At 42.6% G+C, this 240,177-nt stretch overlaps 4 protein-coding genes across 7 annotated transcripts; all 4 read left to right on the top strand.

Annotated features, from left to right (window-relative positions):
* Positions 1-256: 256 nt before the first annotated feature.
* NRK (Nik related kinase) lies at positions 257-103,958 on the top strand. The gene is made up of 31 exons (XM_059824379.1): positions 257-313; positions 5,086-5,151; positions 35,328-35,384; positions 42,923-43,048; positions 43,817-43,927; positions 45,753-45,843; positions 47,945-48,075; positions 50,931-50,985; positions 53,182-53,260; positions 53,964-54,139; positions 55,911-55,983; positions 56,397-56,592; positions 57,461-57,625; positions 58,393-58,554; positions 60,573-60,725; positions 69,949-70,080; positions 70,915-70,982; positions 72,593-72,708; positions 75,573-75,670; positions 76,797-76,915; positions 80,617-80,710; positions 83,332-83,505; positions 84,360-84,489; positions 84,877-85,035; positions 86,685-86,828; positions 88,091-88,225; positions 90,254-90,354; positions 90,892-91,041; positions 94,267-94,426; positions 102,906-103,045; positions 103,870-103,958. Exons 1-31 carry the CDS (start codon positions 257-259, stop codon positions 103,951-103,953), a joined length of 3,702 nt encoding a protein of 1,233 aa, XP_059680362.1. The 3' UTR covers positions 103,954-103,958.
* A 10,187-nt stretch (positions 103,959-114,145) lies between these two features.
* On the top strand, positions 114,146-139,768 carry RADX (RPA1 related single stranded DNA binding protein, X-linked). The gene is made up of 15 exons (XM_059824326.1): positions 114,146-114,731; positions 115,527-115,669; positions 118,021-118,213; positions 121,459-121,567; positions 121,728-121,819; positions 121,914-122,036; positions 123,205-123,312; positions 124,966-125,133; positions 125,692-125,852; positions 126,340-126,551; positions 127,721-127,789; positions 133,076-133,155; positions 136,421-136,714; positions 138,033-138,215; positions 139,122-139,768. The coding sequence occupies exons 1-15, from the start codon at positions 114,152-114,154 to the stop codon at positions 139,265-139,267; spliced, it is 2,661 nt and encodes an 886-aa protein (XP_059680309.1). The 5' UTR covers positions 114,146-114,151; the 3' UTR covers positions 139,268-139,768.
* A 17,562-nt stretch (positions 139,769-157,330) lies between these two features.
* RNF128 (ring finger protein 128) lies at positions 157,331-184,993 on the top strand. The gene is given in 8 exon segments (XM_059824539.1): positions 157,331-157,618; positions 157,620-157,773; positions 172,127-172,374; positions 178,913-178,984; positions 179,574-179,656; positions 182,245-182,341; positions 183,188-183,359; positions 184,843-184,993. Coding segments are annotated over 8 exon segments (1,233 nt in total). The 3' UTR covers positions 184,962-184,993.
* A 7,537-nt stretch (positions 184,994-192,530) lies between these two features.
* On the top strand, positions 192,531-234,643 carry TBC1D8B (TBC1 domain family member 8B). Of its 4 annotated transcripts, none has more exons than XM_059824650.1 (22): positions 192,531-192,660; positions 203,236-203,346; positions 207,556-207,674; positions 208,301-208,526; positions 209,466-209,706; positions 212,346-212,553; positions 214,168-214,309; positions 215,018-215,035; positions 215,649-215,791; positions 218,679-218,829; positions 220,206-220,420; positions 220,873-220,990; positions 221,699-221,984; positions 223,193-223,322; positions 226,725-226,823; positions 228,011-228,079; positions 228,284-228,524; positions 229,417-229,482; positions 229,786-229,869; positions 230,880-230,936; positions 231,248-231,345; positions 231,691-234,643. In XM_059824650.1, exons 1-22 carry the CDS (start codon positions 192,531-192,533, stop codon positions 232,099-232,101), a joined length of 3,363 nt encoding a protein of 1,120 aa, XP_059680633.1. In that variant the 3' UTR covers positions 232,102-234,643. The 4 variants fall into 4 exon arrangements, with proteins under 4 accessions (XP_059680633.1, XP_059680632.1, XP_059680631.1 ...); XM_059824649.1 differs by lacking the exon at positions 215,018-215,035 and having other exon boundaries at positions 214,168-214,335; positions 215,642-215,791; positions 231,691-231,867; positions 231,901-234,643; XM_059824648.1 differs by lacking the exon at positions 215,018-215,035 and having other exon boundaries at positions 214,168-214,335; positions 215,642-215,791.
* The last annotated feature ends 5,534 nt before the right edge of the window (positions 234,644-240,177 follow it).

Here is a 240,177-nt window from a genome sequence, read left to right as displayed (position 1 = left end):
ACCCCCGCACGTCACTTCCTCGCAAACTTTTCCCGAGGAACCGTCTCCGCGAAAGTTGCCGGCGGCGGCCGCCCGGCCCGGGGGCTGCCTGCGCGCAGGGTGGGGGGGGGCTTTCCGGCCGGCCGGGCATGCCCGCCCTCCTGCGCTCGCCGGGGCACGGCCGGGCCGCCGTGGGCCGCCCGCGGGACCGTTAGCTCGGGGCGGCGGGGGCGCCGCTGAGGGCTCGCCGCGGTCCTGCGCGCCTCGGCGGAGCGCCATGGCCCGGGACTGCGCCGCCCGCAGCCTGGACGGCATCGACCTGGCGGCGCTGCGGGTAAGGAGGGGCGGCGGGGGGGCGTCCCGCGTGGGGGCCGCGGCGGGCCCCCTTCGTCCCCGCCGTCGCGGGCGTGCTCCGGGCGGTGAGAGCCCCTGGGCCGGGCGCTGCTCCTCGCCGCGGGGGAGTGCGGGGGCTTCACCCCATTCCCCCCCCCGCCCCTGTCTGCCGCGCGTGGGGAGCGGCGCCCGCGCCGCGGCCGTGGGACACCCGTGCTGGTGGCGGCGGCCGTGTCCTCCGCGGCCGAGGAGAGCAGGGCGATGCCATCCGCGCGGGTACGCGGGCTGTGGGGCTCGGGCTCGGGCTCGGCCGGTGCCGGGGGGTGAGACGCCCGTGGCGGGGAGCGGAGCTGGGCTTCTCGCCACCGCCTCAGGGCTCGCCCTGCCCTCTTCCAGGCGGGCTCGAGAGGTCGCGTTCCCTTCACTGGCGAGACTGTCCCACGGGAGCGCCGCTCTGCCCCGCTGGGAGCGTTTCACCGGAGAGGTTCGTTCCCCTCGCAAGACAATAAATAATTCCTGCTGACGTTCCTAAGGGCGATGTGACTCCCGTGAAGCTGCAGAGAGAAAGCAAATGAGAAACGAGGGTTTTCTGGAAGAAAGCATGTGCGTGGGGTTTTGGCTTTCGGGGTTTTTTGTTGAGGTTTGGGCTTTTTGCATTTCTCAAAGCTAAACCAGTCAGCATTCACCTAGTTTGCTATCAATTTTTATCATTATGCTCTTGTGTTTTTAGGTTTTTAACATAATCCAGACTTTGGCCACACGAAAAGCCACGCTGTTAGTGTTGCACGTCCACAAACAGTTAACAGGGCTGTGTGTGATGCCCCTTAACTTCCACTCTGCTTTTTTACGCAGAAGCTGCCCACCGAGCGACCCAGTCCAACCAAGGCAGTTTTTTTCTGGGGCGCTCTCCACAGAAGAAGAGGGATGAGTTCAATTGTGGCAAAAAGCAGTCAGCCCCAGACAGTGAAACCAAAGCAAGCTACTTTCTAAAAATATCAGGAAAAAAAAAAAAAGGGCTGGGAGAAGCCTTTGCAACAATCACATGGCGAGGAGGGTGTTCCAGACCAGAGCCAGAAAGAAGAAAGGCAGCAGAGACAGTGAGGTTTGTGAGGATGGGCACAAGGCTCCCGGCTAGGCAAGCAGAAGTTGAACCTGGCTCTGCTTGGGGGAGTAAGACAAAATAATGGAAGTTCTTCTTTCGAGCTTTAGCAGATGAATCTTATCTCCTTAAATAAATGATAAGAAATCAGTGTGAGTTGGAAAACGAGTAGTGCTGCAAACCAGACAGCGGGCTTTGTGTCAAAACCTCCCAGAGGCTGTAAGCACGGCAAGTTTCAGCCTTGACAGGGGAAGGGACAAATGTGTCCTTTCAGAGGAAACCCCCTCGGCACGTCAGCAGCCTTAGTCTGGGGTTTGTGCTCAGGGGGAACTGGGAGGCGGGCGAGGCTGGGCTGTAGGGATGGTGTAAAGACAGGTGCTTTCCCTTTGCCTTGCCTTAGCTGTTCCTGGGGCGGTGGGAGCTGCCTGGTGCCGCGCTCCCGCCAACCGCGCTGCCATCGGTAAGTCCAGCGGGGAGGCACAGCTGCGACTGGGGTTGTTCTCAGGCTGCGTGAGCTGGCCTTGTGCCCTCCAGCTGGGTGCTCACCAGGGCTTTTCCCTTTTCCTGGAAAGGGCTGGTTTGGGCTGTAGTTTCCATACATTGCGGGAGCGTCGTGTTGGGGTGCTCCTGCCCTGGGTTCATCAGGGCAGTCAGGTGCTTAAAAAGCCTCTGATCTCTGCATTACATGCCAGGTGCAGAGGCCCTGTAGAAGAACTTGAGCTACAGACACCTGTATCTTGTTTAGCTGCAGAAATTGTGAAAAGTACGTTTCAGTCGGGCTCTTGCCATGTGCGTTGGTTTTCATTCTGCCTGGCGGAGGAGATGGCTGTGGCCTGGGTGCCCCTGGGTCAGCAGTCTTGCTCTTGCCTTCTGAGTGCTCTGCAGATGACTTGCAGGAAAGCAAGAAGGCCACCGTATGGTACAGTGCATTACAGTAATTAACCTTAAAGTGATGAACGTTCAGGCCGGGATTTTGGCGTCTGTCAAAGTGAACCTAGCAAATTGGCAGGGGCTGGCTGGTGAAGGGTTAGATGGACCACGGGGCTTAAATGGTAGCTGAGAGGAAGCACTACATCAAAGATGATACCTAACTCCCAGATAATTAAGAAGTTGGCCCATTGTGAAGAATGCCAGTGGACGATGCAGTGCTGATTCCCAAGCAAACAAGGGCGATCCAAGGACCAAAGTCAGAGCCCAGATTAATATCCTTTATGACTCTTAACAAGGCTTGGTTCACTACGGTGTCCTGATTAAAAGAAGAGAGATGGCCAAGTATTTTGGCTGCACTCAGAGCTGCGGAGGCTTGAGATCTTAATGCTCAATTGGCTAGCAAGGACAGGGTAGGATTTTTGCTATATTAAAGTTAATGCTAACATTTATTTAGATAATTGTTTGGGTTTTTCCTAGAGTGTCTGAAACCTTTAGAAGCAAGCTATTAGGATGCTAAATCAGAACGAAATTGATTGGGGAGAGAGAAGTTGATTTTGAGGCACATTAAATTACTGTATTTGCATAATAAATAAGCTTGGAGAAGAAGAGTGAGAACAGCGCATGCATTTAAGTGAGAGGGAGAGCTGCAAACTCCGAGTTGAAAATGCAGTTTAGGTTCCTCTAGGTTTCTGCGCACTATGAACACCTCTTAATTCAGCAGCGCTGCTTTCTGCAGAAGAGGTGTGGAAATGGGGTGCTGCTCATGCTTCCCATGGAGGAGCACAGTAGATAGCACGCATGGAGGCCCTTGTCTGGAAGAGTTCCTCAGAGAGCTGCCATGCGTTTTACTGCATGGACCGCATGCAACCCAAGGCCCAGCTCTGTGGGAAGGTCGCACACGAGGCAGAGGTTTGTAGCACCCACCTGTTGCTTTAGCAGCGGCAATGGATTATTGCTGACTTCAGCTCTGCTGAAGCAAAGCATATGGCTTGTTTGTATCCGAGACTAGTGGCAATGAAAAATGAAGACATGAGAAAGAAGCAAAGCACTTCACAAAGATCCCAATGTTGCAAGTATTCTTATGCCTGTGCTTAGCTCCATACACGAGTGGTCCCGTTGATTTCCTTTTGTGTGAACGCTTTTGGAAATGGGGTTGAGGTCTGGAAGGCCATGCCTTACTACCTTGTTTTAATAATAAGAGACAGAAAAGAAATGACACAGACTGGCCTGTGCATGGGTCAAAAGTAAGTGATTTGATCTGGTTTATGCATTGTTGATTAGGTTTTTTTTTAAAAAAAAAAATCTTGTGAGGTTGACAATCCAGAAAGTATATGATTAAAACTCATTTAACTTAAGGGCAAAACCAAATTAACTCATTAGTACTTCCAGTTGTGGAAGTCTGTGCTGTGTTGCTCTGACAGTGAAAGCTATTGCCGTTATCATGACAGTTGTGCCAGTAAAGGCAGAATCTGCTCAGAAAAAAGCCTGTTTCCACTGGGATTTTGCCTAAGTAAACATTTCCATATCAGGTATGAAGAAAGTGTTATTTATATTAAAAGAATAACATATAAGTGGAGTGGAGAATTAGCTTGATATCTTAAAAAAATTAAAAAAAGGATGTTTTGCAACCGGGGTCATAGAAATTGTACTTCTGAGATAATGTTTTTCTGTATTGCATCCCTCAACAGTACCAATAGGCATCAGCTGACATGACAGATTGCTGAAACAGATGTGGTAAAACTGACACATGGAGTTAATAATATTTTATATAAATCTCTCAATGATACCATCCCAAGAAATGAGCGGACTGATAAATGGCTCAGCCAGAAACCAAGAAACTGGTCTCTTGAGTTCTAAATGTTTTTATGTAAATCTCTCAAGTGAGTTTTAACTGAAGCAACAGATTTCTTACTGTGCTCAGTCGTGCAGGAGCGAACATTTGCTTGCCCATGCCTTGCCACAAGATGGTCTTCCTATCTCTGAAAGGCTGCAGCATCTCGTTATTGGAGAAGGACATCTGCTGCAGTGGTTGGTTTTAGAGCAACTGGTCCAAAACTAGTAGGACGAAGGTTGGCTCATGTGGTATGGTACACTGATCACCTGACACATGAATCTTTCATGTAAATTAACAGCAATCTAGTTTGGGTTCAAAGCCAAGACTTCAATACATCAGTCAAATTCACCTTCTTACGTTAGCGAAATAGGACAACTGAGCATTCTCAGCCTACCCGTAGTGTTAAGATTGCCTGGGATGGTACATTGCCCTTTTGCAAAGTAATTGGGCTCAGGTTTATATAGTATTTTTTCAATTCTATTATTTAGGTTCTTCCCTTTGTTACGTTGCCAGTGCTAAGTGTTTCATAGCAGAAGACGGCAGCTCAGCCTCCAGGCTAGCTCAGCGCTTTCAGGCTTAGGAAGCCTGGAGTTTATTCCCTATTCTGCTGCTAAGCTGAATCTGTTGAATTCTTGTATTCTTCACACATCTCCATTTATTTGTTGTATTTGCCGTATTGCCATGCTACAAATCTTCACCGAGTTGTTTTGTGTATAGAGTTTTGAGCAACTTGACTGAAAACTTTAATATGAATGTATTTCTTATACTGTTATTTGGCTATTTCCCCTTTAGTGTCTAATACAGGTCATTAGGAAATGTGCCACAGACGTTTTAATTTTGATTGTGTGCAGTTATGCTCCATTATGAAGCAGTTGCTTTGCTGCAAATAATGTTATTCTACTTTTTGCAGGACCCTGCGGGAATATTTGAACTGGTGCAGGTTGTTGGAAATGGGACATATGGACAAGTCTATAAGGTTTGGATGCCTCTTTAATTTATGATGCTGTTCTTGATAAAGCTCTGTTTCCTAAAGCAGAAATGAGCACCATTTAAGAAGGTGGACAGTATTGTTTCAGTAATAGCCTGTTTTATCTTGCTGTCTTTTCTGTGTAATGCAAAACGGTGTCACCTGTGAAACTCTGTGCTCCTTCCTTCTGCCCTGTTTTCATGTGCCTCTGCTGCCACAGGTCAGATAAGTGTGCTGGCTTTCGTACTGACTTCCCTCTGCCCTGTTTTTTCTGCCCTGTGGTTATTTTCTCTTCTTCAAAATTATTTAATAGGTGGCTGGCACAAATTAACATCTGTGATGGCTAAATTCGGCCTGGATTGAGCGGAAAGTTCAGCCAAGACTACAACAGCAGTACTCTTCAAGACAGAGGTGTCAGTTCACCCTGCTCTGCAGGCAGGCTATGAAGTTTTTGATTTCTGTTATTACCTTTGTCGCTGTGATATCAAAGCAGAACTACCAGTCGAGAAAGTACAGCAATTAAACGTTGTCTGCCATAACACGCTATGTACACTATGCAGTGTAAACCTTTGGTTATGAGAACTAGCCTAGAAAAGTGTTCTTTCACTGTGAAGCCTTTCCCAAGAATGATCTAAGAGGAGAAAATAGACGTGATAAAATAGGGAACTGGGTCTGTGTTGTTCCCATTTGGAGAAAGGAGACAGAGGAAGGAAAAGGCCGTGCTGCTGAACCCTTGGAGGTACCCCAGGAGAGTAACGGCAGTGGGGGAAGCTGTCTGGTCTTGCTTCTCCCTCAGATCCCACTGCCGACAAGCTCCTGCATGGCGAGTCTTTGCATCGGTGCAGGCTCTTTCTGCATTGATCCCCTATTGCAGGACGAATGCAGAAGGCAGCCCCGATACAGAAATGCGGGAGGACTGTTCATCTTTCTCTGCTTTCCAGTGCATTGAATGCGTGTTATGTTTCGGTGTCCATCCTCTGGTGGCAGATCTGCTGTGATCGCGTTTTGGTTTCCCATTGAAGCTATAGATTCTCTTTCAAAGATTCTGGAAAATCCTCTACAGAAGCAGTTCTGGGGAGTTCCTGCTTTCCCATACTACATTTTTAAAATTTATTTTTACATCAGAAGCAGAATCTTCTCGCGTAACTCCATTGCTGTGATTACGTCTGTGTTGTTTCTGAGATTGTCATTCAGATACTCAGGTCAGTGCTACTAAATGAAAAATAGAGGCTCAGGGACATTCAGGGGTGCTGTTGTCAGTGTAATCACAGAGCTTTCTACCTGTAAAAACATCCTAAAGCTCCCAAATGGCCTCTGAAATAGTTGCCTTTCTTTTCACGCCTGGATTTATTTTATATTGGGAGAGAAAAAATTTCAATCTAGTCACCTTTTAAGGATGTTGAGAGTGAATCAGCTGCTTAATCATGGCAGAAACGGGAAGGAGCAACATAGTTTGCTTCTCTGCTGCATAATAAAATGTTTTGAGCTATTGTGTGGTTTACTAGAATGTTAGTTGCCAAAATGTGTAAGAAATATTGACAGTGACAATTAAAAACTGTACCCAAAGGCTGCTCTCCACTGAGAACGCAAGAGACTGGGGTCTGACAGCTCTGGATAATGGGTGATTTGAATCTTAGCTCATTCTGCACTCGGAGTAGCTGCACCATCTAAGCAAGGCACTGAGAGACAGGGTCTTGCAAGGCTGAGGGCGCGGAGGGGACGCTTTGTGTGCGTGCATCACGCGATGGAGAGATGATGGACAGTGTGTGACCCTGGCTCTGTGCAAGCACACGCATAACAAAGGCTTTGTTCATATAAATACGTGTGATCACTGAATGCAGGGTGTTCTGCTGAGGCTTGCCTAGGGGCTGGAGCTGCTCTTTGTGGGAGGGTGGCAGTCGGCTGTGCAGCTGAAGAAGACAGATGATGACAGCTGAGGTGGACAGATGCAAAGTGCACGCTCCAGACTGCGGGCAGTCAGCTTGGTCCGTTGTGAACAGTTTTCACACAGGCCAAAGCTCCTCTGTCTTTGGAAATACCTCTGCAGAAGATGCTGAGCACCAGCTGAATGTGCTCAGATGGTATCTTCTGGTGCTGGCCTTGCAACCAGAGCAAATGACTGTTTTCTCTGAAGAAGGGCAGCTGCAACGGAACAGCTGCTTCTGAAGTGACCGTGAAGAGTTACGCTGTGGTATTCACTTTTCTTTTTCACTGCTGCGTAGTATCTCCTTCGATTTATACAATGGTCGAACAGATAGAGTGAATTAGGGGATGCTGGAATAATTTTGTAGTTTGTCTAGTATAGGCTTGTGATCATAAATATTTAAGTTATAAAGTAGTCTCAGTTATCCACATAATGTATTCATGCCATTAGAGCACGTTTTTATTCTCCAGAGGTGTCAGAGTCTTCCATACGTTCAGAAATAGACACCCATACTAGTTTGCACGTAATCAAAGCAAAGTTTACTTCAGACTAAATAAACTATGTCCAAGATTACTAAATTGCTTGGTTGGCTGTGAAGATGATTCATAGGGCTATATGTGTTAATATATGCAGCTCCATAAAAATGAAAATAAAACTTAGATGATTGATCATTAGATTTGGAAAACAATGTTTAACAGAGTTACTGAAGGAGAGTACTGTTCGTACTGAATTATTCCAGACCAGTTCCAGTTCAGTGTCTTTTTAAATGAAATGGAAGAGAGATAAATTGTGCCCATGATAATGCTAGAGCTGTCTAGAAATGTTATAAAGTTGGGATTTGCATATAATAACTGAATAAAAGCTAGCAGATTCTTTGACAACCTACGAAGTAGTAGGACGTAAATATGCCGGTACTGGCAACTTCAGCCTTTTGGAAAGCATGAATTAGATATCAAAAAATCAATAGTACCCAGAAGTCATGAGACTTGGGCTTCGTTATCTCTCAAAATGACAGATGAGTTTTTCAGTTAATTGTTGGCTTCCAGGAGGTGAAATCTGAACAACAGTACTATGTAAGAGGCGGTGCTGAATAACATCATGGAAGGTGGTAGCAGAGAGTCTTCTCTGAAGGCAGTTGGAAGTAGTGCATTTGCGGGTGGTTGGAGAAGTATGAGTATTTACTCTTTCGTGCCTTTGTTTCCTGCACTTTGAAGGGCTGAAGGTCAGATTGTGTCCAGTCTCTGCACCATCTCCATTTAATGCATATGAGAAAGAGAAGTTTCTGAACTTCCCATGCACTGCTTTTTGCAAGGGCTGTCCATCTTCTGGGAACCCTCGAGGCCAGGGACTCGTGCGGGGGACACAGCGTTGCTCTCCGATGCATGAGGGCCAGCATTTTTGGGGTTTGCTAGAGCTGCTGATCAGTAAGGACCTTCAGACGGGGCAGAGCAATGTTTTGCATGGCGTAACTGTTGGTGTCGTCTGGGAGGAAGCGAGATTGCTGAAGGTGTCACCCACAAGTGCTTGGGTTTTGCTTCCTCCCTGGGCTGCAGCCGCGGTGCCTTGGAACCCCCTCTTGCAGAGGCTGCCCGGGGAAGCTTCAATCGGGTGTTGTTTGGGATGGCAGTAAAACTGCAGAAATCGATCTAGGAGATTTATAAATACCATCTTTTTTAATTTCCTTGTAGTTGCTACATTATTGTGACGTGGTGTACTGTTAAAGGTGGTACTTTTGAAAGCACTGCGAAGCTAACGTCTGTGGCTATGTGGACTGCTCTTAGTGTGCTTGAGGCTGTATCTTGCAGCGTAGGTGTGGCTGTCGAGACCTGACAGTGTTGTGATTTGAATAATTCTTTGCCTTCTCCCATTACCTCCAGAAGTTTAATTGTATGGATGCCTTGTTTTCCTTCCACGGTTGGACTACTGCTAGGAAAAGCTGGATAGTGATCGTGTATCACTCTTGGTGTAGAACAGTTGCATCTTGGTCTGTGCTTTTGCATTTAGTAATAATTAAACTGTAAGTTTGGGAAGGTGATTTTTTTTTTTTTTTTGTGAAGACTTCAGCTGTTAGTTTCATATTCTTTGAGTGGTGTGTCTTCAGCAGGAGCCTGTTAATGAATTTTCTATCTTTTAATTTTCAGTGCAGGTTCATTTTTCTAATGGGTGAATGGGGAAAGGGAGAGATGGGGCAACTGAAGTGGGTGCCATTTTTGAAGTGTTTGGCTCAGACAATTGCTCTTGAGCTCTGGAAGAGACTGTGGGACTCTGAGTTTATAGCTGCTTTGGTTTTGTAGTTCCCAAGGTAAAGAAGAATTGCTCCTAATCCTCCTCATCCTTCTAAAAAAGTTTTCATGGGCGAAATGAGGTCATCAGCAGCATCTGTGCAATCTGCTTGTTTTTTGATGTGGAGAGGCACTTGACTGGGGCTTTTGACTTCCTTTGTCTTAATGATGTGGATTAGCCCTTTCCTGGGGTCAGCATTTTTGAGTGGCCTAGGGAATGAGAGGTCAGTGTCTGGTGAGTTCCAGGGGCTGACGTTTTTTGGAGTATGATCTTGCAGGGCTGATGATAAACCGTGACAGATTTGCAACTTCTGTGTGTGCAAAATGGTTGTATCTTTAACGGAGTCCGAGGGCACAGGGAACTTGAGAGAGGTGCTCTGGTTTGGGACTGTGAGAATCAAAAGGGAAGCAGTGGCTTCCTGGTAATGCAGCTGAGGAAGACGAAGCAGTGCTGTTGCTGAGGCTTAGCAGAGGGTGGAAGCAACCCTGCCTTCCTGTAGTGGCTCGGCACAGCTCATATTTTTATTTCTATGTAGTCACATAAGACTCTGGATACAAAAAAGAAGCAGGTCTGAGTAAGGAAGTGTTTGGAGGGTTTTTTGGTTTTGTTTTTTGTTGTTTTTTTTTTAAATACAGCTGCTTCTTGATGTTGAATCATGCTTCAGTTGTTGACGTGAGTTATGAGTTATTCTGCTGTTGATGTACAGTGGCAGGAGTGCAGTGAAGCATAAATATGACCTTTCAGTTTATCTTAAACAATTTGAAAGTCTGCTAAGTTCTTCATAATTCATTTCATTGAATAACTGGCTGAAGTAATAGAGACCAAGTTGGGAGGGTTGGGGGCAAGCAACGTGGTTTATTTGAGACTTGCTACTGCGTGGAAAGAATCACAAGACCATGCTAAGTTATGAAGTGTTAAAGTCTGTGGGCTGTATTGAAAACCTTAATTGATGGTAGCACCTCAGGCAGTTACTGGAAGGTTAAATGTAAGAAGCATTACAGTTATGTTCAGTGCAATCCAGAAAGTGAACATGTAGAAGCTGAAAACTTCAAACCCGTCCCTTCTGGGGGTGGGTCAGAAGTAGCTACCTTCTGAAGAATGCGTCTTGGGGGTGAAATGCAATTTCAGAGTCTCCAAGCTGCCACAAACAGAGACATCAAAAATGTCATGTCGTCTCGGGCTATTGTGTTATCATTTGTGGACAGTTACAGTTTTCAAGCCAATCATAGGCTTCAAGGCACTGAGATTTTGATGAGTCGAGTAGGGAAATCAGTTGTTCTTTATAGAAATGACAAAATGCTGCTTTCTGTTTCACTAGCAGTTGGTAGAAGTGCTTGTTTGTCTATTCATTTTCTTTATTTGGGTTTTTAGTAGCATAGCTGATTATCTTGTCCACATGAAAAACTAGTTAATTATTGTAGGCAGCAGTGTATAAAGAAGTATTGCTGCAGTGTACTGGATGGAGTCAACAACTCATTGTGTAGATCCTTGGTTCAGTAGTGCAAACAAATAATGGAGAATGTCTGCTAATCCTGGCAATGGGGATCTCTTTCAGGAGTAAGTCTGAGCTTAATATGTGCTATTGCCATTGTAATAAGATCTGAAATGCTGTGGTGCTTATGAACGGGTTGCCTTGAAAGCTTAATATATGTGGCTGTAATATCATTAATACACTGGAGGGGCATGGTTTGGTGTTTCAGTATTTAACTTCTTCATGCCTCTGATTTTTTTAATAACACCTGTGAAGTCTGCATACTACTAGATGTGTTTCTTCCTCTTCTTTCAGTTGCCTGCAACTCCTAAGTACACTGTCATACATGTCTACATGCTTTTTCTTAAAGCTTCCACGCTATCACATTGGTCCTTTTCCTCCTTCATCAGAAAGGATGTGGAGTTGGCAGTGCACCCTTGCAGCAAGCCATGCCTTGGGCTGTGTCAGCAAGAGCAGAGCAAGCAAATCAGGGGATGTGATTACTTCCCCTGCTCTTGTTAGGTCCATCTGGAATACTGTGTCCTGTCTTTGCTCCCCCAGTACCAGAGAGACATTGGGAAACAGGAGAGAGTACAACAGAGAGCCACCAGAACGTTTAGAGGGTTGAAGAACTTTACGCGTGAAGAAGGAAAGGCTGAAGGAAGTGGATTTTTTTCAACCTAGGGAAGAGAAGGCTGGGGGCAATCTAGTCACAGTCTTCAAGTGCTTCAACGATGGTTTGTATAGAAGATGCAAGTACAGGGATGCACAGGACAAGAGGAACCAGGCACAGGTTGCTCGGGGGAAATTCCATTTGGATGTAAGAAGAAAATACTTTACCGTGAGAACAAGTCAACACTAGAATAGGTTTACCAGGGTGGTGGTGGAGTCACCCTTGCTGGAAATATCGAAAGCTGTTTGACATTGTCTTGGGTAACATAACTTAAGGCCCGGCTTTCAAGAGAACGTGGGACCTTATGTTCCCAGAGGTCTTTTCCAATTTTGATTTGAGTACAGGACTTTGAGTACAGGACATGTGAATCTTAGTGAACAGAACGTACCTACTGTCAATCCAGCCTACTAGATTGTGGACGATTGACTTGGAGAATAAAAAAAAAGTACGCAGAGTGACTTTTATTTGAAATATATATGTAAAATAGGTAGTGTATCGTGTGTATTTAGTTGTCAGAGCCAGGAGGATTATTTTTTTCCCATAATGTGTGGGGTTTTTTGTTTGGTTTGGTTTTTTTTTAGTTTTTTAATCTTGGCTTCCCTGCTTATTTGCATGGCAATGCCAAACTATATTCAGCACTGGAATTTAAAATAATGGATCATACATGCGAAACTAATTAGCAAATTGTGAAGTCCTGGTTCTAGTTAGTGAATATTTCAGAGGAATTCAATTAAGATCCTTAAGTGTAAGACTAGTTTATCAAAAATAGAAGAGTAAGGATGTGAAAAAACCTCTCAGCTGTGGAGTGCTTCTATACAATAAAGGCTCTTTGACTGAGCAGAGCAATGTACAATAATTAGATGTGCCATGTCAGCCATTAGAGAGTAGTAAAATCCTTGCAAATAATTTGTTGGCAGACCTGCCACTTCCAGCTCCTCCGTGTTTTGGACCTGAATGACCATATGGGAGAGTGCAATGCATTTTCATCCTAAACTGGTGGCATTTTGAGCTCATGTTGCATAACACTTCAGATGTTGGCACTGGGACATGCTATTTTGAAGGTAAGAGAACATGCAAAAAATGCACCAGTGATAAGAGCACAGTAGGAAATGGTTCAAGCTCTTAGTTCCCCCCTCAAGCACTTTGCTACACTTTAAGCACCTCACTAGTGACATTGATTTCAATACTCCTGACTGTTCAGCAGCATCCAGAATCATGCCTGTGTGAAGATACGCATCGGAGTGACCTGCGCTTTGCATGCCTGAGTTTTACAATACCTGACCTACTCAGAAGTATTTTGTTGTATGTGTTACCTCTTCTTCAAAATAAACCAGTGGGGTTGGGGGAAAACTTGTCAGAAATTGTCTATTGGCAGTCCAAAAAACCTCCCAGACATGTAATGAGCTATTGGAGTTAATGAATTTATGATAGGATATTACTTTTAAACAGCGGAAAATTTAGCGTGTTGTTTATAGATGTGAGATGACTCCCATTGCATGTTAGCTTTTGTAACTGTACCTTCTTCTGAATGAATCGCAGAACTTTAGTGCCTTGCAAGTGCACATCACCTTATCTCCGTGTCTCTGATTCTTTCTTATAGGTCCATGTGAATGGTACTTTCCAGGTCTGCTTTAATGACCTGAAGGATGCGTGTATGTTTTCTGGAAGTCCCTCTTTGGTACCTCTGGGCTATAGCTAGTAGAGCGTAATAAAAGGAACGTGTCAGTTGGTTTCCTAAAAATATTGATAGCCTACTTGCCTTTTTTTTTTATTACTATTATTATTATATGTATTTCATGGACTTACCCAGCATTCGGTGCTTAAACTTGACAGTGTGATGAATTGGTCTAAAGAACTGTGTGGAGTGTGTGCTGCTTTTCTGTCCTTTCCCACTGTCTGCATAGACAAGATGTCACCGTTGTCTTCACCAGCAGTAAATACTCTCTTAAATTTCATGCCCAGTCTTCAGGTGTTTTTTCATAAGAATGTGTTCGAGTTTGTTTATGCTTGATGAACCCATATTTTTGTACAAGAATCATCCGTAATAGTGCTTTATAGTTTGCTCTTCAGGTATTCAACAACTTCATTATGTTGAGCCAAATAGTTAAGTCCTGCAGGATGAGAACTTGGGGACCAAAAGATAGTTTCTGGCGTATGTTTTAGAAATCTAAATTGCGATCCTGTTCTGAAGGAGGCTTTTTACCTATGTGTTGAGTGGGGTCTCCGGTAATCCTGTAGCAGCTGTGCTGCTTTGCAGGTGTCACTGGAAAATCCAGCAGCAGAAATGTCAGTCCACAAAGAGGCAAATTCTCCTGCTGAGGTCTGTTATGGATCGATATTTTCCATGGGTTGGACGTAGTGCAGCACTTCCAGCATGCACAGACCGGTGATGGTGCGCAGTGGGACTGTTGCAAAGCTGCTCAGTTTAGCTCCTGTTTCACTTCAGCAACCTGAGCTCTGACACCTCCTGCGAGGGTGTCTGCTGCATTGGCACCGTGACCGTGAGCTCTGTCCTACTTCTGACTTCCCCACCCTCACCTTTTCCTACCTTCCCCAGTACCTGATGAGTCTCTCTGGTGGGTTTTTCTCCTCTGAGTAGAATGGATGTTGGTTTGCTTGAACTGCAAAATGCATCTGTAGTTCATTCTGCCCTCAGTTAAATAACTTCGCTGCAGAGGTGAACTTGCATTAACTCCTCCTGGTCGGTCTGACTTGTGTGCGAGCAGGCACGCCGTGAAATAACGCTGTAAGAAGCAATTGTGTTAGCAGCTGCTGAGTTGTAGCTGTAGAGATGTAACTTCTGCCCTGCGAAGACCATCCAGGAGCAGTTAAAATCGCTACCACGCTCGTACAAGAAAGGTTTCATAGGTGCTCAGTACTTCAGCTTAGGGCAGTGCTTGGGATAGGACTGGAGCTGACTTACGGCAGTGGCAAGCCCTTTGTTAGCTTGTTTTTCTGGAGCAAACAGAAGTAAATGGCATTAAAGAATTGGTTTTGTTTGTTATTCAGATGAGGTCGTCAGCCTGGTAATTTGCTGTCCTGCAAACCACATGCTGATTTATGCCTGTGTAAAGGTTGCAGAGAAGCCTGCCAAGCCAGGCAGCGAGACTTCTAGCACTGGGGATGGGAAGCGCTGGAACGTGAGGGATGTTCCCACAGCTTTACCCTGACGTGGTCGGCTGCCGGGGACGATTGCCGCAGCTCCTCTTCCATGCTCTCTGAATTACCCTGCAAGTAACAGAGGCCAGCACCGTGCGGACCACCAGCTAGATGAGGTGCTGGGCATAGGGGTGGTTAGGACAACTGGCCAAGGTAGCTGGCAGCAGAACTGGTGCCACTGACACCATGGTCCTTGTGCTTGCTGGTGGGAAGAGCTCCTCCAGAGAGCACGTCTGGCAATGTCTCCCAGTGCCACGTGGACTCACCCAGGGCTCTGTGACGATGCCGCCGTGAGTTTCTTGGGGGCATCGTAGCTCTGGTGCTCTGGAGGAAAGTGGCGTTTGGCCCAGCCGTGGTCTTCCTGCTGGCTTTAAAGCCAAGCCCGGCTGGGTCTGGTGGCAGCACAGCTATTCAGGCTGCAGCTGCCTGGATGGACAGCAGCGAAATCTGGTGGGACAGTTGTTGATCCTGCCCTTCCAAGGCATTTGTGGGGAAATGGAGTTTGAAAGGCAGTTTTCATTGTCAGCTTGCTCGGTCAGTAGACGCAGGTGCAGGTCAGCCCCTTCTTCCATCATAATGAAATTTCCAGTAAGTGATTTTTAGATTGTAATGTCCAATTTCAATTGTAAAACCCATAAATGTGATAAAATTGTGCTTCTCCTGTCTGGTATTCAGCTGTTCTCAGGCTGCTGGCCAGCGGTAATTTTCTTGGCCTGCCCAGATCGGTGAATACGGATCTTGGGAATAAAATTGAAGAAGAAAATATTTTTCAGCTGTTTGTAGTATACTTTTTTTATTTTTGAAAGCCCTTGTGTGTTATAAGCCTGACCTTGTAACCTACTGACTTTGGGGGATTCCTGAACGGTTTTCAAGATTTGCTTTAGAAGCATCTTTTCAAGGGTCATTTCTTCCCCATCCCCTTCTTTTTCCCCATGAAAACATGAAACTTTAGTAACTTCTGAGCTCTTAGGGGGTGAACAACCCAGAAGACGTATTTTGTAGCAAACTGTGGCCTTTTCCATGCTCTGCACAAGTCATGTTATTAGCTAATATGTAACAGCCAGCGTGTGGGCTGTGGCAGTGCTTTTAGGCGCTCCCATCATGTGAGAAATGCACTTTTTCATAAAGGTAAGAGAGGGGTTGATGTGGGCAGCTGCGGTTCAGGAGATGTAGCTTTTCTTCCTGCCTCTGCCTCTTGTCATCGCTCGAAAACACGGGATTTTGCTGGAAATGGAGCTCTCCTTCTGACTGTAGCTATTAAAATGGAGGCAGTCCTTGTTTTTGTAAAGCGTCTTGGGATTCTGGTTCAGAGGAATTAGTGTACTTACGGAGGTGATTTGTGAGAATTGGTTAGCAGCCACTTACTGAACAACATGCTGTTTGAAAACTGTCTCACCCGAATCAAAACATGTTGAGTTCAATGTAAATGTTAGTGGGAAAATTGTAAGAAAAGAGTTGGCTTTCATTTTCAGACTTTGTTTCAGAAACGTCAAAACATTGTATTTCATTTGCTTCATTTGAACATACGTTTTAATTTAGCAGGATGTTTAATATTTCGTAGCTTGTCTTTCATACTGCATACTCAAAAAAAAAAAAGGTACTATCATACTGAAATAATCTGGCATTACCAAAATAAACGTGAATATTACCATGAATTCTTCTGACTTTCTGTTCTGGGAGGAATGTTTACAACCGAAAGTGAGACCAGTTGGCAAAATACTGACGTTTTGTTGAGGTTTACTGAATACTGGAATTGACTAAATTCTATTTCCTGACTCTTCCCTTGTGCAGTTGCTACATTTGATACCAGCATTCTTGATGCGATTTTTTTTTTTCTTGTATTTCTGTTGTTAAAAGTGGAAACGTTTTGAGGAAAAGGGCATAAGAGAAATGTCTGGTGGCATTCTGAAAATATTTATTTTACTGAACTTGTGGAATTTTCTAACTTCCTGGTTTATTATGCTAAATTTTAGCATGGATTTTTCCTCGTATTTAAAAATAACAAAAGAGTAAGCAATTTACTGATTATTTCTGCTGTAGTAGAATTGTCTACTCTTGTTTTACTCTTGGCTTTAAACCTATGAACAATTATACTAAAATATGCAACAAAACCAACATAAAATAAATATGCATATGGCTTAGATAATGGACTCTCAAATGTATTATTTACACAGATTGTCCATGGTGTTGTCTTGTTATATGGAAAAAGGGAAGAGCCAGGAAAAAATGGTTTTGCTATAATATTTGCTTTTTCCAGTCTAACATGAAATATTTATCGTAACAGGCTTCTTGCAAACATTCTGCCCCCAGAAGCCACATCATATCAGCAGACATCCGATTGCCTTCCATTAATATCAGAGGGTAGAGTTAGGTATTGTGAACCAGCGTATCCCTGCTGCTCTGAAAATCAAATTGCTGTGGTGAGGTCTTCCAGTTTTTCATCAGTTGCTGACAGCGGGAACTGGTCCCGTGTGTGCGTTTAGCCCTGCGGAAGAGGACAGGCAGTACCAATACGTGATTTGGGTGCACCAGACCGTTCCTCCTGTGGGATTCCTTTTTGATGAAGGGTGATTTGTTTCCAGAGACATTAGAATGTGTTTTGTCATCTTTCCCGGTGGAAGATTGCCAGATTTCGCTGGGATTTCGCAGGCAGGCACATTAACACTTGAGGCGTAGGGTGTGCCCAGTGAACCCAGCAGTTGCGAAGCCCGGGACAACTTGGACATCGCAGAAGTGGTACTTGCCAGTAAATGTGGTGCACTCAGGATACATTGGGCTTTTTGTGCGTGTGCAGATCAGCCTAAGTAGGTCTGACGTTTCCCAAATGTGTTGAGCTCCCGGCTCACATGCTGTTGAGTAAGTGTGCACGTGCATAGGACATAGCACTGGATACCCAACTGGGACAGTTTCCTTGGCAGAAAAAGAGGTTGCATCTGGAGAGGCTATATGTGTTGCAGCCTGCTCTCCATAAATATGCCAGAAAACGGAGAAAGGGTGAAGGAATATAGAGATGCACCAGCTTTCATTTCTTTTGGACACTTGAAAGATTTCAGTCAGAACTGTTTTGAATAGAGGAAGTCACAAAACAAAGGCTGGAAACTCAGGTCTCTGATCCCACAGGCTGGAGAATAAAGGTTAGAGAGGATTTAGGATTCACCCTTTCCTATGTTCCTCTCTTCCTTTCTTTGCATCGTGTTAGTTTCTAGGTACCCACCTGGTGGAAGACTTTGCATGGCTTGTATCCCTGGCTTGCAAATTGGAGTTAAGAGTATTTCCATGTTGGCACCTACAGACACACACGAGTGATGAGGTTTCTGCGTATGTTTGCAAAGCACCTAGTGCATTCATGAGGCTGTTCGAATAGTCACAACAAATTCCTGGTTAGCTTGTGTAATGTCATTTGGCTCCTTGCTTCTGCCAAATTCACAGTTCTCTGAAGAGGAACGAAAGAAAATGGCCTTATCAGCCCTTTTGATGCTCAAAGCCTGCGTGGCACTTGTCCTATCTGTCATGCAGATGGGTTTCCAATGTCATAGTGAGTAGATTAGAGACAACTTGGCTTTCAGGGCTTTTGTGGTTGCTGTATCCTGCATTGTTGTCATTACAGAGTTCTGGCAGACCTCTCCCTTTTGATGTTATTAATATTAAAATAGAGTAATTCTTTATATTACAGAGATGGCTTTCTAGTCCATCTACTTCCATCTTTCTACTCTGACAGGCTTAACTGTGGGGCTCCAGGCATCTCTGCTGCCCTTGTGATGGAGGCAGTGCTGAGCCTTCCTATGGGAGCTGGACCAGGGCCGGACAGGGATTGTAGGTGCCAGTGGAGTTCGGGATGGAGATGACACTGCGCTATATAAACTGTGATTATTAGTGGGGAGCCTGCCTGGTTGAATCCTGTTGTGTGTAAACACTGCCTGAACTTCCAGAGGGGTTGTTCCCCCAGATTATGGGAGCATGTGCCAACAGTGGGTTTTCCTTCCCTTCTGGCTTCCTTTATTGCTGAGCAAGTAGCATGAATGTCATTGTGCGGTGCCCTGTTATCTAAGCTGTTCACTGTCGATAGTCATTGTGTGATATGAAAAATCCCCAGAGACTGTACGATGCATTTTTATTCCCAGGGATCTCCTTACAAAACTGGGAGCATGATCAGAAAAAGAAACAGGGAAGTTGCTGCTTCTGCATTTTTCCCCACCCTAGGGCAAGCTGCCGACTGTGCAGTTCTCTAGGTGTGTTTCCAGGAGTTGTTTGTGATCTGATAAGCCATGTCTGGCTCGTGTCCTGGCTGCCGAGGAGGACATCCAGTTTGTGCATCAGCACTGGGTGAAGGAACCTTTATTAGCAAGCAGTGTTTGAAATACATGAGACGACGCAGAGGGCTTTACATCTTAATTTTTTTTTATCTCCCACCCCGTATTGTGTTTGCCAGATCCATGTTTGCTGTCAGCGTAGCCATTCGTTTCCGCAGGTGCGCTTCTGAGGTTTAGCATTTCTAACCCGCGTGCTCTGGATGAGGTTGCACGGATGCTGGTGTCGTTACGTAACGGGGTGTGTGCCTGGAGCTGGTGATGAAGCAGAACAACAGCTCTCTTGAGGTTTGGCAGAGAATAGCTTCTTACATTATTATTTTTGACTATTTTTTCCTTGGCAAAAACAAAAGGAAGCTTTAGCAGGTAGAAGGTTGTTGCCTTGCCACAGAAACATGTTCTTGCATACGACTGCTGCGAGGGCAAAACCACTGGCTGGACCCACCCCTGACTGTGGCCAACATTTGCTGTCCCAGTTAGTGATAAAACCCTGTTCTCATTGGATTATGAGACATATGAATATTAAGCTTACGGCAATCAGCCTTTTAATCAGTGTTAATTGCTGACTTTCCTAAAGCAAATTCTTTTAAAAAGAAGAAAAAGCTGGTAACAGAAATAAACGGGAATTTCTGAAGAACTCAGTGTTAATCTCCCTCTTCTTCTGTTAAAGCCACTGTGAAACTGCATGGACAGAGATGGATTTATGCAAAAGATGAGCACTTTGGAAAACGATGTCCAGCGTGGCTGGATCAATGAAAAGGAAATGACAAACAAAACCGATGCAGGCCAGTGAGCATGTCCACACTTCACAAAACTGAGCTGGAAATACATTTCTAATTAAAGTGGGTCAAACCATGTATGCAAACCAGGTCTTTAAAAATAATTATTTGGAACCTTGTGTCCTCCAGTCCTTTGCATGTGATGTCGTTTGTTTTACCTATTCAAAGTGGATATAAAACGCTAACAGTGGCATGCTAGTGCTTTATGCTCACCTTGCACTCATTTGATTACAGAGTAAATGGCAAATAAGAATCAGTGCCGGGGAGCTAATCCATAAAGGTAGCTCAGTGGCTAATTTCAGAACCCCTTCTTGTTAGGTATTTGTTTTTTTCTAACCCTTCTATTATTGAATATAGTTATTTTCTTGTGCAAACGGGTGTCAAAAATACATATTTTCTGTAAGCCTCAGTGGTGCAAACATGAAAACAGTTTTGCAATGTTAATGCTAAGACTAGAGGAAAGCAGCCTACAAGCACTGATGAGGGATGGGTTTACGTATCAAGTTAAATTCTGAAGTTGTTGAAACTTCCTGGGCTTTGAGGAAAAACTAAACAGTAAAACTAACAAAATGCAGTTGCTTGCAAACTGCAAACTGGTCCTTTCTTATCCTGTCCTCCACCTCTGACCTCAGCAGTCCCAATTCCTTTGCTGAGTCCTTTAGGATCTCTGCCAGCACACACGCCCATGGCCCCCGCTTAGTCCTTAGCTGCCAGCCCTGACCTGAGGCTTCTGCAGCGGCTGCCTGGGGCTATCTCCTGCCCTTTGGGCAAGAAGCAGCCTGTGCTGGGGCTGGCTGCGGATTGCGAGGAGCTCCCTGGCTGGCCAGCTGGCAGGCAGTGTTGGGAAGGAAACCGCGGAGCCCGCTCTGGAGCCCTCCTCTCTGGAGGAGGGGAATTTGTTTCGGTCTCCGATTTTCACAAAGCGTGCAGGAATGGAATCATCTTTGAGACTTCTATCTGTCTGTCAGTTTTGGTTGAAATGGGCTGACAGGTTAAAACATGGTTGGATGCAAAAGCAGCACAATCACGTACGCCCTGTTTTCTTAAGAAACCTGTCTAGGCTTCTGTCTTTGATAGTGGAGGACAGCCTGCAATTCCCTGTAATCCCATGTCCCTCTCTGAACCTAAAGGTTCAGAAACTAGAAGGCAATACACAGCACTTGGGAGGTAGGTTTTCTGGTATGGTGTTTTCATAGGCTCTTTGATTATTATTTTTTTTAAGATGCTTCTGTTGTAAATAGAAACCTAGTTAGTAGAATTTCTGTAATTTAAATACGTGCATTGGCAATGCTGTCGAGTTTTAGCTGACCCTGTGAAATTTTTCTCTGGCACGTATTACCAGATTTATCCTAAGGAGCAATGAGCTGTTGGTGGTGTATTTTGGCATCTGCATGTGGATGATGGAATATGCAAAGAAGCTGAAAAAGGAAGTTATTTTGAAACTTGTGGATGGTTAAACTTTTAAGGTAAATTTTAAAGTGAATACAATTAGAAGATGACGTTAAAGCAGAAATGCCAGTTTTTAAAGCTTATATTATACGTGTAAACCAGACTTCAGGTACATGCTACTCCATGTTTCTCCAGCAAGCTGCTGCCATTAGCTGGATGCCTTGTGGAATGTTTAGGTTGTTTTGCTGTTTTGTTTTGTTTTTTCTTTCTTGACCGCTGCTTTGCGATGTGATGCAACTGGTTAGGCTATTGCCATTACAAGCTAAAAGCAAGCAGACAGGGTTCAGAGCTTGCAAGATGAGAACTGGGTTTGAGACTGAATCGCAAGAAGGGTTCTGGTGCAGCTTCATTGACACCTGAGGTTTCATGGGCTGGGCCAGTGGATTTCACTCTTACGGTTTTGAATACTTATGTATGTGTTTTTGTGTGTGTGCATGGACTTTTGTCCATAGTACCTTGGGCCCCGTTGTATTTGGTGTTGTACAAGGTCACAGAGATTCCGTTGCTGCCTGGGAAAGCTTCGTGTGACCAACTGACAAATCGTGAATGAGAGGAATCCAGGCAAATCTATATGCCTGTGAATGTAAATGTATCTGTAATCAATCAGAATAGCAAGTGTTCTTTGTTTCCATCTGGCCTTCATCTGCAGCTTTAGAAGAGACCAATTTTCAATAGGCAGTGAACTTTGGGGGGTAGTAGTGCAGTTGATTGTCAGATACTTTTACACAAAGGGACGCACTGCAGTAATGGCATAGGTTAATTTCTTCTGTCACAAACTCTGGCTTAAACCTGTGACGGGATCAGTGTGAACACACCTTCTCCAACAGAGAAAGCATTGATTATACACACTTTTAGTGGAAAACGTGGTGCAAAGTGGGATTTGTTTTGTTTGAGAAATTTGACCTTTTATGGGGCAAATTCGGATCCAATAAATTAAACAGCAGAAATTCCTGTTGACGCCGGTGGAGCCAGAATTGCACGCAAGAACGCAAGCGCCAGGAGAAACCATCAGTAGCTGTTGGTGGGAAGTCCTGCAGGGAACCTCTCGGAGGTGGAGCCAGCAGTGCATCAGCGGAGGGCAGGGGGGTCCCCAGCCTGTGCTGGGGCTCTGCTTTTGTTTTACCCAAATGCATAGTTCACTATGTAGTGCACTACTTCATCTTACACTGTACAAAATGAACTTGGGTTGTTTAAACACGGCAAGGCAAAGAGCTGAGTTTCAGAATCTGGTGAAGCTGTTCAGTGGTTAATTGCAGGAAACTCTCAGTCCCTTTTGTCACCAATTCTTCCAATGGTTAGCTGCTGCTTTTGCTACATACGTGCTGGTAATTATGCTAGTCTACATTGCTTAAGGCTCTGCAATTCTTCAGCTGTGATGTGTTTAGCCATTTTTTTTGAAATGATTCTGCAGGGGTATTTTTTTTTTTCTCCCTCTCAAGAGTTCACTGGTAATTTCTCTCTCTGCCATGATTGACTTCGATCCTTACAAGTAATACAGAAAGTTGGAAGATACGGCATTGAACAGTAACTGCTCGTAGCTGTTCAGGAACTGTTACCGCACATCTGACCTATAGTTTGCTCGAGAGGAGAACCTTTGCCAGCCAGGCTTCTGCTGTACGAAGCTGATTAGATCAGTTTAGAAAAAAATAACACCAAGGCTGCTCTTGAATTCAGATTTTTTCTTTAGGAAAGTGAACTTGGAAGCACCGCTCCTTCTTAATTTAATTAGAAAAGCAAGGTATACTTTACTTTTAAGAATAATTAGAAGGGTAGTCTGGTTTCGTTTTGGAGACCAACTTAATACTGAAAGCCTTTCCAAGTGTTTAAGTAATTTTCCCTTGAGTTTTATGGACCATCTGGCCAATAGGATTTTGGAAGGAAATAGGAATTGACTGCTGCTGCGAGATCAGTGCCATGTAGTTCATCTCTTGCAGAGCTCATTCAGAAATCTGGAGACTGATGTGTTTTCTCACAGACTAATTGCGTCCATTAACTCCCTTTTTATTTTTGGAGAGGATGCGTCAAATAGAGCCAAATGAAAAGGCACTGCGAGTAGATGCTCTTTTTTCCTCAGTTAAATGTGAAGACTTTTGTATGTGTATGTGAAAAATATGACCTATCCCTAGGCAAACCTCGGATCTCCTGAACTCGACAGCGGTACTCAGTAGAGTTTTTGACTTCAGGATTCACCTCAGGTGAGGAGATTTGTAGGGAGGGTATTTGCCATGAAGTACTGAAGGAAAGGCTCAGAGACCCTAAAAGAAACCCGTTTAATGCTGGTTGTTAGTATCGGGCTGTCCTGTGCAGTGCCATGTGTGCTGTCTCACCCCGTCATCTGCAAAGAGACGTGTACCCACATGGCATTGCGATCTGTGTGAGAAAAACACCAGCAGAACTGGAATGAAAAAGTAAATCACCTTTAAGGTTGTTGTAGCTCTCATCATCTAGGCTGGAACTTGCAGTCTGAGCCGTGTATGCTGTCTGCCTTAAAGCCAGCAACACAATTTTAACCCATGCAGAGCCTTGTCCATGTTCTGCATTATACACAAGAGAAAAATTAAACTACGTTATACTTATTGTTCACAAGAATGCTGAAGGATTTTTAAAAATTCAGTGATATAATTGCTGAGAGTTTAGTGTGCACGCAAAGTTATGTTTATGTGGGATAGAAGGCTAATAAAGCATTTCTTTATTAGCATGTGTCTGGGAAGGCTGCATTACTTAAAAAGTTAAAACATGACTCTCATAACATGAGGTTTGTAATTGCTGTGTGCAGCTTGACCTTCAGAGCTTCGTAGTGATGGTGAGCCAAAAAGTCTTCCTTTGAGGGATTGCTGCTCCGAAAGTCCGGCCATCCATCAGCTGACCTCCTACAGTCCAGCCCTGACTTCCTTTCAGCAGGATGGGGCTGGTGGGACACATTTAACTGCTTGTGACTTCATCCAGCAGAGATGTGCTGCGTATAGATTTTCTCCAGCCCCCTGTATTTCTGTAAACGGATCCACATGAGTCAGGCAGCGAAAATTTACTGGGGTGGAGGGATTTGTACCTCTCCCTAGACTTAGCTTCTCGATGGCCCCTGCTCTGCAGAGTGACAGCCTTCCAAAGGCTGAGGCTTTTTTCCTAAACTGTTTTATTTTTCTGGACGAATAGACTTTTGGTGCGGCAGATCTTTGTTGTCATAAATCACTGCTGGGCTCCCCAGGTGCTGAGCAGGACTGGCTTTGTGCCAAGGCTGTTGCAACCCTCCTGCCCGCAGCAAGAGCAGCCACGGGGCTCCGAACGTCCCACCGCCCCGCATCCCCGCCACCCCGCATCCCCACCACCCCGCATCCCTGCCACCCCGCATCCCTGCCACCCCGCATCCCTGCCACCCCGCATCCCTGCCACCCCGCATCCCCGCCACCCCGCATCCCCGCCACCCCGCGCTGGGCAGCCAGGGTCCCCGCTGCTACGGGTGCCTGCAGACCCACCAGTCCAGACGTGCCCAGGGCAGAACACCCACTGGAAGAAGAAAGCTGCCCGTGCCTGCAAAGCCTCCATGCCCCTGGCAGGGGTAGCAAGCCGTGATGGGGTGTCTGAGGCTGGAAACCCAACAGCGTGTTTCAACAGATGATAAGAGGCATGACAAATGCCGAAGCCCAGGATGAATGGCAAGGCTGTTGAAACTGTTACTTGTACGAATACTGAAATTTAGGCTCAAAGAAATCAGGTTTTATGTCCCAATAAATGGAATGTGAGGCAAAGGGGATGACTGCACAGCCTCCTTTTCAGACCTCTCCTCCCATTCACTGTGCTGCTGTCTGAGTTGCTCTCTTGACTCATGTATGGCCCCAAAATGTTGCTTTTCTTTCCCTGCTGGTAGCAGCTCCCATTCAGGCCACTTGGCAAAGCGCATGCTTTGCTTTGGGTGCGTGATGAGAAGCCATGGGAGTTCAGGGGCCTTGCGGTTATCTCTGAAGTCAAGCACCTTGGTGACTTCCCAAACAGAAGACAGCCAGAGCTTCAGAGTGTTTGTCTTCCCCTTAGGCCCTCCTGAAGTATCTCCTGATACAAAACAGATTGGGCCAGATCCATCTCTGTCAAAGTCGGTGGGAGTCTGGTCCTTCACCAGGAGTAGCTATGCCTTCGGTAACCCTGCGTATCCCCACCAGCGTCGACCCCGAGCGCGGCAGCGGTGGCAGTCTGTGAAGGTGGCTTTCCAAGCTGCATGCTGTGCTGTGTGCTGCAGCTCTCGATTTCCCCCTGTTACCCACCAAGGGCCACCGTGATTTTACCTGCCCCAGGAGGGAATGCTCCTGCTCTTCCTTCTTGCATTGTTCACGTTGCTCAGAAACTTCAAATAGCAGTTGGATATCTAAAACATCATGTCTGTAAGTTAGCGGAATAAGGAGAAGCCGCAGGAATGGGTACTTTCCAGACTCCTCCAAATGAGCATGGAGCTGCAGAAGATTACATGGGCTGTTCTGCTGCAGAACATTTCAAATGAGGACAAAACTCCTTTCTTCATATTATGGCTAGCACGGTATTTTCAGAAGGGCTTAGTGCTTTGCTTGATCTTGCTAATCACAATGCGAATGACCTCTTTGGGAGCAGGTTTCAAAATTCCAAGAGATCAATCTCTAGTCCAGTCTTCTACAAGTATGCAGTAGCCTTGAGTGGTTCGTGTTTTGCATTAAGGATGGCAATCTGATCAACTAAACACACTGATACTGCAAAAATGTAGGTGCTCAAACATGTGTTTGCAAAAGGGCTTGAATTTGTTCCTTTGTTTCATTTTCTTTTCCCACTGGTCTGCAGTCAGACACAGACAAACATTAGGCAAAGCAAACAATCTGCGTTTCCACTTGTACAATGGGAGGAAATAGGAACTGAAAGGATAAAAAAAAAACCCAAAACCTGGACAGAAAAAATGCTTCTGGTGCCTCTTGGGTTTTACAGTTTGTAAGGGCTGTGGTACAGACACTTGCAGTAGGGGTGGAAAACTGTCCTTTTCCTCTACAGATCAAGGTTGTTTGGTCTGGTACCATTGAAATGACCCCTATCAATCCCTCCCTTCTAGCCAGTGTGGACTTGGGTAGAATTTTAAGTGATTGATAGAAGTTACACGTTCTAATCTCTTCTCTTGGCTAATGTGTTGCTATTTTAGTATATGGGAAGTCCTCCTATACCATTGCCAACTTAGTTATCTTCTACAGTGTTATGAGTTACAGTGATATTTTTGTTTGTTTGTTGTAGGGGCTCTGAGAGAAATTCCTGTTTTGTTTTTTTTAACATCTTACCCCTGAAACGTCTAAAACTGCATTTAAAAAAAACCTATAAAATGAATGTTTTCACTTTGAGTGAGTGCAAAATACTTACCCATTTCTGAGATGAGGGGGGAGAGAGAGAAGCAATGGGAGGGATAGAATGACCTGTTCTGCACAAAAGTAGGGCAGTGGTGTTTGCTAGAAAAAGAACTTGTGTTTCACTGGATATTCAAGTCATTTTTGCTATATAAATATTCTAACCTTTACAAAATCATCCTTTTTCACTTGGAATGCAGTGTAACTTTTTTTTTTTGAGCAATTTTTCATTTCTTTATAGATAATATATTATCTCTAATTTTTCTTCATTAATGTAACATGCTTTGTCTTAAAGTGCACTGAATGTTATTAATTAACCATCATTCTTTATATATCTGTGTGCAGACATGTTCGATTTTACTGTTAATGTTTTACAACCCAAGTTCTGGGGCGTGCTAAATGGTGTTCGACTTCATACTATGGTCTATACTGAAAGTGATAAATCTTAGCTAACTTCTTGGAAAATATCTAATCATAAAATAGAGTGGGAATTAGTATATAGGAGAAAGAAATGAACCATAAACCTTGAACAGCATGTCTTGATTATTTAGAGTGTGTTAATATTTATGTTGTTCGCCACTCTGACCAGCTGTGGACAAGGGTGATCATAGTTTGTAGTGTTCAGGTGATACGCTTTGCCTTCCCTGGTAGGAAAGCATCTATGGTCAGTTCCGAGGGCAACGTTAAGTCTAAGTCAATCAAGCGGTCCCATTACAACCCGAGGTACTAACTGGCACTGTTTAATGTTGGATAGTCTGAGAGCAATGGAGGACCTTTATGTTGCTGAAGCAGTAATCTCAGGAGCTCGTTCTGATGCTGCAGTCTGCTGTGTGCTCTTCCTCTCGATAGCACGGAGTTAATGGCAGAGAAAGCTATCCAGTTGCCGTTGAAAGAGGGTGTTTATGGAGAATAGGGAAGGGGAAATGCAACATTTGGCTGTGCTGGCCAAGTGTTTTTGGGTGAGACCTAGGACTGTCTGGAAATTGGGTGCCAAATGTGGGGGTGAAAGGGCGAACGTGTTGTATCTACATGGTCAGCATTTAGGCAGTGCAGCTGGGTTGTGGCTTTACGGAAGTCCCTGCATCCTGCACTGCTGGCATGAAAGCAGTCGCTTACAAGGAAAGGAGCGTGTGCTCCAGCTGGGAGATGGAGCTGAGGGCTACCCTACACGTCACCTGGAACAAGGCCCAGGCTTCCAAATCTCAGTATCTCCCAGTATCACAAAGCAGAGAATCACAGAATCACTAAGGTTGGAAAAGACCTGTAAGATCATCAAGTCCAACTGTCAACCAAAAAAAACCCACCACCATGCCCATTAAGCCATGTCCCACAAGAAGAAATGCCCTAAGGGAATACAATTCTTTGTTGTATTTTGGGGCTGTAAATCAGACATCAGGAGACGTTGTGACAGAAATGCCACCAAACTTTATAATGTCAATCAAAGTAGGCTTTCTGCAGCCTGAGTTGCATGATTAAAAGGATGAAGCTGTAATCAAAATTATAGCCGTGTTCCCACCTGGCTGGTGCCCTGTAGTCTTCATGGGGGTTTAAAGAAAAAAAGACTTTCTGAAACTGGTAATTGTCTGCCCAAGGCTGACGTGTGTTGCGGTGGGTTGGGGGTTTTGTGTTATTTGTGTTTGTTTTTTTTAAAAACTATGGGAATTGATGTGGATTACATGACATAGTTTACAATGAAATGGATCACTTCTGAAATCCAGTGCTAGTATTCAGTGCGCGACTGACCCTGAGCTCTGCCTCAGACCATTCGCTGACAAAAACGAGCTGTAAGCTTCCAAACTCTTAATAGCTTCCTCCTTGGAATTTATTCCTGTCCCATTTCAAGTTTTGCATTACTGCTGTGTTTTAGCTGAAGAGCTCCAACCATGACTAGAGTGGGTTGTCTCACGTGGTACCAGTTGCTGAGATGACGATTACAGACGGGTCTTCCTGATTGAGCTCTCCTATAAACTGTCTTCTCAAGTGACACTTCTCAGCACCAAAATGCTACAGCCCCAGATGTGCAAACCCTGTCCACTTGTTTACATTAATCAACACCCCAGGGGACAGCAGGATGTCTGTTGTGAGCAGCCATATGCTGTAAAACAGTGGCTGTGTCTAAACTGCAGTGCAAGAGCAGCATATCTGCAGGTTTTATGTTCTTGGGGTCCTCCTCCCTGCCACGCTGACCCACTGGCGTGCTGTGGGGAGCGCAGTGCAGCTGCATGGGAGGCTGCCCTTGCCTGCCTGCAGCGTGAGCAGGCAAAGGTGCTGTTTCCAGGCTGGCTCTGGGGCTGGTGATAGCAAACATTGCTCATCTCTTCTAAAGAGCTGGATCTAAGTAGAAAAGCTCTATGTAGGTGGAAGGGGAAACAGAAGGATCATGACTTTGTTAAGGTCATGTGGAATAGGACATGGGGTTTCCTGGATCCCTATGCAGAGCATTGTTCATTTGTTGCATAGTCTCTTAAAGGCTTTCCTTGTGTTACCAGGATGGAAAGGGTGGAGAGGAGAGGGGCAAAAGGGTGGGGTCCCATCCTTCAGGGCACAGAAGGCTGAGCTGGCAGCCTACCAGCAACCGCAGGGCCACGCACTGATTTGCCCGAGATGGGCTCAAACTTCAAAGTTCATAAGTGGCTTTTGAACAGGAAACCTGCTTGCTGAAGTTCACTTTCAGTAAGAGCTTGCAGTGAAACAGCTGTGCCTTCACCCCACTCCCAAAGGGTGGGTGGCCACAGCCTGCATCGGTTATCCCATAATAAATGCTTCTGGGTGAGAAAGTCCTCCGGCCTTGAAAGTCCTCCACCTCCAACAGCCAGTTCTTGCTTTCAAATACAAACCTTCAATATCCAGAGAAGGTCCCGAGAGTTAAGTTTGTGGTATCCACCAGCTTTCTGGAGCAGTGCTGTGAAGGGTCACCGGGGAGTCCCGCAGCCTTGTGCAGATGTTGTGAGCTCTTTGTGCGTGTGCACAGCCTAAGCACACCACACATGTGTATGCCTGATGATAGGGTGTGTTCGATGCGAAATTCCCCTCCGTGTGGGCACAAAGGTGCAAACTGGCAAGCATCCGAGGCTTCTGGCATCTGGGAGGTACCCGTGCACACAGACACCTCACGCTGCTTTTTAAGGGCGAGAAAAGTGAGGTTGTGCTTCTGGTTGCAGACAGGGCATGGACACAAATGGGGAATTCTGCATAGTCAAAACCACCAGCTTCGTGCTGCCTTGGTATCCTGCAGCAGGCAGTCCCTGCCCTTCACGTGTCCTTTTTCCTGCTGCGGTTAAATGGGGACAACTACATCAGACAGACCCAGAAACACATGGACATTAATGAGCGTCTGTTGCCAAAAAGGAAGCGTGTGATGGGACTTGGCTGCCATGGCATGGTGCGCAGCACTGCGACAGGACAGCTGCGTTGTATCGTCTGGACGTGCAATTGTCCACTGCAAATCTGTGGGATCGCAAGTGGGGAGAGAAGTTGATGGGAGCTGTTTGCCACCCCTAGGAAGAGAGGGCTCTGCAGGTTATGGGAGGGAAGCTGTCAAACCAAGCTCTCTGCCTGTGACCCACAGCCTTACAATCTCAGGTGTGTGTCACTGGGACCTTGGGTCTCTGTAATCGTGGTCCAAGCCAGGGACTGCCCAAAATTTTTGTTTGGACCTAACAGGAAAAGGCCTTGTACATGACTGAATACATCTTTTTGTAAATATACTTAATTCATATAAAGCCCCTTTATCAGCTAATGGCTTGACTGCTAAATCTGATACTCTTGTTTGATGTAAATAGAAAAATACATGTCTTGACCCTCAGTGGAGGGCATAGATAAGCGGTTCCTTTATCTAATTGAGCTAAAAAGTTAAATACATATCCAACAGAAATAACACTGAGCTATCTGCCTATTCCACATATATCTCCCTGCAGAAGTAATGCAGGGTTGGAGCTCATCAGAACCAGATCTTTGGCATAAAGCATCTCCCACAAATGTGGCTGCAATGAGCAGTATGCAGATTTGAAAAATGTGTATGCTGGCTCCAGGTTTGCTGAATGTTACTGTAGTGACTAACTGGCAACTGCAGCAGACTTTGTGCGGAAATATTTTCTGGAGGAGACAAGGAATTTAGCTGGACTCAAAGCTAATGGGAGAATTTCTTCCAGCTTGGATACCTCATCAAAATGTAGGCAAGAACTTCAATTTTAGAAAGTCATTGAGCTTCAGAATTGTTCATGTCTGAGCTCTGTATGAGCTTGATAATGTTTAATGCTATATTCTTGGGTGGGAATATGGATGACTTGCAGATGGCTGTTGGATGTTTTGGCTGCATTCTCCAGAGATGAAACCTGCTCTCAAACTGAGCATTTGGGTGAAAGATGAAACCTTTTATTAGGGAAATGGGCCCACAGACCATTCCCACCCTCTGCCCAGTTTCTGAGGAAATGTGCAACGGAGGATCTTGAATCACAACCGATCGATTCCCTTTAATGGTCTGGAGAGGATGGGCAGCGGCGGATTGCACAGAGGGCTGGGAGGGCAATGCCCCTTGTTCTTCCTCCTGTTTTGGATTAAATCAAAAAGGATAAACTTCTGTGTGTCTCGTCAGTGGAAGAAAATGCATCTGTTGGTCTCATTTGGTTGGGAAACAGTTAAAACAGCCAGTTGCTCTTAAGAGCTTTAAACAAAAATCAAAACACCACCTTTCTCAAAACAATTCAAACATGCTCAACCTTGTGGCTTCAGCAAAAGTAGCAATGTGTGAGTTCCCGTGAACTCTGGCTAACCTCTGAGATTTATTGATAAACGAAAAAATAAGGGGCCAGGCCCTGAAACCTTTCCTTACTTAGGCACTGGTTCTCAGTATGTTAACAAGAAGCCCAGGGCTGGGTTCAGGATGTTTACTGCTTGTAGAGATGTCAAGGCACATGAACTCGAAACAGTTTGAAAAACCAATGTAAAAGAGAGAAACCTGTGAGTTTTGTTCTGACTGCCAGCACGGCCGTAGTCTGTGCAGTAAAGCAAATGTGATGTGGAGCACGTTACCCTGCTCAGATACGCCGCACAGGCATTAATGGTTCTTCTCCACATGAACACGCATGTCCTCTGAAAGCTTCAGCCCTCTTAGCGTGGAGTCTGGCAATAGCACGCTCACTTTTTTGGGTGGTGGTGCCGAGTTCAATAGGGTGCCAGCGTGCACCCGCTGCGTACAGGGACTGCTGGTGTCTGGGGGAGCTGTTGGGTGGCTTTGCTTCTGCCCCTTTTTTTGGTAACTAACCGAATAGACAGTGAAGTTCTGGGGAGGAGAAGGAATAACATTTAGGATGTCTCCAGCATTCTCTGATTTTTTTGTCTCCACTGGCTGACCCTTTTCCTTTGGCAATATTTAAAGGAAAGGTTTTATTTGTGTGTGTCGGGATGATGTCAGAGGTAAGGAGAAATGATGGTGTGTGCTGTGTAATTCTGCCACATTGTTTGTTGCATACATTAGCAGGTGCAGAGACTTTTGAGACGTATTGCTCTATGATAACGATGAATCCTTTACTTTGGGAAAATGTACCACTGTAATCAAAAATAAATCTGCCAAGATGGCAGTAAAATTAGTATCTCATGATGAAAATGTTTTTATATAGTTATATAGCTGTAGATACATATTTAGCTACACTCTCCAAGATACTTCTTTTTTTAATACACGCTTTGAAACATCCCTTTTAGATAATTGATGAAAGGCAGATGTAATTATATACACATGTTTACACCTTTTCACAAGGTTAACCTGCAGCCCTCTGCATTACGCTGCACAAATTTGTGGTGGTGGGGGAAGGCAAGGTTCTCCAGCTTACTACAACCAAGAAATGTGGAAGACTCTTCAAAAGGTGTGATAACAGTTGTTGAAAATAAATTGTTGTGAGTTGAGAATTAGAGCAAACCTACAGGAATGAGTTTTTACTGCTCCTTTCCTTTCAGCCTCTTGAGAAGGGTTTGGATTCTCTGATGGACTGAACCACTCGTTATTTGGTTCCAGGATAAAGGGGTCCAAAAGAACATAAGGGTGTGAAGTGCGCATAGTTAACAGAATTTGCTTCCACGTAAAGGCTGCTTTACCCAGAGTATTTGTTGTAGGGGAGCCTGTGCAGAGGGATGGTTGGATGCGAGTCTATGCATTTCCCTCAGGCTAGTAGTAACTTTGGGTGGTGTGAGGAAGACAGGGCACTGAGACAAGGCACGAGGCATGATCCTGCCCTCTCCGCACAGACTAAGCTCCTCTCATCCAGCAGTCAGCCCAGTTGCAGCCATAGGAGCTTTTAGGAATGAGGGAGCAGGATCAAGTTGTGCATCTCGGTTAACGGGAACACATTTGTTGTGCAAAGACTCACAACCCACAAAACAAAAGGGCTTGCTGTTTTCTTTCCCATAAATGCTAATTTTTCCAAACCTTTTTGGGGGGTTTAGTATTCTCATTTATAATGGTAAAAGTGAGTGAGAACAGCAGGTTTGCATGCAGTGGAAAATAACTGTGGCTGCAAAATAACAGATGTCTGTTATACAGAGGGACAGTTTGACCAGGTATCATGCTTTGAAATCAAAACTGAATGCCAGGCCTTTCCCCCTTCCTTATTCTTATGACTATTCAGTATCAAGTGCAATGCTAGCCTACTGTTGATTGATTTATTCTTTCAGTGAAGAAGCACATCTCCATGGTTCAGTGTAATTATGACAATCAGTGTTGATTCTTGACATCATCCTTTGCAGAATGTACAGCAGCCCAGAGCAGACTCGTTGTTTCAATGGGTTGGTTGCCTGCTATGTGTGGTGGCCAGAGACATGGAATTATCCATGTACTTGACTCCAGAAAAACTCTGGAGTTAAATCAGGGTGCCAGTGTGTCTAGCATGACTGTATTTTGTGGAAGGTCCTCTCTCGCTATATTGCCAAGACATTCAATGCCTGGAAACATTTGCAAACAATGGCTTCCAACAAAGGAGCCGTGGCTGTGCAGAGGAAGCTCGCTAACCGGGATTGACGTCAGCTGGGATGGATGCTGACCAAACACCAGCATCTGTTGGGGTAGCACTGATCACTGCCTAGCTGCACCCAGCCACCGTGGCGTGTGTGTCGTGGGCCTGGTGAGGGTGTGTCCCGTTTGTCTTCCTCCTGAGGTCTGTGATAATGTATAAATCCTATCATTCTCATTTTTGAGAAAAAGCTTTGCAATCCCAGGAGGGCTTCCACGGAAAGAGGACGCTTACAAATGTACAAAAACTCAGCCGGATTTAGTTTTCTGTAAAGGAAAACGTGACTGTGACATATCGCCTGAGAACGAGGAATCATTTTTCTTTGATGTAAAATTGCTTAGTCTTAGCAATAACACTCATATGCAATTTTGTGCAGATAGGACCTGGGTTTTAAAATGACATCAACCTAGCTTTTAATTTTGCAGGTGTAAATTGCACCTGCAAATCATTTTGTCTGCAAACTGCAGCATTTCAGATTTGATTTCCTGATTTCCTATGGCTTACTTAACTGATGTCAGTTAGTTATTTCGATATACAGCTTTGCAGGCACTACTATTTCAGGAAAAAAATTGCAGTCTCAAAGCTCCAAACCCATTTCTGAACATTTGATGGAAGTGAGGAGTTAGGACATGTAGCCAATCCACTGTTCTTACAAATCTTCTGATACTATCCTCCAGTATGAGATTAGTGTTGGTTATCATGGCAAAACACTGCATCTGGGGCATTATTGAGCAACTTGATCTAACCCAGCCAAGAAACTATGCAATTTACAGCAAGATTCCTGGTTGTGTTTCTAATACACGTTCTTGTGAACCGCATTTTGTCAGTCTCAGTATCAAGTTTGCTCTTTTAATAGCTTTATTCCCTATTACCTGCCTTTTCCTAGCTTTGTTTTCAAAACCTAGCCACTTACCTAGTCTAAAATTACCAGTTATCTGTTGCTTTATAATGATTGTGGGGTGTGGGCATTTCAGTAGTGAAGTGTGTGTACGTGTGTAGGCACACACAGCGCCAAGGCCCTGGGAGAGGTCCTCCCCACCAGCATAGAAGATTACATTTTAAATATAAAGCCTCTGCATGCTTTTTGGGAGGTAGCTGAGATATAGTTAACTCAGCTGCAGTAAGAATTTTAAAAACTATGCATTTCACAGTAAAAAGCCTTTTTTTTAAAAAAAAAAAAAAAAACAAAAAACAAACAAAAAAAACCCCCAAGAAAGTACATACAGCTTTAGTTTCTTGGCAGCCACATACAGGTTGCCAGATTGATGTACTGAAGCCCAGAGTTTTCTCTTTACCCCGAGGTGAGCCAGAACACGTGGGGTGGGGAGGTGGGGACGGTGCCAGCTACCCAGCGCCTTGCTTCCCCAGCACGTGTCAGCCCTGATTGCAGGACAGGAAGGTTGTTCTGGTTAGGTCACCCTGGGCCTGGGCTGAGATTTCCTAACAGAGCCGGCTTGGGGGTCGGCAACACCTATTGAACATGAGTTGGGTGGAGACCCATCAACTCATGCCACGTCGTGCTCTGGCAGCAGAAGTCTCCCGGCATTGCTCCTTGCTTTGGCTAAAGGGGGGAATTCAGCCCCGCAAAGGTAACTCGGTTAACGTTAGAGCATGGCAAGGGCGTGGGTCCGATAACACATCACCAAACTGCACCGTTGTAGTTTTGTATCACTGAAAGGTTGTTGATACGTGACTGAAAGCAAGTACTCAAGTCCGGTCGTTATATGCCTGATTTGTTACTGTATACGTAGTTTGCATACATGTCTTACTTACAGTCTTTTGTTGTTTTAACAGGGTCGCCACGTTAAGACGGGGCAGCTGGCAGCGATCAAAGTGATGAATGTCACTGAGGTGAGTGCAAAACCAAAAATAAAAAAGTTGTTATCAAGGTGCAAGGAAAAATAAATAATCAGCTCATGAGAAGGTGGGTAGCTTATAAAAGACGATCCAGTGGCATAAGTTATGGTTGCTGAGCACTGATTTGTGTTTTATAAAGTACTGGGAGGTGTTAATACAACCAGATTTTTCATTTGTACCTGACCAATGGTGACAAAGCAATAAGGGAATTCATTGCCATATATTTTGATGGTCTATAATAACAAGGAGGAGAACTCTCTTCCTGCTTATTTCTAGTTGATTATCTGTTTCCAGAGATAGCAAGGAAAAGATTTCCTGCAGCTCTGTGCTGCCCCTGCTGTGTTTCATCACATCCTCTCCTCTCGCGTGCCAGCCATTCCTCAGAGTAGCTACCCTGACAGCTAGCAAGCAGGAACATGTCAGAAATGCAAATGTAGCACTTTTTTATTGTTATTTGACAGATGAGAGAAGAAGACAGTTTAATTGGCACTGTCCCTGCTCACATTTATAAAGTGGTGTCAGTGCTGGAACAGGGTGTTGAAAAAGTTGCTAAGTATTGATTTTTGTTTCTCCTTTTAAGAGCAGAGGCAGCAGTGAAGCAGCTTGCCTCCATGAGACCATATCAGCCTGAGCCCCGGAAGGGTTGGGGAGACTCCCTGCTTCCCCTTCTCGAGGTTACTGGGAGTCTGTGGTTTGGCGGGATGCACCTCGTCTGCCTGAGACCAGGTCCCCATTCTGCCACTCTGGCAGTGTAGATATGGAGTGGAAACTCCAAGATAGAGTCCTCTGGAGGTACTGTTGGAGGGTTATCGCCTGAAATAAAGAACAGGGCCAAGTCCTCTGGGCCAAGTCTGCCAGTGGTACATCTTGCAGTCTGCTTGGTGTTTTGGGCAAGCACAAGCAAGCCTTGCCTGCATTTTCGTATGCCTTTCGATTGTCTTGGAAGACCGCAGAACAAGTTGGTGTCTGCGTGGTCCTTGCCACATAGAGCAGGTCCAGGACAGTTCTCTCTGCTGATGGTGTAGGAATCCAGCCCTGAGCAGCAAGAGGTCTGAGTTGCACATTGATTTTTTTGAACTTAGATGCTACTGTAATGCTTTTGCAAAGCGTATCTAAGGGCTGGTTTGGCTATGTATGGCTGCTACCTTGTAAAATACGCACGCGTAGTTGAATTGCCGGTTTTGCTCTTCTCTGTGTGCAGAGGTGGGTGCATTTTTTAAATAAGCGCTATGTTAGATTGGTGGGATTTTTGCTCTGTAGGTACATCTATCATCAGGTGCTTTGGCTTTAAAAAATGGCAGTCACCAAACGTGAGGCTGCTGGATTTTGGAAGGGAGAGGGGATGGGATTTGGGTCACAGACAGATTCCTGAGATCAGAGCACCTCCGTGCTTTGACAGAGGAGCTGACAGGACGGATCCTGGCAGGGACTCAGAAGTGATCCAGAGCTTCGGTATGGACTGCTTTCATGCTTTGCTGGGTCACTCAACAGCACACGAGGGCTGGCCAAAGATGTCACTTGTGAGCCATCATGTTAACACCAGTGACAGTCCCTTCCTTGATGAAACAATTGAAGCAAAAACTGCAGGAAGGGAACCTTGGAAAGATTTCCTTCCCTTTACTATACATAACACAGCCTCCTTTGTATGTAAGCTACAAACTGTAGCATCCAGTAATGCCTGCTTGCTTGGAAACAAAGTTTAAATGGAGGACAACCTTGTGGTTCAGCTTCAGGAATTCACATTGATAGATTTGCATGATTCTGGGAACAAAAAACAGCTATTTAGGTCTGATTTGCTGCTTCCTTGCAGGCTAGAGAGACGGCATCATACTGGGGAACCTGTCCCATTGCTTGCCGGGCAACGGTAACAGATCATGCTGTTTCCACGTTGAGTCACTTAATGCGAAAGCAGTTGTGACGGTTTGAGAGTTGAGTGGTGAGCATGTTGGTGCAGCCATCTGGAGGGGTTTTCCCTGGTGCTCTTCCCCCACTAAACCCTGAACAAATCCGGTTCTGCTGTACTTGAGTGTTTCTGCTTTCTGACCTTAGTGCAGGGTGAGTGCAAGGCTTTCTGCTGCTATTTCCACTTTCTTAATGCAGGGTTGGCTGTGTTGCCACTGCTAGGAAACAGGCTGGCAGACCTGGATGCAGTCCTCTGCTTTATCACTGGTTTCCTCCAGGTCCTTAGTGGAGGAATCTCTCGGTTGGGATACCAGTGCAGGAGTGATTCAGGCGGTTGCTGCCAGTAGCTGCCGGTTCCTCCCGCAGCTGTCTGCTCTGCCCTGGGGTTGTCCTCTCCTCAGCCACCACATCTCACAGCTCGGCGTGTTATGGTAAACCCCAATTGCTTTCAGCACAGCGGCCGTGTGCAGCAGCAGGGTGAGGTTGGCAGCTGCGGTCCCCAGCCCTTCAGACACCTCAGTGCAAATTCCCAGAGCACTTGGGGTGAGCCACGTGGCTGCAAGAAATGGGGTTACTGCCTGCGCTGATCCGTCTGGCCGGGGACTGTGCTGCTGGTCTCTTGTAGCGCAGAGCAGATGGAGTGGTTGAAGCCAATGCATTCCTGCTCTGCCGTTGTAGTAGGTAGGAGCATGGGTACGGCTGAGGCTGATGCTGAACGTGTCCAGGGCATCTCTGAAGCTCAGTTCTCCTGTAAAATAACAATAGCTTTTCTCTACTTCATAGCATTTGGTTACTGAAGCCTCTCACAGCAGTAGTGGGTCCTAACTGTGAAGTAGAAATCCTTTCAATCTCCAGAATTTCAATGTCAGAAATTCAGAGGCTGTCAAGGATTCAGTATTTCTCTTGCATTGTTAGTCTGCACAGGTTTAAGTTATTTTCTGATCCTTTGGTCTTGAAAAGCTAGCTTGAGGCATTAAATAAAGTCTTTAAAATATTGAAATCCTCGTCTCCAACATCCTGCCTATAAATTGCACCTGAGAGCAACATCTCACATGGAGTTTGGCTTGTGAGAAATGGAAGCTGTCATAGTAAACCTGCTTGAGTGAGACAGGAGGCTCCTAGCCCCTGTGGCCATTTTCATCTTCCGGTGGTTATATGATCTGATCAGTGCTGCAGAGGGAACAGTTTTCTTAGGGAGTGAAAATTTCATGTCGTAGAAAACAGGGAGATTTAAAAAATAAAATCAAGACAAATGCAGTATTTTTCCCTTCACCCATCTCCAAAAAAAGCGGAGAAGAGCTGAATGCCTGGATTGACCTTGTGATTTGTGTACCTGCTTAGAGGACTCCCCAATTCAAGCCCCCAGTAGATCTCTCTCATTCAAAATGGGGCAATTCCAGTGGCTGAGTTTGACAGAGCCCCGTGCCAGTGTAGGTTGGTGGTGGTTTGATCACTAAGCTGCTCAGTAATAGGTCAGTGTTGTCTGACTTGGGAGAGCATTGGATTGAACAAGGATATCTCGTGTCCTAGGGGTCTGAGCTCCTTCCTTGCTACTTGGATATTCTGCAGTGGGTTTCTCTCCCCCAGTGTCATGTTTTCGTCATTAGAAAATCCAACCTAAGAAGTCTTTCAGCTAACCTTTCTTTGTAACCAGTACATTTCTGCCAAAAGATTCTGTTTCACCAAATCTACGGGGTTTTTTGGCAAGAAATCATTTCATCAGAAATCCCCTGACCAGCTCCCGCTGTGATTGTTCAGCTCTAAGATCTGGGGCACACCAAGAGCTGAGCAAATCTGCCCTTCGCTGTCTTGAGTCGCAGCCCAGGGCTGGTTTCTTAAGAGCGGCAGCAGGATGCTGTGGTCATTGCGGGATCCTCTGGACATCTGTCAGGAAGTGCTGCCGTGTCAAGTTACGGGGGGAGCGGGGGGAACCCTTTGAAATGGTTGAAGGGGAGCTGGTGGCAACAGGCGCTCATGTGCCTCTCCACCCAGGCTCTGCTTCCTGTTATCTGATGGTGCCAAGCAAGCAGAGTGCTTGCAAAGAGATTGGATTCTTGCTGCTTTTCTCTTCAGCTGTCCATGCAGGTGATGCAAGAGCTCTTCTGCAGCAGGTCATTCTCTGTCTGTCCTTGCTTTCAGTCTTTCTAGATAGCAAATAACATTTAAATGAGAAACATGTCATTAGGAATGCCCCAGTACTAAGGGGTCTCTTGGTGGAGTATTTATCAGCTGATGATCTTGTTTCCATTTGAGGTCAAAGGCGTGTGCTTTCTAGTTCTTTGCTTCCTAATGTCATTGCAGATAGGCCCACATCTTCAAAAATAGCCTTTGATCATGAACCTGTCATCTTTGCGCATGCAGCCATCTGTGCCCAGAAACGCATTGGTTTGTGAAAGCAAACAGCTTTTTGCACCTGCACATCTGCGAGCAGCATGATTTATGAGCAGGTTTCTAGACCCCTGGGAGATGTGGCTGATGGTAACACTGACAGAGAGGTGGTGGAAAGTGGAAATCCTGAGCATGTGCACGCACCGAGAAGTTGAGGGTGCTTTTGTCCCCGGTCACCCTGCTTGAAGGATGTATGTAGCACTGAGACTTGGCAAGTCCAGGTTCAGTTCCTGGCTGGGCCTCAGACATGACCCATGGGACAGGATTGCTCACATTTACCCTTCTGCCTTGGTTTCTCCGTGTGAAATAGAGTCATTTTTCCGAAACTCACTCAAGCACTGGGAAGACAGAGTACTTTTTGTCTATGCAACGCCCACCTGCTGTCCTGTATAGCCCTTTACCTTACAGACTGACTGATATTTGAAGTCACATCTCTGTCTTCGGAGGATGCAAGAGTTTGGTTCAGAGGGTTTCTTCTCAGCAGGGAAGCCCACTGTCCAATCTAAGCAGCGTTTTCCCAAGGCACTCATCCTGTACCTGAGCTGTGTACAGCAGTGTGCGAGCACAGGTAACTGCCTTGATGGGCAAGGATGGGCAAGGGAAGAAGAGGCAGGTGCAGGGAGGGAGCAGGTTCCAGCCTTCTGGGTAAATAGATAAGGACAGGAGATAAAGCAGGAATTGGATCATCTTGCTGGTAGTGGGAAGGGAGCGTTACACATGTGCAGCTACTCTTCGCTCTTGCCAGTGGGTGTGGAAGAGCCTACCTGTTGTTCCAGCTGTGTCCACAAACAGGCACATGCTTATCTTTGTTTTAAAAACACGGAGGCGAGATTGCAGAGGAATAGAAAGTACTTGGATAAAAGCTGTGCCAGCACAGTTCCAACATCCAGCAAATTAATTGGGAAAAGGAAGAAGAGCTGAAAAAAAGGCAACAGCCCTGAGGAAGTGGTTGAGATCTGCCAGCTCCCCGAGGGGAACTTTGTGAAAGCTGCAGGCTGGTGCTGAGGGCACAGCAGGGAAGCTTTTCAGTCGGGCTCCACCAGTGCAAAGTTCATGCAGATGGGCAGAGTTAAAAAAACCCAAAACCTTAAGATCTGAAGAGATCTTAAGTAATTTGGGGAAGGCCTTTACCAAAGATTAATGTTGCCCCTCCACACGTTTGGTTGCCCTAGCAGGACGAGTGGGCAGGATGCAGGAGGGACAGCAAGGGGAGGAAAGGAGTCCTCCCTGTTTGTCCTGCTGTCTTTCTTCCCTAAAGATCCATTACCAGAAAGTCGTATCAGTGACAGGACCCTGTGGCGATTCCCATGTCCTTATTCTCTGCCACCTCCTCCTCACCTGCCTGTTTCCACCCTTTCACGTGCACTGTCTGGAGTCCCAAAGGGAGTAGAGCCTTGTTTCCCCTCCCAGAAAGCATCAGCACAGGCTCTCAGCTCCCTTTGATTGTGCCCTGGCCATGTGCAGAGAGAAATAGGACCGTGCTCGTGGAGGATTTCCTGCCATGCTGTCTGAGAGTCAGCTCTGATTTCTCTTGGAGGCTCCAGGTGCTGCACCAGGCTTCTGCTTACCCTCGCTAATTAAGTCGTACAACATCCAGGGCTGTATCAAGCTGAGGATTAAGGGTCGTCCTTTCTCCTTAGTTGCAAACAAAAGGCAAATGAAATACCTAGTATAATGTGTGCAGCTTGAAAGCCTGTGTTCAACAAAGGGGCTGTTCTGAAACCTGACATAGCTCATTTTGCTTCAAGTGGAGTTATTTTACATTTCCCATTTCCTAAAGCTTAAGGCAATTAGGCTTTGGTCTGGTAACATGTCTCCTGTGGATTGATGTTACTGGGGAAAACTTATTGGTCCCTTCTGTTCTGTTGGGAATGATTTTTGTGTGGTCGGCTTTAATAAGACGCATCATATGCATATGCTTCAGGGAATTTGGCTTCAGCCTGTCAGGCTTTAACGTTTTGCTACAGGTAGAAAGGACAACGCAGCTGGTTTTGTAAGCGTCTGTTGTGATGGTTAAAGGAATGCTTCGATGGCAAAGCTGCTGGAAAATAGTGGAAAAGTGCAAAAAAATGTCCTGTGGGGCTGAGCTGTTCTTGCTTCCTCTTTTTTTTCCCCTTCAGCTAGCAAGTGCTGACTGGGATGTTTTGCAGCAAGGTAAATTAATTTTCAGATTTGTCATATTCCTTTTAACTGATACAAGGATACCTTGCAGCACCACTCATTTCCTATTAAAGCAAATGAGACAGCAAAATCCACATGTGTTTCACTGGGTATTGTGCACCATTTCTCTTGGTGGCAACATAGCAAACGGGCTATGGGAGGACCTCTTCAGATCAGGCAGTTCTCTCTGAAAAGGGCATTTCTTTCCAACGTAATTATTAAAACTTGTGTTTCCATTGCTTGTCTTACTGTGCACGGTCCTGTGCTGGGCAGAAGAGAGCATCCGCCCTGAAGAGACTGAAGCAAAGGCAGTGGGAACACAGAGCTAGCTAGTGCCTGGAAGGAGATGTCTAGGGATGTGCTAGCCCCCAGCATGCCAGAGACTTAACTGATGGCATGACGTTAGGAGGGCGGAAAAAACTCCGTGGTGCAGGTGGGGTAGCCTTGCAACTGGAGGGAAGGAGCAGATCCTAACCCTGCGCTGGCTCTGGAGTTTGATTTGTGGCGAGTTGCCTCCTTCTTGCCGTTGATTTCCTCCCAGCAAGACCATCCACGGCACTGGGAAGACAAATTGGCTGATGTGTGCACTAAGTGGTGTTCCAAGTATTTAAGTAATGGAGTGTTAAGGATATTTTTATTTTTGTTTGAATCTGGTTAATTTCTCCAAGACTAAATTACTGCATAGAGAAACTGCAAATGAGGGAGTAATAGGTCCTGTCTAAGCCCCCTGAAGAGACAATAAGATTGTTATACCCAAATCAAGACATTTTTGATTCTTTAGGTCAAACCCTAGCAATTCATTGTTTTAGGCCGATGGGTCAGGGTGATTCAGTCGTCGGTTTAAGAGCCTGTCCATCAGTTGTAGTCTCATAATCACAGGACAACTCAGGTTGGAGGGAGCCCCAGGAGGTCTCTGGTCCCACCTCCTGCTCAGAGCAGGGTCAGCCATGGGATCAAACCAGGTTGCTCAGGGCTGGTTCCAGCTGGGTGGTGAAAGCCTCCAAAGACAGAGGTTGCCCGGCAGCCCTGGAGCTCAGTCATCTCCGGTCACCTAAGGAGCCTTCTGCGCTCTTTTCCTACAGAATGAAGAGGAGGAAATCAAGCTGGAGATAAATATGCTAAAAAAGTACTCCCATCACCGGAATATTGCTACATATTACGGCGCATTTGTAAAGAAAAGTCCTGCAGGCCAAGATGATCAGCTCTGGGTAAGTGTTTAGTGTCGTTTCTCTTCATCAGATTTACAGCTTCTTTCTTTAGAGCTCCAGTATGCTTGGCTTGGACTCTGTCTCAGTGAAACTCTGAAGTCATTGTTCTGAAGAATAACATATAAAAGAGAAAAATTGTTCCTCCTTACACGTCTTCCATCCCCTATGATTTCCTTTGAGGATGGGTGTAAATACTTGTAACTTGTGCTGTCATTCTGATGTGTTGTTCAAGCTTTTTTTCCCCCAAATTAAACATTTCTGTAATTTCATTTTTTTTAAATGAAAGTGAAAGAGAGCTTGTCCTCTTCTCCTCCTCTCCTTTTTGTTGTTGCTTTCCTCTCCTTTTTTCAGTTGGAAAATAAAAAAGGTAACAGAGGAATTGGCAATAAAGCAAAGAAGAAAAATAAAACCTTTTTTTTTTGTTGCAAGATTTTTGAAGCTCTGCAGCAAAATGAGAAATTTCAAGTTTTGAAAAAATTCCCATGTTTTTCAGTACTATTAGCTCTTGTTTTTCTGATTTTGTAGTTTCTTAAAAAAAGAAAAAAGTATCCATAATCTGCAATAGGAGGGGAGCACTACTGAGGTTTTTTATTTATTCAGCAATGTGTGTGGTTCAGGAAATGAGATTTTATGTCACTTAGCATCCGGGAAGGTCGTGTGTAGTTTGCCACACCTTGATTGCGGTGGAGTGGGTGTTTGCATATGGTATCTCTGCTGGCACCCTGCTTAGGGCTGTGGTAAAGGTGTATTGCGTTTGTCTTCCTGCAGTTGGTGATGGAGTACTGTGGTGCGGGCTCTGTCACTGACCTGGTAAAGAAGACAAAAGGGAACTGTTTCAAGGAAGATTGGATTGCGTACATCTGCAGAGAGGTTCTCAGGGTGAGTGGTGCCAACAGAGCTTTGTGGCTCATTTGCAACAAAAAAGCCTTTCCAAGCCTTTGGTCGCTAACATAGGTCGCTAATGAGTGTTATTGTTTCAAGGTTTTGATCTGTGGGGCTCATGGGCTGTGGTCCTTGAGTTCAGAAGAGCCAAAAGAGCCAGCATGATGCCTGCTTGACATCCCATATTATTGTAGTTAATCCCATTTTCTGTATGAAGAACAGAAAATTCCTGTTTCCTATGGCAAATAGGCATCTTCTGAAAGTCCAGATTCTGGGCATCTAGAAAAGTAAATAAATTTTCTGTTTTCGTTAAGTCTGTCCTCCACATCAGAAGATCTTACTGCTCATTGCTTCAGCTGTTCATGCTGTGTAGGATCTTTCCGTTCATAATTCGTTTACCTGCACACACTCAGGGGCCTCTTTTCCGCACTATTAGAAGCAATGTTGATTAAACAGCATTCCAAAATCTTAAAGGTGGCCCTGCTGGGGGCCAAGACAATTCTTGAGGCTATATTTCATTCTATGCAGGCTTAGGGCTTGCTTTTTTTTTTTTTTTCTTTTTTGTTCCTGGAAAGTACAGAGGATAAACCAATTCCCAAGTGTAATCTAGTGAACCAGCCTCGAAAAAAAAAGTTGGAACCTGTCATTCTAAATTCAAAACCCATTACAGAGTTACTGATCTGTCTTCCTTGTAATGGAGTTTTACTTCTTTTCTAAATAATGGTGAGATAAATGTGTATTCTGGGAGCTGGAATTCAAATGGCATATCAAAGTAATGCTTGAATAGGGGTAAATCCTTGCATCTGGAGCAGAGGAGTTGAGAAGCATGCTCAGTAGAGAACACTGGCCGTCTTACAAGGATTTGGCATTAGACTGCAAATTGTAATAACTATAGCTGGAGAGCGTGGGGAGAGCTCCTCTGCAAAAAAAAGAAAAAAATCTTAATGTTCTGGTCAGTTTGTTCTTCATTAGTGTGGCTGTAATATCTCTATTAAAGCAATTGATGTTAAAACATTTGGTTTACGCTCGTGCAACTGAAATCCATAACAGCATGCCAGTGTAAAACAAGAGATTGGATTTAATCATGCTTGTTTCAAAACAGAGTGGCCCAGTTGCATGTGGACTGACAAGGTTTCCTTCTGGAAAATTTAGAAGCTGGGTGGATGCTGTATTTGAAGTCATTAATATTACAGAGGCTAAGCATTTTGAGTGAAGTGTCCCCTGGCTTACCCTAATGTATTATTTCAGTGTGTTCCTTTATATCTATGCTAGTTTAGCCATGGACAATTTTGGAACGAAGGTGGAGACAGAATATTGCAAACATTAGCTGAATGAAAACAATATTTGCTGCATTCAAAAAGAGGTCTGACATGGTATTTTGAACTTTCTGTGGTCCATTTACCATTGAAGACAGTTTTGCTGAATGCAGAATTTAAGCCACTGTGGCCAGCCAGCTGCTGTCTCTGGTCCTCACACAGAGCATTCTGCATTGCTCTTTCCCTCTTTTGTTTGCTTTTAACACATAATATAAGAAGGCATCCCTTGATTCGGAGACAGAAGTTTAAAATACTGCTACCTTGTTCTCTTTACACTTGACGTCAGAGATGCACCACTACTGTCAGGCCTGTGGGTAAAGAAGACAATAAAACTTGTGGTGCTGTCCTCTCTCCCCCCCAAAACTGGGGTCTTCATGTTGCAAATAACATCTAAAGGACTTTCCGTATGAATAAAGTCTGAGAAGGGTAAAAGTCTAAAAAGGCAACAATGCTATGCTCACGATAATGATAGGAAGAAAGAATAAGGAGGTCTGGTTTTCTTTTAGGGCTTAGCACATCTTCATGCTCACCATGTTATCCATCGAGATATTAAGGGACAGAACGTTCTTCTCACAGAAAACGCAGAAGTAAAACTGGGTAAGTTTCCTTAAATGTGTGCTAGAAACCTGTTCGTAAAAATTTAAGATTTCCATCTTGTCTCGGGAAGACCCTTCGGTAACCTAAGAGCAACAAATATGTCAAGTAGCTTTAATGCTTGTGTTTCTAAGGTGTCTGTCATGTAGAAAGAGCTGAAAATGTGACATGTTCTGCAAGGATGTCACTCACAGCCTGTGGGGAATACAGCTACTTCTGGGCAGTCAAACACAGAACCTGTCTAGTAAGTCACAGCACCATCAGGCCTTCACAGCAGATCCTGGCATGCAAAGACTTCCAAAATAAAAAAGTTGGGGGAAATAAATTATGCTAATCCATTTCTGTAAGGGAAGCGGTCTTAGAGATTTTCATAAATCTGACAGTAGGTGAAATTACTCATGTGTAAGTGTTACCACTGAAGAGTAGCTCTTACTAATAGTCATCCCTCAAAAATGTCGGAGTGTTTACTTACTTCCTTTTCTAGCTGTGACATATCAGTGTTGACAACTTCTGACTTCCTAAGACTAAACTCAAATACATTTCTCTCTTGAGGAGAGGATGTCTCTCATGTTTTGGGAAGACATCACAGAGAACGCATGGCAATGATTTAAAGGAGCAGTCTCTTATTTGGGATAATCTCTCTTAAAGGAGAGCAGTTCTCTTATTTGGGATGATCTTTATGCTCCCTCTCTCTTAAATTGAAAGAACTCACTGTAGAGTTGGAGAACAAAAATAATAAATATGGCCTGTGGGTGTGGGGTAGGATGTTTGGCTGGACCAAGTTAAAATAAGTACTTTAAATCTCATTATAGTTTAACCTTATGGCAAAATCCTGGCTTCACTGAAGTCAAAGGGATTTTTGCTGTTGTATTAAATGAAGGCAGGATTTTGCTTGTAGTCTCTAAAAGACACGTACTAGTTTTCAACTGTTCCCTCTTAAAACTGGCAAGATGGGGAGTTTGTGTGTGTTTATGGTCTTGTATAGTTACTAGTACCACCATTTTTCACATGGTTGACAAGAAAGTCAAACTTTTCTAACTCTGGGTAAAGATGAAACAGATTTACTAAGTACAACAATTAAAAAAGAAAAAAGTTTCCAGAGAGATTTAGCTTGTGTGTCTTAAGGGAGCTAGAAACCCAAGAGGTCCTCAGTCCAGTTCCGTTCCACTTCAGTGGAAGTGTGCACACTTCCCATCAGAAGCACAGAGCGCATGACGATCCCAAAGGTCAGGTCCAACTTATTGTTGGAGAAGGTTTGCTAAACAGTACAAATGATTGTGGTTTGCAGGTGATGTGCAATGAGGTAACATAAGGGAGAAAATCTGCTCCTTGATGGTAACCATAGGGCTGTCTCCTTTCAGTCCTTTCTTTTCCTTGTTACTGTCTTCTCTGTGAGTAGCCCTCAAGTGCTATGCCCAGTGGATCCAATTAGTGTATCTTAGAGGTTTGTTCAAAGAAAAATACAATCACATAATTATTGGTTGTATGGGCCCTTCTTCATATCTGAACAAAACCATTTTGCTCTACAATACTGATGAAAGTAACACCCTTTTCAGCACAAGGAGGACCACGTGATTCTCTCATTATAATGAGTCGAAGATCAGAATAAACTAGCATACTCTCCAGCTTGTTCTAAGATAGTGTATGTATGTAGGGAAGGAGTTATTCCAAACACCTCAAAATGAAGTAATTTGATAGTTCTTTCCAGCTTTAACAAATGGCCTTATTAGACACATCCAAATTTGCCCTGTCCGTAGATACTATTTTTCCTTTCAGATACTAGTTAAAGTTCTCAAGTCCTACCCAACGTAGCGTTTAGATTAAGCATCAATTATTCTGTAATGTCTTCCTAGAGCAATTCCTGTCTGCTGTAACCTGCTTGGCAGATTTAGCAGGCTGTTTGTTTGATCCTTCTCGCAAAAAGAAAAAAAAAAAGGCAGTTAAATTTCAACTATTGGAGAAGATGTACTGGAGGAACTCAGATTTGGTATGCGTTGTAGCCCAAAGGTTTGATATTCTAAACAATATGAAAGTAACCAAGCAAACATCCTGCCACGTGGATACAACTCTTTATTAATTTCTTTACCTCTGCTTGGCTTTTCAGTGGATTTTGGCGTAAGCGCTCAACTGGATAGGACTATTGGGAGAAGAAACACTTTTATTGGCACACCATATTGGATGGCGCCTGAGGTCATTGCTTGCGAGGAGAACCCAGACTCTACCTATGATTACAGAGTAAGTGTTACAACTCCGCATAAGGTAGCAAAACATGCAGGTTATTGCTGAAATCCTGCTCAAGTACTGCATTTGAAAAGTTCAAAATTCCCTCCTTTTAAACTGCAGTAATGTTGTAACTGTACAAATAGAAGTATTTGTAATACGTGGGTGGTGGCTCTTTTTAAGAGTGGAGTTTCATTATGAATATTTTTTTGTGAATTGTTAATACATGAAATACACTTTCATGAACTTCTATGCAAAAAATTAGTGATATATGGAGCTTGCAGGTCAGGATAGAAAAGAAAGGAAGAGGGAAATTTGGAAGGAATATTTGAAGTAGTGTAATACTAATATGACAAGTTACTGCTCTGCTCTGCGATACAGCTGATTTACTCTGTACTCAGCTGTGAACCGTGAGATAATTGGCAATAATTAGTATCACTTCACTCATTTATGAGCATGTGACTGCAACAGGTTTCCCATCCCAGAATGATTTCTAGTCATTCACAGGGTGGCTGAGGTGAGAAGGCACAGAATTTCATGTATTTCAGTTTGTGCCCATTGCCTCTTGTCCTGTCACTGGGCACCACTCAGAAGTCTGGCTTGGTCTTCTTTATTCCCCTCCCATCAGGAATTTGTACACATGTACGAGATCTCCCTGAGCCTTCCCTTCTCCAGGCCGAACAGTTCCAGCTTTCTCAGCCCAGAGCCTCCCAGCTCCAATCCCTTAAACATCTTTGTGGCCCTTTGCTGCACCCACTCCAATACGTCCATGACTTTCTTATACTGGGGAGCCCGAGAACAGCTGTCAAGCACTTTTTCTTTTCCTCCTAACTCTTATAATATGCTGATGCTGTTCCAAAGAGACTTACAAAGCTTATTCTTTCTTCTCTGGCCTGTTTCCAGCAGTGTTGTCATTTGTCTGTCTACACTTGTCATGCAGGATGTTTTCCAGTGTTGGCTTTCTGAGCAGCCATCTTCTGAGTGACCTTCTGGTCACTCTCTTGATTCAGGTGCTCTCTTGGTTGCTTCGTTGCACCTCTCATTCTAATTGTGGCTTCAGAAATATTTATTAGAAGAACCTGTTATGGCTTCCATTTTCTAGTGATTCAGAGGCTGTGATTCTCCCTTGTAGAGACCTTCTGTGCTGCACTGGCAGAGTGGTGTCACGTTGTGTGAGTGTCAGTCATGACCAAAGAATGTTCTTGGATTTTATTTTATTTTTCATACCATGTAAATCTTCTACTGAAACCTCAAGAAATTAATCTCTTGTCTTCGTTCCCTGTCCCCAGTCGATTTTCTTTTCAGAATGTGTACTTTTCAGAAGATAGAAGCGTTAGGAACGTGCACCCCTCGTTCTTGAGGTTTCTTTGCTTTCAGCAATAATCACAGTTCATCTGCATGCATTTATGTCTGCTTCTGAATAGATTTTGCAGATGGTAGTTTAAAACTGATCAACGGAGGGGTTTGGAAGCACTTGTGCAAACAGTGCTATGGCTAAGAAGGTAGCATGGGACTGGACTTTTCTACAGAGATTTATAGCTGATATGATGAGCAAGTAGCAGGAAGCCACTCTGTAACTTCTTGCTGTTCCAGCTCTGATATTAAAAAAAATAAATTGTAATGAATGAGTAAAAATATATACACATAAATATGTATATATACACACTGACGTTACAAACACTGCTGTCACCCTCCCTTTCACCTGTCTGAAACTCCAAACCAAAATTCTTTGCAGCCTGATTGTTTCTCCCATTGTCCCCAAAACCTGCGGTACTACCCCAGGAGACTTTTCTAATTTTCAGTCATTTACTTAATAACAAGTCAGGATCGTGATTCTATTAAATTCCCACCAGTTTTGTTGTCAAATCCCTCCACAAACCATGATGCGAACTGTATTCCAGCTTGTGTAAGGCAGTTCAGAGGAGCTGGACTGAGAAGGCTGTGTTGAGAAAGTCAAATTTAGTTAAGGGTGCCAGGCTGGGTATGAGCTGCTATTCTTGTAATAGTACATTGCTTCTAACCTTTGAAGGTTTGTCTTCTGTCACTCCCTTTGTAAAAGATAGTTTTAGAGAAGCTCTGCAAGTTGGTTTGGTCACGTGCCTCTCATTTGGCTACGTTTAGACACAAAAAATAGTAAAATGATGCACATGATTAATCAGGTGGAAACCTGTGAAGTTTTTACAGTCACCGGTAGCGTTTCTGATTTACCTTCCATGATCAAAACCTGGCCCTTAGCATCCAGATAAGCTGATAAAAGGCAACTCCACTCAAAGTCAACTGAGCTGAACATACGCTGCAGCGTAAATCTGACTGTGTGATGTGCTGTCCTTTCATGTGCCCAAAAACATGTGCCTGGAGACTTTGTAGACAGAAAAAGCCAGACCCCAAGGCCTGACTATAATTTCTGTTCCATCAGTGTAGAAACTCAGCAATGACTGCTCCGAAGTAAGCATTAAGACCAAGAATTTTTACGGCCAGGAGCAGGGGGGTGAGGCACTGCTGTGTCTCGCTGCCTCGTGAAAACAGTTTAAAAGATTTAAGACATATATTTAAACAGTGCATGCTGTATTCTGGCTCTTGTTTTCTGAATGCAGAAGGTCTGCATTTTGGGGCTGGCTGCTTAAATGATGAATCAGCTGTTCAGAGTTGCATGGGAAATGGGAAGCTTCTGGCTATTAGCGCATTTCCTAAAAGCTCAGTAGGGAATGGGAGGGAGCAGAATGTATGTCACTCCAACTAAAACAACCCAGTCCAGGAGAAATCTAGGGAAACTGTAAAACAAAAAAAAACCCCAAAACCCGAAAGAAAACAAACAAACAAACAAGATTGAATGCTGGAAGTTGCAATGTGCGATGTTTCTTTTCCTGCAGAGTGACTTATGGTCTCTGGGAATCACTGCTATTGAAATGGCCGAAGGAGCTCCTCGTAAGTGATTTGGTATAAAGGTGGGGGCGTCTATGCTTTGTGAACACGTTCTCTGTTAAAATAACTCATGCTTGGCTAATGCACAGATGTACAAAATTCTGGTTCTGGCTGTATGTTTAAAAATAATCTGTGACTTCTTCTCATTTGGGGTCTTTTCTCTTCCTTTTAGACTCTTTAAGTCTATATATGGATTCCTTGCCTTCATTTCCTAAGGAAACAAATTTTTCATAGAGCTCTTGTTAGCATCACTTTGTTGATCACTGCCTGTGGGTACAGCTAAGCAGAAGAGATTGACACGTTAGCAGAAAAAATTGACAAGAGTGGCTTTGCTTTTAGGTCACTAAAAAAAAATACATGGCAGTGGGAGAAGCTAGGCCTAAAGGTTATATTTTTATTCTGGGACTGACTCAATTCTTACAGAGTTTGGGTTGAATACTGTATTTGCTCATGTAATGGCTTCAGTCCATAACCACGTTCTCAACCTGACAGCAGATTGCCGTAGTTTACAGCCTGTCCTCGCCTGCCAGCTCTCCCCCTCGCTCCTCCGGTTAGCCCCTCGCAGCCCTTGGGCAGGGATCGGCGGCTGCAGCACGGATGCAGAATCCTCGTGCGTTTTTCTTTCCACGGAGGACTGGTTGCTTTGCCCCAGCGCCCGCGAAGCAGCTGTGATGTGATGGGGTATCCGGTCACCGCTGAGAGCACAGGAGATGAAATAAATCATGCTCTGGCCTGAGCTTGAGAGCACGTAGGCTGTGTTTTTAAAAAACACACTTGGCTCTTCTCCCGTCAGACTTGGTTTTTAGCAGCGCTCAGGAGCCAGCTGGAGTTCGGGAGCACTTTCAGACACTGTGCTTTAGCCTAGCTGAAGTCCGGAGACACGAGTCCATGGGGAGTTTTCTTTGAGAGAGACTTTATAGCTTTGCATGCTAATTCCTTATGTATTCGATGTTTTCACTAGTTTTGGCAGGGAAATGCTATGGATTATATTCTGTTGCATTGTGGTTTGTTTACTATAGTACAACAGTGTCTGGAACCCATAGCTAGAAAACAGACTTCTTCTGCCCCCCATCCCCACTGTATCACGCGCTATTGAAAATACAAAGGAAAAAGTCAAAACCAGAACCCAGATCTGAGAAACGATGGCAGCTGGATGCAGGCAGAGAAATTAATAAAAGGCAGTGAAGGCTTTATCAGACCACAGTCTTCTCACCTTTACTAGTTCTGTAACGCTGTAAGTCCATTCCTGTTAAGAGAATCACTGCTGAGCACCTGTGTATCATAAGAAATCAGCCTCCATATAGTTCCTATCAGTGGTCATTCAGTAGCTCTGTTTTGTGAAGGAAGACCTCTGACCCTCAATATTTCTCCGTGACAGATGGAGAGCATACTCGTAATTCCATACAAAATGCCTGGGACAGATGAGATGTGACGGTATTTACTTTCTGCAGAGTTCTTTGTAGCTTCAACTTTCCACAACAGTAACACTAAAGAGAAGTACATTGGGCTGGAGAGAAACCAGCGTCTGAATGCATGGGTAGAATCTGTTGCAGATTGTCTAATAACGGTGCTCACACTCCTGAAACATAGAATAGATGAAATGTGTGCTTAGTCATTACACTCTGTGCCAGTGATGCAGTTTATGAGCTCTCTGCTTCACATCAGGTTTTCTTCATCCTGCATTTTCTCTTATGCCACGAACGAGTTAGCTAAGAGTTTGGTTAAAATTTAGCTTATCATTTATCTGAACCATAAGCCAGACATAATAAACTAGATAAGTATTTCAAGCCCAACTTTAACTTCTGTTTACGCAAAAACACCCTTTGGCGTATTAGAAAGGGGAGCCTTTTTTCTGTCCTTCTGAAGCCTTACATACAAAAAATACGAAGAAAGTTGTACTTGTCCCTGCCACGCAGCCTTCCTTTTAAATCTCTTTTAACTGGCAATAACAGCATATTGTCATGAAGGATTTCTGTGTACTCAGAGACTTTATTTCTCAGCTGTAGTGTGAATTTCGTTGTCTAATAGTGCGGTTCTGTGGCGGATGCTGTGCTGTTGGAAGCGGGAGTGTTTGTGGAGGACTGCTCCTCTCTGTCGGGAGAACCAGGCTTCTGGCCCGGCTGGGTCAGCGTGGTCAGGCTGTGGGAGGGACGCAGGCGGGGACGTGCACCCTTCAATAGCTTGTGGTTTCCTTTGCAGCCCTGTGTGACATGCACCCCATGAGAGCGCTCTTCCTCATCCCCCGGAACCCGCCCCCAAAGTTGAAATCCAGAAAATGGTAAAAAGACGTGTAGAAACTGTATTTTTGCTGCATTGGGCTTAGGAGGATTTTTGAGCTCTCTTGTCCGGAGGCAATGATCTTGTTAAATCCTACAGTGACCTATGAGATCTTTCCTAGGCTGTTCCTAGCGCTGGGTTAAGCCGCAGGTGCAGCTGTAATTTACCTTTGGGAAGCAACACCTTTCTTTTGAACTCTGCCTAAACCGCGGCAGTCACCGCAGTTGCTAAAGTTTAGCGTGGGTGGCTGAAATGGCAGCATGGGCAAGGCTTAGGTGGGCTCCTTGGGGTCAGTGCTTTGTCAGAAGACTGCATGGACATTGTGGGGCTAATGGCAGCCACTGTGGCCTACAGAGAATTAGTTTGTCTTTTAAATGAAGTGTGTAAAGAAAATCTTCACCATATCAAAATGGTAAGGGCATTTTGGAAAGAGTTGCGTTGGCCAGATTGTGGTTTTGTTGATCTGAATGTAAATTCAGGGTAACTCCGCTGAGAGGGCGGTCAGGGTGGAGTTCCCCGTCATTGGCCCTCAGCGCTGTGCTGGTCTCGGGAGGCACACTGGTGGCAAAACTCAAATTGTCTCACGCAGTTTCAGTGCAAAAGGAAACCTCGCAAAGTTAGTGCTTTCCATCACTCAGGGGTAGTGCTTGGCGCACAAAGTGAAAAGGATTATTGTTTTCCTCCACTTCTCTTATCTTTTTCAGGTCAAAGAAATTCCTAAACTTTGTTGAAAGCTGCCTTGTAAAAAATTATTTGCATCGTCCATCCACTGAAACCTTGCTTAAGCATTCTTTCATCCGAGACATGCAGAATGAACGGCAAGTGCGCATCATGCTGAAAGACCACCTGGACAGGACCAGGAAGAAAAAAGGAGAAAAGGGTAACGTGGCAAAAACAAAATAAAAGGCACTGCAGAGAGCAGGTCCTCTTCCAATTTTGGCAGCAGAGTACAAGGCAGATGCAAGTGAAATATTAGAACCAGGAAAACTGGGAGAAAGTGTTGTCCTTGACAGCGGTGGGGCCATTTTGAAGATCTCTTTGCCAAAGCCCAGGTCCTTAACAGTGTTCAAGTGCTAAAGTCTTTGGAGCCTGACTGACCGTGATTCACTGAGAGCAACCCTAATGCTAACGTGAGCAAGGAGTCTAAGTAAAGTCTAAGTCCCTACTTTCTTGAGTATCTAAGTAGTACTCAACGGGCGTTTCCTAGTCTCTTAGTTCATCTGTCTGTCCTCAATCCATTTAATTTACCTGTTGCATCTCCATATAATTTTAGCTTGCAACTTCTTTGTGGGCAGAAGTGCTCTTCAAGCGTTCTGCAGTGGAGTGCACAAAAGAGACCTCGAGAAGGCCTCCAAGCTCCAGCAAAACACAGATGGGTGTAATGAATCATCTACTTCACAGGGCGGCTGAAGAAAAAGAGAGAATCTGAGTTTGTTCCAAATGCTAGCCTTACTCTTCAGAGCAAAACCTGGAAGTAGCAGTGCTGGAGTGGGAATACTTGTGTAAATGCCTGTGCACAGCAGACCAAGGGCTGTGCAGAGAGGAGAGCCGTAGCCTCTTGACCACCAATTTTCCCTGCCCTCTCTTCCCTCTTCCTCTTCTGTGTATTTTATACTGGCAAGGGCACTGTGAAGATCAGCGACTGTGAGGGCAAACTCAGAAAGCACTATACAGTTGGAAAGTGACTACTAAATTCCCAGTATTGATTTGACAACAGGAATATTTGTGCCTAAAATGAAATTGCTGTTGCAATGTAGGTTTACTGATTCCAACAGTAGTTGCAAATTCTGCCACCTCTTTCAGCTCTGAGTCTCAAAGCGCATTCGAATGGAAAGATAGCGAGTTAGAGTTTCTCACAAATGCCCTTGGGGGGGCGGGGGGAAAATGCAATGATAACAGTCACTTCTTGATCGATAGTTATATTTTGACCTGAAAAGTGCTATTTTTAATCAAAGCTCCCCTGAAAGGGAGACTATACACTTCAAAATAGTGACTTCAAAAAAAATGAAGTCCCGCTTTAATATGCCATATAGCAGCAATGCAGAGTAGGACTAGTTTGAAATTATCCCTTAAAAGCTGCCTTCATGTTAGTCTTGAAGAGAACTTTAAAAGCGTGGGTCAGCTTCTTCTGCACCACTGTGCTTAAACTAGCATTAATTTATTATCCCTGTTTCTTTTTTTAATTATTCACTTTAATACAAAAGGAAACGTGGGTTTACTGAAGGCCTCGGCTTAGCCATACAACAGGTATACAATAGCAGAGAAGGGCAGTACAAGTCTTCTATGTCCTATCTCAATTTCTTTCTGAAGAACCCCTCTGCTGGTGTTGTTACGGGGGTTGGATTCTCTGTGGGTTTAGCCTAATTTATTTCAGATGATGGAAATAGGTTAGTTTTGCAAAACCAATACAGTCAGTCAAGGGAAAAGGTGCGAGCGTGTAAAGGGGCTGCCCTGAAACATTATCTGAACTAGATTTTGAATTGTGTACGTGGATATCTTAACTCCCCTCAGCCTCCCAGTGCAACCTGTGGCTTTTAAATTCCTGCTGAGCTACATGTAGTTCAGGTTGAGTGCTCAGAAACAAAGTTCAAGATCGTATCTTAAATAACAGCATCCTCCACTGGGGTTTGTTTATTGTTCTCTTTTTTTAGAAGAAACGGACTATGATTACAGTGGAAGTGAGGAGGAAGATGATGAGCTGAATGAAGATGAAGGAGAACCAAGGTTAATTTTATTACTGGCATAGAAAATTTGACTGCCCAAGCTGTTCTCGTTGAAGGCAGCCCTCCTCAAGCAGAATGGCTTTCTTAACTTGCTCTGAATCCTTTATCTCCTGTATCCCCTCTGGTAGCTTTAACTGTTTTGTAGCTGTCGAATGTAACTGCTGAGTGTAAGATGTCTGTAACAGGCTGCTGCTTAGTTCCCCTGCGGTAGGGAGGAAACTCTCAAATGAAGGACCCAATAATCAGCTTCAGGCTGTTTTGTAGCACAGTAAGTGCAGATGCATAGTCAACATGCTGGAGATTTATCGGAACATCTTAATTTGCTAACACAGGACAACAAGCAATTCCCAATGCACCTTGTATTGGCTCTTTAATGTTATGTTTAGTCATGTAGAAACCTCCCCTTTGTTTCAGCTCCATAGTTAATCTCCCGGGGGAGTCAACTCTCCGCCGTGAATTTCTGAGGCTGCAGCAGGAGAACAAAAACCGTTCTGACCCTCATCGCCAGCAGCAGCAGCTGAAGGACCAGGAGAAATACAAGAAGCAGCTGCTGACAGAGCGGCAGAAACGGATCGAGCAGCAGAAAGAGCAGAGGAGGAGGCTGGAGGATGTAGGGACTCGCTTGTATCGTTGTTCCATGTCTCATCGCAAATAAAAAATGTGCATGTAGAGAGTAGGCTTTGAAAGGCAAGAAGGCTGTGTTAAATTGTCAGCACAACCTGGATTGTAGTCTTTAGCCTTGGGAGAACTGTGTCACTTTTGAACGCAATGATCTTAAATGGGCTCTGTCCTTTTCCTGCCGACAACCTGCTCTGAGCTTTGGGAGCGGAAAAGCCAAGGGCATTTGGCTTGAGTTTGTTTGGCAGTGGAAGCCCAGGCCGATGGGATGAGAGATCCCGATTTCTTTCTCATGTGCATTGCCCAATTCAGAGTCCGTCTGTCTGATCCAGAGTCCTGGCCCTGCTTCTGTTTAAGATGTTACAAAATAGCTGCTGCCTTTTCAGCTGTCTGACACGCTGTGGTGTTGGAGGCATTGCTAAATCACCAACGTGTCTCTTATCATGAGCATCTGACGAAATTCAAGCATTGTGCAAACACTCCGGAGCTGGCATTTGTGAAGCATAGTGCTGCTCCAGCAAAACGGGGGGACTCTGGAAAAAACCTTCCTTCGCAAAATGACGGGAAGACATTTGTCATTAGATTAGCTGCCGGCCGTCTCAGAGATCTCGCAAGCCTGCTTAAATAAATGGCAAATCTGCCCTCGGCTGCGAAAAGGGCAAAGGTTTCACTTCAAGTTTGGCAGTCATTGTGGTGGCAGCTTGCGGCTGTCTGCTTCTGCTGCGCGGTGTATCGGGTATCCCCTGTTAGCGACTGCATAGTGGGAAATGGGCCTTGTGATTAATGAACACTGACATAAGTAATTGGTGGGTACAAAAGTAAAGTAAAATAAGCGGTGTTATTCCCTGGCTATCTTCCAGCATCAGAGGCGAGAGCAGGAGCTACGAAGGCAGCAGGAGTGTGAGCAGAGGTGGCCAGAGGCTAAGGCCGTTCAGAGGAAAGAGGAGAGATGTAAAGAAGACAAAAGGGCTGTGGAAGATGAACGGTTCATAGTAGATGGACAGAGGAAATCGGAAAAGAAGCAGGTATGAAAAGAGTGTTTACTGTCAGCAATTCACAGCTCCCTGTTCCTGTAGCTGATGTCTTTCTCAGTTCCCTGAGGATGTTCCCATCCTCTGAGTCACAGGCCAGAGAGGGACTTTTTTTAATGCATTTACTGCCTCTTGTTCTCAGATTCAGCCTTCTTCCGAGTTAACTTACGTGTTACTGAGTCATCCTCCTTATCTACAGCAATGACACTGCCTCTCCCACTTCTGTCTCTGATGTTTCTCCATGCTGAAATGGTCTTCAGTCACTTCAATCTGATTTAAAATATCTTTACCCTGAAGGCTTCCAGCATCAGCTCAAGCTAAGCTTAAATCTCCAGTCTCCAGTTTCTGTTCGGGTTGTAAGCAGGACCGCTTCTTTTCCACAAATAAAAATGGAGCAGAGGTTAATTTTAACACTGAAGTCTCATTGTCAAGTCTGGTACCTTGGCCACAATGTTTTTCTAACGTTTCAGCAGCAAACTGATTTGTAATCAAATGGAAGCATGGAGTGTTTGATTAAAGCCCTCTGGTTTTAGGAAAAGTAAAAAGAAAAAAATATTATTTTCTGATGCGCTGTCTCAAAAGCCAAATACAGAATGTTTGGGGTCACTTTATGCTTCCTTTTGCTCAGGGTTGTGGCTCTTCTGTCAGCCCTGCTGGAATTGTGCTGGCTTTGTTCTTTGAAAAGCCAGTAGCTCCAGTGGTCAACTTGGTAGTCCTCCAAGGCATTGTTTTCTCTGAGGTTCATCACTCTTTGCTTTCAGAAGGTGGAAGATGTGCAGCACAACAGGAAGATGCATCGAACTCTCCCCAAAGATCAGACACAGCTGCTGTCTCTCCAGCATGACCACAAGCAGAAGAAGAAGGAGCCTTCCAAGAGTTCAAATTCAGCAGTGCATCCTCCATCAAGCAGCACAAGCAAAGAGGTACCGTCTTGGCCAATGTAGCATTTTGGTGCTTTGCAGTTTATGATGCTGTGGTAATGCTGAAGCAGAGAACAGACTGATCTTTAAACCTAAATCTGGAGCTTGACCTGTCTCTTACTACAGACTTATGCTACAGCAAAGCCTTTGGTTTCCATTAATGTGGAGGATAAGGGAAAGGAAAGGTTGCTCTGTCACTTCTACTTGAGTTCAGAGACAATGTTTTACAAAATTACTTATTTAATCTCAGAACTTCTTGGAAGTCACAGGTCCTCCTACTAAAATCATAATTAGTGGTACAGGGTTGCATTTTTTGGTTGAAGTTTGAGACTTAGGAATTATGTCAGCAGTCATAATTGTTCACAACAATTTAAAAATGCCTTGAAGTTTTGACTGTTTCTAACAGTGATAACTCAGTGAATTTGTTTTTGTTGATCTTGATCTTTCCCAGTTTACTAGCCAAAGAGATGCTAGTTTCTCTGTTGGGAGAGATCTACCCAGGGATAGAGATAGCCTACTCAAGAGCAAGTTTCTTTGCTTACTTTTTAGGGCTCAGTGGCATTTGCAAGACCAATTATTGATATACAAAAACTCTCCAGACTTCCTGTTGCATTGAGGCATTAAAAACAAACAAACAAACAAATAACCCTAAAGCCCTCCGAAGGCTCGAGTTTAATGTTTGGGGCCACAGAACCCTTTCTTGGGAGTTCTTCATCTTTGCCATTGCACTCATCCTGTCGTAGGCAGGTCAGGGCAGGTTCCCCCTGGTGTGTGCAGATGTGAGCTCACTGTGCTGTATCTGGTCCCATCGGCACCGGCACGAATGAGCTGAGAGGCAAGGACTCCTAGCTCGGGCTTGGCACTGCACTGGTTCAGTGCCTGGATAGGGGCTGGTGTCAGTTCTGGGAGCCCAAAGTGCTGGCTGCATGAGTTTGCATCTGGATCATAATATATTGCATGCAAGCACCCTTTTGACACAGAGGTGGTAGGTAAATTATCATATCTACCTTAGTGAAACCACTTAATTTTTACATTTTCCTTCCTGCTTATGGTAAAATTTGCCTTTCATTATTAGGAGTTGCAAGAAATGAAAACCTGGCCCCAAGAGCAGTATAATGATTGAGTTCACTGAGGCTAGAATTTCATGGCATTTGGCTGTGGGTGCTTGTTTTAATAAGTTGGGGTGGTTTTGGTGTTACTTTTTTCCCCTGTCGAGATCTGTGAGACTAAGTGGAATAATTTTCCATCTCCTCAGCAGTTTCCTAGGCTGTGTTAAGAATATGCTTACCTCCCTGACGTAGGCACAAACATCCAGATACAGTGAGAGATACCATTAAGAATGCCCACCCAGACACAGATAACTGAGTGTTTTTATGGCATTAATCTCTAGTTTACTGTGTAGAGCTGTTCCTAGGCTGCTGAATTGGAGGGTGCGCTAAAGATTTACACTAGAGAATGGGAATTAGTCATGTTGAACGAAACTGGAAAGAGCAGTGAGGTCAGAACCATAGGATAAAGATATTTGTAATGAGCAATGCCCTCAGGAAATAAAAGGACCTTTATTCCTTCTAGATCACGTTGCTCAGTCTTTTCCATAGTGACAGTAACAGACCAAAAGATAGAGTGTTAAAAGTGTTTTAAAGTAGAAAGCAACACACAGTAATGTCAACGTTGTAGAAAGGGGTAATAAATGCACAGCAAAATAGGCTGCATGTTGTCAAAGATAAGTAAATACAGACAGATGATTCCTTCCAGCTAAAATCCCAGCCTGCAGCAAATGGGATAGCCTAGAACACAGCAGATGGCAACTCAGGCCCTTTTCCTTGCTGCAGTTTGGAAACTTGATGGAAAAGGAAGAGTTGTAAATGAAAAGGCAATAATGGTTCGTGTCGTGCCAGGGCTGACCTCTCCCCAATGGGGAGGTCCATCAGAGTCGATGCGCACTGTGCTGCTGTTGGAGAACATCCAGGCTGCAAAGCCTGAGGCTCAGTGCAACATGCTGCTGCTTTTCTTCTTCTCAGGCCGAGGACCGAAAAAAGAAAAGTGACAGCATCCAGCCTTCCCTTCAGTGGCCAGCGGTGCTGGGGCACGAAGCCACGCCACACGTCCGGATGGGGTCTGGCAGCAGTTCCAGCCCGTGCACCCCCGCACCACAGAGAGCCATGTTAGTACAGGTACGGTGCTGCTGCCCCAGGTCGGGAGGAGAAAGCATGGGTGGTTCCTAAGCAGAACAGCGCATCGGAAACCTGATTCTCTTCGCCTCTGGCACAAATGACTGAGACCTGTGCAAACCAGCTCAGAGGTTTTTAGTGCCACCCCGTGCTGCTAAGTTCTACGCGGCATTATACTTAGGCACTGCAGATCAGAGTTAGATAACAGTTATTTTTATATACTTGATGCCTGATTGTTGATTCCATGGTATTACTCTTGGATGTTTCACAGAAAGCCTGAATGACTGCTCTGTTGCAGTCCCTGGATGATGTATTATATGGTGCCATAAATATATGTGGCACTCTACAAAACAAGTCCAAAGCCAGAATTTTTATCCCTGAAGACCATATACACAAGGAAGATTGTTAGTGATCTTATGAAATAATCTAGAAGTATATGGAGATGCAGTAAGGACCAATGCAGAGTCAGATTTTGCCTGTGGATAGAGCCCAGAAGGTCTGTGACTTGAAAAATTTCAGTATTAGAGGTAGAAGTGGTACATACAGTGAAAGCACTCTGATAAAGTTCTGCATTGGAATCCTTCTCTCAAAACATTTTAGCTCCTGCTATTTCTACCAGTTCTGGGTGAGATGATTCAGGGTTCTCACAGTGTGCCCAAAAAGTCTGCTTCCTTTCAACGTCCTACCCTTCCACAGTGTATGAAATGAGTAGCTTAGACTGCAGTTACTTTTTTCTCCAGTCTCTTGTGAAGGGACTGTAAACATGTGTGAGCAAAAGAAAAACAAAACAGCAAGTAGAAATGGAATAAACTGCTGTAAGTGTGAGCCCAGCTCATTTAAGGTGGAAATCTCCACTTGCTTTGAAAACATGCAGTGGCAGGAATAATCTTATTGCCTTTACAGTTCCCCACAGCACTTCATTTGTGCGTTCATTCATCCCCTCAACAAGGATATACAATCACAGGGTGTGTTTTATTCTCGACAGCTCTCAGTTTGTGCTGGACTCCTGGGTGGATGGATGTACAGCTTCTGATCCATCTCTCCAATTGCTTCTGTGGGATTTAGCTGGTAGTACCCATGGCGGAGTGGCATTCGGATCAAGCTTAGGCATTGTTTGTGTGCTGCTGTGGCATCTTGTGGCCTTTTTTCCTTGTGTTTTGGATCTTGGAGTCAAAAGGGGAAGGTCAGACTGCAGAGGAGGGTGGGTTGTTTCAGCTCAGCTGCTTTCAGAGCATGTTGTGCTGCCTCACTGCTGAGCCCTAGCAGCAGGGTGGGCCCGTGTAATTCTTTGAGGCTACCTGTGATCATGGGTTATTGCTATGAGGTAAGGTTGTGTTATCCCAAGCTTTTCTTAAGTTCATTGCTGGCCACTGAAATCTTGCTTGGCATGAGCTTCTGGTGAATGTCCTGTGTGGAAGACCATAGAATCGCGGAATGGTTTGAGTTGGAAGGGACCTTTAAAGATCATGTAGTCCAAGCCCCCTGCAATGAGCAGGGATGTCTTCAACTAGATCAGGTTGCTCAGAGCCCCGTCCAACCTGACCTTGAACGTTTCCAGGGATGGGGCATCCACAACTTCTCTGGGCAACCTGTTCCAGCGTTTCACCACCCTCATCGTAAAAAACGTCTTCCTTATATCTAGTCTGAATCTACCCTCTTTTAGTTTAAAACCATTACCCATTGTCCTATCGCTACAGGCCCTGTTAAAAAAGTCTGTCCCCATCGTTCTTATAAGCCCCCTTTAGGTATTGAAAGGCAGCAATAAGGTCTCTCCGAAGCCTCCTCTTCTCCAGGCTGAACAACCCCAACTCTCTCAGCCTGTCCTCAGAGGAGAGATGTTCCATCCCTCTGACTGTTTTTATGGCCCTCCTCTGACCTGCTCCACCAGGTCCATGTCCTTCGTGTGCTGAGGACCCCAGAGCTGAACGCAGTACTCCAGGTGGGGTCTCGCCAGAGCGGAGTAGAGGGGCAGAATCACCTCCCTCAACCTGCTGGTCACGCTTCTTTTGATGCAGCTCAGGATACGGTTGGCTTTCTGGACTGCAAGCACACGTTGCCGGCTCATGTCCAGCTTTTCATCCACCAGTACTCCCAAGTCCTTCTCTGCAGGGCTGCTCTCAATCCCTTCATCCCCCAGCCTGTATTGATACCAGGGGTTGCCCGACCTGTGTGCAGGACCTTGCACTTGGCCTAGTTGAACTTCATGAGGTTCACATGGGTCCACTTCTCAAGCTTGTCCAGGTCCCTCTGAATGGCATCACGTCCCTCAGGCACGTCAACCACACCACTCAGCTTGATGTTGACTGCAAACTTGCTGAGGGTGCACTCGATCCCACTGTCTACGTCATTGATGAAGATACTAAACGGTACTGGTCCCAATACTGACCCCTGCGAGACACCATTCATCGCTGATCTCCATCCAGACATTGAGCCATTGACCACTACTCTCTGGATGCGACCATCCAGCCAATTCCTCATCCACCAAATAGTCCACCCATCAAATCCATATCTCTCCAATTTAGAGAGAAGGATGTTATGGGGGACCATGTCAAAGGTCTTACAGAAGTCCAGGTAGATGACATCTATAGCTTTTCCCTTGTCCACTGATGTAGTCACTCCATCATAGAAGGCCACTAGGTTGGTCAGGCAAGACTTGTCCTTGGTGAAGCCATGCTGGCTATCTCAAATCACCTTCCTGTCCTCCATGTGCCTTAACGTAGCTTCTTAGGAGGATCTGTTCCATGATCTTCCCAGGCACAGAGATGATGCTGACGGGTTGGTAGTTCCCAGGGTCCTCCTTTCTACCCTTTTTAAAAACTGGTGCAATGTTTCCCTTTTTCCAGTCACTGGGGACTTCACCTGACTTCCATGAGTTTTCAAATATCATGGAGAGTGGCTTGGCAACTACATCAGCCAATTTCCTCAGGACTCTGGGGTGCATCTTGTCAGGTCCCATAGACTTACGTATGTTCAGGTTCCTCAGGTGGTCTTGAACCTGATCTCTTACAATGAGAGGGACTTTGCTCCCCCAGTCCCCATCTTGCGGTCCATCCACTTGAGAAGTGTGGGAAGAAAGGTTGCCAGTGAAGACTAAGGCAAAAAATTCATTGAGTACCTCAGCCTTCTCCTTGTCTGTTGTTACCAGTTTGCCAGTCACGCTCATCATGGGGGGGTATGCTTTCTTTGACCTTCCTTTCCTGGCTGACATACCTACAGAAGCCCTTCTTATTATTCTTTGTGTCCCTTGCCAAGCTCAGCTCCAGCTGTGCCTTGGCCTTTCTGACCCATCCCTACACAACCGGGCAATGTCCCTATACTTTTCCCAGGATACCTGTCCCTGTTTCCATTGCCTGTGTGTTTCCTTCTTGTTGCTCTTTAGTTTGACCAGCAGGTCTTGACTCATCCATGCCAGTCTCTTGCCTTCCTTTCCTGATTTCTTACACCTGGGGATCGAGAGCTCTTGTGCTCTATGGAAAGCATCCTTAAAGGTCTGCCAGCTCTGTTCTGCTCCCTTGTCCCCGAGGGCAGTTTCCCAGGGGTCCCACTGACTAACTCCTTGAACAGCTAGCAGTTTGCTTTCCTAAAATTCAGGGTCCTGACTTTACTCTTTGCCTGACCCATATCCCTCAGGACTTCAAACTCCACCAGTGCGTGATCACTGCAGCCCAGGCTGCCTCCAGTCTTGAATTCAGCAATTACCTCACTTGTGTTGGTGACTGTCAGGTCCAGTATCGCATCCCCTCTGGTAGGGCTGTTACCTGGCCTAAGAAGCTATACTCAATGCACTCCAGGAGTCTCCTGGATTGCCTACAGCTTGCTGTGCTACTTTTGCAGCAGCTTTCGGGGTGGTTGAAGTCCCCCAGTGGGATGTGGGTAGTGCCTTAAAAAGCAAGATGTAGAAGTGCCTTAAAAGTCGTGCCCTCGTTAGCAGCTCCATACACTGTCCATGACAAGCTCAGCGTGTCCTGAGTCAGCCCTCCTCATAGCACCGTTCTCGTGCTCTGCCTTTTTCTCAGGCTCTGCTTCGCAAAGCGCTCCATAGCTCCTCCTTCCCCAAGAGCCAGGGTCCTCGCAGATCAGGCTTCCTCGCTCAGCTCTCCCCTATCCTTCTGCTTCTCTTTATGCCCTGGAGCGAGTCTGTGGAGGCAGGTAATAGTTGGCTGTTAGCATCTTTAAGTCAAAGCTTCTCTGCCTTTCCTGTTCAGGTTGCTGTTTGGTGATGATGGAAAAATCACCACAGACAGCTATTGGGAGAGGAAGGGCCCCGAAAGAACGAAGCAACGAAGCTGGTGAGGGGTCTGGAGCACAAGTCTGATGAGGACTGGCTGAGGGAACTGGGGTTGTTCAGTCTGGAGAAGAGGAGGCTGAGGGGAGACCTCATCGCTCTCTACCATTACCTGAAATGGGGTTGCAGAGAGGTGGGTGTTGGTCTCTTCTCCCATGTAACTAGCGATAGAACGAGAGGAAATGGCCTCAAGTTGCACCAGGGGAGGTTCAGGCTGGATATTAGGAAAAATTTCTTTACTGAGAGAGTGGTGAGACACTGGAATAAGCTGCCCAGGGAGGTGGTGGATTCACCATCCCTGGAGGTGTTCAGAAAACATGTAGACGTGGCACTTCAAGACATGGTTTAGTGGGCATGGTGGGGTTGGATTGGTGGTTGGACTTGATGATCTTGCAGGTCTTTTCCAACCTTAATGATTCTGTGATTCTGTGATTAGGTTTCACCTGATAGCTTTTACCTGGGAAAATATTTGTGTATCTTCTCACATGCTTTTTTCCAGGGCATGTTTGTCATTTAAAGTCCCGAGTATTGTAAGTGGGCTGAGCTGATGGCCTGGCTCGTAGCATCAAATCACTGGAGAGCTGGTGCAGGGTCTACAAGAAGGATGTTTGTATCTTAGCCTTGAGTAGAGGCTGGCAGCTTCCTTGAGGCAAATATTTCAGCCCTGCAATAGAAGCAGGAGAGTCCATAGTTTATTGCAGGGCATTTGGGATTCTGCAGGAGCACAGTGGCTGTACAGAGGATAGTCCTGCCCTGTTGAAATGCCACTCCTGGGATGAAAGGAGCTATGTTCTAGGCTTGCTATATCACCTAGGACAAGTCACTTCATTCCTTTGCACCCTGTTTGGTGCTTCTCTGTTTGGTAGTACCTCTCCCAGCTGCCGAGGGGAGTGGTGAGGAATGAAGCAGTATTCACCAACCTCTTTCACGTTCCTTGATGGAAACTACACTATAAAAATTCTATGCTGCTTAAAGTGATGGTGTTGCTTAAGGATAACAGCAGCAAGTGATGCACAGTTGTTACCGTGTGATTTCAGTCCCTGCTGGTAGCTGCCCTGTCACCCCCTCCCAAGTCAGTGCTCCAGCTGATAGAGACCGTGCGGACAGGGAGAAGCCGATCTGTACCTGCTGTGTTAGCACGGAGACCAGATGAATTTCAGTGGGTGCTTTATAAATCGTCTGAAGGGTTGTGTTTCCTTTTGCTGGTTGGCAGCAGCTGTTGACGCTAATAGCAGCATGTTTAGATATGCTGCCTGCATTAACTGTATGAAGTGTTAAGGCAATATGAGTGATGGGCCAGTTAGTCACTTGGAGATTAAAAGACTCACAGCAATATAGTTGTGAAGTTCGATACGTGGGCGCCTTGTTGATTTAAAATAAAAGTGAGCTGTGGAGCAAGCTGAATTCATCACAGATGTCTGTGCTGAAGAACTTCCAGTCAGGTTTGTCAGAGGGGGATCATCTGTCATCACTGCTCCGCTCAGACAAAAATGACTTCTTGTTTTAAACGATTGTATTCTGTGAGATTTTGTGGCACATCCTGGTTGCCCAAATCTCTCTCAAAATTATTTCACTGGAAATCTTAACGCAGCCCCTGAGGTGCAGGGAGCATGATTTCTCAGTGCCTTGTATCCTGTCTGTCTGGTAAGGGAAATGTGAGCTATTACCAGATCAGAGTGTACCATTTCCACCCGTTTTGTGCCTGTTTCGTGTTTGCTGCAGCACGGTAACGGATCTGGCTGTCTGTCGTGGTGTGGGATGAGCCGTTCTGGGCTACCTGCAGAATTTCACAGAGACTTCTTGAACAAAGTCACTGAGTGTTTCTCTGCCCAGCGTCTCCTGCTGCCTAACTAGTGGAGGAATTTAGCTCACATCTGAAATGAACTCCATTTTTTAATTGCCTCTGTGGTTTTCCTGTAGGATTTGCTAGCTAGATCTCCTCTATAGTCTGGATAATGTGGCTGAAACAGCACGAGAAAGCTCACCATATTAGAAGAACTAGCTGTGCATTAGGTCATGGATTGACCCAGTATCCCAGAGCAGATCTGCTCAGAAGTTTAAGAAAATCCTTTTCCTTACGCTGTTTTGTAACAGCAGTTGCACTTATCTACCCCCTATCTGGAGATTCAGTTCAAATTAGTAGCTTGGGCATCCTCCAAAGAGCCGTGCAGCCTGTCTTTTTAAAACTTTTTGCTCCTAAATCTTTTTAAACTAACTCTAGTGTTCAGTCTTTTGTACTATAGCACCTTATGTTATAATTTCAGGAAGCAAAGGCTCCTTTTCCTGAGCTCTGTTAGGTGTGCCTTTATGGTTTGAAGACACGTAGGAGGTAACACTTGATCTACCAGTGCTTTCTGTGCCTGAGAGGAGCTGCTGTTCTTTCAGTATTACTTACAATAAAAACAATTTAAGGCTTAAGTCTGAGTAGTTTAGAATCACTGTTAGGTGGTATCTTTGAATTTTTTTTTCCCCATACAAATTATTTTATCTGTATAACTTAAGAGCAATATAAACCACTATGATTTTTGGCGGTTATCTGAGACATTTTTGGCTTGCTGTGGAATTGCAAAGTCTTGTAGGTCCTACAGAAGTCATCCTAAAAACAGGCATCACTTCTTGGCTTTACATGGAACTGGTGTACTGGTCTCTCTCTGCCCAAAGAAGGTATGTGGTACCATCTGCAGAGTTTGGGTTCACCCAGTCACTTATATCATGTTTCAGCAAAGCTCATCCATGCTTTTAAGCACAAATAGTTTTCTGACAGTCTGCAGGATTCAAAAGCTGGAATTTAGGAAGAAATGTAAGCATCTCGTTGAAAAAGTGGCAAGGAAAAAAAAATCTTCCTATATTCTGATAATAACACACTTGCTATAAAAGCTATTCCTGTACCCATGATGAATCATTTCAGGGGAACACTTTGCTGTTGAAATAATTCTGGTTAACTAAAAACTACTATTAGTGATAATCATGTTGGACAAAAAAGTAATTTTGACAAAATGAAAGGACATGGATTATGAGATGTTATAACTTCTGAAAAAGCTATTTTCTGCAAAGGCAGTCAACAGAACGTATTGTCCCAAAAAGGCAGGAAAAGCATCTGAATATTTAACTAGGTGAACTTCTCAGGACTGTTTTTTGACAGTTGACTTTGCCATGTTGGTCTGGGAGGTTGTGATGGGGTGTTTGAATGGATGTTTGGCATCTTTAACTAGTTTTAGAATTACTACCTGTCCTATGTTTAAATGATTTTGAAGATTGTTCTCATGAAATAATTAGTCTTGTAGAGTTAGAGGGAGCTTGTAATCATATTATATTATTGAAAAGCTGTGCACAGTTCTCAGTGTGTTTTGCTTTGTAAGACTGGGGAACTGGAGAATTTTATAGACTTGGGCTGATAAATCAATAAAATATTTGTCTGAGTCATTCTTTGGGGAAACTGAACTGCAGCTGCCTCTGATCTGAGTTGCGGTAACTCAGTCGGGGCACAAGAGTTTGAATTTTCAGTCGGACAAAAATCGCCAGCCTTTTTCTTAGGTCTGCAAGTGGTGGGGATGCTGGTCTTGCTGTGTGTTTGAGAAAGAGGTGCCTCCCAGCAGAGGTGTGTTAGCATACCGGGGCACGGACTCCCTCCTGACATGGGCTGACGTCCTTCCAACGGCGTTCCTGCCGGCTGCGACTGTCTCCGGAGAGCCCAGTCTTGCTTTGCGTGGGAGGTCTGACAAGATAAAGCACAAAGTAGTATAGCTTCAGGCACTTCTCTAATATTTTTTCTATTTCTGTTACATCAAATTGGTTCTAGCATAGCAATCCCTCAAGATGGGCCCAGCTCACGCAGTGTTTCCGTGTGTTCTGTCTCGGTCTTGTGTCCAAGAGGATTTCTCATTTCAGGGAGGATCAGTACGTTCAGTTGACGTTTTTAGCTCTCAGCCTTTCTTCCCCTTTGGAAGATGCCGGTGTAATAGATCATTAGTGTGTAGAATTTAAGGGACCTTCCTTCTTTTCTTTTATCTTTTTTTTTTCCTCTTTTTTCTTTTTCTTTTTTCTTTTAAATACAGAAAGAATCAGAGGACCAAATTGTGAGTATTTTAGCTTGAGTTTTCCACTGCTTACTTTTTCTTCCCTTGGAATAAAGACTGTAAGGAAGTGATTTGATTGCTTCCGCTGCCCCCGCCCGCCACCCATGATTAGGGCATTTGCCATCCAAATGCTCTTAATTTGATACCTTTGAAGATACCTTTTAAACATAGGTGGTCACAATAGGAGGACCTGGGCATGACTACCCATTAGGTGTAGTCTGAGCATAGTTTCTTATTTCTTTCTTACTGCATTCTCAGGTTTGATTTTTTTTTTTTCCAAGTAATTGAAAAATCTGTTACAGAGGAGGGCCAGGGCACCCTCATAACCATTGGAGAGTTGAAAGCGCTTCCAGCTGGCAGTTTGTCTCCATTGACTCAAGGTTGATGGTGGGCTTGCAAAGACTAGTTTGGAAGTCAACATCTAACTTACGGGAGGCGCGTTCCCCCAGTGATTATACTATCTAAATTCTGAAATGGAAGCATTGGTCAGGTTTGAATGAAATATACTTCCTCAACGGTAATTTGTGCATCATCCAGTTAAGCAGTTCGCTGTGCGTTGCCAATGACCTGTTAGCTTCTCCATAGATTTAAGAAGGGGAGATATATGGACAGCGTAGCTGTTTTTACTAGTTCTTTTTATTGTATCCTTCACCTTGAAATATTTGTGCCTAACATGCTAATATGCTGGAAATTAATAACTTACTTCACAGCGAACAAGGTGAGTAGGGCTGTATCCAAACACAATATTCCTTGTACGTTTACTAAAAATTTGATCTCACAAACAGAGCCATTGATATCTGTTGAGATTGGGACCTGTTACATAGGCAGGACAGTACAATTCAACATGTGTTTCATTTGTTTCAAGTGTGAAAATTTCCGGGCTAGTAAGGACGTGTACCACAGCAGTTCACTGTCAGATATGGTGACGACACCACTCAGCCCTGTGCAGGATGACGTATTCTGGAGTGTGAGTCAAAATGAAGAGCAACCCCCAAAGGTACGTGAAACTCAGGGTGTTTGGCACTGTCGGTGGTTAATAGCACTTCACTCAGTTCCCCTGCGCTGTGTAGTGTCCATCCTCTGGAATTCATGAAACTCAGTGAAAATCTCATTGCTTGTACATTAACTGGGTCTCAGTAATCTAGAAAGAAGGTACAAACTTATAAGCAGGTCAGTGTTCTGAGTTTATGTGTATGTATATACCATTTGTGGGATCTGCAAATGCAGATACATTTCTTCTGTTAGACCAACTATTTGTAGCCGCCCTTTCTGTGAAAAATCTGGCTTGTTGAAGAAAAGCTCATTAGTTTGTGTAAGTCAGGTGATGGTGTATTTCTCTTTTTAACAGAATTGCTAAGAACAAGTACAAGAATATTTGTGCGGGGGTGTGTATGTGCATGCGTGTGTGTATTCATTTTATTACTTTGCAGCTGGGGGTGGGGGTGTGTGTGTCTCTCTTCCCCCAGCCCTTTGGTAGCAACGTAAGGTAATCCACCACCTAAGGAAAGTTGCATTAAGTGACTGCAGATGCATTTCACTGTCTGCTTTAAATATTGACCGAGAATAATGCTGACTGTAGGGAAAGGTGCAAACCACTTGCAGTCTGCACCCTGATAGATTGCACAGGCTTGGAGCAAATTGGAAGCAACTGCTACTGACTTGCAGCTTCCAGTGTTGATCTCATGGAAGACCTCTCCACGGGTCCCACTGAAGCATTATTCATTTATGTTGGTTAGTCTTATTTTTGCATTGATACAGGGTAAGCATTAGGTTTATTAACTGAGTCTAAAATATCAGTAGCAACCTTAAAACATTTGATTAAATCCTTAAGGTTCCAGAAAGGACAACCTCTAAATTTTACAGCAGGGATCAGCCTGGCCATCAGAGATGCCTTTCAAGGTAAGCTCTTAAGTGTTTTATGCTTATACTAATGCTGATTTATTGTCAATAGGAAAACTAAAGCCAATTTATTAAAAACAAAGCTGTAACACCAAAACTGACATGGGTTCATACCTCATTTAATAGCAGTTAAAATTATTTTGTCTTTTGAGTCAGCTTGTCCACAAAAATAACTAACCAAGCTTCCTGATCTTAAAGCTGATGGAAGTATCTAAGCCAGCTTCCTTTTAATGATTGACGTAACTGATTTAAAGAGAAACAAGCCTCTTGTAGATCTCTTCCTCCTTTTCATGCAAGGTAGTTCTGTCTTCTGCTGGAAAGCAATATTTTTAACATGTAAGGGCTGTTCCATCTGCAATAATTCCTGCAATGAGTTGGTTCATTTGGTTCAGCCTGTTTGGCATGCCCGAGTGGGTTGCATGCAAGTTGTGTGTCCATTGCCCAGTTAATGGGCAGCATGTTGTGCAGTCATTTAACTTCTTGTGATTTGGTGATGCTCCTTTTACATTAGAGTAAGTGGCTGCTGAAAGTGCAGCTTACTTGAGATCCAAGCCTGTTGGCGCTGATGATGGCAGGTGGGAGTGGTGCTGGTCAGGGCTGCCTGGATGCTCTTGCAGATGCTCAACATCAGCGCTGGCGCCATTGGTTTCAAAGGAGAGTTAGGTGTCTGGATACTTCGGCGAGTGGGGGTCTGGCCCCAACTCCCTCTGTAGGCACTTGTAATTATAGCTTGTGGAGCTTATGCCTATAGCTTTGTTTTGCCTGGTAGTAGCTTGAACAGGCTGTCTGTAGATGTATCTTGACTATTTTGGCAGTCTGCCCTTAAGGCTAGTGTGCCTTTTTCATATCCCAGGAGAAAAGACCAAGGATGCAGAGAGCTCAGCAATAAAGGGTAGCCCCCACAGGATGTCTGATCAGGGAATGTAATGCTGTGAGAAACTAGGGTTGGAGAGTTTTGAAAGGGAGGTAGATTTAGCCGACATAACCAAATAACGTGCAGCGCTTCTGATGAGCCAGAGTCAGAAACATCTTCTGAAATAACTTTCAAGTGAAGTCAAGCCGTAAATGCTCTCTACTTAGGAATTCTAGGAGGCAAAGAAGAAACGTGTAAGCAAACCACAGTGTTACAAGTGCGTGGCTTCTGAGCCTGCGTTTCTGGGTGAGCCACTGTTTTACTTCACAAGCTTGGCAGCTTGTTTTACTGCCAAATGCGTTCCTTTCTCCACTGATAAGTGGGTGATGATGTATCTTCTAGGCGGGGCCTGGAGCAGGTTTTATTATTTGTAAAAGTCATGAGATCTTGGAATCAGGAGTGACACAGATGTGGAGAGGCCAAGGGAGAAGTACATATAGAAGGATATTTTGTAATGACTTTGCAATCTCTGTAATCTCCCAGAACGACTGCCCAGAGGAAACTGTCCCCTCCATCTTTTTCTCTCACTACTGGGTGGCCCTGCTTGGAGCAGCAATGAATATAACGCTTTTGTTTATCAGGAGTATTATATCATACAGTAACAGCAGGGAACTCAATTCAGTGGCCTAGGAGGTCTGTTCCAGTCTGTATTCCTGCGTGCAAGATAGTCTGATCTGCTTTTTGTCTTTCTGTTTAGTAACACTCATCAGTCATCCCCCGGGGGACATGCTCTGAAGCTAAACAGCAGCAGCAGCACTCCTGGCAACAAGCAGTGGGAGATGGGATCTCATCAGAGCAGCCGGTCAACCTCAGGTGATTCCTAAGTCAAAGATTCATCAGTTAAAATGTGCAAAATTCCCCTCTCATGAAACGGGCTTCTGCAGGGTCTCAAGTGCTGCATTGCAAATGGGGTATTTTTTTTCGACGTTGTCTTCTGGTGATAGGCTTTTGAAAGCCCTCTGGATTTTTATGGTTCCATGTTCCTAAAATGTAAACACTTCCTCTTTTGAGTCAAATAGTAACTGTGAACATATTTCCATATAGAAAATTTGAATTGCCTCAATTAAGAATTGAAAAAAGTCGGTTCTGTTGCACTTACTGACACTATTGAAACTCAGCAGAGACAACATTACAGACATACAGATGTAATTCAGTACTAATGTTCACCCATTGGCATTTTCTGTATAACCATATGCTGCTTTTTTGCATTGCCCACTGATGATAAGATGATACAGATGAGCAGTTGATGTACACTAATATTTCTGCTCTCTAGTAACGTACTGGCTGAAGAAGACCTAAGACTCTCTGTACAGCACCTTATGAAACATTCCTCCAGTATTCTTTTATTTGCAGAAAGGTAGTGAACCTGAAAAAAACCAAAAAAGGCAAAAGAAGTTAGAAGGTAGAGATAGCGTCAACCAATTTAAGCAAAGTGCAACTTTGTAAGCTGTCTTGATAACACTGGTAGCGGTGTAGGAACGCAGTGGGCTTGCTCATGGTTGTGCAGATTTTTTGCAGTACAGACTCTGGTTCCTGAGACATGACCTGAGATTTTGGCAGATGGGACACGGAGCAGAAGTGGACAGCTTTGTTCCTTTATGGTTATTCCTAAGGGCATTTTCTGTGGGTCAACTGTAGGGCAATTTCTCGTGTAGCTCCTTGCAAAGCAGTGGTGTGTTACAATGCTTTGCATCCAGGTTGACTACTAAAGATGGGGGACGTGGGGAATCACGCCCAATTCGAAGCAGGGTGGATGGTAAAAATATTCTGAAACCACACCAGTGAGCTGCTGAGGTCATTTATTTTTAAACTGAGGCTCACGCTGTTAATTTGCAAGCCATTGATAAGTGAAGAACAAATTGTTTGTTTATTACACTTCGACAATCAAGCCAGTTTTGCTTTCACTAACTACACAGAATAGGAAGCTTTGCTTCAAGAGAAATCCAAAGCACACTTTAAACTGCTTGGGTTTTGTTTCTTTTTGCTTCTATGTCATTTTATGTTTGAATAACAGCATAGAGATGAACAATGTGCAACAGCCCAGCTCAACTTTGCAACATCTCTGTGATGTGTAATTCCTGTGCTATTTTGGCATGGGGAAATGAAAACCTCACCAGCAATGGAAAGAATAGAAAACCTCCCTTGTGGTTTAAACTGTCTCCTTGGGTTCTTAAGTGTCATTAAATTGCAGCTAGTTCTGGCATATGGTGTTCCAGAAAGAGTTTGTTGCTTTCTCAAGCCCACAGGGATAATGAATTGGGCAGGAAAGGGATATAAATACTTTAAAGCTAATACTTCTGCTGAGTTGCTTAGGTACTCATTGACCAATAAGGAATTCTGAATTTTAAAAGCTTTGCAAAATGCATGAATACATGCAGCCATTGTGATAAAACTGTCTAAATTACCAAATTTGTGTGAGCTTGAATTCTCCCCCCTTAACTTGCAAGGAGTCCTGTTGGTAGCAGTGGGATAGTCATGGGAGAAATTGCTGAACAAAGTAGACGTTGAGCTGGCTACTGGGTCCCAGTGGCAGGGTGAGAGCACATCTGCTTTCCCTCCCTTCACTCGGATCAGGAATTGTGTGCAGAAGACAGCATCTCTCCGAGGCTGCTTTTGCTCTTCCCAAGTAGCTTCGTGGGCAGCGGGGGCATTGAACGGGAAGATTCCCTTAATTACTTGCAAACATCCCTCCTAACATGGCATCAGCGCATGCAGGTGGACTCCAGCTCCTCTAGTCTGGTTTGCTTGGGCATTCAATAGCTGTGCAACGCGGTGGCAAGTGTACGTCCCCAGGCCACCTGGGAGGGAAGCATAGTGCCGCAGCTTCCTCGCTACCCATACCTGACCTTGGGCAGGGGCTCGTGAGGTGCCAGCTGACGCTGAGTTGGCCCACGGCGGGGGCCAGTGTTCTCCGCAAAAATGCGGGCTGTTATTACCTACTTCCCCACGGCGCCGAGTGGAAGTGGGAGCTGAGAAGTGACACTCCGTGTGCCCCGAGGGAAGCAAGGACTGGAGATGGTTCTCCCTGTGCTGCCATGGGAAGCGGTGCTTATGGGTGAAGTTTAGTGCAGCTGTTTGCCCCCAGCCCAGGTGAGTTTAAAGAATCAGATCCTTTAGACTGTTTTTGTGCAACGCTTGCATGAAGGCCGAATCTTAGCACCACGTCTGTTTGCTCATGAGAATTTGCATCAGGGACCGAGCCTCTTGTACCCTCTCCCTGATCCCTGTCTGCAGTCACAGGACAATAGCTGGGTGACACCTTCAGTGCTGGAATATACCTGGTAGTTGCTGATATAATGAGCTGTCTCCCCTCAAGAAGAGGATTGGAGGAAGGGCATAGCATGCCCTCGCCCTTTTCCCTTGCAAGCTGCCCTCCAGTCCATGGAACTGTTGCTGGTGCGCAGTGGGAGTATGGTGCCAAGGTTTTGGTCTGCTTATCTTACTCTTGCAGCTTTAAACTGCTTCAGTATCGATTTATATACATAATATTGTGGCATCCAGAACCACTGCGAAACAAGCAAAAAGATTTCCCTTTGCAAGAAAGAGAAAAAAGCAGTTTGTCAGCAGAAGCTGGTGTCTGCTTTGGGTGGTAGCTATATGTGCTTGTCTTACTGGTCCCCTCTCTCACTCTGCTGCACATGCATTTAAAAAACGAAACTTTTTTTTTCTTTTTCCAGGGAATCCAGGACCGGCCAAGGCAGAGAACGCTTTGTCCCAGAACCACTTGCAGCTGCCTAAGACGTGTGAAAAAGTTTCTCATCTAGGCCAGATTGCAGTAGGTTCTTTTAAACCCACTGATAACTTTGATTTGTTCATAGTTGTCACTGAGGGCATGTCTATGCAGACAGCTCCGCTGGTGGTGCTTGAGTTTGCTAGCTGACGAGTCCACCTGAGGGGCCGCGTGGGGCTGGCTCGAGCTTACTGCTGCGTTAACGTGTCTCATCAGCTTTTGGTCCAGGTCTAACTTGGGTTCAGCTCAGGTCGTCGGCAGAGAGTTCAGTTTTCCTGAACCTGCCTGATCATAAATCTTTAGAAAGGAAGGGTATGTCTTTAATGTTTCGGGAAGTTATTAGTCACTTGTCATGCAACCCAGAAGTCAAGACCATGCCTGTGGCTTGCGCAAATACCCAGTGTGTAACTGCCTGGAATATGCGCTACCCCAGGCTGTGGCACACTCGAGACTGTCCTGGCTCTCCATTTGCTGACGTACCACTGATGGGAAGGATGATTGCTATTCCTCTGACTTATTTACTGAGGCATTTCTTTTCTTTGGTGGTGTTTTTGGGGGTGGAGGTGCCTATCAGACAACTGGAGCTCACGGTACCTTGTGCAAGAGCTCATACGTGGGATGCTTGGCATTTTAAAAGTTTGCAGGATGCTTGGCATTTTAAGGCTTCGAAGGCAGGCCTGGGTGGCTCCAGGGGATGCAGAGCAGGGCAGCAGGGACAGCTGCAGCTTACCTGAGTCCCCAACCCCTCCTGGCTTCTCAGGGACCAGACGTTTGAAGAAGTCCAGGGCTGGAACGAAACTCAAACCGGTGTAATCCTTTAGTCCTGGTGCAGAGCGCTCCTTTTCTTGCGCAAAAAAAGGGAAGTACTTCTGTGCTCCTGCAAAGTGCAAAGATTGAATCGTAAATGTTTGAGATTCAAAATAACATACTGACTAAAGTTAGTCACCTTTCAACTTTTAGGAAAATCAGGTGTTTTGGCTTAGGTCACTTTCCTGTGTGAAATACCCACTTGTGATAGACCAACAAAAGCATCAACTTCCTAATAAAGGGGTTTTGGTGTGGAAGTGACAACAACTGTATTTGCTGGGACAGTAAAATACTGCACATGCTGTTTAGCGACGGCTTCATCCCTGAGAAAAAAAAAAAAATCAACTGAGTTTTCTTTACTCAGAGTCCAGGCTCCTTTGCCAAGGGGAAGGACAGTGCCAACTCACTCTTAAAAGCAGCAGACTATTCCTCATCAAGTGACGAAGTCAGCAGCAGCGATGAAGATGACATGAACCACACAAGGTTGGCTTGATGGGGTTTTTTTAATTATTATTATTTTCTTTCTTTTTATTACACGCTTCTGAATATCTGGAAAAAGTTGGCATACATAAATACTACCTCCCCTCTGAAGTTACTATCAGTCATTTATGTCAGTTGTAATTAAGCAGTTTAATCGCACTATAATGAACTCCTGGGGGTAAACGTTTGCTCCATCAGATGTACGCAGCGTAATAAGCTTTGATGACTTGCTGCTCTGGGACGATGAGGAAATGTCTCGTTTCAACTGAATATCAATAGGTAGTGCTTTTATAGAGATTACTTCACATTGATCTACGTTTAAATGGAATTTTTGAAAGAAAAATGGCGAGGGAAAGAAAACTGTGCACCTTCATGCTAAATACAGGTTGCAGTGAAAAAAGCAAAGCAAACATGACCCTTGTATTCAGATAGTCTGTTCACTCCGGAAGAAGTAATTACCACTGAAAAGCTGATTCCTTCACCAGGGCTGTTTATAAAGAGGGGACAGTGTAGGCAGGATTTGCTTTTTGTAAAATTTTCTGTATTTTTACTGTTGCTATTTTGCACAATTGCTGTGGTTGCCGGATGATGCTGTAGCTTGTATCAGGCTGATCTCACCTGAACTGTTTCTCTCTAGCTTTCTGGTTTCTCTTGTTGATTTTCTGACTGACATCTTGTGGTGTTTTACCTGGCATGCAAAATGTGTATCCTGCTGAGAAATAGTGGAGGGTGAATAGCTTGCTAGTCCAAGTGAAAGAGTCGGGGGCTCAGTTGGCCAGCCCTGCTGTTTGCAACAGCAAACAGAATTATTTTTTAGTATTGATGAATGAAACTGCTGATTTTCTTGCAAAGAGACTTCAGTTTAATTCAAGTTCTAGGATTTACTTTGAAGGGCATCACAGGGCTGCAGAGCTCTCTGGGATGGGGCTCTTGCTCTTCTGCCATAATTGCACACGCAGTTTTGTCAGTCTTCAGGAAGAGATGCACAGATTTGTAGCACTGCTGGCAAGTGTTGGCCTGGTACCAGTCCTTTCCCCTCTGCTGCTCTGAAGAAGGTACAGCTTTTGCGCCTGCATATGCTCCTGATTTGCATTTCTGAAGTTCATTTTCAAAGCTGAGGGATGAGGAGGGAGAATGTCAAAAATCTCGTAGCTTATTCAGTGAACCTGAAAGAGCTGCCTTTTTACTGTAATGCCTTCATTTTCTTACTGCTTCTCTTCCAAACCACCTTATTCTGATCTGTAAAAAGTTTTATTCACTCTAGGTCATAGAATTCATCCTAGACCTCAGAAAGACTCTACATAAAAATATGGATTTGCCCTGTAGCAATGACTTTGCTGTGTAAGTGTTAGATTGCTGTGATCCTTGCATGCTGTAATGGTTTGAAGGAGTGGTATCACTGCCTTTGGAAATCTGCATGTGTTATTTGCATCTCCTCTGTGTGTGAGATCCACCAGTCCTCTAGAGAAGTGGAATTAGCAGGATGATCCCTGTCAGGTTTGCCTTCCTGTGCACACAGCCACCGCAAGAACTCCAGTAGAATGGGAAGTATAATCTTGTCTATTAACAAAGTCCCTTCACCTCGGCTGAACGTCATTTATATTGAAAGATAGATACTTTGGGAAATATATCCTGATTACTACCAAGTAAATATCAAAAAGGATAGCGGTCAAAGTGAAAGGAGCAGCCAGCATTGAAACTTTGCATATTCTGGATAAAGTGAAGGTTTTTGGTTTTCTTGCTATCTAAAGCGTGGGAATGCAGGATCTGAAGCCCCTTGCAGTCTGTAGGAGTGTTTCTGTGTGGGCTTTGGTTGAGACACCTGTGTCTCAACAGTCTGAGTTTTCTTGTTCTTGCCTGGGCTGTGGAACAGCTTTTGATGTCCACGGTCCAGCTTTCATGGAGGTGCCCCGTAGGACTAGACTTGGGACATGCACATATGCAAGAGAAAGAGCTTCGTATTCTCTTGGACGAATCCTGTTAACCACCCTGAGAAGGCTCATTTCTGAGGAAGCCAGGGCTAAGGGCAGCTGTCTTTCACCAGTAAAACAACTTTTGGTCTTGTTTTTCTTTTCAGCGAGATGAGCCAGAATTCTTCTTCATACACACCAGGTTTTTGTTTTAAGGAAAGGGTGTCAGTGTATGTGATCCAGCATCTTACCTGCTTGTATAGCTTATCTATTCCATTGATGCTAATTTCTCCTACTCTACTGAGAGCGCTTCCTCTTCCGATGCCTGCAGCATTCACAATCCCCCTAAAACACTGAGTTTCCTGGGACTCATTTTGTACAGTTCAGTTTCCTCTCTCTGCTCTTTCTGTTCTGTTCCCTACCAAAATTTGAACAAGGTGGGTGCAAGTGTGTGCTTAGGAATTACTTTCTCCACCTAATAAGTGGGAAGTTGACATCATTTAAGATCAGCTGCTGCTTGCTTTCCTGATAAGAGCAGGTCCTTGCACACACCATTGATCCTACTCCGTATCTTGCCATTCCTTCTAAGGTTAGTATGCAAATATTTACCCATCCCATAGCAGGGGGGCACCCAAACCCAAAAAATAAACAATTAAAAAAAGCCAGGAAAACTTCTACTCCTTCACAACCAGCTGAAGTCGGTAGCTCTCTCACCAAACCTTCTTTGTTACCACACTGGACAACACTTAAAAAACCCAAACCCTTACACTCGCCTACCAGTTGTGGCATAGCACTCAAGAGCCCGTCACACCAGCATCCTGAATCCAGTCAGTTTTATAATTACTGGAAAGGAGGCTTAAATGGACTGCAGTAATAAATAAATGAATATGAATAAGTGAGTAAGTGGAATAAATAAATAATATGGGGTGGAAATGCATGGAAACAGGGCCAGAGCCCTGCTGACAGAACTTTGAGGCAGTTCCACTTGAGTGAAAACATTTGAAATGCAAAGGTTGTATAGGAAGCAATAGTATGCTGGGGTATATCACAACAGATGCTTGCCTTGTTCTTACTCTTTCTTTAGGCACCTGCTTGTGGTGACTGTTGAAGACAGGATACTGGGCTTAGGTGGGCTTTTGGCCCCAGCCAGTCCAGCAGCTCTTACGTTCTTTTGTCTCTGTGTGCACTGGGCAACGTTTTCTTTGTTCCCTTGTACGTAAGGTGAGGATGTCCACGTTTCAGGGACTGATTCACAGTGTGAGATACCAGTGTAGCCTGTCCCAGTAGGCACTGGGAGAGAGGTCCCTGACACCAGCATCTAGCGGAGCAGCGGCTCTCCGCCTTGCAAGTGCAGCTGATGCTCTTTCTCTGGAGAGAAAATGCTCATCATTACAGTGCTCATAATTACACCCCACAGGGTAGTGTACGAGGGGAGACAGGAGAAGTTTTGAAGTAGGCACTTCTGAAATGACAGCTTGAGGGACCAGCTCTCACTTGCCTGAGCTACGCAGTGTCTGAAAAATGATGGGTGAAGTGCGGGGAGGTGAAGGGATGCTCTCCATCGAGGTGGGGAGAGCTTCCTGCTGTGTGTGAGTGGTCCTCAGCCTCGAGTCCGTTCAGGCACATCCACAGACTAATCAGCTTGCTTTTGTACAAGAACCTTTAAGTGTAACTAGTGAATGTTAATTATGCTCACTTTTCAACATGTATATGTGCTGTTTTCTGCTTTTTGTTTTTTTGGGCTCTTTTTTTTCCCTGAAGTAGTTCTGTTCATTAATTGGAGTTTGTTACCAGGCAACTGCTAAGCAGCAGAGTGGCAGATTTCTCAAGGACGAGAGTACCAGATGGAATTGAACTGAAACCCCAAAGCACCGTCACAGAACAGAAGGTAATTTGGCCATTTGTAAGGGGGTGGGTACAGTGGGGGGGAGTCAGGTCGCTAATGTGCGTGATAAACGCTGTATCCATTTCTCTCGGCAGCATTTTCACTCCGAAGTCCTGCTCTGTTATTGCAGTGACAGAGCTGTAATTTCAAGCTATAGGCCTTGGAAAAAATGTGTAGTTTCAGGTTTTGTGCTTCCTATAAAAATGCTTACATTTAGGTACGAAATTGCGCTTCTTTATTTGTCCTTGTTATTGACCTGGTAGTAGTTTCCGATGTCAGCGTATTTCTTGAAGACACTGGGCAGGTTGCAAAAAGCAATACTGTTGATTATTGTTGGTGTGCATTGTTGCTATTTTTAAAAATCTTGACCTTTTTTATTCCAATTTAAAGAGAACTACCTCTTACTACTTAAAATATTAGCAGAAGAGGGAGAAAACACTTCCTCTCTCCCTACTGGCTTAGCAAAAATAGATGTCTTCTCATATGTCATGTTGTGGTTCCTTCCCAGCTGTAGTTTCTAGTAGAGGCTTCAAGTCATGGATTTTCCCCTGTGATAAATATTAGTGCAGAAAAGATGAAGACAGACAAAGCAGAACAATGTTCTTTGTGGCTGAAAACAAAAAAAATTACAGTAATAAGACTTGCACTTAGCGTCAGAGCACTTCTCACGTATTACTGAGTTGTACTCTCGTTTCACAGATAGGGAAAATAAATTGCTGTGAAACTGGTATTTTTCCCAGAGCTGCTTGCATGAGCTGTGGCAGGGCTAGGAAGAAGAAGGAGGGTTTTTTACCTCTGGTGTGATTTCTAAGCTTCAGACCAGAATGGCATCCTTCCTGACTGGGGAAGGAGTCCCACTTTGCCTTCATCCCACCATCCTCAAGGAGAAAAGACCCTGCTTCGGAGAAGGAATTAAAATGGGGCAAACCCAGTATTTTTCTTGTGGCAAAACCAGCCCAGTGCTTTCCCTTTCCCCTGCTGTCTGGGCATTGGAAAGAGGCTGCTTGAGGGAAAGGAGAAGGAGAAGGATGGGGTTCTTTGAGGCCCAGACTGAGGATGAGGGAGGATGGAAAAGAGTGGAGGTCACATTTTCTGGTGGGCTTGGGAAGGACAATGCAGGAGGGAGAACAGTCAGATGACTCCCACCTCTCCTCACAAATCTGTCTGATGCCTTCCAGTCTTCTCCCTCCTTCTCATCGAGAATGCTATCTGTTCCTCCCACCTCTGTTTCACCAGCCACAGCCATCATGAGTCTCCACGACTTCTTCCAACATCCCTTTCCCCAGCCCATCAGCATGAACTGGTTTGAAGTGGTGAGGGTGTACCAAACTGCCCAAATGATTCAAATGGGGGTTTGGTTCAGTTCAGCTGAATCTGACTCAAAACTGAACAAAAAAACCCCCATACTGGCTTGGTTCTGTAATCTCAAATGCTGACATGTATGTTTTGGGTTGGCTTGCTTTTTTATATCTAAATTAAAATGTAAAACACTTAGAGCATCAATTTGATTCCTAGTTAATTACTTGGCTTTTAAAAGGCAAATGTCTTTTATTTAGAATTATCTAATTTTTTTTTTTTTTTTAATATTTTGGCCAGCATTCAAAAAAGCTGATCTGATTTCAGTGGGCTGTTTATCAAAGTCAGTGCAATATACAGACTTGCCATGAATTCAGCCAGCCAGAAGCTGCTCGAGTTTGGTGGTGCTTTTTGCTTTGGTGTAATTCAGGAGGAATTTTCTAGTGTAGCACTTGGCTCCCATCACTCTCTACGTTCCAGTGCCAATGGTGTTCAGGTATCCTGACCGATTGCAGGCAGGGATCCCATCTTTCTTCCTCTCAAAGCTTCTAGCCATGTATTCCCAGAAACTGACCTCTGACTCCATATTTTATGCTGTCAGGGAGAGTGCTTGTGTGGTGCCTCACACCTTACATAGTTTCACAGGATCACTAAGGTTAGAAAAGACCTGTAAGATCATCAAGTCCAACCATCAACCCAACCCCACCATGCCCACTAAACCATGTCCCGCAGTGCCATGTCCACACGTTCCTTGAACACCTCCAGTTTACAAGTATTTCCTTGAAGCTGGTGGGATCCATTAAGGAGGTCTGCAGTACCGAACATCATTGTACTGGAAATGCTGATACTGGATCCTACTGAATGTCATCATTCTAGAATAAGGTTTCTTAATTCAGTAAACGGAAAGTAGCAATGAAATGAATGGTAAAGGGCTTTGAACTAAATGCAGGTCCAGAACCGAGAAGTACCTGCTTCTGACTGTGGTAGGTAAGAGGTCAGATCTGTAACATTAGGACAAGTCGTTTGATTCTGTCTCAAGTGTCTGAGGATGAAGTTGCTTCTTTACCTGTGGTTGAGGTAACGTAGATGAGGAACATTTGTGGAGCGCTTCAGGAGTGGAAGCCAGCATTGATGTCTCAGGTGTTTGCCACACACTTTTGTATTTAATTTTTTATTTTAATCTCTCCATAGGGTTTGTCTTTACATGATGCATCACGCAGAGCACCCCTCCCCATATGCTCATTATTTATTGTCCTAATTAACAGGAGTTGCATAGTGCATTGGAAGTATGCTAAATGTGGCGTTTAACTGTATGTTCTCATGTGCAGGATCAGATTTTAGGGAAACAAATTTCTAGCACCCAAGAAGGCCTCTGGAGCGTAAACAACCAGAACTATCTCCTGCCAGATCTCCTCCAGCAAAGCCAAATTTCAGACTCCTCTGTGAACTCACCAAAACTGCCACTGACTAGCCAGGAACCTCAGAACAAACCTCTGAGTAAGGTAAGAGATAAATTGCAGATTGAATGAATTGTACCATCGTTTTCCTCCAGCCCTTAGGAGCCTGAGATCGAGAGCCTTTGAACTTCATCTATCTTGTCTCTTTTTATGATGAGATTTTTTACCACATCCCTTCTTTTCTTTGAAAGTTCTATCTAGGGGACAGATAAGAAATCTTGAGCTCCCTAACAGATTTTATTGTTCCACTTGTTTGCCCCATCTGTCTCTCCGCTACCTTTTCTTTCCTTCCTTTTTTTTCTCCCCTTTTACACAAGCTAGAAGGGCTTGTACCCTCTGCTCCTTTACTGGTCGTGTCAGCAACGCAGCCCTCTCGTCCGCCTCTGCTCATTGTCCCTGGCTTTCTTCTATCCAGGTGTCGGGTGGGAGTGCACAGGGGCCGGAGCAGCATGTCCCGGCAGCCCCAAAGGGACTCTACCACTGCTGTGAGCACAGCGGTCTCTTGGGGAGAACTGTGTCCCTGGAGGCAGATAACAGCTCTGTCAGGGGTCAAGTCCTAAAGTGCCTTACTTGAGGCAACACCGTCCTCCTTGCTGCAAAGAGATTTGAGCAGTGCCCTGTTGCAGATGAGACAGCAAGGAGTGATCAAGGTGCTCTTCTTCTGGGGGCTGGTTATTTCAGTACGGTGCAGTCCCTGGCTGAGCATCCCAACGCAACTCCCTGCTCAGGCCCCCTCTTCTGCCACTGAATTTGTACCATGTATCTAATGCTTTTAGACTGTTCATCATGTCTAAGTATGCACGTGTCATTTCTTCTGAACCTCAGAGGCACCGCATTGCTGTGTGCTGTCTGCTCCCCTAGCGTCGTCTTCCTGAAGCGGCTCTTGTTTTTCATTGTAGACCCCGTGCACTGAAAGCACACCTTCAAAGAGCAGTACGTCGTCTACAACATCGTTTACTTCATTCATAGATCCTAGACTTCTGCCAATCACCCCTCCCACCAGTCCAGTAGGACCTTCCTGTAGTTCTCGTGAGTACGCTTTACCCTCCTCGTAAAATGTCACTCCTGGTTTCTTTTTTTTCGGGGGGGAGTGGGGAGGGCCTATTGCTTAGAAATGGAGACGGTCAGTAACATCTTCAGAAACTGAAACTCCACATCACTATGAATTTTCATTGTACTGCTTCTGCCCTTCTTCCAGATGCGACGTGCTCTACTCTGCTGCTGTGTTACCACCGTGCTCACTCAGGAATGCCTGGGGAATTTTCCAGATGTGTGGGGTTTTTCTATGGCTGTGTAATGCTCCCGAGGTGTTTTCTGACCCCTCTGGGGTTTCTTTCATTCTGCCATAACCAGGCCAAATGCGAGATGTAGCCAAACGCTCGCATTTTTCTTGATTGCTTATGTCTTTCATTCTAGCATCTAGCGCAAAACCTGAGCCTGTCAGGAGAGAAAACGCAAGGAAGGGCTCCGTTGTCAATGTCAACCCAACAAATATCCGCCCGCAGAGTGACAGTCCAGAAATTCGTAAATACAAGAAGAAATTCAACTCAGAGGTCCTTTGTGCTGCTTTGTGGGGTAAGCTCAGAAGTACTTGGGCATGTGTATGGAGGGAAGGCAGCAGCAGGAGAGGCTGGCAGTATATGCCAGGCAGATTTCACAGTTGTATTGCACCTCTTCCGTCAGAAAGTCCTGGAGTGGATCGCTGAGTAGATACCTGCGTCACTCGCATGACACTGCCTTCCTGGTAGAAGGTGGCAAACAGATGACTTACAGTTGCAAAGGATTTTGTGCATCAGAATGAGAAAACATTTTGATCGGGCGCCAAATTGAAACTGTGCTTGTTGGAAGAGCCAAAAGTTGCAAATGTTTTAGTAACTTATGCTGCTCATGATACTTACTCTTGTCTTAGCTGCGTACGAGTACAGCTGATCACACTAAGCCCTGATCCAGCGGAAATAATCCAAACCTGAAGCCTTTTGCTGTCATGTGTGTTAGGTATTCCAAGAATCTGAGGCAGGTCAGGAATCAGTCTTTCCAAAAGCTTGGGTTCCTTAGTTCCTGCTGTCAGTGCTGACTCGGAACCTTGCTGGATCGCACTGGGTCAGCTTCACATGGTGTAAAACCAAGACGAGTATAGTCAGATCAGTTTTGAACAACTGTAGACCTTGCCCCAGTCTCACACTAGCTAAACTCTTGAGTTGTTTTAACCATCTTTCTACTTCAGAGGAACAGACTTATTCTATGGGACTCACTCAGCCTTTTACTCCTCCTCACTTTTTGAGTCTGGAATGGAAAATGAATGAAGTAGATGAAACATTATTCAAAGGAAATGTAGATTTCCAGTTTACAGCTTCACAGATTTTGTGTAATGCATGTTTGTAGGAGTCCAAGATTTTAAATTAAAAGCAGAGCTGTGTGGCAAGGTCTGTAATTAAATGTGCGTTGAGGCTGAAGAGCACCAGGTACTCGTCAGAGCATTGCCAGTAGAGGAGGTTGTGTGTTACAGCAGGATACCTCATGTGGCTTCTTTAGAACCTGCTGATTAGGAAACGTAGCTCTCATGCCAGCCGAACACAATTTTTGACATCCTCTGATGTCAGCAACCCACTGGAGCCTTCGCTTGCTTGGAAGCAGTTGGATTTCAGATGGATTCGCTCCTTTAATTAGGCATTTGAAGCATTCTTGCAAAACACAGACCGTTTTCAAACAAACACTCCACTTCTTGGTAACAGCAGCCCTTCTTCCCACAAGTTTGGTCCTCTTGTGATTTGAGTGTTGTATTTGGGGAAAGAGGGATTTTTTTTTTTTTTATTTTTTTTCTAATTGGTAAAGACCCTTAGATCATTTAGTTGGATCTCCTGTGTTGCCAGTGGAGTGGTGCTTGACTGGGACTTTTGCAGTGCCCACAGGCACTTCCCAAGGTCACCAGAGAAGTTTGAGTTCGCAAAGCATTTTCCTTTTTGTTTAAATCAACATTGACTTCAGTGGAACGACTCATCCTTCAAGTTACATGGGCATATAAGTGTTCTGCTGGGTAAGAACTGTAATGGTGAAATCCTTTTTTTTCTATTCATTTTTCTGGGAGGTCATCCACAGAGCAACAGAGAAATTATCAAGTACCATTAAGTGAGATTAAATAAGAATCAGTTCTCAAAACAATGAACACTCGGTGGCCTCTGAATTATTAGGTGATTTATGCAATATTTTTTTCTGTGTATCAACAGGAGTAAATTTACTGGTGGGAACAGAGAATGGATTGTGGCTGCTGGACAGAAGTGGGCAAGGAAGAGTTTATTCGCTGATTACAAGGAGACGATTCCAGCAAATGGATGTTCTGGAAGGACTCAACGTGCTAATTACTATATCAGGTTAGTTCAGTGTCTAAAAGTATCTGACCTGCATTGGGGTTGGAAGCAATTAAAAAGAAGAATTAGGTTATAAACTAGGTTGAGGAATTTCCTCTTACAGAAAACCACAGGACAGTTATTCTTGTTAATAGGAAAACTCACTTGAATTTTTAAAATTTACATTCTCATTTCAGAGAAGCTTTGGGATATTTCATTACCTGGTTAATGTGTAAAATGGTTTGTGGGTAGTATGAAGTGTTTCATATCCTTAAGATGAACTGGTTCTCAGCAAGTTACAGTTTGCCAATCTGTTTGCTTGTTTCTGTGATGGCTGAGCATCTATCTAAGTGCAATTCTATTAAAATATTATTAAATAACCTCATTCTGTGTTCAACAAGATGTATGAGCAGTAACATGAGAGTGATCTGTACAGTGAAAGCATGAGGAACATTAAATGGAGTAGCATCTTCAACCTCTGCTGACAAACAGCTTGGACGCTGCCCTGCAAGGCACTGAGGTCTTTATTCCCCATGGATGAGAGTGGCCTCAAAGGATGCTCAGTACATAACAAGGTCAGAGATGTAGGTCCAGCAAGGAATGGCAGCTCCTTGTCTCCAGTCCAGACTCACCGTGGTAGGTGGTGGTGAAGCTGTCTGTTCCATATTGCCAGGTCCAGTTGCTTATGTGACACAGTCCTTCTCTTTTAGACTAACCTGTGATCCCAGACTGCTGTTGACCATATGTACTTATGAATTAAAGCAACAGAAAGACTGACTGAGATGAAAGATGACAAAGTAATTCTTGCCTGGAAAGGCATCCAAAAGAAAATAGCTACTTGTAATGAAGATTGTCAGTTAATTAGAACTAAGTGAGTCACTTACTCAGAATGTCCGTTGTAGACCATACCTGTGTTCCATCCTTCACATCAAGGAGTAAATGCTAGATAGTGTGATTATTTCTGGTAATACATGCATCTATAGAGACCTATTCTTTGGCCTGAGGGAAGAATTTTAGTCAGGTGTGAAAGTCTTGCATGAAGCTTGAGTCACAAGGTAAGTGCACACGCGCCAAATGCCGTGGGATTGCTCATCTTCCAGTTCCCTCCTGCGTGTCACCATCCCACAGGGATTTTTCTTTCGTGCTGCTGGACTCTTCTCTCACCTTGACGAGACACAAAGAGCTGCTGTACTCAAGGTCACAAAACTCTGGCTTTTTGTAAGTGTGAGAGAGTTTGTACTTCAGTGAGTTAAAGCATTATGTCTGTCTTTTTTAACAAATCCTAGGAAAGAAGAATAAGTTGAGGGTATATTACTTATCGTGGCTGAGAAATAAAATTTTGCGCAATGATCCAGAGGTGGAGAAGCGGCAAGGCTGGGTGTCCGTGGGTGACCTGGAAGGCTGCGTACACTACAAAGTCGGTAAGGACTTCTTGTTTTTTCCTTGAAGAGCTGCTTAATCATCCTTTTGCATCTTGTGACACCAGCATTTTTCTTCAGCTCTGTTTCAGGATTGTATTGGGCTGAATTCTTTCAAACCTCCTTGTTTTACATGGCAGATGCTTTGGTCCCTGTCATTCCAGGTAGCATCTCTTGCAGCAGTTCCCAGGTGATGTTATGGGTATTCCCTGTGAGGGCTGGAAGAAGAAGTGCCAGCCCTGCTCTGTTGCTCAGTCAGCGGTTCTGTAGTTACTTAAAGTTCTAATTAGACTGATGTTTTCCACCTCCATGCTGTTCAGCTTCCCTCCTGGCCCTGAGTAACTGCTAAGAAACTGGACTAGTAAAGTGCTACTAAATCATATTTGTAGGGTGTCCATATCAGATTGGATGTGCTACAGCTCATCCCTGTCTCTAGATCATAAAAGACCTAAATATACCTTTGTTTAAACTTACACACTGGAAATGGTACCATAGCAGTTGAAAAACCATCTTGCTTCTATTTGGCTTTCAGGCAGTTCATTTTTGAAGATGAACATCAGTATTGTGATAGCTTCTGTCATTTAACTGCGTGAGGGGGTGTGATGTATAGCACAAGTTTTGCTTTGGTGAAAGATGGTATATGAAAGTGGCACTTTTCTCAAAATCAAGTAGAGAAATGATACAGAGACGTGCAGGAGATGGGGAGTGGCTGGCTCTCATCAATACCTTGCTTGACTTTTTTTTTTTTTCCTTTTATATCTCATGGCTTTAAAAGTGGCAAGGGTTAAATCTAAGGAAGAATGTGAAACAGATGTGCGTTGTTACTTTCTTTGTGATTATAGCTAAGCACCCACGTATTCCACTTCAGTTGCTCATCTTTGGGTTTGGTGTGTTGTTTTGGTTTTTTTTTTTTTTTTAAAAAGTTATCCTAAAATCATGCAAACATTGGTAGGACCTTCCGTGTTTACATATGACAAGCTACTCTTACTTCTTTGACAAAACAGCTGCTGTTGTTTTTCTCTTGGTGAATCTTCTTGTATCTTGACCTTTGGTTTTACAGCCATTTGTCCAGGTAGAAGAGGAAAAGGATGTGCTGTTCTGCATTTTGGTGGGGTTTGTTTTGGGGTTTTTTTTCCCTTTCTCTGCCTGTGTGAGATTTTCCTGACCAGTGTCCAACCTCTGCTATGTGTTTGGCCAGTGTGAAGCGCTCCTTTTGTAAGCAGCAAGGGCTGATCAAGCCCTCCTCCCACAGAAAACAAACCTTACTTCAGTAGCGTAACACCTGCATCTTTTAAAAATCCCTGCCAGGCAGACACTGATTATAAAATGAAGGGTGAATGCGTTGGGATACGATACCCTAGCGTTCTGTTTCCAAAGCAAATGCTTGTCTCTGGCAGAGTGAAAACACAATGTACAAAGAAGCCTTAATTTTTCAATGCATGATTCTTCATTTATTCTTGATGGGCCCAACATGACCTTAATCAACTTCGAGAAATTGCTCATCTCTTAAATGTTTACTCATCTCAGAAACATGGGAGTCCTTCGCCCACAGTAGCACTGGGGATTTAACCCCACATGTGAACAGTGAAATGAAAACTCATCCTGCAGAGTGTAACAGAATTGTGCAGCCAACAACCACCATTCCTCCAAAAGTAGCTTATTTACAACTAGCAATGTTAGTGTGTGTTCACACTTAAAAAATAATATAGGTTGGCTTAGCTGCAGGGTCAAGACCTTTTTTTCTGACTAGCAAGATACATGTTTTGGGGTTTTTTTCATAGATATATGAAAAGCAATATATAAATGTTGTTAACAGTCATCTGGCTTTACTGAGAATAAACAAACTATAGTTTTTCAGTCAAGGTATTGTTACCGGTGATATTAAATATTGACATCCAGAATCCATTAGTCTCCCTTGCTGGATAATGTCTACCTCTACAAGTAGTCCACTGAAATTATTTCATGTGATGAGATGGTGTTTGATTTAAGTGTCTGTCTGGTACCTAAGGAATTGTTGTTCTTGTATTACAGTAAAATATGAGAGAATCAAATTCCTTGTAATTGCTTTGAAAAACTCAGTGGAGGTTTATGCTTGGGCTCCAAAGCCTTATCACAAATTCATGGCTTTTAAGGTAAGTGAAACTTCACTTTGGTTCACATGTAGCACTGACTCTCACTGTCTCTCATCTACTCTTTGCTTTTGCTTTTCATTGCTTTGTATAACATTTATTTCTAGTTAAAATGAATATTCTTTCAAAGAAAATGTAGCTCATTTGACATACATTGGAGATGGCAGGCATAAAACTGTCACAGTCATGATTCTGTTAGATGTGAATAACTTGTTTTAGTGCTGTGCCAAAATGTACATTTGAGTTTACAAAGTTGATGCTGATTTCCCTCAAAAGAGGAGGAAATTGAACATGAATGGTACTCAGCCTAATTTTTGCCTAGTCCGTTTCTAGAATCTGGATTTTTTTTTTTAAACAAGTGAATTATCCAGCTCTCCTTGCGGCTCAGTGGATGATGGATACTTAGCTCCTTAAATTTAACATACTACTTAACAAAAATAGCTGTCTAACTTTTGAGTTTTGAAAATTCTTAAGATCATATATGTAGATGTGTAAAGCAACAGCTTTATTGTGTTATATAGTGTATTTTTCTTTTTCCAGTCCTTTACCTCCCTTCATCACAAACCATTGTCAGTTGACCTGACCGTTGAAAATGGACAAAGATTAAAAGTCCTGTATGGCTCACTAGTAGGTTTTCACGCTATTGATGTGGATTCTGGATCTGTGTATGACCTGTACCTTCCAACACACGTAAGATACTCCAAAAAATTACGTAAATGCCTCTGTTCTTTGGGCTGTATATTGATGATGATCAGGTTAAGAGTTGTGCTGTATTTCAAAAGACAGGGTAAGAGAATAATTATTGTATGCCAGCTAATAGAAAACCACTTTTCACATACTTTTATACGACTGAAATTCTGTTAAAAGGCTTTTATCACATTTAGAATATCAGTTTGAATGGTTTAATGTCAGAAAGCCTGTTGTATGGACAGTACTATTTTTAATTGATTTATCCTGGAAATTAAGGACTTCTAAGCAATCAGACACAATAATATCTACACGAATTTAAGTGACTTTTACAATCCGCCACTGTGCTTTTCAATCTTGCTAACAAACTGATTAAATTATCACTGAATTGAGCTGAAATTTGGCCTGGATTACAAAGACTGTTGCAATGTATTTTAATCGTGATCCACTGTGAGCATGTTAACCCTTGAACCAATGAGAACCTGTAGCTAGAGGAGCCAGGTATACATGTGCACCATTGAATAATCCCAATTTCTTCACCATGAAGCAAAGTTGCATTTGTTTCACATGATGACAGATCCAGGCTCTGTGTGAAAAACGTGAATTGCCTTCCAGTCATGACTTTGCAGAAACCCAACATCCAGACTAAATAAATTTGCTGATCTTATCGTTCAGTTGCCCGTGAAATCAGTCCTTAAATTCAAAAGAATTTTTACATTTTCCTCGGGATTTTCTCATTCACTTGTCAAAAAGTTGGCATAAAGATGTTGATTTCAGGTTGATGTATCCATATTGCAATGTGCATCTGTTCATTGAGGTGATGGTGATCACTAAATTCCTGCTTAAACTCAGATAACAGCAAAGGAATTCCCCTGCAGGAGTGAATGACTGGCATGGGGCTGTCCAATATGAAGTCTGTGCTATGGTTTTAATCCTTTTTTTTTGTTTTGTTTGCTTATTTTTTAGCTTTTCTAGATAGTTCTTCTCAAAGCTGTGAGTCCCAAAAGCCAGAGAAACTTGGGGGGCTTAGGTCCAGAAAACGAGGGGAGGCTCCTGGCAAGGAAACTTCTGTGCACACATGAAAACCTCCCTGAAGTCAACAGAGCTCCATAGGGGCAGAGAGTTGGCTCATTGTATCCCAAGGCAACATATCCCAAATCTATGCTCAGGAGGTCTGAAGAAATCTCATCCCAGATCCGCGTGTTACAGCCTGTGCCTTGAACCCTTTTATTTTTTACCTTCTTTTTCTCCACTCTCGGCCCCACATTTTCAAACCGAAGGAAAACCCACGCCTCCCCTGCAAGCCACTTGATCACTCTGCTGCCCTGACAAGTGACACCCTTCCAATTCTGTCAGACCTTTTTCTGATGGCCACGATGTTTGAGGAGGGCTGTGAAGTTTATAAACTTCTCTTAATTAACAAGTAACTTTTCAAGCTGTTGAGAACAAACTGTTGACTCACCTGCTAAAAGCTTGTACTGTTTATTTCTGTGTTGGGTTTTTTTAAGGGACTTTGTTTCATCTGAGGGTTTATTTAATCTGACAATTAGTATCTTTGTTAACTATGCGACTATGAAAAATTCACATCAGTTGATAAATTTAAGCGTGGTGCCTGCATACCATCCCTGGAAGCTAGTTGCTAAGCAAGGTGAATAATGACTTGTCAAAAAGATCATTAGCATAATTGCCCGAGATAAGAAAGGCAAAGAATAAAGTGAACCTTCTTAGAGGCTGTAGTTTTTCAACAGGCTGCAAATATAATTATGTACTTGATGAGATTTCCCAGGTGACTGTCCTGAATATGTGGGGCAGCTTTAAGACTGACTTCATTTGGGTGTGCTCTTCAACCAAAAGTTAGCATGTACTAAAAATATATTTTCCCTTTAGAGTCTTAGACCTGAAATAAATCTGCTGCTACAGTGGCTCTATCTTTTTCGGTATTTTATTATTTTAAAGAGCATCTGCTAGAATTGGATAATTCTCTCAAGGAGCTTTGTGGTGGCAACAGACCAGACTTTAACAGGCTGACTTTAGATACTCTTGCTTTCTGGTAGCCTCTTTTCCTGGTTCCCCACCTCTTTCTTCATCTCTTACCTGCTTCGATTGCTCATGCGAGTACCAAGGCAACGCATAAAAATTGCTCTGCGACTCTGGATACCTGTTCTAGTGTTACGGATAGTTGTTGCGGAGGCACGGAGTCAAGTGGTTGGCCCGAGTGTGTTCAGTTTGGCAAGTACAGCTTCAGTGCTTCTTTTACTGTTCATTGTGCCCTTACGGTGTGCATAAATGTATGTGCTTGAAGAAAGAAAGATCTGTGTGTTGCTGGCTTGTGAAAGTGATGTAGAAACTCCAGTCATATGCTTCCTATAAAAATATTAATCGTAGTGGTTTAATTTACTATTTAACATCCTGTTTTGAGTAGCGCTTTAAATGAGGAAATGCTTTGTTATTGTTTTTTAAGGCTGTCCTCTTTTTCTTTCAAAAACGCTTTCATAAAACCCCACCTTCCTGGTTGTATACCTAGACTTTTTTTCACTTGGGACATGTTGGCTTCTGGGAGAGATTCTAGTGCATTGAACAGCTGTTAAAATAATTTGTGTGAGTGAAACACACTGTTCCTGTGGCATGCAGAAAATATAGGCTGAACAGCATTTAAATGGGGAACTATTTTTAGTGAAGGGAAAGGACAGAGAGTGGCTTGTATTTGAAAGGTCCAGGTAACTTTTCAACTTGCTGTAAATATTGTTAAATTTACAGGTTTTAGCTTGTGAATGGGGATAGGGAAATATCATGGAAAGTGAAAGCACTGATTTCCTGGAATGTGGAAGCTTTTGTCCTTCCTCCATCTTCTGAAATAACTGTGAATCCAAATTTATTTCACCTTTATTTATATAATGCAAGTGTTTTGTGAGTAAGTAAATATTATTGTGTCTCGGTGGCTCAATGGCTTCTTGAAACCAGCTAATACTGGTAAATATTAAGTGGAGTATTGAATGTTGATTTGTTTGCAAACCTACTGTCATATCCGAAGGGGGGAAGGAGGGGAGAAAGCCTGTTTCAGAGGCTGGCTAGCAAACTACACAGCCTTTGTGAAAACAGGCATTTCTTTCACTTTCCATGAGCCATGAGCTAGTTCTTTTTATTGCTCTGCCAAGATAGTGAGATGGATGTAGTCACTAAAATTGCAGTCCGTTTTCTGATATAAATCTTAGTAAAATATGATTCTAGATCCAGGGGACTATTCGCCCACATGCCATTATCATCCTCCCGAATACCAGCGGAATGGAGCTTTTACTCACCTACGAAGATGAAGGCATCTACATTGATATATATGGGCATTTCACAAAGGAGACTGTTTTACAGTGGGGAGAAATGCCAGCATCTGTAGGTATGTATGAAAAATAGCACTTTATTAAATACAAGATTCTGCTGCTTGAAGCCTGACTTTTTTATGAGGTTTGTATCCGTACGAAGGTGGTTGTATGGCACATAAAGCAACTCCTGAGCAAACCAGATGTGTGAAGAGTAAACAGATTTATGTATGTTTGTGTTAAGACAGCCAATGATTGCAATAGGGGCTTCACATTTGGATTATAGTTTGTATTCTTGTCACACTGTTTATTGCATCATACCTTGACTATACAGCCAAACTTCACTGAGGATGCAGCTTACCACCAGTTTTCACAGCGAGAATTACATGAATTACAGAAGGAGAAAAGGTGCTCATTCCCTACTTTGATTGTTCATAGCCCATAGCATTTTATGTAAAAATTCAGAACTATAGAGAGGTCAGTTACTGACGAGGTCTGTAACTGCTGTCAAATGGCCCCTTAATTTTATCACTTTAAATTCACAGTGCTGCCAGCCCAGGGTATTTCTAATAGATTCTCAATCTGTCTGTGCTTGCAGTTGGCTTTGTAGGAGGAGATTCTGATTGTACTGTAGCCAGGACAGCTGTTTGTTTCACCTTCCCTAGAGGGCTTCAAGTTAACAGTGTGGGGAAGACCAAGAACAACACAGGCAGATTTTTGTTTTTATTATTTGTTGCTTTTAATTTCTTTTCTGGCTCACTCCTGTTCTTCTGCATCTTAAAACAAACATACCAACAAACAAAAAATGCCCAAGACGCTTAGAGTGTACAAAAGCATATTATTAGCTTGGCAGAAACTGGATGCCACAGTGAAAAGTTGAGGATGTTCCCCTTTCTCCTTTCACTTCTAGCTGGGTAGTTTTAGGAAAAGTCCATTAAAATCAGTAGAATAACACCCTTGAGTAAATGCCAGGTTTGACATTTGTGGTGGGTTTTCAACAGTACTGAGGACAAGAAGCCTGCCTCTGGAGCACAAATTGCTACAAGACAACTTATTTTTTGCACTGTTTCAATAAAATTCGGAAACAAAATTGCTTCAGTTTCCAAAAACAGGTGTAAGGTTATAAGCTAACTATACAGTGTTTCCTTCCCTTCACTGAATAGCCCTATCTCCTATTTTCAGCCCATATTCAGAGCTGCAGGGCATAATTAAAATGTATCAAGTCAATTCTCCAGTTTTCATAGCAGTATCTAATGGTCTTTGATATGTTGAAAATTTACATCCCCTCTGAATTAATGTTAGAAACACCGTAAGAAATAATCAATAATCAAAAAGCAATTACTCAGCCAGGGTAAGAAGAGTTCTAATGAGAAATACTGAACGTAATTGGAAGCTGCACTGATGAAAGCTGTCTCCTTCAGATAGCATTCAAGAAGCGTGTCGTTATGGGACGTGCTTCCTTAGGCCTTACTTACAAGTAGCAACCTTACTTAACATGAACATTTTCTTCAAACTGTAATGTCTTATCCACCTTATGGTGTGCATATATGATATATGATGTTCTTAAATATTTAAACTCTCCTTTGTTTTCCCACATGCACTTCATCGGTTGGAACTCCTTTGTCCTGCCTTGGGAAGAAACAATTTTAAAATCAGCTCCATATAAGTGTCCTGCCAGAGATTAACCCTATTCTCATGTTTAATACTTTTGAAACCATAGATGTTATTTGTAACTATTACAGGCTTTTCTAGTTGTATTATTCTTACTATATGCTATGTCCTAAAGAGTCACTGTTACTAGATGGTGTGTTTTAAAGATGAATGACACATAAGGAACAAAGGGCTTTCCCACATCCTGCTTTAGAAAGGGGGATCTTGCAAGAAGGGTCGCATAGATTTGTGACTCCTACTTGGAAATTTGCAGTTTGTGTCACTGGGCAGATTGCTGTCAAAGCTCTTCCGCTTAATCTAGATGGAGTTTGCAGGGACGCCTCAGAAGTGGACCAGAGAGAGCTTAAGTCCTTCTTCCTAATGTTGCTGAAAGTACTGAATCATCAAACCCACAGATAAGAGAGATAGGTTTGTAAAGCATTCCCGTAGCCTGGAAATCACACTGCCTTAACTTCAGTAAAAATTTCCTTGCACGCACCCAGCTGCCATTGAAGTGAATAAAGCTTCACCACTTTGGACCAGCTGAATATGTGATCTTTTGTGCCAGTTAATTACTCTAATTTAAAACATCCTTCAGTATACATCTGGCTAGGCATGATATTCTCAATTTCTGAAGGTTGATTACATCTTAATAGAAGGAATGCCATTTGGACATTTGCCTTTCCATGTGCTTATGCAGCTATTTGTCCTGTTCTTTAGCACACCACTATGATACTCATTTGCATGGAAAGCTATCAGTACGAAATTGCCTAAGCATTTTTGTTACAGTGTTTTAGGGCAGTTAAATAGGACGAGGATGGAGAAGATGCTTCCGAGGGTGGCATCCTGTCTGGTGATTTTTACTATATAGAAGTTAGAAATCTTGTCTATGTGAATAGTTTAGATTTCCTCTATAGCCAATCTAGAGAAGTGGGCACCGCCAGATGGGAAGATGGTGCCCATCCAGGGACAGGTAGCTAGGACAGGTATAATGAAACATCCTGCTGAGGAAGCAGAGGGCGAGTTAGATGAAATGTTTTGGCTGGTAAGGTTAGGAGAGCTGAGTAAACAGCTAGCTCTTTGTAGAACTTCTCCCAGTGATCAGAAAGCAAGAATGTAGGCTTTCTCTGGAAGGAAAGTTGTCCTGTCTCCATCCATCTATTTCGTTGTTTGTACTTCTGCAGATTGCACAGCTGAAGGGAGGCAGTCTCCAAACAGCCCCTCTCAGTTGTCACTTGAAAATTTTCCAATATATTAGCTTGAGAGCCCTTGTGTTTCTGCTGCTGCTGCAGCACTGCTGGTATCTCAGAAATTGATTTCTTTGGAACAGAAATTGTCAATCTTTGTGATGTGGTACAAGATTAATTTGAGTTCTGGTTGGAATCGCATTTCCACTAAAAACAAATTAACCCGACCTTAAACTCAACATACAACTCAAACTTTAAACAAAGAGCTCTGTTAACTATTATTTTAATAATTGTTTCCCACTAGCTCATATTAATTTTCCTGATCCCTTGGAATTCTTGGATACAGACAAAAACATTAACTATTATGAGAGAAGTGTGAATAACTGTGTTATTTGCATGGCCAAACTTAGGGGAGAAACTTGAAAGTTTCATAAGAGATGCCATTTTCCTGGAATTTCCAGACCTATTTCAGACCTCCTGAAGTCTATATTAGCTTATCTCAAAATTTTTACCCTGTATTTCAGAGATAGAAGGGTCTTGTGTTAACCTCAGCGTGCTCTCCAGTCATCCTTTGCTCATTTCTTGATTTCTTTAAACAATTATTTTGAAAGAAAACTTTTGTAGTTGGTGAGAATATCTTGACAAAAAATAAAAAATAGTTTGTATTATAATTGATGGATTTAGGGCAGGGAATCTAAATATAGCTTACTCTCATAGTCTTTAAGTTGGGACCTCTGTGACCAATCTGTTAATAAGAAATTGGAGAGAGGAAACTCAAATCCCATGGGAAATTAAAATTGTAGAAGTACTCTATCTATGTTTAATCTGAAAGATATTTCACATACATAGGGCTAAATACAAACATAGCTGTAATATTTTCTTTCTATAAAACAGGATTAAAAAAGGGTTTAAGAAACATCAAGTTAATAAGATTTGGGAGCACTTTTGCCCTTTTGTGTGAGTAATGAATTATTTACAGTATGTAGTCTTAGAGGGTTGGCACAAAACTGGATATTCCCTGAGTGGGGAACAATAGAAGTCCTTATTTCCTTTGCCATGTACATATTAGAAGCAAAAAGTATGTTATGTAGAGAAACAGAGAGCATTACCAAAAGGTGGTTGAATTACTGCGTCAGTGCTCTAGCAACGTACCAGTTCTTGAAACAGTTGTTGTCCAGCTCATGCACAGAAAATGCCCACTCATATCTGAATGATTCTTTTGGTCAGATCTCCTGCACACTTTTTCCTCAGGAAACAGCAAAAAACATTCAAACAAGCAAACTGTCACCCCAGATACATTTCTGGGTTGGGTTATCAGTCCTGCTGGAATAATTACAAAGGAGTAAGCAACAACTGGGAGCACAGCAGCTTTGGAACAGATGCATAGAAACGTACATGTTTAGGAAAAAAAAAATTTAGTCATAAATTTATTCCTAGCTTGCTTGGGGTGGTTAGGGAACTGTATGTGTTAGCCCTTTGGTTAGATTGCACTGGACAAAACATACAGCAGAAAAACAGCTGCCTTCCACGGCCCGTTTCTTAATTTGTCCATTTCTACTCAGCCTTAGGTTTTTTTTCCTTCTTGATTTTGACTCTCTCACCTCTCTCATTTAGTAAAAGTTCTCCACAGCTGTGACTGGAGGAAAAAAAATACCCACTTCTATCCAGGTAACAAATAATAGCAGTAAAAGTATTTAACAGAATTGCGCAAGAGAAGTTACCAACTCCTCCCTCAGATTTCCTACCCAAAATTGCTTAACCTTGGGGGCAGTAAGTTTTAAAGCATGGGCAACAGACAAAAGTACATGCAAGTAGCTAATCAGTCCCTAATCAGTTATCAGCAGCAGCACTGGAGAGCTCAAGGCCAGGTTTCAGTGGGAACAAGCTTCGCTACGTGTTGGTATCTCTGTGGGATATTTCCATTCCCAATCCTCAACATGTATGTCTCCCTTCCATTTGTCTAAAAAGAAATAAGCAAACATGCTTTCCCCAAAGAGTGGGGAACCAATGAAAGTTGTGATTTGATAGAGCATACTGCATTTGACTGAAGGGCCAGAGAAGGGTTCTGTAGAAGTGCACTCAGTTTTAAGGCCTGTATGGTCTCTAATAGCTGGTATCTTTTACTGTCAGCAAAAGTCATCACTGGATATTCTCCTTTTAATGTTTGTGCCTAGCTGCATATTTGCCTGCAGCAATTTTCTCAAGCATGTATACAAAAGCAAAATTCAGTAGCTTTTTTTTCATTGAATTTCACCTATGCACATACTGACTGTCTCCAAAAAGAAATTCAGTAAAACAGCATACACTCTCTTTTACCCTGTGAAAGGGAGTTTGATGTCATGACTCGGACATGCAAATGTAGGTCAGACTCTTTCAGTTCATGTTCAGTTTGTTCATTTCTAACTTCTTGGTTTATCTGGAATCAGTTGCCTGGGGAATTTTTGGAGTCTCCATCGCTAGCAGTCTTTAAGGTCAGGTTAGACAAACAACTGTCAGAAGCGATACTGATGTGGCGCAGGGATACGGATGGAAGAGAAGGTGCATTAAGGTCCTTTCCTGCCCTATTTCTGTAACACTAATCAGAAAAGCCCAATTTTATGATACTTTGCTGAAGGCTGGCCTGATTCTGCTCTCATGCAGAGGTCAGTTGGGAATAACTGCTTAGGGCAGTGAGCCAAGTTCAGTACATGAGATCAGAAGAGGGATTTTTGAAGGAAAAGAGTTTAAAAAAAGAAAAGAAATGTTAAGAAGGGAAGTGAAATTGTAGCAGTACCTGGGTTCTGTGGTATCAAGTGCACTTGTCTCATTCAGACTGTGAGTATGCTACAGCTGTGAGACTGAGATCATTAGCTCATGTCAGTAACACTTCATAGAAGTTAATGGATCCAATATGGCTCAGTAATTTCTTTCACCTTTCCTATCTCCCTCAACTATTTCCCCTTGAAGCAGTCACTTCCCTGAATGGGGGCTCTACTCAACGTTAATACACAGTGTAAACAGGAAATACCAAGTTTAGAACATTGCTAATGCTTTCACGATGTTAAGAAACTGATTTTGAGCTCACTCTGCTATACTAACTTTATGGCACATATTCTTTGGTGTCCAGGGAGTAATGCTGGTGTAAGCACTGTAACAAGAACCACAGCTCATGCCCAACCATAGGTCTTTTAAGATATGCGGTAATCTGGGTGAAACAGGGGAGCTTCAGGTAACTCCGAATGACTTTGTTGCAGTATGTTATGCAATCTTGGCACATAAGTCTGAGGCAGTATATGTCTTTTCGGCTGAGCTACTGTCGAAAGGACCAGAGTGGCTAAGTCTAGGGTTGCTGGAAACCAGCACAATCTTGCATTGTGTGTAATATAAACACCCTTATATGTTGCCAGCTGGAAGCATAGGATATTTTTACCTAAAGCTTGTTGAGGTGGAAAGTGGACTCAAAATAACTATTCCTAAGTTGCTCATGGTATAGGAGCTTTTGTTTCAGAATAAGACAAATTTATTCTGAGTATCTAACCTGCTCTCAATTAATTTCACATGAAACATTTGTAAGTGCCCCCACATGGGAAGATTATCAAGACTCAGTACTGACCTTTGAATTCACAGCATGCTATCCTCCAGATTAATTTCCATGTATGGATAAATCCTTATAACTGGACAACCCCACAAATGGTATAACGGGGCCTTTTTGTTGGCATGTTATTCCACAGATGTAATTTAAGAAAGAATTTTTTGATTCTGCTACAAGAATGAGTTTTTGTGCTATTTGTACTTTAGCTGAAATTTGCCATTGTCAGTCGACAAGTTCTCAGTATATTGGCTGGCCAGCAAAGCATCAGTGGCTGAGCTTGGTATATCTGTTTTATTATGTTCCTACTGTAATACGGCTTGGAGATCAGGTCTTTTCTGAACATAGCAGTAGTGGTCCAGTCATCCAGGGCTTTCTATCCTGGATGACCTAGAGGTTGCGACAGGGCCTAATTAAACTGTTACTGAGAGCTGCAAGGATGCTATCACATTTAAATCTGCCAAAGGCATGGATACAGCTGACACAGACATAGCGATATTGACAGCTTGAGTGCAGATTTCACGTAGTGGAAAGGATAAGACTTATGAGTGGATTAGGTCTTTGTTGCTGGACCTATATGACCTAAACTAAGCACCGTGGCCATAGAATGCTTTCATGCTGTTAATATATACACGTATCCGCCTCACTGTCCCACTCCCCAGAACCATAGTGTGCCTCTGTCTCTGTTGTGTTCAAAAGCGAAGTTTGAAAAGGTTAATGCGGTGTCACTTGTTACAAAAAATAGCAAATGTCTGAGGATTGTATCATGTTTATCTTCTTCACTTTATGCATGATCTGGGCTTACCTTTTTAGTTACTAACTGCGCATAGCATGGGTGCTGCCCTGGTGCTCATTATGCTACTGCTGCAGTGATTCAGAGATATTAATGACAGTCCTCTTCGCAACTTACAGCAGTAGTGCCCTGTTGTACAGCCTAGGGATGGAAGCATAAAGAAAAGATTTTAAAATGTATTAATTTCAGGTGTTTGGTTTTTAGAAAATAACCCTCCCGCCCCTTCTCTTCTCCCACTTTCCTCAGTTGCTTACTGCTGTTTTGCTTTTTAAACAGGATGGTTTCTTCCTCTTTCCACATGACCGGGATACTGGGAAAGAATTTTCTTGCTCTCAGTTCTAGTGGCAGGGAAGCCTTCAGTGTGCACGAAGAATAACTGAAAGTCTACTAAACAGATTTAGGGGAAATCTGTAGACTTTGAGGGAACTAAAATCACAACATTGTAGCCAAACCACACATGTTTTCAAGGAGGTATAATTTTCATACACTTGTTCTGACAAGAATTATAAGGCAAGGATTCCAAGTCAATAATAAATCAACAGTTGCTAGAAGAAGGACATACAGTCACTCAGGCATACTGCTTTTATTTTCTGCTGTCCTTTTAAAATAGGATCGCAGGCTATTGCTTCCTCTATCAGTGTGTACTGAAAGTTTAATTTTTAGACAAAAATCTAAATCAACATGGAAGGTTGTAAGTCACATACATTGCTCACACTAATAATGTTGGGCAGGCAAGCACTGTCCACTGAAGCTAAAAACCAGTTAAATACACACATTCCCTCTACATCATTTCAGAGCACCAGAGTTCTTGGAGTAATGAAATAACAGTTCATAGTTGAGCAAGACGACCTTGGAAGCCCATACATGCACCAATCAGAGGGAGGGCTTTCATTGAAACTGTGCCTAATTTGAAATCTGTGGTGTTAACTCCTTCATCATGGAGTGATGAAGCCATTTTATGGTTGGACTTGATGATCTTAAAGGTCTTTTCCAACATAAACAAGTAACGAGTCCTGAGTATCCTTGACTAATTTGGCCCTGGTTTGGGGATGGGGGTTAAACAAGATGCCCTTCAGAGGTTTCCACCAACCTTTTGTGATTCTAAAATATACAATAGTACCATACTTCAGATTTGTGTCTGAGTCCAAAATAAATCTGAGAGGAGAAACTGAAATTTAGTTACTGTTCCCAAGGCTTTTTGTGGCAACTTAAAATAAAAATAATTCAGAATAGATTGTTATCAAAGAGAAATATTTCAGATCCATATTGACATAAATGAGGCAAGAATCAGTCTTTCAGCTGTTAAATAGTATTAAATATCTTTTTTTTTTTCTTCCCCCTTCTTTTTTGTTTTTTAGCTTACCTTCAGTCTAATCAGGTCATGGGCTGGGGAGAGAAGGCGATTGAACTACGCTCTGTGGAAACAGGAAATCTGGAAGGAGTATTTATGCACAAGAAAGCACAGAAGCTAAAATTTCTATGTGAAAGAAATGACAAGGTACAGAGATTACTACAGTGTGGTGATTTAGCAAAAATGAGTAACAGTTGACGATGACACTTAGACCATCTAATTTTTGTAACTTTGTTTTTACATTGGTTATTTCTTACCTTAGTATAACTTCCCCATTCAAAGCAAACATAGTCACTGACCCCACAAAGCATTCACTATGGATATTCCGCGCTTTCACACCACCCTATTTAGCCAGCTCTATTATAACTCCTGTTCCACCCAGCCTTAACTGATATCAGAGGTGGTAACAAATACAGACATTGCTAACTGGCCAGGCCAGACTCCAGCACAACAGCTGTAGTGGGGAGGGCTGATGAGCCAGCCCTGATAATGCCCAACTACAGGATTGCTTCTCCTGGGCTACTGAAATTACAGGCAATTCAGAGCAACCATCATGGAAAAAACCCCAGGGCTCTAATATTTGAGATAATGCAGGCATTAGAGTATGGATAATCAAGTATGATTGTTGCATATAGCAGTGCTTGATAAAAGCTCTATGAAACCTGCTTAGTGCCACTGATATATTTAGAAAACTGGGGCCCCAAAACTGTTTATATTAATTAATTATTTTAAAATGTTCTCTTGTGTTTGTCCAAATAGGAAAAGAAATATACCAAAAAATATATCAGTTGTACCACAAGAACAGTTTCGCTTTAAAAAGTTTCTCAAGGAATTAAAATTGAATTGTGATATATATAGCCTTGTATTTGGGACTGTGGCATTCTCAGATTTCCTGTATGGGTAAAAATATTCTCATAAATGTAAACTGACAGTAGCATATCTTTTTTTTTTTCCCCCCTCTCTCTTTCAAGGTGTTTTTTGCATCTGTACAGTCAGGAGGCAGCAGTCAAATATACTTTATGACTCTTGGTCAAAATGTACTATTCAACTGGTAAATCACATCAAAATGAAGGATGCTTTGAAATTCCCTGTAGGTAGCAGTGTAAAATGCTTGGAGGTAATATACACAAATTTGCACTTTCTACCTACAAAAATTTTGTCATTAACAACTTATCAAAAGTCATATTCTTTCAGTTTGGAAAGAATTCCATTTTCCTGTCAAAATATTACAAACATGTTTAGTTTGTCCTTTAAAATACGTTGCAAACCAAGACTGTATTCACAGTGTTAGGAGAGAACAACTTTAATGAAGAATGTAGCCAATATAAGAAGCTCTTGTACTCTGAAAGTGTACAGTTTCATTTTCACAGATGATGTAATGTTGTTATCTTGAACTGAAGTCTCTTTCTTTTTTGTACAGCAACATCTGTAGGTAGATATAAAAACACAAGTTGGGTGACAAATTGGAATCTGCTTTATTTTGAATTGGGTTTTGGCTTGTTTTGCATTTTAAGCAAGCTGTTACTGTTTCATCAAGACTCGCTAGTCCGAGTCTTATAACCCGTGCAAGAGCAACAGTTCATGATGGGGCCTAACGGAGATTGGGATGCTGGAGGGATCATATCCTGTGCTAGGTAGACACGTGCATTTCCCTGCAGAGTTGTAAAAGCAGCTGCTTCTAGACATCTGCCCCATCTGGTAGCTTTTACAAAATGCAGGGGACAGACTTCATGTTTCTCTCAGGGCTGGATGCCTGAGCCCATAGACACAGTTACTGTAGAATGTATTTGTAAAAATAGTTTAAATAGTAGTTTGTCAAAATCATATATGCATAAAGCATTATGGACTTGAACCTGTAACTTTTATTCAAACACGGGACCCACACTCATACGAGTTGATTTAAAGGCACTACCCATGTATATAAGGGCACAGGATCAGGCAGCACCTTTTCTTCCCTTCTTTCAGCATCAAGTCTTCATGTGTTTGTGTGTAAATATATTCTTTCCACAATGGATGTTAAGATTAACAAATGTATTCTTAATATAGTTAAGAAAATATCCAAAGAGTTAATCTATTATAAATAGAAAATATAAATAACTTCAGGTGCTTTCTATGCTAATTACATCTAAATAAAGCTGCATCCACTAGTGTTATTGGTGCCAGTGTTTCTGCATAAACTCTGTTCTCAGGGGCTTGTAACTTGGCCATAAAACTATACAGATATAATATATATACTATATATAATCATATACCATGATTAAATTGTAGGGTTTAATGCAATCCTCATTTAGCTGATTTTTTTGGATGTGCTTTGAAAATGGAAAGCATCAAATATAATACAAAAGAGCTCATTCCAGACATGATACAGTATGGATGATGCTGTAGGCAAAAGTGAAATTGCTAGCTACAGTGTTTGAAAATAGATATTTTTTACTTGAAATATGTGATACTGAAAGGTGCAGGGAAAGTGTGTTGGAATATCCGGTCGTCTACCTCAAGGATGATGATTCAAAGTTGATTAAGAAGGGGAGAAATAAAGTTGTTGGTAGCTGTTTTGTACAGTATGTCAGGTTAAGTTAGTGTTAGCAGTCATGCTGACAGGTGCTCAGATTGCAACCATCAGCTCCAGAACTGATATCTGTGTATATGTCAGCAGAGAATCAAACCAGGGGCTAATCACCCTTTCCCCCCTTCCCTGTGTTGGCACCTCAACTGCTGCAAGCAGACTGGAGATGCCTACACTGTTGCTGTCTATGTTCTTTGGCTATGTGGAGGACTGCACTTTCCAAAGTTATTAACCTAGCATTTTTCACGAGCACTAGCTTATCTCAAAATGTATAGTGGTTTTTATGAAGTATTTTCCTTTTAAATGTTTTAACTTACAGAAAAATAAGCCTAAGGCCATATTAAAAAAATACATGTAGTTAAATACTCAAAGTGGTTCTTAATGTATGCAAGTGATCAGCTTGTGTGCAGACTTAAACTCTGAATGGTATACTGTGTTTAAGCAGAGCTGTGTGAAAACAGGAGGTCTCTGTCTATTTGTAGTAATGTTCCTACCTGTTGCCAATGCTAGGACTGGGGCAAATGAGCAAAACGTGGCTTGGCTCCCTATGCTACTGGACACCGGGCTTGTTTTGTTCGACTGTCACAAAAAAAGAACCCCAAAACTAAACAAACCCAAACCTGTAAAAGAAACAGAGATGAAAGTTACAATTACAGCCAAAAAATAATTTGCAATCAGAAATACTACTTACTTGCTTTTGACTCAAAATAAAACGTCTAAGAGACCGTGAAGAACAGCTTTCATTTTCTACCCAGTAGGTGTGCAAAACTTGCTTGGAAAACTGCTCATGCTATAAGCAATCAATGATCCAGGCTGTCCTATATTTTTTAAAAGTGTGCTTATCACAGCAGCTGCTGCATTACATGGGGATGCATGTGAATTTTTTCCCTCTCACATTTTGGTGTCAACAGGCAGGAGGCAGAATTTAGCAGAGAACAGTGGGAATGTAGAACAACCCATATCAACAGATTAAAGAAGCAAATGTGATCAAACTTGTTTAATATTATTGTAACATAAAAGTGTGACAAGTAGGTAAGTTGACACACTGTGAAGATGTTTTGCTCCATACCAAGAGGGAAAAAAAACCCCATAAGTTCAAGAGAGGGAATGTGCACTATTACATTGAGATTTTAATTTTTCATTCTGTTTCCTTCTATTAGCTCTCTTTTCTTTCCAGCTATGATTCAAGGCAGTGGGTTGGATTTTCATCTGTCACTTTGCATGTAAAACCATTGGAATTATTGCGGTTACATCCCTGTGTAAATATGGAAAGAATGAGGCCCTTAGAGGTGAATGCTTTTAAAGGATTTAGAAGTGGTATTGTAAATAGCAATAGCAGCTAGATGCAGCAAGGAGAAGACTGGCATTTTCTCTTTATCAAGAGAAAATCAGAATGGCTGAAGATGAGAAAGAGCCCAGAGATGTTGAGAAGAGTAACAGAAGAGAGTGGAAGTGACTGAAGAGGAGGGAAAAGCTGAAGAAAATAAATAGGAATAGCCAAAGGGGAGGGAGGGCATGTCTGGAACAATGTATTGCTGTAGGAGGAATATAAAAAAGGTCAAGAGATGTTAAGGAAAAGAAAGTAACCAAAGAAATGGAAAGGTATCTGGAGTGACCAGGTGGTCTGGACGCTGAATGAGTGTTCTGAATAACTGTTCAGCTCAAAGCAAAAGTTCAAAGGCTGGAAGAAAAAAAAATTCCAGAGACCCAAGTTTATCCTGACATAAATTTAACTATGCAAAATGCGTATCAGATTTGTAGTTTCATTTTGTGAGGTGTTTCTCTAGCTGTACCCTTTCACTAACTTTTAAAACCAAGGAGTGTGAACTGCTTAACAATGTGTTTTTTCTAGTGATGTCACTTTGATGTGAACAAATGCTATAGAGGCAGAAGGGCAGAACGTTAAGGATCCATGTCCGTAATCCTTTGGTACATGCAGTATCCTAATGGCAGGTGGTGCTCCTAATCTTCTATTTGCCAAACAAGATTGCGCTAGTACTGCAGCAAGATAGCATTGTATGTGCCTGCTTACATTTTAGGAACGGTGAACTCTATTCTGCAGCCTGAACCTTGACACATGACTTTAAAACCTGGGAACAACGCAAGCTATGTGCTGTACGTTATGTATTGTTCCCTAATGTTGAACTGTACAACTGAAACAGTAATAAAATATACTCTGAAAATCAAAATTAGTGTTGTGCTTCTAAAATTCTGTTATATTGGCATAAGCTATTGCAAAAATCATAGAAAGCTTTGTTATTGTTCTCCAAATCCAGTCAGTATCCCTAAGGAAACATCTACATCTGCCTATAGAGACAAAATTAATATATTTCCTTGCAGTGGATAAAGACATTTAGGTGATAGTGTGAGAGTTCAGCCTAGGCAGCGTGCTAGCAAGGGTGACAGCCAGCGCTGTGCTGCGTGCAGTGCTCATGCGCTTCACAAGTGAGTTTCTGTGCTTCTGCCTTTCTCTTTACACAAATACCCAGTGGGATGAGGGCAGTGGAACTAGAGACTAATGACAGCTTGCAGTCATTGACACTACAAGAACTGGCTTTTATGCATGTGTATCAGCCTGAATTGCCAGGTTAGCCCAATTACCTTTTTCTCAGGTATGCTCATGTAGTCTTTGTTGCCGCATATAAAATTTATTGCTATACATAATGTGAGGTGTGATAGCACATTGTAGCTGTACCACTTAAGAGTAAGAATTAGGAAATTTGCCATTTATGCCAGTGTTGGGAGTTGGAAAGGGTGAGGGCATGAGGCAAGATTCCTCTTAATATTTTAAAATGAAGAGTATCTTTCATCAGTGTTAGATCTCTTTTAAGCTAGCAGAGCATGTTGTTTCCAGCATCTGATGCATGGAGTGGGATCTGTATCATAAGTTTAAAGATATCACGGTTCCTTGATTGGGTAGATAGCTTAGTTTTGCCAGGTATCATTGTTCTTTCCGCCAAAAGTTATTTCTAAGCTTCAGTAATACAGTACACATGGAAACTTCAAATGAGTTTCACTCCCCAGCACAAGAAGAAATATAGCAGGCTTGAGTTCCAGTACAATCCTGTCTGTTGGACAGGAGATATTCTCTCCTTTTTATTTGCTTACCTCCTTTGAATTCAGGAATAATTGTAGTAAGTAGAGAAGAGCAAGCACTGTGGTTTTCTCCTTTACCTGTGATTCAGTTCTGCACCGATGACTCTGCTATAAAAAAAAAAGGACAGTGATTCATATATGCATTATTAGTGGATTGGGAGATGTCATTAATGTTGTGGAAAAAACCTACCAAGAAATAAAAAGTTTGTTTTCTAGAACCAGCATGAAAAATCTTATACCCAACCCCATGTATGTGAAGAGAACTGCAGGCGAAGATCCAAGGGTTTACTCTTTTGAGGTCATCCTTTATTGTTTTCTGACTGTAGGTGTGTGTTACCTTGCCAAAGGTTAGTTACATGTACAGTGAGAAGTGCTGATCATCTTAAGATCCTGTTTTTCCCCTTGCTTCTAATATTGTCAAGATTTTTCAGAGCAGGCTACAGTTTCCATATTCTATATCAACTATTACCAGTTCATTCCACCACCCCACCCCTTAATTTTAGCCAAGATGGTTCTACAGTTTCCAGGAAAGATGCTAGGGACAGCATTTGTCTTGTCCGTGTTTGTTTTTACAAAGACAGAAACAAACTTCTCCCATCACAAATAAACAGACAGATAAGAAAACTGGCAGGCTTTTCTATAAAAAAAAAAAGTTTCAGGAACCAGAACTTGAAAAACAGTCAAGTAAACTGGTCTTTGTACCTTTTACCATTCCTGTGAAAAAAAGCAGCTCATTTGCCATCCCCATTAAGACATCTCCATTTTCGGTTGAGTTAAAAATGTAAAAATGAATGTTCTCATGTGCTCAGTATGACCTCTTACAAATGCCTATCTCCCAGATTCCTAGCAGGCATGCTGCTCCAGCCTGAACGGCCAGGTCATAGAAGGTTTTCCTGGAGTTGCAGTTCTGGGTCCAGACCACATAGTCCAGCTAAAACCCAGCACTAAAGGTGATGTGAGAAAGGAAACCGCAGTTGTTGAAATCTGAACAGATGACACCTGATAGAAGTCTGCAGGCAAAATGAAACTGGACAACATGCCCAGAGATGAAAGCAAATAAAGGCAATTCCAAACCTAACCTGCAATCACTAGGTTTGGGGGTTGATCTACCCTGTCTAGACTAGTACTAAAACGTTGTTTGTATTTTTATCTGATACATACACTACGCTTGATCCCTATGGCAGGTGCTATAAGGAATGTCAGAGGAAATGTTGTATGGGCTAGTAACTAAAATCTCCTCCCCCACCCCTCACTCATTGGCATTGACTGACATGCAGGTAGGCGGCACACCCATTTAATCAGTGGTGTGCCAGCAATCAGAAGTAGTCATCTCCTCCTATCCTTAAATACAGGAATACTCTGTGGCAAATATTGACTAAACAAAAAAACAAACAGGGCCCAACTATGGCACTCAATTGTACGACTACTAAGTAAAATTCAACTTATTTACAACAAAATAAAATCAGTCTTTCTCTGATCATCCTTGATCATGATCCTCTCCTGCTCCCCATCCTGAGTTGTTCAATTAAAATACTATTAAGAAAACAGATGGTTGCAAATTGCTAGAAACTGAACCCACTTGGAGACACAGGAGCATCCATCCATATAGTGATTCATCTGATACAGCTTCCGGCATACAAGCAAATTAAGGAGGAGGTGCATACTGGACTCCAACTTTCTGACATCAACAGATAAGACCAGGACTCAACTTGCTCTTTCTTAAGGTAGCAGCCAGGATCCAGCTAATACGTAATTTGCTTAGTCCCCTCCTCCTCCAGACACACACACTTCACTCCAGCCCTATATATTTCTAAGTCTGCATCTTTTTCGTATTGTACAGTCTGTAAGGTGCTGCACAAAATCAGCGTATCGGTGCCAAATGGCAACAGTGAGATGGCCACTAAATTTTATCCAACATAAGAAACCAACCATTTATTTACAATCTGCAAGGTAGCCAAAAAAAGCCAGGAAAGGGGAAGCATGAATTGGCAGTCACTAATAAGGCACATACAGAATTCCTCTCTCCCTGGCAGAAACTGCCCCAGCTTAAGAACCCTTCAAACTTACTGTGACTTGACAGTAGAATCACCCTGATGAAGTTGTATTATCCATGCTGCACCTAAAGGCATAGATAAAACAGTTTATATCTCACCACCACAAAACACACTTTTGCAAACAAAACAATGCTAGTCCAAAGTGAAAGCATGTGGGGTTTTGCTTCATAATAGGAAAAACTAAAATATCTTCTTTAACTTACAACTATTTGCTAAACAGTAGAGCTAGGCAGTAAGACAACAGAGATACACACACACGCAATGCAAGTTACTGTAAATAGCTTTGTATTATGTATTGCTATTGGAGCTCAAATAAAATGGCGTTTTAATTTTAGCTTTGTTTTACATTTAAAAGTAGTTTGTTTCACAGTACCAAATTGCTCTGGAATTAAATTGTTTCTCCAAAGACCGTCATAAAAGCTAGGTTACAAGTTCAGTTCCATGTTTAGACAACTGTATTTAAGTTAAATGAAACACGAGCAAACCTGCAATCTTCACAGAAGCCTTCTATAGATTCTAAAACCTGCGCAATAAATCAAGGTTCCACATAAAAAAAGTTTAAGGGATCTTCCTGCTGATAGCCCACCACTTTTTTAAACTGGGCTTCAGAGTGCACAGAGCTGATTAAAGGGCAAGAGGATGTCTGCTGCGTAATCACCTCAAAAGTTATTTTAGCATTATTTAATCACTTCCTGTTATTTTCTAGGCTGATTTAACAAAACCACCTAGGAGATAATGGTGAAATGTATTTAAAAGGCTGTTCCATTTTTGTCCTCAAAACACTTTGTGGCTAACAACCGTGTTTTACAGTAAGCTTTATGATCTTGCACAATAGCTATTTTTTTTTCTATCTACAGCATCACCTTTTATTCTTTTGTGCCTTTCACTTCTCCAACATACATTAAACATAATTTTTAACAGAATGTAATAACGTCCTCCTATTCAGCATAGCCCATTCCTCACTGGCATTACTATAGAGGGTAACTGCTGTTTTTCTTAAGGTGTGTTGTACATAAAAACTGAGATACTTGGCTGCTAATTATGTCTGAGAATTTGAGATTATGTGTTGATTCACCAGAGGTCGACACTGGTATGGTTCAGCACGCTTAGTTGTAGGTATGAAGACAATATGATTTTTCACAATGAGCTGCTTACATGCCCCGATGGAACAGGCTCAACATAACACATTGAGCTCTTAGTTTTTGTGATTCTGATAGAGCCATCTGCTGATGGCTCATCACCATTCATTACTGATTCTCCAAGTGTTTCTGAACTTCCAGTTTCTAATACAATCACATCCATCCCACTGGTCTGGTATGGCGGGGACATCACATCTAGAGAAATTCAGACATAACCAGCCACTAAAACATGCCCTTAGCAAAAGCGATTTACCCGGTTCCAGTTTTGAAATTGGTGTTAGCTAGACCTCTGCTGGTGAGAAAGAACATAACAGGAGCACGTTCCTAAGAGAGGGAACTGTCTTGTATCGGAAACTGCAGTGCATACAACTTTATCCAAACTGATAAAGTAGTAACTGCATTATCAGTCCATATCAGTCCATTATCACTCCAGAAAAGCTACAGCATCATGGTTTTCATGACTGAAACCACAGTGACTTACAATAATAAAAAATCCTGACAACAGATGTACATAAATAAAATACCTCTCTTCTGCAAGTCACATTACGAGCACAGGCAAAAGTGGATAGAAGCTGGGAACAGACCACAGATCTCCTCATTATACCTACAGATTCATTTAATAGCTGAAAAAAAGTCTACACCACAGGTCTCTGGGTAAGGCTTCTATGTGATGTGAAATCACATGCTGTGCAATCTCAGTAAAAAAGTGGTTGGGTCGTGTTCATTTTTTTAAATTGTAAATGCCATTTTATCAGTCCACGCAACGGATTGTGTGTTTACCAGGAATAAAAGACACCACACTGAAGTTTTACTCGATACCTTGGTTTCAACATAAACATCAAGAATGCCATGTGTTTTAAATTTTCTCACTAAGGAGTGCACTGTTACATAAAATCCATAAACTCATACCATTCCTAGGGCAGCCTAAAGGCCAGAAAAGCCTTGGGTTTATACTCCCTTGTCTAGTTTTTCAGTCTATTTTAAATGGTTCAAGCAACAGGTTTTCCAGTTTCCCTAAGGCAAATGCTCCACTGTGGCAATGGCAGCAGACTAGGAATACAACCATTCTCAAGCCGTGAGCTCAGAGAACTGCTTCGGGCCCAGCGCATGAAGCAGCTCTACGTAAGCTGCAGCCCCACTTTGGCCTTCTGGATTTCCAAAGGCCACCTGGACCAGTGGCACCGTAAATACTGGAAACTGCTTCTCTTCTTCCTCTTCCCGCCCCTTTATCTTTACCCCTCTCTCTTCACTCTGTCCTGCTGCTTTATAGCCTCATGTTTCCTCTGATAGAAAAAAAATACATATATTAGCAAGTGCTAGTAAAGTATTAAATACGAAGTTCTGAATTCCCAGAAGTTTCATTAATGTCATGATCATGGTATCATAAAGAAGAACAGGATGATCTTGAGAGTAGCAGTGGGATAAGAATCAATAATAAAATAAAAAGGTCACACACTTAGGGACCGCTAGTAAGAGTTTCTCCTAATAGATGGAAACTCAACCACTGCTGTTGGAAACAAGAAAGAAGAACGACCCAGGAGACTTCTTCAATGGCAGGATGATTACCATGACCAACACGCTGCAATTAGGAAAAAGGTAAATACAGTTTTAGGAGCTAGCACGAGACACTTCCACCGCAGCTAGGAAGGCATTCACGTTGAGGTAGAAGCAATCATGAGCATTATGCGTCCACTTAAGATGGCATCGGGAACAGGTGCAGCCGAAGGGCCCTAACGGGACGCAGGGAAAGAAGAGCCCGTTCGCTCTGCGGGGGGCCGGCAGGCCCGGCGGCCGCGCCCCGCCCCACGAGCGGGGGGCACCGCGCGCAGGCGGGGGCGGGCAGCTCGGCAGCACCGCGGCCGCCGTACGAACGGCCCTTGCGCGCCGCCGCCCCCAGGCCCGGCTCCGAACGAGCCAGCAGCGCCAGCCCACCGGAGGAACGAGCCCCAGGGTACCCAGGCGCGGGGGAGGGCCTCCCAACGCCTCGGAAACCCCCTCCCTCCGCCGCTACCCGCCTACTTATTGCCGGCGGCTGCTCCGCCCACCGCTTCCTCCCTTGCACCCCCGCCCCAGCCCAGCCCGCTCTCCCCGCCGCCGCTGCTGCGGCCGCCCCCGCCGCCTTCCTGTCACCGTCTTCCCCCCCCCCCCCCGCCCCGCAACGGCCAGCCGGCTCCACCCCTCCCCCTCCGTGACCGTTGGGAGCTTTGAATGGAACGCGGCGCGCGCGCGCACCAGCCCCGCCCCCGCGCGCGCCATGGCGGCGCTCCGGCTCAGCCCGTGACAGCAGGAGGCCGAGGCCGCCCTCTCCCGCCGCCCTCCCCCTCCCCAGCAGCGGCCCGGGCCGCGGCTCTCGCCCTCGGCGGCGCGGCGCGGGGGGAGGGGCCGCGAGGAAGCTGTCATGCAGGACCCTACCCCGGAACGCGGCGGTAGCGCCCGCCCCGCCGAGGAGAGGCGGGGGGCAGCGGCGACGGCGGGGCCGGCGAGCGGCGGGGCCTCCTGGCTCCAGAGGGTCTTTGAGGAAGTGCGGGGCTCCTCCCAGCTGAGCGTGGCCCCCGCGGAGCCGCCCCCCGTCACGGTGGTGGCGGTGGAGCGGTACCTGGCCGAGGCGCCGCCGCCGCCCGCCGCCGCCCCGCAGTACTGGTACGACGTGACCCTGGCGGACGGCGCGTGCCAGGAGCGCTGCTACCTGGCGCCGCGCCTCAACGGCCTGGTGCAGCGCGCGCACCTGCGCGCCGGCGCGCGCCTGCGCCTCACGCGCTGCTCCTATCTGTACGATGAGAAACGCCTCAACTACGGCTTCCTCTGCCTGGAGGAGCTGGAGCGGGTCGGGGGCGCCGGGGGGGCCGCCGCCCTTCCCGGCCACCGCCCGCCGCCCCTCCGCGGGGAGAAGAAGCACTACCTCCCGCTGTGGAACAACGAGGATCCCTACGGAGAGATGTGGGTGGCAGACAGGCCCCAGGCGCAGGTGGACGTCGACGGTAAGCGGAGAGGAGGCGGCTTTAGAGGAAGGGGATGTAGGTGGAAACCGGCCCAGAGGCAGCCGGGCGCCCTAGGGAGGCCTGCGCTGCTGAAGCCGCCCGAAGGCGCCCGCAGAGATGAGGCGGCGCGGTTGCTTGCGCGGCTGGGCCGAGCGCCCTGGCCAGAAGCGACCCTCCGCCTGCGTTAGGCACCCATACCAACGTGCCATACGTACCGCGCTTCGTGTGTTCGCGTTACTTTGAGAGGGGTTTTTAAACTTTAGAAAACGGTGACTGAAAATACGTAGCTGTGGTGCTTGCGCCCAGTCTTCTGAGGCGTCAAAAGCGTCTCTTCCAGTAGCAGTCTCTTGGCTAGTCTGTGGGACTGGGCGTCTGCACCTGGAGGCTGCCACCCAAAATGCGGTCGGTGCTGAGGGGCCCAGGCCAGTCCGCGAAGCCTGGTGCGGAGGGAGGTGTAAGCGGGACTTCTGCACAAGTGTGATGCCCTTGTAGGCTAGCACCTATGTCTTTTGTAGTAGCTCTTCTGCTCATCTCTGTGTCATTTTAAATGTGTCCTCACTCCCTCTTTCAATTAAAAAACCCAAAACAAAGCTATGCTATGTGCAGATAGCTCAGAACAGGATTTCATGGTGAATAGTATCAGCAAATAACCCTTTTTAAATGTTAGAAACATTAAGAAAATACATGTGATGCCCTGGTCTGTGCACTTTACTCCTGAAAACTTACATGTTCAATCATGAATGCTCTTTTTTGGTCTTTTTTTTTCTGTGTTTTTTTTTTTTTCTTTAACCTTAGTCTCCAAGCTGACTTCTCTTGGTCAGCTGGAAATGACCTGGAGAAGCAGAGTTCACTTCCATCCACTTCTTGTGAGAGTCCTGCACAAATCTAGACTAAGGTACTACGGGAAACCAGAGAAAAAACTGGATATGCCTTATCAGGTAAAGAGGGGTAAATACATGGGTTAACACTCAAACAAATAGCTATAGGGTATTTGGAAATCATCGTTCCCATATAGCAAGCACATGAAGTTAAGATTTATGTTGTAGCTACTTCATATTAAAAATGCTACCTTTAAAAAAATGCTGAGCCCTTTAGAATAGGAAAAGGTGAATTTAGTGATCATATGTACAAACTTTGGATGTGTTTCAGTTACTATAGTTCAGTTGAGCTTTTTGTGAGGGAAAAAAAATATTTGGAGTTTTTAGTAGCTTAACAGCTGAAATGTTTCTGGTCTCTATGCTTTGGAAGTTGGAGTTAGTCTGTCTTGTCAGCAAAAAAACCAACAAATTTTAACAACTTGCATCCCCTAGTTCTCTCACCTGGTGACTTCCAGATAGACTGGTTTACTGTAAAATTCTTAATGATTTTCCTAATATGTTTTACTTGTGGTATTTTTGTGTAGAGCTTCTTGGAAATGGAGACAGGAGGTGTGGTGGGTTGGTCCCAGCCAGCAACTGAGTACTCATCAGCTGTTCGTTTTCTCTCCCCTGCCCCCTCCAGAGGAGCGTGGGAGAGAACTGGAGGAGCAAAAGCTAGGGAAAACCCATGGGTTGAGATAAAGACAGTTTAATAAGGTAAAAGGGAAGGGGGAAAGAAAAGGCAAACAAGTGATGCAAAGGCAATTGCTTACCACCTCTCACCAGCAGACCAATGCCCAGCCAGACTCTGAACAATGGGTGTTTTGGGAAGACTAGCAGCCCGTTTTATATCTGAACATGATGTTATGTGGCATGGACTATCCCCTGGGTCAGTTCAGGTCAGCTGTCTTGGCTGTGTCCCCTCCCAGCCTCTTGCCCATCCCTAGCTTACTCGCTGGGGTGGCAGAGTGAGAAACAGAGAAAGACCTTGACACCGTGCACGCACTGTTCAGCAACAGCTAAAACATTGGTGTGTTAGCAACACTATTTTAGTCACAGATCTAGACTGCAGCACCATGCAGGCTGGTACAAAGAAGATAAACTCCATCCCAGCCAGACCCCGTACAGGAGAGCAGCACTTCACAAAGAGCTCCAATAAGCCATACGAGTTCTTCCATGGGGAGAGAGAGAGATGAAACATCTTAATGAAAGGCTGTGGTGTTCTCTTATTCCAAGTTTCCATTCCTTTTGCACATGAAGATAAATCTGGGTCTCTTTATTGGAGGTGCTTCTCGGTAGACAGTCTACATGATGCTCCTAACTTTCATGGCAGTTTGTCAGTCACATTTCCTCTTATTAGGTGTGGAATCAATACCCAGAGCTGATTTAGCTTAAAAAGTTAGGAGACAGATTTTACATGCTTTTTGCTTCATGCATTCCTCCTTTAGATAGTGTTATGTGTTGAATTACTGTTATTAGATAAAAACCAATGGGATAACAAAAGATTCTGTGATATAATGGTTTATTTTCAGGGATCCACGGATCATGACTAATTAGGAACATTAGAATGAACTAACAAGTGATTTGTATAATCTCTGTATTGAACTTGGAATAAGGAAAATATTTTAGAAGCAGCAAGGGGGAAAAACACATGAGGTGTTAGATATGTTCAAGGATGGTGATATATTAAAGAGTGGATGGTAGCATGAACAAAAGCAGATGATTGTTTGAGGCTGACAGATGAATGGATAAAATGAAGCATTTTGATAGAGCTGAGATTTTTTTTTTCAGTGGATTGCTGCCGTTTAAGTCCATTGTAAGACTGTTTAAAAATCTTTTTCACTGCTCGGTGATCTGCTCGGTTATGGATTCAAAGTTCGACCAGTTTAAAAAAAAAATCGGGTAGAAATCTTTGTCATGAGAAAAACTTCAATGAAAAGATAGTGGTTTCCAATGCAGATTGTTTGTTTTTTGCTTTTTTTTTTTTAATCAGACTTGTATCGTGTTTTAGTCAAGAATGTTTAGCAAATGGTCCTGTAACATCTCGACTTCCAAAATATGTTTTTCCTTCATGGATATTTTGAAATTTTATTCTAAATACAGCATTCTCTCTGATAAAGAAGAATCTTTTCAGTATTGTTTCTTGTGCATGGTATTTCCCCTACCTCCTCCAAAAAACATGAAGTGAAACTGGCGTCACCTACCATTAGTGAGCACTGGAGAGATAAGAGTTTGGGCTGGGGTAGTTGTGGAAATTAGGGATTTCTTCAACTCTAGTATTCAATACAAGTTTTGAAACATATTCTGTATCCATTTGTAATCATCAGAGAAATTGTTCATGAGCCAAGTAGCTGATGCATTATCCAAAATAAATACATACCAGAATGATGATAAATAAAAGATGAATGTATTTTGTCTCTTTTTTTCTTTAGGCTTACTTCGAAGTTGCTGATGGTTCAGGCATGATGTCAATGGTTTTGTGGAATTCATTATGTCCTGAATGGTATAACAGTATGAAGGTTGGCACGGTACTTCTTCTTGAACAGTATGCTATCAAAAACAGTTACCCATTTAAAACACAGCCAACCCCAGGGGATTCACAGATGAAGAGATTTGCTACAATTGGTTAAGTATTGCAGAAACCTGTTTTGATTCAATAAAATACAGCTGTAAAAAGGTATTTCTTCATAGAAATAAAATAAGAAGTGACCCATTGCTGATACTAATTGATAAGGTATATATCCTTAAATATTAGCTCTGAAAGGTGTCTTAGCATCCACGTTCTTATGTTCCCTGTTTATATTTGGATCATGTCTACAAAGTTTATTGCCGCAATCAGTTAAAACCTTTATTTAAAAAAAAAAAAAATCTAATCCCTGATTTCAAGTATTTGGGTCATAAAGACAGGCCTCTGGTACTGAATTTTAATCTGATTCTACTTCTTGATTAATAATACAGATACCATTTGTGCACTGCTCACACCTTCTTCCAGGTCATTGAAGCACTTTGTCACCTGATCTGACTTTAGATTTTAGTGTATATGGTCGAAGCCCAGAGTATCTGCAAAGCTCCACTGAATAAAAAGTTGCAGTGATGACTGCTGTCTGTGCTGAAACCATAGCACCATGGGAGTGCATATGAAGAATATTCCTTGTCTATGAGAAAGTATTTTCTTACTTGCAGTTGTTTAGTGTGACAGATATTCAAAGGAGCTATGCTACAGAAATACAAGTGCTGCAGTATAACAATAGCCTTTTCAAACTGCATTTGGTCAACTTTTTTTTTTTCTCTCCTACTTTGCTGAACATGAGTTCTTACCCCTTTTGTGCTTTTATACTCAGAACAAAACGACAGCCAACGTTCAGAAAATTCAAATAAATTCCTTGAAACAAGCAAATATGCGTGTCAGTGAAGGATGATGTATGTATAACTTATTAATGATGACAGTTTCCTAATGCAGTTGCTACAGTGCACAAAAAGAAACAATTTTTTCACTGCTTTTAGCAGTGTATTCTCTGCCTAATGTATCTTTGCCTTAAAACTAAATCTTAATGTCTGAAGTGCTTGTGATGAGTTGGCAGGAGAGAGAAATGTTTAGCCAGGAATAGAAGTTTGTGAGGGAAGCTGATGATGATTACAAGCCAGCCCTGAAAACAATTATAATTGCCACAAAACCTTTCTACAGGAAAAGGACAGAATAAAAAATGCCATCTGAGGTGACTTTCTCTATGGGCAAATATCACTTCATTTTAATGGCTTCACTCACACGACACTACTGATTTCTGCAAGCAGTATTGGGGTAGAAATGATAACAAAGAGATCAAAATGGAAAATTAGGCCAATGGGCTGTGATTGGTAATAGATGTGTAATGGAAGAATCAAAAGCCAGTCTATAGTAAAGTGCCATGGTGTATTTTCAGACTGTGGATAAACTGTAGAAATTGCTAATCTTCAGTTCATATTAGTGTATGTGCAGTATCTTCTTTTCTCAGCACAAAGCTCAGAATTTTGTCTTAATATGAGCTTACAAAGCACATAATACTATGCATTCATTTATCTTATGCCCATATATTCTGTAAGAAGAGAGTCTAAAGAGAACAGAATATCCAGAAATATTTCTAGAGCAGTTATAAAATCAATTTTATGCAACTCCTGGTGCATGTTTGGGGTTTTTTTGTTGTTGCTGTTCAGATGAAGTGAAATTTAATGCCTCGCTAATTACTCCATTAATCTAAATATCTCTGTAAATGCCCAACATGGGGCAATATTTCAGGGTTTTTTTAAGCATGCGTGATGAGTGCTCCCAAAGTTCTTCAGCTAGCTAGTTAAAGCAATCAATTACATTGAATTGCTTAAGTAACAATTACTTTTTTCATCATCTATTTCCAATTTGTAATTCCATCAAATCCCAACTTTCCAGTGTTTCCTTGCAACCATGTAAATGTTGTAAAATGTATCTGGAGGGTTAACAAGGCCACAAGGGAAAGGGCTTTCCAAATTAAGAGTTCTTGCAAGACAGTATGCTTCTGGCATATTCCTAGGTTTCTGTGTAGCGGGTTCTGCATTGCTTGCTTCTGTTTGTAGCTCCAGCATTGTATGACATGCTGAGAGGTGCTGTTTCAGGACCTAAAACCCTTGGAGCTTAAATAGTTAGTACCAACACCTTGAATTCCACTGCTAGGCAATGTGTGCATTTCACAGATCACTGAATTTATGTGGTACTGACAAAAACTGCTGTTTCAAATAGCCTGGACTGACCTTAGCTTCTGAATCATCCCGACATATAGTCCTGAGTTGAGTATATGACTTTCATCTAATCTCAAAATGACAAAACAATTGATAAATAGTTTTGATGCATGGGAAAATTTTGTTTTCAAGAATTTTCTTTGAGATACTGTCCTAAAACACTGTATGATTGTCCTCCAAATAAGCAGCAGCCAAAAGAAAATTCTGAAGTAGAGGGTCTAATTTCAAGTATAACACCTTCCTGATGTTGCACCGCTAGGGTGAGGGGCTGGGTATAATTTATAAACAATTGCCTACATTGTTTATACCTCTCTAATTACTTTTCTGGGTGCGTTATTTGAATAATCCCCTACCCAAACACAAGCATCTTGTAAAAACTTCATCAGAATCTCTTTTACATACTGGCAAGATTTGTCTTGTTATAAGAGAGACAATAGAGTACCACTCTATTGCCGTGTTCTAGATGCTGAAGCCATTCCTCCTGTATTTTTTATCTGGTTGTAGAACCCCTCACTTCCCCCAGTGCTCCACCATGTTTGTTATTCAACATCTAAACAGTCTCCTTAATAAATTAAATTTTTCAGGTGCTATAGAATAGACATGAGAAGACCTTTTGTTTTCCTCCATGGCCATGGCATATTTCTGTCATATTAATAACTACCTGAACTGGTATCAGATGTGGAAGTTCTCATCTTCTAGTTCTGTCTTCAGTTTTACTTCATTGTCTGCAAGTCAATTTCAGATGTTACTGACATTTGAGAATGAAGCTAGCTTAAAAAGTACTTCGTACCTAATCAGTACTTTGTAATCTAATCATTATAGTATTAGTTTCTGTTGCTGGTTTTTAAAATATCTGGCTGGATCAGACTAATTGGCCCATGTAGGGACCTGGAAAGTTTAACATTGCTCAGATTGTAAAATTGCATTGTTGAATGCTCTACCTGAATTCCTTACTTTATTTTGATGAAAAGATAAAGTCAGAGGAATTGATTAATAATTTCACAAGCAGTGAGGCAAAGTTGGAATACCTCATTTAAGAAACTTTACCCTGGGTTTTTTGGGTTTTGTTTTTTTTTAATTTGTATTCATGCCTTAAATGTTATTGACTTTTTTTTTCTTGTCAGAAATCAGCCTTAATGTTCGAGACCCTCCTACTAAAATAAGTATTATTCCAGAAGACATGGTTAAGCCAGAATGGGGATTACCTGAAGTTAAATACCGGTTTATCACAAGGTAAAATAGAATTTTGTTGGTTGTCAAGCTGGAACTTAAATTTCACTACATTACACATTACACTGAATGTTAATTGGAAGTGTTTTTTGAAAACTTTCCGAGAAAACTTTATGTTTTGTTATTAAGAAATACCCACATTTTTGTTCTGTTTTGGTTTTAGGTCAGAACTGGATGACTTACCAAACAATCATTCCTGTGATGTTATTGGTCTTGTGACATTTGTAGGAAGGGCTGAACGAGCAAGGAAGAGAGGTTTTTCTATAAATATGACTTTCAGAATTTATCAAACAATTTTTAACTTTCTGAATAAATGCTTATACATTTTTCTTAATATTTGTTTCTGTAGAACATGGTGAAGACTTCTGGCTCTATCGTTGGGCACACGCCATTGATGGGACCTCAGACCAACCATTCATACTGGAATTATTTGCAACTTCTCAGCCAGATGTGTTTGAGCATATTCACCCAAGTATTCATCTCTCTATAATACTTATTATTTGTAGTGTTTTTCTAGTTGGTTGCTAATTTCAAATTCTGAGCATAATTGCCCCTGAATAAAAAATTGCCATGCTTTATCTTCTCAAACAGAAAATAGCTGATCAGAAATTAAAATTTGAAAATAAAAAAAAACCTACTTGAAGTATTTGAAACCCTTATCATATTGCAATCTGACAGTCTAAACAAATAGATGGGCAGCTGGGCCTTGGGCTCATTTGATCTCATTAATTTCAAACAGAAACTTAAGTGAAGCACCTGGGGCAACATCTCTTGCATCGGAGGCAAATAAAGAAGGCAGCTGGTCAAATCTATTACTCCTTTTGTCCTGTAAATAAGTTGGTGGTTTTTTTATAGACAGGAATAATTAAAGAGGATTGGAGTAAGGGAGAGGTGAAAGTGGAAAAGCTTTATTTCTTTGAATAAATATTCTTTTGCCAAACAGCAATCATCGCCTAGTTGTGTTAGTTATTGCATGTGAGCTAAGAATGATAAATTTCGAACTGGGGAATCCTTAATTAAGGATTTTAAAAGAGCTTTAAATATTTCTTCTTGTCTTCTTTCTCTTCTCCTGCAAGCACTCATCCTTCCATTAACACTGGTTGGTGTCACGTGCATTTTTTTATATCATATGATGTAGGACCAGCTGCACAACCCTGTTAAGATTATGGCTGAATTCATCATGAGTGTTCTGGGGAAATGGCAAAGAATGACATTCCAGTGTTTAACTGAGATATTAACAAAAGAGTGAGTTTGTACTCTATTTAGAAGTTTGGCAGTGGCATGTCATGATTTCTTGTGCTTTCCATGATTTCATGCTTTTTATACTTAAGAAACACAGCCGTCTAATATCCGTATTTTTACTGTTCCTTTCACTGGTCCTACCTGATGAAGTATCTCATGTTTTAGTCCTAATGTGTATGCTGAAATTTCCTTGCACAGTTATTAAATTGAAAATTTAATTACATCTCCATATTGTAATTTATAATGGAGACTCAATACATGCTGAAGCATTTGTAGGGTCAAGAACAAAAATGTCTTGTTTAGAGCACTTAATAAAATTAATCCAGCGTGTGTCAGTCTTGACTTTCTAAAAATCAATGAAGTATCAGGAAAAAACTGAAGGTTCTTTTTTTTTCCAGTGACATATTTGGTGTGTACACAGATGAGAGTGGTACGGGACCTCACTGAGACTCCTTCCAGCACAATTTACCTTACGACTTCAAATGAAAGTCAAATATTCATTACAGGTAACTTAAGCTATTTTTAGTTTTACGTAGTTCTCATTTCTTTGGAAAGGATATTTTTGTTTTACAACAAAATAATCAGCGCATAGTATTAGTTTACCTGTCAGAAATAACTTCGAGTTAGTAATAAAATACCACTGCAAAAAGAAAAAGGCAAATTGCATTCGTGTGAGGCATTAATGGTGTATCTTGTGAAAAGTACCTAAGTATTACTAGGTTAAGTCATACGTTTACCAATTCTTTCAGACTGTTTTAATCCTTTGATGGTGTAGCAATGCAGATTACCACTTCCTTAAGAATATTAAAAATCACTTGCAGCTTTTCTGGCTTACAGATTTCCTTATTACAAAAAGAAAAAAAAAAAGTGGGTATAGTTGTCCTAAATTTATCTTAGCTAATCTTTTTCACCAAGTATTTGGAGAGCTATTATGTTTCATCTTTCCCAATGTGCAGGGCCTTGTGCAGACCACGTGGTCTGAGAAGGGATGTGGTGCCAGGCTGCACTGAAGGATATTCCTTCTCTATAGTCTTGTTTGAAAAGTCCTGTCTGCAGTTACAGGACTCTTTAGGGCCCTGTGATACTGTATGCTAGATACCACCAGTCAGCATGTCACAGGCAGGACCAGGCACAGCTGTTTCTATTATATTTGCTCTTGAATCAGGAGGCAGATTATAGCAGTGTTGCAGGTGAGTGATGTACTGGCCTAATTGCAAGGGAGTGTAGGATGCAATAGGTGTATCTTTCTTGTGTTTGTTTACCCAGATAATTTCTTCAGTGTTCCTAACGTATCAGTCACCCAGTCTGAATCTTTCCACTGACAAGTAGGAATAGAGAAAAATAGGTGCTAAAAAAGTACCTGAACATAGTCAGTTCTACACACATGGTCTTTCCTGACAAGCTTGGTAGGGTGTTTTGTGCTTAACTGGACTAACAAAGCAAGCTAGTCTTTTTGTTAATAGGCTTCTAATGATTTAATTTACTCTGAAATGAAGGATTTGAGAGGTGGTTTTTTTCCTTTGCTTTCTTTCAGTATATTTTGTGATTAATTTTCTAATTAAATACTTAAGCTTTCTCCCACCCTAGCTTTAGTTCATTTTGTCTGTTTGGGTCCTAAATGAGAACTACAGCTAGAGATTGCAAACCATTGGATAAAATCTGTTTCAGTTCACAGGTTAGACGTAGACTTGGTCAGATTACAGTTTATTTGATAAAATTGGTATTTAGTCCATATCTTGGTTGTAAACCAGTCAACAATGAATACATACCTTGCCAATTACCTGTCAGTAACAATCTTTCTGAACCCTATGAAGATGATTTATCTGCTCTTTCCTGCTAATAAAACAACTTCTGATCATTTTATTGTTTTGTATGCTCCTGTGGGAAAGTATTCCAGTAGGATTTTTGCTAGTAGTTTTATTTCGTTCTAGTACTTAACATTTGTCTAACTTTCAGTGTCGGATGCAAGTGTTAGTCAAGGAATTCAAGATACTCATTGCATAAAACACTGTTGACTGGTGGAAAGATGTCTATTGTGTTCTCTAGTCCAGTTTTTCTTAATTTGTTTTTTCTACATAGTGTTCAGGATAGTTTCAAGATGAGAACGGATGACAGTAATCTGCTTTGATTTTGATACCTGATTATTTTTGTTTTAAAAGGGTGGCACAAGGGCCAGCCATACACCAAGGATACCAAAGTGAAAAACTTCATTCAGTGGACTAAAACACAAAGCGAAGCTGATCAAATGAAGAAAACTGTCATTGGTGGCTATTATCCTTTTCCACGACCTCCAAATAACTTTTTGAAATATTGTAAAAACAGTAAAGGTATCATACCATCAAATATCTTTAAGATTTGTAGCCTTTTTCAGTTCAGTCTTACTCCGAGCATTTAAAGTATCGGTTAAGAAGCAACACAGCTACTATTAGTGATTACACAAATTTGTAATGTCATTTAAGAAAAATTCCCTTTCATGACTAAATGTATCCTAGGCTAAATCCTCATCTTGCAGAAAGTGTCATGGCACCAGTAGCTGCAGAACTGTAGCAGCTCACATGAGCTGCAGATCTGTCCAGAAGTTTTACTTTGAATAGTCTGCTAAATCAGAATTAAAGACAGTTATACTGAAGAATACAGTGAATTAGAAATTTCACCTGAAACAGAAATTGTGATATCTGATAATGCATACTAAAAGATGCTTGTGAGCTGAAAAGGTTTGTTGTTTACATTTTTTTTCATGTGATGTGAACAACAAAAATATTTAAAATTCTTCCAAAATGTAATTTTAAAACAATATTTAATAACAAATTATCTTTACTTTTCTTTTGAGTCTTGCATTCAGACATTTTCTTTAAAACTTGTTTATGGAAATTTCTTTTTTGCAGTTGAATCAGTTTTGAAAGCCATAGGTGAAACGGGGAAAGAGATTGAGGACTTGCACTACAGAGAACACAAGCGCATTGCTGTTCAGGGAATAATTAGTGCCATAAGATACATCAGCTATAGCCATGCAGCTGAAGAAGCCTCAGGAGTGGAACTTGTTCAGGTACAGCGTTTGAGAATTAATGCTACAGCACTTAAGTGACTATGATCATAATTAGAATGGAGAATTTTGCATTTGAGTTCAGAACCTAGTTACATTGTCTCCTGATTAATTTCATTTGCTATTTTGAGAGCAAAATTTTTGAAAGTCATAATTTAGAACTTCTTAAAAAGCAATGATTCAGTGCTTTCCTGAAAGTGTTATGACAGTCCTCTGTAATTATGTAACTGTTTAGAATCTGACTGACTGGATAACTTAATGTAAATTAGAGTGTGGGAGGGACAACTACTGCAACATACTCACTGTCACTTTCTAGACAGAATTTATCTTATTAATATGATTAGAAGATGATTTCTGCTAGATACAATGTGACTTTCAGAAGGTAGGGTAAATTGTTCTGTTCCTTTAAAAGTTACTTTAAAACTTGCAGGTTTTTGAGTTGGAAGCATTAAGTGCTTTGAAACTCTTAAACAATTAACTGTTGTTGCAGAAGGATACTTCTCAGTCTCTTGAAAGTTCTGCTGTGTCCAAAGAAGACTCTGTTCACAAGGGAAAAAACACCAACCTTCAAAATAAAGAAGTTAAGTCTTTTCTGGGGCCACATTGCACTCCCGGGGAACAACATCAGCACCAAGCTCTACTGTCAAAAAAGAGTTCAGTCAAGAGAAAGATACCGCGCAGATTAAATACAGATGCAGAACAGTAAGCTCTCCTCATAAATACGTAGTGGATCTTCTAAAAAGTGTTTACAGAAATTAGTTGAGAGCCCAGGCCATAGAAACTATATAAGAAAGCTTTAAAAGCATATATGGTTTAATCTTCAAAAGGTAGTTATGTAGTTTTCCTAGCATTAGGTGATGACAATTACACTGTCAGGCTAATGAAGGGTTGATTAAAGCAAGTGTCTGGTTTGCAGTGCTCTCTTCTGATGAATATTTATGCCACTTTATTGTTAATCTCACAGATTTAAAATAAAAGTAGTTAATACTTGAACCATATATAGTTTAGTGACATAGCCATGGAACAAGCAACAGTTACAGTGGTGTGAGGAAGTAAGATTTCTTCACTGAAAATGCAGAATCAGGATTTGGTGTGCCTGTTCCTTAATTTCAAACATACCTTATTTTTTTCTTTCTGGTTAATGGAATGTACTGCATGTAGCTGTAGCTGTAACTTGCCATCAGAAGGGCAAGTAGATGGTGGTCATGTGCTAACCTAAAGGCTCTTGTAGCACTATGGCTCTGCTTGTGATGGAATTTAATGAAATTTATGGCATCTAGTCAGACATAGATGAAGGATATCAGTCTGATATAAGGAAATGGAATAAGACAAAATAGTTGCCCTGATACAACCATATTAGGTTCAAGAGTAAAATACCTGCTTGTATAAGATTGCCCTTTGTTGCAATGTTTGTGCAAAATCTAATGTACACATACTTCGTAATAAAAGCCTGGTGTATACATTGACAGATTTAATGTTGCAAAAATCTAGCCAGTCACATCTGGGCTTTTTGTAGTGGATTTCTCATGCTATAAAGGGTATATTTTTCTTCTTGACTTTTCACATCCAAAGGTCGTAATGTGGGAAGAGGGTGGGTATTCAGAATATTTTGAGGGAAAAGGAGATGAAATATAATTAGGATTGAATGAAAACTTAAGACTAAGAAAACCCTGGTGAATAGAAATTCTGTCTTGGTAGTGTTAGGGTTTCCACTAGCAAACTTGTTAGTGGATTTCCATTCTGTGAGGAAAATTCCAACATTTGAGTGTCTTAGGTTTGTTCTGCCTGAAAGAAAAACATGCATGTTCTTTGCTTTGTGTATTTCCATTTAACTAAATACTGTAAAATAATGGTGAATTTCCTACTTTAAGGGGAAGTTCATCTGTTATTCCTGTATCATCTTACCCCTATTTCACACGGTCTGCAAGAAGAAAATTTAGGTAAGTTACGTGAAGTTAATTATGTTAAATAATTGCAATGATGAAACTAAGATATTTGAAGTGAAACTTTTACAGGTTAAGAATCTGTATGAAAGTGAAATGAAAGAATCGGATCAGGGTAGAGTTTAATATTTTCTATTGACTTCCTCTGCACTGATTCTAATTCAAATATATTGGATTATTTTATTCTGAAACATAATTTTGAGTGTGTTATTAAACATATTTTTATATTGTTACTAGTGCTACTTAGAGAATATATAGTAACAGGGGTCCATCACAGTAAGCAGAGTAATATACGTAGTCTTTGTTTCAGAGAGATTACAGTTTTAGTAGGAAAGTCAAAGGTAGGAGGGAAGGATGCTTGATTAGCAAGCAGAGTGAACAATGGGTTTGCTAGTGGTCGTTGAGCTATACATCATCCTTGGTGGTACAGAGGTGTAAGTATAGCTGTCCCTGAGAAGCCACTTGGCTCCTTCCTCTACCTAAGAATCAGTCTTTATTGAACTCAGTTTGGATCCAGAGAAGGATTTTTTTTTTTAAATCTAGGTAGGAATTTCAAATCCAGAGCTCTGACAAGTCTGGAACGTAATGAAATAACTACAAATGGGAAATTATTAAGAAAACTGAATGAGTGTTGTTATTTGCTTCTCTGGGGTAAAAAGTTACTTTCCTTCGTGCATTTTGCTTAAGGGCCATAAATTCTTGTCATTTGTTCCAAACACAGGTCAGATAATTTGAATGTTTGAACTCTTTGGTATCAGTAACTTCGGATGTTTCGTTTTTTTGGCAGCGGTGATTTGGGCTTGTGTCATGAGTACGTACGCCCCTCAGTTGCCTTTTTAGTTTACTTTTAGCACCTCTTCCCTCCCCGATAAAACAAAGATTCATGGTGCTAGGGATGTAGCCACAATAGTAATGATGGAGTTGATCGTAAGTTGTTGACCATTTTGCCAGTATTACTGCCCTACAAGCACGCCTATTTTCTTGAAAAACGTTTCTCGGAAGCTAATTTGCAAAAGCTTTTTCTGTGGGATAAACAAGGCTCTTTTGAGCCCACATGTCTCTTGTTTCCTCTGGTCCTCTTGGTAGATACTGCATTTTCTAAGGAAAATGGTTGCCTAGCTCTGCAGCCCATTCATTAAAAGCACGACACCTGGCTTTAAAGTCACATCTCTGCAGGTGATGCAGGAGTTTGCAGGGACTTATGGCACAAATCCATAGGAAGATCAGGAGGTTTTTTGGAATGTGAGGAATCCTGTTTTCTTTCACTTGCTGAGAAATGTTCCATTTTTTCTTGGGGGTGGTGGGTGGGAAGAATGTTTTCTCCCCGTTTCTTAAAAGTAAAGCAAAAAGTTAAGGCATGTTTACTTTGTTCTCTGCTTTTCTCAATCTGCTACTCTCCTCGCTACCTGTGTGTCCACTCTATGCCATTAGTGCTAGAACCCCAACTAAAGGAGGAGAAAGTCTGTGTTGGAATATGGAAAGCTGTTTCACTCTATATAATTAAAAGGTAACTTGTGTATTTCTGTAATTAACTATGAAGTTGTGGTGAATTCTTCAAATTGCAGAAGAAAAATAGAAAGTTAGCTTGACATACCTTAAAATTACATTGTTTTCTGTTCTGTTGCTTAGAAGTAGCAGAATGTCAGCTCTCACTGAAATATTTTAATACATTGATGAAATAACAACAGTAGAGGTATATTTTGAAGTACATATTCTAGCTTAGATTATTTTGCTTCAAGTATTTTGTGCAGTTTTTCAGCATGTGTTGCAATTTTTAAGTTTTTTGTTTTTAAACAGCAAAAGCTTATTTTAAGGCTCTTTATTGACAGCCTCAGTTCCTACATTTCTGAGGCAACTTATTTATCTGATTATTAAGGGTTTCAGAAAGAACAAGGTAAGAGGAAAGTGGTTAATTTAATATTATTGTTGATACCTATATCCTTGCTAGTAGAGACATTCAACATAAATGTACTTGTAAGCATTTAATATACTCCAGATTAGTTTAATTGATAGTTTATTGTGAATGGGGAAAGATAAGGAATTTCGGAAAGGCTTTTTTTTAATGTGGAAGTGAAAAAAAACCACAGTAGTTTTCTTAGCATTTTAATCTTTGCAAGTTTAGCACTGCCGTTACCATGGAGTTGCTGGTGTACTAGATGCTTGCACTCTACACTGCTTGAAAGTAGCTTGTTTGTATGCTTCTATCCTTGCAGTTCCACTTCTAAATGTTTATGTAACTTAGACCTTTTTCTCTTTTTTCCCTCCCCTCTGATTGGACCTAAGGGATGGGGATTCTGTAATATGGGGGAGTTCAGCTTGAGGTTTGCATGACTGGAAGTTTCCCAGAATTTGAGGTTTCCTTCAGACCCCTTTTTCATATAAATCAATTTCTCCCTGAAAAATTATGGTAGATATCAACAATCAATTTGTGTAGACTTGTCAAATTACTGTAGAAAGCTGTTCAGTTTCTCTGTTACTTGCTGTGGTAGATGTGTATACCATAATGGCGTCATAACAGTTGAGGTAGGTTGATTTCAAACCAGTCTGTAAAATAAGGCTTTTACTAGTTATATCAGTGAGTGGGGTGTTCTGTTTCATTGTTTTGAGGCATTTTAATCCCTTGCATCATTTGGGTATAGCTACAAGCTGTAATTATTTTCTTTCTTAAATTTTTTTATCCTGTTTAGTCCCAGTGCTTAAGAAATAGGTTTGAAGCACAAGACATGCTTATTTTCCCAATATTTTCTGAAAGTATTCATCTGCCATCTATTTTGATTAATGTTGTTTTCATTGACAATACTTTAAAGTAAAATGACTGAAAAGGTGAATACCAGTACATCTGGAAATACTGAATAAAGGCTTTTTTGCAAGTGGGCATCTGTGAAAAGGGGAGTCTGCAGAATGCAGGCTGGGAATACCAAATCTGGCATGGCACCAGTTCTCGTAAAGCTGACATGGGCAAGATAGGACTGTAGGTGTTTTGGTGTACAACAGCCACAGCATATTGCAGTAAATGGAAGGATTTGGGTTATATCAGGTGGCTCACAGACATACTGGCTGGCAAAGAAGCATGCAAAACGTGTGTATAGACAAGTAGGTTTCCGTTACGAACCTTGCTCAAGTTACACTGTACACACATCCAGCACAAAGCAGTCCTGTAGGACTAACATGTCAGGCAGGTAGAAGAAGACATCTCAACTACAGATCTGTGAAAGTGGGAAAAAATTGTGACCAGTTATTTTCATATTTTTCAGAGGCTCTACTAGCTCTAAATCAGAGCCTATTCACCTCCAAAACTAGGCAATTTTAAAAGGAAAAGAAAACGTTTCCATAATATCAACTTGTCAGCAGTATGACTTCGTTTAATCGTCTGCTTTAATGAAGAGGGAAGTTGGCATATATCTAACTTGACATGTTGATGTCTGAGCAAGCCTTTCCTAACATGCTAGATTTTCATGTCTCTTGTTGAGAAGTCCGAGTCTTGAAAGTGAGAATTAGTTTTGTGGGCATTAATTTTTAATTAGACTACTTTTGTTAATACTTTTGAAAGTGTCTTCTAATGGCTTGAAAATTTATTAATATAGCTGGTATGTAAATGTTTAATTTATTGTTATGCATACACAGTAATTACTTTCCATGATGGTTCTTGTAAAAGGAATTAATTCTTCATAAGATACTATTTTCATGGAAACATTCTTTTATCTAGAAATAATACCATAGGAAGCACAATGTAATTACTGAATCATCATTTTAGAAAGAGACAAACTTTCCTGCTACCTTTCATCAGCAAACATTAAAATACCACTGAATAAACTTAGATCTGCCATCTTGCATGTATCTTTCTGAGGTTGCCTTGGGCCTCAAAATTTGAAAAACACTTTGGACTACAAAGTCACATAGAAACACATACAAATTTTCATTTACCAACATTTTCAACACAACTTTGCTCAGAAGCTTGGGTGGGTGGTGGGAAGCAAGTAGGGTCATGCGGTTGTGCTGTTTTACAGTTCTCTGTGTGGCAGCTTTTTCTATTTACAAAATTAGGTGGCTGAAACCTCATTTGCACAGTTTGTGTTGCTTAAGTGAGGATTCCTTTGTGCCTAACATTGGAGATCGCAAGAAGGTCACTCCAGGACTTAGCCCACACCATGATGATAGTGCATTTCATAAAATGTACTTTCATACTCAAAAACCACAATGTTTTTATCTTTTCACTAGATTTTAGATATTTTCCATTTGTTGTGAAAGATTGACATGAAATTTTCAAGATACATCCTAGTATGAAATGGGAAAAATTGAAAAAAAAACTTCAAATCCTTATGACTGAAATACAGAATGCCCACTAAACAGCATGCTCGTCTTTGATTCCTTTTTAACTGTCTGTATATTGTCCCTGTGTGTTTGCAGTTACAATATTTTATTAGTAACTGTTTTGGTAGTCTGGAATTTTAAAGGTACCTTAACAAAGTCTTGCCTATGTCTCAGTTGTTTGTGATGCAAGAAAATCAAGATAGTCTTTTTCCTAAGTTTATTCAGACATCATGGTGAGTTTATAATAAGAGGAATGGAGCAAAGAAGAAAGGAATAAATGGGCATAAGAGCTTATTTTTACCATGTTGTAGTTGCAGAGTATCTGTTACATTTTTCTGCTGCATAATCTCCTAGGTAATTCGTGGTTAAAAATGAAAGTATAACAAAAGTCTAGTTTGCTTGATTGAACTGATTGTTACAATAGGGTAGTAGTATGTCTAAAGGAAAATATATATTTGGAATTTCTCTATCATTTTGGATTCTGGAGTGATGATGCAGCTCCATTCATGCTTTGTTTTTGACTGCTGAAGGGTGCTGATATGCAAGTGCAGCAGCATGCTGTGCAACCGTTTTTTAGAATCAAGTCATAAACCTGTTGGCCATCTGTGATGTTCAGCTTTTAGTGTGTCACACGTGCTATTTCCAGTAGGTGCCCAGTAGAGGGCAACAGACACTGGTTTTTAGGTGTAAAATACTTCCCTATCTACTTGGCGAAGCAAAGAAACACAACAGTTCTTGTCCTAAGCTCTTCAAAACTGATTTACTGAGCGTAGCAAGTCTCATTATGTCAAGCTGCTATATTACAAGTCTCGTGATACGAAACCAGGTACTAGTGCTCACTCATTTGAGCTTAGAACCATTTATTGCTAGAAATCTGTCAAGGTTGGAACTTTTGCTGCGTAGTGTTTGAGGTTAAATAGGTTTTAAATATATATATATATATACACACACTCTATAACTTTTTTTTTATAGCTTGGATGAATTTCAACATGAAGATTTTGTGCAAGATAAAAATGGACAGGCTGTATCAGACAGTTTACAGTACTGCACAGGTACGTTGCAAATAGCTGTTACATTAACCTTAGGAGGTTTAAGCCTACTTCTTCTCTTCAGGTCCAAAACAGGCAACAAAAATATCCTTATAACCCGTGTTTGTCAAGACAGCTCTTCTGTTCATCTGGCTGCATCAACCTCTAGGGAGTCACTGTAGCAATGTATTCTTAACGTCATTCTGCTCAGTCATGTCCCTGGTGTGTTCTAAAGGATGGCTGGAAAGACAGCATTGGGTTGTTTCCCAGTACAGGGAATAAATTCTCAGTGTTGCTTTATATGAGTTCTAAGTTAGTTTTGTACCTCAGAAGTACTTAGTAGCATAAGACCTCACATTTTCTGTTGGTGGTTTTCTTGCTGTAGTGATCTGCATGTGATAAAATTGTCCCTCTCTGGGAAGGTAGCCCCAAAGCTATGTGAGCACCTAATTAAAAAAGCAAATACAAGATGTGGGGAGGAAATGGATGAAACATACAAGCTGGTAATAAGAATGATGTTTGGTTTACAGATTTTTCTAAGTTTTCTAATTTTTTTTTTTATTAATTTTTTCTTTCTTCCTCTGCAATTGAAAAATAAACTCATGTTCCATGCAGCTAGTTTCTTGATATCTATTTTTGGATGAAGAAAGAAGTCTAATTTGTCAGTTGTCATTAATGGCAGCTTGGTCTGTTTTTTATTTCATGCAAATATTTTGACATGTTTTCCTCTTTTCAAAGCTGACTGAATATACTCTGAGTCATGTAATTTTATCTAAAAGTTTATCTACTACTAGCATCTGTCCCAACATTAACATCTGCTAATTTACTTCTGTGTAGAGCTATATTATGTATAATGTTGTCCATCCTTTTATTTTTGCAAGGCAGCAGTTTATTTTAATTTAGTAATGACCATGATAGATTGTCTTTGTAGCCTATTGATGACAATCTACTCCATTGTGCTGTTTTAAAGCAATAGAAATTACAGCGAATTTTCCCAAATATTTAATATATTAAGAGACTGAAATGATGAGGAAACTTTCAAATTGGAGAAGAATTTGTACAGGTAACTGTTTAAAGTGAACTTTTATTCCAGAGAAAGGGCAGCCTCAGGTACTGTGTAGAGATCTGTTCTTCAAAAGTAAGAAAACATATCTATAAGCAAGTTTTGTAATTAATTACTTTACTGGTTGTTAGTCTTTGGTGAAATTTCTTGTTGCTTTTAAAAATGAGAAATCAGATTGAGTGTTCTCACCTGAAATTATTTTTACAGGAATTTCTGGTAGCTGTAGTGTTTATTGTGCTATGCTGTTACTCTCACTAGAACTGTTGGGATATGGTGTAGATCTCATAAAATGAATGCATGTATGTGGTTTCAATGAGTTGGTTTAAAAGATTGGGGGTTTTTAAAAAAAAAAAAAAAGATGTGAAGATGTGTACAATGAAATACATGCCTCATTTTTTAACTGTAGTAAAGAAATTTTGCATTAGATAACTTATATTTAGATACTCTTATCTAGATCTTTATATCTAAAATACAGCTATATTTAGATACTTTTATTCTTAAATTAAAGTATTATTTACACTGCTATTTCCTCACTGCATGTGAAATGCTATTTAACTTCAGTTGACTGATATTTTGAGTGTAGTCCAAAATAAATTAATCGGTCTCTCATCTAATGTAAGTATGCAATAATTATATGAACATGTTAGTAAAAGTAGCTACTAAACATATGCACATATTTTTCTCACATAACATCAGTCCTACTGGCAATACTGTTAGTCTTATATAAAATACTAATTGTTTAGCTCATGCTAGTTTTATATAAATAACAGCATGTTTATATTTTGCTTAACAAGGCTACTAATTATGTTGTATGTATCAAAGTGAACACTTTTCTATGTTGTGTTCCTTCACATTTTGAAAATATCTTCCCCCTCCCCCCCCCCAGTAATCTGACATTGTGTATCAGTTACTTACGTATCATATACTTATTTTTCCATTTACTGATACGCAGGTCATAGGTACCACATAAAATGGAGAAGTGTTACTCTAAGCTTCGTAGTGTTGTTACCGTGGTCCCAGGTAGAGCTTTTTGTTTTTTAAATACCATCAAGGGAAACTGCCCTTAGCTGCCTTTAGAAGCTATTTATGGGAACATCCGATTTCCCACCACCACCACCTTTATAACTATGTATTAGCAGTGCTGACACTTCTGTCTCTTAGCAGCTCCATATCATAGCCGCCTGCATCAAAGTAACACTTTTTGAGTAGTCATTGGGTAGATGTACAAAAAGAGCTGATAGAGAGAGAGAACCAAACCAAATATTAAAGTGTATTTTTAAAATCTTGAAATATCTTGGGGGGAGCAGCATTTGGATAAGGTTCACTCACTGGAATTTCATTTACTCTAGATACTACTTTTTGCAAGAAGTACAAAGGGAGGAGTGAAAGATTGCAGTCTGTGCTGTAAGATAACTTGAAATGTAACTGTAAAGCAGAAATGCAATGACTTGGATTTACTGACAAAAGTGTGTACAAGAAAGAAACTTTATAGTAACAGTGTAGGCTGATGACTAAATTAAATTCTAATTTTTTACAAGAAAAAAACATCTGCTGTATACTGTAATTATACAGTAGAATTTAAAAAAAAATCCTTCTGCTAACTGAACTCAAAATAGAGTTCATCTCAATTGCTTTTTGTCGGAAATCATGTGTTTAAATGTTCACCATAGCCATTTTTATATTTGTGATTGGTTTAAAGAAGACAGTAGTCTTTGCTGCCAAGAGGCTCTCTGTAGCTAGAGGAGTTCAAAAATTTGCTTTATTTTTCTTCTAAAGTGCATTCAGATTGTTAAAAATTTCAGCATCTTACTGTTTAAATAACCAGTGGTGGCTGTTTCTACTGTGCTGTGCTAATTACACATCTGTGTAGCAAGAAATTTTAAATGTAGCATAGTCTTCAATGTAAGCATATAGTTATTGTGCAAGGGATGGAAAAGTTTACCTTCACTTGTACCCATTTTAAACTTGTTTACGTGCTCTCCAAAAACAAGCCACGATGATGCTCTTCATGTGGTGAAATAAGTCTTTTTACTACAAGTCTAGCCTCTAAGGTTACCAGTTTACTCACATTTCAACCCTAGTTTAATTCATTGTATCTTGTGTTTTGAACATTCTGCCATGTCTTCATAATTGAAATGTTCTAATGAAAATAATTCTCATCAAGCAGAAAAGTGATATGATTCTATAAGTGTATAAGCAACTAAATATTTTCTGTGTTTATAATAGACCGAGAAGCAATGAGTGATATACCTGAAACTGAAGAGAGTGGAAGAACTTGTGATTCATGGCAGAGTGACCTGTGGACACAAGTGAAAGACAAGTTAACGAAATATTTGCATCACAGCACGATTTTCCCAGAAAGCATCCCCCGTAAATTTGATTATGTGCACAAAGACTTACTTATGCAACAGTACAACCTTCATGCAGCAGTGCACCAGCCAAAAGAAACCAGAACAGATAAAAATATCAATGAGTTTAAAAGTGCTAGTGGCCTTGGGTATTATGAAGTGACGGTTCTGGGTAAGTATTTGGTAGCTTGGCTTCTAAAAAAGATTAAGCAAGAGCGGTAGAAGATCTTGGCTCTTTGCTGCATTAACTTGAGAATGACTTGAAGTTTCATCAGAAACTGAATGGATTTCTCTAAATTAATCAGTTGATTCTGAGTATTTCTTGAAGTTTAAAAAAAATTACTGACATCTTGGATTTTTGGTAGAGTCATGATTTAGGATCATTTTTTATCAGAAAGCTGTAATTCTCATTAAAAATACCTTTAAATGAAATGACTGAATATCTTGCTTCTAGTATCACTTTTCATATAATTGCAATTTTATATACAAGTTTATGTGTGTCATTTGAAGAATATGTTTGGTCCTTAAGCTATTGATTATTACAATTAGAAGTAGGTCCTGTTCACTAGTTCAACCAGTCTGACATTAGGCAAATTACTCAGTTGCACTTGATTGTCAGCTGACTTTCCTGCTGGAGAGGTATTCATCAGAAACAAGTTAGTGTTCTTAAAGGGAAAAGGACAACTATAAATAGTTCTTTTGAGCTTTATTCTCATTGAGTTGTTTTTTGAGTACTGTCGCACCTCAAGTGCGTTTCTTCTATGCTAGAAAATTAAGGGCTGTATTTTAGTCATGCTCGTCAACTGCTCTCTGCTGCTTCTGGTTAGCACAAAGCATCAGTTGATCTTTATTTGTTAAAATATAAATATGCAACTTGATGTGTATCTGTTTGTTAGCATTACTGTGGGATATTAATCTGTTTGATTTTGTTTTCCCATTAAAAGGAGAAGGAAATGGCCTAGCTTAACGATGCTCATGTTAAGTTCCCATAATTTAAAAGTTTCCATTATTTGCTAAGGGAGATTGGCAGAGAAGGTGTTTGAATATTTACAGTCATTAGAATCCTGGGACCTAAAATATAATATTCAAGACGAAAGTAGCACAAGTACTGCACCACATACTGCATAGATACAGTGGTTGTAAAACAAATTTTTCTGCCCTTGTAGCAGCAATAATGTTAAAAAGGAGTGTGAAATAGCTTCCAATGTTGGTTTGATATGTTCTGAGCTAACAGCATAGTTAGCCTTAAATCATAGTATGTTACAACGTCATATCAATTTGAACGTGCTTATGTATAAATATATAGACATATATATTCAAATATATTTTTAAACGTCAGTAATTAAGTAATGGACAAAGAGCAAGTAAATAAACATCAGTGTTCAACCTGCAATAGTTTGGTTTTTTAAAAAAAAGAAGAAATGGTGCATGAAGTTGCTGATGGGCTGAAGATCAAGTTTTCTGCTCACTTAAATGTTTTTTTTCAACAGGTATAAACCATGATGTAGCAATAGATGTTGCATTTCTTCCACTGTTTTGTCCTGAGGATCCCCACTTATTTCAACTAGAAGACATTCAAAATGATACGTTATTGTCTTGTATGAGTTGCATCTCTGCATGTCAGCAGAAGGCCACTAGCAACGGAAGGCTTCGTGACATGTTTCCACTTTCAAGTGAGACTGGCTTTCACTGACATTACATATTTATTGTTTCTTGTTTTATCTTTCAGTGCAAAAGTTAATCCTCTATAGAAATCTGTGTTGTAGGTCAGACATTGTTCACCTCTTCAGTGAAAGACATGTGAACTCTATGTGACCACCTTTAGTAAATACATGTAATACTGAACTTTGGAGGCAGTTTTTACTGGAGCTGTTCTCATACTCTGAAGATAGTATTTTAATAGCCAAACCACAGACTCCTAAGTGACCTAGATAGTAGTTGCAGTTATTTGTTGATGCAAAATTATACAGACATAGAAGTCAGTATGTGTGGCTGAGCATGTGAATAATTGGCTTGATCTGCTTTGAAATAGTGGAATTACTGTCAATCAGTCAATCCATTTCACTGATGTCACTTTGAACAGCTGCTTTAACACAATAAAAACCTACAAACTGAAGCATTTGCCTGCTATTGAATTATTTCCCCTCAGATTACGCTTCTACTTACTGGGACCTCATAGCAAATATGGTGAACACTATTAATGTGTATCATACTGCACAGTACTATATAAGCATCATGTTTTCCTGCATGTTAATGTGGTCAGACCTGATTTTATTTAAATACATCTTTACTTTTCCTTGAATAATACTATAAAATCTGAGAATCACTAATAGTTAAGTAATGCATATTTCAGCTTTTCCATATCTGACTTCTGATGCTATCATTTCTAGTGATTTGATTTACTAATCAAATTCTATCAAAAAAAAAAAAATCCCAATAGGCCAGCATTTAATAGTTAGGGTGAGGTTTTTCACTGAAAGAAGGTTGAACATGTATGAACATTACTGCATGAAAAACAATGTCAATTCAGTATACCTTTTTACTGTATGTATATTAAAACACCTTTTCTTACCTTCTAGATGAAGTTGTAAAAGCAGCGATGGATCTAGACGGCAAACATGTTGTCTGCATCTTGGACATCTGTCACTTGGGTGATGATAAGGTGGAAGTCTTTCTGAGCAAAATCTACAAGACAGTGGAACCTGGTGTGCTGGATCCAGTGTAATTTAATAACTTATTTTTCAAATTTATATTGTTCAAAAGGAGGGAAATAAAATTGCTGTAACTTGAATACACCCTCTACACATTGCACTTTTCTAGAACTAGCAGACACAAACATGAAATTATGATTCTTAGAGCAATTGTAATGGTCATCCATGTAACTGAGAAGGACGATCATTGCCTTTATTTTTCGACAGTCGTGAAACAGATTACACAATGTCTTGGTCACTTATGTTCAAGAAGGATGAATAGGCAATACAGTGAGCTGAGCTTTTGATGGGATACCAAGGAGCTTAAGTATGATTGTCATCTCTCTTTCTCTGCCTGTGCACATACATACACAGGAAATGTATATATCAGGGTAGGAACTGAGAAGAGAGGCAGGCTTTCCCAATATTAAAGGCAATGTTTGCAAAAGAATTAACTGGCTGTGATATAAATTTAGGCTGAAAATTAGAATAATTTTGAGGATTAGAGCTGTTATGTTCTATAGTGATCTTTTAGTGGGAAGTATTAGGGGCGGCCTAACTGCTCTTTACGCTTGAAGCTTACTGTGTTTGTGAAAGGGATTAAATACCGTAGTGCCTTTTGTACCGGGGACTGGACTCAGTGATCCAAGAAGCCACTTTCAGTTCTTTTTACCTGAGCAAGGTCAACTGCTGGGTTTTTATATGTCTGCTTTTGTATATACAGCGTTGTGTAGTAAGTGTAGGACACAAAGGTTTTAAACGTATTTTATTTATTAATACAAAAATAATGAAATATTTTTAAAAATAAAGTTTGTTAGTGGAACTTGCTTCTAGCTTTGCAAGAAAAAAACTGGCTTTAAGGAGTGCTTAGCATGGCAGGATACGCAATTTGTCACACCATTAGGTTTTTTTCTGTTGATCACCACTATCCTCTTTCTTTTTAGTAATAGCTGTATTCTGACTACATGAAGGAGCTCAGCAGCTGCGAGAAGCTGCTACTTCCACAAGAGCAAGAGACTCTGTAAAATTTTGTCAACTTTTTGCCTCTATGCTAAGTAGCAGCTGGCTCCTGCTGAGTTCAGAACCAAGTCCCACTTTTTCCTCCCATGTCAAACAGCGTCAAATCATTTATACAACTGGATCCTTAGAAAATTATTCTCAAGCAGGAGATAAACCACGTTGGTATATGACAACTTGTCCATGTGAAATGCTGGTCTCAGTTCAATTCTCTGAGAAGAAATGATTGCATTATGGAAGCTTACCAATTAAATTGTACCATGATTGACCAAAGCCCACAGTGTTAATTTATAGGAACAGATTTATTCTTTTGTGGCAAACTTCTAGGCACGTTTTAGCAGCCTGTTGGTGATTGGGGAGTATCTCTTTCAACTAGTAGCTAACTCATCTGCCCTAGGGACAGTGGACTTTGTCTTCAGGTACTTAAATTCTGTACCCTAACTTCAGTTAATGGTAATTGAAGGAGAAACGTAACTATATTATAGTACAAGTTCATAGGCAACCTCAGATAAAAAGTAAAAGCCTTAACGTTTTAAAAAAATTGAGAAAATTATTCTGTCTCTCTAGTGTGGTTTACAGTTTAAAAATGTATTAATGAGAAAAGTTTAACTTAAATTGCATAGGGACTAAAAGTTAATTAAATGTGTCTATGTATTGAATGTTTATATTTTGTATGGATCGTACAGTATTAGTTCTAGAGCAATGTTTGTCAACCCCTGCCTTTCAGACTACATTGTAACCTTGCCACAGAAGGCAAAATGAAAACATACCAACCTGAGAAGAACATGGTGTTGCTTACAATATGTTATTTGTGTAATTTTGTGGCTTATGAGTATGTGAAGATTAGAGGCCATTGCTCTAGAGCGAGAGAGAGGAGCACCAGCACTTCATGTACCAAACTGAGCCATGCTGACTGTGTCAGCCAGTATTTTTTATTTAGATATACTTCAGGTCGAAGTCTAATTTTAATTAAACCATTATTTCTAGAAGCAATTTTTAAACTAATTATCTTTGTACGAAAGGACTGATGTGGCTAACTGTCTCAGAGCCACTCTATCCAGTTGTCCTAGTCACTCCCTGCATCCCAGGCAATAGAAATGCGGCAAAGACTGTTTGCCGCATTGCACTGCTTACTACACTTTAAACATGTAGCATTAATCATTTCCTCCTCCATGTTAGGACTTCCTAACTCTAAAAGAAGTATCAGAATGGCGTGGAATATGTGTAATATGCGCTTGAGACTTTAAAGTATATATTTTTATTTTACAGAAGTGGTGTTCGAAATTTTTCATGGCAAAAGCTGGGAAGGAGACATATGTACTCTTGCAGAATGAAGTGCTAATGTTCAAAGCACAGGCTCTCTGTGTGTAGCTAGAGAATGTTCAATGCCTGTAGTAGACTTGGAGTTTCAATACTCTGGGTCATTCTGTAGAGGCACTTACCCCATCTCCATAAGTCATGCTGAAATTAATACGCCGACTTCAATTTCTGAAGTGTTGCAGTGTTAATATATGGTTCCACCACTCTGTCTCCTTCCTCCCTGCCAAACCAGCACTGTAGCACTGGGGCGAAGGTCCTCTCTGCAAAGAAACTACTTGCTGTTTTATTTCACTTGGTGCTTATTGACACAAGTATAAAACTAAAGTATTTTTGATCCTGAGTCTGTCAAAACATGTTAATTTTGCCATGTTAAACCAAGATACAGCATCTTTACTCCTGCAAAATGTTGTAGGAATCGTCTTTCTTGCTGCTGTGTATTGCCACTGCTGAGGGTAAAATACTATTAGAACACATTCCCTAACTGTAGAATTCATACTCAGCTGAAGAACTGTACTCTAAAATCTTACATTTGCATGTTTCTTATGTTTCCAGCATTAATTTCAAAGAAAAACAGAGGATGTTAAACTGTATGTAGCTAATGGTACTTTTGAGTATATAATACTTGCTAAGTCATAGATCTTAGAGGTAAGATCAGTTTTGAATTAATGTGATGTAGAACTAGTGCAACATTGAAAATGAGAATATAAATAAATGAATTAATATATGTAAACGTCTTGGATTATTTCTTTCAATTTCTTTCCATTTGCTTTTCACTTCTGAAAGCTGTTCCAGTTTTTCAAGAATCTTCTCCACAGTTATGTTTACTCTTTTAAAGAATCTTTACAGGAGAACTAGGTCGAGCTTCTGTCAAAATACATGCCACTGTTTGCAGCTCCTCTTGGCTTTCAACACAGTGTGCAGCATGGCTTGTGCAGAAAAACGGGAAAAAGGTCTTGATGACTTTACAATTTGTCCTTTATTTTCATCATGGACTACAGAGTTCTGACATCAGTAAGGTTTTAATTTTTCTGTTCTAATATAAGAAAACAAGAGTTGATACTAGTAATTTTTGTGGAATTCAACACTGACTCAATTCAGAGAATCTATAGAGCCTACACCCAGAAATGGAGAGTTGTGTGATAATCCTTCAGACATCTCAGTGTGAATCTTGAAAGTGAGCTAGAGTGTGAAAATGGGCTGAAAGAGGTAGTTTGCTTCTGTGATCCGTTTAGGTGATTATACATCTCTTGCATTGGTATGAATCCATGTTAAAATCAGTTCATTATAAACACCAGAACAAGCTGGACCTGACAGATTAGATGACTGAAAGAATCCAAAAGGAGAAATGCAACACATTTTTTAATACTTCCCTTCCTCCACTTCTGACCTTTTTAACAAGGTCATTTGCATCACAGATTGCATTGTGAAGTGAGAACCCTGAGCTTCCATTACTGAATGAAAGGTGACCTGGTCCTCTGAAGTGACATTCAGGTTGAAATAGGAGGAGGGGGCTTGAGCCATCTCCTAGGAAGCATCACCAAAGCTAGAATTTGCGCAGTAATGGGAGAGAAGGAGGAGGAGAACGATGCTTTGTGAAAAAGGAGCAGAAAGTTAGGGCCGAAGGTTACCTGCAGGTCCTTCAGTCTGCATCTCTATTTCACAATAGGCAGGTGTGTCACGTGTGTCCAGTCCCAGCCCCTGCTCCAGATAAGCGCTCCGATACCTCGAGGACTTACCTGGGTGGTGTCAAGTTCCTCCTGGAACTGAAATTTCAAACTCCTCAGCAGGCTGTGGGCTAACAAGGACCACCACCAGCCAAAAATATCTGTAGATGTCTACATTTTGTGCTTATATGAATAAGCGATGAAGCAAGTGGATAAGTTCAGTTTTTTCTGCCTCCTGGTGGTCATTAGTATTTTATTCAAGACTACAGAGGCGTTTTCGGTGAGTGCCTCTGTAAGTTTATTCTATTTCAACAGCGCTAGCAACGGAACCGTGTCTGAGCACTGCCAGTGTGGCCTGTATGGATTAAATTCTCCTCTGCTTAGTGCTCGGGGGCTTGTGGGCATTCCTAAATCTGCTAATCTTCAAGCCTGCGATGCAAATACCCAGTTCACCATCACAAAACCACCCTGGATAGCACTGATTGAAAGAGGCAATTGCAGTTTTGCTGAAAAAATTAAGGTGGCAGCCAGAAGGGGTGCAACAGCAGCTGTGATCTACAATGCGCTGGACAAAGGCAACAACACCGTCCTGATGTCCCATCTTGGTGAGTATCACAGCGCGAAGCGCTGAAACCTGATCATTTCTCTGAAGTTTGGTCCAGGACAGCACAGCCGGGCTGTAAGGAAGCAGCTGTGTTTGTGGATAATTGTTGCTTTAATCAAGATATTCAATGGGGAAAAAAAATGTATTAAGCAGTTTGAGTCTTGACTTTAGTGCTTAGTAACAAATACTCTGTTACATTCTGAGCTTGGTATGGTATAGCCAGACGGGTGAGTCTCTGAAGTTAGTACCATTTTTTACTTGTACAGCACGCAAATTATTTTAGACTGGTGTAGAGAAACCCATAGTGTCTGCTTTGAAGGCACTAGTTTATTTTTCGAGGTTGGAGGACACAAGTGAACCTACAAGTGTCTGCAGCATAGGTATATGCTTTGCAGATTGCAAGCCAGACCTTGGGGGTTTTTTTTGGTTTTTTTTTTCCCCCCTACATTGTTCTAATCCTTTCTGAATAGTGGCTGATCTCAGCCTCTTCTGGGATTCCCTAATTCCTTAATGAGAGGTTAGACAAAATTACTGCAATCGCCCATTCTGGCCCTAATAGCTATGGATCTGTCATTAGGGAAGAGCTGAGAAGCTAATGGTGATACTGTATTGCTTGGCTTTTATTTCTGTGTGTGTTCCTCTAGGTCAATCTGTCTAATAAGCATTTTAGTACAACACATACATATACGTAGCTAATTCTGTGAAATACACTTTGGTGAAGGTGCACTAGGAATCCTCCGGCTTAATCCTCTGTCTGATTTTGTGAGCAAACTGAGCGATTTTTAATCTGGAGGTCACATCCCCGTGCTGGTTTGGGTTGCCACTTCAGGAAGTTTCTAGCTGTGGAGCCCACAGCCGGGCAGTTCGCAGGAGTCGGCGACACCAGCTGCGGGGCAGGCTGGCTCCGAGTCTCAGTTACGCACCTGCAGGAGCAGCATCACAGGTGCTTTACGACCCTAACCACCGTGTGAGGCTCAGCTCCAAAAAACCAAAAAAGCATTCTAAACAGGGTATTGCACAGCCCAGTAAAAAATGTGCTGTATGGCACTGAAAGTGCAGTGGTTTGCTGTACTACACAGCCAGCTCTGACTCTCCTGATATCATGATAGCACTAGCGTTTGCAAATGGAGCTTAAATGTTTTACTGGAAATGTGTAGCCAATAAACCAAAGCTTTTGTTCTACCTCTGGAGAAAGTGATTTAGATTTCAGTGGCCGGGATGTCAAGATTCAGATTAACTTGCTTTTTTCATTTGGTTTTGGAGCGTGCCAGCTCACACTCACTGGATGAATGAATTGTAGTGGCATTATGTAGCTGCAAAATCGGTGCCGGCTGCGTTTCTTGCGAGCGGTGGTGGCCCCAGCTGGGCCAAGGCGTGAGCGCGGCGGGAGCAGGGCGGCCCATTCCCTCGGAGGTCAGCGGAGGAGAGTGGGATGGAACCTTGTTCAGACACGCTGGGTAACTGGGATGTCACAACCCCGACAGTTACACTAGACTCCAGAAATAAGATAATGATTTAGGGTGAGCTCTGAAAGCAGACCCTCATTTTTCAGATTTATTTTTTCTAAAACTAAAAAGATTTTTTAAGTCTTGAAAGCAATAGGTATATCACCCGAGCATGTATTTCATGAGACATGAAGTCCCGTTTTTCTGAATTTAATTCATTTACTGTTCTCAAAGACAAATTGTGGGTTTTATAGGGCTATTTCATATATTCGTCCTATAGGACTGAAGTGGGTATTACGGTCTATTTGGTGGCAAAGAGGGTTTATAAATCAGTGCAGTAGTTGTGTGTTAAACACGGTGAGGGCAGAATAGTTCAGTGAGATGAGCTCTTCGTCTAGCCAGTACAGGAGAAGCATCTTCTCTCTGTATTTGTTTCCCTCAGCACGAAGTGTGGAGCCGTACGTTCTTTAGGTAAAAGAGAAAAAGCCTGGGAGAGGGTTGGTCGTTGCAGCACAGCGCTTAGAGCAGAAGAGTGCCCGGAGATGATTTACTTCTTTACAGCAGAGTTGTTGACAGGGCTGGGGAAGGACCTCTCCTATTTGACTGGAACCTGCCACGGTGGCATCGCCCAGAGAGGTCTGAGGAGACTCGGGGATTAATCCTCTCTGCCGTTTGGGTAGGGGACCTTTGGAGGCGAGACGCCCCGTTGGCAGGGCGGCGAGAGAAAAATCTGCCCGGCTGCTGCCAGCGATCTGCGAGCTCCTGATGAAAGAAGGAGCAGCAACCTCCGGGGTTATCGGCCGGCTCTCGGTTGGGGCCAGCCCTGACGTTTCCACTCATCCGTCTGTATCGCTCTGCTGCTGTGCAGGCCTACAGGAATCCCATCGCCTTGGTTATTTATTAGGCCATCGCCTTGGTTATTTATTAGGCCGTGGGGCCTTGGCTGCCATTTCCCACCATCCTCCTCCCTTCCTGCTGACTTGAACATAAAATCAATAGAGCTTTCTAGCCAACCCTGTTTTCTGTTACAACAGGACAATATTATGTATGTATTTCACATCGTAAAACACCCGCTCAGTCTTACAGCAATGAAGTCGTTTGTTCTGGGCAAAGTCCAGGTGTGCAGGAAACGCTGGTCATTTAACGCTGCTGGGAAGGAAGAAAGAGCAAAAACTCCCCTCTTGGTGACTCCTTCCTCATCCTCTACCGCCGTTCCTTTCACCTGTCATCAGTTTTACCTGTTCCGGGGTATTGGTTTGTTGTTACACACACACACAAAAGATAAAACCGATACATTAATAGCTTTTACTGTGGAAAACTTTAGAGGTCAAGATATTAGTAATAACTTTCCCATTCCTCTCCAATTGCACACATCACTGGTGGGAAAATGCTCTACTTTAATCTGAAAGATTTTCTGTAGGTGTTTGTGTCTTATTTGCATGAAGTAAGATTAACCCAATGCTACAGAGACTAAGCTTTTGTTAGAAGAAAAATGTCTCTTTTTAGTAGTTCCAGCACTCACTTGATTTGCTCTGGAAAGGAAATGGAATATGCATCTGTAACAACATTTTTCCAGCACCGCTCCTTGAAACTTAAATGGAAATTCCAGGAATTATCAAGGTTTTGAAACACAGCCAAATTTAAACACGGTATTTTGGGGCTCCTTTTTTAGTAACAAATACCAGACCACATTGAGTAGCAGAACAACGGTGCTCTGCAAAGTCACGAAGCAGCTGGTTTGGGCCTCTGCTTGGTAAGCAGCGCCGGCACGGGACGGTGGAAGGCTGTACCCTCCTGCCCCTATGATTTTTTTCTTTTTTTCCTGTTTGTTTACAAGAGCAAATAGGAGACTGGAGATAGCATTAAAAAAAAACCAAACCAAAACCATTATTACTGCCATTTGGATACTAGTCCAATGTAGCAGCTAAGCTAAAATATTAAGTGCGTTCTGAATGGTTTTCTCCAAGTGATTTACTAAAACCCAGTGAAAGGGAACTCTCTTACTCATTAAAGCCTCCAAGACTGATGAAGAACAGTGCCCTGGCAGAACTGTTGTACAACAGGAGCAAGCAGATATCTCAGTTTGTCTGTACAATAGAAATAATTGCCAATCCTGACAATAATTGAAAATAATTGTTGTGTTTGTGTGTTTCCTTCCAACTTGTTTCCAGGATATTCTGTAGCCTCGAAGTCTAACTTTTGTTATCTCAGAAGTACTGTGAGATAGGATCTTATTAGCTGTTGGTGCAATACCTATGATAAACTTGTGGGCTAAACGCCTGACAACGGAGTTTGGTTTTATCTCTTGTTTTGAAAGCTGGTATAAAGTCTTGCGCAGCTTCCCCATCTTAACTCTCTAAAATATCGTTGCTTATTTGATCTTCAGAGTAATTTCTGTTTTACAGCACATTTTGAGTCATCTCCTCTGTTTACCACAGAAAAAGCTGGGCTCTCTGTCCTGGTTTTGAACAGCCGGTGGGACCTGCCCGTGAAAACAAATGAACTTCCAAGAATGTCCATGCAAAGCAGATGCCATGAACTTCCCTTTTCATTTATTCCGTGTGAAGTAAGTGGCTCTGCTGACGGCAATCCAGATGCCTCCATGAAGTCAGTGTTCTCATAGCGTAGACTAAATTCCTCCGTTTATTGTCTGAGAAAATTGTCTGAGTGGCTTCACGTCTTTGACACGGTGAGAGGTGCGGATGCAGCGAGAGCAGCGGCAGGAAGGGCGAAACACGGAGCCCTTCACCAGTGGGAGCTGTCACTGCAAGGAGAGGCTGGAAGAGCTGGGGCAGGTCCGGCTGGAGAAGGCTTGAGAGGTTCTCATCCATGTGTACAAATTCCTGATGAGGCCAGGGAGGGTAAATACGATGGAGCCAGACTCCTCTCAGTGGTGCCCAGTGAAAGAAATAGAGGCAATGGGCACAAACAAGAAATTACGTAAGAAAAAACTTCACTGTGAGGGTGGATGAACAGTGTGGCAGGTTGCCCGGAGAGGTTGTGCAGTCTCCATCCTTGAAGATATTCAAAAGCTGACTGGACACAGCTCAGAGCCGGGTTGGACTGTGGGATCTCCCGAGCAGACAGCCTTTGCATAGAATCATAGGATGGTTCCTTCCAGAAAGGATCCCGAGCAGCCATAAAAATCCCTGTGGTCTGTGCTCACCTGTGCAGAGCGCAGCCTGCCAGAGAGCTGCGTTGAGGTCTGGGATTTTCCAGAGCCCCCAGAACACGGAGCCAGCAAAGCCCAGGACCTCACCACACTGGCATTTAGTACTGTTTCTTTAGCTTCCAAGGTAATCAATGTGATGAGTACTGGGTTTATTTCAGGTGACTACATACTGTGACCCACTTGTTCATCCATGAACTTGGTGGTGAACATATATAGGGAGCCCAGATTCTGCTTCTGTGGAAAACCAGCAGAAGGTTTGTCCTGGGACCACAGCGTGGCTCTCATGAGCCTCCTCGGTTAGCAAAGGTCAGGAGAGGCTTTGCAAAACTTTAACTGCCAGAATCAGCAAAAGAAGCCAACCTGCTGGCTAGCCATTTCCCCAAAAAAGATAAAGGTGCCATCCTCTGTTTAACCTGCTGGAAACAAAACCCAAAAGAAATATTTGCATCTAGTTGAGTCAATAAATCTGGCTTCTAATTACAAGCATGTAACATGTTACAGAACGTGCACAGCTTTCATCAGCCACTTAGCAGTGTAACCTCTCTTACCAGTCATGCCATTGCGGTTGAAGCTGTGTTAGTTGTTACAACCCAAAAACTGAAGAGGAAAAAAAAAGTAATGGTGGAAGCCTGATGGTCACCTACAGGTATGAGTGAACCGAGTCCTTGGGGGCATTGCAGAGTGCGCTGGTGAGGGTCAGCTCCTGGTGCCTCTTCTCCACCCTGGCACCGCTGTGAAACACCTCAGAAGGATCGATGAAAGCCAACGAGGCAAACCGCAAACCGCCTGAGCGTAACCGCCCGAGCAAGGAGCTGGGCGTAAATAGCTAAGAGGAAAATGCTCAGGAGAGACCAAGTTTAAATTCTGATCTTCTCGAAGGCTCCTGTGGTTCGGGGTGTTGCTCAGGCTCAGGCCAAGACTCAGAGCTTGGAACCCAGCTGGATTTAAGCATTTCATGCATTGTCTCTTGCCGTGTTATGGGATGGTCCCTCCTGGTGAAGCACAGAGGGTGTGGTGGAGACCTTTTTCTCCAGGAGCTCAGTGCGCTGACTCACACCAGGGAAGAGCTGCCTTTGGTTCCTTTTACCACCTGAGAGGTTTCAAACCCATTTTCTTGCTTCCTTGAAGATCCCCGAGCTTCAGGCTGTGCTGGCGTGCAATACGCCTTTTGTGCTCACGGCACTGGAGGAAAGCAGAGCCGATTGCTGGCCCTACCCAGACCAGTGCACGTGTAGAAGCAGGACAGCGGGTGTTGTGAGCAAAACAACTAACAAAGTGGGATTTTTGTCCTAATACCTGTTCCCTGTGTCCCTATACCCGCTCTGACTCCATGTGGGTAACGTTTTCCTCTTTTCCCCCTTCCCGTCCCTATGATTTCACCTCCGTTCCCACCAGAGTCCTGTTGCTTCCCTGTTCCTCCGAGTGACAAGCGCCGCTCTCGCAGGTGGGGCTCTCCCTGGGCAGAGGCAGGCAGGAGCTGGCAGGCCAAAGACAGCACGTGGTTGCCGAACCTCAGGTTTCTGCCTCTCCTGAGGGACCTGCAGGAACTGGTGGGGGTTTCTGTCCTCTAGCCAGCTGCTGATGTTAAAAAACTTGTGGGAAACTTCTCCTTGAATTTTCCAAGCTTTCGGCTGAGTTTGGCTGAAGTTGGTTGTCGGTGTAGGCAAACGGGGAAGTTATCTGCGGGGAGGAGATGGGGAAGGAGGAGGGATGGGGACAGAAAGGAAAACTGTATGATTCCAAACCTTGCTTCCTTTGAAAACCAAAGTAAAAACAAGCCAACTTCAGATTTTTGGAGGTGATCTAAGCAGCAACTGATCAGATGTTTTCAGAACACCTTTTGGACCCAAATTTCCTAAGACTCTTTTGGGATCAGCCTTTTGTTTCTTTTAAAACCTCTTACTGCAATTTACCGTCCTGTCTACCTACCTCCTACCCCAGCTGGCGTTCTAACTAAGGGTTATTCATACAGGGTCTTTACAAAAAAAAACCACCTTAAACCTTACAAAATCAGTGGAAGTGTTTCCTTTGATTTCAGTGGACTCTAGACTGTGCCATCTGCACATGGAAGCGTTGGGTCAGCAAGTGTGCAATAAGCTATGCCACCATTTTATAGGTGCATCTATTACTATGTCACTCAGAAATTCATCCTAAATATTGTTAAGTAGTTGTTTTAGAAGTTATTTAGAAGATATGTCAACATGGGCCATCAATTTGCTCGTAGCAGTCACAGTTTTCAGTTAAAATCTACTGCAGCTTTCCATGCAGTTTTCCAGATGGGCTGGTGGAGACATAAAAGGTTTGCCTGCATCAAACTGCATTACCATGTGCCTCCTGCTGAAGAGCGAAAATGATAATGAAAAAAAAACTGAAATACAAATCTTATTAGTACATAAATTGAAGAGATCTATAAATATCATTATTTGCTGTGAATATGGTCCGTTTCACACTTGGAGAAGAGCTTGCAGGCAGTGGGCTGCCCTCTCCCCAGTGTTCTCCCAAGCCGTGGCATCGGTTCTTCGCATCAGTTGAGCAAAGATGCAAAAGGCGCAGAGGAAAAACCATCTGTGGTTTACAATCTCTTCCATCTCAAGGAGGGGGAGATGTTGAAAGAAGCATGCGCTGGAAGGCATCGCTGACCCTAAACCACCGTGCGAGGTCTCCGTCCTCTCCGGCGAGGAGGAGCACCGCCCCGAGCTCCTGACTTTGCAGCTCAGGCCCCCTCATGCTTTGAAGTCACGTGCCAAAAATAAATCTCAGAAAAAAAGGATGTCCTAAAACAAACCATTTAGTCTAGAGCTGATCTTTGGTTTAGACAGTTCCTCGGCCCTCTCAGAAAGGGAGCGAGCGCCGACCGCTCCTGGCTGTGAGCCGTGAGGGCTGCCTGGTGCCCTCGGGGAGCTCAGGCGATCCCGTAACTCCCCCAGCCACCAGCTGGGCCCAAGCACCCAAACCCTCCATCTCACACACCTTCCCAGAGAGGATTTTCTCCTTCCTGCTCTTTTCCATTTGAATGCTTTGCGCCAATGCGGGTTCCCTCCGCCCGGCCGCTCTGGGGACTGTCCCTGCTGGGGTGGCAGGTGCCTCCTGCAGCTCGGCAGCAGCTCTTGGGGCTGGAAGGAAGGAACGAGAGAGCCTGGCAAGTCTTCGGCCTGTTGAGGCCGTTGGCACAGTTCCCACTGACGTTACTGAGGTCATTGAAGTTTGTCACAACTTACGTCCTAATTATGCTGTAAAAGCTGAGCTTTTACAGTTGTGTGATCTTAAAAGCCCCTATTCAGAGCTTTCCTGCCTTCGGCTCCTGTGAACAAGGTTTTCAGGGCCAGCTGGAGTCACTGCTAAGCTTTCCCTGTTGGACATAGCGAGGGCTTTTCGCAGAGGCCTGTGCAGATTTGAGGGAGATGAAGTCAGAACTGAAACTAGGCACCCTTGTACCCTGGATGACAAAAGCTCCTCAGGGATGTGCTACTGATTTCTGCGAGTAGCTGCGATCTGTGGCCCCGTAGTTTGTGCGTACGCACAAACCAACCCAGAAAAGGCAAACATTTTGACTTGGACTCATTTCTTCCTCAACGGGCCAAGTGTCAACATGTTCTGCTCTGAGGATGTGTTCAGACTTCCAGTCACCTGATGCTCCTCAGTTGGTCAACTGCATTACATGCATTATACGGAAAATCTGGGTCCCCATGCTGGATGGAGATTGCCCAACGCACTGCAGGGGAAGGAAACCACTGATTCAGTCCCCTGCTTGGAAAGTCCACTGTCACTGAATAAAGACCACCACTGAATCAACAGGCCTGAGTAGCATCATGCTTCAGCTCCATGTGAAACCAAAACAGACTAAAAGTACGTGTTGTCTGGCAAGTTCTGGACTTTCTTGTATGGGGTTTTTTTTTTGTTGTTTTAGTTTTTCAGAGGAATTGTAGATGCTTTTTTTTGCTCAAGGCTCCTTGTAAGTCACCTGCGGGGAATGCTTTTCTCTTCACTTTAATTTGCTTGCGTCTCCTAGATATTGCTTATTTCTATTTATCAACCGGCTTCCTTTGAAATGAAAGATGGAAAACATCATTTCATGAAATTGCAAGTGTCTTTGACAGGAGAAAGAGTGCATGCGAACTTGTCTATGAGCATCCATCCCTTTTGTACCTTCTGCCTCTGCTGACAGTGTTTTACCCATATTCTCTGGGGTAGTAGAGGCACGTGTAGCGCTGTCACAACAATTGGTCCCGCAGTGCCAGAAATACAGAGAAACAATGTTTGCTTCCCTGGCAGCGGGGACTCCTGCGCACATCTGGCTAGCCGAGGGAAAGTGCTCGGTGCCAGCACACAGGGCGATCTGACGCACTTTTTTTTCCACGTCCAGTGAGCAGAGACTTGTAGGCTGGAGTTTCCAAGTTGTGATAGAGACAAACAAGCTCCCAGATTCATAGTGAAACTTTTCTGGAACGGGCAACCTCTCTGTGTCTTCTGCATCTAGTCACAAGGATCACCTCAGATTCTCCTGGAAGCTCCTATGGCCCACAGGCAGGAGGTGGGGAGGTCTCCAGCCTCTACGCCTCCTCCGGCCTGAGCCTGTCCTCTTTGTAAAGTGGCAAAGGACCACAAGCTCCATTCTCATACCTTCAGGTTTTTTTCAGCTAGCTTAAAAACTTAGGATGCTTTACCCCACACTGTTGCCTACTCTGGAGCAAGTCACCTGCCCAAGACCCTTCCGTTGCTGGTCATGGACACGAGCTGGTTTTGGATAAGGAAATGCAACATCTGTTGTCTTTAACTTGTGATTCAGAGTAATGTTTGTTCATGGATTTTTTTTTTTGTCTCATGACATTCAGTCCTGGGTTTCATTATAGGGCACTCCTTTTGATTGCTTTTTCCATTTTTATAAGTGCTTCTCCTTTCCACTTCATTGTTCAGCGGAGAAGGCCCAGAGACACGGTTCAGATCCATACACAGCACTTGGAGGGTTCAGTGCCGGCCCTGTAATGCTTTGCCCTAACAGAGGTTTCTTGTGTCCTTGTGAGCTTTCCTCCAAAGACAGAGATCCAGAGCTGGGTACTTGAATAAGAAACAAATTCCGTTTTGAAGGACATGAACGTACAGGTGTCTCATCAGAAAGATGCCCTGAATGATCTGGCTTGACATTAAAAAGCAATATTTAGTATGCACTTTTTTTTCATCTTGAAAAAAAGATGTTTAAATATTTACTCAAATAAGATAAAGCTCCAGATAATGATAGGGTCCATCCCTGTAGAAAGCAGTGACAGCGTTCCCAGGATTTCACTTTGTTTATCTGAAAGTCATGCCCTACTTTCTGAACTTCTCAGAGCCTCCACCAGTAGCCATGGGGAAAAAATTAAAATCAAAATTATACAGCATAAGATTTTAAATAATAAAAATCTTTTAAGGTTTAAAAAATCAGATCTGTGCCAGAAATTCCTTCATGTTGTGCCTATTTTAGAGTAATTCTGGTTCTGATTTTGTGGGAGCCCATTAATGCTGCTTACCCTATCATTCTCACATCTGTAGTCATTATGGGCTACAGTGCTTTTAATTTCAGAAACTTGTAGAAAGCTGTTGCAAACAAACGTAGCAGAAGTAAGTTGCACTACTTGTTAATACGTTGTAGTACATGTCACAGCCCCTACAATGTCTGGCCTCTTTCTCCAAAACAAATTATGCTTTCTCCAAAATATAAAATCTCAGCTTTTTATGTAAAGAAAGAAAAAAACCCAAACAACCAGCAAAAAAACCCTATCAGCCCTCCTCTTGCCTGGTCCTTCCAGGCTTCCTGGTAGCAGTGACTTTTTATTTGCTACTCAATACACACTTTTTCTGTTGTGAATTACAGGTAACTGAGCTGAAAGCCATCAGACAAACCATGTTTTTCAAACACGAGTAAAAGATACACTTCAGTAAGGCTGCAGATCTGTTTATTAATTATCGTTCTGGAAGAAGATTTAATGAATGAGAGCCCAGAAAGTTCTCAATGTGAAATATGCAGCTTAGAACAGGTATAACTGGCATGCTCTTTTTAAAACACACCATTTTAACTCTGCTGGGGTGTCCCTCTGCGCTCTGACACTGTCCCCGCCACCTCACCCGGCTCCTCTCAGTTGTGCTGGCCCGGAGGAGCTGCTAACCATGCCAGGATGCACAGGGACCGTTGGCCTCTTGCAAGTGGCTTCCCTGCCAAGCCAAGCAAGGCTGGTGTCTTCCAGCGTTTACTCGGAAGGACTGACCACCGTCAGCACAAGCGTCCACTTTTTTGCCCCAATACAAACTCTCGACTTCCTTTGCTTTGCTAACCTGAGAAATTCCTCAACCACGGTGAACAAGCTTTCTGTTTGTCCCTGCCGCTTGCTTACGCGGTTATTTTCAAGAGAGTGGAAACATTGCCTGAGCAACGAGTCAGAAACTTGGTACCACGACAATGCCATGGCAGCGAAATGTCCGCAATCACATTTAGAGCAATCTTGTTCTTGCTCTCTGCGCTGCACGGTGAGAAATTCAGGTTTAGGCTCCGCATTCATTTTGGTGAGATTACCAAATGTGTCGAGGACGTTTTGCCACCAGGCAGTAGCCTGGACAGCGTGCGCGCTTCCCGAAGAGCAGTGACGTTAGTTACTACCACCCAAAGCCAGGCTGGGGCCGATGGGCAGCTGTGCCCCAGCACGGAGCCGCTGCGACGTCCTGCAGGTCTGCTGCCCGGCAGCCTGCCTGCCTTCGCACCCGCGCACAGCTGCAACATCTGCACCCGTGCTGTCGCTTTGTTATAATCATGTCACAAACTGTACTGAATGGAAGTGTAAGAGGCTGCGGCTAAGCCTTAAAGTCACTACAACTATAGGAAGTCTTGTATGCCGAGGAGGTTCCAATCTTAGTCTTTGGTCCAGTTTTGTCTCGGTGAAAATGCCAGAGCTAAACATCCCTAAAGCTTTGGAGGCATTCAAAGCTGAGCGGTTTGGCTGCTGTTCATTGCATAAAGCTCGGTTATATTTTCAGAGTGTGGTTAAGTTGTTCCCCGCACCTACATGGCACAGGTTTCAAACCAAACCCACATCTCTCTGATTGCTTGCAAATATACTTCTTGTTATAGCTAGAGATGTTACTGTTGAAATAAGTTGTCTACTTAGATGTGGAATGAGAAAATGAGAGGTTTGTTTAGGTTAGGACAAAAGGGCTCGCTTAGTAAGATTTGTGTGTTTAGCAATACTGATCTTTAGCAAATGGCTTCATCTGCTCTTCATTACCTGCTCTGCACGCTGCTATTTCAGCAGCAAACCCAAACGCTGATGTCCTTGTGCTACTGAGCCACAAAAACCTGCAGACGCCGTGCTGGCAGGGGTGGACGCCGGTGGAGCGGGTTGTTTCGAAGCCCCAGCCCCCAGGTAGTCATTCAAACCCGAGTCGGGTTTGACTGCATAACGCTCATTGTCCTGCATTTAGCACAGGCGCAAGTGAAGGAAAATGTGTGCCACAGATCGACGCCGAGTTACCGGTTATCAGCCACATGGATTCAGAATCGGCCAAAAGCCTGCGTTAAAAACTAAGCGGTGCCGACTCCTATCAGAAAGGGTTTTACTCTGTGTTTACACTAATTTTGTTGGTGATTGCATAGGCAGCAGCTGATCTTGTGCCATATAATCACTGCACAGGAATAATCCTTTCTAAATGATGGGCTCCCATGCCGAGGCCCAGCCTGTGTGTAGTGACACATGGTCATTTGGGGACGCGTTTGAGTGGCTCCCGGTGCCGGGGGGTGATTCCCGCAGAGCAGCTGGTAGGAGCAGGGCCTCTCGATCAGAAGAGCAGCTCTGTGGCGAAGAGGAGCTCAAAATGTTCTTGTTTCTCCTGTTACCTTCCTTTCTTGCTTCAGATTCCGTGGCAGGGCTCTGCAGCATGTCACCCTCGTGTTTGCAGCGGTTCTGCAAGCACTCTGAGCGCGCTGCCTGATGCGGGACAGCCTAGCAAAAATGGGTATGCGCCGGAGCAAGGGACGTTTGGCTGCCCAAAAATTAACTGCAGAGGCCTGAAGAAATGTGACTTTTCATTGCGAGTTACATAGATCAAATAAAAATTAACTATGCAAGCACAACTAATATATAAATAGAAAAAGGCTTTTTTTGGTTGAAGTGGCAGGTTTATAGTGTATGTCTAAAGACACAGAGAGCAATGGCCAGTGAGTTAACCCAGCTGAGCTAGTACTCTATAAACCAATTCCAAGCAGGACTGGTACCGCGTGTTGCTGAGCGTTCAGCAAGTATTAACTCGACGCTGCGAAGCGGGCTGGCTGACGGCTGGGCACCGACTGCTGGTGCTGCTGTGCTTGGGGACCGCTGTGGGGTCCCCGCAGGCCCGGTGGGACCCCTGGTGCTCTGTCCGCTGTGGGCCCTGGGGCGGGCAGGCTGGTGGAGGGTCGCCCACTGCGCTGGGAGGTGACGGAGGGGGTGACCCACCCTTCCTGGGAGCGATCCGGGGGGTCACCCATCGCCCCTGAGAGGTGATGTCAGGAGGAACCATCACTTCTGAGAGGTGATCCGGGCGGGCGACCCCCCCCGGGAAGCAATCTGGGGTGGTGACCCACTGCCCTGGGAGGCGACCGGTGAGGGGGGCGCCCGGTGCCCCCCCACCGCCGCCGTCGGGGCGCCCGTGGCTGCAGCGCTCGACGCCCCCCCGCGGGGTCCCCGCTCCGGCGCCGGCTGCGGGGGGGGGACCGGCGAGACGGGGACTCCCGGCGGGGTCCCCGCGGCGGGAGGGGGCGGGGGGGCGTGCCGCGGCGAGGGCGGCCCCGCTCCTCCCCCGTGGGCGGGGGCGGCGGCGGGGCCGCGGCGATTTTAGGCAGCGGTGGCGGCGGGGCCGGGCCGTGCCGTGCCGGGATGTCGCTGGGGGCCGCGCTGCTGGCGCTGGCCGCGCTGCTCTGCGCCGCTCCGCCGCCGGGTCCCCGTGGGGCGGCGGCGGCGGTGGTGTGGACCGCGTGGCTGAACGTGTCGTGGGAGGACGGCGCGAACCACAACCGGAGCGGCTGGGAGGCGAGCGAGAGCGGCCTGTACGGGCAGGACTCGCCGCTGCAGGCGGCCGCGGGGGTGCTGGTGCTGCCCGACAGCCGCGACTCCTTCAACGCCTGCAGCGCCCGCACCAACTTCAGCGGGGCCCCCCCCGCCCGGCGGCGGCTCCCCGGGCTGGCTCGCCCTCATCCAGCGCGGCGGCGGCTGCACCTTCGCCGACAAGATCCGCCTGGCCGCGGAGCGCGGCGCCGCCGCCGCCGTCATCTACAACTACCGCGGCACCGGCAACGACGTGCTGCCCATGTCCCACCACGGTGAGCCGCCGCGGGGCCCGGCAGCCGCCGCCTCGCTGGGGGGGGGGGGGCGGCGGGGCTCGGGAAGAGAAGGGTCCCTCCGCGGGGAGCTGCCCCTTCCCGCTCCTCTGTCGCGTGCGGGAACAGGGCACGTCCCGGGGTAACCCCCCGCTGATGCGGGCCTCGCTGAACATGCCCAGCTTTGATGCTCAGTAAGAGCCTGGAATTTCTGTCTGACTCCTGCCCAAGAAGAGTTTCTGCCCGGACTAGCCGGTGCTGTTCGAGGCGCTGCTGTTGTCGGATTTTCTCTGATTAATGAGTAACGATGTCTGATAGCTGAGGCTGCTGGTGTGGGCTGAGGGTGAGCAGGCGGCCTGGGCGCTCTGGGCTGGGTGCTGGCTGCAGGTGGGGGGGGGTGCGGTGGGAATAGTGTCTCCAGTTTGTCTGGGTTTCTAGCATGACCAGGTAGCTCCCCAGGGTTGGTGGATGCTGGGTTTTTTAAAGCCTGTGGAGCAGATTTGGGCCCTGAAATAGGCTGGGTTTCCACACCCAGACACAGTTTTTCCCCCTGTCCTGCACACTAACCAGCTCAGAAACAGGCAGAGTATGAGACTGGTTTGCTCTTCTGTAGGTACTTTTTCACCAGCAAAATGCCACTTCCAATGGGAGTGGCTAAAGCCCTTTAGAGGTGGTTTCCATTTTGCAGAGGCTGATGACAGAGCCTCTCTTCTCTCACTGTAGAAAGCCTCCTACTTGCCAGCAGTGGTTTTTTCCCCGAACTGCCCATCTTTCGAATGAAGAATGAGATTGGGCTGTATTTCAGGCCGGTGTTTCCTGAGAAACAGCCCTGGGCTGAGAGCTGTGTAACTGCCCTCTGGTAGCAGCACGAGCGGGTGCCCTGTCTGCGGCGCGGCAGGGTGAGCTGGCTTCGGTGGCTCTGGCCAGCCCTCGGCTGTTGGGTTGATGTGCAGACACCTCACGGGTGCATTGGTATTCTGCGAAGTCGCGCTGCTTTGGGAAGCCACGTCTTCTGGAGACAAACGCAACAGTGAAAAAGACTAGTGAGTCGTCTAGTTTGACTAGTTTGAAAAATAATTATATCCTTGCAGCACCCGTCTTAGAAGGGGTGGAGAGGATTTCTGTCTGTTAGTGGTGGAGGTAAGTGTTCTGGTGAGACAAGGAAACAGTAGCTGCCTCGGGAGGTTCGTCGAATGCAATCTTAATGAGCTGTATGACTGTCTGTACTCCGCTTTAAGAATTTAAAATACACAATCTGGATGGGCCTTTCTGAGGCAGAGCTTTCTTATGTAATCAAATCACCTGCTGGCAAATGCTATCAAGATCTGTCTATTGCTGGGCAAGGTCCTCCTGCTGAACTGACAGTAGCATCCCTGCCCTGAGCCCTGTTCACGGTGTGCCTGCCTAATTCTGCAGCTCCCAGAGGAGCTCCTTCGGCGCTGCTGGCCTGAGTAGGTCACTGCTGAACCTGTTCTGGAGGGGAAGGTATATGTGCTCCTGCCCCCTCCTCCATCCTGGCCGCTGGGAGACCTACAGCATCTTAATCTTGCCAGGAGCTGCCTCTTGAAATGAGCCATCTGCTCTCTGCGGGGTCTGCTCCAAGAGGAGCTCCCTCCTTTCCATGCTGCCTTTAAGCTTTCTGCTGAGGGATTTATGTCAGAGTGGCTCTAGCTGTCCTGATTATCCTGCATGATGGGTTACAGGCTCGAGGGCATGTTGAAACTTCCCAGCTGAACTGCAGACAAACAGGACAGGGACTTCTTGGAGAAGACATCTTCTGTCAAACCGCTTATTTCATCTGTGTGACTCCTCCTTGCCATGTCCTAGCACAATTACTGGGCTAAGCTTGTTGCTGCTGTTGCTTTTATTCCTTGTCCTTGTTTTAGTCCCTCACTTTTCTTTCTCTCTGGACTTGAGTTATCTTTTTCTATTGTCATGGTCATCTGTGAGTCCCTGTTCTCACCTCTTCCCACAGCGATGCTCTTCCTTCTGCTCACGGGGCTTTAGTGGCACGCTGTGCTTGGGTCACCCCTGCCCTGTGCCCCTGCTGGGAGCCAACGCTGTCCCGTCAAACTTCACAAACGTTGCAGGCTTTCAACACAGCACGGCCAAGAGGAAGCAAGCTACAAGTCGTCAGCCTCATTCATTTTGCCAAGTGCAGGATATTTCTTGTAAAATGCTGATGAGGTGTAGTGCTGTAGGCTGAGCTCAAACTGAAGAGGTAAAGGCTGGTCATTCTGCCCTTTGCTGAACCATGCTTTGGGATGGGTCTCCTCTTCTGGCCTCCAGTGGTGGGAGTAGATGCTCTAACTCTTCTGGAGACAGTGGTGAAGGTAGCCCTGCTCATTAAAGAGCACTTTTTGTGCAACTACAACTCCTGCTGTTGCTGTAACGGCCGCAGCTGTGCTAATGGTGACTTCACAATCTGGGTTTCCTAATTGGCTTCATTTCTGCTTTAACTGGGCCATAATATGCTGCCAAGTGAAACCAAACAAGGCCGAGCACTTCTGCCAAGCTGAGGCAGTGGGAAGTCTTGGGAGGTGGCTTTGCTGGGGCGAGGGGGAGCTAAGCCTCAGGGCTTTCCCATCTCCCGATGTGCCTGGGGTAGCATCTCCTCCTGCCTGCGCTGCGGCAGTGCCGAGGGCTCTCCCCTCCGCAGCGGGGCATGGGAGCTGTCATCTGCCTGGCAGAGAAGGAGGATCCCTGTGGGTGGGCTTTGATAAAATGTATGGCATAACACACTTTTCTTTGCGGAACTTTGGTAGCAACAGAACACAAAGTAATTAACAGAAGCTTATCTAAAAGTACAGTGTGCCTTTTTCTGGGGCTGTCAAGCTTGGCTTTTGAAGCCACTTTCTGTTTAGAGACTTTAATGAGCCTATACTTGACACCAGTGTTTGTCCTGATCATTCTGCTTCCAGAGACGACTTTTCTTATAATCATGATGTTTAGTCTGATGAATTCTTTATTGCTTATATCAGTGCTCTGCGTGGAGACTTTTTAGTGTGCCAACTTTTTTTTTAAAGAAAACCCACACCAAAACCCAAACCACCCTGGCAATAAAAACAACAGAATGCAATAAATAGCCAAATCAGATATGATCAAATCCTGCCTAATCCTCTCTAACACATAGAATGTCAAGGACTTAATGGAGTCCAAAGTAATATTTACTTTGTACTTTTACAAGCACAAACCTGTATCAATTAGCAAACTTCAGTTTTAATTGTGCTCGTTTTAAGAAGATGGTACCGCTCTGTGGCAGGCTGAGCAGGGTTTCAAAGTACAGTTCTGTGTGCTTATAATTGCACCTCTCTGTAATCTATATTGACCTTCTGAAAAAGACATTTGATTGGAGAAAAACAGCAGCATGCGGGGGGGGAAAAGTGCATGATGAGAGTTGGTTTGTTTTAAAGGTGGACCATGACTTAAGATAGAACCAGGCTGTTAGGTGGCTTTGGTGTCAGGGTATGGTGGTAACCATGGAAAGTGTTCTTTGGTGTGAAGTGTTTCCCTGCAGCTGGTAGAGAAGGATTCTTTGCAGGTCAGAAAGCTATTGTGATAATTTTCTTTGGTTTCTCTCTTGTCATGTAACTCTAGCCTTGAGAAGCACATCACCTGATCTGCAGAGGGCTCTTTCTGGGGGAGCACAGCTAAATAATTCTGGCTAAAACAGTAACAAGCGTGTCTCAGGCTAACGAGATGTGGTTCAAGTGTAAACTTGCATCAGTGGGTGAAAGGCGAAGGAAAGGTTAAATATGTAGCACTGCCACTTAACTTGTTCTGCAGGAATTTCACTGCGGTGAAGGCTAATCTCCATATGCTTAGAGGAAATAACGTATGGCAAAAGTGTCTAGTTGTGCTCTGCTGCAATTTCATGCGAGGCGTGATCTTTAGAAACAAGTTAAAATTTTGCCATGATATTAAAAGGCTGATGTGACCTGTAAAACTGTTCCTGTTAAAGACTGAGACAGAATAGTAATCCCAAGGCTTTGTAAATGTTGTGTAAACAAATAGTGCCCCTCTGCTTTGCAGTGAGTGAAGACTTGTGCTGAGCCCATCCGAGGTGAGGAATGAGGATGCAAGGTCTGTCTAATGACACTTGCTGTCCCGTGTTCCCTGGCCACGGCCGGGTGAGCTTCTGCAGCTTATTTAGCCCTTCCTACCAGCAGCTCCTTAGTGAGAAGGAACTTGAATGAAGCCACTGTGCCTGGATCGTATTTGCAGTCTGTACTGCCTGGAGTTTGTAGCTCTTTGAATCTGAGAATAGCTATTTGATGTGTATGTGCTGCAACTTTGCCTTTATGCACTCAATTCAGTTCTCCTGGCTGCCTGGTTTAGAGGAAATTAATGTCACAGCTATAGTGGCATTCAGATAACTGACTGTGGTACGCGAGTCTGGCTGATGACCCTGATCTCCCACCTGCAGGGTATGGTGGGGGTGCGACAGTGAGTTGGGGTTGCCCACAGCACAGAGCTCTGTGAGCAAGCATGAGAGGCATTGAGAAACAGGGTAGACTAATTGGTGCTACTGGCAACTTCTGATCCCTGCCCTTGCTCTTTTTGGTCTAATTTAGGTACCTCTGTGCTATGGAAAACTGCAGGGTAGGCCCCAACCCTTAGATAGCCTGGAACAGGTCTGTGAAGTGCCCTTGCTCTTTGGGTGTACTTGGCCGCTGAAATGTGAAAGGATGAATTAAAATCCTAAGTGACAGCTGTGTAGCAGAGGCTTCATTGTGTGGAACATACGGCCCTAAAACAATGACGGTGCTTGTTTGCCTCCAGTCTTGAATGTGCCAGTGAGCAAACAGCGATCGGGCTCAGCGCTGTGCCCCGCTGTATCAAATGTGACCTGTCGTCTTCCTGCAGACAGATGCTTTCTGGCTTATGCTGTGCTAACTTATATTGTTTTATCATTAGCTTTCTCAAACTTACTTGTTTCCAGTGAGCACTTAGCTGGTACCAGTATGTTGAGAGCATGGGATATTAGCTGTGAGCTCAATTTCATTTGAAGAGGGTGAGCAATGTATTTACTAAATCAAAACTGCTGAAAGCTGTTGAGTAAATTCACCAAGGAATTTTCATTAGGGGATGTTGATTGCCATTTCTCCAGAGGGTTTTAGATGCTGTTTGCTATATTGAAAGATGATACTTTACTCTTGCAAGTGCCACTGACCAAACAGCATGTGAAGAGAGCTGTCCTACAGATCTCATTCATCTCAGTGCCTTTAATAAGCGTACTGTCTTGGCTGCTGTTTTAAAGGGTGATTTCATGATCTAAATATTCTAAGAAATAGGGCCTGGCAGCATTTACTTGAGTCTCAAAGACTCAGAAAGAAGGGGAAAAAAAAAAGAAAAAAAGGCTGGTAATTGTTGAATTCACTTGGCAAATAACTTTTAACACTATAATAGAGTGCAGGTTGGTTTCTGCCTCCAGTGTCCCCTGGGGAGCCATGGAAACTCATGCCATGTAAAACTACATTTGGTCTTGATGTGTTCCTTTAGGTACCCAGCCTGTTTGGTAGAAGTTTCCCCACACTTCCTAGTGGGGAATTCTTCCTAATCCGCAGAAACTGTTGGGTGACCGATCTGGAGGCCAACCTCACCGAAGAGTCTCCCTAGACAAACATGGGTGGTAGTTCCCAAGCATTGTAGACCCGTTAATGAATGTAGTGTTGGTGAGGAGCATATGGTGGTATATGTTTCCAGGTAAAGAATGCTGTGGGCGTGAATTCTCTAAAATAGGTGTTTCTTCTGTGCAACACAACCACTGGTTAGCAGGGGGGTTCTCTTCTTCCCTCTCTTCTGTCCTCTCCATGCTGAGGATCTTCTAAGGCTCTCGCTCATCTTTAAATGTCTCTGTAATGCTCCTTCCCTCCCTCTTTTTTTCTTTTAAATTTTCTTTTTAAAGCTCTGGCTATTGCTTCCTACCCCGGAGTACTCCTGCCGATTTTTGCAACTTTTCCAAGTGTCTTGCTGTTGAATGTTTACCTCTGTAGTTTGAAAGACTTGTATGTTGAGGAGGAAGAGATCGGGCATAGTGCCAGCTGCCAAGTAAAGCAAGCTGAAAGTAGCTTTTGTTAAGCTTAGGTGATAGTGTGAGCAAGAAGACAGTTCAATCAAAAAGCTGGGGTTGTAAGGGGCTGTTGTTTTAAATAACTGCAAAGTAGCCTGGAAGTGAGCAATTCTTTTATCATGGTGCCAGGTAATGTTTGGGGTGGAGAGCATGCAGAGCAGGAGAAGAGGGAGGGACAAGCCTACCTACATGTCAGCTTATCCAGGCTTAAATTGCTCCTGGAACTGAGTTCAGTCACCCTCCCCGCTTGCAAAGGGGAGAGCTTATCGCAGGGCAATAAAGCCCTGGGGATGATGTTTCCTCTGACAGTGTCTGCAGTGGAGGATGAGCACTGTCATAGGTGCTGCTCGGTCAGATCCGCGTTCCTGATAAGACTTGGCCTTGTGCATGTGGATGAGAGCAATCGTTATGTTTTTGTCAACATTGTACCATTTGATGAGAGCAGAGCTAGCGTGCAGGCGTCTGGTTTCATAGTACTTCTCTGAGGCCGGGTATAGCCCTCCCATCCGTAGCATGGTATGGTGCCGAGACACAATGGCTTTTGTGTGCAGCGCTGGCCTCTCATCCGAGGTGAATTACATCGTGTCCGTAATACCGGCTCAGTCTGTGTACACTGTTTATTTTCCTTTCTACTGTAACAGATAACAGTAAACTTGTACCAGCTTGTTCAATAACCACCAGAAATCCTGTTTCTTACTATTTCCATACAGTGAGATAAGCAATATTCAAAATGTTATGTCTTAATTTTTTTTAAACCTGAAAGATAGTCTATTAAATATTCTTCTTACATGCATGAAGAGCCAGGTGTGCTAATCTGGTAGGAAATTGTTGGAGAGTCAACTGACAGTGTCTTTCATGTTGAAGTACAGGAGGTGGCTTGATCTCCTAATGCCTTTTTGCTGATGTTGGGGGCTGGAGGGATGCCAGGGGAATGCTAATAGCTCCTTTGACTAAGGCTAAAGGCACAGCTAGTGCTGATCTTCTGTGCTGCAAGCACAATATCATGTAGATAAAAGCAAAGATCCAGCCATCATCTGACCAAGGCCAGGGTTTGTATTTCATCTCCCTAAAGAGTCTTCAGATAGTGATTCTGCTGTGGTTAAGGAAAGCCTATCCTTTCCTTAAAAATTCAAACCCTGAAGTCTGCTTTTTGCTCTTCTTTTTGTATGTGACACAATCAAAATCAAAAGTAATTTCTTCCATTCTGCTTTTTCTGAGCACGTGGCTTACGTGGTGGTCAGCTGGGGCTTTATATAGCTTCAGAAAGGGGGTGTGATGGGTCATTGCCGCGGTACTTTGATTAGTTCTTGTGTGACTGCGTTCTCTGAAGACTTCTCTGCAAGATCATGCAAGCTCTTTAAAAATAAAATCCTTCATCCTGTAGTAGTTCTCTGGCAGAATTTACTCAGCTGTAGCAGAATGCCTGCAGCCTTTAATCTGTTAATAATTGCATCCTTCATTTCTCAGTCCTCTTAAAGCATTCAGAGAAAACAGTTCATTGATTGTCTGCTGAATTGCTGTTTAATTCCTTTGTAAAACAAAAAAGTGATCCTTTTTAAAAAATAAATTCTTAGTTTATCTGGACTCACTCTGCCACTGTGATATTAAACAACTTCCAATCAGCTAGCCATGGCTAGCCTGTCAGGAAACCCCTTCTACACAGGCAAAGGTAATGTTTAACTTTCAGATAGAATTACTGTACTGTTTCCTTTCCTTCCCCTTCCAGTGACTTCCGTGAAACGGTTTCTCTTCAATATTAAAAACCCAGTTGAATCCTAAGGAAAATTTAGTGTTGGTTGGATATTAGGTTAAAATATTGTTGAAATGGATTGCTAACACCTCCAAGACCAAGGACTGCTCGCGGGTATACCAGAGTGAAGCGTTAGGCAAGCCGTGGGGTGAGCTGTGCAGGTTCCCGGGGAGAGGAAGCCGTGGCTGTGCCATGGCAGATGCGTTGGTTGCACAACGCGCTCGCTGGACAAAGTGAAATAATACTGGCAAACTCTGGGTGCTTAATTTCACTCTGCTTAAAGATGATGCAAAACTTTGGATTTTCAGAAAGGAGGGGAGAAAATTACGGACTCTGAAATGTTGGAGCTTGTGTGTGGCATGCTAGCTTTTTCCTTGTTATGAAATAACTTGCCTACTTACCATGTTTTATACCTTCTTTCTTAAAAATGCCTGCAAAACTGTTGCCTTCCTCCAATGTTTTCACCAAACTGTGTTGTAGCTAGGTCTGCTCCCAAAGGGGAAAGGGTCCCATCACGCTGTTGGCTTTTGCTAGCCGGGAAAATAAAGATCTATAGAATTTTCCCCAGCTTACATAGAGGCCTTTAAACTGAAATGAAAGGGTCTGTCATGACTTAAACCAACCAAATTCAGCTTCAGTTAAAGCAAGCTTAAACAATGCAAAACAGTTCCAATGCCTGAACGAGCTGAGAAACCAATTTTATGTTAGGCTGGAGGAGCTGACTTGGAGCTGGAGTTCTTGACTTGGCTTCCATGACATGCAAAGCTGTCAAACAGCTGGAAGTTAATTATTCACTGCAAAAACCTTCGCCAGGGTCTCACAAGAGTCAGAAAAGCATATATGGCGTTTGGCAGTGTCACCTCAGAGTATTGCACAGAGAAAATGTTAAATATTTCTCTTAGCTTGAATTAATGTTCTCTGTGGTGGTAGGTGGGGTATCAAAGTCAGTGGTAGAGGAGAAAGTGTGCAGAGATGGCAAGCTTCATAACTGAATTTTTTGCTTAGGTTTTGAAGGCACGTGGTATTTTCTGTTAGGTACTAGTATATTAGACCTTAAAATAGGCTGCACCAGACAATAGCGTACAGTTGTAAAGCTGGCGTTGTGGTTAGCAGTCTGAGCCAGTTTGGTTTTCTTGGTTATGAAACTCAAGTGGTGAATAAGAAACATGGTATTACAATAAAGAGCCCTTAAATTCAAACGCTGAGAAAGATTTCCTTAAAACTAAACTTGTTTTCTGGCAGTTAATTAGCTGGGGAACTTAAATATGGCCTTCATAACTTGAGGGGGTTTTGCTAATACGTCAGAGATTTAAATTACTGGAGGTGCTCTCTTTCCTCTCCTTTCCAGGTTGTGCTTCAGTTTTATTAAATGCACAACGCAAAAGCTACACTAACACAGGAACAAAGTTTTCTTTCTTCTAACATCTGGAAGAAAAGGCCAAGAACTGACAGTGCAACAGCAAAGTTTGACTTCAAACTGGTTGGAGCTCTGGGGAGAAGTAGCATGCCCAAAACAGCCCCTTTCCTCCTCCTGAGCTGGCTGCCGCACGGGGAGTGGTTTCAACTTGTAGGAGCCTGCACCGGAGCGTCCAGGAGGCAGGATTTTACCCTGGAAAACACTGCTATAGCAACATGCTGCTCTCCTCAGGGGAAGGTTTGCTTACCAACGCTGTCTCAGAAGGGATGGGTGCTGTGAAAGCAGCAATGGGTGAAGCTTAGGCAGTGCCCTGTACTTGTTCTGATGTTCTCATGCAGTGAGTGGCTCGACTGCAAGGCTGGAGATGCAGGACACTAGGGATAAATTTTAATTATGGTTAAGCTAGCATTCACCTTTCATCCCAGGTGTACACATATAGCTAGCAGCTGTCCTCTTAAAGGGCTGATGGGGCCTTCCCATGCTCCCTGGTAGCACAGACTTCAAGTCAAGACCAGGAGCAAGCTCAGTGTCACCCTTGCAGAGTCTCTTGTGGGCAGAACTTTCCTGTAAGTTGGCATGCTGTGGCTGTAGTCTCTGGGCTTTTAAGCCTTACTCTGCTGCATTTATTCCACCTGGAGTGCTAGCGTAGCTCCCTTCTAAAGTTTTATTTTCTCTTTCTGTGTTATAGAACGGCTTTAACAGTAGCGAATTTTGGGGGCTGGGCAGAAAGCCTTCAGTCATGTAGCCTCTAATTACTGCAAAACCTGGTGTATTCCTTAATCTCTGAATCTCCTTGACACTATCTCTGAATCTCCTTGACACTTTGTGAATGCCAGACCACCTGGAAGCTGTACCATAACCCTTCAGGTGAAAGGGTGGATAACTTCAACAGGTCCCAACAGAGAAGTGAGAAAGTAATGCTCATTAATGGATATTAGTAATCAATATATGTAGAAAACCAATTCCCTTTTTCATTAAAAAAAAAATTTGCTGTAACACCCAGAGGAATCTGCTTGTAGTTTTTCTAGAATTTGCTGTAATTGTACTTGTAATATGTCTGGGAAGGAGGTAGTTCTTCTAAGCTGCTGGGTCTTCTTATTCCTTCACTTGCATGGGGGAGGAAGGAAAAAACTTAGGCAGGTCTGAAAATCCCACCTCCTGTGGGAATTGGCTTGCAGCTTTGTTCACCCTGAACATGCCATGACAGCTCCTCTGAGCTGCTTCTGTGGGGAGAGGGTTTATGACGATAGCTGTGCAACACGTGGAGACCATGGAGGCATCAATGCATAGGTGCATTGGATCTGCAATGCAAGTGTTGCCTTGAGGTATGTCATCGAGTCCCACCATACTTAGCAATGGCATGTAGGGACCTGCTCGTCTGGGACTTAGCTCTGTGAGCCATTGCATATGACTAAAGTTCTGGGTATCCTGTATGTTGTGTATACTTAATCTGAATCAGGTAAGCAATGCTTTGCCATACCTTGTTTTGCAGCGGGGGATTTGGTTGGCCCCAAGATCTAATCCTTGCCTTGATGTGCTTTAATGCACAAACAGATTGTGATTTTTAGCTATAAATGACTGCTATTAAAAGGTTACATTGCAATCTGTTAAATATTGTGGGGTGATTGTTCTGAAGGATCTACAATTTGCTTGGTTCAAAATAGACTTACTGTAGCACACACGAGAGTAGCACTGCATTGCAATAATCCCCCTTAATGAATGTGAAAAAGCAGGTGTTTACTGTGCAAAAGTTAATACTCCCAGTTCTGTGCACCTCTTGCACATTGCATTTCTCTACTGAATTGCCAAACCTGTAACTTCATGTTTACAGGGAGCAGAAGTGTAATGGCAAAACAAGTGAAGTCTTTGCAGGGCAGGGTTTAATATAGGTATTTATATTGGTATAAATAGATGCAACTCCACTCTGCATGTAAGTAAACCTGATACAGGAAGGTAAAACTTTGATCCCAGTCATGCACTCTCCTTGTGTGCCAAACGTGCTTGTGTCCCAGCTCTTACCCCATCCCAACAAACCATTTAAGTTCCTGTGCTTCATCTGTGCCAACCTGTATCTGCAAAACAGCATCCTTCAGATTTTGACCAGCGTGCTGCCTTATGATTTGGGAGGTACCTTCTGCAAAACTCCACATCTACAGAGGCAGACTGTATTTGTCTAAAGACTTGAATAACTTTCCCTCTCCAATTTCACAGGAGATGAGAAAGGAAAGAGGCTGGGAATGTTTAACTAAACAGGACTTGCTTCTGTTTAGCAGTGAGCCCATTATTAGCTGAACAGGCAGCAGCTTAATCTCACCTTCTAATGTCCCTTAAAAATTTACAGAAAGCTTCACCTGAATCACAAAAGCTGACACCTAGGCGAGGAACTTGGGTTTCTGTGAGGTTTTCGCCATGCGCAACTAACTGACTTTCCTCTTGCTTTGCTGGAGTCTGGGGGGGGGGGGGAAGAAAGCTGACAGTTCAGGGCAGCCGCTGTGCTTGCGATACCTCTGCAGATGTCCCCTCAAATAGTTCATTTCTATTAAGATGCCCAAGCGCTGTCAGGAGCCTCTGTCTAGGTTGGTGGTTTCCAGGCCATGGTAACATCTTTCAGTACCTGTCATGATGGGACCCATCTAGCAGCTCAGGAAGCGTTGGGTGGGGGTGATCCTAGATGGTTTTATTCTAGAAGTACAGCAGTAGTCCTAAACATGGATTCTAGGCTTCTGTCTTAGCTTCAGGCTAATATAGGGTGTCATTGAATCGCCTCTTGGTAGGCGAAGGAGGCCTCGTTTTCTGCCAGGTACAGGTGATGCCCCCATGAGAGGCCCTGTGTGACGGTGCCAGGGCCTTGTTTAGTCCCTGTCCAAAAGGAGCGTCTGAAGTGACTGAACTCCTGTGCTACTGATGGCCAGAAACTGGGTGCAGCTTCTGGATTCCTTTCCCCTGTTGTTGGCACAAGGCATTTGGTTAACTTCATGTGATGTCAGGTTAGCTCACCTGTAATTGTCTTTGGAAATGAATTGTTGGCCCTAAGAGCTTGCATTACAAAGTATTGAAGATGGATGCTGAGGTACGTCATTGGGGGTTTACTCCAAGGGGGGGGGAGTAGTGCAGGTGCTGATGGAAATGACCACTCTCTCACTCCTGCCCTTCTTGCTCGGGTGTCAAAGCTACCAGCTGACTACTCGCATGTGTTTGCTTAAAGCAGAACTGAAATTGCAAGAGACATCTTGGGGGGGGAAAAGTGTCAGGAAAAGACTTAAAACTGTCAGCTAAAGACAGCCTGGTGAACTGATTAGCCTGAAACTTAAATGCAAGATTTTTTCCTTTAAGGGTAAAACTTGTTCACAACTGATGGCTTAGTAGCTGAAGCGATTTTGCAGGCTGATGGTGACATTTCATTAACAGGACTCCCTACTACATCTTGTGTTGCGCAAACCACAAGCTATATTTGACTAGCGAGTCATGTAGAAGCGAAGGGCAACAAAGCAGACCAAGCTTCTTTTGCTTTTTTTGGCAGGCTTTTTATTTTCTTGTTGTCACAGCCTGTTCTTCCACGCTTTCTTCCATGCTTATGAAGGTAAGTCTAGCTTCTGACTTGACCCATGCTTAATTCTTTCCTTGCTTCTAACACCTGACTCCAACTCATTTTATAACTGACGTATAAGCCTTAGCTCATCATAAAGGACAGTAGTTGCAGTCTGGCTGATTTTTTTAAATTTTTTCCCCTCTTCTCTGTGTGATGTACTTCTCATTACAAGGAGCTTTCTGAATAAAAGATGAGTTTAGTCATGCTGAGGAGAGTTGCTAGACATCATGCTTAGCCATCTTGGATCAAAGGCATTATGTGAACAAGCTGGAAAACTAATAAGCACTTTCTCAAATGAGAGCCTTTGTGGTTTAACACCAATTCTAGTTTTTTTTGATAGCTGAAATTTGGATAAGGTTTCTCTTAATGGAGGAAAAAAATGGGTTTCCTCATTAAAAAGTGTTTGGCTGGGAGGTTAGCTAAAAATAGCACTTCTGTAACAGCCTTTATTCCTTCACCATGCAATATCTATTACAAACATTGTGCAGTTGATGGTTTAATGCAGTGAGACTCCTGACCAGCTAGTCTTTGAATCTCCTTTTCTTGTGTTTAGTTTAGAGAGAGGCCAGTGGCAATTAGTCATCTCCCTTTCTCCCTTTTTTCTTCAAGAACCTCTCTGTTATATTGGGGCTGCCTAAAGTTCCTGCAAATAGTATCAAGTGTCCTCCAGCACTTGCTTGTCACCAAAATGAAAGCAGCTTTGTTCTGCTCTGTACTTGGTGACCAGAGTTGCTTGAAATGTCTTCCTACCATAAAACCCTTGTTTCCTCTGATGGCTTGTCATGATGTTCAACTGAGTAAATGAAATTTGTTGTTAAAATCTGGGTTGAGTTTGCCATCTGCCACCAACTGTTTAAAAGCTGAGCACACCTCAATATTTGCCTCCCTCTGAATTTGCTTTGGAAACCCACAACATTTATAGTTCACAACCAAATTTCACTCAAACATTTCTCAATTGTGTCTGAAAATACAGAAGCAAAGGCTGATCTATGGCTTTGCTCAGTGTCTGGGGAAGTACTCAACAGTACGGTCAGATTTAGAAAAGAGGTGTTAAGAAGTAGCAGCAGAGCAGGGAGGGAGTCAGATCCATTACAGGAAGGGTCCCTAAGCCACCAGCTGTTTACCTGGCATCCCTGAGCTCCTGGAGATACCACAATCCCTAGTGACCTCATCCTGTATAGGATTTATTTTTAACTGCATGTAGTTCAAAGGCATGTTAAAATGTAAATCGCCAAAATGTTGAGTCTAAAATAATGACAATGTGTGTCCTGTATGGGAGTGAGGAGTGCTATGGAGAGGAACGAATTCTAAATGTGGTTCACTTATGCAGCTCATAAGTAATTGGACATACCTTTCGGCTGAACAAGCACACGGAGATGACACTTATTCCATCAGCTCATGTTGAATCTGCAAATGCTGGTTAGAAACCTTCTAGTCTGTTCTTTAGTACTTGAACTGGAACATCTAAGACATTGACTTTTATACAACACCTGGGAACTGAGCATGGATTCCCCTTCTCCTTTGCAGGTGCTGAAAGCATCGTTGCAATTATGATTGGCAACCTGAAAGGCATGGAAATCTTACACCGGATTGAGAGTGGCATGAAAGTGACTATGGTTATTGAAGTGGGGAAAAAGCATGGTCCTTGGATGAATCAATACTCCATCTTCTTCATCTCGGTGTCATTTTTCATTGTCACAGCAGCAACCATGGGCTACTTTATTTTTTATTCTGCTCGGAGACTCAGAATCGCAAGGGCCCAGTCCAGGAATCAGGTGAGTTTATGTGTGCCATTGCTTTTTTTATACCCCTGAGCCTCCATGCTGTGGATCTTGAGGGCAAAATACTGGTTGAGCACAGAAATTACTGTATTTGTTCATTCCATAGGAAGGAGTGTGATCTTTAAAATGCTAAGAGATGTATCTTTAACAGCTTAAAACTTTCCAAAGAAACAGCAAAAAGTAAACTGGCTGTAGAAAGCAACTGATCGTGTTTAGGTAACTGTCTCATACAAATTTTACTCCCTGAACTGCAGTGCAGCCGTAATGCTGATGTATCGGAGGCGGTGAGAGAGCTGAACTGCTTTTAGCTGACCCTTACACTTCCCACATAGCACTGCCTATGTGCTAGCTGTAATGTGAGACACGACTGCAAATGTGTCTGCAAAACGGGGCATGATTTTGGCTGCCTTTCTGTAGACCACAAGTTGGGAAATCGCTGCTTGTTGAAAGCTGCTTTCTGACTGAAAGCTTTGAGAATTGCAGTGACAGCCTCAATTAGGAGTTGAAAAAAAGCACTGTTAAATTGTGTTCTTTTTAAACCCCAAGCAGGGAGTTGCTAATGAGTTAAGTTTCCAAGTAACTCTCTTCTGTGCAATAATCTGATCAGCTGATAGGACTAATGCTTACAGCTTTGTCTTCAGTCTGATCAGACCCGCCTTAACCTGCTACTTCAGGGCTTAAGCAAAAGCCTTAAGTGAGAATAAAGTCCTGGCATGACATCTGTCAAAGGTGATGGGCAGCAGCAGGAACAGGATCTGAGTGGCTCAGATGTGAGTACTTACTTCAGCCATGCCCTTACAGCTGCGGTGCAAAGGAGACCATTGGTATTTGCAGTGCTTCTTGCAGGAGCAACCTGAACTCTGACAGAAGAGTTGTTACGGAGTCCTCCGCTACAGACAGCGATAGCATGAGCATCTCATTCTAGCTGGGCTCAGAATGTGAATTATCTCTGGATCAGTGGTTGGGTAGTTACGAAGCGACAGACTTCTCTGCTATTGTAGAAGACCTGCCCTACTGAGCTTTTCTGCTGCCCTGGAGATTTCAGGCCCCTTGAGCAAGATCCTTCTGAGATAAGGTGATGAAGCTAGAAGTTGGACACAGGTGTTGAAATTCAGGCTAGTTTCAGGCTTCTGCAACACTTTAGGACTGGCTGCTTTAAAATGTTAACATGCAGAACCATCGTTGCGCTTGGCAGGCGGAGAGACTAGCTAGGGTGAATGACAGCAATATTCCTGGAGTTGAATGCTGGGTTCAAATATTGGCCAGGGTTGAATGCTGGGTTCCCTCCAGTAATCACAGAACCTAACTAACTCAGTTGAGTTTGTGTTCTGAAATCCTGCTGTCTAAGTGTAATCTTGTGGATGATGGTCAGCTGGCTGTGTTCTCACTGAGACTAGAGATCTAACAGTGAGCTGAACTGTATTTGTGCCTTGCCTAAGCTGCGTCTGCCTCAACGTCTGGACTAGGCTTCCTCTAAGTGCTTTGTTTAGCCCGTTTGCATTCTGGTGTTATGCCACACCTGGAAGTGGTGTGAGGATACAGTAAGGGAGTAAGGATACAATAAGGGAGTAGTTGGAAGAGCAGTATTGGAAGTGGTCATCTGCCTGTGAGATGTAGCACTGCCACTCCTGGATGCCATATGGAGTTCTCTGTAGCACCTTTCATGAGGGATGACATGGAGCTCTAACCTGATGCTGTCCTCTTGCTGACGTCTGTGGACAGAGATGCACGGTGTCTCCTGCTGATGAATTCCGTCTTTCATTCCCTGCCATCTACCCTAATATGAGAACTCTGTTCAATGCTAAACAAACCTGGGCAGGAAAAACTGGGGACCCTAGAAGCTGGTCTGCAAAAGACCCTTTATCATATCAGATGAAAATTTTTCCTCCTCTGAAGGTATTTAACAGAGCAGTTGTGGAAGGCCAGCTCTCTTCTGAGCTATCAGGCTTGCAACAAGCTACAAATGTTATTAATGCCTCGGTGGTAGATGGTACTGGGAAAATCCAGTCTGCTTGGCTAGCACCTTCACAAACTATTTCTATCATGGGTTCTGTGTGCACAAGGAGTTTACTGTAGATTGAAAAATAACATTGATAAATGACATGCCAGTTCCACATGATTTCAGCTGAACTGAAATTAAGGAGCCTTAAAAAGTGCTTTATAAAGTATAAGAATAGAAGAAAGCTTCTCTGCTATCAGGGGGTAAAAATGTACTGTTTTGTAAAAGTGAAACTCAAGACAATCCAGAATTGTTTTCAATTGTTTTTATACCATGGCATCTAAAAACTGACCTCACAATGATTAGATAAGCAAAGAACAACAAGAAAGTTCTTGTTAGCGAAGGTGAACTACTAAAAGGTGATGCTGCAGTGTTCCCTGCTGGCCAGCTGATTGGATTTTCAGCGTATATCCAAAGTTTGATACTTAAACTGCCTTGGCTGCATGAAATACTGAATACTAGTCAAACAACTGATCAGCTTGCATGCTACATGGGGAGCTTTCCTGTCATTGTTCAGCCCTTTGGAAACTTGGGTTGCCTGGACTTCATTCTGTTATTTAGAGTAAAGGAGTGTTTTGTCTCCTTTATTGCACAGATGTCGAATGGTTATACATTCTTTTGGGAGGTATCTTTAGGAAACAGTCAAGTGTGTTGATAGCTAAGTATTACAAATTTTCCTTCTTTCAGAAGTGAACTGCTGTTCTGAATGTACCCCTTTACCCCATGCTACTACTCTTCAAAGTATCTGCCTGCTTTCTTGACCTTCCCTGTGGGATTATTGCTATTGTGTGAGCAGTCTTCTAAAGTGTCAGTCTACCACTTGAACCAACATGAACACTTTTGAATTGCTCTGCAGAGTGCTATGATGAGCTAATTGTGATATGTGATAATGATGTTCTGCAACTTGTCTCTTATATGTTCAGGTTCCTGAATATTTGGCTTATTCTTGTGGACTGAGCCACAGCCCAAGGAGAGCTCTCACCCTGGACTGAAAAGGGTGATGAAGCTTGAGTCCCACTTGCTTACTAAGAGGTAGAACAGAAAGAGGGGAAGCCATTTTCTAGATGCTTTGTCTCTTCTGCAAAGGCTTCTTGAAAACAAGGGGATGACTAGATATGTGTTTCATTCATGCAGGGGACTAGTAGTAACCCCTGCTTGAATTGAATGGCTTCCAGTTATTACCATATAGGCAATACGTTTTTCCTTTTCTTTTGGCTTGAGAAAAATCTTAAGACTTCAGTGCTTTCTGAAGCAATCTCTTGTTTTATAGACATTCAGGCTGTTGAGTACCTTTAAACTTTGCTTGCCAGTACAGTTTCTGTACTTCTTGGTATGACTACTTGCTACTTCTGGTGAAAGCACTTTTTCTGGATGACTTGATCACATATAATGCTGGTTTTAAACATGTTCTCCTCTGTAGACTTTTCTTGAAGCAGCTGTGTCTCTCTCAGCTTGAGCAGGGATTGCATACAAGTCAGTAATGTAAAACTGTGCAAAGGGTTTCCTTAAAAAGTTGAGTGACAATTGTCATGAGCCAGTCTTGTTGTCTTGCGGTCCAAGCAAAAACATATGTTTAATAGCACGCCTGTCCTAACTGTGAGTTAAAATAGAGTAGCTTTTTCTTCATGACCCAGCTAGCTAAACTGTTTACAACCTGCTAGTTCTTACCTGAATGCATATTTTCTTCTGGGCTTGAAATTGAAGTCCTCACCTCTGCGATCTCTTACTGCATCATGAGGTCTGTGAGCAAAGAAGGTGGAAAAACAAGTTAAGTGTGGTAGGTGGCTTGCTGCCTTTCTAGTCAGCGGAGTACTGGCAAATTCAGTTCCTCAATATATTAACTTTACTTAATAATGCGAAATGGCCAGTGATGTTATCTGTGGCCTGGTTTCTAATTTAAGCTCAAGTCTTCACTTCCATTGATTTCATAAAGATTAGATGTTGCAGCTGAGAAATGACCTAATTAATAGCTTTGGAGGAGGTGAGTTGCTCAACTTTCCACAATTCAAAACTGTTTTGCTGGCAGTAGCTACCTGTGGGGAAGAACTTGCTTAGCTTACAAGAGAAAAGCTGGAGTTCCTGACCTCCTTAGAGCTCGCTGGTCTGCATTGCCATGACCCTGCTTGCAGGGTGCCAGGAAGGCACTCCTATGCAGAAAGGGTGGGAGATAAAATCAGCACTGTTGGACTAGGGAAGGCTGAGGACTAAGCGACAGCAAACTCAATTTTCTCAGTTAGGTACCTCTCCACTTCAACATGCCAGAGCCTGAATAGGAGCTGGGACCTGACCTGTCTTGTAATATCTTGATTCTTTTTTTTTCTGCCTCAACTTAGCCAGCTACTTTTTCTCGAGTTGCTGGCTTAGGGCTTTTAGACTTTTAACGTCATTAACATTTAATGTTTGCTTGAAAAACTTGGCTTCACAAAATGCTTTGACATTCCAAGCTCAAGTATTCTGGATTTCCTGGTAGGCTATTCAATAAAAAGCTTCCTCTTGCAACCTTTTTCCATCCCCCCGGAGGGGTGTTCTGCTGTACTTACCAAAATCAATGTTAAAGGTGACTTTGCCATTGGTGCATTTCATGAAGAGCAATTGAACTTGTGCCCAGGCAAAACTTAAAATATTGTTTCAGTAAATTATTAACAATACAGCCAGTTGGGTCCTGTCTAATATTCTTGGCCTGACATTAGATGTGTAGATTAGATACCGTGTGAGGGAGTACATTCCTAGAAAGTTTAGTTTTCAATTAATAACAAGTAGCAGTGACAGACAGTTCTGGCTGCATATGAGAAATACTAATATTGTTGCATTCCTGCTCTGATGTTACCACGTTGGCTGCTGAAACTTTTGGGGCCCTCAGTGTTTACTGAGATGAGTATGTGGCTGCTTCTCTGTGGCTGCAGTCTGAAACACTGACAAGGGGAACATCATTCTAAAGTTAACCTGAAGTGATATACAGAAACATATATTGATGTCTTCAGCAGAAGAACTTTAAAAGCTTCAAAGAAAACTTGACTAGTTCTTGTTCCTAAAAAATATACCTGAAAACTTGTTTGCATCCTTCACCTTTTGGATTGTGTATATCTCATCCTTGATAGCTGTCAATAGCTATCAGCTATTAAACTCTTAAAAGCATGCCCATTGATGCTCTATCTTAGGACCCCAAACCAACACTGATATACAAATAGGTCATTTTGCACCAAAACTGTTTGACAGGGTCCCAGCGGACCATATAAATCAACTTGTTTGCCATTAACTGCTTTGGCACAGGGAATCCTAAGCAGACTTGAATTACCAATTCTTGCCGACTTTATTAGGTGTCAGCAGCAGCCCTCCACCCACTTGTTCATTGTGTACTTGTGCCACCAGCACTGCACCTTCATCTGGGAAAAGATTCTTGTAAATGAACTAAAATGCATAAGGGGAAGTAATGCTAGAAAGCTAACAGCACGGGGTTCCTGCGCTGAGCAGCTGAATTGGGAAGAGGATTTTTGGTTAGCTGCAAAACTTGAGTCTAGTCTGTCCCTAAGATAAGTCCCGTGTTGGGACGGCACTGCCAGAGCTGCTCGATACGCCTCCGTCTTCTGAGGCAATAAGCGCACCGGGGAGGGAGAGGACAGTCATATTCCTTGTGTTGGTGGAACAGCACCAACCCGTGACCTTTAAACAGGGACGGTGGTGCCTGTGCTAATTAAATGCTTTGCAGTGGCAGCTGGACAGCAACAGTTACCAGGCAAGCTGGGCTTCTGCTCTCTGCCCATCTCTGCCCTGCTATGCTGACAGCAGCAAGCAAATCGTTGCATGAAGGGGAATGCTTCCTCCTCTGCTTTCATTTAAGCTGCCCTATAATCCACCTGGGGCTAATCATTTGATTTGTTTCACACCTTGTGTCACAGGCAGGGGGAGAAATAGTACTGAGCCCTTTTTTTTTTCCTTTATGCATGTTACTTTGAACCAAAATTGAGTTAAAACTACATTCTTCCACTTGACAGGAGCGGTCTGAGCTGTTTGCGTGCTCTGTAAAGCAGTGGTGGCAGAGGACTAGTTGAGGGTGTGTTGGTGGTAGCTGGGCTGATTGGTAAAGAATCTCACCTTTCATCAGGATGTGAGTTTGTGCCAGGAATTTGTCATAAAGTGAGTAGTTAAAATTATTTGTCGTCAGACTCCATGTTCAGTCAATTTGAAGGCTTCTGTTTGTTTTGGCTAGGTCTAATCTGATCAAGGTATTATCTTACGTCTTCTCAAAAAAGAAATCCTTGAAATGACTGTGCTTTGTGAAAAGGTTAGGTAAAAACAAAGCATATGCAAATGCCTTGTTGGTGTGTCATCAAGAGGCAATAACCACATCAGTATGTGCTGAAACTCTGCTTCATGTTGTCTCTAAATAGCATGGTCATGCTTACTTGGCTTGTTTTGATAACATCTGGGTTATAAAACTGGTGCCTGCTTGCAGTAGGCACCTTGGCAAGTCTTAAGTAACCACCACTTAAGAGAAAAAAGACCGTGTTTAACCAGGACTGTTTTCTGTTACAGCGACAACTAAAGGCCAGGGCTAAGAAGGCCATTGAACAGTTACAGCTGCGCACCCTGAAGCAAGGGGACAAGGTATGACTGATCCTATAATTTCCTGAGCCTTACGGCACGCCCTTTGGACAGAACCCAGAGGGTGGTCCATAGTACTGGAGCAGGGTGCAGAAGTCTCTCTCAGCCCATAACTTGTCTGTTGCAGAGATGGTTCTTCTTTCAGACCAGGTCCTTTTCCAGGGTGCAAGACTTTTCAATTTGTGCATTCTTATAAATCAGATTGGTTTTTTAGCTGCTTGTAGTCTTGCTGAGGTGAGAGGTCCTAATTTGCTGGCATGGATGCTTAAAGGTAAACTAGTACATCTAATCAGCTTCCCTCGGTATTCTTTTTGTAACTAAAACTGGAGGTAGCAGTTTCTAAACCTCTACAGTAGTGCCTCAAATGATGGTTCGCAGCTGGGCTTCTAAACTGTGGGATTAAACTTTCAATGCTTTTGTTAAAGTGTCAGCTTGACTATGAGTAAACCACATGATGTGTTTATATAAGATTATATACTGGAGCTATCTTAGATTACTTTAGCTAGACCCTTTTGTCTGCATTAAATCTGACTGTAGGTCAAAGGAAGCTTCCAAAGCCCGTTAATGCTGTAAACTCATTTCACCGCTTTAGGAAACTGGTCCTGATGGAGATAGCTGTGTTGTGTGCATTGAGCTGTACAAGCCGAATGAAGTAGTACGTATTCTGACTTGCAAGTAAGTTGTCTTCCAAACTGCTCCTTCATCCAAAATCTGGAAGTATGCCTCTTACTGGTTGTTTCTTCTGCTATGTTAACAAAGCTGATCAAACTTTAATCAAGCTGTTGCACAGCAAGAATTCTTGAATCTCTGTCAAACAGTGTTTTAAACAACGGGAACTGTGTAAATACACACTTGTAGGGTGCCCCAATGGCCTGTGTTCATAACATCCCCTAAGAGTGGGTTGACAAGTATAACTTGGCAGACCACAGTGCCTCTCCAGGGGATGCCAGGGCTTTTTAAAGATTTTTTCCTTTGCTGGTGTATAAGAATGTTACCTCTAAATTGCAGATAACTGGCAAAGCTATGCCCATTTCTCGTCACTTAGTTTACTGGTTACTAAGAAGGTCGTGTTCCTGCTAAACTTGTTAAACCATGCTAACTTTGGTAGCTTAGAAGAAAACATTTCTATTCTTGTATGCATCATCTGAAATAGAGACCAAAATAGAGTTATAGCAGTTTATTTTTCTAGAATTCTCTACTGTTGTATCTCATTGCTGTGCTTCTGTGGAAGCCTGGTATTGTAGCACTAAGACTTTAATTTGATTGCTCTTAAGATGAGAAATGAAGCCTTTTCAGGGCTTAAGCACAATTGTCCTGTGGGAATTCCCCCTGTGCCTGCTGAATGGGACTGCTCTGGCAAAGCTGCTAAAACCAGAGGGCTGCAAAGTGAACTGCACAAACTTTGTATGGGAAGAGGTTTTGTAACCCCTGGGGAGGGTTACAAAAAAGCACTTGGAAAAAATGCGATGTAGGAAAAATCAGGTTCTGAGGAATGGAAAAATCTGTGGCTGCTGTTGTGTGCTGAGCAGTGTTATTTGTCAAACACTATCAAATCTGAGCTGGGGCTACCTTTGCACCAGGTTAGTTTTGCAAAAGCTTTCCCTGCTCCCAAGCAGTAGGGCTTTTAAGCTGTTTTGATATCACGAAGTTGGCCTGTTAAGGTGGTATCAACAAGCTTCCTTGATCTAATGCTTGGTAGTTTAGAAAAAAACAGAACTGAATAACCTTTCAGATGTGTGTGTGTGTGTGTGTGTTAATGATTATTCAGTATTCCTGCCTGGGTAGTCCTGTTTAGTAATGAAGTAAGTCCCATGAGTACAGAAGCATTTAGACAGGCCCCAGATACTTTTGGCTGATAAGAGACCCGACTTCTTATTATTTGCCTATAAACCCTGCTAATAGTGATATGAACTTGCAAACAAAGCATGACTGATAGGGTTAAGAGGGGAGTAACTGCTTTTGAATGTATCCTTTATACACAAATTTGCTGCATTATGCTTTGCTCTGAGACTGCTTTTACATGCATTTGTGATGTTTCATTCCTCTTTGGCCCAAATGTAGCTCTAAGAGGCATTAACTTAAGATGACTGCATTTACTTGATAATCTTCACCAGTAGTAATCTCTGCCAGTACCAACCATATTAAATTCTCTCTCACATGAGTTATAAACTGATATTTACTGCAAGAATATACTTGATGTTCGTGGTTGACCTCAACACTGAGACCCTACTTGTTGAAAGCATTTAACTACATCCACAAAAGAAACAAGCGATCAAATGCTCCTGTGAGTCACATCAGTGGTATCTAAGTATCTGGGGTGTGTGTATTTGCAGAAGTCATTCTTGTTCAGATAGTCAAACTGAAGGCATTTATAGTAGCAGAGGTACACAAGACCAGTGTTAAGTCCAAGTACTTAAAATAGTCATACATCAAGGAAGTTTCAGGTTGTACTCTAGACATAATGTTGGTGCAGCTGGAAGGAGGTGCTGGTTATGTGGGCTGAATTGGAGAATCCTGGTATCATACTGGGCCGTAGGAAACTGAGCACTGGATGTGGTGATCTCTACGCTTGCCTCAAATAGAGTTCTGATTAATATAAAGCAGTGCCTTTCTGCCTTGCTATTTCTATTCTGGCTGATGGAACAGGCAGATTACAGGATTTCAAGTCATCCTCCTAAATCTGTGGCCTAATTCAGACCCATTGTGGAATTCAGTGTCTTCACAGAAGCACACATTTGCATCTGTAATGGCTCAACTATATTTACTTTGAGTACACAGCCTGCTGAATATCCTATTGGAATACACTGTGACTGCACAGACAAAGTAAATGTGTGGGAGTATAGTTTATCTTGGGGGCATAATTCTGTGATATGATTTTTCTATGTATTTTTAACAGAAACAAGTCCTATTTAGACACCTGCATGACAGAAGTTAACCTTAAAGCTAAGGCTGAGATGTCGATATTTGTATTAAATTATCAGCTGGGAATGTATTGTACACAGATTTTTAAAAAAAGCTTAAGACTGATATAGCAAAGACGATAATGCTGAATTCTAGCAAGTTGTATAGAGATACTAATAAGCATAAACCAGCTACAGGTTGAGAGACCAACTATCCATAACTTTCAGCTGAAACTTGTGGCAAAACAGGGTAATCCATTCTAGAATGAATAAATTCTTGGTGTTTCTAAATGGGCCTTCCTAGCTGCCACAAACAGTTTTCCTGGTGTGAAACCTAATTTGTTGGTTACCTTCTTCCACCAGCCATCTCTTCCACAAGAACTGTATTGACCCCTGGCTTCTGGAACACAGGACATGCCCCATGTGCAAATGTGACATACTCAAAGTTTTGGGTGTTGAGGTAAGCCAGTAGTCTTTTAGTGGCAGATGCCATTACAAGTATTACGCTAGTGAGGTAATCGCATATTGAGTTATTTCATGCTGCCTCCAGAGCACGGATGATAAGCACAGGTGTTGCCATGTCAGTGGCGAGATGCTACAGGACTAATTGCCGTGTCCCCTTTAGTGAAGCCTGCAGCTGAGCTGGTCCCAGTTGGTATCATCTAAAGCCTTGGGCAGAATGTCAGCCAAAATTGATTGTAATGCATGACTGAAGAATTGCTCTTAGCTCTCGCGCCTGCAGCTAAGGGTGTTTCTCAAAGCTTTGGGCGGACTTTGACAACTCATACTGTCCCTGAAACCAGCCTCTATTCGGTTACTAAGTACCTGGCATCTTTGAAAAGTGAATGTGTTAGCATGTATGGCTTTCTTAGAGCCACATGACTTTCTAGGAAGTCATAAGGAATTTCTGATGTGTTCTGCAACTGCTCATTGTGGTAAGTGCCAGGGGAAGATGCTGTTGCCAATGCCTGATGCTGCCTGGACCAGCTAAAACGTATGCCAGAGTTTGCCTTTGGGAGGGAGATCTGCACTGAGTGGAAGGAAGAATCTATTTTCCTGGTACTGGGCAGTAAAAGGGAAGAGCTGGCTGAAGAATGCAGAAGCTGCATCTGAACTTCCTGCTCAATTAAGCAGTAGCTGGTTTTCACTTATGATGCTGGAGGTTAACAGCAGAGCTTTTTTCAATTTTAATTTTTTTTCTGGGTAAAAGTTCACTAGACTCCAGTCCTTGCAGGCATTGGTCTCCTGGAAAGATGCAGCCTCCTACAAAGTTGTGACTGAACCATTTTCTCTTTTTTTCACAAAGGTGGATGTAGAAGAAGGGACCGAGGCATCTGTGCAAGCCACAGTATCCAGTAGGACATCAAATGTCTCTGCGGTTAATGAAGAGGATAATCATAGTGAAACAGCATCATCTGGATATGCTTCTGTACAAGGAGCAGATGAATCTGTTCTGGAGGAACATGCACCATCAGAAAGTGCGTCTACTGTTTCATCTGTCTTGCTAGACTGTGTTGCACTTCATTGCTTATGCTGTGAATTAGGGGGGTTTGCCTTAATAACATCTCACAGTGCTTGAATACCTTGTTTTTAACGGTAATCTTAATCTTTCCTTTTGTTTTAGTACTTGGCTCTGACACTTGGTCTTTGTTTTCAAATGAAAGACAACCTAAATGTGAATTAAAAACTGAAGTCTATGAAAAGAGTAGTTGAAAATCAGAGGCTTACTACTTAAAGGCCAAAGAGATTTTTCTGAAGATGTTTCTCATCTCATTGTCTCTTTGGAGATTTAATTTTGGATGAGTGAGTGTTGCTTTGCCACCAGATCTGTCTGCTTTAAGTAGTTAATTACTTACAGAAAACTTCTGGGGAGTCAGTCCTGCTCTAGCTTAGATGATGCACAATAGAGATGACAAATACTTCAATTGAATTTCAGATTTTGCCAAGGCTGAGTCATCCCTGAACACTTTCAGACAATTTTAATTGGAAAAGACTATCAGCTTTTCCAAATACCTTATCTTTTTGAACAAGAACAAACTAATTGAAAATGTCTTTTTAGTGCTCAATTTTGCAAACACACGCTCAGCGTTGCTGTTGATTGGAAAAATGGAAAGGTTCCAGGTTAACAAAGAAAATTACTATCCCCTGGATTGTGTAATGGCCTTGGGAAGAGGAGTAAGTGGGGAAGCATGCAGAGGTGAAAGGGATGCTCTGGCTGTGTCTGCTTAGTTTTCCTGCGGGAAGCCTAGCTGATAGGAAAGCGGGGGATTTGCTGCCTGCCTCCTGTGGGACATGTTGCTCCAGCGACTGACGTGTGTACGGGAGTGCCCCGTTTAGGTATCCCAGTAGAGCAGAGGGCACTTCTCATGTTTAGCTTATAGGAAGTTGAAATTGCATTCCTATAGGCAACTGAAGTGATGCTGGATTAGTTATATGGCTCAGGCCCTCGTGTATTCTCACTTTGAGTGGCAAGGACACACACTAACATCAGCCTGACAAGGTCAGACTGTAGGGAAGCGGCGTTCTTCTCTGAATCAGCCTGTGTCCCACAGTTTATCCTGAACCTAGTCTCTAAAGTTGCTCCTGATGCCTGTCTTCAGCAGCCCTAAAGTTATAATGAAGGTCTCCTTTATAGTTGGATTTTGTAGCCTTGCACAGCCTTCTGCCACTTGAGCTCACAGCCTAGGCTGGCTCAGCACTAGTGAGAAGTGAACTCCGGAGCTGAGCAGATACCTCTAGACATGACAGGTAGTGTCAAGAATGGGCTCACAAACTAATGAGGGGCAGCGGAAGAGTGGTAGTTGGAGCATGGCCTTGGACTTCTCACTCTGCAGGAAAAGTGCTGGGAAAAGACCACTGCAGTGGGCTTGTGGAAATAAAGCAAGCGTGGTGTGCTTTAAGGTAGTAAAGCTTGCCTATGACACTTCTTAACTTGTTTGTTCTTGGTTTTGTTCTCGACAGATGACAACATGCATCTTGTAAACAACGAATCCCAGCCCTCAGCTGTGAATGTCCTTCCGCACGTTGACAACCCAAGTTTTGAGGCAGACGAAACACAAGTTTGTGAAGTCAGGTCCTAAGACCATGCCCAGCTTGCCTTCTCCAAGGAGCTGCCTACTGCTGTCATGTGTATACCAAACATTGCAAGACTGTAGCAGAAAAATATTGCCTTGGCAATGCTGAGATCAAATAGACTTGTTCAAATCATAATCGTATGGTTTGCCATTCTTAAAACTGCATCTCCCATGTGGAATTTAGTTTTAGCGCTCTTCAGATAAAGCTGTCTTAAATATAAAGAAAACCATCAGATTTTAACACTAAAACAAAAGTCCCATCTTCAGCAAAGCTTCTCTTCAGTGCTTGAGTCATTTAAATATGGAGAAGATTCTTTGTCGTAGTTGTCTCTACTGGGAATTGTTTTGACTTGAGGTTTTTTGTTGTTCATTGTTTTAATTCAAGTGGATTTTTCATTGTAAGCAAATTGATTTTGATCTGGTCTAATACTTATTTACCAGACACAGTTTGGTTTAAAGCAACACTGTATTTAATATTTCAGTGCACTAATTTGATAGGAGAAAGTACAAACTAATGCCTGTCAAACTGGATTTTGCCCACAGTGTCTTTGGTTCTCTAGTAAACAGATTGATTCTCTACCTCTCGACTCCAACCCACCAACCACACATTCCTAAAAGGAAAAAAAGAGAGCTTCAGGCTGACAGGCCAAATCTGACTTGCACAATACTGTAAAGGGAACAAATGCAGGAACTTTTCAAACCTGTTAATATTAGGTAGTCTGAAAGATCCTCCATGATTTTTGGAGTTATAACCATCTCCAGCACCAGCAATATGCCAGAGTCCTGGCTTTGTGAGCGTCTGGGATGACTTCAGGAAGACTGAACTGAAGATGAAAAGATAGATTCTTCCCAAAGGATCTGCTGTGTTTTGTTCAGAAAATGATCCAGCCTCTGAAAAAAGCTGGACTGTTGCTGTGCATTGTCTTGCCTGTGTGCTAAAGCTGCAGGGAGAGCTGATGTCCTGTAAATGTAAGAGATGATTGGAGAAGTTGTCTGCCATCTGTGGGGAGTTCAGCAGGGGTTGAGGAGGAACATTGGGTGCCTCAATATTAAGTAAAGGGCCTTGCCCAGCAAAGGTAACTAAGGACATCTTACAGATGCACTTTATTTTTTTATCTCTTTATCTATGGCTTGTTTCTAATGTTAGCAGAACTTTGTCTTAAAGCCCGCAGTAAAGTACGATTGAATCTGGAGGGGAAAAGCAATGCATTTTCTTATCTATAGTACAATTAAAATTGTTGTAAATATTTAATGATTTGTATTGAATTTGAATATGAAAATGTAAATAAAACTATATTTTGATGACCCTGACTGACATTAAATGTTGATTACCAGCTCTTACATGGGAACAGATGCTGAATTTGCCCTGTCTCACAACCAAAAACTCATTCAGTTTTGGGAGGCCAAAAATCAGCAGTGCTTGCTCAAACTAATTGGAATAAGGAGTGCCAATTGTGCAGGGTGCTATTGTTACATGGACCGAAATTGTGTTGAGAGGCTTAAGTCTCATAGCTGTACTCTAGATAAAGGAAAAAACAAGCAGCTTAGGATGTGTTCAGTGAGCTGCTTGATCTACCTCTGGACTGTTCTAGGCATGTTGCTGCACAAAGTAGTCTTATGAACTCTTCAGATCGGACAGGTTGCTCAGCATCCCTCCCTTACTCAACAGTTTGTTTGCTTTGTAAGACAAAGCATTTTAAAAACAATTAAATGCCCTTTGTTTTGTACTATACAACTAGATGTAGTAAAAACTTGTCACTCCCCTGGCCAGTTTGGTAGTAGTTAGTCTTGTGTTTCTTTTCAGCTCAGTCCCAAGTCTAGTCTAGGAAGCATTGGTTGGTTATGGGCTCAAATTGCAAAGCTGAGTATAATCAGATTTTACTCGGAAGCTGTATTTTGCTGTGATCACCTTTCTATTCTACATCTGAAGTGCAGAGCAGAGAAGGGAAAAGCCAAGCAGTAGATAATACAACTGCTGAACACGCAATTGCATTTTCATTTCAAAAAGCTTTTACAAATTTATTGTGGTATGTAAGCTGTAATGTAGTAGAATTTCATAATGATACACTCTCATGAAATCATCTGTCAGTCTTTTGTGTTTCACAGGAACAAGATTTGACCTTCAAAAAAAAAAGAGGGGGGGATTCTGATCAATTCAATACATTGAAAGGTGCTTTGGCTTTTTTTTTTGTTCCAAGCTATACATTTGGATTGCTTTTTTTATAGGATTCAAGCTTTTCTACGTACTGTCTTTTAAGAGCAATAAACCTGCCTTTTTTTCCAGTACTGCTATTTCTAAGGGTAAGGTGGTTGCACAGCATTTTCTCAAGGAATGCACTAGTGGACTACCGGGGGATGCAGCAGTTCATGTCAGTGAACTCATACTACTGCAGGATCAGATGATGTGTATGTGTTCTGTCAAGATGTAGACTTTCTTGGAGGTCAAGGCACTTACACTAATTTTCAAGAAGATTTTGAAGATTCTTGTTTCAAATGTGAAGTACTAAAGGAAAAATGCGGCTTTTGTACCTGAACAGTGTTTGAGCTACTGCTAGGCAGAAGAATTCAATGCTTCTCTGGTTTTGCAGCTTAACCTGGGGGTCTGCCATGTTCTTGTGTGTGCAGATTTATTTGTATCTATTAGCTATGCAAGGGTTTTTGTTTAAAAATGAAACAGTGCAAATCTCATGCATGTAGTCTATGATACTGAACTTGGGTCTGTTGCTGTCTGACTTTGAAAAAAACATTTTCTTATTTCACTGAACTCTGCAGAGGCTTTCCCCTTTGAGAACATTGCTACAGTTCTACCTGCTTTAAAGAAATTTCAAAGCTTCATTCTTGCTTTGTATTTTCAAGTTTCTATGGATCGCAGCTGTCTTTAGCTGACCCTGCTTAGAGCACTGTGCAGAAGATTTTTTTAATTTTTTTTTTGTGATGCTATGGGCTTGAATGGCTCTGTGTTATGTATACATATATATGTGCACTATGGCATGATAGACTCTTGCCTCTAAGCAAGAGGCAAACAGGAATGTGCCTGGGGATAGGGTTGTTCCTGAAATACAGTGCAAGCTTGCTGTTATTGTGCAATAGTTTGGGGTTTTGTTATATATACACACTAACGTTTGCATGTAAGATGCTGGAAATTATGTGCCCACAAGTGGTAACGGTTGCTAAAATGTGTGCCTCTTGACTCTGTTAATATTCCTATTGAGTCAGACAGACATGTCAATTATTCTGCCCCCAAAGAGAAAGCAGAACAGGTTCCAGCATCATCTCCAAGTGTTTACTCACTGCTGTCATTTATCTCTCCCCCAGGAAAGCTCTGATCTAGACACTTCACTCAAACACTTGCATGATGTCGAAGGGGGACTGGGATTTTTTTTTATCCCTGCAGGAGAGGAAGCCTTGTCACCTGGTGCTGGATTACTGTGCTTTCTTGTAAACCAGGCTTTAGAGCAGCAGGATTTTATTTTAAATCCCAAACCAAAATAATACAGTTTTCTCATATTGAGGAAAATTTTCAGGTGTCCCTATAGAAATGTAGTTATAGCTGAGATTTTTGTTTAAGGGAAAAGCAGGACTTGTGATGAGGGGCTGCAAACATATAAAAGCAGTTCAAGTCAAAAGGGCAGTTGGACTCTTCCCATAAAATGGAGAGACTTAGTCCATCTCAGTCTTTAGATTGAAATATCTGCACTTGTCAAATGACCTAACAGTTTGACAGAATAAATATACACGTCTAACCTGGCTGTTTGATTTAATGGAATTTCATTCCATGTTTAGCATACGCCAGCTCAGATGGTAGACCTGCCTTTTCACTCAGGTTTAGGCTGATGTTTTTCCTGTGCAGATTTGAATGGAGTTCCACTCCCGCAGGGGTGTAATGGCTGGTGTTTTGGAATAGATGGAAGAAAATCTACTGGCTTTGGCAATTTAATTTTGGCACTAAGGGAAAATTGAAACCAAATTGGAATGTTCACCCACTGTGAATTACCAACTGTGTAATTCTCTGCACTGGTTGTTCAACTTGGTTATACAGAGTGAAGCCAAAATTTATTTATATAGCTATTTATCTATTTATAGAATCTTGGCTATGGTTATTTGAGGGAAGTAATTTACCATTTCTAGGAGGTCTTTAATACAGTGAAAGAAAAATTTTGCAGCACTAAATGGATCTCTGTTGCTGGAGAATGCATTGATTAGAGTGTAGGATGATTGTGCACTGATTAAGAAAGAATTTAAATGCCTATAAATAAATTCCTTCAAGCTGAAAGAAGAGCACTCTTTGCATCTTAACAGTATTTGGTTAAGAATCCAGTGTCTGAGGGAATTGGAAAAAAGACAGCCATTCAAGACCTTGAACCAAGGGAGAGAAAACCAAAACAGATATTTTCCAAGCAGTAGCATTATACTGTTAAATTTTTATCCAGTTAACAAAGTTTTAATCTTACCTGAAAGGGGTTTGCAGAGAGGTGGATGTTGACCTCTTTTCCCAAGTGATGAGTGACAGGACAAGAGGAAATGGCCTCAAGTTGTGCCAGGGGTGGTTCAGACTGGATATTAGGAAAAAATTCTTTACTGAGAAAGTGGTGAGACACTGGAATAAACTGCCCAGGGAGGTGGTGGAGTCACCATCCCTGGAGGTATTCAAGGAACGTGTGGATGTGGCATTGTGGGACATGGTTTAATGGGCACGGTGGTGGTTTTTTTGGTTGATGGTTGGACTTGATGATCTTACAGGTCTTTTCCAACCTTGGTGATTCTGTGGTGAGAATGCAATGATGTCCTAACATGTCCAGTGTGTGTGAGATGCCAAAAGGCAAGCTCTGGGTCAGAAATGCCAAGGGCATCTCTCCTTACAATTAGCATCGGAATTAGAAGACCTGTGTTAGATCCTTAATAACTATTTCCTATCCAAAGGCTTGGCTAATTGGGGAAAATTAAATGGTAAACACTCTCTCTGGGAATGCTCTTAGAAGAGCAGCATCCATGCAGGAATCACTCTATCAGTTCACTTGCTAAATCTCCAGGAACCTGCTAATGTCTGTTACTCTCAGTCACTTCGGGGGGGGGGGAGGGGGGATTGAAGAAACTGCCTCATGAAGAATGATGTACTAGTGTATCTAGGAGTTGTTTGCCTTCTCTCATTAATGTTTTATTTGTGTTAGTTACCACATGCTGGCTAATGACTTTTAATTCGTTTTTGCTTTCTAGTAAAGGTAAAGCACTAGAAATTTGTTGCTTCCTACTCTGTTATAAAATCAGGTTAAAAAATGGTAGTATTAGTTAAATCTATATTCAGCCCCAAAGGTAAAACCTTTTAATACTACAACTTGTTTTGCTGTGGTGCAATGGGTGATTGGAAGTAAAGAAAAAAAAGTCTCACATGAGTGCAATTCACCCACTTTTGAAGCCTTCCAGTGAGTTAAATGTGATTGCACACTCGGTTCTGCTTTCACACTGGTGCCTTTGGGTAGGCGATTCCTTACGCAGCTGGAACTGGATGGGCGTTGCCAAACATCCTTCTGTGAGCGCTTGGCAAAATCTCCCCGTGCCTGTGCTCGCAAATAGACTAGTGCTGGCAGAAGCATTTTTGGTAGTGAAGTACATTTGGGACTATTGAAAGGGATGAAAGGAAGACAGGATAAAGCAAAAGTGCCAAGTTTGCAACCTATAGTTAATGCATGATGTGCATAATTTCTTTTAGAAAGAGCTCAGAGTAGAGGTTGAGTTTAAATAACCGTGTGCTGATTTTTTTGTATGATACGCAATCAATAAAGCATTATTCTTGAAAATCTTAGGAAGGTCAATTATGCTGGAAAGACAGTGCTAAGGGAAGGATCTGACAGGACAGCAAACTGCAGAGAAGTTCCTGAGAAATGGGAATGTCCTACTCACTCCATTTGTACTGCATGACAGATTGTGTCAGGACCAGGAGTGAGTCTTGCACAGAGGTGGGAAAAGACAGTAACTCTGAGAAGTCTCCAGCACCAGCGACCTGGAGCGGAGGAGGCAGTGGGTCTTCCACTCCTGGAAGGTTTTTGTTTGTGTTTTTGGTCCGCGCTAAAAGATACCGTTTAGGAAGCAGAGGGCTATATCAAGTGTAAGGTCTCAGGGAGAGATTTGGAGCTCTTTGGGGTGTAGTAGAGATTGGAGAAGAAACAGCAAGAGAGGGGCCTCAATAATGGGCAGACTGAGCAGCCGGGTGGCTGTGATCATGATTTCATGGGGAGCTGGGAGTTACGCTGTGCTGACCAGTGCTCATGGAAAGCATGAAATCTTGGGAAATCCTTGGCTGCCAGCTACCTATGGCAGAATAGTTTCAGCATCTGATTTTTTTTGAAACTTAGCTGTGAGATAACTGCTCTTTAAATCAGGAGAAAGCAGCAACATAAGAGAGCAGTAAGAGTGGATACTCAAGCGCAGTCCCTAGCAGTATGAAAGGCGCTGTCTTGTTCCTTAACAGGATAGATTGATTTATTCTAGCACAGAACAACTGGTAAAGTCAGTCTGCAAATAATCCGAAGAGCTAGTCATTGAGGACAAATTCCGAAGCTCTTGCAGATAAATCATGAAAATACTGAGACCACGAGTCAAGCTGCTGTTAAGGCAACAACAACGTCTATTCTCCTCCAAATTAGGGCTGAATTGTGTTGGGTGATAGAAGCGATGAGGCAGATTTTCTTTTTATAACATGAAACGTAAATAGGCGATGTCGACCATGTGTCTGCTTCTGCAGCCGCTGGGGCCGCTCCTCTGCTCCTGGCGTGGCATGCAGCCGGGGAGGGGACATACACGGGCGCTGTGACTGGGGTGCTGTAGTCGCTGGAGGTGGTGGTCATGGCTCCCTTCCTTGCGTGGCAGGTTTTTCCTGTGTTTTCTTCTGTGGCCCAGGCTCCTGCTGCAGCGTAAGGCTTAGGCCTGACAGGAAAACAAACGTAAAAGCCAAAGTCTCTGGTGATGTCTGTCTTCTGGGCTGGAGTATTTGGCCAAAATTGTAAGTGGGACTTCTCTCATTGGCAGAGAGGACATAAAAGCATCCAACCCGCTTTATGAAGGCATTTTAGGGACACGCTGGAGGCCCGTCGGGGAGGCCCGAGCCCGCTGCGGCCCTGCCTGACAGGAGGGAGGCAGGGGCCGGACAGCTCCCGGACAGGGGCAGGGGCGGGGCCGTGTGCGGGGAGCGGAAGGAAGAGTCTCTCCCCGAGCCCGTAGGGCAGAAGGAGCCGTAAGTTTCAGGCCGCCTCCCCGGGCGGGGACGAGCCTGGGGGGGGTGTAGGCAGAGTCTCCCCCGTCCTCTCTCCAACTGCCCCTGACGCCCAGGCAGGCTGCTGCCACACAGCCCAGGAGGCGGGCAGCCGCGCACGGCCCGACGGGAGCTGTAGTACTGAGACAGTGGCGCTGCGCTGCCAGCCAGCCGCGAGAACTACAGTTCCCAGCATGCCTCGGGCAGGGGCGCACCCCCCCACCCCGGCGGCGGCGCTTGGCAGTCGGGCTGTGTACGTGGGAGCGGGAGGCCGGGCGGCGCGGCGGGCATGGGTGGCGGCGGCGGCGGGGAGTGAGGGGGCCGCCGCGATGTGGCTGAAGCCCGAGGAGGTGCTGCTGAAAAATGCCCTCAAGCTGTGGGTGCAGGAGCGCTCCAACCAGTACTTCGTGCTGCAGAGGCGGCGGGGCTACGGCGAGGAGGGCGGAGGCGGGCTGGCAGGTACTGCCCCCCCGGGGGCCGGGGCAGGGTCTCCCCTCGGCTCGGCGGCGGGGCGGGGCCGCCTCAGGCCCGGTCCCTCAGGGGCCGGCGGGAGAAGGGGCCGGAGGAAGGGCTGGAGGGGGAGGATCGCCGTTTGCCGGTCCTGGGACCTCCAGCGCCGGAGGGGCAGGGAGGAGGGCAGGCCTGGCCGAGTTTTGGAGCCCTTGACCTTCATGGGGCTTCTCATGTGGTTCTCCGTTTCCTCCTTTTTTCCCCCCTCTCTCATTTTTCCTTGCTTGAGAGGCGTTTCAAAAGACATCCCGCTGGGAAAGGGAAGGCTTGATGAAGTTTCCAGCACGCTCCATGTGGGATGGGGCCTGCTGGTGCCCATGGCAGCACGGCACCCAGGTGTAGGGGAGCCCGGTGGGGATGTGCATGCTGGCAGGGCTGGGGCGGCTGCCTGCTCTGGGCCAGCTGCCACCCTTGGGGTGCTACGTAGAGCTGAGGTCAGCGTGGCCCAACACTTGGTACTAGCTTAACAGCCCTTTGCGCCAACGGACACCCTGGCAGAGTTAGATTTGCAGCTTGTTCGAAGAGGAGACGTCAGAAGAAATGACGGATCTGTCTCGCTTTGGCAAGATGCTCATTTCCAAATCCCTTTTCCTGCATGCATCTGAGGCTGCTCGAAATGAACTCCTGCTCAGGCATTCCTGATCGCTTATTTTAAAAACAAGCATGTGATTTGATGGAGCTTGTCAGGAGGGGTGGGCCAGGAAAGTGACAGGGCATTGACCACCGTGTAATAAACTTTGTTTCAGGAGAACTTCAAGGTATGGAGTTGAGTTTCTATTTTTAATTGCTGTCTGTTTGTATCATTACGCACTGCAGGGACCCCAGCTACCACGGAGACCTCTGTTGCGGTGGTAGCTGTTCAGACTAGAACTGACTCCCTCATATTCTGGTGGTGTCTGTCATTGACGCTGTCAAGGAGAAATGCTACAGGGAAGCAGAGTAAAGTTGTTCCTGGGTGGGATATGGTTCTTGGGTGTTTTGCATGAGTTGCATCTCTTCGTGTTTTCTAGGCTCTCTCTAATTGTGTCATTGTAAAGGAAGCTATATTAAACATGAGGCGTAAATAACATTTATTCATTCTACCAGACAAAAACACAAAGTCCAAATTTTGGCTGATGAATTTCAGATGTAGAAATAGGCCTCCTAGCTGGAGGTGAGGCATTCTTCATTGGCATCTGAACCACTTGCAGGGCACAAGGAGAGTGTAAAAAGAGATAATTACAAAATCCCAGATTCTTTTCTAGGGGTATCATAATATTATAGATAGATAGATAAAGCTAGGCTTCAGCTTAGAACCAAGGGGATATTTTGCAACCTTGGAAGTCTTGTGGTCATCAGGCTAGATTGGCCGTTCTCTGTCCTGGTATCTTCGGAAGCCAAGGAACCTGAGTTGGTATGAAGGTTGTCTTTCTGTGTGATAAAATTCATTTAAGAACTATGACTAAAGTGAAACAAGGAGAACTAGAATTAGGTGTTCATTTAAAAACATCCTTATAGGCTTACAGCTGGACAGACAGCGGGGGCCTCCTGGTGCCCTTCGGTTTTTGTTGAAGGTGAGACTTCTATCACTAGTCTTCTGTCCTTGATGGCGTTTGACAGCGTGGAAAAACACTTGAATGGGATAGTTCCTGTACTATGCTTTTTTTATGTGGCATTGCACATTTTATTTCTGTAGCTTTTCTCGTAATGTTAGATTCATACAGATTTCATCTGTGCAAGTTATGTTTTTCACTGGACAGAAACAGAAAGAGTGAGGTGTTATTGAAGTAAGATTGTGATTAAGAAAGATTAACAAGAAAATTGGAAAAAATGCAGTTACATTTGTGTTTGCAAGTTTGAAAATATTCAAACCTCCTAGGTATAAGCTAGCATAATCTGCTATGCCTGATTTTAATTTTATATTGCTATGTGTCACTCAAGAAAATTAGCGCTTACTTTAGAAAAAACCAATGAACAGCTATTATCTTATGAGGTCATCGCAAATGTGCCAAGTAGAATCTTGTTCTGAACAGCAATTTTCAGCTGGTGAGATAAGGCTAGAGGTAACTGGCAGCAATGAGGGACGGGGGAGTTATGTGTGAGAGAGGCAGGCAGCAGTGCAACACTAAGTCTTGAGGGAAGGGAGGGGCAGTGCCTCAAGGCAGGAATGGGAAGAAAGATGAACACTGCTGCAGGGTTTGAAGAGCAGTAATGGGGACTAGCTGAGGAGGCAGTAGCAAAGGATTCCCAACAATACAGGAGTATACTTGGTAAGACAGACTTTAAGGAGGGGAGATGTGAGTTTTGAGGAAGCAGCCAGTAGCAGGAGAAGGCACAGGCCGAGGAGAAAAAGATACATGGCATCAGAGACACTTACCTGAATGAAGACTGGGAATTCTGGTGCTGTCCTAGGTTTAGAAAGAAGGCTGCATTTGGATTTGTTTGTATGACCCTTCTGGAATGACTGTTACAGCAGAACCAATTTGTAATCTGTAGATGATACAGTTAGCTCTTACGGCTTGTGTCCACACACAGCATAGTTCTGAGTTGGCTAGTGTGGATAAAAATGGACAGAAATATCTTGTGCTGGTTTTGCTTAGCCTTGGCTTTCTTCCTGCAGGTATGCACTTGCTTAGCTTTACATTTCATTCTGTTTCCTTTCTTAGGTCTCACCTAAGGTTACGGATGCTGTAACCTGTTTGACTGGTTCTACATCTGATAATTCAGCATGCAATAGGCTGTCGCAAAGTATGTTGCTCTATGTCTGGCAGTGCAACTGTGTGATCACTGGTTGTTCCGTCTTCTCAAGAGCTGCTAGGGTAGAACTACTCAGGTTTTTTTAGAGTGTATAGATAAGAATATAGTTAGGCAAAATGGCCCATGTGCTGAAGCGCAGTTATGATGACAGAAAACCTGTGTTGTGAATGCACGTGCTGTAACCAAGGTCTAGTGAGATTAAGCATGTTGGTCACAAAGGTGTTGTTTTGGTTAGACAGGACCTTAATTAGGAGATGGGTATTCCTGGAGTAGTTATATGAATGAGTACTTGGTGTCATAAAATACCAGTCTTTCACTGAAATTTCGGAAAACAAATTATTTGTTTTCTGCTTCCATTCTTTCAATGTGCCTCTTTCCACTTGAGAAATTTAAGTAAAATGCAACTGTGAGAGGAGAAGAACTTATCGATGAAATACATGGTTGGAACTAGTCTTCTCTACTTGTGTATGTGCTGTGCTTGGAAAGGTAGGGAAAACCCCTGACTCTTCAAGTCCTGGATTTCCTGTGGCAGTTATTGCCATCCTGAATCTGTAGAAGGCCCCTGCTGGTATTCCTGCTTTTTGAAAGATGTAGCTTGTTGTCTGCTTCATTGCTAGCTACTTTGCAGGCACAGGAGTTTGGAGGAAGGGGAGACAGAGCTAGGCTTGTATGTGTGCTCTGGGGAAATTTTCCTTATCTGTTATCTGTCAAAAGGAATAATATTAAAGTATTATCAAGTAGTGGATATCAGTGGCAAGGACTTGTCTCTAACAGAATTTTGTGGTGGACCAATTAAAAAAGTACTTGGTGATCTTTGTACAAACTTAAAGAAATTTATTTTGGTAGGAACCACGGGACCGGAGAGGAAACTTGCGCTGTAGCTAGACTCGGTATGCAGCAAAGAAGATGCTTGCTTTTCGATACTTAAAGGTCTGTGCTGTGACATCACTAATTATACAGTGTTAGAATAAATGGCAGAAATCATTTACACCTGCTGGTGTTTTAGCATACTGAGCTTTTGGTGTGGCTTGCTTGCTGCAGGTCCTCAACTGTGATAGGAATCAAAAGGAAAACTTGCTAGATTAATAAAGGTCTGAAATGATCTATGCTGCGTATTTTTTTCAGCAGCTGTAGCAAAGATTATTTTGCAGTGCATATATTTGTGAGACAAATAACACCACTCTGTTAAGAAGCATATTTACATTTGGGGGTGACAGGTAGGAAAATGACCAGCACATGCTTCCCAATTCGTGTTATACAGCTTTTTTAGCTGTACAGAAGCAAAGATAAGGAGGAGCTGTGATATTTGCGATACATTTTCTCTACCTACCAAGGAGACTAATACTTACCTTTTTTCAGAGTTGTGCTTCTAATTTTCCCTTCTTTCAAGGATATCTTTATTCCCACAGATAGGCAAGATAGATTGCCATACAAGGGCTTGGATACATACCTTAGTTTAGTTTAATGAGTTACTGTTGTCTTACCTGAGTCATAACCACTGACCGTAATGTACTTGAGCTATTGTAAATGGAGATGAAATCTTTTTTTTCACTGAAGGCTTAAACTAGCCTGTTTTACATCTCAATGGACTAAGAACATTTGCATCGCAGCCCATGCTCAGTATTTCATTAAGCTGAGGTTTCTTAGTCACGAGATCAAGTTCACTTAGGAAACAAAATTAAGCAAAAAAGAGTTCTGTGCTTAATTTGAGGAAATAGAAAAAAGAGTCTTATTCACAAGCTGGCGTTCATGTGTTTTAAATCAAATACACAGAGACAATGGCTTTTCATGGTTTATATGGTATGTATTTGTATCGTAGTTTATCCGGTGAAAACTGGGGCTTCAGTCTTTTTTTTAAAACTGAACCAAAATCTCTGTAAAACTATTTTCTGTTACGGAATGAAGCTTTACCCTGTCTCTGTAAATAAATATTTACTGTAGTAGGGATTTACAGTTTGGATCTCCTGCATTGTAATTTGGCAACAGTTCACTCTGGATGTGTGTTTCTCCCCTGAGATTATATCCTGCACCAGAGAAGCCTTTGTGGAAGTTACATAGGGTCTGCTATGTTACTCTGGTAGTTTGGATTTCAATGGACCTACATCTTCTGATTATGTTTTTAAAAAAGGTTTTGCTGAAAAATACAGTCCATTTAAATTGTAGTTGGGATATTTGAATTTGTCTTTGCTTACTTATGCTTACTTATGCTTACTTATGCAACAGATTTCAGTTTTGTAGTAAATCTGTGTATTTCACATACTGTTCCTATTGAATTTATTCCTTGCTGTTGTATCTAGGTATTACATTGCCATCAAGATTTATTTTTCTTTTCAATTCACAATTTATGAACAGGTTGACTTTATGGTACAAAAACAACTAAAAAAATTCATTTGAAGTTCATTACTTTTATTCTCCACATTTATACTTCTTCAAACCTAGAAATTTTAGTTGTCAGGACATGGCTATTTAAAACCTCTCTTAAGGTTGCTCTAGGCTTTCTTGCTGTGAGGTATCCTCTGTAGGAGTCTCTGGAGTCTCTGTGTACCTAAGAATCATATGCTGAAAGCTTAGGACAATGCCTGTAAATGGTTTTAGCTCTTGAAGTGTGACAGATTCAAAATGAAGGATGTTTGCTATTGTATTGTGTTTGCGTGGCAAGGTTTTGAGAGTGGGGGGGCTGCAGGGGTGGCTTCTGTGAGAAGATGCTAGAAGTTTCCCCTGTGTCTGATAGAGCCAACGCCAGCCGGCTCCAAGATGGACCCATTACTGGCCAAGGCCGAGCCCATCAGTGACGGTGGTAGCACCTCTGGGATAAGATATTTAAGAAGGGGAAAAAACTGCTGCGCAAGAGTAGCCAGGAGAGAAGAGTGAGAATATGTGAGAAAGAACTCTGCAGACCCCAAGGTCAGTGAAGAAGGAGAGGGAGGAGATGCTCCAGGTGCTGGAGCAGAGATTCCCCTGCAGCCCCTGGTGAAGACCATGGTGAGGCAGGCTGTGCCCCTGCAGCCATGGGGGTCTATGGTGGAGCAGATATCCACCTGCAGCCCATGGAGGACCCCCACGCTGGAGCAGGTGGATGCCCGAAGGAGGCTGTGACCCCATGGAGATCCCACACTGGAGCAGGCTCCTGGCAGGACCTGTGGACCCGTGGAGAGAGGAGCCCACGCTGGAGCCGGTTTGCTGGCAGGACTTGTGACCCCGTGGGGGACCCACGCTGGAGCAGTCTGTTCCTGAAGGACTGCACCCGGGGAAAGGACCCACACTGGAGCAGCTCGTGAAGAACTGCAGCCTGTGGGAAGGACTCACATTGGAGAAATTTGTGGAGGACTGTCTCCCATGGGAGGGACCCCACGCTGGAGCAGGGGAAGAGTGTGAGGAGTCCTCCCCCTGAGGAGGAAGGAGCGGCAGAGACAAGGTGTGATGAACTGACCACAAACCCCATTCCCCATCCCCCTGCACTCCTTGGGGGGAGGAGGTAGAGAAATCAGGGGTGAAGTTGAGCCTGGGAAGAAGGGAGGGGTGGGGGGAAGGTGTTTTAAGATTTGGTTTTATTTCTCATTACCCTACTCTGATTTGATTGGTAATAAATTAAATTAATTACCCAAGTGGAGTCTGTTTTGCCCGTGAGGGTAGTTGCTGAGTGATCTACCTGTCCTTCTCTTGACCCATGAGCCTTTTGTTGTATTTTTTCTCCCTCTGTCCAGCTGAGGAGGGGAGTGATAGAGTGGCTTGGTGGGCACCTGGCATCCAGCCAGGGTCTACCCACCACAGCTATCTATCACAAACTTACTTGTTTTACAGTATTTTTTTCCCCTTTGGTTCTGCTCTGTTGAGCCTTTGAATTCTTCAGATTGTAGAAGTGAGCAATTATTGCTGAAATGAAGCTGACTGTAGCTTCAGAATATCACTCTCTGCAGTTGTTGACACTCAGAGGAAGCTTTTACAGTACTTTCAAACAGCTCCTTTCTATGATGATGTAAATAAACTAAGAGAGAGAACTCAGTTGTACATCAGAGTGTCTGCTTTTCAAAATCCTTAGTGTAATGGGGCTCACCAGTGTTGTACTAATAGAACATTTCTGTTTGTAAGGAACTCTTACAGTCTTACAAATATTTTATGTCCCTTAACACTTCTAGTGTAGCAAATCAGGAGGCTGTCTGATCCAGTTTTAGTATAATTTTTAATTATTGACCTCAAAGGTACTGTTATGTATTAGAGGAGAGAACAGGCTTGTGCTAACTTTGCTTCAGAACAATAGTGCTCTTTTAAAAAAAGACAACAGCATGTTTTCTTTGCTTCCAATTCTTTATTGGTAAAATGGAACTTACATTATTCTGTTCGCATTACAGTAGTCCCACAAAGGATAGGAAGTAGTCAGATTGCTGGGTATAATATACATATTTAAAATAAAGAAGTTCATCAGCAGTAAAAAAGATGTAACTGACAGCTATTCCAGGAAAAAAAAAAATATCTTTGAGATTGTAGGTTGAAAAGGACCAAAAAAAGAAGGCGAATGTTAGTACCCTCTTGATGTACTTGGTGAAATGAATATAGAAGAACAAAGTGGTGTTGTCCCCAAACGGCAAAATGCTGGGCAGTTATTTTCATGTAACATATTGGCTTCATTGCTGTAAATTGGTACAACTGAGAGCAGAATTCATTGCTGATATGTTTTGGTGCATGTCTCTGCAGCTAACGTTGATATTTTGCTAACCAAATGTTTTAGAGACTTTGTGGAAGAACACATCCTTATTTCAAAGCTATTCTGGATTCCTTGCCATTTATTTTATTTTCTAGGGTATTTTCCCCTAGATTTTAAGTATCTAGGGTATTTCCCAGTAGTTTTACTCAAGTAGCTATGCAACTGAATATGTTTTCTAAAAGCGGAGCCCTTTCTCCTTGTAAATAAGCATCACCTTCCATATCTACACCTGAAGTCGTTCTCTGGGTAAGGCAAGAGGACGATTTAGGCAGAATCCCCAGTAGAAACTGTGGGGTCTAGCTTTGAGCAGACATGAGAGTGGATGACCTTCTGCAGGTTGTCCCTAAAATTGGTTGTTTGAGAGCAACATGTACCACATTTCATTAGCGAGGGATTGGCAAGTACAGCTGAACTGCTTTTTCCCTGTGCCTCCCTTTTGGAGATAAAGGTAGTGTCTGGGCTCAGCAGTTACTGATTCTTGTGTTACCTACTCCCTTATTTTACAGTTAATATCCTTGTCATTATATAGGTGAATTTTAAACCTCTGCAACCCTGAAAGTGAATCATTCTTCAGTAGGCTTGTGTGAATGGAGTTAGCAGAGTGCCAGCAAACTGCTCAGCAATGATCTGTCTTGCCTGGGTGAACATGGTTCTTGATTTCCCATTGGGAAATAGCAATAAGAGGGGGTGCTTGCTGAGAAGCACCCAAAAACTTGTAGTTATGGAAACCCTGACTGATAATACAGTCTTCAAAAAATTCACAGCTCCTAGAGCACTTTCAGGACTAGGGTAAGAAGGTGAGACTCTGCTGATTCCTCGCACTTATGCCAGTGGCCATAGCCGTGGAATTAGTTTGTAATGTACTGAGTATTTATTGGCTTAAGTGCAAACCTGTAGTGTATGTCGCATTTATGGACAAAGCAATATTGAGTAGTGGGACTATTGAAGTGACTGGTACTAACCTGATGCAGTTTATTATGTCTAAAATCTAATGACCTTCCAAATAGACAAAAACTGTTACAGAATTTTGAGGAGTGCTGCTTTCTAGTGCACTGTTGTAATAATTCTCTCAAGCTGAGCAGTTGCATTAACCTTGTAAATGGTGACTAATGTCCTTGTACTGTATATGATAACAGAAAATGATATTAGGAGAATTGTGAATGAAAAAATAAAACATTTGCTGAAGCAAAGCCAACTTTGAGATCAGCTCAGTGTTATGACTCATTCAGTAAGCCAGAGCTCTTTAAACAGACATTGATGTTGTTATCTATTCAATGTCTGACTTCAGTTAGAAACTACAAAAAAAAATCTACTTTCCAACAGTAACTTACAATCTATGAATTGCAGACAAGACAAGATAGGATTTTTGATTGATGTAAGGTACTGGTCTTCAGGGTTTTTTGTTGTGTGCTTCATTGTTATTCACTTCCGTTTTTTTGAAGAGAAGCAAAAGCATTCTGAAACTCTAATAGCCACAGTAACATAGTCACACAGGCTTCATGCTGAAAGTGTATCCTTAGGAAAACCACATTCTGAGGATGATTGCCTAGACTTCTCAATTTTGTCTTACTTTGCTTTCTTGTATTCTCTCGCAATTGTTATTTTTCAGAATTTGAGAGGGGGTTAATGGAAAGAAAGTGGAACAAAACGTACTAGAAGCCAACCTAAAAATTCTGAAATAATTTCAAATGTATCCCTCAGAAGTTATCTAAATCTAATGAGTGTATAGAATATTAAAAACCGGAATTGAAAGATCATTTTCCATTAAACATGGAAGGGTACTTAGAGGTGCTATAAGGGATATATTAACTTTGCATACAAGCTCTCTACCCTAATAGCATTTTTGGGGGGGAAATGCCCTGCATCCATGATTTCAGCAGGTTTGTGGAACAGACTTTACAGCATCTCTCATGGGGTTTTTTTGGGGTAATCTCGTCTCTTATTTTGCAGTTCTTCTGTAGGAGAATAAAAGCTCTGTGTGATTGCTTTGGTAACTTTGCTTTAGTTGAACTTTCCATTTATGTGGCCATGCTAGAAGGATGGCAAGCATAGGAAATACAGGAAGGAAGCATAAGATACTGTTGCTTGTATTTTTGTTTCTGTTGTAACAAGAAGAAAAAGTCTTACTTTGTGCATCAGGATCCAAAAGCTTGTGTTTTTTTCTGTATGGATTTTTCTTCTTTTAGAATTCCCTGATTCTTAGATTTAAAAGGAACTTTTAAGATATCTGGGCTAGTATTTTTATTACTGTGCAAACAGAATGATTTTGGCTGCCAAGATAAAATGCATACTCATTTTCTCAGGAAACTTTTTGCTCCCAGTCTCATTAATGAAATTAGTATATTTTGATCTGAACTCTGTTTAATAGGAGCTAATTCAGTATTTAGTGGCAGGCAGGTGACATGGCCATTGTATCTTGGGTGTATAATCTATATGGGAATAATGCACTTTATGTAATATACTTACGCATGTGATGGTAGGATGAAATATTAGTGTTCCATACTTTGTGTAGGAGTCATCTGATAGACTGTTTATGAAAAATGGCTGGCATTTTCTAGCTATAGTGTGGTATGAGCAGCAAAACTTTTGTATATACAGAAAGTATGATATGGTGTTCTCATGTAAAAACGGTGGGATTTTTATAAAAATCAGTCGTAATGGAATTGCAGACTCCTAAGAGCTGTTTCCTGTGACTGGAAAACAGAACAACAGTAAATGACTAATTAAGAGGTACTTCAATTACTGCTTGTGCTCATTGAAGTCTGGGAACTACCATGTTACTTTTCAGGTTGTCCTCTGGTTTACCATACTACATGGCTATTGCTTCCAAGGGGGTCATCTCAAAAAACTTCTTCACCCTCATTTTGTGTTTATAACGGCTTTTACTGGATCAAAATATCATCACCTCCCAAAGAGGTTCCTCTGGGAGTACTTTTTGCTTTACTCATTTGTGCTTCTTATTTTCTCAGAGTTCATTAGTCCTTACTTGGGTAGCATTCCTATTCACTAAGAAGGGAATCAGAAGTGAGTGTACATTTCAAAATCTTAGTTTCACTATGCTGTATACATTTTCTTAAATGCAACAGGTCTTCTCGTGGGAACATTAGATGCGGTGTTGGATTCTACATCGAAAGTTGCGCCATTTCGCATCCTGCATCAGACACCAGACTCTCAAGTCTACTGGTCCATTGCATGCGGTATGTACTATGATTTAGAAGCTGAGTTTATAAAGTAAAAAAATGAGGGTACAAAGTATGGGATCCATTTTTGGGTTAATCCTCTCACATCATTATTCATTCCCGTGACCTCTAAATGGTTCAAAATTATTTGCAAACCTGTGATTGACAGTAGTGTGTGGTTCTAGTTTTTCAGAATGTGTCTATGGACTCTTCATATTACAACTTCAGATTGCGTGCTTTCTGCAGTAGTCCATCAGGTACTAAAGCCTTGGTGCTCTCTTAGAATAACAGAGGCACAATCTTTTCTTCTGTAAGCTTCAAGTGTAAAGTGGCACAGTTCGGGATGATAGGGATAAGCTGACCCTTGGGAATACTAAGTGTGCTGTAGGTAGGAATAACAGGAGCTGCTTATCCTAATGTTTTTTTCTGCTTTATCTTTGCTTGCTAAAATGAGCCATGTTCCCAGTCATGGTCAGAGCTGAATTCTTCCTCATATCTCTTGCTCTCATAGTGTAAGAAGTTCATTCTCTTTCTCATGTTGTGTTATTAATCAGTAGGAAATGGAAAAGAAAATTGACCTTGAGAGTTGGAGTATGTGATTTTTCCTAGAGCATGCTTTTTGATAGCATGCATGGGTTTATTTTGTTGTGGTTTTTTTTTATCTTATTTTAAGTTTTGCAGCTTCTCCTAAAAATAAAGTCTTAATTCCTTTATACAGGCTGCTTAGTCTACTGGGTGTCCAAAGAGACCTCCATTCCAAAAGTTGAGAGGACTCTTTTATTCTTTACAAGCATCATTGTTTTTTCTTCTGAGGCATGGTCTTGCCTTTATATTGAAATTAATTAGTATTGTCATGTGGTCTAATGCTAAAAAGTCACTGTTGTGGAATTAATCTATTTCTTAGACTTACTGAAAACTCTGAAAACATCTATAATTACAGTGAAAAAGAATCATATATTTTAGTTCATTTTTCCATGCTTTAATTAGTAGCATTCTTTAAAGAAAGAAGACTCCACCTAGACTTTTCCAGGCTCTAGGCCTTCCTTTTAGGTGCCTGTGGCAAAACATGAGCTTTGCAGGAAATCTACCATTCTGCAAACACTTACATGCGTGAGTATCACAGAATCACAGAAACATTAAGGTTGGAAAAGACCTGCAAGATCATCAAGTCCAACCATCAACCCAACACCACCACGCCCACTAAACCATGTCCCGCAATGCCACGTCCACACGTTTTTTGAACACCTCCAGTGATGGTGACTCCACCACCTCCCTGGGCACCCTGTTCCAATGCTTCACCACTCTCCCAGTAAAGAAATTTTTCCTAATATCCAGCCTAAACCTCCCTTGGTGCAACTTGAGGCCATTTCCTCTCGTTCTATCACTAGTTACATGGGAGAAGAGACCAACACCCACCTCTCTGCAACCCCCTTTCAGGTAATGGTAGAGCGATAAGGCCTCCCCTCAGCTTCCTCTTCTGCAGACTAATCCCACTAATAATTGTTATGCTGTTGTTCTATTGGATTGTGCTGTTATTGCTTTATTATGAATCTTCATTGCTTCACCTTCAATGAAAAATTGTGCCTCTTGCTTTCTTTTCTATACAGTTAGCTACTTTCAAAATACAGATTTGTTCTTTTAGATGTTTAGTTGATAGTTTACACATTTCATGCTGTAATGCTAATCTGCTCCTATTCGTGTCTTGCAAGGACTTCTCTGACGGGCAATAGTCAGTGAGAGAACTGTTTAATAACAATTTAATGTAGTTTGTTACATGTCACTTTAAAAGGGCATCCTTATAAAGTTGATAGAATTTGAACAGTTTGTGAATTGGCAGTAAATAAAATTTTAGGACTCCTTCTGAAGAAGTCAGAACTGATGGTGACAGGCTATCAAAAAGGTGATAAATATGTTGGAAATACACTGTGGGGAATTTTAATGCTATCAGGTCAGCCCTTGGGAAAATACAAAGGGTAATCTTCATGTTAGGACTGAATTTATATCAATTCTGTGCTGTGTAAGTATATTTTACAACAAAAGGCCACATAATGTAGTTGCACTTTGTATTAGGAAACAGATTGTTCCTTCTATGAAGTGAAGAAATTGAAGAGACTACATTTTGTTCCTGCCATTACATATGAAGGATCTGAAACAGTACCCCTAAATCATTGAAATATTTATTAAAAATTTTCATCTTTACTGTGTCACATCTGTGCCTCTGATTCACACTGTGACTCAAATAATTGGTCTATGTGTGTAGTCTGAGAATAATAATTAGTTTGTGATTTAATTGCTGTGTTAATTACTCTTTATGTCATTTTTTAAAGTATTGTTGCAAATCCACCCTGTGTAGTGCAGTCTAACTATTTAACCATATTTAGAACAATTTCTATTAATTCCCAAGGCAACCTTAACTAAATCTGTGGAGAGCACTGAAAGTTGTTTAATTAGTCTTTACAAAGTAAATTGAGAAAAAAGAAATTGCTAAAGGTGTGTTCTCGCTTAGGGGTATTGATAGTACGTGATTACACTGACTGATTTTATTTGTGAGCATTCCTGTGGAGGACGAAACTGCCAATTAATTTATATTCTAGAATCCCTTTATTCAAACCTATGTAAATTCTCTCCCTTTTTTCCTTCTCCCTGTCTCCCACCATCTGATGGGGAGCCACCTGTCTTTAAAGAACTAACTCAGTATTGAATTTGCTGGACCTCTACTACTGTTTCGCTAGTATCATCTCTGCTTATTACTTATTACCATTTGCCTAATTTGTAATTGAGTATGTGAAAAGAATAAGATGAATTATCATAAGCATTTTGAATTTGGCCTACCACATTTTTCTAATTATAAAAATAGCTAGTGGGTAAGAGTGTTCCTTCCTTTGTATTTGAAGTAAACCAGTAATCTAAATATATTTCTGGAAAGTTCAGGTGAGATAGTTGGGGGTTTTTTTGCTATGAAGTTGCAGTGACATTCACCATGTAGAATGTGATAGCTCTCTGAACCCTCGGTTAAAAAGCAGTGTAAAGTAAATAAAGTAACAAGGTTGGCTTCTCTCTAAGGTGTTTGAAAATGCAGTATTTATATTTTTTGAACATTGAATTTTATCTTGGCTCTATGGTTTCTACATTCCTTATAGTTACTGATAACAGGTTTTTTAAGTTACTCCTCCTCTTGCACATATGTAATGAAAGGAAAGAAAACAGTCCTTATTCCCGTGTGTTTGAGTCCCAGAGGGTCCAGAAGAAAACAATACTAATTCTGTGCCAAACGTTGTTTCAAGGATCATTCAGCTTGTATGAATCAGTGAGCCTTTTTTCCTGCATCAGGAGTTAGTTCTGGTGTATGATTTCCATACAGGGTACAGCTATGCTTCTGTCCTCTTGTAGAAGCCTGCAACTGCATGAAAACAATGTGTTGTTTGGAATTACAGCATAAGCAGAACTTTGTTGTAGGTAGGATGGCATTGTTTCCTGAACAGTGATTGCCTAAGCTTTAGCGTGGTTAGAAATACAGTTAAAATGTGACTTGATAGAGAATGAGAGAACACCGTGACTTACACTGAACATGAGTAAGCAGCAATTGATTGTTTTAAGCAGCAAAATGGTTGTTTCAAGTGTCCAAAGAGAAATCTTTGCTATCTTCCTGGTTACAGTGATGTATTCCTTACATCCTTACACATGTTAGAAGGGATTTTGCACAGGAGGTTTAAGTCTTGGAGTTCTCCTCTAGAAACTTGTCGGCCAGTGATCAAAGCTGAGGATATCAAAGACCCAAATTTCATTTTCTTCTTAGTCTCCTGAATTCGATCTCACATTTCCCACCTTCTAGACTACTAGACTGGGAGTGTTCTAGCGATGCTCTGCCATCCGTGTTGGGGAGGTACTGCTGAGCTGAAGGAACTGTCAGTCCAAGTCAGGTTTCAGCACTGAGCCACACAATGTTGACAAAGCTGAGATGCTTCTGGATGTAAAGGCTAGAAATATAGCTGTGTAAAGGGCTTGAAAGATAAAAGCACGGCAGTGCACATTTTTAATGTACACCAAATACATTTTTTAGGGTACACAAGAGTTGGACAATAAATTTGATACACAAGTCCAAATTACAAGTCTGTAAATTACTCTGTGAATTGGGAATTTGCTAAGTATTCTCTTGAGTAATATTTTTAGTGAAATGATTAAAGTCCGTTCTATTTTTAAGTAATACTAACTTTCCTTTTCAATCAGGATCCAGCAGAGAAGAAATAACAGAACACTGGGACTGGTTAGAACACAATGTTATGAAGACTTTATCAGTATTTGATTCAAATGAAGATATTACGAGCTTTGTCCAGGGAAAGATAAGGGTAAGTAACAGGCACATGGTGTAATTGGGAAAGGCTAAGTATTTTTTTCCTCTAAACTTACATGAATGATATGTCCTCTTTGGAATATCAAAGGACAGCATTGTAATGCTACTTACTTCTGGTTGAGTATGTGGCTGTTAACTTCAACACACTCCATTGTTCCTGTTTATCTGCCCCACAGTTAAGTAAGGTTGTTTGACATAAACTCTAATTGGTAAATGATACACCAGATGCCTTTAGATAGTGGTCTATAACTGTTGATAAATTATTTCGCAATGATTTTAATAATGCCTGGGAAGTATGTGGTATATTTTTGTGAAGGTGCAACAGTTCACTTTATATATGCTAAATATTTAGCCCTGGAATTCTTGTGATTAAGCAAGGAAAATATATCTATTGCAGGAGACCTGGGAATGTGTGTCTTGCGTAAGTTGTGTGGGAGACTTGGTTGATGAGTCTGAAATAGCACATTTGATTTGTGACCTGTGTTTTGATCCTCAGACTATTCTTCCTGTTCTAAAACTTACTATCCTGTTAGGAGAATGCTGCGCTGTATGTATGCATGTGCATATATGACACCCACCCACATGGATGCGTATATAAAGTAACTGGTTCTTTTGTTTTAGGGTTTGATTGCTGAAGAGGGAAAAGGTTCTTTTGTGAAAGAAGAAGATCCTGAGAAGTTTCGTGAAGGTCTTATGAAGTTTGAAAAGTGTTTTGGATTACCGGAGCAGGAAAAGTTGGTTACCTATTACTCATGCAGTTATTGGAAGGGCAGAGTGCCCTGTCAAGGATGGCTTTATCTTAGTACCAACTTCCTTAGCTTTTACTCTTTTTTGCTGGGAGCAGAAAGTAAGTAAGCCTTGATACTAATGGTAGTTCCTTCACATTTTACTGTTTATCTTTCAGATTTGGAAGAATTCTTCCTATGTCCTAAGGGAGCTACTTTGCCATGTGAGCAGATGTCAACACAGAATAGAAAAAACTGCAAACATAAAACACTTTATGGAAATGAATACATTTGTGTAGCTTACTACACAATGTCCATTAGTTTTCTTCCTCTATATAAGCTTCAGAGAGAGGGCAGACCTGTTGCAGTTGACTGTAACTAAAAGTTGTCCATCATCTTTAGTTCATGATGCGTATTAATTCAGTCTGTGAGGATTACAGTTATTTCTTCACATACAGACTTAATATTTCACATGGGTGCACTACGCACTGGTGATAATTGCACATATCTTTTTTTTTCCTGTGTAACATTAGTTTGAAATGCCCGAACTGCCTCTAATAGTGTGAGCTATAACTGTATTTATCTGAAAACTAGAAAGCATAAAGAAAGTAGGATCCTTTCTAAGCTAATTTTCATTTGTATTGGGAAATGTCATAGCTAATGGGCAAGGTTCCTCTAAATGCCAATATATGATCGATTTACTTTTAGAAGCCCTGTTGGTAAACTATTAAAGTGGGGTGGCTTTTCTGATGGTGTTTGTTTGAAATTTGCAGTTTCACATGAGAGCAAAGAAAAGGTGATGTAAGCTTGTATTTTCATACATGGTGTGTCTTTAATGTTTTCCTTTCTATAAAATTCTTTCTAATGGAATTATTTTATAGGAATTGTGAAGAGAGTGCTTTTTGTGCTTGTGAGTTTGTAGCCCTTTCAAAGTGTGTTATCATTTAACTATATTGCTTAATGATATTTTATTAGTGCTGTTGACTACTACTTTTCTTTTTTAATATGAGGGTAGCAGCTAACGAGAAGTTACTCACATCTGCTTATATTTGTATTTTCAGTAAAACTTATTATCTCCTGGGATGAAATATCAAAACTTGAGAAAACTTCCAATGTGATTCTGACAGAGAACATTCATGTGGGCTCCCGTGGGGAAGATCACTATTTTTCCATGTTTTTGCACATTAGTGAAACGTTCCTTCTCATGGAGCAGCTGGCAAACTATGCTGTTAGGAGACTTTTTGACAAGGAGACATTTGAAAATGACCTAGTCCTTCATGACCCCCTGCAGATCACCAAGAGGTAATTACTTAGAGACTGCCTGCTCTGGGCCCAGTACTATTTTAGGCAAAGGGGAAGAGAATCCTTGTCTCAAGGAGATATGTAAATGTCAGCAAAGCTGGTGTTCTCCTAAACACGTGTCTCATTAAAATTTGGGATCAAAGCAATGCAAGGCATTGTAATTTATTGTTACTTTGCAGTATCAAAAGTCTGTATGAAGGCAGGAAGTGATCAAACCTTCAGAGCTGGTCTTCAACTATAGGGTTTATAGTAGTTTGAATTTTTAAAAGGTCTTCCAGCAGCATTTAGGATTAGAAAATTAAGAATGAAGCTGCAGTGTCTTCAAAGAGACCTGATTAGGAAGGATAAGGTGGAGAATAAATCATTTAATAAATGTGTAAATAATAACTGCATGGCTTTTCTGCCACTGGAGATGGGTGATAAAATCAATGAGTTGCAGATGGGTACATGGCTTTCCTTATTTATGACAGTATTTTAGGCAGTGGAAAAGATATGTATGTAAGTAACCTGACAGTTAGGGTCATTCCTTCTCAAGGAAGATGTGTGATTATTCCTTGTAGTAATTTTATGGTTTCTCTTCAGTTCTGGTTTCTCTTGAAGCAAATGTTGCCTTTTCCTCAGAGAGCTGTCCAAATTCTCACTCAAATGTTCAAGTTTTGATCTGTGGACCAAAGCTATTTACTGTGAAAAGTAACCAGGAAAAGCAAGTCTGTTGTTAGGTAACTTAAATTTACATAAAGGGACTAAATCTTTGTTGGAAAATGTTACCTATCTGCAAATCAGAAATTATGATAAAGCGTTTTTCTAATAATTGTTCCTACTTAAAGCTTCATGCACCTATGATTTAAGAAAAAAACCCAACTGTTTAGTTTTATAATACACTGATAATAAAACCTGTTTTAGGTTGTTTTTCTTGGGTAATTGATACCTCAGTTTGGTAACAATGCTGGAGAGGGATGTTGCTCTACAACCAAAACATTTTTTCTGTCTGCAGGTATCTGTGAAGAATTAGCCCAGGGCAGATGTTTACAACGTGTGCTACATTTCTAGCTAATTAACCTTCTGTCAAGCCAAAACTTATTTTAGGTTTAAATGGACTATTCTGATGGGTGGGGAAACAGAGCAGATTAGGCTATTAGTATGTTTTTCTGCACTACTTGTAGGCCCTGATTCAGCAAAGTGCTTTACTGAGTAGGAATATGCTTTTGAGGGAAAGGCTGTGGATGTAGTCTACCTGGACTTTAGTAAAGCCTTTGACACCGTTTCCCACAGCATTCTCCTGGAGAAACTGACTGCTCATGGCTTGGACAGGCGCACTCTTCGCTGGGTAAAAAACTGGCTGGATGGCCGGGTTCAAAGGGTTGTGGTGAATGGAGTTAAATCCAGTTGGCCGCCAGTCACAAGTGGTGTTCCCCAGGGCTCAATATTGGGGCCAGTTCTGTTTAGCATCTTTATCAATGATCTGGATGAGGGGATCGAGTGCACCCTCAGTAAGTTTGCACATGACACCAAGTTGGGCAGGAGTGTTGATCTGCTTGAGGGCAGAAAGGCTCTTCAGAGGGATCTGGACAGGCTGGATCGATGGGCCGAGGCCAATTGTATGAGGTTCAACAAGGCCAAGTGCCGGGTCCTGCACTTGGGTCACAACAACCCCATGCAACGCTACAGGCTTGGGGATGAGGGGCTGGAAAGCTGCCCGGTGGAAAAGGACCTGGGGGTGTTGGTTGACAGCCGGCTGAATATGAGCCAGCAGTGTGCCCAGATGGCCGAGAAGGCCAACGGCATCCTGGCTTGTATCAGAAACAGTGTGGCAGCAGGAGTAGGGAGGTGATCGTGCCCCTGTACTCGGCGCTGGTGAGGCCGCACCTCGAATCCTGTGTTCAGTTTTGGGCCCCTCACTACAAGAAGGACACTGAGGTGCTGGAGCGTGTCCAGAGAAGGGCAGCAAAGCTGGTGAGGGGTCTGGAGCACAAGTCTTATGAGGAGGGGCTGAGGGAACTGGGGTTGTTCAGTCTGGAGAAGAGGAGGCTCAGGGGAGACCTTATCGCTCCCTAAAACCACCTGAAAGGAGGTTGGAGAGTGGCAGGTGTTGGTCTCTTCTCCCAAGTGACAAGTGATAGGACAGGAGGAAATGGCGTGAAGGTGCACTGGGGAGGTTTAGATTGGATATTAGGAAAAACTTCTTCACTGAAATGGTTGTCAGACACTGGAACAGGCTGGCCAGAGAAGTGGTGGAGTCCCCGTCCCTGAAGGTATTTAAAAGACATGTGGATGAGGCACTTAGGGACAAGGTTCAGTGGTGGACTTCAGAGTGTTAGGTTTACAGTTGGACTTGATGATCTTAAAGGTCTTTTCCAACTTTAACGATTCTATGATTCTATGAATCTATTCCTGTTTAGTGAAGTGTCTAAGTATTTTGTTAAGTGGGTGTATATAGATAGGTGTGGTCCTGCCCTTTGTTGCCTCTTCAGGCAAAACACTGAACCCTCCAGATCGACCCCACAGATTATGGGAGAGCATGATGTTTTACTGTCTTTTCCCAAGGTATTTTTAACTTTTCTATTTGTAAATACATTTTAAACTTATTTAATTTTTCTTTTCTCTCTCCTACCCTGTTTTTTGTTTTGTTTTTAATCTAGAGGCCTAGAGAGCCGTGCCCACAGTGAGCAGTTTAGTGCATTCTTCAGGCTACCCAAAGAAGAGACCTTGAAGGAAGTTCATGAGTGCTTCTTATGGGTTCCTTTCAGTCATTACAACACCCATGGGAAAATGTGTATTTCAGAAAACTACATCTGCTTTGCTAGCCAGGATGGCAGCCTGTGCAGTGTAATCATTCCATTGAGAGAGGTAATACAAACTACAAGTCAGAGCCAGTTATACCAGAAGTTTTGCACTTGTGTAGTTTAATGCCACTTTAGCAGATTTTCATTAGAATCTGCTTACTTTACATGATGTCATACATTTCCCCCTACCTTGGATACTGCATGTAGGAATTCTGTTTGTCGGTTTATAGAACTGCTTTCATGTTTCAGCTTTGTTCCCTGTATCCTCTTTCCCTTTTCTATTTACTCTGATTTCTGTAGCTGGGTACAGAATTGAAATTTTTTAATAGTTTTAAATGAAAAAGCCTATGCTTAATTCTTGAAGTTGAGTTAATGAGAGATTCTCAAGATAAAAAGTAAAGAATTGGAGAGGGTAAAGGATCTTGAAGATTAGTATTTGCTCTGCCGTGTTTCTTTCTTAGCTCAATAGTGCAATTCTTTTTGCAGCAGTTGAGCGGTGCTGTCTGTTCAAAAGTCTATACGAAAATCTATTGACAGCCATCAGTGAACAAGTACCAATGCCATTACAGCTGATAGCCTCAACAGACGGAATGAGGACCATGTTGTAAAGGACACAGCATTCATATTTCTCTAGAGTACTATAGCTAGACTGTGGAATAACTTCTGGAAAAAAAACCCTTCTCCATCCCTCTCTTGACTTCATGTGACCTGGGACATTGCCGCATTTCAGTCTTCCAGTGTTAAAAGCTTTTCATCAGCACACAGACATATTGTACAATAGCCTAAAAATTAACCAGGTTCTGTAACTGCACTGTAATTCCTCTACATGCTCAGTGTACATACCGCCTGACATAAGACTCCGGACATAGAGGGCTGAGCTGAGATAATTGCAGCAATAGACTTGGTGCTCTCCACCCAGATAAAGCAATTTATTTGATTGTCTGTAAATACTCCTGCAAACAATAGAGACTTCTATAACCTGGGAAAAACAAGAAGAGGCTGTGTTAAAGGAGCTGACTCTCAATTTATTCTTGTGGATTGTCAGGCCCTCACTGTTGTTCTACAGTACTGCAGAGTTACTTTATTTCAACCATCCTTCATTCTTTACCTATAACAATGTAAACACATCGGCAATGGCAGTCAGTCTAGCTATTCGTGATTGTCTCACTTGTACTTGCATTATTAAAGTGTACTAACTGCTCTAATCTGTAACTGTTCCATCATGGCAATTAAGATCAGCTCCAGCTGTCATGTTATGACAGCTGTCTTTGAAAGGGTATTTCTCAGTGGAAATTCATTCTTGTGAAACTTGTTTCATTTGATTACTTGCAAAAGCGAAGTTTTGTCTGCTTTTGGATGGTAAGAAAAAAAGTAATAGCTTCAGCAGGTAGAAGGAGGCAAGATTTTCAAATAAGCTCAGCACGTACAGCTGGGTAAACATTTTCAAAGATTTTTGATGCTCTGTCAAAAATCTATTACATAATACTTATTACCTTGTGCTAAAATAGCTCCAGACCACTGAGCTTTAAAAGTAGTGTTTGTTACTTGCATTACTAATTCTGTTTGTGTGGTGCTTCATACTACTGTTTCATGTACACATGTATTTTTAACAGGTTTTCTCTTTTAGAAGTAAGCTGGTAAAATTTCTTGCCTAATTTATGTATCCTTGCTTCCGTAGGTCACAGGGGTGGATAAGACAGATCCAGCCAACAGAGGAGTCAGCATTAGTACCAAAGGAAAAACAGCTTTTCGTTTCACGGAGGTTAGAGATTTTGAACAGCTTGTGGCAAAGCTCAGAATGAAATGCAATGCAACTTCAAGTCCACAACACACCATAAATACAGAGGTAACTGCTCTGCTAATTCTGATTTCTTAGTAGCTGTTTCTAGGAATAAGGTCGTGTAGTCTTACTAAGAGTTCATGTATCATTGTCAGTAATTTTGCTGTGTAATGCAATACATTTATATTTAAGCCTGAATCTAGACACAAGATGGGTAACAATGTCTGCTGTACCTCTAGATTGCAAGTTGTCTAAATATATTTTTTTTCTCTTGAAAGAATCATGTTCCCATCTCTTGCCTTCAGACCCTTCGCATTAAAACAAAAGTCCACCAGTCTCATGTAAAATGTAGCTGTGTTGGGTTTTGCCAGCTGACTATTTGACTCAGGAAATTGATGGTGATTGTAAGGTTATTTCTAAATGTGAAGAAATCTGTATGTGTAGTTTCATGCATGAGAAGTAAGAAAGCAATGACAAAACATCCCTAACAAGCATTACTTATTATAGTTGCTGTATCTCTTCCCTAAAGATTTTCCCCTGGAAAAAGCTAAATAGAATCAGCTGGAGTAGCCTCTAAAGTGACAGTTGTAAGAGTGGAGAAGCATACAAATAAATACCTTTTGGTAGAAAATAATCAGCTCTCTACCTTGAGATTTTGATTCTTAAGGATTAAAAGGCAAAAATGAGTAATAAAAGCAAGGTAGTTTGATATCAGCAGAAATGCTCAGCTGATAAGCGTACAGCACAGCCCTGGGAGACCTGAGTGGTAAGGTCTGCTGCTCAGGGCATTCCCTTTTAGATTACCTTATTTTGGGTTATATCTGCATTATTTGTACCTCTGGTTTTAAGGTGTGGAAAAATAAATAACTGTGCTCATATGAAAGAGAATGTGTTAAACAATGGTGCTACTGTGAATGCATTCTGTTTTGGGTTCTTCTACTTTGTTTTCCATCAGGTTTTGAAAAGCAATCCAGGTTCTAATGCTGGTTTTTAAATGCTCGTAGCATTTCTGTATAGTTCAGTATATGGCTCCATTTAAATGAATGTTTTTCTTTTGACTTTGGTGGTGATGGATGGTCAGGCCTCCCTGTCTATTACAGTTCTCATGAATATTTGTCCTTTCATAATTAAGTTTTTGGCTATAGAGATGGATGTTGGTTTTTTTTTTTCCCCAAGTGCAGCTTCTTGAAAGCCTAGCTGTGCAGAGCAGGGATTGCTGTTTTTAATTTATTTTGGAAGTCTGTATGTGGTACCTGTAACTTAGTGTCATAAACAATGATCGTCTAGAAGCAAAACGGTTTCTGGTATCAGTGCTGCTTCTTGAAGTATTGTTTGGCATTTATAACTACCACTGTTAAATTTTTTTTTCAAGGCTGCAGTTAGTTCTGCCTCTGACAGTCCAAAGGATTTTGATGTGGGACCATCAAAGATGGGTCAGAGAGATAACAGCAAAACTGTCAGTACAGAAGCCCTAATGACTGTCTACCATCCTCAGGATGCTGAGAATCTAGACTCTAAAATGGTAAGGGATATAATGGCCAACAGTTTTTGGAATCTAATTATAAAGGACTGAAGTATATTCAAAATGTATTCCAGCAAGGCTGCTGATTTCCTCTGAGGCTTTGCCAATCTTCTTTCATCTGCATTTTCTGTATTTGGAGTCCACAGGGTGCTTCTTCATGGCTCCATTCAATTTTCTGCTCAACTTGTTTAATAATGATATGCCTTATCTTCATGGAGCTAATTCCTCCTGCTCTTCCACCCCTCAGGGAAGAGTTGGCTGTTTGTTTTATGATAGTGAACATGTTTCATATCTGTCTGAATTGTCAAGATACAAAGTCACTACAAACTCTTTGGGAGCAAGGAGAATGTTATCAAGAAATTGACTTAATTTCTTCCTTGCTTCCTTTTTTTGCACTTGTGTCTAACAAAGTTATGCTCTGGAGAATGTTTCTTTAGTTGTTTTTGCAGTAAGACATCCTATTTTTGCTTCTCCATAGTGTCTGGAAGAAGACAGAAAGGTTTTATTTTAAAATCCAGTCTTTCAGCAGAACTGGGTAAATTAAGATATGGAATTTTTGATATTAGAAATACCAGAAAATAAACACCCTTTGGGCAGGAGAAAAGGGAATCCAGATTTTTAAGTTCTGCTTTTTATAGTATGTTGAACAAAAGTGAACAAAATCTACTTTTCCTTTTGGCACCTTTAATTGCTTTAACAATGTTAAATCTTCCTGCTGCGTGCACAGGAAATGTAGTGGCAATGTTCACCCTGTCTCAGCCCTGGAGCCTCGCATGAGTTGGAGCATCTGCTCATCAGTTGCTTTTCTTCAGAGAAATTGAATTGCGTTTTAGGTGCATAATCAATGGTTTATTAGTAATCTTTACAAAGGATCTATTTCACTGTTTCTACTACTTCAATTTTGTCTGAACAGGGAATTTTTGACAGTTTTCATTCTGTGAAGCAGGTTTTATTTACGTATCTGGTCCTACTGAAGTTCAGATGCATACACTGTTATCTTCTATGTTGACAGAAATTGCTAGTTTGTAAAAGCATTCTATCTGATTGTTAAATATTTGATTAAATGTAAAATCTATATGGGCATAAGTGTTTTCAGCTATTAGTTCCCCTCCTTAATCCAACTAGACTTCATTCTGCAAATTTTCCTGATTATTGATTCTCTCCTAGTGGTATTTGGAGCTCATGTAAATAAACTGAGGAAAGACTGAGAAACTGTAGGAGAATAATAACACTGATGTCATGCCATCTCTCTGTGTGGTTTCCACCATTTGTAGCCATTCTGTTTCAAATCTGTCAACTAATATAATGCCACAAAGCATGATGAATCAAAAAAAGGAAGCAACCTGTTTTGCCTGTTGAGTTTGTGTGCGATACTATTTCGTCTGCAACAGAATTAGTAGATTTTTATTGCTGTTAGCAAAGAACAGTTCATAGACAGGTTGAAATCAAAATATGTTAATTTATCAGAGTAATTAAGCAGGTGTCTGTGACAGTGAATTGACTTCGCAAATAATCACTTGCTTGATTTCATTGCACCATCATGGCCAAATACTTTTTCTAGTAGTTTGTTTTTTAGAGCTCTCAAATGAGCACAGAGAAACCTGCCACCGCACATAAGCAATCTGAACCTTCTCTTCATCCTGTTTTTCCTGGTTGTCTTTTCTACTGCTTTCATTCAATTTAATCTTTTTTCCTTCTATTGATTTACCCTTTACCAAGAAAATGTTACGCTGTTTATCACAAAGCAGCAAAAAGAAATGGGATATTTTAAAATTGGCCCAAGTTAAAATAAGCAGATTTGTTTGTATATATGTGTATATATATGTGTGTATATATGTATTTACATGGAAATAGCTGAAAAAGAATCTTACAAGAGGAAGTTTTAATGTACCTCTAATTTTTTGCCATAGGAATTATATCAAATGTTGAATTTTCCTATCCATTATGCTGGCAATGAATTTTTGGGACGCCTCAGGAGAAGTGTGATGGCAGAATTTGTCTGCACAGTTGCACCTTGCGCTGGTTAGCTCCTTGACTGCTTTATCACTGTTCATTGACTCCCTTTAAGTCCCTAGTACTTCGTGGTCCTTTGATAATAATGCAGCTTTTGCTGATGTGGTGTCAAAGTTGCAGATGGCTCAATCTAAGGTTGACAAATAGGGCTGTCTACCTATTGATTTAGCAGAATAGTGAACAATAAAGTGTAACAAATAGATGGTGGTGACTTCAGTTAAAATGAAAATTCAGCTTGCATACAGTTATTGCTGTTTATGGGTTGGAATAATTCTCAAGTGGGAAGTAAAGAAAAAGTTGAACTTAGAAGTGGCCTGAAAAAGGTGAAAGGGAGTGATTGTTTGCTGTCTTAATACAGCAACAAGGGGGCTTCAAGTGAAGTTAGAAGGCAGCAGGTTTGTATGGGTCCAGAAAGCAATTTGCAGGGAAAAATCTGCTCTGTGTTTTTAGATTCAGAGAGATTGCCTCTGCTGAGGAATTGCCTGTGCTTCTATTTGCTGGAGGATGGAGGAGGATTTTGCAGATGTTTGCTTGACCTTACTGTCCTGTGGCACTTGCTGTTGGTTTCTGTCAGATGGGGTACTGGATTAGATTTACCTTTTGTCTGATCTGGTATAGACATTCTTGTAATAATATACTTTAAAGAATAGTAGGTCATGTAGGAGATTGCATTGTATGCCAAACTCACACTATGCACAGGTTAGATTTTGCTCTGTTTTGCATCAGCATTCATTTTGCTTATCAATATGGATGCCAATGCTGCCAATTTCCAGTTTATATAAATAGAAGTGAGAGCAAAATTTGGTTCTGTTCTCTGAAACATGAGGAAAACCTCCCAATATACTTAATGCTTGTCGTCATCTGCTTTTCATAGTTGAAAGAAAAAATGAAAGAACAGTCCTGGAACATCCTCTTTGTTGAACGGGGACATGGTGTCAGTATGTTTCGAACAAAGAAGACTCGAGACCTAGTTGTAAGAGGGATCCCGGAGGCATTAAGAGGAGAGCTCTGGCTACTCTTCTCAGGTATTGCATAGCAAGTATAATTGATATATTTTGTGGACTCTACTGTATGGACGTTCTAGTTACTGACTGAACGTAGTCTGACAAAAAATGCTCTTATCTCTGGCAATTTATCCAGATCTTTCTGAAGAAAGACACTTCAAAATGATGAACAGGATGATTTTGTCTATTACTTTGTTTTGCATTGATTCAAACTAAACCTGCATCTGCTTCTTTTACAACAAACTCAACTGAAAAATAACAATAAGAATACATGCTGTGCCAGGGGACAATCAGTTTCAGCAAAGCCTCTTTACTTGCTAAAAAGAAAAGCATGTTTGTGGGACTGTGTTTCAATTGTTTTGATTTAAGCTTTCTGAAAGAATAGCATTGCCAGACACACAAAAAAGAAATGTTTTCCTGGCAGAGAATTTGGCCCTAGTTATTGGCAGCTCTTTGCTGTACGCTGCTGCTTGGTTTAAAGAGTGAGATGTACAGGAATTGTGGACTTTCCTATGCATATGGGATCTCTTGCCAAAGCTCTGAGTGTGCTTTTGTGGCTTTCTTCTGTAGAACACGCTTGTGTCAGAGCACTTAACTTGAGGAAATGGCGTCCCAGGGTATTAAGACACTGCTTTACAACACCTCTGTGTGCTTTCTGTTCCCATTCACTGAAACACTTAGAAAAGCAGCAGCCACTGACTTGATCAGGGTCATACAGGAAGCCTGTGTCAGATTCAGAAAATGAGTTGCAGATTTTGAGGAGCCACCCAGTCACTGTGTTCCCCTGGGCAGAGCTTTCTGCTGTTCCAGAAGATCTGTTTATCGTAACAAATGCATTTTATACTCTTCATTCAGCCTACTGTATGGTAGTTCCTTTTGAGGACATGTGAACGTGGACTTATCTTTGCTAGTGTTCTTTGAGCATTTACACAGGAATTTATGCTTCTGTTCCCAGACCGGTATCTCTGTCTTGGAAGGTGTTGGCACAAAAGTTATGGAATTAATTAGGTAAATATCAGTCCTTTGCATAGTTTTTCTAGTCTGTTCCCAGCTCTACAAATGGAAAGGCATTGTGTTTGCCAGAAAACTTGGGTAAAATTGTAGGTGAAAGGAAGTTTCCTCCCCCCAGCAATGAAACAAAAAAGTAAGTAAAAATTAACTTTGTAATGGAAAGTGACTGAGATTTCCTCCAAGCCTTATTTTATTTTGCTTTTCTGTTTTAATTTCAGAGTAATTCCATTGATTTCAGTAGAATTACTCTGATACATTACTGCAGTAATATCTGGAGATGCATGAGGTGCCTCAGTAGTCACCAAAATTTTTTATACAAATTGCAGACAATCATGTAGATACTTTACTGTTGTCCTCTAATACTGTGCAATACAATGTATTGGCAGGTGCTGTAAATGATATGGCGTCCAACCCTGGTTATTACACTGAGTTGGTGGAAAAGTCCTTAGGAACGTGCACTTTAGCTACTGATGAAATTGAACGAGATTTACGTCGCTCCTTACCTGAGCATCCTGCTTTTCAAAGTGACACAGGAATTTCTGCACTCAGGAGAGTTCTTACAGCTTATGCATACAGGAATCCCCAAATTGGATACTGTCAGGTACAGCAGTTTTGAGACTCTTAGTGTTGGTTGTCTAAATACTAGCTCATGATGGCAGTATAGTAGCACCTCATAAAATCAATCACATAAAGAGGTAATGGTTTCTTGCTCAGTGGTTCACTTACTTTGCTTATTTCATCCCACTATGTAACACAAGTTTTTACATTGTACTTGAATTTGTTGATAAATGCTGTCATGCCCACTTCGTATATGCCTTTGCATTCTTACTAGACTTCTAGCACTAAAAAATATTTTTATGTAGTTTAAATACTATGCTCTGTATTTAATAATATAGAGGTAAAAGTCTTATACTGATATGGCTGTAGGTTATCCTAGCACTCTAAAAACACGCTGTAAAGTGTTTTCAGAAATACAAATTTTAGCAAATGACAACAGTTGTGTTTTCACCATCTTTCCTTGTAAATGCTTCCTTTCCTGTTTAAATGTTACAGGCAATGAATATTTTGACATCAGTACTTCTGTTGTATGCTAAAGAGGAGGAAGCATTCTGGCTTTTGGTTGCTGTGTGTGAAAGGATGCTACCCGATTATTTCAATCGCCGAATCATTGGTAATATCTGTCTGTCTTTTTATCTATCTAGAATTGAATATAAATGATCATTCATTAAGAACAAATGTAAAGAATGAGCTGGAGGCTGAACAGTGGAGAGAAACTGTTGCATTTGGTTCAGTATTGTGAAGTAGAAAATGGAAGTTACAGAGACTGTCCCAACACTCCTCCTTAAGCAGGAGTGGATATGATTTTCAGATATTGTTGTTACTCTAGGCATAACTACTCAGGAAGTAGTCAATTAGACTATTATACTATTCTTTTGGAATTATAACTGCAAATCATACTATTTATTTGAAACTTAGCCAGCGTAAATAAAGGAAAAAGAGTTACTCCAGGACCAGACTTACTCTTTGATCTCATACTCAGTACTTGCAGGTATATATGCTAGAAGTAAACTGCATGTGTAGTTTCTCTTTAATTGCAGAGAGGTTGTATTGCCTGTCAGGAGAATCATTGGAATTAGCCACACACCCACAAAAGTGCTAACACGCTTTACAGCACGCAGCAAGGCTCTGGACCCCTGCACAGAGTGCATAGCTTCCAGCATAGGGAACAAAGCCAGTGGTTCCATGCAGCTAGGCCTGTGTTTGCTTTTACAACAAAGTTGCATTAGGACAGGGGCTTCATTTCTGGCCGATGCTCTGAGAAAGGTATGCTTCTCTGTATTAAGATTTGGGTGGTGGTTTTGTTATCCTTTCCCTGCAGGTGCCTTGGTAGATCAGGCAGTGTTTGAGGAGCTCATCAGGGTTCACCTGCCTCAGTTGACAGACCACATGACGGACATGACTTTTTTCTCCTCGGTCTCTCTCTCCTGGTTCCTTACCCTTTTTATCAGTGTGCTGCCTATTGAAAGTGCAGTCAATGTGGTGGACTGTTTCTTCTATGATGGAATAAAGGCAATCTTGCAGCTGGGTCTCGCAGTGCTGGAATACAACATGGAGAAGTTGCTGACTTGTAAGGATGATGCAGAAGCAGTCACTGTTCTCAACAGGTATCAGTGTAACTGTTATTCTTACGGGCTGCGTAGCAGCTGCTGTAATTGCAAACTGTAGTCATTCTGGGGCAGCTGAGAAGACATCTGACCAAGACTTCCAAAGGCTTCAAAGGAATTAAGTGTTCATCTTGGGCCGAAATTCTGGAAGGGGTGGCTGGAAAGTGTGCCTGGATCCTCTGAAAATCCCATCCTCCATTAAAGTTCTTCTAAAACCATTGCCATTTTGTGTATTTTAAAGTAAAAGCAGTGTGGTTTTTGCCTGGAATGTGTATCACTTACAAATGGTCACTTTCCTTAATGATGAGGTAATCTAGAGCACACTAAGACTGTTCCAAACAGTTCATTTAAATATTTAACACATAAAACTAACAGTAAGAGCATATTCACCCAGTTTAAATGTATTAAAATTTAAAATCTATAAGTGTGGTAAAATTTTAATTTTCACTTGAACCAAACAAGCTGCTGTTTCCACTTGACACCCAAGATTTTGATAATTATTACAAACTCCTTTTGAACTCTTGCTTTGAACATTTTATCTGGCTGTAATACTTCTGTTGCCCAGTTAATCCAGCCTGCAGCATGCTGGTATATTTAAAAAAATGGTTACAGTAGTTTGCCTCTCCTCAAGAAAAAGGAAGCTATCAGTCCACAGAAATGCATTCCTCAATGTTGGCAAAGGACTTGGCCAGCCTCTCTAATGAATCTGTTTAGGCTGTTTATGTAGGTATGATGAATAGGTGCAGTTCAAGCATGTCTTGATTTAGGCATCTGAGGGAATTAGGATTGCCTTGGTCACAGTTCAGGCCAAGACTGAACTTCCAGTTCCAGTTTCTTTCTTCCAGTTATGTAGTACAACCTTGCTAGATGGATTAGAGAACCAGGGGAATGCAGAGTGGAAGGGATCTTGGCAAGTCTCTAGTCTAACTTCCCACTCAAAAGAAGATTACTGCTAGCACTAGATCACATCAGCCGTGCTACTGTCTAGCTGGGTCTTAAAAACTCCCGGGGCTAGAAGCTCTACAACCTTCTCTGGGTAGCTGGTTCCCATGTTTGTATATCTTTGTTACTATTACAGCATATTTGTGCTACTCATACTGATATTGTTTGCTATTTCCCATTCTCTGTGCAATTTTTCTTCAGTAGATACTGATGTTATCGTTTTGCTGTGATAAACTGCTGATTTCTCGTGTGTTTGTTTTGTGCAGATTTTTTGACAGTGTCACTAACAAAGACAGTCCTTTGCCTCCAGCTGTGCAGCAGGGCTCCAACCTCAGCGATACAAAGAGTGACCATCCGAAAGTGGACATTACTGATTTGATCCGAGAGTCAAATGAAGTATGTGTTCTTGTGGGTATGTTTTCGCATCCCCTGCAGTGTTTACGTTGCATGGGCTACCTTAAAAATAGTGCAGCTGTGTTGTACAAACTAGAGTAGAAAATCTGTCTAGATTGGTAGAAATCGGGCTCTGTATTTTTTTGAGCCTCACTGAAAACCATGTAGGTTATGGGATAGGTTTGTTTCTGTATTGTTTTGTTTTTTTAACTGGCCTGGAATGTGCTTGCTAGGCTGTCCTAAGTGGAGTTCCCTGGGTTCATCACAGGTCATGTATTGCCATCCCTCATTCACTTTATTAGTATGTCAACTAAATGACAAAGTACAGCAGAAATGGCCCTTGCATTTACTAATTTGAGACTGATTACTGCACATTGCAGATAGTGGTAACGTTTAACATAACAACCCATGCAGGAAACTGTCTACTTGAGTAGTTTATTGTGTGCGTTAAATGACTGTTTAGAGATGTGTTTAGTGAGGAAGACCAGTTACGGTCTTTTAGCACTTTCTTTCAGTTTGCAAGTCTGCAGCATCTAGCTTTGCAGCTCTGCGTTGGGGAGGAAATAGGTCTAGCTTCTCCTTCTTCTTTTGTCCTCAGATTTTCATGAGGTGTTTCCTTCCTTGGCATGATTTGTATCAGGGTATTAATCCATTTGTAGATAGGTTTCTGCTCAGCCCACCTGAAGTGAAAGGCCAGCTGAGAGAAGAGATTTGTTCACGTTTTGTTTTTTCTATTAGCTGGTTTCTTTTATCTATGTTATACTTTTTTTTTTTCTTTTCTGATTCTCAGTCATATGTTTCTAGTGAAAGATCCACAATACATCTCTTTGGGAAAAATGCCCTGGCCTTGGCTCAGAAAAGATTAACTAACTGTAATTTGTGTAATTTAAGAACTGTCTCTTTTGATTTTTACTGAGAAGAGGGCATTGCCTTTAGTGGGCTGAACAAAGACAAGAATCAGAAATTCAAGTTCTCTTGAAGTATCTTCATAGCATTGGGCCAATCATATGAAAACTCTATGCTTTTGCTATCAGTATTGTTCCACAAGAATGTTATACTGAGGAATCATGTTTGTAAAATGCTTTAAGATTCTTGTAAGAAGAGTTGTAAACTATTATGGGTCTGTCTTGTCATGGTGAGATCTCATAGCGAGGATGAATACTTGCAGAATAAAGAACAGAGATGGGAAATAATGAAGTGCTGTATATTGCATTCTGAAGTGTAAGCTGAAGCTTTCACAGAGATGGAATCATTACTGAGAGACAAAGCAAAATAAACTCCCTTTCTTCTTTCCCTGCTTTTGCAGGCAAGTGACTGGACCAAAGCAATAGCCTCTGATTTGGTGTGGCTTTTGAACATAGATTTGGGCAGATCCTTGAACCTGAATCTCCCACTTTCAAGTTGACAGGCCTGTTCCTAGGTCCAGATCCCCATTTCTATCTCATAGCCCCTTTTTTGGACGCAAATTTTCATCTTCAGTTGAAACTGAATTTCTTCAATGCTTGTAAGTGTCACAACCCCTCCTTTGAGAACCGCTGATGCAAAGTGAGAGTCAATTTCCTGCTTCCCATTTTGACCAGACAGTTAATTTCAACACAGTTCTGTTCCGGTGAAGGGTTTTATTTTCGTATTACTGTGGAAATAAAACAAATTTCAAAATGGGAAGATTGCTGCAATGGAGAGTTGTCATTCTGCAGATAGGTCTAGTTACAGATCACGAATAAGTGAACAGAGGTGTTCTTTGTGATACTGTTGCTTCGCATGGGTGTTCGCAAGATAAATGAGATTAAGTGAAAAGATATGGAGTTTAAAATGATGTTCAGTTTCATAACTTTATGACTCAGGCACAAATGCAAGACTCATTCTTTGGCAGTCTAATCAGGTATGAAGAAGTCATGTTTAACTAGTGAATGGAAGAACGTGTAACATTTTATCACATCACACTAATTCAGGGTTAGATTATACATCTTGTTTATATTCTTACTGAGGCCACTGCACAACATCAGTGCTCAGAAGCCAGACCAGTGAACGAGTTATGACTCAGAGATGAAATTTCTCTCTGCTTCCTCTTTGTTCCAAGTCAGAAGTATGCTGGTGGTGGTCTTCACAGGAACATAGAAATACAGTTATGGCAGAGAACTCCACAGGTCATCCAGTTCAGCCTACACCCAGATCATCCTTGAAAAATGTCTACTGTTGTTAAAACTCTTCAGCAAAAGAGAATCTGCAAAAAACTTTAGCCCATTGTAGGGTTTCTCTGCCCATGTCGAAAAATATCCTAATATCCAGTATAGTTCCTCTTGGATGCTCATAAAGGGCTATTGAGGATAGTCAGTTGCAGTTTTCTCTGCAATTCCTTGTCGCTATTAGGTTGTTGTTGTTCACCACTTACCCTTTCAACTCTGATCTTTTCTTTTTCTAGATTCAACATAACCAATTCCTCTAAGCTTTCCTCAAAGCTTATGTGCTCAGACTCTTTATGACTGTGTTGCAGTTTTTCTTATATTATTTAAAGTGCATTGCCAAAAATAGGAACAAAACACACTGCGGAAAATCTTCTGAAAGTCCTGCCTAGTTTGGTTGTTTATCACTCATTTGTTCTCGAAGTTTTCTATTAGAACCAGTTGTGCGTATGGTGCATGGTGATCGTCGTTCGGCCATGTCTTCCTGGTTGCATGTGTTGCTGAAGAGTGTGAAAAACCTTACAAAAGTAAAGATGTATCCTATCTGCTGTTTCAGTTCTACACGCTAGACTGAATGTCCTCATATGAGGAAATTAAATTGATTTGACATGATCTTGATAAAGAATGTTGGCCCGGTTTGATTTATCTGTTTCTCTTTAGATTTTAATTGTTTTATAGCTTGTTCCATGATTTCTCTGGGAATTTTTTTCTAGTTTCTGCCTACTATCCCACTTTTCTTTAAAGGTAAATGTATTTATTCTACTCCAATGCTCAGACATTTTCCCTGTCCTTCAGAAATTCCAGAGGTAGCTAGGAGCGGTTCAGAAATTACTTCAGCTAATTTCTAAAGTTCACTGGAGTGAACTTCAAGCGCTGACAACATACACATCTTAGACTTTGCCACCCTGCAGTAGTAGTCACCATGTGATAGCAGAGTTGGATATAGAGCTGTCACGTGGTAAAATCCCTTCCTTTGTCTTCCCACACAGTGAACTACTCCAGTTTCTTCTTTCTCCATCACTCTTTGAAACACCTGCCCTTTTAAAAGTTACACTGTTTAGGGAGAATGTTAGTGGTCTAATAAATGATTTTTTCCTCAGAGTTTCTGGGATTTTCCTTTGTGTCCATACCTGTATTGTACTTAGATGCAAGAAAGACAAAAATATCTGCTTAGGTGTGTCTAGCAACAGTTGATTTAATGGAAAAATGCTTTTCTTCTTAGAGATACGGTGATATTCGATATGAGGATGTTGAGAGCATGCGCTGCAGCAACAGGCTTTATGTGATCCAGACATTAGAAGCTACGACCAAGCAGAATGTGGTGAGTGACTTGGAAGAGCTAAACCCTTCCCTCTGATAAAATTAATTCCCTTTTGGAAAATTCTGAGAAGAGCTACATTTTCCAGGGTCAAGTACATGATTTTATATGCTGAAATCCCGCTTGTCTGCAGGGTGTCTGTTAACTGAGGTTTGGCCTGTGACATTTTCAGTCTGTGAATCACAGCATGACCTTCTGCTCTCGTTACAAGCAACACCATCACAGACAATTTCTAAAGGCTGGCATGCCTCTGACACTTTGCATTGATTGGAAAAGGCTGTCTATCTGCTGTTGTTAAATTGTTAATGCATTTCTCTTAGAGGCGTAGAACACTGTAAAATGTCCACAGTGCTACAGTAAAACAATTAATTACCTGCATTTTTACTCGGTGAAGCAATCGCAAATGTCACTGAAGAGATTATTGTACTGCGTTCAACAAGGATTGCTTTTTGTCTGTGATGTGTGTGGCTGGCTGGTAACGCGTGCATGGTGTGGTAGCTCTTCAGCTGCCAATATCATCCTTTAAGTTCAGACTCCTGAATGAAGGTGAAGGTTGCAAGGTGCTTCCTTTGTTTGCCTATTTTCTTCAGTGTCTTATTTCCAATAACTGATGATAATACTAGTCTGTTTAACAAGCAGTGCTTCGTTCTGTGGTAAATGTGGCTTGCAGCAACTGATACTAAATGCTGTTGGTTGTGCCAAGATGATAACTATTGTATTTCATTTTACAAAACATACATATTGTGAAGATGGAACCTGGTCTTGTAGCTAACTTTCTTTTGAAAAGCTGTGAATAATTTTGGGGTTTTTTTTAATTTCAAAAATGAGGATTCAGCTTCACTGTTGAGAGCTGAACATGCATTTGCCCATTATAGAGGAAACTATATGTTATATCGTTCTAAATAATTGAGTTTTATTTCCTGGGTTTCATAGTGTAGGCTCCATGCATGCAAGTAATGTTACTAGCTTTAAGCTCCCTTTTTTTGGGAGAAATGATTTCTTTCAGTCTATAATCTTCTGATTGGTTTTTAAAAGAAGTTCTATTCTTACTCCTAATTGTAACATGCCAAAACCTGGACTATTCAAACAGTGTCTTTTAATGTAAGCTTAAGTCTCCTGTAACTTTTTTCTACAGGCTTATTCCAAAGAGGGAAGACTCATTAATTAATTTTCTCTTAATTTTGTTTCAGCTACGTGTCGTGTCCCAGGACGTAAAATTCAGTCCTAGTGATCTTGAAGAGCTATATGAATTATTCAAGGTAATTGCCATTTTCTTCACTTACCAAACATCCATCTTAATGGTGGACTGTAGTATGGGTGTGAAACAGTTTTAACAAATTGAGGTAAAAGCTAGGTTCAACACACGTCAGCTTTAAATCAAATTACATAGTTAACTTCCCACACCTTTCACCCAGAGAAAGTTGTTGTTTCAGAAAATCTAACATTTTATCTTTCCTTTGTAGAAGGAGCACTTTCTTTCCTGTTACTGGAATGTAAATAGTCCTGCCTTGCAACACCATGATGCCAGTCTGCCATATCTTGACCAGTATCGGATTGATTGCCAGCAGTTCAGGGTCCTCTGTGATCTCTTGAGCCCCTGGTCACACTGTGCAAACAGAGACTCACTTGCATTGTGGACATTCAGACTGATGGATGAGAGCTCCGACTGCCTTATAAACTTCAAACAATTTGCCTGTGTTCTTGGTATGAGAACAACACATATATGTAGCACGTTCACAAGGGAGCTCTATCTTGCGAGTAGTCTTGGAGTGTATCACCTTCCATACACTATATAAAGAGCATAAGGAGACTAGCCTTTTAACTTAGGGTCAAATAGTCTGATTTTTATCATGTGACATTAAATGCAAAGACTGTTTAAATGGCAAGCCAAATGCTCAACGTATATTTATAAGCTTGAGAGCAGGAGCTACACTATTTAGGTGAATGATAAAGGCTTTAAGTTATGGAACTGTGCTCTCATTTTCTTGTCTGTATTTCACCATGAAATAGCTAACACAAGGCTTTACAAATAGTAACTTTTCTGAGATGTTAATCCCCTGGAGAATAATCTCCTATTTGAGATTAAATTTAAATATGGTTTTGCCATCAAAATATCAGAAAATTAGGAAATGGTATGATCTCATTGCCCAGCTTGTTTGGTTGATGATAAATACTTCCTCATACTAAGCCATCTCACACATAGATCGTGCAAGATGACCAATGCCTTATATCTCTGGGGAACTGAAAGTTTTCTTGATTTACCACTCTGTTCCTTTTATCTTGTTTTCAAAGTGGTATTGTTCCGGAAACAAAAATTTAAGGGAAAATGCTGAGAAGACATTAGTGCTATATTTCTTTGGTGCTGTGGTTTCATTTCAGTAATTCATAGACATTATTAGTGTTCTTTCCTCAGTGTTGGCAAACCCCAGGCTCAACTGCAGGTGATACTGCCTTCCTTAAGCTTTGTCTCTAATTATACTCCATGTAAGATAGGACACGTGTCCAGTTCCAACCTCCCTGGGTTGCATTTGTTTAGGTTAAGAGGGTGTTTTCAAATTTGGTCAAGTTGAACAGTCTTGCCTCTTTCCTCTAACAGATACCATGTATAATGGAAGTTTCACTGACAAACTCAAGCTTCTTTTTAAGTTGCACATCCCTCCAGGTAAGTGAGAGGTGGTGGCATTTGGGGAGGGCTGTTTGTGGCTTTTATCATCTTTGAGTGTTTTTTTTTCTTAGCTTTACTTTTCTTTGTGTTGTCACCAGTCCTGGCTACAGTACAGTCCGATAGCTGTAATACAGATGTGTGTTTCTTCCAGAGTGATGTATTCTTTGGGAAGGACTTAATCTGCTCCAACACCATTTCTCTTCATAGGGACCACTTGTCTGTACAAAGCTTTTGCTTTTCATTACTGCTTTGGTAATACTTAAGAGCCCCAAAGCCACTTTATTTGTTTATTTATTGCAGCTTTTACTGAAGTAGAATCTCTAAGTCCTTCCAAAGGTGGTGATCTTTCAAAAGAAGAAATGATCCACTTCAGCCAACTCAGTGGTAAGCTCCGGAGTGTGCGGCTTTGCCTGCAGAATATTAGGAGGAATCTATTAATTATTTTATGGCGAAAAATGGGGAGCTCTTTTCTGAAAAATAATAAATCTATTAAATCATATCACTGTTAACAAGAATCCTCTGCAAAGATCTTCTGTAGATAGTTACATTTTCATAAAGTAGTGTAGAATTTGTGGATAGCTAGTCTGATGATTGAATTCAAAGGCCACAGGTGTTTACATGGGTATAGGGGAGTATATGTGGTCAGTATTTTTCAGCATAGTAGGCAACATGTTGCAGTGTTTGTTGAAGTGATGGCCATTTCACTTTTGCATTCAAGGCATAAAGGGATGATATTTCCTACCTCAAGAAATAAAATATCCAAATCCATAATTATTTTGAGGCACATAAGCAAACATTTCAAAATGCTTTGCTTCCGTTTAAACCAAGTAAGCTGAAAAAAGTTTTGTGGGGTCTGAGTTTATGGAGTTGGTAAAATATTCCATTTGGAAAGCTGTGTGGTTTTACTTCTTTGGAAGACAGATCCTTTTTGGTTTTTAAAAACTATCCAGAAGTATCTTATCTGTAATATATGGGTACTGTTCTCACCACTGTTCAAGACACGGGCAATGAACATTATGAAGTTTATTTGCTTGATATAACTGATTGCAGTTTATCATAGAATCATAGAATGGTTTGGGTTGGAAGGGACCTTAAAGATCATCTCGTTCCAACCCCCCTGCCATGTGCAGGGGCACCTTCCACGAGACCAGGTTGCTCAAAGCCCCGTCCAACCTGGCCTTTTTTTGTGGTCTCCAGCCTCATGGTGGCTTCTATTTTCATAGAAAGTATACAAATCTTACTGTGTGGTTTCTTCTTGGCCTAATCTTTGTTGAGAACCTAGGGGCTCAGAAGGGTCTTGCTCCTTAAGGAAGGAATTTTTGATAAAAGGAACTGAGCCACTGGTCCTCCTTTCTCAAATAAATACCTCTTCTTTTTCTCCTCCTAAACTGTAGTTTCAGCTGTGGGGGATAGTCTTGAAAGCGATTCTTTGAAGAGCAGCCCTGAAAAAGGTAAAGAATCCTGGAGACACATTCAGTAACTGTGTGTCTTTTGGGGGAGCAGAGCTGGGGAAGTAAGTGTGTGGTGACAAAGTATACTGAGTAACGTCATCTCTAGCGTAGTGCTAACGTTGTACCCACTTCTATAAGTATAGTCCTGGGGGACCAGAGGGTAATGTAGACTCTGATCCTGTTCAGTCCTTGGCCTAAACTCTGTTGAGAAGGAATGAAATTGAGGATGCCAGTTCTTTTGCTCATCATCCCTTATGGGAAGCTCTTAGTTCTTGTTCACTTTTTTTTTTCTTTTTCTTTTTGTCAAGTAGGGAAGGGGAGGATTGATATTCAGGCATATCTAAAGCAATGGCAAGATGAACTTCTTAAAAAAGAAGAAAACATTAAGGATTTGCCAAGAATGAATCAGGTAAACTGTCTGAGTCTTATTTAAATCTATTTTTGACTGCTGTTTATCCTTTAAGTCCTATTAGTAGTTTTCTAAAGGATTTGTAGGATCTCTTAAATTTCAGACCTTCACATTAATCATGAGACTGTGTTTTTTTTAAACTGCTGTAACTGTAAGCTTATGAACAGAGGGACTTTCAGACACACTTAGGTTTATCAGAGCTGGTCCACGCCCATATTGCCATTAGAGCAGTTGTTGTACCAGGTGCCTAGCAGCAGCCAGCACTGGATTGAGATCACAATGCGTAGTGAAACAGGACAATTGTGTTGCTGTTCTCTGAATAGTCTCCTCTGTATCTCTCTGTAGTCTCAGTTCATCCAGTTCTCAAAAACTCTGTACAATCTGTTCCATGGGGATCCTGAGGAGGAACTGTTATATCGGGCTATAGCGGTGGTTACCAGCCTCCTGCTGAAAATGGAAGAAGTTGGGAGAAGACTGCAGAGTCCCACATCACCAGTCAAAAGTCCAGTTGTCGTTATGGAGGTGCCTGCTGAAATCCCCAGAAAAGGGCAGGAGGAGAGCAGCTCTGAGCAGACTGAAGGCAGCAGAACACAGAGTTTGAGAGGGAACCATGAATGGTCTTTTGCCTTTGAACAGATTCTGGCATCTTTATTAAATGAGCCAGCCTTTGTAAGATTTTTTGAGAAACCTCATGACATAAAAGTTAAAATAGAGAGTGCTAAAAATTTACAACTTAAAGCAAGAACCAGAGTGTAGTTTTCTTTACCTTTGACTCTGAATTAAGCACATAAAGTGCTTACAAATGAAGGTTGTTACTACGGAAATTGAGTCTGGTGTTTACATAGGGAATGGAGTTTGAAGAGTTAGCTTTAAATATCAGATTCCTGGTATGTAATGTAAATAAAAATAGTTTGAAGCACAATCACTTTCTTGCATTGTTCATAAGTTTCACTCCAAAACATGATTCAATAATAAACTTTCTTTACCATGTTATTAAAATATGCAACATTGCCTGGATATACTGGATGTGACCTATTGCAAACCTATCTGAATGACAACTGTTACAGTGTGTGCTCTCCAGGTTCATTTCTATTACTGTGATAAAAGGAATGACTTCCAGCCATTTTCACTTAAAAGGAGTTATCGACAGCTTAGAGGTTGTCTTCCAGTTTAGTTTAATTAGTTATTTCCAAACTTGTGTGTGTGAACTGGGATCAAAGCAGGGTGAAGACTAAGAATAGAGGCTATGGTAGGCACAAGAGCATGAGGTTAGAGAAGAAAGTTGACCTGCTCTCAATTCCTCCACTTTGGTGTTACCAATGGTCCTGGACTCTTGCAGATTCCAGCCCCTCGTTGGCAGTTTGCAGACTGCATTCTCTCAGCCCACGTCTCAGTTTTTGCAGCAAGCAACTGGTTTCCTTCTTTTTTAGCTCAGTCTATATATGAGTTCTCTTTCCCATTTTCATACCAATTGTCCTACAATACAGGTGAAAAGGATGGAAGCTTGCTTGGTCATCCAGGCTGCACACGGATGCAAAAGCTAGTATAGGTTGGTGAAATCAAGGGAAAGCAGTGGCTAAATCTGTCTGACCACGTGGTGGTTGTCATTCATCTTGCAAGAGGAGCCATTGTTGGCTGCTTAGGAACATGTTGATGAAATGTATAGTTTTGTTTGTGGTTGGAAAGCCCCAGCACAGACCATCTTTAGCTGCATGCTGACTATTGAACTGCTAGGGACAGATTGCAATTGCTCCTTCGCCTACCCTGAGTCCACACCTCAACCTAGTAATTATTCTTTATTATTTTCTATAGCTTTCTGGATTATTGCTGCTGTAATATTTTCTATCTGCCAGGATTCATGGCAACAAGAAAATCCTCTGGAATCTGACTTGAAATTTTTAATATGTAAAAAATGATACAGTAAGATCCTGTGGAGGCAAGCTCTGCCAGTGTTAATGCTGGTAAATGTTGACCTTGAACCTTCGGTAGCTCATGCTAGAATGGGTTTAGAGAAAGAGGGGAAGAGCTTGTATTTTAACAACAACAAAGTAAACTGGGACTCTCTGCTAAAGTAGTTAAAAATAGCTGTATCTAAAGCCTGTATGACAATCTTTCTCTGCAGAGCAGTATTATTTTTATACTGTGCATGTTTTTTGTAAAGAAGCAGAATGGGGATGCTATCATTCACTGGGGCTTTTCTTGCAATACTCATATGAATAAAAAATAAAATGAAATTCTGATTTGTGTTACAAGCACTTGGTGAAATGCCATCATTGCAATTGGTGTGAAAGTTCCCATGCTGCTTCTAAAGAATACAGTTTTGATCAGGAGCAATGAATTTATGAATTAGTTCTTCTACTCTTCCTCTAGACTCTCAGGTATTAATGTAAAATAAAGTTTTATTGAATAAACAGTAACTCCAAAACCTGCATCATCTATGTGAGGAATGAGGAAGCTTTTTTCAGAAGCCTTCACAAAGTAATTGCACTTGACACAACATAATACTGATTTGTATTTTTATGCATAAAATATAAAAACTAATTTATCCATTCATACGGATATGTTTCTGAGGCAAAGTAGGGCAACACTGTGTTACTTTTAAAATGTATTTACTCACTGTTTTCCTAATGTTGTTTTAGAAATACAAAGCAGATGATGTTGTTGTTCTAGTCCAGGACGTACTCAGATAAGGTTTGCTCAGTGAGTAATTCTTCTGCAAATAGCTGTGCTGAAATTAATGGAGCCCTGTGAAAATAGATGCAGCTGCCCATTGTTAATTTCAAGTCGTAGTCAAAGCTATGATCTGTTTGCTAAGCAAGGTAGCACAGAGATATGAAAGTCTTCAAATTCAATGATCTTTTTTGGTTGAGAGCCAAGATATTAAGGCCCAAGTACAGAAGACTCTACTGAAGAAATCTGCAAAATACACTGGCCTTGTGATATTACTTGGCTTGGTTATGCTTAACTGAGTACCTTTTTAAAATACCATTTTCTATTAGTGTCAGTCCAAGAGACTGTAGAGCCATTACCAATTATGTAGTAGCTTTTGTCAGCTATCCTATCTATGTATAAAGAGAGATTACCAGCACATACATATATATATATATATATATTAAAAAAAATAGATTTAAGGTGAGAAGTTAGGATATGTAGGGGAACACTAACTTTTATTAACCACATGGATTTTCCGTTCAATTTCTTTGTATTTTTTCCCAAAAAGGGTAATGTCTTTCAATCGTTCCTGTAATACACCTGCAGGTTGATCCAGCAAGACTAGTCAGAGTGGCCAGGCATCCAGCCTCAGCAGGACGGAGGATGGATGGAGCAAGGTCTCTCCCAGCAGGCTGGCAGCACTCAGGCAACTGCCTAACTGGCAGGTTCTTCCTTTTGGAGCCTGTGGATCCTTTGGGAAGATCTAGATATAGCAAACACCAGCTGTTTCCAAGGAGCGTGACCCAGAGATGTGTTTGCTGGACCGCTTCCAGTGTGCCATATCATTGAGGGACACTTGTGCTTTGCTTGTGACAGAATAACTCTGGAGTTAGCGTCTAGCTCCTTTCCTTCCCTTTCCTGTTGTGGAGATAGGTGGGCTAACAAAGTCGTAGCTGGGATTGGGGGAGCTACAGCAATAGAAGCTCTTTCCCTCTCTTCAGTCCCAAAGGGTGATGCCTTGACTTCAAAGCCCGGCATAGTCAGGGACAGAGATCCCCATGCGATACAGCTTTTTGGCCATCTGAAGTTCTTGGTGATGCAAAGATGAACCCAGATTCACATCACGTTGCATTAGGACGCTGCGGGCGTGCACAATTCTGTCGCAAGAGGTCAGCTGCCACATGTAGCTGGGAAAGAAGCAGATGTGCTAGCGAGGAGTCTGGTGGTTGCAAACAGTCTGACCCAGAATTACTCAGCTACTTCCTGTGGGGAGGGGGACTTTCCATTCAAACTGTAACTTGGAAGTTTTCAGAAGCGTTTTTGAACTTTGAACAGTTCATTCACTAACAGGAAGCAGCGTGGTTAAGTGAGTACTGATGTGTCATTTCACGTATTTGTGGGTTTTTTTTCCCCTTATAACAGTTTTCATGAAGTTATCTTTTTATTTTTTTGGTTCAGTCATAGGAAATAAATCAATGTGCATAATTCAGTACAAAATAGACAGTTGTAGATAGACAGGATATAGATTGCTAAAACTAGTGATGCTGTTTATACAGTTTTAAAATTGCACTACCTGCTGCAGTGTCACCAGTGTGACTTGGCAGCTATGCCATGGTTCTTTACGCTGAAACATTCTCAGGGGCTGTTAGCGTACACTGCACAGTCCTTTCCAGTGGCTGGGGCATTATTATTATTATTGCTGTGCACATAAGATGCCTTTTGTCAAACGTACTCATTAGCCCAGGGGCAGAGCTGCCACATTCCCTCACTCTTGCAATACAGAGCGTGCTGCTCAGGGAGCCTGTCACTATTCCCAGCGCTCCGCGTTAATGGTGGCAGCCCCGACCCCCACGAGGAGCTGGCAGCTTGACCTCTTTGTGCACCGAGTTCAGGACTTGAACACACGAGGTGAGGGAATAGCTCGACTAATAGTAATAAAAATATGAGCCCTTTCCAGCATGGGGGAGACCTGCTTGTAATTCAACCGGTGGCATTTCCTGGGACATGGACATGGTCACTGCCGTGTGACTCAGAAAAAGCAATCTCTGTTTCTGTTCATTCCTAAAACAAGCCACTTGTTTATCACTCTAATGGCTAGATAATAATGTATTTTTAGAAGAGTTTGCTACTATAGTGACTAAGAAATAGCTGTGTGTTGATTTTATTAGAAGTTTCTCATCCAGTTGTACCATACAAGGTTCTTGATTGCGACTGCAGGTGTTTGTTATCTGGACTAAACCAAAAAAGAAATATTCTAATTTGTTTCCAGAAAAAATAGGCTATTTTGTCTTTTTTGCTACAGCTTTGTCACTTTACCAAGAAGGCAACACATGTTTGTGTTGGCAGGTTGGCTTTTTATACAATGTATGCTGAAGTACTGTAAGACTAATGGGTGTTAAATAAAAATTTGTTTCAATTAAGAAAAAAACCATATATATCTGTGTTTGAGGCATTATTATTTTTTTGTGATGGACTGTTTGAGAAGTTCCTTCAAGAGCATTGGTCATGTTAAAGCCACATTTAGTCAGTGCTTTCCAAAGCAAGGATGCAGCTGAAAACCATGCTAGGATTCCAACTGCCCCAAAAGTGGAGGAAAAATGAAGAGGCGACCCAGATTTTGAAGCCTGGGACTAGTTTAGTCTTGCATACAGCCTGAACTTGCTTCAGTGCCGAGACGGCAAGTGAGTTAGCCCACGAAGAGTACTGTTATGCATTTTTTGCATCCAAATTAAAACATTTCCAGTATGCAGTCGTGTCCTCACTGACTCTGATGCCTTGTTCTTTCTAATTCATGCATTGCCCCTATTGCTTCTGGCACTGGTCATGGAAATCCCCATCTCCGTCTTGAGCCCCATCCCTTCAGCTGTATATACACGTATACGCAATGGCTTCTCCTCTTGTGCCTCCTGGAGAGCGAGGAGCAGATTCTGATCCCCAATGGACCCATACCACCCAGGGAATAACAACAGCACATATTGTGTAAGAGGTCTTACAAGTATTATATTTCTTTTTTTTTTTTTTTAAATACTGTGTACAATCTCTTTAAAGCTTGTCAAACTGCACAGGCTGCCATTCAATGGAGCTGTGCAGGGACATAGATTCAAGACAAGAATAAAATCTTTACTGTCCATCTTCATAAGACACTTCCTTTTTCCCATTACAAAATACTTTTAAGAATAGTAACATTTATAAATGTATCTATATTCAACATCATATAAAATAAACCAAGATTTATACTCAAGTCTAAGATTTTTTCTTATTTTCTTTTTACATGGAATATATACAATATATACAGTAACTTTTCACTGTTTGTCAAACCAGCCTGATTATACCCACCAGGCTTTAGCTTATATGTACAAATATGCTAAAAGTGCAAGACTTTTTATTAATTAAAGCTGCCTGTGTTTTCAGAGGTCTGGAATTGTGTGGCCTATATATATTTTTATATATAGATATACATGTGCATACATATATATGTATATTAAAAATACGTATATCTGTATATCTATATATATAGAGAGAGAGATAGTATATAGGTGCTTGTATACTAGAAAGCCCCAGAACATAAATGACTAATAGGTTGACACCGACACTGAAGCCCAACCCTGACGCAGGCGGCATCGGTCGCGTTCCTACCCTCTGCTTGTTGCCAACAAGTCACGCTCATGTTTTCCTGTGAGCACCCGGGGGTGTGTGAACCAAACCCACCAGCAACCCTCAATTCCAAATGGGTCCCAAAAAAACCACAGGTCATAGCTAACACCGAGGTAAACAAATACAACTCAACCTGAATAAAGAGATTTATTTATTCATATATTTTTTGAGTGTGAGTGATAATATAAGCAAAAATCCCATGGGCCTGACTCAGCCTTCCCCCAGCCTGGAGGCAGACCAAGCAGGGACCAAGCAAGCCCCAAAAAGGGACTGTGGGATTTTGTCCTTTGGAGCATGTCTGGAAAACACGGCTCTACCCGTGAGGCAGCGCCTGGGACCGCGCAGCCACCCACCGCCCGCCAGCAGCTAGGCCAGCGGCTGGGGCGGACACTGGGAATAAAGGGGGGGCACATGATAAAGTGCGTTTTAGGTCTCTTGTTTTAGCAAGGCCAAGCTAAATGTAAACATCCTTGCAAACCTCCTGTGCTCCTCGCTGAAAGGCTGTGAGTGGGGTGGCAGTGCCACCCCCCCCCCCCGCCCCATCTGTGCAGCCCAGCGCTGCCATCAGAAGGGCTGTGGCCATGGCACAGCCCCGTCCGGCACACCCACTGCCCCCCACACCCCCCCCCCAAAACCCCTTCCCAACCCTCTTTTGTTGGACTTGCTTTCAAAGCCACAGCAACACCAGAAAACTACTCTGTCTTGGCTACCTTCGTACCACGCCCTGTTACAAAAAACACCCCCCCAAGCCCCTGACCACCACCACGTCCGAGATGATACATTTGATTGACACCTGCCAAGCCTGGGCTCACGTGCGGTGATGGGTCACTGCAGAAGAACAGCCATGGTGTTGTGTTGGGGCGACGCAGGTTTAATGGGCAAGGCAAGGAAATGCATGGCCTTTCCCTCCTGCCAGCCACACCGGACCACAAATTGTGTACAGTGGTGGCTCCCAAACATAAATGCGTGTGTTTGCTTCCCCACTAACATTATGTGCCAAGGTTGGGGGGGGGAGAACCAAAAACAACCAACACGCCACAAACAATCCCCAAAAAATAGAGCAACCCCTCCTGCCCCAACCTCACGAACAACCCTACTGTCTTGGGATGGGGAGGGGGAGACCCTAAAAGTAATAGTGCTTTAAAAAAAAAAAAAAAAAAAAAAAAAAAAAAAAAAAAAAGAATTATTTCCTACCTCAAAGGCTCCGTGCTGCGGCCCCGCACGTGGCACCGCAACACAAACCGCCTGGGGCAGGAACCCCGCGCTTGCCCCGGGACTTGGGCTGCGACAGCCAAGGGCTGAGGCTGTTAAAATTTTACAATTTCAGCTCCAGATTGTACTGCAAAGGCCGGTGCTCCACATCCCGCTGCCAGCGGTGAGGTGGCCCATGGCTCTGTGGTAGCCACAGTTACTTGTAGGGGTTTGCAATGGGTGGGTAGTTCAGGCTGTGCCCAAGAGCAGCGGCACAGCCACCCCGGTGCCCAGGGGCTGCGTGTGCTGGGTCCCAGCCAGGGACTGCACTCGCAAGGCGTTAGCCCCGATGTTGTAAGTCCAGGGGTGAGGGCTGCCGGGCACCTCCTCTGCTCCGTGCCCTGGCCCACTGCGCTCCCCAAAACACTGCTGGTAGCTGGGAGGCTGCACCTCCCCTCCACCTGCTCTGCAACCCGCAGTCTGCCACCGCTGGCGTCCCTGGGAGCCGTGCGCCCAAACGCCCCAGCCAAAGCCAACCCATGCCAATGCTTTCGCCAAGGGAGGGGCCCTGTGGAAAGCCGGGAACTCACACAGCTTCTGCTCGCGTGCCCACCCCTGCCCAGGCCAAACCGCCAAAGCAGCCCTGTGCCTTGCACCCACCCCACGAAAGCTGCCGTCTGCTGGGGGTGCACCCTGCTCCGGCACCCTGTCCTCCCACCGCCACCCCGGGCAGTGCGGCACATCAAAACCCCCTCCCCTGCCCCAGGAAAAACCCAGCGGTTGGGAAACAACCTCTTGTGCAACGGGGCCGGGGCAGGTGGGGAGCCACGCTGCGCGAACCCCCCCAGGAAGGCTGCAGCCAAAACCGTGTCTGGGGCAGATCTCTTGCACTTGCGGTTCATTCCTGAGCTCTCCTGGAAACTCGGGTTGCCGCAACCCATTTCACTCAGGCTGAAAGCCAGTTTTTTTTCTGCCACCATGCTGCCGAGCCCACACACTCAGCCCTAGCCCCAAAGCCAGCGAAATCCTCCCAGTGCTGCAGTGCAGAAAATGTGTGTGGCTGGTGGGGGAAAGCGAGCTAGCCAGCTATAGTTACAGCTATAGCTGCAGCAGTAGGTATCTCCAGCTATAGCTATACGTACCATTACCTATACCTGTTTTTTTGCCATGCTAACTTTCCCACTCCCCCCCTTTTCCTGAAACACAGGGCTGCTTGGGGTTGCTCATGCCAAAGGCTGCTCCATCAGTGAGCACCAGCATCCAGCTGCTGCCGTGGTGCAAACAGCCAAGAAAGCAGCTCGCACAACAAAAAAAGCAAACAAATGCCAAAAAAAA

This window comes from Gavia stellata, chromosome 14, assembly GCF_030936135.1.
Source record: "Gavia stellata isolate bGavSte3 chromosome 14, bGavSte3.hap2, whole genome shotgun sequence".
In the NCBI taxonomy this organism is placed as follows: Eukaryota; Metazoa; Chordata; class Aves; order Gaviiformes; family Gaviidae; genus Gavia; species Gavia stellata.
This window is presented reverse-complemented; position numbering and strand designations above follow the sequence as displayed.

Excerpts from the sequence above, each read along its gene's own strand:
- TBC1D8B (XM_059824647.1), top strand. The coding sequence starts at position 192,531 with ATGTGGCTGAAGCCCGAGGAGGTGCTGCTGAAAAATGCCCTCAAGCTG. Across the intron at positions 218,830-220,205 it reads GCTCTGGCTACTCTTCTCAG|GTGCTGTAAATGATATGGCG; the intron begins GTATTGCATAGC and ends ATGTATTGGCAG. Across the intron at positions 229,483-229,785 it reads TAAGTTGCACATCCCTCCAG|CTTTTACTGAAGTAGAATCT; the intron begins GTAAGTGAGAGG and ends TATTTATTGCAG.
- RADX (XM_059824326.1), top strand. The coding sequence starts at position 114,152 with ATGCAGGACCCTACCCCGGAACGCGGCGGTAGCGCCCGCCCCGCCGAG. Across the intron at positions 118,214-121,458 it reads GAAGAGATTTGCTACAATTG|AAATCAGCCTTAATGTTCGA; the intron begins GTTAAGTATTGC and ends TTTTCTTGTCAG. Across the intron at positions 122,037-123,204 it reads GTTTGAGCATATTCACCCAA|TGACATATTTGGTGTGTACA; the intron begins GTATTCATCTCT and ends TTTTTTTTCCAG.
- NRK (XM_059824379.1), top strand. The coding sequence starts at position 257 with ATGGCCCGGGACTGCGCCGCCCGCAGCCTGGACGGCATCGACCTGGCG. Across the intron at positions 72,709-75,572 it reads GAGCAGCCGGTCAACCTCAG|GGAATCCAGGACCGGCCAAG; the intron begins GTGATTCCTAAG and ends TTCTTTTTCCAG. Across the intron at positions 76,916-80,616 it reads GATGACATGAACCACACAAG|GCAACTGCTAAGCAGCAGAG; the intron begins GTTGGCTTGATG and ends GTTTGTTACCAG.